General features: G+C 47.5%; 1 protein-coding gene across 2 annotated transcripts; it reads right to left on the bottom strand.

Annotated features, from left to right (window-relative positions):
• Window positions 1-65,781: 65,781 nt before the first annotated feature.
• On the bottom strand, window positions 65,782-240,472 carry LOC134949291 (cytochrome P450 2G1-like). Of its 2 annotated transcripts, XM_063937788.1 has the most exons (9): window positions 240,207-240,472; window positions 228,896-229,058; window positions 147,970-148,122; window positions 144,447-144,607; window positions 142,058-142,234; window positions 132,515-132,656; window positions 110,658-110,845; window positions 73,688-73,829; window positions 65,782-70,624 (listed from the first exon to the last, which is right to left on the bottom strand). In XM_063937788.1, exons 1-9 carry the CDS (start codon window positions 240,384-240,386, stop codon window positions 70,443-70,445), a joined length of 1,488 nt encoding a protein of 495 aa, XP_063793858.1. In that variant the 5' UTR covers window positions 240,387-240,472; the 3' UTR covers window positions 65,782-70,442. The 2 variants fall into 2 exon arrangements, with proteins under 2 accessions (XP_063793858.1, XP_063793859.1); XM_063937789.1 differs by lacking the exons at window positions 228,896-229,058; window positions 240,207-240,472 and adding an exon at window positions 200,767-200,911.
• Between the last annotated feature and the right edge of the window lie 47,886 nt (window positions 240,473-288,358).

Raw genomic sequence — 288,358 nt, 5'->3', positions numbered from 1 at the left:
TCTGTGCGACCTCTGCTGCAAGACCATCGCAGCACATGTGTGTTAGGGTCTCCTGCCCTGTGCTGCCACGTCGTCATGGCAACCGGGAGACAAGTGCTAGTGGAGTAACCTGAGCGCAGCTGATACTCCGGTTCGGGTCTTTTGCTGTGCAGTGGTTATAGGCTCTGTGCACGGCAGGGGATCCGGTGCTGGTTTTTGTGCTCACAGTCTGTGAGGTCTGAGTGGGGCGTGGACAGCACCTGCTTTATAAGGCCTCTTTTCAGGGTAAGCAGATGCTGCTGAATCTTTGTTGGTTAGACAGTTCATGAAAGTTAGCCAGTACTGTGTAGCTTTGTATTTGTTTGTTGCTTACTGCAAATAGGCATGGGGATTTGGTATTACACTCTGCCAATCCAGACCTAGCAGTAAGACTGGAGTCAGTCGTTTAGCTTGCTGGGGTTCTGTTTAGAGATGAGCGGGTTCGGTTTCTCTGAATCCGAACCCGCACGAACTTCATGTTTTTTTTCACGGGTCCGAGCGACTCGGATCTTCCCGCCTTGCTCGGTTAACCCGAGCGCGCCCGAACGTCATCATGACGCTGTCGGATTCTCGCGAGACTCGGATTCTATATAAGGAGCCGCGCGTCGCCGCCATTTTCACACGTGCATTGAGATTGATAGGGAGAGGACGTGGCTGGCGTCCTCTCCATTTAGATTAGAAGAGAGAGAAAGAGAGATTGACCTGATTTACTGGAGCTTAGGAGTACTGTAGAACTGTAGAGAGTGCAGAGTTTACTAGTGACTGACCACAGTGACCACCAGACAGTGCAGTTTTATTTAATATATCCGTTCTCTGCCTGAAAAAAACGATACACAGTGACTCAGTCACATACCATATCTGTGTGCACTGCTCAGCCCAGTGTGCTGCATCATCTATGTATATATCTGACTGTGCTCAGCTCACACATCTTATAATTGTGGGGGAGACTGGGGAGCACTGCAGTGCCAGTTATAGGTTATAGCAGGAGCCAGGAGTACATATTATTATTAAAATTAAACAGTGCACACTTTTGCTGCAGGAGTGCCACTGCCAGTGTGACTGACCAGTGACCTGACCACACTGACCACCAGTATAGTTAGTAGTATAGTATACTATATTGTGATTGCCTGAAAAAGTTAAACACTCGTATCTGACTGTGCTCAGCTCACACATCTTATAATTGTGGGGGAGACTGGGGAGCACTGCAGTGCCAGTTATAGGTTATAGCAGGAGCCAGGAGTACATATTATTATTAAAATTAAACAGTGCACACTTTTGCTGCAGGAGTGCCACTGCCAGTGTGACTGACCAGTGACCACCTGACCACACTGACCACCAGTATAGTTAGTAGTATAGTATACTATATTGTGATTGCCTGAAAAAGTTAAACACTCGTCGTGTGACTTCACTTGTGTGGTGTTTTTTTTTTTATTCTATAAAAAACTCATTCTGCTGACAGACAGTGTCCAGCAGGTCCGTCATTATATAATATATACCTGTCCGGCTGCAGTAGTGATATATATATATTTTTTATATCATTATTTATCATCCAGTCGCAGCAGACACAGTACGGTAGTTCACGGCTGTAGCTACCTCTGTGTCGGCACTCGGCAGTCCGTCCATAATTGTATACCACCTACGCGTGGTTTTTTTTTCTTTCTTCTTTATACATACATACTACTACTACATCTCTTTATCAACCAGTCTATATTAGCAGCAGACACAGTACAGTACGGTAGTCCACGGCTGTAGCTACCTCTGTGTCGGCACTCGGCAGTCCGTCCATAATTGTATACCACCTACCCGTGGTTTTTTTTTCTTTCTTCTTTATACATACATACTACTACTACTACATCTCTTTATCAACCAGTCTATATTAGCAGCAGACACAGTACAGTACGGTAGTCCACGGCTGTAGCTACCTCTGTGTCGGCACTGGGCAGTCCGTCCATAATTGTATACCACCTACCCGTGGTTTTTTTTTCTTTCTTCTGTATACATACATACTACTACTACATCTCTTTATCAACCAGTCTATATTAGCAGCAGACACAGTACAGTACGGTAGTCCACGGCTGTAGCTACCTCTGTGTCGGCACTGGGCAGTCCGTCCATAATTGTATACCACCTACCCGTGGGTTTTTTTTCTTTCTTCTTTATACATACATACTACTACTACTACATCTCTTTATCAACCAGTCTATATTAGCAGCAGACACAGTACAGTACGGTAGTCCACGGCTGTAGCTACCTCTGTGTCGGCACTGGGCAGTCCGTCCATAATTGTATACCACCTACCCGTGGTTTTTTTTCTTTCTTCTTTATACATACATACTACTACTACATCTCTTTATCAACCAGTCTATATTAGCAGCAGACACAGTACAGTACGGTAGTCCACGGCTGTAGCTACCTCTGTGTCGGCACTGGGCAGTCCGTCCATAATTGTATACCACCTACCCGTGGTTTTTTTTTCTTTCTTCTTTATACATACATACTACTACTACATCTCTTTATCAACCAGTCTATATTAGCAGCAGACACAGTACAGTACGGTAGTCCACGGCTGTAGCTACCTCTGTGTCGGCACTCGGCAGTCCGTCCATAATTGTATACCACCTACCCGTGGTTTTTTTCTTTCTTCTTTATACATACATACTACTACTACATCTCTTTATCAACCAGTCTATATTAGCAGCAGACACAGTACAGTACGGTAGTCCACGGCTGTAGCTACCTCTGTGTCGGCACTGGGCAGTCCGTCCATAATTGTATACCACCTACCCGTGGTTTTTCTTTCTTTCTTCTTTATACATACATACATACTACTACTACATCTCTTTATCAACCAGTCTATATTAGCAGCAGACACAGTACAGTACGGTAGTCCACGGCTGTAGCTACCTCTGTGTCGGCACTCAGCAGTCCATCCATAATTGTATACCACCTACCCGTGGTTTTTTTTTCTTTCTTCTTTATACATACATACTACTACTACATCTCTTTATCAACCAGTCTATATTAGCAGCAGACACAGTACAGTACGGTTGTCCACGGCTGTAGCTACCTCTGTGTCGGCACTCGGCAGTCCATCCATAATTGTATACTAGTATCCATCCATCTCCATTGTTTACCTGAGGTGCCTTTTAGTTGTGCCTATTAAAATATGGAGAACAAAAATGTTGAGGTTCCAAAATTAGGGAAAGATCCAGATCCACTTCCACCTCGTGCTGAAGCTGCTGCCACTAGTCATGGCCGAGACGATGAAATGCCAGCAACGTCGTCTGCCAAGGCCGATGCCCAATGTCATAGTACAGAGCATGTCAAATCCAAAACACCAAATATCAGTAAAAAAAGGACTCCAAAACCTAAAATAAAATTGTCGGAGGAGAAGCGTAAACTTGCCAATATGCCATTTACCACACGGAGTGGCAAGGAACGGCTGAGGCCCTGGCCTATGTTCATGGCTAGTGGTTCAGCTTCACATGAGGATGGAGGCACTCAGCCTCTCGCTAGAAAAATGAAAAGACTCAAGCTGGCAAAAGCAGTAGCACCGCAAAGAACTGTGCGTTCTTCGAAATCCCAAATCCACAAGGAGAGTCCAATTGTGTCGGTTGCGATGCCTGACCTTCCCAACACTGGACGTGAAGAGCATGCGCCTTCCACCATTTGCACGCCCCCTGCAAGTGCTGGAAGGAGCACCCGCAGTCCAGTTCCTGATAGTCAGATTGAAGATGTCAGTGTTGAAGTACACCAGGATGAGGAGGATATGGGTGTTGCTGGCGCTGGGGAGGAAATTGACCAGGAGGATTCTGATGGTGAGGTGGTTTGTTTAAGTCAGGCACCCGGGGAGACACCTGTTGTCCGTGGGAGGAATATGGCCGTTGACATGCCTGGTGAAAATACCAAAAAAATCAGCTCTTCGGTGTGGAAGTATTTCACCAGAAATGCGGACAACAGGTGTCAAGCCGTGTGTTCCCTTTGTCAAGCTGTAATAAGTAGGGGTAAGGACGTTAACCACCTCGGAACATCCTCCCTTATACGTCACCTGCAGCGCATTCATAATAAGTCAGTGACAAGTTCAAAAACTTGGGCCGACAGCGGAAGCAGTCCACTGACCAGTAAATCCCTTCCTCTTGTAACCAAGCTCACGCAAACCACCCCACCAACTCCCTCAGTGTCAATTTCCTCCTTCCCCAGGAATGCCAATAGTCCTGCAGGCCATGTCACTGGCAATTCTGACGAGTCCTCTCCTGCCTGGGATTCCTCCGATGCATCCTTGCGTGTAACGCCTACTGCTGCTGGCGCTGCTGTTGTTGCTGCTGGGAGTCGATGGTCATCCCAGAGGGGAAGTCGTAAGCCCACTTGTACTACTTCCAGTAAGCAATTGACTGTTCAACAGTCCTTTGCGAGGAAGATGAAATATCACAGCAGTCATCCTGTTGCAAAGCGGATAACTGAGTCCTTGACAACTATGTTGGTGTTAGACGTGCGTCCGGTATCCGCCGTTAGTTCACAGGGAACTAGACAATTTTTTGAGGCAGTGTGCCCCCGTTACCAAACACCATCTAGGTTCCACTTCTGTATGCAGGCGATACCGAGAATGTACACGGACGTCAGAAAAAGACTCACCAGTGTCCTAAAAAATGCAGTTGTACCCAATGTCCACTTAACCACGGACATGTGGACAAGTGGAGCAGGGCAGGGTCAGGACTATATGACTGTGACAGCCCACTGGGTAGATGTATGGACTCCCGCCGCAAGAACAGCAGCGGCGGCACCAGTAGCAGCATCTCGCAAACGCCAACTCTTTCCTAGGCAGGCTACGCTTTGTATCACCGCTTTCCAGAATACGCACACAGCTGAAAACCTCTTACGGCAACTGAGGAAGATCATCGCGGAATGGCTTACCCCAATTGGACTCTCCTGTGGATTTGTGGCATCGGACAACGCCAGCAATATTGTGTGTGCATTAAATATGGGCAAATTCCAGCACGTCCCATGTTTTGCACATACCTTGAATTTGGTGGTGCAGAATTTTTTTAAAAACGACAGGGGCGTGCAAGAGATGCTGTCGGTGGCCAGAAGAATTGCGGGACACTTTCGGCGTACAGGCACCACGTACAGAAGACTGGAGCACCACCAAAAACTACTGAACCTGCCCTGCCATCATCTGAAGCAAGTGGTGGTAACGAGGTGGAATTCAACCCTCTATATGCTTCAAAGGTTGGAGGAGCAGCAAAAGGCCATTCAAGCCTATACAATTGAGCACGATATAGGAGGTGGAATGCACCTGTCTCAAGTGCAGTGGAGAATGATTTCAACGTTGTGCAAGGTTCTGATGCCCTTTGAACTTGCCACACGTGAAGTCAGTTCAGACACTGCCAGCCTGAGTCAGGTCATTCCCCTCATCAGGCTTTTGCAGAAGAAGCTGGAGGCATTGAAGAAGGAGCTAAAAGGGAGCGATTCCGCTAGGCATGTGGGACTTGTGGATGCAGCCCTTAATTCGCTTAACAAGGATTCACGGGTGGTCAATCTGTTGAAATCAGAGCACTACATTTTGGCCACCGTGCTCGATCCTAGATTTAAAACCTACCTTGGATCTCTCTTTCCGGCAGACACAAGTCTGCTGGGGTGCAAAGACCTGCTGGTGACAAAATTGTCAAGTCAAGCGGAACGCGACCTGTCAACATCTCCTCCTTCACATTCTCCCGCAACTGGGGGTGCGAGGAAAAGGCTCAGAATTCCGAGCCCACCCGCTGGCGGTGATGCAGGGCAGTCTGGAGCGACTGCTGATGCTGACATCTGGTCCGGACTGAAGGACCTGACAACGATTACGGACATGTCGTCTACTGTCACTGCATATGATTCTCTCAACATTGAAAGAATGGTGGAGGATTATATGAGTGACCGCATCCAAGTAGGCACGTCACACAGTCCGTACTTATACTGGCGGGAAAAAGAGGCAATTTGGAGGCCCTTGCACAAACTGGCTTTATTCTACCTAAGTTGCCCTCCCACAAGTGTGTACTCCGAAAGAGTGTTTAGTGCCGCCGCTCACCTTGTCAGCAATCGGCGTACGAGGTTACATCCAGAAAATGTGGAGAAGATGATGTTCATTAAAATGAATTATAATCAATTCCTCCGCGGAGACATTGACCAGCAGCAATTGCCTCCACAAAGTACACAGGGAGCTGAGATGGTGGATTCCAGTGGGGACGAATTGATAATCTGTGAGGAGGGGGATGTACACGGTGATATATCGGAGGATGATGATGAGGTGGACTTCTTGCCTCTGTAGAGCCAGTTTGTGCAAGGAGAGATTAATTGCTTCTTTTTTGGTGGGGGTCCAAACCAACCCGTCATATCAGTCACAGTCGTGTGGCTGACCCTGTCACTGAAATGATGGGTTGGTTAAAGTGTGCATGTCCTGTTTATACAACATAAGGGTGGGTGGGAGGGCCCAAGGACAATTCCATCTTGCACCTCTTTTTTCTTTTATTTTTCTTTGTGTCATGTGCTGTTTGGGGAGGGTTTTTTGGAAGGGACATCCTGCGTGACACTGCAGTGCCACTCCTAGATGGGCCCGGTGTTTGTGTCGGCCACTAGGGTCGCTAATCTTACTCACACAGCTACCTCATTGCGCCTCTTTTTTTCTTTGCTTCATGTGCTGTGTGGGGAGGGTTTTTTGGAAGGGACATCCTGCGTGACACTGCAGTGCCACTCCTAGATGGGCCAGGTGTTTGTGTCGGCCACTAGGGTCGCTTAGCTTAGTCATCCAGCGACCTCGGTGCAAATTTTAGGACTAAAAATAATATTGTGAGGTGTGAGGTATTCAGAATAGACTGAAAATGAGTGGAAATTATGGTTTTTGAGGTTAATAATAATATGGGATCAAAATGACCCCCAAATTCTATGATTTAAGCTGTTTTTTAGGGTTTTTTGAAAAAAACACCCGAATCCAAAACACACCCGAATCCGACAAAAAAAATTCGGTGAGGTTTTGCCAAAACGCGGTCGAACCCAAAACACGGCCGCGGAACCGAACCCAAAACCAAAACACAAAACCCGAAAAATTTCAGGCGCTCATCTCTAGTTCTGTTACTACTCTGTGAACTTAGCAAGTTTGTGGCTGTATTCTAAGACTTGCCTGTCTAATCCTGTCTCACTGTGCTAGGTGTCAGGGGTCAGTTTAGTGGCAGTAAGCTAAAACCTGTGCACTGCAAGTGAGAATCAGGATTGTGGAGACTCTCCTTGTGTCTATCATTCCATCTCTGACCAAGGAGTTTACTGCCACACCCGTTGGTAACCCTTTAGGGTTTTGCTGTTGCCCTTAGCAACAGCATTTCGGGTTCTCTATGTATTAAAACACAACATCTTGCTTTTTCCATCTGAGCAGTTCTAATACAAGGGAGATACCCAGTTCCTTAGCCTCTGGGCTTCTCTGTTCACTTTGTGTGTATTTTGTTACCCTATCACCTTCTGTGTACGTTATGTCATATTCCCCAGTTTGTCTGTGAGTCCATTTGTTTTGCATAACAGTTCAAACACCAGTACATTCCTGCAGACACTGGAGTGCATAACAGTTCTGACACCAGTACTTTCCTGCAGGCACTGGTGTGCATAACATATTCAGCAGCCTAATACTCCTGTTGAAATTTTGTGGGAATATGGAGCATACCCCTCAAAATACATTGCAACAGGTGGTCGATCAGGTGCAGGTCCTGACTCGACAATTTAATGATTTGTCCATTAAAATGCACACCTCCCAGGCTGCTGGCAGAGCTCCCGCAGCAGCAGCACCTGCAGTGGTTAAGGAGCCGAAAGTAAATCTCCCGGATCGTTTTTCTGGAGATCGCTCGCAGTTCTTTTGTTTCAAGGAGAGCTGCAAGCTATACTTCCGGCTTAGGCCTCAGTCTTCTTGGTCGGAGATTCAGCGGGTGGGCATAGTGATTTCCTTGCTACAAGGAGACCCACAGGTCTGGGCATATGGGTTGCAGCCTGACTGTCAGTCGCTTAAAAGTGTTGATGCTTTTTTTACGGCACTGGGCATGTTGTATGATGACCCTGACAAGACGGCCTCAGCCGAGGCTCAGATTTCGATCCTTAAGCAAGGGCGAAGGCCAGTTGAGGTTTACTGTACGGAGTTTCGGAGGTTGGCCCATGATACCCAGTGGAATGACCCAGCCCTGAGACACCAGTACCGAAGAGGTCTTTCTAACCAGATAAAGGACCAACTGGTACAATATCCCTTGCCTGATAGCTTGGATCAGCTCATGCAGTTATCCATCCGGGTGGATAGACGGCTGAGAGAGCGTAGGCTTGAAAGGGAGACTGAGATTTCCTTCCCAAGGGAACCTCAGACTCTGAGGAATTTTCTGAGGAGCCTATGCAGATTGGGGCTACCCGCCTCTCCTCGCGTGAGAAGATGCGGAGGAGACAGCAGGGGTTGTGTTTGTACTGTGGGAATAAAGGTCATGTGGTAGTATCATGCCCAGAAAAGCCGGAAAACTTCAGGGCCTGAGGGTGATGGGAAATATCCTGTCAGGCCAGAAGTCAGAATTTCCCAAGAAGACTTTTATCATTCCGGTGACCTTGAAGATCCTCGGTCAAACTGTCAAGACTGAGGCCTTTGTGGACAGTGGGGCCGACGGGGTTTTTATGGACCGCCAATTCGCCCTGAAACACTCTGTTCCCTTAGTACCCTTGGCATCGGAGATTGAGATTTGTGGGTTAAACGGGGAACCATTATCCCAAGGTAAAATTACCTCTTGCACTAGCCAGATTTCTTTGTTTATTGGAGCCACACACTCTGAAAAATTGTCCTTTTATGTGACTGTCTGTACTTTTGCCCCATTGGTGTTGGGGTTACCCTGGTTAAGGGCCCACAATCCTCAATTTGACTGGGTCTCTGGGGAGATTCTTAGTTGGGGTACTGATTGTTTCAGGAGTTGCTTGAGCCTTCCAGTCAGGCTCTCGCAGCTAAGTTTGCCAGGATTGCCAGGGTGTTATGCAGATTTTGCGGACGTGTTCTCCAAAAAAGTTGCAGAGGTACTACCTCCCCATCGCCCCTATGACTGTGCCATTGATTTGTTGCCGAATGCTAAGCTTCCCAAGAGCAGGTTGTACTCCCTGTCACGTCCTGAGACTCAGGCTATGGCAGAGTACATTCAGGAGAACTTGGCTAAGGGATTTATCAGACCTTCACAGTCTCCAGTTGGGTCGGGGTTCTTCTTCGTGGGTAAAAAGGACGGTTCGTTGCGACCCTGCATCGACTTCAGGGAATTGAACCGTATCACGATTAAAAACTCATACCCACTGCCTCTCATTTCGGTCTTGTTTGACCAGCTTCGTACTGCCACCATTTTTTCTAAGATTGACCTACGCGGTGCGTACAATCTAATCCGAATAAGAGAGGGGGATGAATGGAAGACTGCCTTTAATACCCACTCAGGGCATTATGAATATTTGGTGATGCCTTTTGGGCTCTGTAATGCCCTGGCAGTCTTCCAGGATTTCATGAATGATGTGCTCAGGGAATATTTGGATAGATTCTTAGTTGTATACTTAGATGACATCCTAATCTTCTCCCATTCCCTGGAGGAACATCGGAAGCATGTACGCTTAGTCCTCCAGAAACTCAGAGACCACCGGCTTGGGGCGAAGCTGGAGAAGTGCGAATTTGAAGTTCAGCAAATCGCATTTCTAGGATATATTATCTCCCCAGAAGGTTTCCAAATGGAGGGTTCCAAGGTACAGGCAGTCCTGGATTGGGTGCAGCCCTCTAGTTTGAAGGCGCTTCAGCGTTTCCTGGGCTTTGCAAATTTTTATAGACGATTTATCGCTGGATTTTCGTCTATAGTGGCGCCCTTGGTGGCACTCACTAAGAAAGGGGCGGATGTTGCTCACTGGTCTTGTGAGGCTAAAGCGGCTTTTGCCCGTCTCAAAAGGGCATTTGTTTCGGCCAAGGTGCTGCGACACCCAGATCCAGAGCGTCCTTTTGTGGTGGAGGTGGATGCCTCTGAGATGGGTATTGGGGCAGTGCTTTCTCAGATGGGAGTGTCTGATAATCGCCTTCATCCCTGTGCTTACTTTTCCCGTAAATTTTCGCCTGCCGAGATGAATTATGACGTGGGTAACCGGGAATTGTTGGCTATTAAGGATGCACTCGAGGAGTGGAGACACTGGCTTGAGGGGGCTAAGTTTGTGGTCTCAATTCTCACTGACCATAAGAATCTGGCATATTTAGAGTCAGCGAAGCGTCTCAATGCCAGGCAGGCACGATGGGCTTTGTTTTTTGCTCGCTTTAATTTTTTGATAACATATCGCCCTGGGTCAAAAAACATCAAGGCTGATGCGCTCTCGCTGAGTTTTGCTCCAATCCAGGAGACCACCGAGGAGCCGTTGCCCATTGTTTCCCCATCATGTATTAAAGTGGGCATTACCCAGGACCTCTTATCATTAGTCCTTAGAGCACAGGAGCAGGCTCCTCCAGACCTTCCGGTAGGTCTTTTGTTTGTGCCTCCTAGGTTAAGACAGCGAGTGTTCCTGGAATTCCATGCCAAGAAGTCGGCAGGTCACCCGGGTATTGCCAGAACTCGAGAGTTGCTATCTAGGGCGGTGTGGTGGCCCTCGGTGGCTAAGGATGTGGATCAGTGGGTTCGGGCATGTGACATCTGTGCCCGAAATAAGACTCCTAGAGGGGTTCCTGTTGGCCCATTACATCCACTCTCTATCCCATCTAAGCCATGGACCCACATTTCAATGGATTTTGTGGTGGACTTGCCAAATCCTCGGGGATGACAGCCATCTGGGTTGTCGTTGACAGGTTTTCGAAGATGGCGCACTTCGTTCCACTGGTTGGGCTGCCATCAGCCAGACGCCTGTCTGAATTATTTATGCTGCATGTTGTGCATCTCCACGGGTTGCCACTTGATGTGGTCTCTGACCGCGGATCCCAGTTTGTGGCCAAATTCTGGAGGGCATTTTGTTCCGATCTCCAGATTTCTGTCAGCTTGTCGTCAGGCTACCATCCGCAGTCTAATGGGCAGACTGAAAGGGTGAACCAGTCCTTGGAGCAGTTCCTCAGGTGTTATGTCTCCAAGTGTCAGACTGACTGGGTTGCTCATCTGTCCATGGCGGAGTTTGCCTATAACAACGCGGCTCACTCTGCTACAGGGATCTCTCCCTTCCTTTGTGTGTATGGGCATCATCCTAAGGCCAATTCTTTTGACCCCCTGGACTCCACGCCTGGTGGTTCCTCTGTGGTTTCGGTCCTTAGAGGTATTTGGCGGAAAGTGAAGAAAGCCCTTGTGTCTGTGTCATTAGTGACCAAAAGGGTTTTTGATAAGCGGAAAAGACCCTGCAGCTTCAAATTAGGAGACTTCGTCTGGTTGTCTACCAAGAATTTGAAGTTGAGACAGCCATCTCATAAGTTAGGCCCCCGGTTCATCGGCCCTTATAAGATCACCAGGGTTATCAATCCGGTGGCATTTCAGTTAGATCTGCCCCGTTCTTTGGGTATCAATAAAACATTTCATTGTTCCCTTTTAAAACGGGCGATTAGTAATCCTTCTTCCAGTGGAAGACCTTCCCCTCTTCTGATACGTGGCCAGAGGGAGTTTGTTGTTGAAAGGATTCTTGACTCCAAGGTGGTTCGGGGTCGGCTGTCATTTTTGGTGCACTGGAAGGGGTATGGCCCGGAGGAGCGGTCGTGGGTGCACAGTTGTGATCTTCATGCCCCCAGACTGATACGCTCTTTCTTCTCGCAGTTCCCCGATAAACCCGGTGGTAGGGGTTCTTTGACCCCTCGTCAGAGGGGGGGTACTGTTAGGGTCTCCTGCCCTGTGCTGCCACGTCGTCATGGCAACCGGGAGACAAGTGCTAGTGGAGTAACCTGAGCGCAGCTGATACTCCGGTTCGGGTCTTTTGATGTGCAGTGGTTATAGGCTCTGTTCACGGCAGGGGATCCGGTGCTGGTTTTTGTGCTCACAGTCTGTGAGGTCTGAGTGGGGCGTGGACAGCACCTGCTTTATAAGGCCTCTTTTCAGGGTAAGCAGATGCTGCTGAATCTTTGTTGGTTAGTCAGTTCATGAAAGTTAGCCAGTACTGTGTAGCTTTGTATTTGTTTGTTGCTTACTGCAAATAGGCCTGGGGATTTGGTATTACACTCTGCCAATCCAGACCTAGCAGTAAGACTGGAATCAGTCGTTTAGCTTGCTGGGGTTCTGTTACTACTCTGTGAACTTAGCAAGTTTGCGGCTGTATTCTAAGACTTGCCTGTCTAATCCTGTCTCACTGTGCTAGGTGTCAGGGGTCAGTTTAGTGGCAGTAAGATAAAACCTGTGCACTGCAAGTGAGAATCAGGATTGTGGAGACTCTCCTTGTGTCTATCATTCCATCTCTGACCAAGGAGTTTACTGCCACACCCGTTGGTAACCCTTTAGGGTTTTGCTGTTGCCCTTAGCAACAGCATTTCGGGTTCTCTACGTATTAAAACACAACATCTTGCTTTTTCCATCTGAGCAGTTCTAATACAAGGGAGATACCCAGTTCCTTAGCCTCTGGGCTTCTCTGTTCACTTTGTGTGTATTTTGTTACCCTATCACCTTCTGTGTACGTTATGTCATATTCCCCAGTTTGTCTGTGAGTCCATTTGTTTTGCATAACAGTTCAAACACCAGTACATTCCTGCAGACACTGGAGTGCATAACAGTTCTGACACCAGTACTTTCCTGCAGGCACTGGTGTGCATAACAATGTGCAGTGGCAAATTCTGTTCCAATGCGTCGGACAAAGACATTACAATAACTTCTGAATCAGGCCCATAGACATAAAAATGTTGGCTGACACCAGAGGAATTATATGAATGATCTGTATCAAATGCCTATAAGCAGTGCATAATATTTGTATCATTACACACACAGAGAGTCCTCCTGAGTCCTATCTCAGTGTGTAAGTAGTACAGAGGCTTCTGCTATTTTTGCATGTGACAAGATAAATTATAGATTTTATTTTTCTATGTGTATTTTAAGGTTGCTTAAGTTGTCTTTTGTTCCACTACAAGAACATTTTATAAAATAATTGTCTTTCAATTAGGTGTCGCTATATACAGTACCCAGGCATTATTAAACTATTAGTTTAAATCTAATATACACCATTGGGTTAAATTTAATATACACATCCCAACATGACTCATTCCAGTAGGGACAAAATGCTCTCTACCTGGAATTCCTCCTTAAGTTATGTTTGCAATCACCTGTGTTGAAACATCCTTATTATCAATGAAATAGTTCAACACAGGTGACTACAATCATATATAAAGAGGGAAGTCCTTGAAAGAGCATTTTGTCCCTCCTAGAACTGGTCATTTTGGGAGGCATGCACAATCTTTTATACCCCCCCTTCCACTGGGGGCCCCCCTGTCTATAGTGCCCCGGGCACCCCCAAGGTTTAATCAGCCCTGATTAATGTATAATATCTCAGAAAAGTTGTGAAATGCTTTACTTTATACAACCCAAAAACTGTTCCAAATATTATTACCATCTGCAGTGTTTACTCAGCACTAGGAGTGGTTCAGGGACATCACTCAAAAATGCCTGTGCTACAAGACAGGACACAGTGCTCATTTACTCTGGATCCCTAATTCTAGGAAGGCCAGCAGGATAGGTGATTTATATTCTGAAATGTATTATAGGCAAATGCCTAGGGCATCTAGAACGTGAATTCTCAATGGAGTCTTAAGATGTACAGATATGTGTGAGTGGATACACTACTGCACTCCCCACCAGAGATCTTATCTATCTGCCCAGAGTTACAGCTGATGTTTATATAAGTGTGTTACATTCGAGGACACGTAGCCGCCTGACTAGATCAGTCCTATAGCCACCCCGTTCGGCAGCTCCACTGAAACAGCCATGGTGACATAAACTCGGGGGGGGGGGGGGGGGGGGGCAGTGGCGCACCCAGGGGGGGTTTCCGAGTACCCAGAAACCCCCCTCCACCAAAAAAAAAAAAAAAATTTTTTTTTTTTTTTTTTAATGCTGCATGAGTATTGTTAATGGCTGTCTAGCGTCCTCTGCAGCCTGCTCTCTTCCTGGTGGCACTTGTAAGTGCTTCATAAAAGTTTACTTTATTTTAATTATAGTACATATATATCCATGTGCAATTTGTGCATACATATATACACATGTATATACATACATATAAACACACACACATGATATATATATATATATATATATATATATATATACTTGTACTGTATGTATATATATATATATATATATTATCCTTTATTTATATGGCGCCTCAAGGGTACCGCAGCGCCCAATTACAGAGTACATAAATAATCAAACAGGAAAACAGCAACTTACAGTTGATGACAGTATAGGACAAGTACAAGGTAAATAAACATAGTTACATCAGCAGATGACACTGGAATAAGTATCAGGTGGCAGAATACTGCTGGAGTTGATGCAGTTGAAGATTATTAAAGTGAGACAAAGGATAAGCACATGAGGGAAGAGGGCCCTGCTCGTGAGAGCTTACATTCTAAAGGGGAGGGGTAGACAGACAGGGGTGAGACAGATGGGGTACATAGAGAGCGTAGAACAGAGGGTTAGGATGAGATTTGGCTGGGTTTGGTGAAGAAGTGGGTCTTGAGAGCCTGTTTGAAGTTTTGTAGAGAGTTGGAGAGTCTGAGGGGGAGAGGTAGGGAATTCCAGAGAATTGGAGCAGCACGTGAAAAATCTTGGAGGTAGGAGTGGGAGGAAGTAATCAGTAGGCAGGAGAATCGGCGTGCATTAGCAGAGCGAAGAGGATGGGTGGGAGTGTAAAGGGAGATAAGGTCAGAGATGTAGATGGGAGAGGAGTGGGTGAGGGCTTTGTAAGCGAGTGTGAGAAGCTTGAAATGGATATATATATGCATGTTTAATATGCTATGTGTATATTATATATATATATATTTATATATATATATATATATATAAATAGGTGTATATACGGTATATATGTGTACATATATAGATATGAACACAGACACACTAGTTTTACGGACCCAGCATGTACTGGGTCACCTCAGTCCCCGCCCCCGTGCTTGGCTCCACCCAGTTCTGGAAACCCCCCCATGAAAATCCTGCGTTTGCCACTGGGGGGGACATGGTAACATACACACAGGGGCCTGGGTGGTATATGGTGAAATACGCAGTTGCGGGGCACTTCCATTGGCTCCACCCATTATTTTTCTGTTAGCCCAATAGGGGATAAAGAGAGGGTACCGTTGGCACTAGGCTTGGAATGGCAGTATCTCCGGTGTGGGCTGTATGTATACATACAAAACTGTAATTTTAAACACTGGGTTTACTTATGGCATGTAAATGTATTTCTCCTTTGTGTGCTTGTTTCTCCTAGTGCACAGTGTTTATATATATATATATATTAGTGATGAGCGGGTTCGGATCCTCAGAAACCGAACCCCCCCGAACTTCACCCTTTTTACACGGGTCCGAGGCATACTTGGCTTCTCACGTATGGCTCGGTTAACCCGAGCACGCCCGAACGTCATCATCCCGCTGTCGGATTCTCGCGAGATTCGGATTCTATATAAGCAGCCGCGCGTCGCCGCCATTTTCACTCGTGCATTGGAAATGTTAGGGAGAGGACGTGGCTGGCGTCCTCTCCGTTTATTCATTGTTGATGCAAATATTTGTTCTTGCTTATATCTTAATTGTGGGGACTGGGGAGCAGCTGTATATTAATATAGGAGGAGTACAGTGCAGAGTTTTGCTAATCAGTGACCGCCAGTTTTATCCGTTCTCTGCCTAAAAAAAACGCTCCATATCTGTGCTCAGTGTGCTGCATAATATATCTGTGCTCACACTGCTTAATTGTGGGGACTGGGGAGCAGCTGTATTATATAGCAGGAGTACAGTGAAGAGTTTTGCTGAGAGTGACCACCAGTATACATTGTCTGCCTTAAAAACACTCCATATCTGTGCTCAGTGTGCTGCTTTATTGTGGGGACTGGGGACCACCAGTATAATATTATATAGGAGGAGTACAGTGCAGAGTTTTGCTGACCAGTGACCACCAGTATACGTTGTCTGCCTGAAAAACACTCCATATCTGTGCTGCATTGTAAACAGTATATAGTAGGAGTACAGTGCATAAATTTGCTGACCACCAGTATATAATATATAGGAGTACGGTACAGAAGGCCACTGCTGAACCTACCTCTATGTCGTCAAGTATACTATCCATCCATACCTGTGGTGCATTTCAGTTTTGCACAGTTTGCTGACCACCAGTATATAATATATAGCATTACGGTACAGTAGGCCACTGATGTACCTACCTCTGTGTCGTCAAGTATACTATCCATCCATACCTGTGGTGCATTTCAGTTTTGCACAGTTTGCTGACCACCAGTATATAATATATAGCAGTACGGTACAGTAGGCCAGTGCTCTACCTACCTCTGTGTCGTCAAGTATACTATCCATCCATACCTGTGGTGCATTTCAGTTGTGTGCAGTATATATAGTAGTAGGCCATTCCTATTGATATATTACTGGCATATAATTCCACACATTAAAAAATGGAGAACAAAAATGTGGAGGGTAAAATTGTTATGCACACCAGTGCCAGCAGGAATGTACTGGTGTCTGAACGGAGAGGGATGCAAAACAAATGAACTCACAGACAGACTGAGGAATATGACATTACATACACAGAAGGTGATAGGGTAACAAAATAAACACAAAGTGAACAGAGAAGCCCAAAGGCTAAGAAAATGGGTGTCTCCCTAGAATTAGGAATGCTCAGATGGAAAGAAGTGAGATGTTGTGATTTAATACGTAGAGAACCCGAAATGCTGTTGCTAAGGGCAACAGCAAAACCCTAAAGGGTTACCAACGGGTGTGGCAGTAAACTCCTTGGTCAGAGATGGAATAATAGACACAAGGAGAGTCTCCACAATCCTAGTCCTCACTTGCAGTGCACTGGTTCAGCTTACTGCCACTAAACTGACACCTGAACACCTTGCACAGTGAGAAAGGATTTTGGCAGGCAAGTCTGAGAATACAGCCGCAAACTTGCTAGGTTCACAGAGTAGCAAAAGAACCCCAGCAGGTTAAACGACTGACTCCAGTCTTACTGCTAGGTCTGGATTGGCAGAGTGTAGTACCAAATCCAAGGCCTATTTGCAGTAAGCAACAAACAAATACAAAGTTACACAGTACTAGCTAACTTTCAGGAATTGACTAACCAACAAAGATTCAGCAGCATCTGCCTAACCTGAGAAGAGGGTTTATATAGCAGGTGCTGTCCACGCCCCACTCAGACCTCACAGACTGTGAGCACAAAAACCGTGTTCTCCAAAAAAGTTGCAGAGGTACTACCTCCCCATCGCCCCTATGACTGTGCCATTGATTTGTTGCCAAATGCTAAGCTTCCCAAGAGCAGTTTGTACTCCCTGTCACGTCCTGAGACTCAGGCTATGGCAGAGTACATTCTGGAGAACTTGGCTAAGGGATTTATCAGACCTTCACAGTCTCCAGTTGGGTCGGGGTTCTTCTTCGTGGGTAAAAAGGACGGTTCGTTGCGACCCTGCATCGACTTCAGGGAATTGAACCGTATCACGATTAAAAACTCATACCCACTGCCTCTCATTTCGGTCTTGTTTGACCAGCTTCGTACTGCCACCATTTTTTCTAAGATTGACCTACGCGGTGCGTACAATCTAATCCGAATAAGAGAGGGGGATGAATGGAAGACTGCCTTTAATACCCACTCAGGGCATTATGAATATTTGGTGATGCCTTTTGGGCTCTGTAATGCCCCGGCAGTCTTCCAGGATTTCATGAATGATGTGCTCAGGGAATATTTGGATAGATTCTTAGTTGTATACTTAGATGACATCCTAATCTTCTCCCATTCCCTGGAGGAACATCGGAAGCATGTACGCTTAGTCCTCCAGAAACTCAGAGACCACCGGCTTGGGGCGAAGCTGGAGAAGTGCGAATTTGAAGTTCAGCAAATCGCATTTCTAGGATATATTATCTCCCCAGAAGGTTTCCAAATGGAGGGTTCCAAGGTACAGGCAGTCCTGGATTGGGTGCAGCCCACTAGTTTGAAGGCGCTTCAGCGTTTCCTGGGCTTTGCAAATTTTTATAGACGATTTATCGCTGGATTTTCGTCTATAGTGGCGCCCTTGGTGGCACTCACTAAGAAAGGGGCGGATGTTGCTCACTGGTCTTGTGAGGCTAAAGCGGCTTTTGCCCATCTCAAAAGGGCATTTGTTTCGGCCAAGGTGCTGCGACACCCAGATCCAGAGCGTCCTTTTGTGGTGGAGGTGGATGCCTCTGAGATGGGTATTGGGGCAGTGCTTTCTCAGATGGGAGTGTCTGATAATCGCCTTCATCCCTGTGCTTACTTTTCCCCCAGACTGATACGCTCTTTCTTCTCGCAGTTCCCCGATAAACCCGGTGGTAGGGGTTCTTTGACCCCTCGTCAGAGGGGGGGTACTGTTAGGGTCTCCTGCCCTGTGCTGCCACGTCGTCATGGCAACCGGGAGACAAGTGCTAGTGGAGTAACCTGAGCGCAGCTGATACTCCGGTTCGGGTCTTTTGCTGTGCAGTGGTTATAGGCTCTGTGCACGGCAGGGGATCCGGTGCTGGTTTTTGTGCTCACAGTCTGTGAGGTCTGAGTGGGGCGTGGACAGCACCTGCTTTATAAGGCCTCTTTTCAGGGTAAGCAGATGCTGCTGAATCTTTGTTGGTTAGTCAGTTCATGAAAGTTAGCCAGTACTGTGTAGCTTTGTATTTGTTTGTTGCTTACTGCAAATAGGCCTGGGGATTTGGTATTACACTCTGCCAATCCAGACCTAGCAGTAAGACTGGAGTCAGTCGTTTAGCTTGCTGGGGTTCTGTTACTACTCTGTGAACTTAGCAAGTTTGCGGCTGTATTCTAAGACTTGCCTGTCTAATCCTGTCTCACTGTGCTAGGTGTCAGGGGTCAGTTTAGTGGCAGTAAGCTAAAACCTGTGCACTGCAAGTGAGAATCAGGATTGTGGAGACTCTCCTTGTGTCTATCATTCCATCTCTGACCAAGGAGTTTACTGCCACACCCGTTGGTAACCCTTTAGGGTTTTGCTGTTGCCCTTAGCAACAGCATTTCGGGTTCTCTACGTATTAAAACACAACATCTTGCTTTTTCCATCTGAGCAGTTCTAATACAAGGGAGATACCCAGTTCCTTAGCCTCTGGGCTTCTCTGTTCACTTTGTGTGTATTTTGTTACCCTATCACCTTCTGTGTACGTTATGTCATATTCCCCAGTTTGTCTGTGAGTCCATTTGTTTTGCATAACAGTTCAAACACCAGTACATTCCTGCAGACACTGGAGTGCATAACAGTTCTGACACCAGTACTTTCCTGCAGGCACTGGTGTGCATAACAATGTGCAGTGGCAAATTCTGTTCCAATGCGTCGGACAAAGACATTACAATAACTTCTGAATCAGGCCCATAGACATAAAAATGTTGGCTGACACCAGAGGAATTATATGAATGATCTGTATCAAATGCCTATAAGCAGTGCATAATATTTGTATCATTACACACACAGAGAGTCCTCCTGAGTCCTATCTCAGTGTGTAAGTAGTACAGAGGCTTCTGCTATTTTTGCATGTGACAAGATAAATTATAGATTTTATTTTTCTATGTGTATTTTAAGGTTGCTTAAGTTGTCTTTTGTTCCACTACAAGAACATTTTATAAAATAATTGTCTTTCAATTAGGTGTCGCTATATACAGTACCCAGGCATTATTAAACTATTAGTTTAAATCTAATATACACCATTGGGTTAAATTTAATATACACATCCCAACATGACTCATTCCAGTAGGGACAAAATGCTCTCTACCTGGAATTCCTCCTTAAGTTATGTTTGCAATCACCTGTGTTGAAACATCCTTATTATCAATGAAATAGTTCAACACAGGTGACTACAATCATATATAAAGAGGGAAGTCCTTGAAAGAGCATTTTGTCCCTCCTAGAACTGGTCATTTTGGGAGGCATGCACAATCTTTTATACCCCCCCCCTTCCACTGGGGGCCCCCCTGTCTATAGTGCCCCGGGCACCCCCAAGGTTTAATCAGCCCTGATTAATGTATAATATCTCAGAAAAGTTGTGAAATGCTTTACTTTATACAACCCAAAAACTGTTCCAAATATTATTACCATCTGCAGTGTTTACTCAGCACTAGGAGTGGTTCAGGGACATCACTCAAAAATGCCTGTGCTACAAGACAGGACACAGTGCTCATTTACTCTGGATCCCTAATTCTAGGAAGGCCAGCAGGATAGGTGATTTATATTCTGAAATGTATTATAGGCAAATGCCTAGGGCATCTAGAACGTGAATTCTCAATGGAGTCTTAAGATGTACAGATATGTGTGAGTGGATACACTACTGCACTCCCCACCAGAGATCTTATCTATCTGCCCAGAGTTACAGCTGATGTTTATATAAGTGTGTTACATTCGAGGACACGTAGCCGTCTGACTAGATCAGTCCTATAGCCACCCCGTTCGGCAGCTCCACTGAAACAGCCATGGTGACATAAACTCGGGGGGGGGGGGACACATGGTAACATACACACAGGGGCCTGGGTGGTATATGGTGAAATACGCAGTTGCGGGGCACTTCCATTGGCTCCACCCATTATTTTTCTGTTAGCCCAATAGGGGATATAGAGAGGGTACCGTTGGCACTAGGCTTGGAATGGCAGTATCTCCGGTGTGGGCTGTATGTATACATACAAAACTGTAATTTTAAATACTGGGTTTACTTATGGCATGTAAATGTATTTCTCCTTTGTGTGCTTGTTTCTCCTAGTGCACAGTGTTTATATATATATATATATATATTAGTGATGAGCGGGTTCGGATCCTCAGAAACCGAACCCCCCCGAACTTCACCCTTTTTACACGGGTCCGAGGCATACTTGGCTTCTCACGTATGGCTCGGTTAACCCGAGCACGCCCGAACGTCATCATCCCGCTGTCGGATTCTCGCGAGATTCGGATTCTATATAAGCAGCCGCGCGTCGCCGCCATTTTCACTCGTGCATTGGAAATGTTAGGGAGAGGACGTGGCTGGCGTCCTCTCCGTTTATTCATTGTTGATGCAAATATTTGTTCTTGCTTATATCTTAATTGTGGGGACTGGGGAGCAGCTGTATATTAATATAGGAGGAGTACAGTGCAGAGTTTTGCTAATCAGTGACCGCCAGTTTTATCCGTTCTCTGCCTAAAAAAAACGCTCCATATCTGTGCTCAGTGTGCTGCATAATATATCTGTGCTCACACTGCTTAATTGTGGGGACTGGGGAGCAGCTGTATTATATAGCAGGAGTACAGTGAAGAGTTTTGCTGAGAGTGACCACCAGTATACATTGTCTGCCTTAAAAACACTCCATATCTGTGCTCAGTGTGCTGCTTTATTGTGGGGACTGGGGACCACCAGTATAATATTATATAGGAGGAGTACAGTGCAGAGTTTTGCTGACCAGTGACCACCAGTATACGTTGTCTGCCTGAAAAACACTCCATATCTGTGCTGCATTGTAAACAGTATATAGTAGGAGTACAGTGCATAAATTTGCTGACCACCAGTATATAATATATAGGAGTATGGTACAGAAGGCCACTGCTGAACCTACCTCTATGTCGTCAAGTATACTATCCATCCATACCTGTGGTGCATTTCAGTTTTGCACAGTTTGCTGACCACCAGTATATAATATATAGCATTACGGTACAGTAGGCCACTGGTGTACCTACCTCTGTGTCGTCAAGTATACTATCCATCCATACCTGTGGTGCATTTCAGTTTTGCACAGTTTGCTGACCACCAGTATATAATATATAGCAGTACGGTACAGTAGGCCAGTGCTCTACCTACCTCTGTGTCGTCAAGTATACTATCCATCCATACCTGTGGTGCATTTCAGTTGTGTGCAGTATATATAGTAGTAGGCCATTCCTATTGATATATTACTGGCATATAATTCCACACATTAAAAAATGGAGAACAAAAATGTGGAGGGTAAAATTGTTATGCACACCAGTGCCAGCAGGAATGTACTGGTGTCTGAACGGAGAGGGATGCAAAACAAATGAACTCACAGACAGACTGAGGAATATGACATTACATACACAGAAGGTGATAGGGTAACAAAATAAACACAAAGTGAACAGAGAAGCCCAAAGGCTAAGAAAATGGGTGTCTCCCTAGAATTAGGAATGCTCAGATGGAAAGAAGTGAGATGCTGTGATTTAATACGTAGAGAACCCGAAATGCTGTTGCTAAGGGCAACAGCAAAACCCTAAAGGGTTACCAACGGGTGTGGCAGTAAACTCCTTGGTCAGAGATGGAATAATAGACACAAGGAGAGTCTCCACAATCCTAGTCCTCACTTGCAGTGCACTGGTTCAGCTTACTGCCACTAAACTGACACCTGAACACCTTGCACAGTGAGAAAGGATTTTGGCAGGCAAGTCTGAGAATACAGCCGCAAACTTGCTAGGTTCACAGAGTAGCAAAAGAACCCCAGCAGGTTAAACGACTGACTCCAGTCTTACTGCTAGGTCTGGATTGGCAGAGTGTAGTACCAAATCCAAGGCCTATTTGCAGTAAGCAACAAACAAATACAAAGTTACACAGTACTAGCTAACTTTCAGGAATTGACTAACCAACAAAGATTCAGCAGCATCTGCCTAACCTGAGAAGAGGGTTTATATAGCAGGTGCTGTCCACGCCCCACTCAGACCTCACAGACTGTGAGCACAAAAACCGTGTTCTCCAAAAAAGTTGCAGAGGTACTACCTCCCCATCGCCCCTATGACTGTGCCATTGATTTGTTGCCAAATGCTAAGCTTCCCAAGAGCAGGTTGTACTCCCTGTTACGTCCTGAGACTCAGGCTATGGCAGAGTACATTCTGGAGAACTTGGCTAAGGGATTTATCAGACCTTCACAGTCTCCAGTTGGGTCGGGGTTCTTCTTCGTGGGTAAAAAGGACGGTTCGTTGCGACCCTGCATCGACTTCAGGGAATTGAACCGTATCACGATTAAAAACTCATACCCACTGCCTCTCATTTCGGTCTTGTTTGACCAGCTTCGTACTGCCACCATTTTTTCTAAGATTGACCTACGCGGTGCGTACAATCTAATCCGAATAAGAGAGGGGGATGAATGGAAGACTGCCTTTAATACCCACTCAGGACATTATGAATATTTGGTGATGCCTTTTGGGCTCTGTAATGCCCCGGCAGTCTTCCAGGATTTCATGAATGATGTGCTCAGGGAATATTTGGATAGATTCTTAGTTGTATACTTAGATGACATCCTAATCTTCTCCCATTCCCTGGAGGAACATCGGAAGCATGTACGATTAGTCCTCCAGAAACTCAGAGACCACCGGCTTGGGGCGAAGCTGGAGAAGTGCGAATTTGAAGTTCAGCAAATCGCATTTCTAGGATATATTATCTCCCCAGAAGGTTTCCAAATGGAGGGTTCCAAGGTACAGGCAGTCCTGGATTGGGTGCAGCCCACTAGTTTGAAGGCGCTTCAGCGTTTCCTGGGCTTTGCGAATTTTTATAGACGATTTATCGCTGGATTTTCGTCTATAGTGGCGCCCTTGGTGGCACTCACTAAGAAAGGGGCGGATGTTGCTCACTGGTCTTGTGAGGCTAAAGCGGCTTTTGCCCGTCTCAAAAGGGCATTTGTTTCGGCCAAGGTGCTGCGACACCCAGATCCAGAGCGTCCTATTGTGGTGGAGGTGGATGCCTCTGAGATGGGTACTGGGGCAGTGCTTTCTCAGATGGGAGTGTCTGATAATCGCCTTCATCCCTGTGCTTACTTTTCCCCCAGACTGATACGCTCTTTCTTCTCGCAGTTCCCCGATAAACCCGGTGGTAGGGGTTCTTTGACCCCTCGTCAGAGGGGGGGTACTGTTAGGGTCTCCTGCCCTGTGCTGCCACGTCGTCATGGCAACCGGGAGACAAGTGCTAGTGGAGTAACCTGAGCGCAGCTGATACTCCGGTTCGGGTCTTTTGCTGTGCTGTGGTTATAGGCTCTGTGCACGGCAGGGGATCCGGTGCTGGTTTTTGTGCTCACAGTCTGTGAGGTCTGAGTGGGGCGTGGACAGCACCTGCTTTATAAGGCCTCTTTTCAGGGTAAGCAGATGCTGCTGAATCTTTGTTGGTTAGTCAGTTCATGAAAGTTAGCCAGTACTGTGTAGCTTTGTATTTGTTTGTTGCTTACTGCAAATAGGCCTGGGGATTTGGTATTACACTCTGCCAATCCAGACCTAGCAGTAAGACTGGAGTCAGTCGTTTAGCTTGCTGGGGTTCTGTTACTACTCTGTGAACTTAGCAAGTTTGCAGCTGTATTCTAAGACTTGCCTGTCTAATCCTGTCTCACTGTGCTAGGTGTCAGGGGTCAGTTTAGTGGCAGTAAGCTAAAACCTGTGCACTGCAAGTGAGAATCAGGATTGTGGAGACTCTCCTTGTGTCTATCATTCCATCTCTGACCAAGGAGTTTACTGCCACACCCGTTGGTAACCCTTTAGGGTTTTGCTGTTGCCCTTAGCAACAGCATTTCGGGTTCTCTACGTATTAAAACACAACATCTTGCTTTTTCCATCTGAGCAGTTCTAATACAAGGGAGATACCCAGTTCCTTAGCCTCTGGGCTTCTCTGTTCACTTTGTGTGTATTTTGTTACCCTATCACCTTCTGTGTACGTTATGTCATATTCCCCAGTTTGTCTGTGAGTCCATTTGTTTTGCATAACAGTTCAAACACCAGTACATTCCTGCAGACACTGGAGTGCATAACAGTTCTGACACCAGTACTTTCCTGCAGGCACTGGTGTGCATAACAATGTGCAGTGGCAAATTCTGTTCCAATGCGTCGGACAAAGACATTACAATAACTTCTGAATCAGGCCCATAGACATAAAAATGTTGGCTGACACGTATAAGCAGTGCATAATATTTGTATCATTACACACACAGAGAGTCCTCCTGAGTCCTATCTCAGTGTGTAAGTAGTACAGAGGCTTCTGCTATTTTTGCATGTGACAAGATAAATTATAGATTTTATTTTTCTATGTGTATTTTAAGGTTGCTTAAGTTGTCTTTTGTTCCACTACAAGAACATTTTATAAAATAATTGTCTTTCAATTAGGTGTCGCTATATACAGTACCCAGGCATTATTAAACTATTAGTTTAAATCTAATATACACCATTGGGTTAAATTTAATATACACATCCCAACATGACTCATTCCAGTAGGGACAAAATGCTCTCTACCTGGAATTCCTCCTTAAGTTATGTTTGCAATCACCTGTGTTGAAACATCCTTATTATCAATGAAATAGTTCAACACAGGTGACTACAATCATATATAAAGAGGGAAGTCCTTGAAAGAGCATTTTGTCCCTCCTAGAACTGGTCATTTTGGGAGGCATGCACAATCTTTTATACCCCCCCCCTTCCACTGGGGGCCCCCCTGTCTATAGTGCCCCGGGCACCCCCAAGGTTTAATCAGCCCTGATTAATGTATAATATCTCAGAAAAGTTGTGAAATGCTTTACTTTATACAACCCAAAAACTGTTCCAAATATTATTACCATCTGCAGTGTTTACTCAGCACTAGGAGTGGTTCAGGGACATCACTCAAAAATGCCTGTGCTACAAGACAGGACACAGTGCTCATTTACTCTGGATCCCTAATTCTAGGAAGGCCAGCAGGATAGGTGATTTATATTCTGAAATGTATTATAGGCAAATGCCTAGGGCATCTAGAACGTGAATTCTCAATGGAGTCTTAAGATGTACAGATATGTGTGAGTGGATACACTACTGCACTCCCCACCAGAGATCTTATCTATCTGCCCAGAGTTACAGCTGATGTTTATATAAGTGTGTTACATTCGAGGACACGTAGCCGTCTGACTAGATCAGTCCTATAGCCACCCCGTTCGGCAGCTCCACTGAAACAGCCATGGTGACATAAACTCGGGGGGGGGGGGGGGACATGGTAACATACACACAGGGGCCTGGGTGGTATATGGTGAAATACGCAGTTGCGGGGCACTTCCATTGGCTCCACCCATTATTTTTCTGTTAGCCCAATAGGGGATAAAGAGAGGGTACCGTTGGCACTAGGCTTGGAATGGCAGTATCTCCGGTGTGGGCTGTATGTATACATACAAAACTGTAATTTTAAATACTGGGTTTACTTATGGCATGTAAATGTATTTCTCCTTTGTGTGCTTGTTTCTCCTAGTGCACAGTGTTTATATATATATATATATATATTAGTGATGAGCGGGTTCGGATCCTCAGAAACCGAACCCCCCCGAACTTCACCCTTTTTACACGGGTCCGAGGCATACTTGGCTTCTCACGTATGGCTCGGTTAACCCGAGCACGCCCGAACGTCATCATCCCGCTGTCGGATTCTCGCGAGATTCGGATTCTATATAAGCAGCCGCGCGTCGCCGCCATTTTCACTCGTGCATTGGAAATGTTAGGGAGAGGACGTGGCTGGCGTCCTCTCCGTTTATTCATTGTTGATGCAAATATTTGTTCTTGCTTATATCTTAATTGTGGGGACTGGGGAGCAGCTGTATATTAATATAGGAGGAGTACAGTGCAGAGTTTTGCTAATCAGTGACCGCCAGTTTTATCCGTTCTCTGCCTAAAAAAAACGCTCCATATCTGTGCTCAGTGTGCTGCATAATATATCTGTGCTCACACTGCTTAATTGTGGGGACTGGGGAGCAGCTGTATTATATAGCAGGAGTACAGTGAAGAGTTTTGCTGAGAGTGACCACCAGTATACATTGTCTGCCTTAAAAACACTCCATATCTGTGCTCAGTGTGCTGCTTTATTGTGGGGACTGGGGACCACCAGTATAATATTATATAGGAGGAGTACAGTGCAGAGTTTTGCTGACCAGTGACCACCAGTATACGTTGTCTGCCTGAAAAACACTCCATATCTGTGCTGCATTGTAAACAGTATATAGTAGGAGTACAGTGCATAAATTTGCTGACCACCAGTATATAATATATAGGAGTACGGTACAGAAGGCCACTGCTGAACCTACCTCTATGTCGTCAAGTATACTATCCATCCATACCTGTGGTGCATTTCAGTTTTGCACAGTTTGCTGACCACCAGTATATAATATATAGCATTACGGTACAGTAGGCCACTGGTGTACCTACCTCTGTGTCGTCAAGTATACTATCCATCCATACCTGTGGTGCATTTCAGTTTTGCACAGTTTGCTGACCACCAGTATATAATTTATAGCAGTACGGTACAGTAGGCCAGTGCTCTACCTACCTCTGTGTCGTCAAGTATACTATCCATCCATACCTGTGGTGCATTTCAGTTGTGTGCAGTATATATAGTAGTAGGCCATTCCTATTGATATATTACTGGCATATAATTCCACACATTAAAAAATGGAGAACAAAAATGTGGAGGGTAAAATTGTTATGCACACCAGTGCCAGCAGGAATGTACTGGTGTCTGAACGGAGAGGGATGCAAAACAAATGAACTCACAGACAGACTGAGGAATATGACATTACATACACAGAAGGTGATAGGGTAACAAAATAAACACAAAGTGAACAGAGAAGCCCAAAGGCTAAGAAAATGGGTGTCTCCCTAGAATTAGGAATGCTCAGATGGAAAGAAGTGAGATGTTGTGATTTAATACGTAGAGAACCCGAAATGCTGTTGCTAAGGGCAACAGCAAAACCCTAAAGGGTTACCAACGGGTGTGGCAGAAACTCCTTGGTCAGAGATGGAATAATAGACACAAGGAGAGTCTCCACAATCCTAGTCCTCACTTGCAGTGCACTGGTTCAGCTTACTGCCACTAAACTGACACCTGAACACCTTGCACAGTGAGAAAGGATTTTGGCAGGCAAGTCTGAGAATACAGCCGCAAACTTGCTAGGTTCACAGAGTAGCAAAAGAACCCCAGCAGGTTAAACGACTGACTCCAGTCTTACTGCTAGGTCTGGATTGGCAGAGTGTAGTACCAAATCCAAGGCCTATTTGCAGTAAGCAACAAACAAATACAAAGTTACACAGTACTAGCTAACTTTCAGGAATTGACTAACCAACAAAGATTCAGCAGCATCTGCCTAACCTGAGAAGAGGGTTTATATAGCAGGTGCTGTCCACGCCCCACTCAGACCTCACAGACTGTGAGCACAAAAACCGTGTTCTCCAAAAAAGTTGCAGAGGTACTACCTCCCCATCGCCCCTATGACTGTGCCATTGATTTGTTGCCAAATGCTAAGCTTCCCAAGAGCAGGTTGTACTCCCTGTCACGTCCTGAGACTCAGGCTATGGCAGAGTACATTCTGGAGAACTTGGCTAAGGGATTTATCAGACCTTCACAGTCTCCAGTTGGGTCGGGGTTCTTCTTCGTGGGTAAAAAGGACGGTTCGTTGCGACCCTGCATCGACTTCAGGGAATTGAACCGTATCACGATTAAAAACTCATACCCACTGCCTCTCATTTCGGTCTTGTTTGACCAGCTTCGTACTGCCACCATTTTTTCTAAGATTGACCTACGCGCACCGCACCGTACGCACCGTACGCGTACGCACGGTACAATCTAATCCGAATAAGAGAGGGGGATGAATGGAAGACTGCCTTTAATACCCACTCAGGGCATTATGAATATTTGGTGATGCCTTTTGGGCTCTGTAATGCCCCGGCAGTCTTCCAGGATTTCATGAATGATGTGCTCAGGGAATATTTGGATAGATTCTTAGTTGTATACTTAGATGACATCCTAATCTTTTCCCATTCCCTGGAGGAACATCGGAAGCATGTACGATTAGTCCTCCAGAAACTCAGAGACCACCGGCTTGGGGCGAAGCTGGAGAAGTGCGAATTTGAAGTTCAGCAAATCGCATTTCTAGGATATATTATCTCCCCAGAAGGTTTCCAAATGGAGGGTTCCAAGGTACAGGCAGTCCTGGATTGGGTGCAGCCCACTAGTTTGAAGGCGCTTCAGCGTTTCCTGGGCTTTGCGAATTTTTATAGACGATTTATCGCTGGATTTTCGTCTATAGTGGCGCCCTTGGTGGCACTCACTAAGAAAGGGGCGGATGTTGCTCACTGGTCTTGTGAGGCTAAAGCGGCTTTTGCCCGTCTCAAAAGGGCATTTGTTTCGGCCAAGGTGCTGCGACACCCAGATCCAGAGCGTCCTTTTGTGGTGGAGGTGGATGCCTCTGAGATGGGTATTGGGGCAGTGCTTTCTCAGATGGGAGTGTCTGATAATCGCTTTCATCCCTGTGCTTACTTTTCCCCCAGACTGATACGCTCTTTCTTCTCGCAGTTCCCCGATAAACCCGGTGGTAGGGGTTCTTTGACCCCTCGTCAGAGGGGGGGTACTGTTAGGGTCTCCTGCCCTGTGCTGCCACGTCGTCATGGCAACCGGGAGACAAGTGCTAGTGGAGTAACCTGAGCGCAGCTGATACTCCGGTTCGGGTCTTTTGCTGTGCAGTGGTTATAGGCTCTGTGCACGGCAGGGGATCCGGTGCTGGTTTTTGTGCTCACAGTCTGTGAGGTCTGAGTGGGGCGTGGACAGCACCTGCTTTATAAGGCCTCTTTTCAGGGTAAGTAGATGCTGCTGAATCTTTGTTGGTTAGTCAGTTCATGAAAGTTATCCAGTACTGTGTAGCTTTGTATTTGTTTGTTGCTTACTGCAAATAGGCCCGGGGATTTGGTATTACACTCTGCCAATCCAGACCTAGCAGTAAGACTGGAGTCAGTCGTTTAGCTTGCTGGGGTTCTGTTACTACTCTGTGAACTTAGCAAGTTTGCGGCTGTGTTCTAAGACTTGCCTGTCTAATCCTGTCTCACTGTGCTAGGTGTCAGGGGTCAGTTTAGTGGCAGTAAGCTAAAACCTGTGCACTGCAAGTGAGAATCAGGATTGTGGAGACTCTCCTTGTGTCTATCATTCCATCTCTGACCAAGGAGTTTACTGCCACACCCGTTGGTAACCCTTTAGGGTTTTGCTGTTGCCCTTAGCAACAGCATTTCGGGTTCTCTACGTATTAAAACACAACATCTTGCTTTTTCCATCTGAGCAGTTCTAATACAAGGGAGATACCCAGTTCCTTAGCCTCTGGGCTTCTCTGTTCACTTTGTGTGTATTTTGTTACCCTATCACCTTCTGTGTACGTTATGTCATATTCCCCAGTTTGTCTGTGAGTCCATTTGTTTTGCATAACAGTTCAAACACCAGTACATTCCTGCAGACACTGGAGTGCATAACAGTTCTGACACCAGTACTTTCCTGCAGGCACTGGTGTGCATAACAATGTGCAGTGGCAAATTCTGTTCCAATGCGTCGGACAAAGACATTACAATAACTTCTGAATCAGGCCCATAGACATAAAAATGTTGGCTGACACCAGAGGAATTATATGAATGATCTGTATCAAATGCCTATAAGCAGTGCATAATATTTGTATCATTACACACACAGAGAGTCCTCCTGAGTCCTATCTCAGTGTGTAAGTAGTACAGAGGCTTCTGCTATTTTTGCATGTGACAAGATAAATTATAGATTTTATTTTTCTATGTGTATTTTAAGGTTGCTTAAGTTGTCTTTTGTTCCACTACAAGAACATTTTATAAAATAATTGTCTTTCAATTAGGTGTCGCTATATACAGTACCCAGGCATTATTAAACTATTAGTTTAAATCTAATATACACCATTGGGTTAAATTTAATATACACATCCCAACATGACTCATTCCAGTAGGGACAAAATGCTCTCTACCTGGAATTCCTCCTTAAGTTATGTTTGCAATCACCTGTGTTGAAACATCCTTATTATCAATGAAATAGTTCAACACAGGTGACTACAATCATATATAAAGAGGGAAGTCCTTGAAAGAGCATTTTGTCCCTCCTAGAACTGGTCATTTTGGGAGGCATGCACAATCTTTTATACCCCCCCCTTCCACTGGGGGCCCCCCTGTCTATAGTGCCCCGGGCACCCCCAAGGTTTAATCAGCCCTGATTAATGTATAATATCTCAGAAAAGTTGTGAAATGCTTTACTTTATACAACCCAAAAACTGTTCCAAATATTATTACCATCTGCAGTGTTTACTCAGCACTAGGAGTGGTTCAGGGACATCACTCAAAAATGCCTGTGCTACAAGACAGGACACAGTGCTCATTTACTCTGGATCCCTAATTCTAGGAAGGCCAGCAGGATAGGTGATTTATATTCTGAAATGTATTATAGGCAAATGCCTAGGGCATCTAGAACGTGAATTCTCAATGGAGTCTTAAGATGTACAGATATGTGTGAGTGGATACACTACTGCACTCCCCACCAGAGATCTTATCTATCTGCCCAGAGTTACAGCTGATGTTTATATAAGTGTGTTACATTCGAGGACACGTAGCCGTCTGACTAGATCAGTCCTATAGCCACCCCGTTCGGCAGCTCCACTGAAACTGCCATGGTGACATAAACTCGGGGGGGGGGGGGGGGGACATGGTAACATACACACAGGGGCCTGGGTGGTATATGGTGAAATACGCAGTTGCGGGGCACTTCCATTGGCTCCACCCATTATTTTTCTGTTAGCCCAATAGGGGATAAAGAGAGGGTACCGTTGGCACTAGGCTTGGAATGGCAGTATCTCCGGTGTGGGCTGTATGTATACATACAAAACTGTAATTTTAAATACTGGGTTTACTTATGGCATGTAAATGTATTTCTCCTTTGTGTGCTTGTTTCTCCTAGTGCACAGTGTTTATATATATATATATATATATATTAGTGATGAGCGGGTTCGGATCCTCAGAAACCGAACCCCCCCGAACTTCACCCTTTTTACACGGGTCCGAGGCATACTTGGCTTCTCACGTATGGCTCGGTTAACCCGAGCACGCCCGAACGTCATCATCCCGCTGTCGGATTCTCGCGAGATTCGGATTCTATATAAGCAGCCGCGCATCGCCGCCATTTTCACTCGTGCATTGGAAATGTTAGGGAGAGGACGTGGCTGGCGTCCTCTCCGTTTATTCATTGTTGATGCAAATATTTGTTCTTGCTTATATCTTAATTGTGGGGACTGGGGAGCAGCTGTATATTAATATAGGAGGAGTACAGTGCAGAGTTTTGCTAATCAGTGACCGCCAGTTTTATCCGTTCTCTGCCTAAAAAAAACGCTCCATATCTGTGCTCAGTGTGCTGCATAATATATCTGTGCTCACACTGCTTAATTGTGGGGACTGGGGAGCAGCTGTATTATATAGCAGGAGTACAGTGAAGAGTTTTGCTGAGAGTGACCACCAGTATACATTGTCTGCCTTAAAAACACTCCATATCTGTGCTCAGTGTGCTGCTTTATTGTGGGGACTGGGGACCACCAGTATAATATTATATAGGAGGAGTACAGTGCAGAGTTTTGCTGACCAGTGACCACCAGTATACGTTGTCTGCCTGAAAAACACTCCATATCTGTGCTGCATTGTAAACAGTATATAGTAGGAGTACAGTGCATAAATTTGCTGACCACCAGTATATAATATATAGGAGTACGGTACAGAAGGCCACTGCTGAACCTACCTCTATGTCGTCATGTATACTATCCATCCATACCTGTGGTGCATTTCAGTTTTGCACAGTTTGCTGACCACCAGTATATAATATATAGCATTACGGTACAGTAGGCCACTGGTGTACCTACCTCTGTGTCGTCAAGTATACTATCCATCCATACCTGTGGTGCATTTCAGTTTTGCTCAGTTTGCTGACCACCAGTATATAATATATAGCAGTACGGTACAGTAGGCCAGTGCTCTACCTACCTCTGTGTCGTCAAGTATACTATCCATCCATACCTGTGGTGCATTTCAGTTGTGTGCAGTATATATAGTAGTAGGCCATTCCTATTGATATATTACTGGCATATAATTCCACACATTAAAAAATGGAGAACAAAAATGTGGAGGGTAAAATTGTTATGCACACCAGTGCCAGCAGGAATGCACTGGTGTCTGAACGGAGAGGGATGCAAAACAAATGAACTCACAGACAGACTGAGGAATATGACATTACATACACAGAAGGTGATAGGGTAACAAAATAAACACAAAGTGAACAGAGAAGCCCAAAGGCTAAGAAAATGGGTGTCTCCCTAGAATTAGGAATGCTCAGATGGAAAGAAGTGAGATGTTGTGATTTAATACGTAGAGAACCCGAAATGCTGTTGCTAAGGGCAACAGCAAAACCCTAAAGGGTTACCAACGGGTGTGGCAGTAAACTCCTTGGTCAGAGATGGAATAATAGACACAAGGAGAGTCTCCACAATCCTAGTCCTCACTTGCAGTGCACTGGTTCAGCTTACTGCCACTAAACTGACACCTGAACACCTTGCACAGTGAGAAAGGATTTTGGCAGGCAAGTCTGAGAATACAGCCGCAAACTTGCTAGGTTCACAGAGTAGCAAAAGAACCCCAGCAGGTTAAACGACTGACTCCAGTCTTACTGCTAGGTCTGGATTGGCAGAGTGTAGTACCAAATCCAAGGCTTATTTGCAGTAAGCAACAAACAAATACAAAGTTACACAGTACTAGCTAACTTTCAGGAATTGACTAACCAACAAAGATTCAGCAGCATCTGCCTAACCTGAGAAGAGGGTTTATATAGCAGGTGCTGTCCACGCCCCACTCAGACCTCACAGACTGTGAGCACAAAAACCAGCACCGGATCCCCTGCCGTGCACAGAGCCTGTAACCACTGCACAGCAAAAGACCCGAACCGGAGTATCAGCTACGCTCAGGTTACTCCGCTAGCACTTGTCTCCCGGTTGCCATGACGACGTGGCAGCACAGAGCAAGAGACCCTAACAGTACCCCCCTCTGACGAGGGGTCAAAGAACCCCTACCACTGGGTTTATCGGGGAACTGCGAGAAGAAAGAGCGTAACAGTCTGGGGGCATGAAGATCACAACTGAGCACCCACGACCGCTCCTCCGGGCCATACCCCTTCCAGTGCACCAAAAATGACAGCCAACCCCGAACCATCTTGAAGTCAAGTATCTTTTCAACAACAAACTCCCTCTGTCCACGTATCAGAAGAGGGGAAGGTCTTCCACTGGAAGAAGGATTACTAATCGCCCGTTTTAAAAGGGAACAATGAAATGTTTTATTGATACCCAAAGAACGGGGTAGATCTAACTGAAATGCCACCGGATTGATAACCCTAGTGATCTTAAAAGGACCAATGAACCGGGGGCCTAACTTATGAGATGGCTGTCTCAACTTCAAATTCTTGGTAGACAACCAGATGAAGTCTCCTAATTTGAAGCTGCAGGGTCTTTTCCGCTTATCAAAAACCCTTTTGGTCACTAATGACACAGACACAAGGGCTTTCTTCACTTTCCTCCAAATACCCCTAAGGACCGAAACCACAGAGGAACCACCAGGCGTGGAGTCCAGGGGGTCAAAAGAATTGGCCTTAGGATGATGCCCATACACACAAAGGAAGGGAGAGATCCCTGTAGCAGAGTGAGCCGCGTTGTTATAGGCAAACTCCGCCATGGACAGATGAGCAACCCAGTCAGTCTGACACTTGGAGACATAACACCTGAGGAACTGCTCCAAGGACTAGTTCACCCTTTCAGTCTGCCCATTAGACTGCGCATGGTAGCCTGACGACAAGCTGACAGAATCCTGGAGATCGAAACAAAATGCCCTCCAGAATTTGGCCACAAACTGGGATCCGCGGTCAGAGACCACATCAAGTGGCAACCCGTGGAGGCGCACAACATGCAGCATAAATAATTTAGACAGGCGTCTGGCCGATGGCAGCCCAACCAGTGGAACGAAGTGCGCCATCTTCGAAAACCTGTCAACGACAACCCAGATGGCTGTCATCCCCGAGGATTTGGGCAAGTCCACCACAAAATCCATTGAAATGTGGGTCCATGGCTTAGATGGAATAGAGAGTGGATGTAATGGGCCAACAGGAACCCCTCTAGGAGTCTTATTTCGGGCACAGATGTCACATGCCCGAACCCACTGATCCACATCCCTAGCCACCGAGGGCTACCACACCGCCCTAGATAGTGTCAAAGTCAGAAAAATACCACTATGCACACTGCCATATTTGCACCTCATACACGTCCGCGCTGCGCATGCGTATGCTCTCCCGTGCGTGCGCATACTCGCTGTCGCGTGCACCCGCAGGCGCATGATGTGCTCATTTACGGTAGAGTTTATGTGATCGTAGCGTGCGACTCAATCGTTACATATTTTCACTATATAATGTATTTTGTAGATCATCGTCCCTTTGATAGATTCTGAAAGTTTAGTTAATGTAGCTTGTTCCTGGACAGAGAGATCCCTCTTTGTATTGTACGAAGGGTCCAACACGGGTCATACAGTGGTGTTTAGTATCCATCGGAAGAGTATTTAATTAGCAATATTCCGGTGTTGGTTTAAAGCGGATTAATCGCTCGTGCGAATAGTTATGGACATAAGAAGTTTATGTCCATTTACTATTATTTGCACTTACTTATCCATGCGGCGGGAAACCTAGTATCCCACCCACCTGAGCAGTTGGAAGTAGCCACAGCCCACCTGTATGAATCAACCTATGACCTTTTGTTATAATGCGAAGCCGAATTCCTGTGTCCAATGAACAATAAGAATATAGGGACCATTGTACTGTATTGTGTGTAGTGTATATAAGGTCAGCCAGCCTGAACAGGGATCAGACTCTCTCCACAAAGGGTTATCATATTGACAAACTTGGGGTCTGGTACCAGGCTGCGCAGCGATCGTTCCTAGTGTGTGTATGTAAGTACTTATCTGTAATCATTGCTCTTTCTTTGTATTGGCCACATTCTCTCTCTCTTTTGGTTTAGTTTAAGATTGTAACGTTATTGTATAATTCTGTCTAGATATTCTGTTAGATTTATATGTTAGCTTGTAGCGTATGACTTGTGAATTGTTTCCCCTTTTTGAAATAACTTAAGACTCTTGTTAGTAAAAGGTTTTGGACCCTTAACACGGTATTGTGTATTCATTATATTGCAAGGGGTAATAAGAGCGTCTCAATCGCTCAAACAGCTTTAGTATTAACAAGGTTAAACAGCATTATATCGCTACTGTGTTTTAATACAAGGTTTACAGCATAAGAATATCTTTTCTGTGTGTTACATACAAGGTTTAATGATTGTTATCTTGTGAGCGTCTGCGCCGCTCGTGATCTCCTCGTGGTCTCGAGCGTCCGCTACGCTGATAGCGTAGCATTACGGTAGTCGCTCACCTATAGTGTGCCCGATACCAACAGCGTATTCTCGCGAGCGTTTGTGTCGCTCGAGCGGTTCGCTCCCGATACAGCGTCCGCTACGCTAAGAGCGTACCCTTACGGTACTACATACTCCAATAGCGTACAAAGTCTCTTAACCTCTTAGAGTGTTTAATAAGGTAATCAAATCGACATTCTCAATTGAGGGCTCGTCCTCCCTCCACACATCCATCCGCACTAGCTAAAACAGACTTTATCTGTCAGCAAAGGGCGGGAACGCAGTATCCTTTCGTATCCGTATTGGTGGTGAGGGATACAGTAGTGCTGACTAGATTAGCGTCTGTTTCGCTACGCTGTAGGAGTGCTGGGGTGGAATCCGGTACCGGAGGTAAGAACAATACGCTATTATCTTTTAAAACTGTTTATTTCTGCTTTTGCATACGCACACACGCATGCACGCACGCATCTACATTGTTGTAACTCACTTTCTTGTTGCCATTAGAATTGATTATTAGACACGTGCTGAGGAATCTGGTGCTATTTAGTTAAGATTACAAAGGAAAATTGTTAAGGGTATAAGTGTAAAAAAAAAACACACACACAGCATAGCAAATACTGTGTGGTGTACGGTAAGCGATTTCTGTTGAGTAATGTTTACATTGATAGAAGCGCGTTGATTGTGTCGCTGTGGGCGTGTCTGCACTTTTGTCTCAGACAACGTGCAAAAGCACGTATGTGACGCAAAGGCATACGCACGTGGCGTGTTTTACGCAACGGAGCGTACGGATACGCCCATTGAGACTCATATCACACAATAACCTTGTTTAGGGTGGGCGGTATAGTACAGCCACCTGATAAATAGCACACAGTTGTTCAGTTCAGTTTTCCAAAAAGTATTAGTTAAAAGAAAACCTTTTTCTACTGCAAACCCAGGGATTGGACTCCTACCTGTATGAAAGGAATTTCTGTACAGAAAGATTAAAAGTGTATATGATTGAATAGGAGTGAGTGTGGAACTTAAGGTATTATTTTTTGTGAACCCACAAATCGGGATCCCGTCGGAGACCACATCAGGTGAGTGGACACTTGGTGGCGTGGACTGGCTTGCCCACGTTAACATTGTATAAGGTAAAGGAGCAAGTAGTTTCCGCAGACAAAAGGACTGCGAGGTATTTAAGCGCAGCCCCGGGGGGGGGGGTTTGCGTAGCACCCATATAGTTAAAGCTCTGGCTGAAGGTTTCGCAGCCTAAACAACCGATTCCATTGGTCGTAAAGCGTATAAATATTTAGTTATTTATGCGCTGTGCGACTGGACCGCACGTAATTGTGTGCATTAGTTTGTTACCTTGGTACCCATCAACAATTTATTGTGGGATCATAAACGCTATTTGTACATTCTAACGTGATTTGTGTAGGTTTTTGTTATTTTAAGGGAGTTTCGCTGTTCACTAAGCAAATCTCTAACGACCAATACTTGCTGGGGAGGGATCGCATACTCCCACGCGCCCCAGTAAATAGAGGTTACAAAAGATCCCACGGATTGGATAGGCCAATTGGGGCGCAGAGTGAGTGAAAGCACTAGTTGAACTTTCACCGTCGCCTTACCGCGGGCAATTTGGTCTGTTTGTCAGAATTAGCTAAGACAGCAATATCTACAAACGATGGGGGCCAGCTGCTCAAAGAAGGGACGTCCAACAAGGGTTCACGTTGGTAGTTGCTGGCCCAAAGGGTCCGCCAGGTATCAGGTATTATGCAACGAATGGGAACGTATGACAGAGGATGATGGGGAACAGTCTCCCCGGGTAGGCAGTCTGAACCCTGAGGTATTGCAGAACCCACGAAAAAGGATAGGTCTAATAAAATCTGCTAAGCAGAGGATTAGACAAAATGATTGTTTACAGTTATGGCAACGGGAAAGTGAAAGACAAGGAGAGCTAGCTCATACAGCTGACTCTCACCTTGGTGAGAGAAATGTGGCAATGAAAGAGAAGGTGGTTACAGAGAATGACACACTGGTGTACGATAAAAATGCACTTAGTAACTGTGTTAAGAATGAAAGTGTTAAATGTACAAATGTTAACCTGTGCAAGTCGCACCCCATGTTAAACTTCCCTAAGGATTATCAGCAAGAAAGTAAGCCCAGAACGATGTCGGCACCTCTTCCAGCAGCCATCACACAAGACATCCAGGTGGACGCGACCAAATCGGTAAAGGCAATAATCAAACCCCTAACGGAGGGTCAGGTGAGGTCGTGTCCACAGGTACGTACGGTGTTATATATCACGCACAAACAAATTTACCTCATATTGTAAGACCAACACAAGGTGATGTAATTGAATTTAGTCCTGTCAGGGTGATCACAGTCCCCAATGGGAAGACTGACGATCAGGGAATCATTCCCGTCAAGGACAGTGCAATGCGCCGTCCCTGGTCCCGGACAGAATTGAGGTCAATCATGTCTGAATTCCCTGATCCCAGGAAAGATCTAGATGCATGTCAAAAGTTTATTAAAGAACTAGGAAACTCCACAGAACCCACTAACAAAGATTGGCGGACAGTGCTGAGGGCATGTTTGCCATCCAGCGTTGACCCTGCGAAATTTATTGCTGATTGTAAATTAAACACAGAGGTACCTCGTACGGAGGAAAACAATCAGGAATGTATTAAGCAGATCAACCGACAGTTAGGAGTATATTTCCCTGCCGTTGTCAAGTGGAATGAGATTTTCTCCATAAGACAAAACGAAGGGGAAAGTACTTCTAATTATTTCCATCGGGCATTGCAGGACATGACTAGGTATACGGGTATAGAAAACATCGAAACAAGTGCACCGCACAGAGAAGTAGCAGTATCTGTGCTAATGGATGGTTTAAAGGAAGTGTTGAGAGCAAGGATACAGATCACCAATCCATACTGGAGAGATAAATCAGTAACTGCATTAAGGGACTCTGCTGTTGGGCATGAGCAAAACATCAGCAAGCACAGGGAAACACAGAGACGTAAGGAGCCTCAGATCCCTGTGGGTAAGTCCAAGGTGATAAGGTGTTATAATTGCCTGAAGGAAGGCCATTATGCAAGAGATTGTAGATCAAGAAATTTACAGAAGGTATATAAACCCCCTAGACAACAACATAATCATGATATCCAAGGAATCAGGGAGGTACAGGGAAAGCGGTTGATGGTGATGAGCATCCAAGCGTTTGAGGAGGCATCAAATCAACCAAGACCCCATTTCACTGACACTTGGAGGAAGCCCATGGTTTGTTATCGTTGTAAAAGAGAAGGGCATTATGCCAGCAACTGCAACAGCCCACATAAAGTCAGACCCCCTAGACATGAATATGAGCAAAGATATGACACATCAAATTACAATCAGGGATCACATAGGAAGAATTTTGAGCCACACCCATGATATGTAGTCAGGAAAGGTGATCATTAGGACTGATGGTAAGCCTGAGGTAACAGTTAATAAATTGGGAGGTCATTCCCTGAAGACACAGGAATGACCGGGTGAAAAGTTGTAAATGTATCTGTGAAAATGTTTCTTTTTCTCTCCCCATTTCTGACGATTATTGGTAGGACTCAAACATTGCATATCTACTTGGTCTTTGCAGAAGTCTACCAAACCCCAGCATGACCTATCCGCATCAATGTATTCTGGCCAGATACAGACAGTGGAATATGGAGGTGTTGGTGGGAGGGACTGCGCAAGGAAACCATTGGACATGTAGATATGACAGCCTGATGATCTGACAATGTTTTAAAATGTTTGAAAAATGTTTTTCCCCTGTTGTTGTTCACTGTTGATTTATGTGATATATACATATATGAATTGTTCTCTCTCTCTCTTTTGTTTTTTTGTTTTTTGTTTGTTTTCTCTCTTCTTTCTCATGTTTTCATGTTTTAAAGATGGTATGTCACCCATCAGTTAGACAAATGGTAATGCAAGATTTTTGCTCCTTACAGAGAGATCGCTGATTTGGAAGAAATATTGCATCACCGGAATGTTCGTTTGGAAGACTGAGAGACAGCACCTTTGAGATGACAACAGAACAGGAAGAACGACAAAGACTAGAGAACTTAATTATCGTAACAAGTTTCTCTCCCCCTCAAACTGATTTTCTGTACCCCATTACAAATTTCTTCTTTTCTCCTCCTGTAAGATGGACTTGCCCCAAGAGACTGTGATATGGATTTTTCCTGTTGACCCTGATGTTGACCAGAGCAGTCTGTTTCGGTGAGAGTACCAGTGAGGTCGAGAAAGGATCCAGAAAGGTCCTGATGACTGAGACGGAGGTGTAAATTTCCAATAGCAACCCAATCACCAAGCAAAGGCGAGTACCGGAAACGATCTAACAACCATGTTATTTGTAAACATTTTGAAGGATTGTTAGCTGAAGAAAATTGTATCTGTAGGCTCTGTGACAACGTAGTTGAGGATGGGTGCATTAAGAAATGCCAATCCAGTTTTAATATCCATATGGACCGGCATCCATTGAGTGACTATCACTCCTTAGTGGGTAGTGTGTTAAATCAAACAGATTGTTGGGTATGCTCTCAAGTACCTCAAGGTCATAGCAAATCAGGGCTAGTACCATTTCCTTTAACGGTAGGGGAGGTACTTGAGCTAAAGGGTGGGAGACCGGTGGACAGGAGGTTTAATATCTCCAGCCCTCCTAGTTTGAAGCTCCACCAATATCATGTGGATAAGTCCCTAATATGTTTTAACATTACCAATCCCCGAAAGCCGGGAAATTGGGAAGTGTCATGGAGTAACCAAACCATGACCGTTTCATATAGAGCAGATAGAATGCCTACAGATACAGAGCTTATACGCCACATAGCCAGTAGAGGAAAATCTTTCCGATATAGGTATACCCTAGGAAGTAGGATTACGAGAGTTGGAGAGGTATCAACAGGATACTGTGCACATATCGTACAAACTGATACGTGTACCAAACAGATGGGAGAATTAGGGTTAGGAGAGTTCACATGGAAGATGTGTAATATGGTTCTGTCATACTCTGTCCCATATGTTCTCCCCGATGATGCATATTTCATATGCGGGAGGAAGGCGTATAAGTGGCTTGCCCCAAACTCTGAAGGATTGTGTTATATTGGAAAAGTACTGCCTGAAGTAATGACTGTATCACATGACAAAATGAAAGATATACACTGTGGTGCCCAAGCTCCTTATACTCATACCCATTACGAGCACGTAGTTAAAAGGCAACTGACAGAAAGGACAGAGCATTTGGCCTCTGACATGATCCATGAATCCACTGGGATTCAGGTTCTACTTGCGTTAGATTTCACTCGCACCGCTAGAGGAGTGATGAACTATAGATACATCTCTGCTCTTGCAAATTTGTTAGATAATATCACTGAAATGTATGATGACACGTTTAGGTATACTGGAAGAGAACTTCAAGCTTATAAAACAGAACTGGTACAGCATAGAATGGTTCTTAATTACCTCACAGCAGTGACAGGCGGATATTGTGTCACACTGGCAACACAGTACGGCGTGAAATGTTGCACATATATTACAAATAGTACCGAGGACCCGGTCGAGGTCATAGACCAAAAGATGGACGATATTCTCCAATTGAAGTGGGAATTTCGCAGGACACACAATCTCACTCTTGCTGCTGTAGGTAATGAGCTGACTGGTTGGGTGTCATGGTTGAACCCGCGAAATTGGTTCTCTGGTTTAGGAGAATGGGCTCAAGGAGTCATAATGGATGTTGGGAAGTTTCTTCTATGTATCTTAGGTGTTGTCATATCGATTGGTTTGATATTTAGATGCGGTCAGGCTTTAATGAAGTGCAATCGTCGTACTAGGGTAATGAGTTTGAGGAGTGAGGAAACTGTAATTCCAATAGATTTGACTTATGACCCAACGGTAGAAACAATGATGTGATGAAAATGCGATTATATGGTCCGTTTCTTTCACCTGTTTTTCCGTTTTTCTCCAAGGTAAAGAGACCCACTTGGACGAGGAATTTGATGATCCCGTATACAGACAACAGATGGATTAAAGAAGAAGTTTTGACAACCTTATACACAGATATTTGATGAACTATGCCATAGATCCCCAGTTTCCCTAGAAATTTTAAAAATTACGCTAGCCCAACACTTTTGTAAATCTATGGACATTGACAAAGCTTTTTGCTCGCACCTTATGGGCAAAAGCACAAAGAAGACTGCAACCAACAGACACAGAACAAGACTTCAACCGACAAATGTACATTAACCTGACATAGAATACCACTGCATTTACCATAAGTGTTCTTTATCTTCATTTCTACAACCCTCAGGTAATGACACACATAGTCGATAGGGAATACAGGCACAGATATCAGCAATCACATAACTTCCCCATTCATGTATCATCAACTAAAATGTGCTCCCCATTTTGTTACAACCACAGCCGAAAAGAGCTCGGTAGAGTTTGACAGCCCATCCACAGACCCTTAATACGGGATAAGAAGGAATTCAAATGTATACTTCGCAATACCTCGAAGCTTGATGTACAACACGTACGGCACGATGATACATGACCCCCCAAACATGGATTCATACACACATGCTTCTGCTATCTCACTAGGTCATACCCTCTTCACACCTTCTCCTCTCTCCTCCCTTACCCAACCATGGAAATGTATTAACCCCTGACATATATTTTTCTCTTTTTGAAATGTTTTAGAAGGTGGCAGTTATTGTTGACTGCCAAAGGGTGGACTGTCAAAGTCAGAAAAATACCACTATGCACACTGCCATATTTGCACCTCATACACGTCCGCGCTGCGCATGCGTACGCTCTCCCGTGCGTGCGCATACTCGCTGTCGCGTGCACCCGCAGGCGCATGATGTGCGCATTTACGGTAGAGTTTATGTGATCGAAGCGTGCGACTCAATCGTTACATATTTTCACTATATAATGTATTTTGTAGATCATGGTCCCTTTGATAGATTCTGAAAGTTTAGTTAATGTAGCTTGTTCCTGGACAGAGAGATCCCTCTTTGTATTGTACGAAGGGTCCAACACGGGTCATACAGTGGTGTTTAGTATCCATCGGAAGAGTATTTAATTAGCAATATTCCGGTGTTGGTTTAAAGCGGATTAATCGCTCGTGCGAATAGTTATGGACATAAGAAGTTTATGTCCATTTACTATTATTTGCACTTACTTATCCATGCGGCGGGAAACCTAGTATCCCACCCACCTGAGCAGTTGGAAATAGCCACAGCCCACCTGTATGAATCAACCTATGACCTTTTGTTATAATGCGAAGCCGAATTCCTGTGTCCAATGAACAATAAGAATATAGGGACCATTGTACTGTATTGTGTGTAGTGTATATAAGGTCAGCCAGCCTGAACAGGGATCAGACTCTCTCCACAAAGGGTTATCATATTGACAAACTTGGGGTCTGGTACCAGGCTGCGCAGCGATCGTTCCTAGTGTGTGTATGTAAGTACTTATCTGTAATCATTGCTCTTTCTTTGTATTGGCCACATTCTCTCTCTCTTTCGGTTTAGTTTAAGATTGTAACGTTATTGTATAATTCTGTCTAGATATTCTGTTAGATTTATATGTTAGCTTGTAGCGTATGACTTGTGAATTGTTTCCCCTTTTTGAAATAACTTAAGACTCTTGTTAGTAAAAGGTTTTGGACCCTTAACACGGTATTGTGTATTCATTATATTGCAAGGGGTAATAAGAGCGTCTCAATCGCTCAAACAGCTTTAGTATTAACAAGGTTAAACAGCGTTATATCGCTACTGTGTTTTAATACAAGGTTTACAGCATAAGAATATCTTTTCTGTGTGTTACATACAAGGTTTAATGATTGTTATCTTGTGAGCGTCTGCGCCGCTCGTGATCTCCTCGTGGTCTCGAGCGTCCGCTACGCTGATAGCGTAGCATTACGGTAGTCGCTCACCTATAGTGTGCCCGATACCAACAGCGTATTCTCGCGAGCGTTTGTGTCGCTCGAGCGGCTCGCTCCCGATACAGCGTCCGCTACGCTAAGAGCGTACCCTTACGGTACTACATACTCCAATAGCGTACAAAGTCTCTTAACCTCTTAGAGTGTTTAATAAGGTAATCAAATCGACATTCTCAATAGCAACTCCCGAGTTCTGGCAATACCCGGGTGACCTGCCGACTTCTTGGCATGGAATTCCAGGAACACTCGCTGTCTTGACCTAGGAGGCACAAACAAAAGACCTACTGGAAGGTCTGGAGGAGCCTGCTCTTGTGCTCTAAGGACTAATGACAAGAGGTCCTTGGTAATGCCCACTTTAATACATGATGGGGACACAATGGGCAATGGCTTCTCGGTGGTCTCCTGGATTGGAGCAAAACTCTGCGAGAGCGCATCAGCCTTGATGTTTTTTGATCCAGGGCGATATGTTATCAAAAAATTAAAGCGAGCAAAAAACAAAGCCCATCGTGCCTGCCTGGCATTGAGGCGCTTCGCTGACTCTAAATATGCCAAATTCTTATGGTCGGTGAGAATTGAGACCACAAACTTAGCCCCCTCAAGCCAGTGTCTCCACTCCTCGAGTGCATCCTTAATAGCCAACAATTCCCGGTTACCCACGTCATAATTCATCTCGGCAGGCGAAAATTTACGGGAAAAGTAAGCACAGGGATGAAGGCGATTATCAGACACCCCCATCTGAGAGAGCACTGCCCCAATACCCATCTCAGAGGCATCCACCTCCACCACAAAAGGACTCTCTGGATCTGGGTGTTGCAGCACCTTGGCCGAGACAAATGCTCTTTTGAGACGGGCAAAAGCCGCTTTGGCCTCACAAGACCAGTGAGCAACATCCGCCCCTTTCTTAGTGAGTGCCACCAAGGGCGCCACTATAGACGAAAATCCAGCGATAAATCGTCTATAAAAATTCGCAAACCCCAGAAAATGCTGAAGCGCCTTCAAACTAGTGGGCTGCACCCAATCCAGGACTGCCTGTACCGGATCCCATCTGTTATACTGATGTCCACATTCCTGCCTCCTCTCCTGTCACTCTGAGACGCGGTCACCGCAATGTCTGTTACATCCGGAATGGCGTCTCCCGCGGCCTCCGCCGCTGTTCCTGAGTTTCTACATGCAGAATGTCAGAGTGGTGATTACGTCAGCTGCGGCCTCCGCTGTGCCCGCGTGGTTAAATGTGCACTTATCAGTCTGGCGTCTCCTGTTGCCGGCGCCGCCATTACTGTTTTAATTCCCACATGGATTACAAACCAAACTTCCCTCCAAGTGTCTGCATGGGCGCAGCCATCTTGGATTCTGTCATCTGTTCATTTCCACCAATCTGTTGTTTGTAATGTTAATCTGCATAATTGCCTAGCCAATCCCTTCCTTGCTGCAGGTATAAGTAATCTGTGCCTGAGCAAGGAAGGCGTCAGTGCTTTGGTTGTCAAACCTAGTTCCAGTTTGTCTCTCTCCTGTGGTTGTTTTCCAGGTTCCAGCTCCTATCTCCACACTTCCACTAAAGAGACCCGCACCAGCATTCCACATGCGGTGTAGCCTGACTCTACTATCCATTTGGATTCATCTGCTTCCAGCTACAGATCCACCTGCTTTCAGTATCCAGCTTCCAGCAGAGGTCAGCTCTTCTTAAAGTGCCAGTACCCTTTTCTGCAGATTATCATTTATCACCGGCATTATTATTTCACAGCTCTCAAGCTCCAAACATCACTTCATATTTCATCGCTCTCAAGCTACATTTATTATTTAACTGGTTCCAGCCAGTATCCACTCCGTGCCAACATCAGTCTGGTTCCAGCCAGTATCCACAGCAGCCGTTTTATCCACAGCAGCCCAGCTTTTCCTGGAACACCAGCTGGTACGATCCTGGGCTATCTCCATTGCTACAGTCAGGCCTGGTAAGGACTTTCCAACTAGAAGATTCTAAGAACTATCTCACACTACCAGAGCCCTGTGGCCCTTGCCACCCTGTAGTACCCAGGAACTGTATTTATCCTCTGCTGATTTTTATGTTTTCTTTTTACTGCTGCTGTGTCACGGAGTTTGTCATAAATAAACATCATTGACATTTACCCTGGTTGTCGTGGTCACGCCTTCGGGCAGTTCTTCTACATGTTACTTACATGTCTAGGGGTCTGATACAACCTCCCAGGTTCCGTTACATCTCAGCCCCTACAACTGAGGCTGCCTCCCGTCAGCTCAGGCCCTCAGTTGTGACAGCGATTTGCTGAACTTCAAATTCGCACTTCTCCAGCTTCGCCCCAAGCCGGTGGTCTCTGAGTTTCTGGAGGACTAAGCGTACATGCTTCCGATGTTCCTCCAGGGAAAGGGAGAAGATTAGGATGTCATCTAAGTATACAACTAAGAATCTATCAAAATATTCCCTGAGCACATCGTTCACGAAGTCCTGGAAGACTGCCGGGGCATTACAGAGCCCAAAAGGCATCACCAAATATTCATAATGCCCTGAGTGGGTATTAAAGGCAGTCTTCCATTCATCCCCCTTTCTTATTCGGATTAGATTGTACGCACCGCCTAGGTCAATCTTAGAAAAAATGGTGGCAGTACGAAGCTGGTCAAACAAGACCGAAATGAGAGGCAGTGGGTATGAGTTTTTAATCGTGATACGGTTCAATTCCCTGAAGTCGATGCAGGGTCGCAACGAACCGTCCTTTTTACCCACGAAGAAGAACCCCGACCCAACTGGAGACTGTGAAGGTCTGATAAATCCTTTAGCCAAGTTCTCCTGAATGTACTCTGCCATTACCTGAGTCTCAGGATGTGACAGGGAGTACAACCTGCTCTTGGGAAGCTTAGCATTCGGCAACAAATCAATGGCACAGTCATAGGGGCGATGGGGAGGTAGTACCTCTGCAACTTTTTGGAGAACACGTCCGCAAAATCTGCATAACATCCTGGCAATCCTGGCAAACTTAGCTGTGAAAGCCTGACTGGAAGGCTCAAGCAACTCCTGAAACAATCAGTACCCCAACTAAGAATCTCCCCAGAGATCCAGTCAAATTGAGGATTGTGGGCCCTTAACCAGGGTAACCCCAACACCAATGGGGCAAAAGTACAGACAGTCACATAAAAGGACAATTTTTCAGAGTGCGTGGCTCCAATAAACAAAGAAATCTGGCTAGTGCAAGAGGTAATTTTACCCTGGGATAATGGTTCCCCGTTTAACCCACAAATCTCAATTTCCGATGCCAAGGGTACTAAGGGAACAGAGTGTTTCAGGGCGAATTGGCGGTCCATAAAAACCCCGTCGGCCCCACTGTCCACAAAGGCCTCAGTCTTGACAGTTTGACCGAGGATCTTCAAGGTCAACGGAATGATAAAAGTCTTCTTGGGAAATTCTGACTTCTGTCCTGACAGGATATTTCCCATCACCCTCAGGCCCTGAAGTGTTCCGCCTTTTCTGGGCATGATACTACCACATGACCTTTATTCCCACAGTACAAACACAACCCCTGCTGTCTCCTCCGCGTCTTCTCACGCGAGGAGAGGCGGGTAGCCCCAATCTGCATAGGCTCCTCGGAAAATTCCTCAGAGTCTGAGGTTCCCTTGGGAAAGAAGGAGACCTCGGTCTCCCTTTCAAGCCTACGCTCTCTCAGCCGTCTATCCACCCGAATAGATAACTGCATGAGCTGATCCAAGCTATCAGGCAAGGGATATTGTTCCAGTTGGTCTTTTATCTGGTTAGAAAGACCTCTTCGGTACTGGTGTCTCAGGGCTGGGTCATTCCACTGGGTATCATGGGCCAACCTCCGAAACTACGTACAATAAACCTCAACTGGCCTTCGCCCTTGCTTAAGGATCAAAATCTGAGCCTCGGCTGAGGCCGTCTTGTCAGGGTCATCATACAACATGCCCAGTGCCGTAAAAAAAGCATCAACACTTTTAAGCGACGGACAGTCAGGCTGCAACCCATATGCCCTGACCTGTGGGTCTCCTTGTAGCAAGGAAATCACCATGCCCACCCGCTGAATCTCCGACCCAGAAGACTGAGGCCTAAGCTGGAAATATAGCTTGCAGCTCTCTTTGAAACAAAAGAACTGCGAGCGATCTCCAGAAAAACGATTCGGGAGATATACTGTCGGCTCCTTAACCCCTGAAGGTACTGCTGCTGCGTGAGCTCCGCCAGCGGCCTGCGAAGTGTGCATTTTAATGGACAAATCATTAAATTGTCGAGTCAGGACCTGCACCTGATCGACCACCTGTTGCAAAGTATTTTGAGGGGTATGCTCCATATTCCCACAAAATTTCAACAGGAGTATTAGGCTGCTGAATATGTTATGCACACCAGTGCCAGCAGGAATGTACTGGTGTCTGAACGGAGAGGGATGCAAAACAAATGAACTCACAGACAGACTGAGGAATATGACATTACATACACAGAAGGTGATAGGGTATCAAAATAAACACAAAGTGAACAGAGAAGCCCAAAGGCTAAGAAACTGGGTGTCTCCCTAGTATTAGGAATGCTCAGATGGAAAGAAGCGAGATGTTGTGATTTAATACGTAGAGAACCCGAAATGCTGTTGCTAAGGGAAACAGCAAAACCCTAAAGGGTTACCAACGGGTGTGGCAGTAAACTCTTTGGTCAGAGATGGAATAATAGACACAAGGAGAGTCTCAACAATCCTAGTCCTCACTTGCAGTGCACTGGTTCAGCTTACTGCCACTAAACTGACACCTGAACACCTTGCACAGTGAGAAAGGATTTTGGCAGGCAAGTCTGAGAATACAGCCGCAAACTTGCTAGGTTCACAGAGTAGCAAAAGAGAGTAGCAAAAGAACCCCAGCAGGTTAAACGACTGACTCCAGTCTTACTGCTAGGTCTGGATTGGCAGAGTGTAGTACCAAATCCCAAGGCCTATTTGCAGTAAGCAACAAACTAACTTTCAGGAACTGACTAACCAACAAAGATTCAGCAGCATCTGCCTAACCTGAGAAGAGGGTTTATATAGCAGGTGCTGTCCACGCCCCACTCAGACCTCACAGACTGTGAGCACAAAAACCAGCACCGGATCCCCTGCCGTGCACAGAGCCTGTATCCACTGCACAGCAAAAGACCAGAACCGGAGTATCAGCTACGCTCAGGTTACTCCGCTAGCACTCGTCTCCCGGTTGCTATGACGACGTGGCAGCACAGAGCAGGAGACCCTAACAAAAATAGGGAAAGATCAAGATCCACTTCCACCTTGTGGTGATGCTGCTGCCACTAGTCATGGCGAGACGTCGAAATGCCATCAACGTCGTATGCCAAGGCCGATGCCCAATGTCATAGTAGAGAGCATGTAAAATCCCAAAAAATAAAGCTCAGTAAAATGACCCAAAAATCTAAATAAAAATCGTCTGAGGAGAAGCGCAAACTTTCCAATGTGCCATTTACGACACGGAGTGGCAAGGAATGGCTGAGGGCCTGGCCTATGTTCAAGGCTAGTGGTTCAGCTTCACATGAGGATGGAAGCACTCATCCTCCTGCTAAAAAACTTAAAAGAGTTAAGATGGCAAAAGCACAGCAAAGAACTGTGCGTTCTTCTAAATCACAAATCCCCAAGGAGAGTCCAATTGTGTCGGTTGCGATGCCTGCACCTCTTTTTTTCTTTCATTTTTCTATGCATCATGTGCTGTTTGGGGACAATTTTTTTGAAGTGCCATCCTGACTGACACTGCAGTACCACTCCTAGATGGGCCAGGTGTTTGTGTCGGCCACTTGTGTCGCTTAGTTTAGTCACACAGCTTACATCTTGCACCTCTTTTTTTCTTTGCATCATGTGCTGTTTGGGGACTATTTTTTTTAATCTGCCATCCTGTCTGACACTGCAGTGCCACTCCTAGATGGGTCAGGTGTTTGTGTCGGCCACTTGGGTCGCTTAGCTTAGTCACACAGCTACCTCATTGCGCCTCTTTTTTTCTTTGCATCATGTGCTCCTGAGGAAGCTGGATCACCTTGTTGCCAGCGAAACGCGTTGAGCCCTATACCCCACCTGGGCACCACTCCACGACACATTGGGACTCTGACATTCTCGGCATTCATTTGGACTTTGCTCCTATCACTGGGATTCATTCCCCAAGGATAAAGAACCGGATCCACACAAACAGCTAGCAATGGACCCTTCCTAAAGCTGATGCCATTAAACATCTCATCTGTGGAAACCGGTAATTATCTGCTGCTACAGTGATTGCCACTTTGGAGACTGTCCTAGCCGTGTAAATCTGTATATGTCCCAAAGGAAAGTGGATGTATAAGTGACTATACCCAGTGGGCACTATTATACTTTATATTTTAAGTGTTATTTAGATCAATAACAGGATTTCACACCTGTCTTTTTAAATGATTTAATAAATTGACATTTTATTCAGCAAACCGTCCTTATATAATTCTTACAGCCAGCGCTGGTACTTGTGTTTTTTATTCTATTATATTCTGGGATCTGACCATCCCCATACCAGCTGCTGCTGACTGCGCACTTACATATTCTTTTACTTTTCTATATGTGCTGTTTGGGGACTATTTTTTTGAAGTGCCATCCTGTCTGACACTGCAGTGCCACTCCTAGATGGGCCAGGTGTTTGTGTTGGCCACTTTGGTCGCTTAGCTTTGTCATCCAGCGACCTCGGGGCAAATTTAAGGACTAAAAACAATATTGTGAGGTGTGAGGTTTTCAGAATAGACTGAAAATGAGTGGAAATTATGGTTATTGAGGTTAATAATACTATGGGATCAAAATGACCCCCACATTCTATGCTTTAAGCTGTTTTTGAGGGTTTTTTGTAAAAGGAGAGAGTATTGACTGCATAGGAGAGGAAAGAGTTAAACATTTGGGGAGGGGTGGACCTAGCTGTGAGGAAAGTACAGCCTTCTTTAGGGGGAGGGTTTGCTATATATAGGGAAGGTGAGGCCATCTTAAGTCTCTTGGTGATTTGCTTTAGGTGAGTGCTGCAGTGCAAGCAAAATTTTGTTTTATTGGGGGATTCTTGCTGTGCGATTAGTACATAGACTGACCCTCACTTTGGGATTCTCCTCTCCAGAGTAACCCCTTATAATTAATTCTCCTTCTCCCCTCCTGGTATTTGTTTGTCTGCCGACATGTCTCGCCCCCAGCGCGTGCTCAGGGCCCCGGCTCGGTACCGTGGGTCGGACGGCCGAGCGGGCCCTGAGGCGGCAGTGGGCGGCATGAGGGACGGGGCTCCGTCCCCTAGGGCCTCGCCGAACGCGGCCGCTGGCAGCACGGACAGGGCCCGGGCGGGCTCGCCGCCGGGTGCCGGGTCGGGCACTCCGGCCGGACGAGGGCGGCGTAGGGGACCAGGGGTCCCCTCGGGCCGCTCGAGGATCGGCGGGCGGCGGCCGTCCCCTCCGGGAGCCGCCGAGCCCGAGATCATGTCGGGCGCCCGCGGGCGGGCCGCGGGGGGCGCCCGGGAGTGGCAGGCACTGGCTCTCCTTCCTCGCCACGGCCGAATGTTCGTGCCGGGCGGGGGGAGAAGACAGGTGAGGGAGCTGGCGGTCGCCGCGCGGGGCCTATGCAGGAACCTCGCGCGGCGGCCGATGAGGAGGAACAGTGCGGGAGGCCGTTGGCGGGTGGGCGTGGGACGCGCGCTCGACGTGCGCGCGCGCCCACGCTCGCTCCTGACGCCGCTGGCCGCACACGTGCGCGCGCAGCGGCGCCAGCATCACACAGGCCACCCGCTTCTTCTCCCCGGATGCCGGAATCTGGCAGTGGGAGAGAGCCCATGAGGGGGGTGCAGCGTATGCCTCGGTTAGGCAGCGCTGGGCGCACGGAGAGGGCGATAAGAGAGGGGGGCACAGCAGGAACTACAAGGGGTGGCCGGGAGCAGCAGGCGGGTGCGCTTTCCGCGGGTCCGGTGACACGCGGGGGAGCACGCGCGGGGGGGCAGCAGGTCCCTGTGACTACCGCAGGACGCAGCGGGTCCCGCGGCAGGAGGGGAGACAGGGAATGGGTCAGCAGCCGCAGGGCCGCGGCACGGGCCGCTGCGCACGACAGCGGGTCCTCCCCAGGACCAGGGGATTCTACTGCTTCCCTGGATAGGGAAGGCGAAGGATCGGAGATGGAGAGCGGTTGGGCCGGCCGGGGGGCACTTGCCTTCGGTTTAGAACATGAGGGGCAGGGTCCCCGGGGCGCATTGGGCGGTCGGTGGGCGCAGGCTCGCGCCCAACCAAGGACCGGTCATCCTTCGGGCGGCGTTTCCGGGGGTCGCGCCGCACGGGATCCTCCTGGGGTTATAGCGTCAGCTCTGGCCACGGTGGTGGAGGCTCTGGGGCCATTAGCTGCAGTGGCCTCCCCTAGGGCGATGGCGGATTTCGGCCAGGCTGCAGGACGCAGGGGGTCTGGCATTCGAAGGGCATCAGCGGCGCAGCGAGTGACACGAGCCTGCCGAGAGCTGGGGGCCGCCGCGGCGGAGCTGGAGCTAGGACCAGACCGGGAGCAGCAGGGGCGCACGGTCGCTGCGCATTCCACGCGGGGTGCCCTGCGTGCGCCGCAAGCGCGGGCCGGGCCCTCTTCTGTTTTGTCTTCCACAGAGGGCCGAGGTGAAAGGGATTTGGCAGATTTCGTGGTGGACGATGATTGGACTGAAGAAAACGAAGAATCCGGGTCGGAGAGGTCGATGGCATCCGGTGAGTTGGTACAGTCTATATCAATCTCCACCGCGAGCTCGAGTTCGCGTAGCTCTTCGTCCTCCTCCTCCTCCTCTTCTTTGGCGTCGCAAGCGTCCGACGCTGATAGTACTGCTAGGGCAAGGAAGGAGGCCGAAAAACTTGCCAAAAGGGCAGCAAAACAGCAGAAGAGGCGTAAGCGGCGCAGGCGAATTAGTGAAGAGGAGCGTAGGGCAAAGAAGCGGCGCGATCTGCCGGGGGTAGTGCGCTGCGAGTACACCGCAGTTATGCGGGGGCTGCGAGACAGCTGCCACAAGAAGATACGTAGGGGTGACTTTGTGGACTTATTCGGTTTGACTAAGGCCATGAAGAAAGATTACAAAACGGCGGCCGCTACGAAGGGCATGGGGGCAGAAGCTTTCAGGTCTTTTGATAACTGGCTGGCCGGTGTCTGGGTGTTTGCGGCTTGCTATTTGGAGGACAGGCCGGAAGAGCACATGAATATCATCCGGTACCTTCATCTCGTGCACGACATGCAGCGCACATCCTCGGGCTCGGAATGGCGGCGATATGACCAAGAGTTTCGGGAGAAGCAGGATGGGCTACGGGTTATGGATTTTGGGTTCAAAGACGTGGAGGTCTGGCTCAAAGTGACCCGGGCATCCCAGCGGGAGGAGGAAACCCAGAAACAGGGAGCAGGTGGGCGTCGCGGGGGGTCCTCAGCGCAGGGAACGGGCGCGGACGGGGGATTTGCCAAGACAGGCGGATTGGCCGTTCGCATGGGCGGGCGGTCTGCCCCTCGAGGGAAATGCTTCGCTTTTAACAGCGGAACATGTTCATTTGGCAAACAGTGTCGTTTTCGTCACTCTTGCCAGCAGTGCGGTGGAACCCACCCAGCCTCCTCTTGTTTCAAAGGGGGACGACAGGGAAATCGGGGGAAACAACCATACCCTAAGCAGGCCGCGAGCGGGACCGCTCAGCAGAGCACCAACGCCAGTTAAGTTGGAAACGATGGGTAAATGGTTGGGTCTGTATCCCAATAAAAGGGATGCAAAATTTTTGTTAGACGGTTTTAAGTTCGGTTTTCGCTTGCCTGTTGCAAGCGAAGTGTCCGTGCGCGCGCACAGGAACCTTCAGTCTGCCCGAACCTTGCCGACGGTGTTACGGGAGAAAGTGGATAAGGAGGTCAGGTTGGGTAGGATGGAGGGGCCGTTTAAGTCACCCCCGGTGGATGACTTTTTCATCTCCCCGGTCGGGGTGGTACCAAAGAAGACTCCAGGATCTTTTCGGCTCATTCAGCATCTTTCTTACCCGCCAGGGGCATCGGTCAACGACGCAATACCACCGGCTTATTGCTCGGTGGTGTATCAGTCATTTGACGAGGCGCTGGAGATGGTCCGCGGCTACGGGAGCGGGGCCCTCATGGCTAAGATTGATGTTGAGTCAGCTTTTAGATTACTGCCATTGCATCCGGACTCATTCCGTTTTATGGGTTTCCGGATTGGGGCGGAGTATTTCATCGACAAATGTCTGCCGATGGGATGTTCCGTTTCATGCTCGTTTTTCGAGCGCTTTAGCACTTTTCTTCATTGGTGCGTGGAGTCGACGTCAGGCGGTCACGGGGTTGCACATTACCTCGATGATTTCCTGTGTGCGGGACCGGCTAATGACACAAGGTGCGGCGACTTGCTGTTTAGCACGCGGGCTCTTTTTTACCACTTCGGTGTCCCGGTAGCCAGGGATAAAACGGAGGGTCCGGCCTCCTGCCTATCATTTTTGGGGATTGAAATTGACACCGTGGCGGGAGAGTGTCGCCTGCCCCAGGACAAAGTGTCAAAGCTCTGCGAAACTATTTGCCGTTTCAACGGCTCGCGTAAAGTCACGCTGCGGCAGGCGCAGTCCTTGCTGGGCATGCTGAACTTTGCTTGTCGGGTAATACCGATGGGCAGGGTTTTCTGCCGAAAGCTCGAAAGGGCAACGGCGGGGTGTGCCAGGCCGCATCATTTCGTTCGATTGTCCTCTGAATTAAAAAGGGATTTGGCCGTCTGGGCTTCGTTCCTGGAGGATTTCAACGGGGTGAGCATATGGCAAGCGCCAGCCGTTGACAGCGAGAGTTTGCAGCTTTTTACCGATGCTGCAGGTGCCTCTGGATTCGGTTGTTTTTTGGAGGGATCGTGGTGTGCGGCATCTTGGCCGGGAAACTGGCATAGCGAGGGTCTTACAAGAGATCTGGTGCTGCTGGAGCTTTTTCCCATTATGGTAGCGTTGGAAGTTTGGGGCGATCGGTTGGCTAACCGCAGCATAGTGTTCAGGTGCGATAATCTGGGCGTGGTGCATGCGATTAATAACCAGAGGGCGAAATCGCTAGTGGTGCTGTGGGTGCTCGGACAATTGCTTTTGACGTGCTTGCGTAGGAACCTATGGTCCGGGCGCAACACGTGCCCGGTTTGGAAAACGGAATCGCAGACGCGTTGTCGCGTGAACAGTGGGAGAGATTTTGGGATTTGGCACCTGAGGCCGAAGAGCAAGGTTTTCACTGTCCTGGTTATGTTTGGCAGGTGATCGGGCCGGACTGGAGGGTCTAGCGTTGCGGTCAATCGCGCCGGCCACGCTCAAGGCTTACGGACAAGCTTGGAGTGAATGGGAGGAGTTTGTCCAAGGGCGTCAGCATCAAGGTAAGAGCAGGCATCGGCTGATGCTTTCTTTTATGTGGCAGCTTTACGTCTCCGGTAGGTCACGAGCAGTGGTATCGCGGTATTTGGCAGGCATCTCATTTTTCTGCAAGCTGCGAGGCGTCCCTGACGTAACGAAAAGCGAGGTTCTGCGGAAGGCAATGAAAGGGTGGGCGCGAGTTGCGCCGTCGCCACCGGATAGGAGGCGGCCCATCGATGCGGCTTTGTTGCCGGCCGTCATCGAGGCGGTAGGGCGAGTCGCGTCGTCCAGGTTTGAGACGCTTTTGTTCAGTTTGGCGTTCTCAATGGCTTACCACGGGGCCTTTCGAGTTTCTGAGTTGGTAGCGCCTTCCAAGAGAGCAGATTCGCGCATGCTGGTCGGGGACGTGGTAGTGGGTGAGAGGTCCTTGCTGTGCAGGTTGCGACGCTCCAAGACGGATCAAGTGGGGAGAGGGCGCTGGGTTACAATGGTTCCAGCGCTAGAGGAGTGCGTTTGCCCAGTTGGTCTGGCAAGGCAATATGTGGTGGTGCGACCCGTTAAGGAGGGGTCTTGGCTGTTGCATTATGATGGGCTGCCAGTCACGAAATACCAGTTTCGTTGGATGCTGAGTCGTTGTTTGGCGGGCTTGGGCCTCCCACCCACTGCTTTCGGTACCCATTCCTTTCGCATAGGCGCAGCGACGTCGGCTGCTGCGGCGGGTTGCTCCAGAACTGAAATCCAGGCGGTGGGGCGATGGAAGTCGTCAAGTTACAGACGATATATTCGCCCCGTCACATGAGAGGTCGGTTTGCGCTTGGTGCTTTGTTTAAATGGCAATGTATTATGTTGTTCCAGTTCTGTGATCTTATGGTGTTGTGCGTCTGTTGGTGTTCCCCCTTTTTTTATCCTACTCAGGGATTAGCTACTCGCCGTTGCTGGCATGAGTCGGCAGCGGGGGTCTGGAGTTATTTGCGATTTTTTGCCTGACTTGACGGACTGAATTCTAATCTATAATTCGGCTAATTTGGTCTAATCAGAGTCCCTCAGCAGGTCTTTACGTTTCACCTCCAGCTGAGTTATTACATGTGTTTCCCATTTTATACCCCCCCTCCCCTCCCCCCCCCCCCTTTTTATTTCGTTTGTTTTATTTGATCTTCCCCCTTTGTGTCTTTAATTGCGCTTTAAATTGGCAACGGAACATGGTGCAGTCGGCTAGGCCGTGACTGCTGCAATGGCGAGATCTAAAGTTTTCTTTTTTGGCAGATCCTTCAGTATAAACAATTAATAAGCCTCTTAGTAATCAATTCTACCCCTCTTTTTCCCTTCAGGATGGTTCGAAGACTATTTGCCAATTTGGGTGGTTGGCCACTCTTACATTTACTGGGCGGCCAGGTTTGTGGCCTCGGAAGGGTCTCAGGCATTGCTAGGAACACAGGGTGTCAGATGGCTTGGCTGGCGAGGAATGATGTGGGGTGAGCTGAGGAGTAGGTTAGTGAGTCAGGCCAGCAAGCATGGAGTCCCTAGGGTTTTGGTTGTCCATCTAGGTGGCAACGACCTGGGGAAGAGGACATCCTTAGATCTGCGGTGGGCCATGATACAGGATCTGGCGAGTGTGACCGCGGCATGGACCAATTGTGTGTTTGTTTTTTCCATGATGGTGCCAAGATTGTGTTGGAGGGGTGTGGCGGATGGTCGCCAGATTGATGAGGCCCGGAAAAAGGTGAACGGAGCGGTGGCAAAGTGGGTGCTGTCCCACGGTGGGAGGGTGGTTCGCCACCCGAGGATACGGTTCAGAGACAGCCACCTTTTCCGGCGCGATGGAGTACATCTATCCAATGAGGGGATGATGTTTTTTCTGGAGGATCTAGGTTTCGCTTTGCAGGAGTTAGGGTAGGTTTATGGTGGCGGTGCGAAAGACTTTGGGGATGAGTCTTTCGCTGTTGGCGGAAAAGAACGGCAGTTTTGTATTGTAGGGAAAACTGTAGTGTTTTTACAGTTTGTTGTGGTTTAGGTGCACTCACCTCCATCGACTTATGGCCGCTTGACCACCCGTCCGGGAAGGCAGCGGCAGGGCACCCAGGAGCGGTGGGTAGTCACTGTGGGGGTTGAGTTGTCACCTATTACCGGTTTATAGTAAGTTTTAGTAAATTTATAGGGTTAGTTATTTAAGGTTAATTCAGATTAATTGAGCCGTTCTTTTGGGCCGCCACCATATGCCAGCTGGAGCGGCATATTAAATTAATTTCTTTATTACAGGTTTCCTAATGGATAGGGACAAATAAATAGCTAGCAATTTTCTGCCAAAATTCAAGTCTCAGTGTCGTTATTTCTGGTTCTAGGTTATGAATGCTTTACTTTCAAAGAAAGGGGTCCACCAAATATCACTAAGATGTTTAAAAAACACCCAAATCCAAAACACACCCGAATCCGACAAAAAAATTTCAGGGAGGTTTTGCCAAAACGCGTCCGAATCCAAAACACGGCTGCGGAACCAAATCCAAAACCAGAACCCGAAAAATTTCCGGTTCACATCACTAATATATATATACAGCTTGAGTATCCCATATCCAAAATGCTTGGGACCAGAGGTATTTTGGATATCGGATTTTTCCGTATTTTGGAATAATTACATACCATAATGAGATATCATGGTGATGGGACCTAAATCTAAGCACAGAATACATTTATGTTACATATACACGTTATACACACAGCCTAAAGGTAATTTTAGACAATATTTTTTATAACTTTGTGCATCAAACAAAGTGTGTGTGTACATTTACACAATTCATTTATGTTTCATATACACCTTATACACACAGCCGGAAGGTCATTTAATACAATATTTTTAATAACTTTGTGTATTAAACAAAGTTTGTGTACATTGAGCCATGAAAAAACAAAGGTTTCACTATCTCACTCTCACTCAAAAAAGTCTGTATTTTAGAATATTCCGTATTTCGGAATATTTGGGATATGGGGTACTCAACCTGTATATATATATATATATAGAGAGAGAGACAGACAGACAGACAGACAGACATATAGACAGACAGACAGACAGACAGAGAAAGAGAAAGAGAAAGCAAATGGGTACCGGCACTCCTCCTTATGATATTGTTGCCTCGGGTGCCCTCCAGCCAATGAAGCATGCAGATAGTGATTCCAAATGGCGGCACTCCTCGAGGACTTTCAATACCAATAAATGAAGAGACAAACGCTCCTGTGTGCTGTTAACGTTCGTCAGAACAATGTGTGCAAATAACAAGATATACCTTTATACCTTCCCCAGTTCCATCTCTGCGTCTCCAGCGCAGCAGCCAGGCGGGTCTGGATGACGTCACCTGCCACGCGTGTGGCTCGCTCCTAACGGTCCAGCGGTCCAGTGTGCCGTAAGGACCGAGGTTGGGAATGCCTGCTGTAGGATTCATAGATTGCTCTGGATGAGCATTGGATGGGCTGATTCATTGTTGAGTTGCTTTACCAGATGATCTTTGATCAACCAGGAACTTTTCCAGTTTCATATGAATTAAAGAGTAAAGAGTGGATGTATTCCACCTTATATGGTACTTACTTCATTTGATGGTGCTTTGGCATATGGTGGAGGAACCTTCATGAAAGGTTATGTTTAATGCACTAGGAGGCGCTATTCTCACACATATTTTTCAGATTGAAACACAAAGACCGTCTTAACAGCAATACATTGGAGGAGAGCTGCCATTCAGTGGGAGAGGAGTGTATGAGGGTCAGGAAACACTGATTGGACTACACCAAACGAACTACATGTGGAACATATAACTTTTGGGTGTGGCGCTTAGTACCGCCTTTTTTCTAATACATATATATATATATATATATATATATATATCTTCCTGATCTCTCTGCCAGTCTGAGATTGTGGGCCTGATTATGAGTCGCATGCAAAAGCAATGCAGCAGTGTATATGCAGTCACCCATATGAAAGTTTATGGAAATGGCCTGCAAACTCCTCCCCTTGTGTACATTCGAACATCCAATTGTGCAAGTACTGAGACTCCCACTTTTATTGTCCGTGCATGCTGTAATACTGTTTGGAGCGTCCTTATACGCCACCATTTGCTTGCACCATCAAAAACTGCATAAGCACCTATGGCAGGTGCAGTGTCTACGCCTTCCCACGTCTTCCTCTACTTGTAGTTGTGCCTTTGAGCGCAGCCTCTTACATTGACACGCTTGCAATACTCCCACAGTACACTCACTGAATATTTTTGCATCCCCCAGCCATCTCCCAGGTATTCCCATCACTTTCCCCCCACTTTTCTGATATCTGAATTGATTGCAGCAGCACCCTTGTATAGGCACTCTGTGTAACGCACCCGTCTTAGGTGTTTTACAAAATATTTGCTGATGTGCAGCTGCAAATAATGGCTGAATTACATGCCCATCGGCACTGTGTGCAGAGTACGTGTGACTCACAGTCAGGCCCTGTGCCTCTCTTGCAAATCCTAACTGCCAAAAAGCAGTTAGGAGCAGTCTAAAATAGTGCTGTGCGAACTCCCTGCATAAAGAGTGAACTTCTGGGCCAGCTTCACCTCTGGAGAGATTGTATTGGGAATCAGCAGCTGTCTGCAAACTAAAGCAGGTAAATACTAGTAGACTGGTATTATACTGTATAGCTCCACCTACGCCCCCACCTTGTAGACACCGCCACTGTATAGCTCTACCCCCAACTATACTGACACTGTGCTGTCCCACCTGTTTCCCCACTGTGTATATACTCTGCCCCCTCTATCCCTACCTTGTGTACACTGGTACTATGCAGCTTTACCTGTGCCCAATGACATCGTGCTCCCACACTATGTGGACTGGTACTATTTAGCCCCACCTGAAGGGCCGTTGCAAGGTTTCTCGACACCCTAGGCAAAAGTTCAGTCTACTGCCTGCCTGACCCCTGCTGGGACAGGGCTTCCAGGCATGGCCACTGCTACCCATAACTCCGCGGTGGCCGGACCCTTATGTATCCGGGTGACATCTATGGACTGCGTCCCAACCACATTGCATTTGTGTCACCTAGCAGCACAGAACCCCACCCTGTGTCACCAAGCACATAAATACCCCTTTGTAACCCAGCACATCAAAAAAACCCTCCCGTGTCCACCCTGTGTCACCCAACACAGCACCCCACCTGTGTCACCCAATACAGCTCCCCATCCCTGTATCACCCAGCACAGCACCCCACCCTGTGTCACCCAGCACATCAATCCCCATGTCACCCAGCACATCAACCCCCCCCCCGTGTCCATCCTGTGCCACCCAGCACAGCACCCCACCCTGTGTCACCCACTCACAGCCCCCCACCCTGTGTCACCCAGAACGGCTCCCAATGCTGTGTCACCCAGCACAGCACCCCACCCTGTGTCACACAGCACAGCCCCCCACCCGTGTCACCCAATACAGCTCCCCACCCCTGTATCACCCAGCACAGCACCTCACCCTGTGTCACCCAGCACATCAATCACTGTGTCACCCAGCACATCAACCCCCTCCCCCCGTGTCCACCCTGTGCCACCCAGCACAGCACCCCACCCTGTGTCACCCACTCACAGCTCCCCACCCTGTCACCCAGAACAGCTCCCCATCCTGTGTCACACAGCACAGCACCCCAACCCTGTCTCACACAGCAAAGCACCCCACCCTGTGTCACCCAGAACAGTTCCCCACCCTGTGTCACCCAGCACAGCTCACCACCCTGTGTCACCCAGCACAGCACCCCATGTGTCACCCAGCACAGCACCCCACCCTGTGTCACTAAGTACAGCACCCCACCCTGTGTTACCCAACACAGCTCCCCACCCTGTGTCACGCAGCACAGCACCCCACCCTACTCACCATTTTAAATGGACCCTCCAGTTAAGATCCGTGTCCCTGGAGTAGACGCTCAGGTCCCTCTATGTGTATGTCTAGCTGATGTGACTCTCATGTCAAGTAACATGTGCCTCAATACCTGCGATGGTGCTGTGCACACAGACATCTTCATGGCTCCTTCTCCCTGTGTGGACACCAGAGACCCTTCTCCCGGCCTCTGTGGCTGCTTTTGGGCTACGTCCGTTTGTCTAGGACCCGACTCAAAACTTCCAGACCGCACATGCGCAGTAGGGATTCGAGAAGAGGCAGTGGTCAATCCGCTGCCTCCTCTGCTCCTCAGCATCTCCGTCCAGAGAAGCTGCGCCCCGGCATCACCTGAGCCCGTCACTTTCGCACACAGCAGCAGCACACTCAGCTCTGCTGCCGCTGCCACTTCCTCCGCTCCCAGTCAAACGTCAAAGCAGCCTCCAAATGCAGTTACTGTAACAATAAATGTCATTTTTGTGGGACTCAGGAGCATGCCGCCCTCCTGTGTCAGGTGCCCTTAGGCAGCTGCCTAATGGTGGCGCCCACCCTGCCCACCTGTGCCCACTGACACCGTGCACCACCCATGTGTACACTGGTACTATGCAGCCCACCTATGCCCACTCACATGTGCTTCCCCCAATGCCGCCACCCTATGTACACTGGTGCACTCACCCTGTGTACACTAGTACTATGCAGCCCCTCCTGTGCCCACTGACTCATAGTTACATAGTTTGTGAGGTTGAAAAAAGACAATCTGTCCGTCGAGTTCAACCTATTTGTGTTCTCCTACTCTGTATTATTTTCAGGAGTCATTTTATCTGTTGATAAAGTCGGCCGTTGTGTTGTATTTCCCCATTTTATTGTAACTACGGTACATGATCTATCCACTATTGCTCTGTATATCCATATCCATTAGGAACTTATCTAGGCCATTCTTAAAAGTATTAACCGAGTCTGCATTACTACTCTCTCAGGCAGGGAATTCCAAACTCGTATTGTCCTTACTGTGAAAAAACCTTTCCGCCTCTGTGTGCGGAATCTCCTCTCCTCTAAACCAAGTGGGTGTCCATGTGTTTTCTGTGCTGGTCTTAACTCTATGCAGCACCACCTGAACATCATCAACAACTTGATATTTACTAGACTGTAGTTTTGGCAAAAAACACATTTGTGTACATGCATTACCTCCATTAACTATAAACTGATGCCCAACATGTAGTTGCTGAAACGAGATACAGTACTCTGTCATCTGTATGCTCCTGGGACACGGATGTTAATGGTTTATTGTGATTTATGAATTGCTTATTGAAACGCCTCAGAGTTGTGAATGTATTTGTACTGCACCTTCTTTATTTTCCTTTTTCTTGATATACATGTTACGTAATTTGGGCATTGAAGGAGCTGAGGGAAGTTATGTGAGGTGGCTATTGTACAGTATATTGGACCTCATTCTGGTCCAGTTGTTGCTGTTACTTATTATTGGTACTTTGCTCATGCGCAGGACCCACTAAGTGTGTGCACAAATGGGTCCTGCAATCAGGGCCGTCTTTTCGTATGGGCTCAATGGGCTCTTGCCCAAGGGCCCCCAAGAGAATAAGGGCCCTAGGCTGATAGGTGAGAGTCCCCTCTTTCCAGGGGTACCAGATTTTTGAAAATCGGCCCTGGGGAACCGGAGATATCAGACTTGAAAGCAGTGGTCCCCATCCAAGCCTGTTAATTGCTCTTCCCAGCCAGATATCTCAGGTTCTGTCTGACTAAGAGTATTTCTGAGGGTATATGCCAAAAGCTGTGACTCTTCCCTTTTAGTGGACACTGGCAGCTTGTTTCTACTATGCCCATAACCAGAGATATCAGCCTTCAAGCAGCTGGTCCCTGCTCTAGCTCCTCACGCCTAATACGCAGTTTTAGATTTTCATTGGTGAATTGCTCTGGATCCTGAACTCTGATCCCCAAGTCCCCAGAACCTTCTGAAAGGTGGGACTCTCTAGTTTTTTATCCCATTCAAATCTAAGAAATCTATTTTCATGAACTTGAGATATCTGCAGTCAAGCAAGCTGCCTTCCCACCGGAAAATTATAAATATTAAGCCCACGCCACTAGCCACCCCTACCCTACGTATTAAACACCCCCTATCACCCTGGAAGTCATGTACCAGGGCCCCTTCATTCAGCCCAATGCCCCCTTCTACAGTTTAGCCCCATCTGTGCAGTAAAGGAGTAATTAGCAGAAATTACTGCTCCAGGTTCTACAAGCTGAGCGGAAGATAGAACACCCCCTACTGCCCGTGGGACATCAATGCTGCCGCTGATAGTACCCCCCACCCCTACCGCTGGAAGATGGGTAGGGGGCCCAGTGGATTGCTGTGCCCAGGGGCCTACACTGCTGTTAAGACGGCTCTGCCTGCAATGTAGGAAGTAGGATGGCAGCAGACTGTCAGTGATAGACATCTGCTGCCATTTTTGGGTGGGGAGGGCAGTTTCAGTTTTCCAAAACCGAGGCATGTCGCTGTTGTGTAGGGGGAGTTAAGTGGCCAGGGATCGCCATCGTACCAGAGATTTCCTGGCTTCTGCAATGGGTGGCTTGCCCGTCCTATGGGTGCCACAAGCCACCTGATGAGGAGTTAGTGATCTGATGCTTGCATCCCAGGATGCAGGTTGTATCACTACTGCAGCAGGAGGGTTATACTTGTTATAGACACCTCCTGCTGCATCCCCATACAGCGCTATCACTGCAGCTTCCAGGGAAGTGACAGCCACTCCATCCACATCTGAATGCAGCCCATTGTTTACTATGTTCTACTGTATATCAACCACTAGAATAGTTTCTGTTTGTCAAACAGGGCTGGTAAGCGATGTGTTTAATTATAGACATAATGACTTTTCAGATATTACACTACACATTTAAACTGCATCCCCATTAGATAAACCACGCCGGCAGTTTTTCTGCCACATACATGTTGCCATTGCCATGCGCGGGTATGGAAACCGGGGCCACTGGATGGCATCTGTTTACAGGCAACCTCATGGGTCGAGTATGAGGTGTCGACAGCCATAATGTAGATATTCATTTTGAGAATGTTGACATAGTCATAATATCGGAAATAATGTCGGCACCGCAAACATTGGCATGGGAACTTATCCCGGAATCTATGGGTTAACCTGCATCAACAGGGTCATTTTCACAACAAACCACCCTGCATTTATCCGGTGTCCAACAAAGTGATGGATACTGTATATTGATCTTTTATTTTAGGCTATACTTGATTTTTGTTATAGATGGAACTGCCATTTTCTATACACTCCATTTATTCTTGATTTTTACTATTTACTGTACTTTCATTAAGTTAGAAAATAGTCTATAAGATCATTGAAATTATTTAGCTGTGCATTTTATGAAGGGTTTAGAGGAGAAACCCGAGGAACTGTGTGACATAGAGAAAGAAAATAAATAGTCCATTTAGGGGTCATTCCGACCTGATCGCTCACTGCAGTTTGTCGCAGTGCAGTGATCGGGTCGGAACTCCGCATGCGCCGGTGCATGGCAGCCTTTGTTGCCTAGTGATCGCCTCTGAGACAGAGGCGGTCGCTGGGTGGGAGGGGGCTGGATGGCGGCGTCAAGCCGCCGGTTACGGGGTGCGGTCCGGCCAACGCAGGCATGGCCAGACCGTTGGGGGGCGGGCCTCGGCGGCTGCGTATTGTCTCATGCAGCCGCTGCGGCCAGTGGCAGTGACAATTAACTCCTGGCCAGCCGCAGGAGCTGCGCTGGCCGGGATTTACTCCACAAATACAAAAGCATCGCCGCTGTGCGATGCTTTTGTATTTGTGCGGGGGAAGGGGGGTGGCACTGACATACGGGGCAGACTAGCCCTGTGCTGGGCGTCCCCCCCGTATGTCAGGGAAGATGATCGTAGCTGTGCTAAATTTAGTACAGCTATGATCAACTCGGAATGACCCGCTTATTTGGAGCATGAACAGAGCAAAGGAACAGATTGGCCATGACCTTACTAAAACTTTTCCAATGATTAACAAGTTACAGTATATAAAAGTCTGGCTGATGCTACAAAGGATTAGGATCAGCTGATCCTTTTAAATTTGGGTAAGCGCCTAATTAGGCACAAACCAATCTAGAAAACAAATGATCTATGATAATGATTTGATCCACCCAGTATTAAATGCCACATAAAAATGACAATGAGAAATGATGACACAAATGATTTAAACAAGTATATTATAATATTTAATTATCCATTACGTAAATCATCTTACAGTTTTATAAAATTACAACAGAACCACACAGATCGTTTAAGCTTTATAAGGTTTGGTAAATCTGCTTGAAAGTTTGTTTAGCGAAACTCATGGGTATGGGTCATTGGGTCGACCCAATTTAGGTCAACACTCATTAGGTCGACCGCTGAAGGTCAACATTGCCATTAGGTCGACATGCATTTGGTTGATATGGGCGTTATGTCGCCATGTACTAGGTCGACAGGTCAAAAGGTCGATGAGGTTTTTTACTGTTTTTGGTGCCGTTTTCTCCGTAAAGTGATGGGGAACAGAAATGAGTGCACTGTGTCCCCTCGCATTGCTCGCTTCGCTCGCCATGCTTCGGGCAGATTACCATTCCAATCGTAGTCCACGTGGATCGTTAAGTATGAAAAAAATGCAAAAAGTGGAAACAAAATGTGAAAAACTCATGTCAACCTTTTGACCTGTCAACCTAGTACATGTCAACCTAACGGCCATGTTGATCTAATGCATGTCCACCTAATGTCATTGTCGACCTTTAGTGGTCGACCTAATGAGTGTCGACCTAAGCTGTGTCGATCTAACAACCGTAACCCTAACTCATACTCAGTTTTTGTTACTATCAGTACTTTGAATGGTTACTCTTCTAGATTATCTGTATGCAGTGGCACATTACAATTACTCTAGATATCAGAAATACATACCTCCCAACATGACCCTCTCCAGGAGGGACAGAATGCTCTGCTCCTGGACTTCTCTCTTAATGTATGATTGCCATCACCTGTGCTGAAACACCTTTCTTATCCATTAACCTTTTCAACACAGGTGCCAGCAATCATACATTAAGAGAAAAGACCAGAAGTAGAACATTTTGTCCCTCCTGGAGAGGGTCATGTTGGGAGGTATGGAAATATTAGTCTGTGCTTCTTCACACAAGGTCAACACTACAGACAACCTTACAAAGGTTTACAGCAGGGCTGGCCAAACCGGTCCTCGAGATCTACCAACAGTTCATGTTTTCCAGGCCTCCTGGAGACCTGTAGAATTGTCAGTTAGGAATGAATGCAGCACGTCTTAATTAGTAATGACTACACCTGTGCACCAGCTAGGTGATCTGGAAAATGTGAACTGTTGGTAGATCTTGAGGACTGGTTTGGCCACCCCTGGTTTACAGTCTTGTGAGCAAATTTTAGCTATAGGTTTTATGGCATTGTATTAGTGTGTGTGTGTGTGTGTGTGTGTGTGTGTGTGTGTGTGTGTATGTCTATTTATATAAATTACATGTTTTTCTACATTTCATATATGTATATGATTGGTTAGAAGGCACCACTTAAATTAGAAAGTAACATAGGCAGTCCGTCAGTCATATACAATGGCGTAACTACAGAGGATGCAGGGGGTGCAGCTGCTATAGGGCCCTAGCTGCTTCAAGGGCCCGCTGCTCCCCCTGCACCCTGCCCACGGGACCCCCCCCCCCCCTTCCCCGCAATAGCTCCACTTCCCCTTCCTCCGACTGCTCCCCTCCCCAGGATGCAGCTATCTGGAGGGTGTAGCAAGGATGGGGGCCCTACCTGGCTGGTTTCAAGTTCCGACAGCAGAGCAGAGCAGTGGTGTGATTTGCAGGTATTTAGGTATTTCCATAAAGTGACCGCCCACATCCGAGACGTCTGCTGCTGTAGTCAGGTACTGCTTATATCCTGCTCCCACCCTCCCTCCATCTCTTTCCCTCACCCCCCTCTACCTTACACTTTCTCTCTTGCTCCTCTCTCTCTCCCGCTCTGATATTCTCTGTCGCAATGTCTCTCTTCCTGACACTCAGACTCTCTCCCTGACTCTCTCTCTCTCTGACAGTGTATCTCTCTTCCTGACATTGTCTCTCTCCCTATCAATGTCTCTCTCTCTCTCTCTCTCTCTGACGCTCTATCTCCATCTCTCTCTTCCTTACGCTTAGATTCTCTCTCCCTGACACACTCTTTCTCTCTCCCTGACCCTGTCTCTCCCTCTCTCTCGGATACTGTCTCTCTCTCTTTCTCTGATACTATGACTCTCTCTCTCTCTATCTCTTCCTGACACTGTTTCTCTCTCTGTATAACAATATCTCTCTCTACCTCTCTGACATTGTCTCCCTCTGTCTTCCTGAGATGGTTTCTTTCTCCCTGACACGGTCACTCTGGCAGTGTCTCTCTCTCTCCCCTCCTGACACCCTCTCTCTCTCTCTCTCTCTCTCTGACACCCTCTCCCTCTTGTTCTTTCTCTCTCCATCTTTTTTTTCCTGACACTCCCTTACTCCCCTCTCTCTTTCTTTCCCTCCCTCTCTTACACTCTCTCAATCCTGCTTGCTCCCCTCTCTCTAATCCTCCCTCTCTCTCTGACACCCTCTTTCTTTCTGACTATGTATTTCTCTCTCCATGACACTTTTTCTCTCTCTCTCTTGCAGTGACTCTCTCTCTCCCTGACACTGTCTCTCTTTAACACTGTCTCTCTCTCTCTCTCTCTCTCTCTCTCTTTGGCAGTGTCTGTCTTGCTATCTCCCCAACACTCTCTCTCTTTCTCCCTTTGTCTCTCTCTCTGACACTCTCACACTCCCCTCTCTTTCTCCCTTCATTCCTGACACACTCTCTCACTCTTGCTCACTCCCATTGCTTTCTCTCCTGCTCCTTTCCATTCTCTCTGACACCCTCCCTCTCTCTCATATTGTTTTTCTCTCCCTCTCCCCTGACTTTGTCTCTTTCTCCTCTTTCCTTGACACTGTCTCTCTCTCTCTCATTGACAGTGTCTCTCTCTCTCTTCTTGACACTGTCTTTTTCTCCTGAACACTCTCTCTTTCACTCTCTCTCTCTCTCTCTCTCTCTCTCTCTCTCTCTCTCTCTCCCTGACACCCTCTATCTCCTTTTTTGTCTCTCCCTGACATTCTCACTTTCTCTTGCTCCCATCTCTTTCTCTCTTCCTCCCTCCTTGATACACTCTCACTCCCGCTCCCTCCCCTCCCTCTCTCTTGCTCCTCCCCTCTCTCTCTCTCTAACTCTCCCTCTCTCTCTCTCTCTAACCTCCCTTTCTCCCATCTCACCTCTTTCTTTCTTTCTCTCTCTTTCTCTCTGAACCCCCTTTCCTCTCTGTCTTGCTCCTTTCTTTCTCTTTCTGCACCTGACACCGTCTTTGTCTCTCTCTCTCTCTCTCTCTCTCTCTCTCTCTATCAGGGCGGGATGTACTATAAGACATCGCCGCCCCTCGCCGCCTACCGCAGCGATACTAATCGCATATGTACTAACATATGCGATTAGTATCGCAATGCGGTATAGGAGGCCCCCAGCGATGATGTCTGCCAGGGTCAGTGGGGGTCGGCGGGGGTCTCCGTCACCTCCCAGACTCGGGAGGTGACGTGTGCAGGGAGACCCCGGGCTCCTCCGCCTCCCCCTGCAGCCGGAAGGAGACAAGGCTGTGATGCGGGGGAGAAGGAGGAGGGGGCTACACCAGCAGCGGCTCAGGTGTGCCGGAGGGGAATGGGGGGGGTCGTCGTGAGTGGTGCTTGGTGGCGGCGGGATGCGGCAGGATCCGGCGGCGGCAGTAAGAATCCCATAGACTTCTACAGGGTATCGGCATAAAAAGATGGCGATACCCTATGGTGAGAAAACGCGGCGATCGGGAGTTAGTACATATGAAAATGCGGTAAAACAAGGGTTTTACCGCATTTTTCCTTTAGTAAATCCCACCCTCACTCTGCTCACTCTCTCTCTCCTGCTTCCCTAAGGGGCATTGTAGTGACAATGGCATGGGATGGGGGAACTTTCAGGATATTGCATGGGGCCCACAAATTTCTAGTTACACCCCTGGTCATATACATAAAATAAGTGAATTCACCTTACTAAAACTGTGTATAGCACAGTACAGCAATATTGATAAGTGAAAAAAAAATTATTATTGAAAGGTATGCATAACTTCTAAGAGCCCTAATAAGTGATATATACCTTTCATTAATAAATGTAATGAAAGGTATATATTTGAGTGCTGCTTCTTTATACCTTCATTCTGGATAGGTGAACTGATATATATGCATTATGTTTGGGACTATTTCTATATTTGAGTCAGCTAATGTATATCCTGGAATAATTCTTGCAACCGTAAACTTACTCTATTCTTATTTCTATGTTAGATATGTCTTGGTGAAGGGTCACTGGGTGATGTCATCAGAGCCAACTGAATGTGCACATGGTGTCTTGAGGCATATAAGGCACTATAAGACCATCTTCTATGTACGTTTTATCCCTGATGACAATGCGATATAAGACAATCAAATATTATATATAGAAATGCTTAACATGGCTAAAATGCTCCACCAGCAATTTGTATAAAGTAGCAGATTAAAGTAGCATATTGTAAGTAGAATCACAAGGCATGGCTAAATCGCAGATTAAATTGCATTGATAATTTGACCATACGGCTAAATTGGGGAAAGGTGTATGTGGACACATCTGTACACATGTACACATGTAAATATATACTTAGATTAATTGTACACTACATTATGAATGAAGCAAGCAAAGACTATACCTTAAATTATCCACAAGCAAACCTAGTATACTTCAAAATAATCTGGAATGGGCATTTTAATGTTCTGAGCTCAATTTAGTATTTAACGAGGGACAAAGGCGACTTTGTATGGTTTGGGAAAGTGCACCAGTCCAGATACATCGGGTGTCAGGTCCAGTTCTTCCCGTGGCACAGAGGACTTCAAGTTAAAATTTTGCAGGATGGTGATAAGGAAGAGGAACAGTTCCATTCGTACCAGGGGCTCTCCGAGGCAGTTTCTCTTTCCTATGGAGTGTGAGGATATAGCAGTAAAATGGTCAGAATGTGTCACATAATACTAAAATAACTTATTTTAAATTTAGAAGTCAGAGCACAAAGTTAACACTCAGAGTTAGGGATTTAAAACAAAAGGAAAAAAATATATCAAGTAAAATCATAAATTCTAAGTATCTAGAAAATTATTTTAATTTGAGAAATTTGAGCTTGCAGTACTTACCAATGCTGCATTTCTAAGTGCAACACTTGCTTTCACTACCTGCGTTTTAATGCTAGATGAAAGCTACAATAACTGACTGGGTGCTGTGCTCATTGGAAAATTGCATCTTAATGCAGTGTCAGTAAATTAACTGTATGAATTTTCATTTCTCAATGAAATCATTCATAACATCTCATAACTAATTTTCTAATAGATCCAAATCTAAGTAACTATTTCCATCAATCATAACCTTATATCATATTTGCTTTTTCTACCATGGGACATCCAAAAATTGAGAAGTTCTTCTGGCTCCCGAGGTATAAGGCAACCCTCTTACGTGGGTATAAGTACCAAATTTGCTGTGAAACTCATAATCATGGCCCCTCCTGTGATGCATTGCTATGAAGTGTGGCATTACCCCATGAGGGGTGGGGCCACAATGGTAAGAATTATGGTGCCACACTGCTAGCTCTACCATGGAGACCTTACCCTTCCTGGATCTCATGGAACACAATAAGATAAAGGTAGCTAGGTATGCCTTATATTGGATCTCATAAACTGACTTATTTGGACAGATAAATAAATAAATGTTTTATAGGGTCTATTTACTAAGCGTTGGACGGAGATAAAGTAGACGGAGATAAATTACCAGCCAACCAGCTCCTAACTGCCAAGTTACAATGCAGGCTGTGTTTGAATAATGACAGAAGATGATTGGCTGGTACTTTATCTCCATCCACTTTATCTCCATCCGCTTTATCTCCTTCCAAGGCTTAGTAAATAGACCCCTAATTACAATATGTCATGAAACCTCACTTGGTGCTGATTTACTCACTCCAGAACCTTCACAGCAGAATAAAGTGAAGGTTCTGGAGTGGCCATCTCAGTCTCCTGACCTCAATATACCACTCTGGGGAGATCTCAAACGTGCAGTTCATGCAAGACAGCCCAAGAATTTACAGGAACTGGAGGCTTTTTGCCAAGAAGAATGGGCAGCTTTACCATCTGAGAAAATAAAGAGCCTCATCCACAACTACCACAAAAGACTTCAAGCTGTCATTGATGTTAAAGGGGGCAATACACGATAATAAGAACTGGGGTATGTAAACTTTTGATCAGGGTCATTTGGGAAGTTTCTGTTGTCATTATGATTTAAAAAGAGTAAACACAGTTGTTTAACGATAAATGGCTTCACCCAACCACTAGCCATGAGTGAAAGAAAAGTTTGTGAGTTATCATTCATATTCTCTGACAAATGGGCAGAAAATCACAAATTCTGCTAGGGTATGTAAACTTAGGAGCACAACTGTATATATATATATATAAACTTATGAGCACAACTGTACACATATCTGAAAGTGACAAACAGGTTTTATAATTATATATGGGATGCAGTCAATTTACCTACAATCAAAATCCTGACGGTCAAAATACCGTCAACCATTGACCGATGGTCAAAATACAGAGAAGGTCAAAATACCGCCATGGTCAAAATACCAACATTAAAAATGGTAAAAAAATCGACATGTGTTTTCATTATTTTTACATTTAAACCAACTTGTTCATACTTTACCATCCCAGTGGATGTGGAGGGGGAATATAATAGTGTACCAAGTGCAGCGAGGCAACATGCCCGAAACATGCAAGGGGACTTGTTACACTTATACGGTGGCCATGTCGAACTATATCGACATATACACCCCAATAACTTAAAAACCTTGTGTCAACTTTTTGATATGTCAACATTTTAGATGTCGATATTCTGGCCGTGTCAACATTTTAAATGTCGTTTTTTTTACCTTGTAGGTATTTTGACCATAGGTCAATTGTTGTCTGTATTTTGACCGAGGGGATTTTGATTGTAGGTAAATCATACTGATCCCTATATATATATGAAACTAGCTGGAGTTCCCCGGAATTTTAAGAATGTCTGTTTACAGAAATAAATGTAAATAGTAAACACACAGTAGAAATAACATTGTAGATAGCTGAATACCCATGCTTCACTATGGGATAAGGATGATAAATTAGAATAATAGTTGTTCGTTAATTTATGTTGGTTGGAGATCTAGTATATAGGCATATCTTGCTTCCCTGACGCACTATGTGTAGTGGCCGGACCCCTTTTTAGTCCTTTTTTTTCACTTGGATATCCCGTTAATGTCCCACCGTGTAGAATATTTACCACCAGCTGTTATCAAGAGTAGGTAAATATTCTACACCAGGCATGTCCAAACTGCGGCCCTCCAGCTGTTGAGAAACTACACATCCCAGCATGCCCTGACGCAGCTTTAGCATTCTCTGACAGCAAAACTGTGTCAGTGCATGCAGGGATATGTAGTTTCACAACAGCTGGAGGGCCGCAGTTTGGACATGCCTGTTCTACACGGTGGGACATTAACGGGATTTCCAATTTAATCAACAGGGGACTGTTATTTGGAACAGGCTTGAACTGTATATACCCATCCCCATTGGGATTAAGAGGGGCACAGCTCATTTGAGATTTACACCGATCTTTCTCAACTTTTCATTGTTTGTAACATATTTTAAATTAATTTTTTATGTCATTCAATAAATCATGTGTTTATTATATGACCTTTTTCTCTCATATATGACCATTTAGCGCTATTATTGTTCTTGTTGCCTGTCTCCTGATATACTCTGTGCTGCTGTCTCCCCCCCCCAGGGGTGCTAGGGATTTCAAATTGTTTTAGTTGCCTCCGCCGTGTTTTAATATGCTCATACGTAAAATTTCACGATCTTCACTTGTAAACTGTGGATTTGTATAGAAAGACAGACAGAAGGACAAATTTTCGCTTTTATATAGTGGAAATATATATATATATATATATATATATATATATAGTGTTTACCTGCAGCTAGAGGCATGAAGGCATTATTTTTCTGAAACTCTCCCTTTTCGTTGAGGAAATTTTCGGGGTTGAATTCTGTCGGGTACTTAAAACAGGACGGATCTTTCAGCACAGATGTCAGTACTGGGAAAACATCAATATCCTGGAAACATTAGACATTTTATAGTGAGAGTACAGTAAAAGTAAATTCCCATCTTAAATAGATATTTCATTGGTCTTTTAGCTTTATTGCTACTTACCAGTCCAATGTTTACATTACAGTAGCTGAGTGTGTGTTAGTATATTGTATTTTATTACAGATAGACTACTGGTTTCAGCATGCCCTGGATGCCAATCTATGCTGATTACATAGATAGATAAGTTCCAACATGCCCTCACAGACATGTGTATGTTGGCACTTGTAGTTCACCAGTGCTTGCTGGGATCAGGCAAGTGAAATGTGTTATAGGGGGAGATTTATAAAATCTTGGAGACAGATAAAGTGGACGTTACAAACTTACGGATGGTTATAATGGATGCTGACCCATGCTTAGGGATTTTCTGAGGCCCAGAGCAGAGGTGCAAGGGTCTACTGTGCCATTGGTGTTAACCATGGACCCCTACGAGGAGGTTTGGCCTATTCTGTGCCCAATAAACAGATTGCGGCCCTCTGTCTGAAACCACTAGTATGGAGCTTGTATGCACTTTAGAAGACACTGAAGGCAGGAACCAGGAACAGAGCACGGAAGGCAGGGATGGAGCAGCCAGGAACGGAACTTTACTGGTTGAGTACTGGCAAGCACAAGGCTAAATGCTGGAGTAAAGTTTAGGCAGGGCCGAAGCTAGGATGTTCTGCACCCGGGGCAAGGCAGTAATTTGGCAACACCCCCAGCCCCCCCCCCCCCCCACCCCACACACACACACACACACACACACACACACACACACACCCAAACTCAAATTACACCACACGTTATGTCAGACAATAGGGTCCTTTATTCACAATATGCCAAACAATAGTAACGCCCTATATAGCACATTATTTAACATATTGGTATCCCTTATACACCTTATGCTACTTATGCACCTTATATACATAATGCCACATTGTAGTAATGCCCTTTGACTCCAGTTCAGAATATAGGACCATGGGGGAAGGGGAGGGGGGGGATTGGGGAGGAAGAGATGACAGAGGGGGGAGGGAGAGAGAGATGGGAGATAGGAGAGAGAGAGGAGAGAAGGGGGAGAGGGGTAAGGGAGATAGGAGAGGGAGAGAGGAGTGAGGGAGAGAGGAGAAACAGAAAGAGAGGGGGTTGAGGGAGAAAGAGATAATGAGGGAGAGAGAGAGCTAAGAGGGAGAGAGAGAGATGGGAGAAAGAGGAGAGAGAGGGGTGAGGAAGAAAGAGAGAGAGGAGAGGGAGAGCGAGATGGGAGAGTGGTGAGGGAGAGGGTGGAGAGAGAGGAGAGGGAGAGAGAGTATGCAAGCCCAGGCTTGGAATGGCAATTAAACTAAACATATACTTCCCAGTTACCACCCACTGCATCACTGATGAAGATGCAGGCTGCCACCAGTCACAGCACAGAGCACCCTGCTAACGACAACAGTGGCAGGCAGGATCCAGGAGAAGGTATCTGCACATAACAATCCACTGGGTAGATGCTAGATTCAAGTGGCCTAAAGGACCTATGACATCAGGGGGAGGAGTCATGTCACCATGGGGAGGAGCTAGACCAGCGGTATTGTTCTTCTACTATCCACGCCACCAACTACTACCTTTAGTAAGCCCGAAGTGTGGCGAGCGAAGCGAGCCCGCGAGGGTACATTTCGGGTACCCTGTTCGGCCGTGATTCGGTGACGTGGCTCCACCCCTGGTGACATCAGAGGTCCCTTACCCAACTTGGATTTAGAACCAACCCAATCCACTGCCCATACAGGATCATGTGCTTTGTTCAGCACTTGATTCTATAAGACTGTGGCAGGCTTTACAGCCAATCTCAAATCCTTATTGTCGAGCAGTGCTTTGCCGTGAGGATTTTAGATTGATTGTAAAGTCTGCCACAGTCTGGATGAATGGAGTGCAGTTCTGTGAGAGGAAAAAGTGCTTGAAAAGATCTGCCACTATCCCCGAGTCCAGCGCTGGTCATAGGGAGGAGGAGCACTTGGCTGAGGGCGCATGGCCCCTTAGGGGGGGACCTAGTTGCGGCCATGGTTTAGGAGCCTATACTCTGGCACTGAGGCTTCCTTTTATAGGGAGATGATTCAGATCTCATGTCACATGTCTCTTTGAACTTTAAACAGGTTGACGTTCATGTCCCTATGGAAGCCACAGCCACCTGACAAACACCAGACGGAGACGCCGGCAACAGTCAGCTCACCGCGGCGAGCACTGATGGACCCTCACCCACTTGTTGATCACAGCAGCCTCGGGGAGCCTGTAAGTTAGCTCCAGGATACGGCTCATTGTGACAGTGGACAGGGAGAAAGTATTACCCAATCAGTTACTACCTGTCATTTTACAGACTGTGGGGGTAATTCCAAGTTGATCGCAGCAGGAAATTTTTTAGCAGTTGGGCAAAACCATGTGCACTGCAGGGGGGGGGGGGCAGATATAACATGTGCAGAGAGAGTTAGATTTGGGTGGGTTATTTTGTTTCTGTGCAGGGTAAATACTGGCTGCTTTATTTTTACACTGCAATTTAGATTGCAGATTGAACACACCACACCCAAATCTAACTCTCTCTGCACATGTTATATCTGCCTCCCTTGCAGTGCACATGATTTTGCCCAACTGCTACAAAATTTCCTGCTGCGATCACCTTGGAATTACCCCCCCGTGATAGAAAATTTACATTGAGATGCTGCTTGGTTGCAACGGGCAACTTCTCCTCTTTACCTCTCTCTAATATTTGACAATTCTCCTCCATAGTGTGTTCAGCCCAAAACATGTTTCACCAAGTAAATTCTGCCCTGTGCTTTTACCTTGATCCAGTTTCCATCCATCTCATATTTTTCCTATCTGTTAAAGCTTGTTCTTATCTCGCCTGTCACTTCAATCAATCTCTCACTTTTGGCTCAGCTTCATCTTCCCTCAAACACACCCTTGCTTCAAATATCCTTTAATTAACCCTGCCTTTCCCTAATTACTGACTTGTCTTTCTCCTAACCCTTGTGTCCAGATACCTTGGGGTATATTTACAAAGATTCGTGTTTTTGCCATTTTGAAGGGTGTTTGATCTCGAATGGTATCGGGTGCATTTTACTGCAACTTTTTGAATCCTGATAGATCATTTACTAAGCTGCCGACTTTTCACAATTCGTATTTTCCGATGTCGATGTGATTCGTAATGTCAGGCAGTGTCTTACGGGAGTGATGAGTAAAACACTGCCTGACAAAACACAAGGAATCCCGGACGGATCTGTGAGATCCATGCAGGGCTTCATTGTGTACCTTAAAAAGGTGTATAAAGTCTTTAAAAACCTGAAAAAAATTGCGTGGGGTCCCCCCTCCTAAGCACAACCAGCCTCGGGCTCTTTGAGCCGGTCCTGGTTGACAAAATATGGGGGGGAAAATGACAGGGGTTCCCCCATATTTCTTCAACCAGCACTGTGCTCTGCGCCTGTTCCTGGTTTCAAAAATACGGGGGACAAGAAGCGTAGGGGTCCCCCGTATTTTTGAAACCTGCACCGGGCTCCACTAGCCAGGTACATAATGCCACAGCCGGGTGACACTTTTATAGTGGTCCCGGTGGCCCTAGCATTACATACCCAACTAGTCACCCCTGGCCGGGGTACCCTGGAGGAGTGGGAACCCCTTAAATCAAGGGGTGTCCTTCCCTCCAGCCACCCAAGGGCCAGGGGTGAAGCCCGAGGCTGTCCCCCCCATCCAAGGGCGGCGGATGGGGGGCTGATAGCCAAGTGTAAAAAATTTGAATATTGTTTTTAGTAGCAGTACTACAAGTCCCAGCAAGCCTCCCCCGCAAGCTGGTACTTGGAGAACCACAAGTACCAGCATGCGGTGGAAAACCTGGTCCGCTGGTACCTGTAGTACTACTACTAAAAAAAAAACCCCAAAAAAACAGGACACACACACCGTGAAAGTATAAGTTTATTACATACATGCACACCTCCATACATACATACTTACCTATGTTCCCACGAGGCTCGGTCCTCTTCTCCATGTAGAATCCTTGGGGGACCTGTGAAAAAAATTATACTCACCTAATCCAGTGTAGATTCTGTCCTTTGTATAATCCACGTACTTGGCAAAACAAAAAAACGGAAACCCGACCACGCACTGAAAGGGGTCCCATGTTTACACATGGGACCCCTTTCCCCGACTGCCAGGACCCCCCCTGACTCCTGTCAAAGAGGGCCCTTCAGACAATCAGGGAGCGTCATGTCGTGGCACTCTCCTGATTGGCTGTGTGCTCCTGTAGTGTCTGTGAGGCAGCACACGGCAGAGATACAATGTAGCGCCTATGCGCTCCATTGTATCCAATGGTGGGAACTTTGCGGTCAGCGGTGAGGTTACTTTCGGTCAACCGCTGACCGCAAAGTTCCCACCATTGGATACAATGGAGCGCATAGGCGCTACATTGTATCTCTGCCGTGTGCTGCCTCACAGACACTACAGGAGCACACAGCCAATCAGGAGAGTGCCACGACGTGGCGCTCCCTGATTGGCTGAAGGGACCCTCTTTGACAGGAGTCAGGGGGGGTCCTGGCAGTCGGGGAAAGGGTGGCTGGAGGGGGGGACCCCTTGATTTAAGGGGTTCCCACTCCTCCAGGGTACCCCGGCCAGGGGTGACTAGTTGGGTATGTAATGCCAGGGCCGCAGGGACCACTATAAAAGTGTCCCCCGGCTGCGGCATTATGTACCTGGCTAGTGGAGCCCGGTGCTGGTTTTAAAAATACGGGTGACCCCTACACTTTTTGTCCCCTGTATTTTTGGAACCAGGACCAGGCGCAGAGCCCGGTGCTGGTTGATGAAATATGGGGGAACCCCGGTCATATTTTTCTCCATATTTTTTCAACCAGGACCAGCTCAAAGAGCCCGAGGCCGGTTATGCTTAGGAGGGGGGACCCCACGCAATTTTTTTTTCTGTTTTTACACTAAACAGACCCTTTCCCATAGATAACCATGCACAGATCTCACTGATCCGTGCATGGTTATCCAAACTCGATTGGAAAAAGCAGGTCTATTTTTTTGCTGCTTTTTTTAACGATTCGCAAGAAAATAGACCCGCACTTGAGCACTCAGAGACTAACACCCAAATACGAATGAATAGTGAATACCCGTGTTGTATGAAATAACAGCCGCGTTTGACCGATGGTCTATTCATTCGTATTTCAGAACTTTGCCAATCAAACCATTACGAATAGACCAGACACTGCCAAGTTTTCTGTTTAGTGAATTCCCGGATTGGGACTTAGAAAAAAAAACACAAATCGGCAAAACTCGGATTTTTAGTAAATACTGGCCCTTGAGAGGATTTTCTCTCTCTGCTCCTCTCTGCCCCACCACTTTCTTTCTACACATGCCCTTCTCAACACTGCTTAATCTGGTTTATGCCCTCACAAAGGTCAGGAGTTTAATCTGTTCTCATCCAAATCACTTCTCTCTATTAAACCTACTTCATCTGTATCCTGCCTTTCACCCTTTCCTCTTTAGCAAGCTTTATTCTCCATGATTCTGTCCCAGGGAATGCATGCACACGGCACAAAGCCGCGCACAGCACAGGAAGTGGGTGAATATGGCACAAGGGGTCATGGTGTGAATCAGGGAGACATGTACTCGGTGTCGATGCGCAGCTAGGCTGCGTAGGCAGGTGGCTACCCTTTTCATGCGACTGCTTCACGTTAGCGAGGGGAGGACCCGACATGCGGGGCAGATTTGCTTTGTGCTGAGCACCCCCCCGCATGTCTAAAGGGTTGTAGTTGTGCCCTATGTCTTCATTGACTCTTACATTTATTGTATATGTATTGTCACAATCCTGACTGTAATTCTCATATTTGGTGACTTACCCCTGCTTTCTGTCCTGGATCCTGTGTCTTTTCACTCACGGAGTTAAACAGCTTGTCAGCACTGAGTTTCCTGAGTTCTCTGCCTGAGAGGTAATCAGCTCCACCTGTGGTGATCTCCTGTGTGAGGCTGAATTCAGTAATCTAAAAGCAAGCATCCTGTGTTTTGCAGAAGTCCAGGCTTCAGTGTTCTCTTGGCCTGCTAGGCCTCATTCTACATCACAGCCTTGGCTAGAGTAGTCACATGACAGTGACATCACCTAATCCTGCCCACCAATCATCAAGGACCAGGAAGTATAAATCAGGAGGCTGAGTTGGAATCTGGGCCAGTTCCTCGTGTCACATACAGCCTTGTGAGAGTCTTTATGCTGAGCTCCCTTAAGGTAACCATTGTACCTAAGTTCCTGTGGAAACTCTGTTCCCTTGTTCCTGTATGGTTACTTGTGTGTTGCCATTTGATTTCACCATTTCCCTGAGTCTCAATGTAAAGGCACAGCTGCAATGTTTCGTCTTAAAGGCACAGTACTGAATTCCATGTTCTCCACTGAAAACCACAGCTGTCGTGTTTCAGTTTTACTACTGTTGTAGTTGGGATCTCCAGAGCTCAGTACTTCCGTGCTTCCAACACCTCCGTGCCTCCGTGCTTCCAGCATCTCCGTGACTCAGCACCTCTGTGCCTCAGTACCTCCGTGCTTCCAGCACCTCCGTGCCTCCGTGCTTCCAGCAGCTCCGTGACTCAGCATCTCCGTGCCTCAGCACCTCCGTGCCGCAGTACCTCCGTGCTTCCAACACCTCCGTGCTTCCAGCACCTCCGTGACTCAGCATCTCCGTGCCTCAGCACCTCAGTACCTCCGTGCCTCAGGACCTCAGTACCTCCGTGCCTCAGGACCTCCGTGCCTCCGTGCCTCAGTACTTCCGTGCTTCCAGCACCTCCGTGCCTCCGTGCTTCCAGCACCTCCGTGACTCAGCATCTCCGTGCCTCAGCACCTCCGTGCCTCAGTACCTCCGTGCTTCCAGCACCTCCGTGCCTCCGTGCTTCCAGCATCTCCGTGCCTCAGCATCTCCGTGCCTCAGCACCTCCGTGCCTCCGTGCCTCAGCACCTCCGTGCCTCAGTACCTCCGTGCTTCCAGCACCTCCGTGCCTCCGTGCCTCAGCACCCCAGTGTCCTCTACGCACTCCAGTGTCTCTACGCACCCCAGTGTCTTCACGCACCTCAGTGTGTCTACGCACCTCAGTGCCTCTACGCACCTCAGTGTCTCTACGCACCTCAGTGCCTCTACGCACCTCAGTGCCTCTACGTACCTCAGTGCCTCTACGTACCTCAGTGTCTCCAAGTACCTCAGTGTCTCCAAGCACCTCAGTGTCTCCAAGCACCTCAGTGTCTCCAAGCACCTCAGTGTCCCCAAGCACCCCGTGCCCTTTAGCACAGTTGTACCTGTTATTCTTCACTGATTCATCAGCGCCTTTCCAGTTCTGTCTTTCAGGAGACCTTCAGCGCCCACACGTGCTTCCTGTCTGCCGACCTCATCCTGCATGAGGAGAACCTGGATTCGGCCATCTCTGCCGCGGTTCCTCTTCCCAGTCACCGGAAGAGACCCCGAGTCCACAACACTTCCAAAACCAGGTCAGTGGTGGTATTCGTGTAGTCCTCCAGTCGCCCGCGCAGACTTCGCTAGCACCGGGTTCACAAAAACCTTAGTCATGACAGTAGGAACTGGCCCCATGGACCCGGCCGAAAGTGTTTGTCTGACGCAGGACCTCCTAAGCAATATTGCAGGACGCTTGGAAGGTCTGGAGTCGACTCAGCATCAATTGGCACAGTGTCTGCAGCGGAATTCTTTCTCCAGAGATTCTCTGACCTTCTGCTCTAAGACTCCTGACCAACTGCAGATATTCTACCAGATGTTATTACAGTTACAAGAACTTTTGCCTAGTATTCTCTCTGTAATGCCTGATCTCCTCAGGAATACTACCAACGTTGTTGATCCTGTTTTGTCCCAACCAGTTAATAGAGTCTCTTCCTCTGTGCAAGGAAAAGTTGTTCATCAGAGCTATCCACGGCCCAAGCTCTCTGAAGCTGAACGTCAGCGGCGTAGGGAGCTACACCTCTGTCTTTACTGTGGAAATTCCGGTCATTTTGTTAAAGACTGCATTCTTCGCAAGCCAGGGAATGGTGACAAATCGCAGTATCACAGTGCTCATGTCTACAAGTCATCCACAGTAGCCGATCCTGCTACTGCTGACGGGGGTATCAAGATGGCTACTCGGAAAGAGACTCAAATTTATGACTGGGGTCCGGTGATTAAAAGACCTTATCCCAAGTTGGGTGTCCAGAGAAGAATATTCAAGCCATTTAGAGTCACAGAGGAGTCAGAGTGTCTAGCCCCAGGAGGGGCATCTTCAGAGTGTCTAGCCCCAGGAGGGGCGTCTTCAAAGTGTCCAGCCCCAGGAGGGGCGTCTTCAAAGTGTCTAGCCCCAGGAGGGGCGTCTTCAGAGTGTCCAGCCCCAGGGGGGGCGTCCGTGTCTTCAGCCCCAGGGGGGGCGTCTTCAGAGTGTCCAGCCCCAAGAAGGGGTTCTTCAGAGTGTCCAGCCCCAAGAAGGGGTTCTTCAGAGCGTCCAGCCCCAGTGAGGGGTTCAGAGCGTCCAGCCCCAGTGAGGGGTTCAGAGCGTCCAGCCCCAGTGAGGGGTTCAGAGCGTCCAGCCCCAGGAGGGGGTTCTTCAGAGGGCACAGCCCCAGGAGGGGGTTCTTCAGAGGGTCCAGCCCCAGGAGGGGGTTCCGAGGGTACAGCCCCAGGAAGGGGATCCGAGGGTCCAGAGCCAGAGGGTCTACAGAGTGCTGCCCAGCCAGAGGGTCTACAGAGTGCTGCCCAGCCAGAGGGTCTACAGAGTGCTGCCCAGCCAGAGGGTCTACAGAGTGCTGCCCAGCCAGAGAGCCTTCAGAGCGCTGCCCAGCCAGAGACCCTTCAGAGCGCTGCCCAGCCAGAGAGCCTTCAGAGCGCTGCCCAGCCAGAGAGCCTTCAGAGCGCTGCCCAGCCAGAGAGCCTTCAGAGCGCAGCCCAGCCCCGTGAAGAGAGGGCTCTTGCCTCAGCCCAGCCCCGTGAAGTGGGGGCTCTTGCCTCAGCCCAGCCCCTTGAAGTGGGGGCTCTTGCCTCAGCCCAGCCCCTTGAAGTGGGGGCTCTTGCCTCAGCCCAGCCCCTTGAAGTGGGGGCTCTTGCCTCAGCCCAGCCCCGTGAAGTGGGGGCTCTTGCCTCAGCCCAGCCCCGTGAAGTGGGGGCTCTTGCCTCAGCCCAGCTCCGTGAAGTGGGGGCTCCTGCCTTGGTTCAGCCCCGTGAAGAAAGGACTCAGTCCGTCCCGGTTCCAGCCGGTCCAGCGTTACTCCAGGACCAGCCTGGTCAGTCTCCTTTGGTTCCAGCCAATTCAAGCATCCCCGGATCCAATCCAGTCCTACTCGTCCAGTCAAAGATTTCTCCAGTTTCAGCCTCTAAGCTTTCGTCTGATGGTTTACCACCTATTTACTTCGATGGAGATTTACTGCAATATGCCGCTTTGGTTGAACAATTTCTGTCTCGGATGGAGTCTGATCCTTCAGGTGCAGTAACTCCTTCCAACGTTACTCGATATCTGTTCCTGGCATTCAGAGGAAGAGCTTTGGAGTGGGCCAACATGCTTTTTGAGAGTAATGATCCTGTGTTCCATGACTTACAGAATTTTAGTAATGCTGTGGTTAAAGAATTTGGTCCTAAACCTATGGAATCTGACTCGGTAAAGAAATCAGGCTCTAAAGGGAATGCAGAAGGAAGTTTGTGCTGTCCTCCCAGGGATAATCTAAGAATCTCCTTCAGTAAGAATCCGACCATTAAAATTGCTCATGTTGGAGTCTCTCCTAGCCCAGAGAATTTAAATCTCCAGTGCACCTCATTTTCATCTGCAAACTGTGTATCTATGGGAGATTCATATCTTCCATTAGACTTGGACTCAGACTCTGAATTTGATCCAGTCCATGATGCTACTCCTTTCTTGGGAGCCCCCATGTTTTCTAAGGAAGGTTTTTCTTTACAGGAGATCCCGCGGTCCTTGGTCAAAACCAAACGTTCCCATAAGAAGAAGAGGCATCAACGAAGGTCCTAAATTCTTCTGTATGAATTTCTCAAGTTCCCCTAAGATTAGATGGGTGTCCGGAGTCCACCCTCGAAGAGGGGGATACTGTCACAATCCTGACTGTAATTCTCATATTTGGTGACTTACCCCTGCTTTCTGTCCTGGATCCTGTGTCTTTTCACTCACGGAGTTAAACAGCTTGTCAGCACTGAGTTTCCTGAGTTCTCTGCCTGAGAGGTAATCAGCTCCACCTGTGGTGATCTCCTGTGTGAGGCTGAATTCAGTAATCTAAAAGCAAGCATCCTGTGTTTTGCAGAAGTCCAGGCTTCAGTGTTCTCTTGTCCTGCTAGGCCTCATTCTACATCACAGCCTTGGCTAGAGTAGTCACATGACAGTGACATCACCTAATCCTGCCCACCAATCATCAAGGACCAGGAAGTATAAATCAGGAGGCTGAGTTGGAATCTGGGCCAGTTCCTCGTGTCACATACAGCCTTGTGAGAGTCTTTATGCTGAGCTCCCTTAAGGTAACCATTGTACCTAAGTTCCTGTGGAAACTCTGTTCCCTTGTTCCTGTATGGTTACTTGTGTGTTGCCATTTGATTTCACCATTTCCCTGAGTCTCAATGTAAAGGCACAGCTGCAATGTTTCGTCTTAAAGGCACAGTACTGAATTCCATGTTCTCCACTGAAAACCACAGCTGTCGTGTTTCAGTTTTACTACTGTTGTAGTTGGGATCTCCAGAGCTCAGTACTTCCATGCTTCCAACACCTCCGTGCCTCCGTGCTTCCAGCATCTCCGTGACTCAGCACCTCTGTGCCTCAGTACCTCCGTGCTTCCAGCACCTCCGTGCCTCCGTGCTTCCAGCAGCTCCGTGACTCAGCATCTCCGTGCCTCAGCACCTCCGTGCCGCAGTACCTCCGTGCTTCCAACACCTCCGTGCTTCCAGCACCTCCGTGACTCAGCATCTCCGTGCCTCAGCACCTCAGTACCTCCGTGCCTCAGGACCTCAGTACCTCCGTGCCTCAGGACCTCCGTGCCTCCGTGCCTCAGTACTTCCGTGCTTCCAGCACCTCCGTGCCTCCGTGCTTCCAGCACCTCCGTGACTCAGCACCTCCGTGCCTCAGTACCTCCGTGCTTCCAGCACCTCCGTGCCTCCGTGCTTCCAGCATCTCCGTGACTCAGCATCTCCGTGCCTCAGCACCTCCGTGCCTCAGCACCTCCGTGCCTCAGTACCTCCGTGCTTCCAGCACCTCCGTGCCTCCGTGCCTCAGCACCCCAGTGTCCTCTACGCACTCCAGTGTCTCTACGCACCCCAGTGTCTTCACGCACCTCAGTGTCTCTACGCACCTCAGTGCCTCTACGCACCTCAGTGTCTCTACGCACCTCAGTGCCTCTACGCACCTCAGTGCCTCTACGCACCTCAGTGCCTCTACGTACCTCAGTGTCTCCAAGTACCTCAGTGTCTCCAAGTACCTCAGTGTCTCCAAGCACCTCAGTGTCTCCAAGCACCTCAGTGTCTCCAAGCACCTCAGTGTCCCCAAGCACCCCGTGCCCTTTAGCACAGTTGTACCTGTTATTCTTCACTGATTCATCAGCGCCTTTCCAGTTCTGTCTTTCAGGAGACCTTCAGCGCCCACACGTGCTTCCTGTCTGCCGACCTCATCCTGCATGAGGAGAACCTGGATTCGGCCATCTCTGCCGCGGTTCCTCTTCCCAGTCACCGGAAGAGACCCCGAGTCCACAACACTTCCAAAACCAGGTCAGTGGTGGTATTCGTGTAGTCCTCCAGTCGCCCGCGCAGACTTCGCTAGCACCGGGTTCACAAAAACCTTAGTCATGACATGTATATATATATAACTATTAGAGATGAGCAGGTTCAGTTCCCTGGGAACCGAACCCTACCGAACTTCACTAACTGAGCCCGGATCCGAGCCCGGCTCGGTATTTCCCGCCTTACTCGGAAACCAGAACGAGGCAAAATGTCATTATCCCACTGCCAGATTCTCGCGGGGTGTGGATTCCATATAAGTAGCCGCGCAAAGCCGCCATTTTAACTCCGGCATTGGAGAGTGTAGAGAGAGGGACGTGTCTCCGTCCTCAGTGTCCTGCATCAGCTCAGTGTTAGTGTCTTGTGCTGCATCAGTCCAGTCACAGTGGTTGTGTCCTCTGCTGCCATATGCCCAGTGCTGCTGTATAAGTCCAGTCCAGTGGTGCTGTGTTGTGCTACATCAGTACAGTGGTGGTGTATTGTGCTGCATTAGTCCAGTCACAGTGGTGGTGTCCTCTGCTGCCATATGTCCAGTGCTACTGTATAAGTCCAGTACATTGCAGTGGTGCTGTGTTGTCCTGCATCTCTCCAGTAGTAGTGTCCCTGTGCTGCTGTAAATGTCCAGTGGTACTGCCGTATATGTCCAGTGATACTGCCGCATATGTTAATTTATACTGCTGTGTATGTCCAGTGATACTGCTGTATAAATCCAGTGATCCTGCCGTATAATTCCTGTGATCCTGCTGTATAATTCCAGTGATCCTGCTGTATAATTTCAGTGGTACTGGCGTATAAATCCAGTACTTCTGCCGTATAATTCCAGTGATTCTGCCGTATAATTCCAGTGGCACTTGCGTATAAAACCAGTGATCCTGCTGTATAATTCCAGTGCTACTGGCATATAAATCCAGTGATCCTGCTGTATAATTCCAGTGGTACTGGCATATAATTCCAGTGATCCTGCCGTATAATTCCAGTGGTACTGGCGAATAAATCCAGTGATCCTGCCATATAATTCCAGTGGTACTGGCATGTAAATCCAGTCCAGTGATACTTCCATATATATGTCCAGTGGTACTGCCGTATAAGACCAGTACAGTGGTGCTGCCATATAAGTTCAGTGGTGCTGTTCTGTGCTATATATTATTTTCTCCAAAAAAAGAAGTTATTAATATTGAATCCAAATAATTTTCACAGGATTTGCCCTGTGTAGTGTAAAGTACGCTCTCCTGTATCGCATATTATTGTATAACTCCAGAAAAATAATGGAGAACAAAAATTTGGAGGATAAAATGGGGAAATATCAAGAACTACTTTCTCCTAATGCTGAAGCTGCTGCCTCTAGTCTTGACATAGATAATGAAATGCCATCAAAGTTGTCTGCCGAGGCCAATGCCCAATGTCATAGTAGAGGGCATGTCAAATCCAAAAGGCCAAAGTTCAGTAAAAAGACCCCAAAAAATAAATTTAAATGGTCTGAGGAGAAACGTAAACTTGCCAATATGCCATTTACGACATGGAGTGGCAAGCAATGGCTAAGGCCCTGGCCTATGTTCATGACTAGTGGTTCAGCTTCACATGATGATGGAAGCCCTCATTCTCCCGCTAGAAAAATGATAAGAGTAAAGCTGGAAAAAGCAAAGCAAAGAACTTTGCATTCTAAGATGGTATCACAAATCCCCAAGGAGAGTCCAAGTGTGTCAGTGGTTGCGATGCCTGACCTTCCCAACACTGGATGGGAAGAGGTGGCTCCTTCTACCATTTGTACGCCCTCTGCATGTGCTGGAAGTAGCACCCACAGTTCAGTTTCTAATATTCAAATTGAAGATGTCACTCTTGAAGTACATCAGGATGAGGATATGGGTGTTGCTGGTGCTGAGGAGGAAGTTGACGATGAGGATTCTGATGGTGATGTGGTTTGTTTAAATCAGGCACCGGGGGAGACATCTGTTGTCCACGGGATGAATAAACCCATTGTGATGCCTGGGCAAAATACCAAAAATGCCACCACTTTGATGTGGAATTATTTCTCCACAAATCCAGACAACAGGTGTCAAGTCATGTGTTGCCTCTGTCAATCTGTAATAATTAGGGGTAAGGTCGTTAACCACCTAGGAAGATCCTCCCTTATACGTCACCTGCAGTGCATTCATCAGAAGTCAGTGTCAAGTTGTGAAACTTTGGGTAAGAGCGTAAGCAGTCCATTGACACCTAAATCCCTTCTTCCTCTTGTACCCAAGCTCCAGCAAGCCACACCACCAACTCCCTCAATGTCAACTTCCTCCTCAGTTAGGAATGTCAGTAGTCCTGCAGGCCATGTCACTGGCAAGACTGGGATTCCTCCATAGGATCCTTGAGTGGTACGCCTGCTGTTGCTGCCGCTACTGTTGTTGCTGCTGGGAGTCAATTGTCATCCCAGAGGGGAAGTCGGAAGACCACTTGTACTACTTCCAGTAAGCAATTGACTGTCCAACAGTCCTTTGTGAGGAAGATGAAATATGACAGCAGTCATCCTTTTGTAAAGTGGATTACTGAGGCCTTGACAGCTATGTTGGTGTTAGACGTGCGTCCAGTATCCGCCATTAGTTCAGTGGGACTTAGATAATTGTTTAAGGTAGTGTGTCCCTGGTACCAAATCCCATCTAGGTTCCACTTCTCTAGGCAGGCGCTACCGAGTATGTACAGAGACGTCAGAAAAAGTGTCCTCAGTGTCCTAAAAAATGCAGTTGTACTCACTGTCCACTTAATCACGGACCGGTGGAACAGGGTAGACTAAGGACTATATGACTGTGACAGCCCACTGGGTAGATGCATGGCCTCACGCAGCAACAACAGCAGCGGCACCAGTAGCAGCATCACGCAAACACCAGCTTGTTCCTAGGCAGGCTTCGCTGTGTATCACCGGTTTCCGTAAGAGGCACACCACTGACAACCTCTTATGGAAACTGAGGGACATCATCGAACAATGGCTTACCCCATTTACACTATCCTGGGGATTTGTGATATCGGACAACGCCACCAATATTGTGCGTGCAATACATCTGGGCAAATTCCAGCATGTCCCATGTTTTGCACATACAGGTTGAGTATCCCTTATCCAAAGTGCTTGGGACCAGAGGTATTTTGGATATCGGATTTTTCCGTATTTTGGAATAATTGCATACCATAATGAGATATCATGGTGATGGGACCCAAGTCTAAGCACAGAATGCATTTATGTTACATATACACCATATACACACAGCCTGCAGGAAATTTTAGCCAATATTTTTAATAACTTTGTGCATTAAACAAAGTGTGTGTACATTCACACAGTTCATTTATGTTTCATGTACACCTTATACACACAGCCTAAAGGTCATTTAATACAATATTTTTAATAACTTTGTGTATTAAACAAACTTTGTGTACATTGAGCCATCAGAAAACAAAGGTTTCACTATCTCTGTTCTACTCCAAACATTCCGTATTTCGGTATATTTGGATATGGGATACTCAACCTGTATAATTAATTTGGTGGGGCAGAATTTTTTTTTAAATGACAGGGGCATGCAAGAGATGCTGTCGGTGGCCCGAAAAATTGCGGGCCACTTTCAGCATTCAGCCACCGCGTGCCAAAGACTGGAGCACCATCAAACACTCCTGAATCTGCCCTGCCATCAACTGAAGCAAGAGCTGGTAACTAGGTGGAATTCAACACTCTATATGCTTCTGAGGATGGAGGAGCAGCAAAAGGCCATTCAAGCTTATACATCCACCTACGATATAGTCAAAGGTAATGCACCTAACTCAAACACAGTGGAGAATGATTTCCATCTTGTGCAAGGTTCTCCAGCCCTTAGAACTTGCAACACGTGAAGTCAGTTCAGACACTGCCAGCTGGAGTCCGGTCATTCCCCTCATCAGGCTTATTCAGAAACAACTGGAGAAATTGAAGGAGGAGCTAAGATTCCAGGATTCAAGGGTGGTCAATTTGTTGAAATCAGACCACTACATTTTGGGCACCGTGCTCGAGCCTAGGTTTAAATCCTACGTTGTATCTCTCTTTCTGGCAAACACAAGTGTGCAGAGGTTCAAAGACCTGCTGGTTAGAAAACTGTCAACTCAAGCGGAATGTGACCCGTCAACAGCTCCTCCTTCATTTACTCCCGCAACTTGGGCTGCAAGGAAAAGAGTTCCTAGCCCAGCCGCTGGCGGTGATGCAGGGCAGTCAGGAGGGAGTGCTGACATCTGCTCCGGACTAAAGGACGTGCCAAGGATTACTGACATGTTGTCTACTGTCACTGCACATGATTCTGTCACCATTGAAAGAATGGTGGAGGATTATATGAGTGACAGCAGCCAAGTAGGCACGTCAAACAGTCCGTACGTATACTGGCAGGAAAAAGAGGCAATTTGGAGGCCCTTGCACAAACTGGCTTTAGTTTACCTAAGTTGCCCCCCCTCCAGTGTGTACTCTGAAAGAGTGTTTAGTGCAGTCAGTTACCTTGTCAGCGACCGGAATAGGAGGTTGCTTCCACAAAATGTGGAGAAGATGATGTTCATCAAAATGAATTCTAAATTCCTCCGGGAAGACCTTTACAAACAATTGCCTTCAGAAAGTACAGAGGCACTTGTGATGGTGGATTCCAGTGGGGACAAATTAATAGTCTGTGAGGAGAAGGATGTACCCACTGAAAGGGGTGGGGAATCGGAGGATGAGTTCGACATCTTGCCTCTGTAGAGCCAGTTTGTGCAAGGAGAGATTGATTGCTTCTTTTTTGGGGAGGGCCCAAACAAACCAGTAATTTCAGCCACAGTCGTGTGGCAGACCCTGTCGCTGAAATGATTGGTTTGTTAAAGTGTGCATGTCGGGTTTATACAGCATAAGGGTGGGTGGGAGGATCCAAGGACAATTCCATCTTGCACCTCTTTTTCTTCTTTGCATCATGTGCTGTTTTGGGGACTAGTTTTTTTAAGTGCCATCCTGTCTGACACTGCCGTACAACTACAGGGTTACTGCCGTATAAGTCCAGGATATTGCCGTATAAGTCCAGTCCAGTGGTGCTGTCTTGTGCTGCATTAGTCCATTGGTGGTGTCTTGTGTTGCCATAAGTCCAGGGGTGGTGTCCCGTGCTTTATATTATTTACTCCAAATAAAAGGGTTATATACATTACTTATATTATTATCCAAATAATTTTTATAGGGTTTGCCCTGTGTGGTATAGGTTTACGCTCGCCTGTGCTGCATATTATTATAATAGCTCCAAATAAAAAGGTTGTTATTTTCCAAATTAATTTTACAGGCTTTGCAGTGTGTGTGTGTGTGTGTGTGTGTGTGTGTGTGTGTGTGTGTGTGTGTGTGTGTGGTTTAGGGGTACGCTGTCCTGTGCCACCCATATTGTGCATGTATTACATCTGGGCAAATTTCAGCATGTCCCATGTTGTTTGTGCCGCACACTTGTGTCGCTTAGCTTAGTCATACAGCTACCTCATTGCACCTCTGTTTCTTCTTTGCATGACGTGCTGTTTGGGGCCTAGTTTTTTTAAGTGCCATCCTGTCTAGAGCTGCAGTGCCACTCCTAGATGGGCCAGGTGTTTGTGCCGCATACATGTGTCGTTTAGCTTTGTCATACAGCTACCTCATTGCACCTATTTTTCTTCTTTGCATGATGTGCTGTTTGGGGACTAGTTATTTTAAGTGCCATCATGTCTGTAACTGCAGTGCCACTCCTTGATGGGCCAGGTGTTTATGCCGCACACTTGTGTTGCTTAGCTTAATCATACAGCTACCTCATTGCACCTCTTTTTCTTCTTTGCATGATGTGCCGTTTGGGGTTTAGATTTTTTTAGTGCCATCCTGTCTGCAACTGCAGTGCCACTCCTAGATGTGCCAGGTGTTTGTGCCGCACACTTGTGTCGCTTAGCTTAGTCATACAGCTACCTCATTGCACTTCTTTTTCTTCTTTGCATGATGTGCTGTTTGGGGCCTAGTTTTTAAAACTGCCATCATGTCTGCCACTGCAGTGCCACTCCTAGATGGGACAGGTGTTTGTGCCACTTAGCTTAGTCATACAGCTACTTCATTTCACCTCTTTTTCTTCTTTGCATGATGTTCTGTTTGGGGCCTAGTATTTAAATCTGCCATCCTGTCTGCCACTGCAGTGCCACTCCTAGATGGGCCAGGTGTTTGTGCCGCACACTTGTGTCGCTTAGCTTAGTCATAAAGCTACCTTGGTGCAACTTTTAGGCCTAAAAACAATATTGAGAGGTGTGAGGTGTTCAGAATATACTGGAAATGAGTGGAAATGAATGTTATTGAGGTTAATAATACCGTAGGATCAAAATTACCCCCAAATTCTGTGATTTTAGCTGTTTTTATGTTTTTTTTTACAAATCATCCAGATCCAAAAACAAAACCAAAACACAAAAGGGTGGTTTTGGCAAAACCATTCCAGATCCAAACACGAGGATGGAACCAGAACCAAAACACAAAACACGAAACGTGCCCGCAGCACATCTCTAATAATAACTATGGGGGTCATTCCGAGATGATCGTAGCTGTGCAAAATTTAGCACAGCTACGATCATTCACACTGACATGTGGGGGGACGCCCAGCACAGGGCTATCCCGCCCTGCATGTCAGTGCCGACCTCCCCACAGAAGTGCAAAGGCATCGCACAGCGGCGATGCCTTTGGACTTCAAGAGTAGCTCCCGACCAGCGCAGCTTTAGCGTGCTGGCTGGGAGCTACTCATCGCTCCCCGGCCTGCAGCAGCTGCGTGTGACGCCAAGCAGCCGCCGCGGCCTGCCCCCATCCCCCCCCCCTGCCCAGTAACTGCCTTTGCCTGTCAATCAGGCAGAGGCGATCGTAGCGGACAAACGGCCTTCGGCCATTTGGCATGTGCCGGCGCACTGCGGCACCGGTGCACTGCAGCGACAGCGCATGCGCAGTTCTGACCCGATCGCACCTCTGCAATAAACTGCAGCGTGCGATAGGGTCAGAATGACCCCCTATTTGCCATGCAGCAGTAGATGCCTGGCATTAGTCAGCTTGCAGCTCCTGGGCAGTTCTGCTAATGTCGGGTGTCTTTTTATGCCGAAAATGCATCTTATTCGCATTGCTTTGTGACTAGGATGCACAAGCTGTGTATTCTGATTAAAATGTTATGCAGCATGCCTATATTTTGTGTGCGACTGTGGCAGTATGTTACAGTGATTTCCAGGTAAACTTAGCATTTCGCATGCAGATACAGCCACAGTCACACACAGAATATACGGTAGGCATGATGCATATCAATTTAATCAGCATAAGCTTGTGCACTTAAATGGAAGAAAAGTCGCACATAAAGATTTTCAACACTGCCAAGTTACGTGACGACACTGGCGTGTTTAGAAGGGCTGTTTAACGTGACAGCAGCAAGGATGTGAGAGCACACATCTATAGTGCTATAGAGTCTGACCCCATTCTGTAATAGCCAGGAAAGAAAATCCAAAGGAACACTGGAGATGGGCAATTTAAAGCAGCCTAAATTCACAAACTCACCATCTTCTAATTAATTGATAAGACAATGGCCTTCATTCCGAGTTGTTCGCTCGCAAGCTGCTTTCAGCAGCTTTGCACACGCTAAGCCGCCGCCTACTGGGAGTGAATCTTAGCTTATCAAAATTGCGAACGAAAGATTAGCAAAATTGTGAATAGACACTTCTTTGCAGTTTCTGAGTAGCTCCACACTTACTCGGCATCTGCGATCAGTTCAGTCAGTTTCGTTCCTGGTTTGACGTCACAAACACACCCAGCGTTCGCCCAGACACTCCTCCGTTTCTCCAGCCACTCCCGCGTTTTTCCCAGAAACGGTAGCGTTTTTTCACACACACACCCATAAAACGGCCAGTTTCCGCCCAGAAACACCAACTTCCTGTCAATCACACTACGATCACCAGAACGAAGAAAAAACCTTGTAATGCCGTGAGTAAAATACCTAACTGCATAGCAAATTTACTTGGCGCAGTCGCACTGCGGACATTGCGCATGCGCATTAGCGACTAATCGCTCCGTTGCGAGAAAAAAATAACGAGCGAACAACTCGGAATGACCCCCTTTGTGAATAAGTCACACAAGCAGCTTATGCTAATTAAAGTATGTGGCATCTCACATATGCGAACGCCTCAGCCTGATTAACAGGGAGGGAGCATTGCGCAAGCATTTCAGGGGTTGGTGTTGCGGTATTGGGGAGGGGGGGGGGCCGCAGTGGCTGTATGACATCACATGCAACCGCTGAGACCCAAAAGATGGTGGGTAGCCGTCTGCCTCCACAGCTAGGCTCACAGGCATAGCGAGGGGGAAGGCCGGCATGTGGGGTGGACTTGCCTTGTGCTGGGCACCCCTCCCCCTCCTGCATGCTAGTGTAAAGTAGAGATGAGCGCCTGAAATTTTTCGGGTTTTGTGTTTTGGTTTTGGGTTCGGTTCCGCGGCCGTGTTTTGGGTTCGAACGCGTTTTGGCAAAACCTCACCGAATTTTTTTTGTCGGATTCGGGTGTGTTTTGGATTCGGGTGTTTTTTTCAAAAAACACTAAAAAACAGCTTAAATCATAGAATTTGGGGGTCATTTTGATCCCAAAGTATTATTAACCTCAAAAACCATAATTTACACTCATTTTCAGTCTATTCTGAATACCTCACACCTCACAATATTATTTTTAGTCCTAAAATTTGCACCGAGGTCGCTGTGTGAGTAAGATAAGCGACCCTAGTGGCCGACACAAACACCGGGCCCATCTAGGAGTGGCACTGCAGTGTCACGCAGGATGTCCCTTCCAAAAAACCCTCCCCAAACAGCACATGACGCAAAGAAAAAAAGAGGCGCAATGAGGTAGCTGTGTGAGTAAGATTAGCGACCCTAGTGGCCGACACAAACACCGGGCCCATCTAGGAGTGGCACTGCAGTGTCACGCAGGATGTCCCTTCCAAAAAACCCTCCCCAAACAGCACATGACGCAAAGAAAAAAAGAGGCGCAATGAGGTAGCTGTGTGAGTAAGATTAGCGACCCTAGTGGCCGACACAAACACCGGGCCCATCTAGGAGTGGCACTGCAGTGTCACGCAGGATGTCCCTTCCAAAAAACCCTCCCCAAACAGCACATGACGCAAAGAAAAAAAGAGGCGCAATGAGGTAGCTGTGTGAGTAAGATTAGCGACCCTAGTGGCCGACACAAACACCGGGCCCATCTAGGAGTGGCACTGCAGTGTCACGCAGGATGTCCCTTCCAAAAAACCCTCCCCAAACAGCACATGACGCAAAGAAAAAAAGAGGCGCAATGAGGTAGCTGACTGTGTGAGTAAGATTAGCGACCCTAGTGGCCGACACAAACACCGGGCCCATCTAGGAGTGGCACTGCAGTGTCACGCAGGATGTCCCTTCCAAAAAAACCCTCCCCAATCAGCACATGATGCAAAGAAAAAGAAAAGAAAAAAGAGGTGCAAGATGGAATTGTCCTTGGGCCCTCCCACCCACCCTTATGTTGTATAAACAAAACAGGACATGCACACTTTAACCAACCCATCATTTCAGTGACAGGGTCTGCCACACGACTGTGACTGATATGACGGGTTGGTTTGGACCCCCCCCAAAAAAGAAGCAATTAATCTCTCCTTGCACAAACTGGCTCTACAGAGGCAAGATGTCCACCTCATCTTCACCCTCCGATATATCACCGTGTACATCCCCCTCCTCACAGATTATCAATTCGTCCCCACTGGAATCCACCATCCCAGCTCCCTGTGTACTTTGTGGAGGCAATTGCTGCTGGTCAATGTCTCCGCGGAGGAATTGATTATAATTCATTTTAATGAACATCATCTTCTCCACATTTTCTGGATGTAACCTCGTACGCCGATTGCTGACAAGGTGAGCGGCGGCACTAAACACTCTTTCGGAGTACACACTTGTGGGAGGGCAACTTAGGTAGAATAAAGCCAGTTTGTGCAAGGGCCTCCAAATTGCCTCTTTTTCCAGCCAGTATAAGTACGGACTGTGTGACGTGCCTACTTGGATGCGGTCACTCATATAATCCTCCACCATTCTATCAATGTTGAGAGAATCATATGCAGTGACAGTAGACGACATGTCCGTAATCGTTGTCAGGTCCTTCAGTCCGGACCAGATGTCAGCATCAGCAGTCGCTCCAGACTGCCCTGCATCACCGCCAGCGGGTGGGCTCGGAATTCTGAGCCTTTTCCTCGCACCCCCAGTTGCGGGAGAATGTGAAGGAGGAGATGTTGACAGGTCGCGTTCCGCTTGACTTGACAATTTTGTCACCAGCAGGTCTTTCAACCCCAGCAGACCTGTGTCTGCCGGAAAGAGAGATCCAAGGTAGGCTTTAAATCTAGGATCGAGCACGGTGGCCAAAATGTAGTGCTCTGATTTCAACAGATTGACCACCCGTGAATCCTTGTTAAGCGAATTAAGGGCTGCATCCACAAGTCCCACATGCCTAGCGGAATCGCTCCCTTTTAGCTCCTTCTTCAATGCCTCCAGCTTCTTCTGCAAAAGCCTGATGAGGGGAATGACCTGACTCAGGCTGGCAGTGTCTGAACTGACTTCACGTGTGGCAAGTTCAAAGGGCATCAGAACCTTGCACAACGTTGAAATCATTCTCCACTGCACTTGAGACAGGTGCATTCCACCTCCTATATCGTGCTCAATTGTATAGGCTTGAATGGCCTTTTGCTGCTCCTCCAACCTCTGAAGCATATAGAGGGTTGAATTCCACCTCGTTACCACTTCTTGCTTCAGATGATGGCAGGGCAGGTTCAGTAGTTTTTGGTGGTGCTCCAGTCTTCTGTACGTGGTGCCTGTACGCCGAAAGTGTCCCGCAATTTTTCTGGCCACCGACAGCATCTCTTGCACGCCCCTGTCGTTTTTTAAAAAATTCTGCACCACCAAATTCAAGGTATGTGCAAAACATGGGACGTGCTGGAATTTGCCCATATTTAATGCACACACAATATTGCTGGCGTTGTCCGATGCCACAAATCCACAGGAGAGTCCAATTGGGGTAAGCCATTCCGCGATGATCTTCCTCAGTTGCCGTAAGAGGTTTTCAGCTGTGTGCGTATTCTGGAAAGCGGTGATACAAAGCGTAGCCTGCCTAGGAAAGAGTTGGCGTTTGCGAGATGCTGCTACTGGTGCCGCCGCTGCTGTTCTTGCGGCGGGAGTCCATACATCTACCCAGTGGGCTGTCACAGTCATATAGTCCTGACCCTGCCCGGCTCCACTTGTCCACATGTCCGTGGTTAAGTGGACATTGGGTACAACTGCATTTTTTAGGAGACTGGTGAGTCTTTTTCTGACGTCCGTGTACATTCTCGGTATCGCCTGCCTAGAGAAGTGGAACCTAGATGGTATTTGGTAACGGGGGCACACTGCCTCAATAAATTGTCTAGTTCCCTGTGAACTAACGGCGGATACCGGACGCACGTCTAACACCAACATAGTTGTCAAGGACTCAGTTATCCGCTTTGCAGTAGGATGACTGCTGTGATATTTCATCTTCCTCGCAAAGGACTGTTGAACAGTCAATTGCTTACTGGAAGTAGTACAAGTGGGCTTACGACTTCCCCTCTGGGATGACCATCGACTCCCAGCGGCAACAACAGCAGCGCCAGCAGCAGTAGGCGTTACACGCAAGGATGCATCGGAGGAATCCCAGGCAGGAGAGGACTCGTCAGACTTGCCAGTGACATGGCCTGCAGGACTATTGGCATTCCTGGGGAAGGAGGAAATTGACACTGAGGGAGTTGGTGGGGTGGTTTGCGTGAGCTTGGTTACAAGAGGAAGGGATTTACTGGTCAGTGGACTGCTTCCGCTGTCACCCAAAGTTTTTGAACTTGTCACTGACTTATTATGAATGCGCTGCAGGTGACGTATAAGGGAGGATGTTCCGAGGTGGTTAACGTCCTTACCCCTACTTATTACAGCTTGACAAAGGGAACACACGGCTTGACACCTGTTGTCCGCATTTCTGGTGAAATACCTCCACACCGAAGAGCTGATTTTTTTGGTATTTTCACCTGGCTTGTCAACGGCCATATTCCTCCCACGGACAACAGGTGTCTCCCCGGGTGCCTGACTTAAACAAACCACCTCACCATCAGAATCCTCCTGGTCAATTTCCTCCCCAGCGCCAGCAACACCCATATCCTCCTCATCCTGGTGTACTTCAACACTGACATCTTCAATCTGACTATCAGGAACTGGACTGCGGGTGCTCCTTCCAGCACTTGCAGGGGGCGTGCAAATGGTGGAAGGCGCATGCTCTTCACGTCCAGTGTTGGGAAGGTCAGGCATCGCAACCGACACAATTGGACTCTCCTTGTGGATTTGGGATTTCAAAGAACGCACAGTTCTTTGCGGTGCTTTTGCCAGCTTGAGTCTTTTCAGTTTTCTAGCGAGAGGCTGAGTGCTTCCATCCTCATGTGAAGCTGAACCACTAGCCATGAACATAGGCCAGGGCCTCAGCCGTTCCTTGCCACTCCGTGTGGTAAATGGCATATTGGCAAGTTTACGCTTCTCCTCCGACAATTTTATTTTAGGTTTTGGAGTCCTTTTTTTACTGATATTTGGTGTTTTGGTTTTGACATGCTCTGTACTATGCCATTGGGCATCGGCCTTGGCAGACGACGTTGCTGGCATTTCATCGTCTCGGCCATGACTAGTGGCAGCAGCTTCAGCACGAGGTGGAAGTGGATCTTGATCTTTCCCTAATTTTGGAACCTCAACATTTTTGTTCTCCATATTTTAATAGGCACAACTAAAAGGCACCTCAGGTAAACAATGGAGATGGATGGATTGGATACTAGTATACAATTATGGACGGGCTGCCGAGTGCCGACACAGAGGTAGCCACAGCCGTGAACTACCGCACTGTACTGTGTCTGCTGCTAATATATAGACTGGTTGATAAAGAGATAGTATACTCGTAACTAGTATGTATGTATAAAGAAAGAAAAAAAAACCACGGTTAGGTGGTATATACAATTATGGACGGGCTGCCGAGTGCCGACACAGAGGTAGCCACAGCCGTGAACTACCGCACTGTACTGTGTCTGCTGCTAATATATAGACTGGTTGATAAAGAGATAGTATACTCGTAACTAGTATGTATGTATAAAGAAAGAAAAAAAAACCACGGTTAGGTGGTATATACAATTATGGACGGGCTGCCGAGTGCCGACACAGAGGTAGCCACAGCCGTGAACTACCGCACTGTACTGTGTCTGCTGCTAATATATAGACTGGTTGATAAAGAGATAGTATACTCGTAACTAGTATGTTTGTATAAAGAAAGAAAAAAAAACCACGGTTAGGTGGTATATACAATTATGGACGGGCTGCCGAGTGCCGACACAGAGGTAGCCACAGCCGTGAACTACCGCACTGTACTGTGTCTGCTGCTAATATATAGACTGGTTGATAAAGAGATAGTATACTCGTAACTAGTATGTATGTATAAAGAAAGAAAAAAAAACCACGGTTAGGTGGTATATACAATTATGGACGGGCTGCCGAGTGCCGACACAGAGGTAGCCACAGCCGTGAACTACCGCACGGTACTGTGTCTGCTGCTAATATATAGACTGGTTGATAAAGAGATAGTATACTCGTAACTAGTATGTATGTATAAAGAAAGAAAAAAAAACCACGGTTAGGTGGTATATACAATTATGGACGGGCTGCCGAGTGCCGACACAGAGGTAGCCACAGCCGTGAACTACCGCACTGTACTGTGTCTGCTGCTAATATATAGACTGGTTGATAAAGAGATAGTATACTCGTAACTAGTATGTATGTATAAAGAAAGAAAAAAAAACCACGGTTAGGTGGTATATACAATTATGGACGGGCTGCCGAGTGCCGACACAGAGGTAGCCACAGCCGTGAACTACCGCACTGTACTGTGTCTGCTGCTAATATATAGACTGGTTGATAAAGAGATAGTATACTCGTAACTAGTATGTATGTATAAAGAAAGAAAAAAAAACCACGGTTAGGTGGTATATACAATTATGGACGGGCTGCCGAGTGCCGACACAGAGGTAGCCACAGCCGTGAACTACCGCACTGTACTGTGTCTGCTGCTAATATAGACTGGTTGATAAAGAGATAGTATACTCGTAACTAGTATGTATGTATAAAGAAAGAAAAAAAAACCACGGTTAGGTGGTATATACAATTATGGACGGGCTGCCGAGTGCCGACACAGAGGTAGCCACAGCCGTGAACTACCGCACTGTACTGTGTCTGCTGCTAATATATAGACTGGTTGATAAAGAGATAGTATACTCGTAACTAGTATGTATGTATAAAGAAAGAAAAAAAAACCACGGTTAGGTGGTATATACAATTATGGACGGGCTGCCGAGTGCCGACACAGAGGTAGCCACAGCCGTGAACTACCGCACTGTACTGTGTCTGCTGCTAATATATAGACTGGTTGATAAAGAGATAGTATACTCGTAACTAGTATGTATGTATAAAGAAAGAAAAAAAAACCACGGTTAGGTGGTATATACAATTATGGACGGGCTGCCGAGTGCCGACACAGAGGTAGCCACAGCCGTGAACTACCGCACTGTACTGTGTCTGCTGCTAATATAGACTGGTTGATAAAGAGATAGTATACTACTAATATTATATACTGGTGGTCAGGTCACTGGTCACTAGTCACACTGGCAGTGGCACTCCTGCAGCAAAAGTGTGCACTGTTTAATTTTAATATAATATTATGTACTCCTGGCTCCTGCTATAACCTATAACTGGCACTGCAGTAGTGCTCCCCAGTCTCCCCCACAATAAGCTGTGTGAGCTGAGCAGTCAGACAGATATATAATATATATAGATGATGCAGCACACTGGCCTGAGCCTGAGCAGTGCACACAGATATGGTATGTGACTGACTGAGTCACTGTGTGTATCGCTTTTTTCAGGCAGAGAACGGATATATTAAATAAACTGCACTGTGTGTCTGGTGGTCACTCACTATATAATATATTATGTACTCCTGGCTCCTGCTATAACCTATAACTGGCACTGCAGTAGTGCTCCCCAGTCTCCCCCACAATTATAAGCTGTGTGAGCTGAGCAGTCAGACAGATATATATAATATTATATATAGATAGATAATAGATGATGCAGCACACTGGCCTGAGCCTGAGCAGTGCACACAGATATGGTATGTGACTGAGTCACTGTGTGCTGTGTATCGCTTTTTTCAGGCAGAGAACGGATTATAAATAAAAGTGGTGGTCACTGGTCACTATCAGCAAAACTCTGCACTGTACACTACTGAGTACTCCTAATGCTCCCCAAAATTAGTAAATCAAGTGTCTCTCTAATCTATTCTAATTCTAAACGGAGAGGACGCCAGCCACGTCCTCTCCCTATCAATCTCAATGCACGTGTGAAAATGGCGGCGACGCGCGGCTCCTTATATAGAATCCGAGTCTCGCGATAGAATCCGAGCCTCGCGAGAATCCGACAGCGTCATGATGACGTTCGGGCGCGCTCGGGTTAACCGAGCAAGGCGGGAAGATCCGAGTCGCTCGGACCCGTGAAAAAAAACATGAAGTTCTGGCGGGTTCGGATTCAGAGAAACCGAACCCGCTCATCTCTAGTGTAAAGGATTGGAGTTGTGCGCATTTTTACATAACTACACCCCATGTTGAATTGGGCCCAAAGTCCCCTCGGCCACCAATTACAGTATCTCTGAAAATTTGTTCCAAAGTCTTCTTCAAGCCTGCATAAACTGAGTGAATCTCCCTGCTGGAGTCATTTTTGTATAGCTCTGGTGTCACATAGGTTTTCCAGGAGAAATCTTAACTTTGGCGCAACAAAGCTAGTAGGATTCCAAATTGTCATATCCTGCCAAATTTCCTCTTCCTCAGGAGAACTAAATGCCTAAAACAAAGCGTCAGTTATTAACCACTTAACTGACAATTGTTTATTGTGAAAGTGTAAAAACTCTTTTTAATAAATTATATATTTTATTTAAAAAAAATATGCATCCCCATATCCACCCGTGTCCTTAGGCCCATCCCCCATCAGAAATATTCCCCACGCAGTAGGATGAGATCCCCACCATTATTTACCCCCACCCCTCTAGTGGTAATAGATCCCACTGGAACAGGCCTTTCACCTCAGTGTCAATGCCCCCCCCCCCTCCATTGTTTAGTGCCCCCCTTCCCATGTGTCACTATGTGTGTGGCTTTCTTTATTTTGAATATATGGCATCCCCCAGTTGGAAAAAATCTTTTTTGGGGCCTCACCTACCCCACTATTTTACCCCACCTGATATAGCCCCACCCCTCACCTTTTTGCACACAGTACAGTGGAGCTTTTCCCTCCCAGCACATGTGTCTGGAATACTGCTTGCAAGCAGGGATGTAGTGAGGGTGGATCCAGGCGCAGGAAAAGTTAGAGGGCGCGCAGCCGCCTGACATCCCCCCTCCCTCCAGCCACTATACTGCAGTCCATTGTACAGGCAGCCACAGAGCAGAAGGAGGAGAAGCAGAGGGCTACACACTGACTCGGAGACTAGGTAGGGAACAAGGCAGGCCAGAGGCGACAACAGGAGCAGTAGCGGTTCTTGCCACGGGCAAGCAGGACTTTTGACCGGGGCGCCGCCTTCCGGAGGGCACTGGCGCCATCCGGAGGGCGCCGCACCATGGCAAGATCCGCTACTGTGCCCCCCGCTGTGTCCCCTGCTGTGTCCACCGCTGTGAAGGGAACTAGACGCTACCCGTCTAGTTTCCCTTCGTGGAGAGGACCTTTGCTGTGCGGTGCGCAATGACGTCATTGCACACCGCACAGCATTGTGGGACTGACACAGGCGCTAGGGGTCATAATTGACCTCTAGTGTCTATCTATGCTGTGCTATGAGAGAGACGTCATGACGTCTCTCCCATAGATCCGAGGAGAGGAGCGGCGCCGGCGGAGGTCTGCAGCGGTTGGGAATCAGGAGCAGGGATAGTAAGTATTAATTTTTTTGTGTAAGCGGCACTACTCCTACAGGGGGCACAACTCTACAGGGGGCGTAACTGACCACGCCCCCTGTATGAAGCCACACACATATTTTCCGCCTGGGGCGCCAAAAGGGCTAGAAGCGGCCCTGAACAGGAGACACAGCCGGCGCCCTGCTTCCCTCTTTATATGTCTCACTGTCTGCTTGTAGCTGTACGTCAGGACTACATCTGTCATGCTACAGCCCTATCTCTGTCCCAGCTGCTGCAGCACATCTCTCTGTCCCAGCTGCTGCAGCACCTATTTCTGCCCCAGCTGCTGCAGCATCTCGGCATTACAAGCTGCAGAGTAACATGTATAAGTGGATTTACTGTGGCATAACATGTATAAGGGCCCTCCTGCATTGCGTAATGTGTATATACTATGTGGTGAATAACGGACAGTACTGTGTGGTGTAATCTGAATTGGTACTATTCTCTGGCCACGCCCCTTCTCCATGAAGCCATGTCCCTTTTTTAAACATGGAGGGGCACCCAAAGGAAACTTTCGCCCTGAGCTCCGCAAGGTCTATAACCGGTCCTTTTACCAATTTTGGATTTTTAAATATTTTTTCTTTTCAAATGTAACATGCACCGAATTCAGTAAAGGGGATGGGGCGCCAAAACATACTTTTGCTCCGGGCACCATGGCACCTAGCTACACCTCTGCTTGCAAGGTACTATGGGGCGCGATTCCAGGAGTAATGCCGGCAGTCAGTAACTGGCGCATCACTCCCAGGGGGTAGCTGCATCAGGAGGAAACTGGTTATGCACTTGTGCAGAATGGATTTCCACCACTTATAGTAAATCGAGGAAACAGCCTGACGTATGTGATGCGACCTGGCCAGGTAACACACTCCTGGCTGTGGTCGCACCAAATACGTTATTGCCAGGCAAGTGGTTAATGTATTGTCTTTAGAGATTGCAAAACCCCAGGAAATATTGTATTGCTTTTAAATAAATTGGATGGAGCCAATAAAAAGTGGCATCAAGCGTCTCTAGGTCCATGTGAAGGCTGGAACCAGAGATAATTGGGTTCATTCCGAGTTGTTCGCTCGCTAGCTGCTTTTAGCAGCCATGCAAACACTAAGCCGCCACCCTCTGGGAGTGTATCTTAGCTTAGCAGAAGTGCGAACGAAAGGATTGCAGAACGGCACCAAAATATTTTTGAGCAGTTTCTGAGTAGCTCCAGACCTACGCCTAGCTTGCGATCACTTCAGACTATTTAGTTCCTGTTTTGACGTCACAAACACACCCTGCGATTGGCCAGCCACACCCGCGTTTCCCCAGGCACGCCTACATTTGTATCTGACACGCCTGCGTTTTTACACACACTCCCCGAAAACGGTCAGTTACCTCACAGAAACACCCACTTCCTGTCAACCACTCTGCGGCCAGCAGAGCGATTGAAAAGCGTCGCTAGACCTTGTGTGAAACTGTATCGTTTGTTGTGAAAGTACGTCTCGCGTGCGCATTTCGCCGCATATGCATGCACAGAAGTGCCGCTTTTTGACCTAAACGCCGCGCAGCGACAGAAATCAGCTAGTGAACAACACGGAATGACCCCCAATGTCTCCCAGGAATACCATTTTTTGCCTCGAAGGTGCAGTCTTGTAATTTGCAGAAAAGCTGGCTTGTTCGAAGTTGGGAAAGAACTTCACATACATGCTTGTGATGTTAAATACTTGGACAATGTCATCCTAACAGACCACTGTGTATTTATGAATGAGATCTTGGAAGATGCTATTCAAATACTTGAATAAAACAGCAGGTTCTTTTTTTATCCAAAAGGCATGACCAAATACTTGTAGAGACCATCACGAGTGTTGAAGGCCATCTTCCACTCATCTCCAGATCTAATCCTAATTAGATTGTAGGCCCCATGAAGATCTAGCTTGGTAAAAACATTTGCTCCATTAATTCTATCAAAGAGTTCTGAGATTAAGGATAGAGAGTATAGGGCCTTAACCATGATAACATTTAGGTTCTGGAAGACAGAGGGGGTCAAAGGGGGCACCCATCCTGCGCCCCGATGTTGTGAGGGGCCCCAAGGTCCAGTGGCGGCTGCAGTATTGGTACAAATCATAGATTTAAATAATTACAGAGATCGCGGCATTGCGCCGACTGTGGCCCTCCCGCTGTGCAGATAAAGCTTACTAAAGAATGTGTTTCCCGTGGTGGCCGTGGAGAGCTCCCATACCTGGCTCCTCAATCACCCTTCATGAATCCATACACCTACGGCCACTGTCGTAGTACTGCTGAAGTGTGGACACTGGCCTCAACCACCACCTCCTGGAGCTACACTGTGCTCATCCGCTTCATGCGTCAACACACCACCACCGCCCGAAGCTACCCTGTGCTCATCCACTTCATGCATCAGCACACCACCACCGCCCAGAGCAACCTGCTGACCAGAACTGCACTACTTTCAACTGCCACTGTTGCTGGAGTCCCGCACCGTGCATGGCCTCAGCACCACCGTCCAGAGCAGCTGCCGCCTGCAACATTGTGTGCCCCTGCCAGAGACCTCATACTGATCCCGCCCATGATGCCTCCATATTGTGCCTACCCCTGAATCCCCACAGGAGTAGATCCGCCACCGATCAACTCCTGACTGATCTCAGAAGCGATGCAGTGTGGTGATTCCTTGCAATGGACCCTGTTTCACAAGACTTGTAGCAAATTGCTTTATTATTAGTGTGGCATAGTTTTTATACAGTTACAGAATTTTTCCTGGTGCTTGATATTCCCGTCATCTGCGCATGCACTGGCAACTCCTGTCCTCAATGTTGTTATGACAGTGCATGTGCCCGGTCATCTCAGTGGTGGTGGTAGGACCAGTGCAAGGTGCAGCAGGCAGTAACGAGGAGGTGACCTGGCATATGCATATGTTGGGTCACCTCAGCGATGGAGTGGCTGGGGGCAAGCGGGCAATCAGGAGGCAGGAGCCGAGTGAAGGGAAACTGTGGCAGCGGCCAGCCAGGAGGAGGAGACCCGGCATATGCATATACCCTGGGATCCTCTGATTGGTTGCTGTCACAGAAGGGAGTGGGGAGAAGGCAGGAGACAGACGTCTTCACTGCTCCTCTCCCTTGACAAGCCTGCTTACGCCATCCTGATATTGCGAAGGGGTGTTGCGAAGTGAAATGGAAAGTGGAGCTCTCCGTTCCTACATGACTTGACAATACAAATGTATGGTGAGGCGATTCAGGGACAGAGCGGGGGTGCTGCTGGAGAAGTCAGGGACTTCTCCACGGTAACCAGCTCTGTGAATTGCTGTAAGCAGATAAAAGCCCTGTTTAACGCAAAACAGGGCTTTTCTCTGCTACATGAATAGACCCCTTTGTCACCTCTGCATCTACTGTTTTTGTGTTTTACAATGTATCTCCACCCCACTGTATGCTATACGTGAAGGCTATACCTCCAATGCATGTTGGGATCCTACTCCTAGCGTTAGGACACTACAACCATCCATTTTGGGTCATCTCTTCTAGGGGCGTGACCTATTCCATTCAGGGTAATTATACGTAGTGCGCCCAACATGGCTGCCTCGTCTGGTACCGGTGGGTGGAATATATAACCCCTGGGAAGTTATTACCCAAAATGTCTGCACCAACCCCCCAGTATGCTTTTTGTGTTTTCTAGGTTTAGTTGTTCTTTATCATTTCTGTATGTTTTGTGACTTGCTGTAATTCTAATGTCTTTGTACAATGTACCATTTTTTTTTTATGTATGTAAAGCAGCTTTGAGTCCTGAGGGAGAAAAGCACTATATAAATAAAATTACTATTATAATAGCATTTTTTGTTGTTCAATGGCCCCCCTGTGGTAATAACCTGCCCGCCCCCAGCCGAGCTCCAGGTCAGCTGTCCGGAACTCTGGCAGACAGTCCCCATGTGCACTGATGTTGCAACGCTGCGTTCTCCTCTCCTCCCCTCCTCTCCGCAGCTCAGTACAGACAGTGGAAGACTGTCTGGCCATTACTGTGTCAAATATTTGTCAATACATTTATTGGCACATGCAGGGAGGGATGTGTGGGTCTGAGGTCAAGGGGTTGGGGGGGACCGCAGAATTTTCGCTGTACCGGGCCCCAAAATTTCTGTTGCCGGCCCTGGGAAGACTATACAAGATCTGAGACCGCCACCCTTCTTAAAAAAATTAGGTGACTTAGACTCTCTGTTGAATCTACATTCAAGGTTCTCACAGATATCAAATAACCGACCTGAGTTTCTGAGTGACAGAGGAAAATTTATTTCCCTGGCTTCAGATTGATTGGACAATCCCATTACTGATGGACAGGCAGCATATCTTGTAGCTAAAAAATAGGTGTTTGTCACCTAGGAGCCTATTATAATAATATGAATTTAAAAATGTAAAATAGATAAATTGCCATTGGTTCCAGAATCAAGGAAAGCCTCAAGTGGTTCAATGGATTTCTTCAATAGTAAGGACACTTCAATAGTGAACTCAGATGAAATATTATCTTCTGTGGTGTGTTGAACTGTAACTAATCTGACCACCCCATGATACAGTAAGTTAGGTCCTCTCATTTCCCAGACATTTGGGACAACTAGTGAGGAGATTATATGAATCACCACAAAATAAACATAGCATGTTTTTGTAAACCTCTTTCGTCTCTTCTAAGCAGAGGGCATGATTTCCTGACCTGGTTATTTGGGATGTACTAGAGGCAGAGGCGTAGCTAGGTGCCATGGTGCCCGGAGCAAGGGTATGTTTTGGCGCCCTCTCCCCTGTACTGAATTGGGGGCATGTTACATTTGAAAAGAAAAAATATTGAAAAATCCAAAATTGGTGACAGGGCCGGTAGACCTTGTGGATCTCAGGGTGAAACTTTCTTTTGGGCGCCCGTCATGTTTAAAACAGGGACAGTGCGCACCAAAGGAACGCAACAAAAATATAGGGGAGGTTATGCCATAGTAGAGCAGCTTATAAATGTTACTCTGCAGATTCTTATGCAGAGAGAGGTGCTGCAGCAGCAGCCTGGGGCAGAGACAGGGGCTGCAGCGCCCTAGGCAGAAAGAGGTGCTGCAGCAGCCGGGGCAGAGATAGGTGCTGCAGCACCTGGGGCAGAAAAAGGTGCTGCAGCATCTGGAAGAGAGAAAGATGCTGCAATAGCTAAGACAAAGAGAAGTGCTGCAGTAGCCGGGGCAGAAAGAGGTGCTGCAGCAGGCGGGGCAGAGAGTGGTGTAGCAGGACAGAAGTAACCCTGCAGCACAGCTACAAGCAGAGAGTGAGACATATAAGGAGGGCATCAAGGGGTTTGCGTGGAGCGCACAGTATGTGTATCTTGTTCAAGGGGGCTGCTGGTATCTGGAGAGTTGTCCAGACTCTAAGGCTAGTGTTATCGTACAGGTTTTGGATACCTGCGCTCACCCTCTCTTTGGTGTTTGTATGTGAGAAATGATGTATCTCTATGATCTGTAAATACCTTTATAAGTCACAATGCTTAGTATAACAGATGGTACAATAATTCACATATAATTGATGATATTGTGATTACACATAAATGCCCTTATAATAACATGCATGTTGTGTGAACATCCGATGTATAGGGAAATTAAACACAAGATGAAATAAAATATGGTATTGCCGCTTGATGAATATCCTAAAAAAAAAAAAAAGAAAGAAAGGAGTCTTGTGAGAAAAGGAGTGTCTTTGTTCCAGATATATAGGAGTCAGTCTTTATCTGAAGGGATTTCCTTTCCCCTCAGTGTGAGTCTAAACAGTGTGCCCAGAGGCGGTTCTTTTGTCAATAATTGATCGTAGGTGGAGGTCGTGTTCTGGGAGGCCGGCGTCCCGGCCTGCCAGGTGCAACTTACCCTCACGATGTGATGTTTAGTTCTCTTTGTTCACTCTGTGGTGAGTGATGATATGGCCACTTGCGCTGTTTCCGCTGTATCCGTCCCCGGTGGTGTTCCTCAGCAGACAGGGCTGGAAGCCTTCCTGGCTCTGCTGCTAGGCTGCCGGGTCCCGCCGGAAGCCGCACTGAACAACCGGAAGTTGCGTTAGGACATAGGAAGAAGCTGAGCGTTGCAGCAACGCAACTTCCGGTTGTTCAGTGCGGCTTCCGGCGGGACCCGGCAGCCTAGCAGCAGAGCCAGGAAGGCTTCCAGCCCTGTCTGCTGAGGAACACCACCGGGGACGGATACAGCGGAAACAGCGCAAGTGGCCATATCATCACTCACCACAGAGTGAACAAAGAGAACTAAACATCACATCGTGAGGGTAAGTTGCACCTGGCAGGCCGGGACGCCGGCCTCCCAGAACACGACCTCCACCTACGATCAATTATTGACAAAAGAACCGCCTCTGGGCACACTGTTTAGACTCACACTGAGGGGAAAGGAAATCCCTTCAGATAAAGACTGACTCCTATATATCTGGAACAAAGACACTCCTTTTCTCACAAGACTCCTTTCTTTCTTTTTTTTTTTTTTTAGGATATTCATCAAGCGGCAATACCATATTTTATTTCATCTTGTGTTTAATTTCCCAATACATCGGATGTTCACACAACATGCATGTTATTATAAGGGCATTTATGTGTAATCACAATATCATCAATTATATGTGAATTATTGTACCATCTGTTATACTAAGCATTGTGACTTATAAAGGTATTTACAGATCATAGAGATACATCATTTCTCACATACAAACACCAAAGAGAGGGTGAGCGCAGGTATCCAAAACATATAAGGAGGGCAGCAGAGCTCCAGCATGTGTCGGCTGTCAGTGTCTCCTGCTGACTCCTCTGATCTGCCCTGCTCCTACCTAGTCTCAGAGTCCGAATCAGTGTGGTATAGCGGGCAGAATGAGGGGGTGAGCAGGCGGTGGTGCGCCCTCTAACTTTTCCGGCACCCGGAGCTTGCGCTCCACTGGAGCCACCCTTGCTACACCCCTGACTAGAGGAGCATTGAATCGAAGAGCAAAATTTTAAACTGTAACGTTGTTACATTTAAAGCTGCACCTGTCATTATCACACCATCAGAATAATGTAGCACATTCTTCTCTGTGTGTTCACCCATCTTGTCTCTGCTCCACTGCCTGAACCTGCACTCCTGTTATTTGGAACCGGTGTAGTACGGCTGACCGGCGGTCTCCTGACCGCCGGTCAGCTTACTGACGCCGGGAACCCGGCAGCATACCGAAGCCGGGATCCCGGCGGGGAGGGGCGAGTGCAGCAAGCCCCTTGCGGGCTCGCTGCGCTCGCCACGCTGCGGGCTCGGTGGCGACCTGCGCTCGCCACGGGTTCTATACCCACTCTATGGGTGTCGTGGATACCCACGGGTGGAAATAGTCCCTGTTGGTCGGCATGCCGACCATCGGGACAGTGACCCGTCGGGCTGATGGAGGAGGTCATGTGACTGTCGGTCAGCTGACCGGCGGTCACATGAATACCACCCATTTGGAACTATACAAGCCACTTCTGTCTTGCTTCTTGTAAGTCTGTCTCATCCACTCTGCGGCATATCTCCATTACCAGTATTCAACCTGTGTTCAGTGCCAGTGTCTCTTCCAGTTCCAGTCCAGTTCAAGCTGCTGTCTCCTCCGGTTCCTCTCAATTTCAAGCTGCTGTCTCCACTGGTTCCAGTCTGGTTCAAGCTGCTGTTTCCTCCGGTTCCAGTTCAGTTCAGGTCTGTTGTCTCCTCCAGTTCCAGTCAAATTTAGGCTGCAGAATTATTTTAAAATGATATTTAACCTGCTTCACCTCAGATTGGATTATGCGCTCGAAAATATGAGATCTGAGACTTCTGGGAATTTTTTTTTATTTCCTCATTACAAGGGCTGATTTTAGCATGCATATTCAAGTTGTGTACTGCTTGCTACCCTTAATTTTGAGTATGTCACATTTTTCTGAGTCTGATTTGCTTATCTCTACTGTAAGGATCACATTTTATTATACACATTGAAAAAAATAATACTTTTATAATTTCTATTATGTACTCATCATCACTGATGCCAACATCAGTGTTGCCTTTTTTGATAAATATTTAAATTATTTAGTTATTGGAATTGCCTCTAGATATAGCTATATACCTTTGGAAGTGTGTATCCTTTTAGCTTCACTTCTTTTATTGTTTTCCTTGGTAAACTCAATGGAGCCAGGTCACTGAACCGTTGAATTTCATGGAGCACTGCATCAGTATAAGGCATGCTGTTCCGGTCTTGCAAAGCTGGGCTGCGATGTCGGCCAATGACACGGTCAATTTCATCATGGACTTTGGCTTGAAAGTAGGAAAAATATAAAACAAAATTCATAATAATAATAATAATAATAATAATAATAATAATAATATGTTGATGTAAAATGTGCATTGTTATGTCCCTGTGTTAAAACATCATGATAACCCCAGAGCAACCAATATATGGGATTGCTCAGAGCTCTATGAAACCTTGTAAAAGAAAGTAACAAATGACGATGTTCAGTTTGGTTGTTTAAAAACATACTTAACCACTTAATTGATGATTTATTTCGCCGAAAACCGCTCCGAAATTGTCGGGTTTTTTTATTAGTGAATTAGGTGAAGAACATGACTTTAACCCTATCCCAAATGATTTTAGTTAAAAAAATAAGATTTTAAACCTACCGTTAAATCTTTTTCTCCTAGTCCGTAGAGGATTCTGGGGACTCCGTAAGGACCATGGGGCTCCGCAGGAGACATGGGCACTCTAAAGAACTTTTAGTATGGGTGTGCACTGGCTCCTCCCTCTATGCCCCTCCTCCAGACCTCAGTTAGAGAAACTGTGCCCAGAGGAGATGGACAATATGAGGAAAGGATTTTGTTAATCTAAGGGTAAGATTCATACCAGCACACACCAAACACACCATATAACCTGGAATATACGCAACCAGTTAACAGTATGAACAAAAAACAGTATCAGTCAAAGACCGATCTTAACTGTAACATAACCCTTATGTAAGCAACAATTATATACAAGTCTTGCAGATTTAGTCCGCACTGGGACGAGCGCCCAGCATCCTCTACGGACTAGGAGAAAAAGATTTACCGGTAGGTATAAAATCTTATTTTCTCTTACGTCCTAGAGGATGCTGGGGACTCCGTAAGGACCATGGGGTTTATACCAAAGCTCCAAACTGGGCGAGAGAGTGCAGATGACTCTGCAGCACCGATTGAGCAAACGCGAGGTCCTCATCAGCCAGGGTATCAAACTTGTAGAATTTTGCAAAAGTGTTTTAACCCGACCAAGTAGCTGCTCGGCACAACTGTAATGCCGAGATGCCTCAAGCAGCCGCCCAAGAAGAGCCCACCTTCCTAATGGAATGGGCCTTTACCGAATTTATTACCGGCAATCCAGCCGTAGAATGAGCCTGCTGAATCGTGTCACAGATACAGCGAGCAATAGTCTGCTTAGAAGCAGGCACGCCAACCTTATTGGCTGCATACAGGACAAACAGAGCCTCTGTTTTCCTAACCCTAGCCGTCCTGGCTACGTAAATTTTTAAGGCCCTGACTACATCCAGGGACTTGGAGTCCTCCAAGTCACCCGTAGCCACAGGCACCACAATAGGTTGGTTCATATGAAAAGAAGAAACCACCTTAGGCAGAAATTGAGGACGAGTCCTCAACTCTGCTCTATCCACATGAAAAATCAAGTAGGGGCTCTTGTGAGACAAGGCCGCCAACTCTGACACCCGCCTTGCAGATGCCAAGGCTAATAACATGACCACCTTCCAGGTGAGAAATTTTAATTCCACCGATTGAAGAGGTTCAAACCAGTGTGATTTAAGGAACTGTAACACCACGTTAAGGTCCCATGTTGCCACAGGTGGCACAAAAGGAGGCTAGATGTGCAGCACTCCCTTTACGAAAGTTTGGACTTCTGGGAGAGAAGCCAATTCCTTCCGAAAAAATATAGATAGGGCCGAAATCTGTACCTTAATGGAGCCTAATTTTAGGCCCATATCCATTCCTGTAGGAAGTGGAGAAAAAGGCCCAGATGGAAATCTTCCGTAGGAGCATTCTTGGTTTCACACCAAGATACATACTTCCTCCAGATACGGTGATAATGCTTCGCCGTTACTTCCTTCCTAGCCTTTATCAGAGTAGGGATAACTTCCTCCGGAATACCTCTTTCAGCTAGGATTCGGTGTTCAACCGCCATGCCATCAAACGCAACCGTGGTAAGTCTTGGAACATGCAAGGCCCCTGCTGCAACAGGTCTTCCCTGAGAGGAAGAGGCCATGGATCTTCTGTGAGCATCTCCTGAAGATCCGAATACCAGGCCCTTCGAGGCTAATCTGAAACCACGAGTATTGCTTGTACTCTGTTTCGTCTTATGATTCTCAACACTTTTGAGATGAGAGGCAGAGGAGGGAACACATATACCGACTGAAACACCCATGGTGTCACCAGGGCATATACCGCTACTGCCTGAGGGTCCCTTGACCTGGCACAATACCTCCGAAGCTTTTTGTTGAGGCGTGACGCCATCATGTCTATTTGAGGAAGTCCCCAAAGACTTGCTATCTTTGCAAAGACCTCTTGATGAAGTCCCCACTCTCTTGGATGGAGATCGTGTCTGCTGAGGAAGTCTGCTTCCCAGTTGTCCACTCCTGGTATGAAGACTGCTGACAGAACACTTACGTGATTTTCCGCCCAGCGCAGAATTCTAGTGGCTTCCGCCATTGCCACTCTGCTCCTTGTCCCGCCTTGGCGGTTTACATGAGCCACGGCTGTGACGTTTTCTGATTGAATCAGAACCGGTAGGTCGCGTAGAAGATACTCCGCTTGTCGTAGGCCGTTGCATATGGCCCTCAATTCCAGCATGTTGATGTGTAGACAAGCCTCCTGGCTTGACCATAGTCCCTGAAAATTTCTTCCTTTTGTGACTGCTCCCCATCCTCGGAGGCTCGCGTCCGTGGTCACCAAAACCCAGTCTTGAATGCCGAACCTGCGACCCTCTAGAAGGTGAGCACTCTGCAGCCACCACAGGAGAGACACTCTGGCCCTGGGGGACAGGCTTATCTTTTGATGTAGGTGTAGATGGGACCCCGACCATTTGTCCAGAAGGTCCCACTGAAACGTCCTCGCATGGAACCTGCTGAAGGGGATGGCCTCGTAGGCTGCCACCATTTTTCCCAGAACTCGAGTGCATTGATGAACAGACACTCTTTTTGGTTTTAGCAGGTCCCTGACCATGTTCTGGAGGTCCTTGTCTTTTTCTATTGGTAGAAACACCCTCTTCTGTTCCGTGCCCAGAATCATGCCTAGGAATGATAGTCGAGTCGTTGGAATCAACTGTGACTTTGGCAGATTGAGAATCCAACCGTGTTGATGTAACACTCTCAGGGAGAGCGACGTGCTTTTCAGCAATTGATCTCTTGATCTCGCCTTTATCAGGAGATCGTCCAAGTATGGGATAATTGTGACTCCCTGCTTGCGCAGGAGCACCATCATTTCCGCCATTACTTTGGTGAAAATTCTCAGAGCCGTGGAAAGCCCAAACGGCAACGTCTGAAACTGGTAATGACAGTCCTGTACCGCAAAACGCAGCTATTCCTGATGAAGAGGAAATATGGGGACATGAAGGTAGGCATCCTTCACATCCAGCGACACCATAAAATCCCCTGCTTCCAGACTGGATATCCCAGCCCGGAGTGATTCCATCTTGAATTTGAACTTTTTCAAGTATAGGTTTAGGGATTTTAGATTCAAAATGGGTCTGACCGAACCATCCGGCTTCGGGACCACAAACAGTGTTGAATAGTACCCTTTTCCCTGTTGGCCTAGGGGAACCTTGACAATCACTTGCTGTTGACACAGCTTTTGAATTGCATCTAATACCACTTCCCTCTCCGGGGAAGAGGCTGGCAAGGCCGACTTGAAAAATCGGCGAGGGGGCACCTTTTCGAACTCCAGTTTGTAACCTTGGGATACAATTTCCAACGCCCAAGGATCCACGTCTGATAGAACCCAGACCTGGATGAAGAGTCGAAGACGTGCCCCCACCGGTGCGGACTCCCTCCGTGGAGCCCCAGCGTCATGCGGTGGATTTAGCAGAAGCCGGGGAGGACTTCTGCTCCTGGGAACTAGCCGAAGCAGGTGTTCTCTTACCTTCCTTACCGTCTTGAGGAAGTCTCCAGTTGCTAGGAGACGAAAACGCGTTGACGCCCACTTCTTTGAAGTTACTCTCCAATTGGTATTCACCGCTACTTCCAACAGCTCCCGCACACCGCTGAAATTACACCCAGCTACCTTCGGCTGAATTCTACGTGACCTCCGTGGTAAGGTCCAGGTCACCAATTAACAGCACGGGTGAACGCACAGGATCCAACTAGGCAGTGTCAGCAATAATCACTGCGAGGACTTGTTGCTATATGCCGGGTGAGTCCGGGCTGACCTCCGCCGTGAGGACCGCATCCAACTACCTAATCATCAAGCCGTAGTGTGTAACAGCGGGCAGCATTGACGGGAGAGCAGGGACATATTTATCTCCCAGCAGGGCTGTTGTACAGCACTATTAAGCAGCAATCACCTATCATCGGATATACCACGTGAATACCGCTAACGGAACCTTCAGAACAAGCACGAGGGTAATTATATCCAAGTATATGCTGTCTTTATGAGACTGTATTTAGAGTGAATTTTCTGCGGAACATTTATTTCAGCAAAACACTGGGACGCCAGTGCAACAATACAAATACCTATAAGGAGAGTAATAATCTACACCTTATCATGATATGTTTATAAGTATTTAAAATATATCTTTATATAAAAAGCAATTTTCAGTGCTTATCTATAAGCTTTTAGCTATTCATTTGTTAGCAATCATATTTTTATACATAACAGTTATTAATCTACTATTACTTGTGTCTTGTGATAAATGTTACATGTTAACTATAAATATTTTTAGATAAAAGTATCAATATACAAAGTCTCACTGAGTTATTTATTCTACATGACAGACCACACGTATAATTATTTGTAAAGTGTTTCCAAGCGCAGAGTCATTTCTTTTTGTTCTCTTACCTCTACCCTTACCTCTGGCGAGGAAAGAGGAGCCCCGACTTCTTCTGGACTTATGCGACCGAAAGGACTGCATCTGATATTGTGGGGTTTTCTTTTGCTGTGGGGGAACAAAAGGCAAAAATGTAGATTTACCCGCGGTAGCTGTGGAACCAGGTCCGCGAGACCATCCCCAAACAAAACTTCACCCTTGTAAGGTAAAACCTCCATATGCTTCTTTGAGTCGGCATCACCCGACCATTGGCGGGTCCACAGACCTCGTCTTGCCGAAACTGCCATGGAGTTGGCTCTGGAACCAAGCAGCCCCACGTCTCTTTGAGCGTCTCTCATATATAAGAATGCGTCTTTAATGTGACCTAAAGTCAGTACAATGGTATCCTTGTCCAGGGTATCCATGTCAGCCAACAAGGTATCTGTCCATGCTGCAACAGCGCTACAAACCCATGCCGATGCTATTGCCGGTCTGAGTAAAGCACCCGTATGTGCATAAATATAGTTTCCTGTCTACGATCCGCAGGAACCTTAAGGGCCGCGGTGTCTGGAGACGGTAGCGCCACCTTCTTGGACAGACGCGTTAACGCCTTGTCCACCCTGGGCGAGGATTCCCACCGTATCCTGTCCTTTGCAGGGAAAGGATACGTCATAAGGATCCTCTTGGGAATCTGCAGTTTTTTGTCTGGAGTTTCCCAAGCTTTTTCGAATAATTCGTTCAGTTCATGAGATGGAGGAAACGTTACCTCAGGTTTCTTTCCCTTAAACATGTGTACCCTCGTGTCAAGGACAGAGGGGTCATCTGTGATATGCAAAACATCTTTTATTGCCATAATCATATAATGAATACTTTTGGCCAAATTAGGGTGTAACCTTGACCCTCATTCCGAGTTGTTCGCTTGCAAGCTGCTTTTAGCAGCTTTGCACACGCTAAGCCGCCGCCTACTGGGAGTGAATCTTAGCATAGTAAAATTGCGAACGAAAGATTAGCAGAATTGCGAATAGACACTTCTTAGCAGTTTCTGAGTAGCTAGAAACACTTACTCGGCAACTGCGATCAGTTCAGTCAGTTTCGTTCCTGGTTTGACGTCACAAACACACCCAGCGTTCGCCCAGATCCTCCCGCATTTTTCCCAGAAACGGCAGCGTTTTTTCGCACACACCCATAAAACGGCCAGTTTCCGCCCAGAAACACCCACTTCCTGTCAATCACATTACGATCACCAGAACGAAGAAAAAACCTCGTAATGCCGTGAGTAAAATTCCTAACTGCACAGCAAATTTACTTGGCGCAGCCGCAGTGCGAACATTGCGCATGCGCAATCAGCGGAAAATCGCTGCGATGCGAAGAAAATTACCGAGCGAACAACTCGGAATGACCACCCTTGCCTCATCATAGTCGACACTGGAGTCAGAATCCGTGTCGGTATCAGTGTCTGCTATTTGTGATAGGAGACGCTTTTGAGACCCTGACGGGCCCTGTGACCCAGTCAAATCCGCGGATTGACTCCCTGCTGTTTCCCTGGACTCAGCTTTGTCCATTCTCTTATGTAATAAGGTCACATTAGCATTTAAAATATTCCACATATCATACCAATCATGAGTCGGCGTTGCCGACGGAGACACCACAATCATCTGCTCCACCTCCTCCTTGGATGAGCCTTCCGCTTCAGACATGCCAACACGCGTACCGACACCCGCACACACACACAGGGATATATCTATAAGGGGACAGTTCCCCAACAAGGCCCTTTGGAGAGACAGAGAGAGAGTATGACAGCACACACCCAGCGCCAATTGACACTGGAAACAATTCCCAGATATAGCGCTTTTATATATATATTAACAGTGCAATACACTCACTGCGCCTAAATGTTCACCCCCCCCCCTCCCAATCTTACAGCACTGTGTCACCGTTCTGCAGGGGAGAGTCCGTGGAGCCAGCTTCTCTTCAGATCACTGTGGAGAAAATGGCGCTGGTTAGTGCTGTGAGACCAAGCTCCGCCCCCTCTAGTGGCGGGCTTCCGTCCAAAATTACAATTAATGGCGGGGGATGTACATATCTACTGACTCCGCAGCCCATATGTGAAAAACATGCCAATACAGAAGTTTATATTGCTGCCCAGGGCGCCCCCCCCCCCCCCCCCCCCTGCGCCCTGCACCCATCAGTGCCTGTCAGTGTGTGTAACGTGTGGGAGCAATGGCCCGCAGCGGCTTACCTCAGTGAAGATCTGAAGTCTTCTGCCGCCTTAGAAGTCTTCTTTCTTCTTATACTCACCTGGCTTCTATCTTCCGGCTCTGCGAGGAGGACGGTGGAGCGGCTCTGAGACGAACGGCAGGGGGAGATCCCTCTGGAGCTAATGGTGTCCAGTAGCCTAAGAAGCAGAGCCTATCATTCAAGTAGGTCTGCTTCTCTCTCCTCAGTCCCACGATGCAGGGAGCCTGTTGCCAGCAGTGCTCCCTGAAAATAAAAAAACTAACAAAATTCTTTTATCAGAGAAACTCAGTAGAGCTCCCCTGTAGTGCCCCCATTCTCCTCTGGGCAAACAATCCAACTAACTGAGGTCTGGAGGAGGGGCATAGAGGGAGGAGCCAGTGCACACCCATACTAAAAGTTCTTTAGAGTGCCCATGTCTCCTGCGAAGCCCGTCTATACGCCATGGTCCTTACGGAGTCCCCAGCATCCTCTAGGACATAAGAGAAAAGGAAAACAAATATTTATTTTTATTTTATTTTATTTTTTACATTTTTCCTTCAAACATTGAAACATCGATCGGGAACATCGTGACCATCGGAACATCGTGAAGATTGCGACCATTGCGGCTTTCATTTTGAATGCCGGACAGCCTGCAGGTATACAGGGGGGGGGGGGATCTGGGGGTGAATTGGGAGGGTTCATTTACTCTCCCCAGCGGCTGCCATTGTCTGCAGCCGCTGGAGGAGGGGGATCCTGCCATGCTGACCGATCAGCAGTGATCGACAGCACGGCAGACACGGGGAGAGTGCAGGGAGGCAGAGGGACCTTCTGGTCCTTCTAACAGCAGCAGCGGAGGGAAGTTTCCCTTCCCTGCCGCTGCTAACACTCTCTATCTGACTGGTCGCATCCTGTGCGACCAGGTCAGATAGAGCATCCGACCATGCCAGGCAAGTGGTTAATTCAAGCTACTCAACATTACATTTGTGTTGTACAGAATCTCATAGATGATAGCAACAGGATACAATAGACTCAGTGTATGTTTAGTACAGTCAGTACAGGAATGGTATCAATAGCTGAGCTGCCTATTTTCCAACAGATAAAGGGGGTATTTACTAAGCCTTGGATGGAGATAAAGTCAACAGAGATAAAGTACCAGCCAATCCGCTCCTGACTAACATGTCAGAGGCTTGGTTTGAAAAATTACAGTTAAGAGCTGATTGGTTGGTACTTTATCTCCGTCGACTTTATCTCCTCCCAAGGCTTAGTAAATAGACCCCAAAGACTATTAGTGAAAGATGGCAGACTGACAGTTAGTGGTCTAGGTCAGTGGCTTCAAGTATCTATAATGGGTGGAGCCAGAATAGTTCTGGCTCCACCCATTATAGATGGTGCTGCAAGCCACCGTGTGCCTGCAGCAGATCCCTACCTATTCAGTCAGAAAGCAGGACCATCCTTCATGTGAAATATTTGGAAAGATGGCAGAACTGTGATAGTAAATTGCTAATGCTTTTCAATCATCAGTGTACTGTACAGAGCACATAATGGTGCAGGGGAAGTGGATTGTAAACAGGCCCCTCAGGCGGGTGTAGTATGGTATGTCAGTGGCCGGGCTCCCGGCGACCAGCATACCAACAGCGTGGCGAGCGCAAATGAACCCCTTGTGGGTTCGCTGCGGGCACGGTGGCATGCTATTTATTCTCTCTCCAGGGTGGTCGTGGACCCCCAAGAGGGAGAAAAAGTGTCGGTATGCCGGCTGTCGGGATTCCGGCACTGGTATACTGTGCGCCGGGATCCTGACAGCCGGCAAACCCCCTCAGGCAATAATACACCTCTGCTCTACGTATATATGGAAATGGTATGGCATAATGCAGCCTAGCAGGTAAGACTCTAAGCCAAGTATCCATGTAAGTAGTAAAAAGAAAGAACAGTCAGAATCCAGGTCAAGACAGTGGCGGGTAGTAAGAAGGGTCAGATTCCATGCACGAGATTAAAGCAAGCAGCAGGCTGTGAGGATATTTCCAACATTGGGGTATATTTACTAAGCTCCCGATTTTGACCGATTTGGTGTTTTTTCTTCAAAGTGTCATCTCGGGAATTTACTAAACACAAATCTCGGCAGTGATGAGGGCATTCGTATTTTTTTTGAAGTCAAAGAAAAAAATTACGAATGAATACACCATCGGTCAAATACGCCTGTTATTTGATAGAACTCGGTAATTTACTAAAATTTGTATTTCACAAACACTGCCGGCAATAGCCAAACACTGCCGTGAAAAAATACAAATCGTAAAAAAAGCAGTTTTAAAACAGGCCTGCTTTTTTTAACCGTGTTCTGATAGTCATGCACGGATCTGTGAGATCCGTGCATGTTTATCAGTGGGAAGGGGTGGGAAATGATGGAAAATGTGAAAAAAAAAATGCGTGGGGTCCCCCCTCCTAAGCACAACCAGCCTCGGGCTCTTTGAGCCGGTCCTGGTTGACAAAATATGGGGGGGAAAATGACAGGGGTTCCTCCATATTTCATCAACCAGCACCGGGCTCTGCGCCTGGTCCTGGTTCAAAAAAATATGCGGGACAAAAAGCGTAGGGGTCCCCTGTATTTTTTAAACCAGCACCGGGCTCCACTAGTCAGGTACATAATGCCACAGCCGGTGGACACTTTTATAGTGGTCCCGGCGGCCCTGGCATTACATACCTAACTAGTCACCCCTGGCCGGGGTACCCTGGAGGAGTGGGAACCCTCTAAATCAAGGGGTCCCCCCCCTCCAGCCACCCAAGGGCCAGGAGTGAAGCCCGAGGCTGTCCCCCCCATCCAAGGGTGGCGGATGGGGGGCTGATAGCCTTTTGAAAAAATTGTGAATATTGTTTTTAGTGGCAGTACTACAAGTCCCAGCAAGCCTCCCCCGCAAGCTGGTACTTGGAGAACCACAAGTACCAGCATGCGGTGGAAAACCGGGCCCGCTGGTAACTGTAGTACTACTACTAAAAAAATACCCCCCAAAAAACAGGACACACACACACCGTGACAGTATAATTTTATTACATACATGCACACCTCCAAACATACATACTTACCTATGTTCCCACGAGGCTCGGTCCTCTTCTCCATGTAGAATCCTTGGGGTACCTGTGAAAAAATTATACTCACATAATCCAGTGTTGCTTCTGTCCTTTGTATAATCCACGTACTTGGCAAAACAAAAAAACGGAAACCCGACCACGCACTGAAAGGGATCCAATGTTTACACATGGGACCCCTTTCCCCTACTGCCAGGACCCCCCCTGACTCCTGTGAAAGAGGGTCCGTTCAGCCAATCAGGGAGCGCCACGTCGTGGCACTCTCCTGATTGGCTGTGTGCTCCTGTAGTATCTGTGAGGCAGCACACGGCAGAGATACAATGTAGCGCCTATGCGCTCTATTGTAGCCAATGGTGGGAACTTTGCGGTCAGCGGTGAGGTTACTTTCGGTCAACCGCTGACCGCAAAGTTCCCACCATTGGCTACAATGGAGCGCATAGGTGCAACATTGTATCTCTGCCGTGTGATGCCTCACAGACACTACAGGAGCACACAGCCAATCAGGAGAGTGCCACGACGTGGCGCTCCCTGATTGGCTGAAGGGACCCTCTTTGACAGGAGTCAGGGGGGGTCCTGGCAGTCGGGGAAAGGGGTCCCATGTGTAAACATGGGACCCCTTTCAGTGCGTGGTCGGGTTTCCGTTTATTTGTTTTGCCAAGTACGTGGATTATACAAAGGACAGAAGCAACACTGGATTATGTGAGTATAAATTTATTCACAGGTACCCTGAGGATTCTACATGGAGAAGAGGACCGAGCCTCGTGGGAACATAGGTAAGTATGTATGTTTGGAGGTGTGCATGTATGTAATAAACTTATACCGTCACGGTGTGTGTGTCCTGTTTTTTTGGGGGTATTTTTTTAGTAGTAGTACTACAGGTACCAGCGGGCCCGGTTTTCCACCGCATGCTGGTACTTGTGGTTCTCCAAGTACCAGCTTGCGGGGGAGGCTTGCTGGGACTTGTAGTACTGCTACTAAAAACAATATTCACAATTTTTTCAAAAGGCTATCAGCCCCCCATCCGCCACCCTTGGATGGGGGGGGGCAGCCTCGGGCTTCACCCCTGGCCCTTGGGTGGCTGGAGGGGGGGACCCCTTGATTTAAGGGGTTCCCACTTCTCCAGGGTACCCCAGCCAGGGGTGACTAGTTGGGTATGTAATGCCAGGGCCGCCGGGACCACTATAAAAGTGTCCACCGGCTGTGGCATTATGTACCTGACTAGTGGAGCCCGGTGCTGGTTTAAAAAATACGGGGGACCCCTACGCTTTTTGTCCCCCGTATTTTTTGAACCAGGACCAGGCGCAGAGCCCGGTGCTGGTTGATGAAATATGGGGGAACCCCTGTCATTTTTCCCCCCCATATTTTGTCAACCAGGACTGGCTCAAAGAGCCCGAGGCTGGTTTTGCTTAGGAGGGGGGACCCCACGCATTTTTTTTTCCACTTTAAACTATTTTTAATTTTTTTAAATATGCACAATGAAACCCTGCACGGATCTCACAGATCCGGCCGAGTTTCATTGTTGTAATGTCGGCAGTGTTTTACTATTCACTCCCGTAAAACACTGCCAAAAAAAACGAATGACATCTAGATCGGAAAACACGAAAATTTAAAATACGGCAGCTTAGTAAATGAGGCGTAAAAAAAATCAAAAAGTTGCACAATTACACATTCGATGTCATTCGTGATGAATCTCCCTCCAAATCGGTACTAATACGAATTTTAGTAAATATACCCCATTGTGGAGGAATGGATATGGACATCGTAGATGCTCCTTTGTGCCACAAACCCATTGTGTGATGTTGGGGGCATATCCAGGGTCAGACTGGCCCACAGGGGTACCAGGGAAACCACCGGTAGGCCCCACTGCCTGAGGGCCCACTCCTTCCTCTAGGGACCAGGTTCCAGACTGTGCACTTGTATTATACATGGTAGATATGTTGCATTACACTGCACTAAACTATTGTGCATTTAAAGCCGCTGTGGAGGCTGGCCACACCCCCTTCGTAGGCTGGTCACACCCCTAAATATGGGCCCCTACAACAGCATTCCCCCGGTGGGCCCTTCATACCACAGTCCGACACTGGGCATATCCATGTATCACTTCCAATTCCTCCTAATTTTGTGCAGCATGGCCAGCAATCCAACAGCTCCTCGGCTGCCCCCAGCATCCATTCACTGCTACACATTACAGCAGTGAGTAAGGGTAACCTCCTAATCCTTCCCCATATTGGATGTGCACTCTGTAGGGTAGGAGACATTTCCCCGTTTCTTCCCATGTGAAGGAATAGGGAAATATGCTCCTTGTTGAATGGAAATATTTTGACATATTGATGAACACAGAGGCTCATTCAGATCCCGTCGGATCTGCTACTTCATGTGCAAATTACTGATGTTCTGTACTCTACCCATGCGCAAGACTCATTCTGCACATGCACAAACATGTCCTGTGATGTAGGAAGCAGGGTGGCAACAGATTGTCAGTGATTGACAGTCCGCTGCCGTTTGGGGGGTGGAGAGGGTACGGCCTCTGCTTCCCAAAATAGAGGTGTGTCGCCACCTTTTAGGGGGAGGGAATAACCAGGGATCTCCATTGCTGGATGAGCTTTTCCTGGCCTCTACGATGGACAGCTTATGCATCCCAATGGGTGCCGCCAGGCCTGCCGATGGTGAGTCAGTGATCTGATGCCTGCATCCTAGGTCACAGCTCAGATCACTACTGCAGCACAAGCTTATAATAGATGCCTCCTGCTGCATTACCATCCAGCAGTGATATGCGGTCAGGGTAGGCAGGGATGGCAGAGCCTCTACTGTCATACTCCAGTACACTCCAGAGTTTGGGCTATAAAAATGATTAGAATAATCCAAATAGATATTTATAAGCATAGGGGGTGATTCAGATCTGATCGCTGCTGTGCATTTTTGCACAGCAGGCGATCAGCAATCGACTGCGTATGCATATGCACCGCAATGCACTAGAGATGAGCGCCTGAAATTTTTCGGGTTTTGTGTTTTGGTTTTGGGTTCGGTTCCGCGGCCGTGTTTTGGGTTCGAACGCGTTTTGGCAAAACCTCACCGAATTATTTTTGTCGGATTCGGGTGTGTTTTGGATTCGGGTGTTTTTTTCCAAAAACACTAAAAAACAGCTTAAATCATAGAATTTGGGGGTCATTTTGATCCCAAAGTATTATTAACCTCAAAAACCATAATTTACACTCATTTTCAGTCTATTCTGAATACCTCACACCTCACAATATTATTTTTAGTCCTAAAATTTGCACCGAGGTCGCTGTGTGAGTAAGATAAGCGACCCTAGTGGCCGACACAAACACCGGGCCCATCTAGGAGTGGCACTGCAGTGTCACGCAGGATGTCCCTTCCAAAAAACCCTCCCCAAACAGCACATGACGCAAAGAAAAAAAGAGGCGCAATGAGGTAGCTGTGTGAGTAAGATTAGCGACCCTAGTGGCCGACACAAACACCGGGCCCATCTAGGAGTGGCACTGCAGTGTCACGCAGGATGGCCCTTCCAAAAAACCCTCCCCAAACAGCACATGACGCAAAGAAAAAAAGAGGCGCAATGAGGTAGCTGTGTGAGTAAGATTAGCGACCCTAGTGGCCGACACAAACACCGGGCCCATCTAGGAGTGGCACTGCAGTGTCACGCAGGATGGCCCTTCCAAAAAACCCTCCCCAAACAGCACATGACGCAAAGAAAAAAAGAGGCGCAATGAGGTAGCTGACTGTGTGAGTAAGATTAGCGACCCTAGTGGCCGACACAAACACCGGGCCCATCTAGGAGTGGCACTGCAGTGTCACGCAGGATGTCCCTTCCAAAAAACCCTCCCCAAACAGCACATGACGCAAAGAAAAAAAGAGGCGCAATGAGGTAGCTGTGTGAGTAAGATTAGCGACCCTAGTGGCCGACACAAACACCGGGCCCATCTAGGAGTGGCACTGCAGTGTCACGCAGGATGTCCCTTCCAAAAAACCCTCCCCAATCAGCACATGATGCAAAGAAAAAGAAAAGAAAAAAGAGGTGCAAGATGGAATTATCCTTGGGCCCTCCCACCCACCCTTATGTTGTATAAACAAAACAGGACATGCACACTTTAACCAACCCATCATTTCAGTGACAGGGTCTGCCACACGACTGTGACTGATATGACGGGTTGGTTTGGACCCCCCCCAAAAAAGAAGCAATTAATCTCTCCTTGCACAAACTGGCTCTACAGAGGCAAGATGTCCACCTCATCTTCACCCTCCGATATATCACCGTGTACATCCCCCTCCTCACAGATTATCAATTCGTCCCCACTGGAATCCACCATCTCAGCTCCCTGTGTACTTTGTGGAGGCAATTGCTGCTGGTCAATGTCTCCGCGGAGGAATTGATTATAATTCATTTTAATGAACATCATCTTCTCCACATTTTCTGGATGTAACCTCGTACGCCGATTGCTGACAAGGTGAGCGGCGGCACTAAACACTCTTTCGGAGTACACACTTGTGGGAGGGCAACTTAGGTAGAATAAAGCCAGTTTGTGCAAGGGCCTCCAAATTGCCTCTTTTTCCTGCCAGTATAAGTACGGACTGTGTGACGTGCCTACTTGGATGCGGTCACTCATATAATCCTCCACCATTCTATCAATGTTGAGAGAATCATATGCAGTGACAGTAGACGACATGTCCGTAATCGTTGTCAGGTCCTTCAGTCCGGACCAGATGTCAGCATCAGCAGTCGCTCCAGACTGCCCTGCATCACCGCCAGCGGGTGGGCTCGGAATTCTGAGCCTTTTCCTCGCACCCCCAGTTGCGGGAGAATGTGAAGGAGGAGATGTTGACAGGTCGCGTTCCGCTTGACTTGACAATTTTGTCACCAGCAGGTCTTTCAACCCCAGCAGACCTGTGTCTGCCGGAAAGAGAGATCCAAGGTAGGCTTTAAATCTAGGATCGAGCACGGTGGCCAAAATGTAGTGCTCTGATTTCAACAGATTGACCACCCGTGAATCCTTGTTAAGCGAATTAAGGGCTGCATCCACAAGTCCCACATGCCTAGCGGAATCGCTCCGTGTTAGCTCCTTCTTCAATGCCTCCAGCTTCTTCTGCAAAAGCCTGATGAGGGGAATGACCTGACTCAGGCTGGCAGTGTCTGAACTGACTTCACGTGTGGCAAGTTCAAAGGGCATCAGAACCTTGCACAACGTTGAAATCATTCTCCACTGCACTTGAGACAGGTGCATTCCATCTCCTATATCGTGCTCAATTGTATAGGCTTGAATGGCCTTTTGCTGCTCCTCCAACCTCTGAAGCATATAGAGGGTTGAATTCCACCTCGTTACCACTTCTTGCTTCAGATGATGGCAGGGCAGGTTCAGTAGTTTTTGGTGGTGCTCCAGTCTTCTGTACGTGGTGCCTGTACGCCGAAAGTGTCCCGCAATTTTTCTGGCCACCGACAGCATCTCTTGCACGCCCCTGTCGTTTTTTAAAAAATTCTGCACCACCAAATTCAAGGTATGTGCAAAACATGGGACGTGCTGGAATTTGCCCATATTTAATGCACACACAATATTGCTGGCGTTGTCCGATGCCACAAATCCACAGGAGAGTCCAATTGGGGTAAGCCATTCCGCGATGATCTTCCTCAGTTGCCGTAAGAGGTTTTCAGCTGTGTGCGTATTCTGGAAAGCGGTGATACAAAGCGTAGCCTGCCTAGGAAAGAGTTGGCGTTTGCGAGATGCTGCTACTGGTGCCGCCGCTGCTGTTCTTGCGGCGGGAGTCCATACATCTACCCAGTGGGCTGTCACAGTCATATAGTCCTGACCCTGCCCTGCTCCACTTGTCCACATGTCCGTGGTTAAGTGGACATTGGGTACAGCTGCATTTTTTAGGACACTGGTGACTCTTTTTCTGAGGTCTGTGTACATTTTCGGTATCGCCTGCCTAGAGAAATGGAACCTAGATGGTATTTGGTACCGGGGACACAGTACCTCCAACAAGTCTCTAGTTGGCTCTGCAGTAATGATGGATACCGGAACCACGTTTCTCACCACCCAGGATGCCAAGGCCTCAGTTATCCGCTTTGCAGTAGGATGACTGCTGTGATATTTCATCTTCCTCGCAAAGGACTGTTGAACAGTCAATTGCTTGCTGGAAGTAGTACAAGTGGCCTTACGACTTCCCCTCTGGGATGACCATCGACTCCCAGCGGCAACAACAGCAGCGCCAGCAGCAGTAGGCGTTACACGCAAGGATGCATCGGAGGAATCCCAGGCAGGAGAGGACTCGTCAGACATGCCAGTGACATGGCCTGCAGGACTATTGGCATTCCTGAGGAAGGAGGAAATTGACACTGAGGGAGTTGGTGGGGTGGTTTGCGTGAGCTTGGTTACAAGAGGAAGGGATTTACTGGTCAGTGGACTGCTTCCGCTGTCACCCAAAGTTTTTGAACTTGTCACTGACTTATTATGAATGCGCTGCAGGTGACGTATAAGGGAGGATGTTCCGAGGTGGTTAACGTCCTTACCCCTACTTATTACAGCTTGACAAAGGGAACACACGGCTTGACACCTGTTGTCCGCATTTCTGGTGAAATACCTCCACACCGAAGAGCTGATTTTTTTGGTATTTTCACCTGGCATGTCAACGGCCATATTCCTCCCACGGACAACAGGTGTCTCCCCGGGTGCCTGACTTAAACAAACCACCTCACCATCAGAATCCTCCTGGTCAATTTCCTCCCCAGCGCCAGCAACACCCATATCCTCCTCATCCTGGTGTACTTCAACACTGACATCTTCAATCTGACTATCAGGAACTGGACTGCGGGTGCTCCTTCCAGCACTTGCAGGGGGCGTGCAAATGGTGGAAGGCGCATGCTCTTCACGTCCAGTGTTGGGAAGGTCAGGCATCGCAACCGACACAATTGGACTCTCCTTGTGGATTTGGGATTTCAAAGAACGCACAGTTCTTTGCGGTGCTTTTGCCAGCTTGAGTCTTTTCAGTTTTCTAGCGAGAGGCTGAGTGCTTCCATCCTCATGTGAAGCTGAACCACTAGCCATGAACATAGGCCAGGGCCTCAGCCGTTCCTTGCCACTCCGTGTGGTAAATGGCATATTGGCAAGTTTACGCTTCTCCTCCGACAATTTTATTTTAGGTTTTGGAGTCCTTTTTTTTCTGATATTTGGTGTTTTGGATTTGACATGCTCTGTACTATGACATTGGGCATCGGCCTTGGCAGACGACGTTGCTGGCATTTCATCGTCTCGGCCATGACTAGTGGCAGCAGCTTCAGCACGAGGTGGAAGTGGATCTTGATCTTTCCCTAATTTTGGAACCTCAACTTTTTTGTTCTCCATATTTTATAGGCAGAACTAAAAGGCACCTCAGGTAAACAATGGAGATGGATGGATTGGATACTAGTATACAATTATGGACGGACTGCCACGGTTAGGTGGTATAAAAAAACCACGGTTAGGTGGTATATATTGTAATACAATTATGGATGGACGGACTGCCTGCCGAGTGCCGACACAGAGGTAGCCACAGCCGTGAACTACCGCACTGTACACTGGTTGATAAAGAGATAGTAGTATACTCGTAACAACTAGTATGACTGACTATGACGGTATAAAGAATGAAAAAAAAACCACGGTTAGGTGGTATATATTATAATACAATTATGGATGGACGGACTGCCTGCCGACTGCCGACACAGAGGTAGCCACAGCCGTGAACTACCGCACTGTACACTGGTTGATAAAGAGATAGTAGTATACTCGTAACAACTAGTATGACACTATGACGGTATAAAGAATGAAAAAAAAACCACGGTTAGGTGGTATATATTATAATACAATTATGGATGGACGGACTGCCTGCCGAGTGCCGACACAGAGGTAGCCACAGCCGTGAACTACCGCACTGTACACTGGTTGATAAAGAGATAGTAGTATACTCGTAACAACTAGTATGACACTATGACGGTATAAAGAATGAAAAAAAAACCACGGTTAGGTGGTATATATTATAATACAATTATGGATGGACGGACTGCCTGCCGAGTGCCGACACAGAGGTAGCCACAGCCGTGAACTACCGCACTGTACACTGGTTGATAAAGAGATAGTAGTATACTCGTAACAACTAGTATGACTGACTATGACGGTATAAAGAATGAAAAAAAAACCACGGTTAGGTGGTATATATTATAATACAATTATGGATGGACGGACTGCCTGCCGACTGCCGACACAGAGGTAGCCACAGCCGTGAACTACCGCACTGTACACTGGTTGATAAAGAGATAGTAGTATACTCGTAATAACTAGTATGACACTATGACGGTATAAAGAATGAAAAAAAAACCACGGTTAGGTGGTATATATTATAATACAATTATGGATGGACGGACTGCCTGCCGACTGCCGACACAGAGGTAGCCACAGCCGTGAACTACCGCACTGTACACTGGTTGATAAAGAGATAGTAGTATACTCGTAACAACTAGTATGACACTATGACGGTATAAAGAATGAAAAAAAAACCACGGTTAGGTGGTATATATTATAATAATACAATTATGGATGGACGGACTGCCTGCCGACTGCCGACACAGAGGTAGCCACAGCCGTGAACTACCGCACTGTACACTGGTTGATAAAGAGATAGTAGTATACTCGTAACAACTAGTATGACTATGACGACGGTATAAAGAAAGAAAAAAAAATACCACGGTTAGGTGGTATATAATTATACAATTATGGATGGACGGACTGCCTGCCGAGTGCCGACTGCCGACACAGAGGTAGCCACAGCCGTGAACTACCGCACTGTACTGTGTCTGCTGCTAATATAGACTGGTTGATAAAGAGATAGTATACAACAATATACTACTATACTGGTGGTCAGGCACTGGTCACCACTAGTCACACTGGCAGTGGCACTCCTGCAGCAAAAGTGTGCACTGTTTAATTTTAAATTAATATAATATTATGTACTCCTGGCTCCTGCTATAACAACCTGCAGTGCTCCCCAGTCTCCCCCACAATTATTATAAGCTTTTATACATTGATGTGCAGCACACTGGGCTGAGCTGAGTGCACACAGACTGAGTCACACTGTGTGACTGCTGTGTATCGTTTTTTTCAGGCAGAGAACGGATATAGCAGAGAACGGATATATTAAATAAAAGTTAACTTAACAACAACTGCACTGGTCACTGTGGTAAACTCTGTCTGCACAATCTCTCTCTCTCTCTCTCTCTTCTAATCTATTCTAATGGAGAGGACGCCAGCCACGTCCTCTCCCTATCAATCTCAATGCACGTGTGAAAATGGCGGCGACGCGCGGCTCCTTATATAGAATCCGAGTCTCGCGAGAATCCGACAGCGTCATGATGACGTTCGGGCGCGCTCGGGTTAACCGAGCAAGGCGGGAAGATCCGAGTCGCTCGGACCCGTGAAAAAAAAAGTGAAGTTCGTGCGGGTTCGGATTCAAAGAAACCGAACCCGCTCATCTCTACAATGCACCGCAATGCACATGCGCGTTGCCAAACAACAGGCATCGACAGGCTGGTGCAAAAATTGAGATCGCAAGGGTGTTTGCAAGCTGATTGACAGAAGGAGGCCATTTGTGGGTGGTAACTGACCGTATACTGGGAGTGTCCGAAAAAATGCAGGTGTTCCCAAGCGTTTTCAGGGAGGGTGTCTGACGTCAGCTCCAGCCCCGATCAGCCTGTTCTCATCACACTGTAGGAGTAATGGGCCCTACACACTGGCCGACATAACTGCTCGATATGAACGATCTCGTTCATTAATGAACGAGATACCGTTCATATCGTGCAGTGCGCAGGCTCCAGCGATGAACGATGCGCGGCCCCGCGCTCGTTCATCGCTGGTCCCCCGGCGGCTGTACATGCAGGCCAATATGGACAATCTCGTCCAAATTTGCCTGCACCTCTATGCAGCCGGGTGACCGGGGGAGTGAAGAAACTTCACTCCCCCCCCGTCACTGCCCCCCCCCGCCGCCGGGTCACCCGTCGGCCGTATCTGCCGTCGGGCAGCTCGGCGGCGGATCGGCCATTGTGTAGGGCCTATAAGTCCTGAGCTGCGCAGAGACTGCACACACTGAATTTTTGCAGGACGGCATACAAATGCGATCGCACACTTGCACAGCGAATTTAAACTCCCCTTGGGCGGCGACTATCTGAACGCAGGACATAAAAGTTAGTAGCCCAGCGATCAGGTCTGAATTACCCCCATAGAAATATCATCTTGTATTATTCACATCATTTTTACATTGTTTTAATACATTTTTATAGTCAAAACTATCCACCAAATCAGAATCAGAATCAGAATCAGCTTTATTGGCCAGGTATACTTGCGTATACTAGGAATTTGTCTTCGGTTTGCTATACAACAGCCAAGTAGGTAACAGATAAGCAGGTGGGGGGGGTAAGTAAAGTCAGACAGATAGGTATACCATAGGGACACAAGTTAAGTCACATGTACGTCTAGTCAGTCAATGTTCAGGAGTTTAGCAGGTGGACCGCTTGGGGAAAGAAACTTTTGAGGCTTCTGGTGGACCCGGCGGGGACAGCCCTGTAACGCCTGCCTGAAGGAAGCAAGTTAAACATGCTGTGGCCGGGGTGTAGCTGGTCTTTTACTATCTTCAATGGGGGTCATTCCGAGTTGTTCGCTCGTTGCCGATTTTCGCAACGGTGCGATTAAGGCAAAAATGCGCATGCGCATGGTACGCAGTGCGCATGCGCTAAGTATTTTAGCACAAAACTTAGTAGATTTACTCACGTCCGAATGAAATATTTTCATTGTTGAAGTGATCGGAGTGTGATTGACAGGAAGTGGGTGTTTCTGGGCGGAAACCGACCGTTTTCAGGGAGTGTGCAGAAAAACGCAGGCGTGCCAGGATAAAACGCGGGAGTGTCTGGAGAAACGGGGGAGTGGCTGGCCGAACGCAGGGTGTGTTTGTGACGTCCAACCAGGAACGAAATGGGCTGAGCTGATCGCAGTGTAGGAGTAAGTCTCGAGCTACTCAGAAACTGCTAAGAATTTTCTATTCACAATTCTGCTAATCTTTTGTTCGCAACTCTGCTAAGCTAAGATACACTCCCAGAGGGTGGTGGCTTAGCGTGTGCAATGCTGCTAAAAGAATGACCCCCATTGCCCGCTTTTTAGCTCTGGACAGGTACAGGTCCTGGACTGAGGGAAGGTCGGCCCCGATGATCTTCTCTGCGGTTCTGGCCACCTTTTGGAGCCTGCATCTGTCCCTCGCGCTGGCGGAGCTGTACCATACGAGTATTGTGTGTGTAAATCTGGCTCTTATACTAACCAGTGACTCCCCAGCCACTGACCTCACCACACCTCACTGCCATAGAGAATTACTGCTGCTGCTTCCAAGGAAGTAATAGCAACGCCATCCACATCAGAACTAGCTCCACAGTTTTAGAAAGCTAGGAACGGGCCAACTAGGGTTGCTTTACTGCTTGTTAGTATGAAGGATACAAAGAATACATAGTTGGACTTTCTTTAGTTGGACTTTTATCCATTGTTCCAAAATAAAAGAGCTAGTGATAATGTGATGATGCTAACCATAAAGATAAAGGATTTTAGTGTCACACTTACCAAGGACATCAGGATGTTTCAGAAAAATTAAGACAGCATAGGCCAGTGTTGTGCTGACAGTATCCACCCCAGCAAAGAAGATCTGTAAGGTGTTTGCCAATAAATTCTTCATGTTAAATTCACTGTCTGGGTTAACTTTCTCCTGATGAGGTAAAGAGAATGCATCAATAAATAGCACAAATTCAATGAAAAGTCTCTAGGAACATTACCAATGACACTCTTCCTGTGGGGATAATTCAGAGTTGATCGCAGCAGCAAATTTGTTAGCAGTTGGGCAAAACCATGTGCACTGCAGGTGGGGCAGATGTAACATATGCAGAGAGAGTTAGATTTGGGTGGGGTGTGTTCAATCTGAAATCTAAATTGCAGTGTAAAAATAAAGCAGCTAGTATTTACCCTGCACGGAAACAGAATAACCCACCCAAAGCTAACTCTCTCTGCAAATGTTATATCTGCCTCCCCTGCAGTGCACATGGTCTTGCCCAACTGTTAACAAATTTGCTGCTGCATTCAACTCTGAATTACCCCCCTGTGCAGAGCCGGCGGAACCCGCTCTGCAAAGGGATGCAGTGCTGCATGTCCTGTCTATATTGTATATATATATATATATATATATATACACACATACAAATACTGTGGGCATTGTATTCAAGTTAGGTCCTGTATGTGTGTATATATGATGTATGTATGTGTGTGTGTGTGTATATATATATATATATATATATATAAATAAATGTGTATATGTATGTGAGTCGAGGAGGGGATGCCGAGGGTTGGGGTTGGGTATGTGTTACCGCCGTTGGGGGTCCCGGCGGTCAGCATACCGACCGTGGGATCCCGGCGGCAGAATGCCGGTGCAGTGGGGTGTGGGGGGGGGGGGGGGCAACAAGCTCGACACGCTTCAGGCTCAGTATTCCCACTCTATGGTTGTTGTGGACACCCATGAGTGGGAATAATCACTACTAGTCGGCATGCCGAATGTCGGGATTTAGAGGGGGGCGGGATGTAACCATTGGTAATACGAGCCGCCAGTCACATAACTACATCCCGAGGGTGGTGGTGAAGGGGGGGTCCGGAGATATCTGTGTACCGGGCCCCAAGAATTCTGTTGCCGGCCCTGCTGGCAAACAAGACCGCTGTGTGCTTGGTGCATAAGTGTCAATGCTACATGGTGCTTTACGTGTGTAAGCGTCACTGCTACAGGGGGGCATTACGTGTGTAAGCATCACTGCTACAGGGGGCATTACGTGTGTAAGCGTCACTGCTTCAGGGGGTGTTACGTGTGTAAGCGTCACTGCATCGTGTATAAGCGTCACTGGTACAGGGTGCGTTACGTGTGTAAGCATCACTACTGCAGGGGGGCGTTACGTGTGTAAGTCCCACTACTACAGGGAGCAGTATGTGTATAAGCATTATGTGCACTGTACCTTTGTAAAGTACGGGAGGGCGCAAATTTATAGTTTGCAGGGGGGCGCCGAACACCCTAGCACCGGCCCTGATGCAGTGCAGGGAGGCGCTAGGCAGGAGGGGCACTCTCCCTGCTCTGCTTCCCTGTGCTATGTGCTGTTGCTGCCGGCTGCTGCTGCGCCTATCACTGTACCAGCAGCGGCAGCCAGCAGCATGGATCGCGGCTCTTCCAGCCCTCCCCACTCCAGCCATGCCGCAGATGTTATCTCCTCCCGTCCTGTGTCAGCGCAGTGAGGCTAGCAGGAGGAGGTGTGGGGGCGGGACTGACTCCTGGAGCAGAGAGCTGCATTTACAGCTGACTGCAGTACTGCCAGGAGCCACTAGATGCCCCCATCTCCATGGACGGAGCCATCTCATCCATCTATCTATCTATCTATCTATCTATCTATCTATCTATCTATCTATCTATCTATCTATCTATCTATCCAGAGCCGTAACTATGTGTGTGCCAGGTGTGCCTGGCACACAGCGCAGTCGCCCTGAGGGCGCAATGGCCAGCGGCTTGTAACGAGTCAAATTGACTCATTACAAGCCGCCTGTGTTGTGTGCGCCGCGGCCAGAGGAGAAGAGGAGAGGAGCAGCTCCAGGGGCAGGGCAGGGGAGGAGTTTAAGGGAGGGGGACTGGAGCCGCAGCTGCGCTATGTAATTGGTAGCAGTGGCGCTGCTACCAATTACATAACGCTGCTTCGGCTCCAGTTCCCCTCCCTCCTCCTCTTTCTCCCCTGCCCGGGATCTGCTGCATGAAGCCTGCACAGAGGAGCCTGACTGCCTAAGCCAGCGGAGAGACATGATAAGTGTCTGTCTGTCTGTCTGTCCGTCTGTCCGTCTGTCCGTCCGTCCGCGTCCGTCCGTCCGTCCGTCTGTCTGTGTATCTATCTATCTATCTATCTATCTATCTATCTATCTATCTATCTATCTATCTATCTATCCATGTGTCTGTCTATTATCTATCTATCTATCTATCTATCTATCTATGTGTCTATCTAGTATCTATGTGTCTATCTGTCTATTATCTATCTATCTATCTATCTATCTATCTATCTATATATGTGTCTGTCTATCTATCTATCTATCTATCTATCTATCTATCTATCTATCTATCTATCTATGTTTCTATTATCTATCTATCTATCTATCTATCTATCTATCTATCTATCTATCTATCTATCTATCTATGTGTCTGTCTATATCTATCTATCTATCTATCTATCTATCTATCTATCTATCTATCTATGTGTGTGTGTCTATCTATTTATATATCTATCTATTTATCTATCTTTGTGTCTATCTATTTATCTATCTTTGTGTCTATCTATTTATCTATCTATGTGTCTATTATCTATCTATCTATCTATCTATCTATCTATCTATCTATGTGTCTGTCTATATCTATCTGTCTGTCTGTCTGTCTGTCTGTCTGTCTGTCCGTCCGTCCGTCCGTGTATCTATCTATCTATCTATCTATCTATCTATCTATCTATCTATCTATCTATCTATCTATCTATCTATCTATCTATCTATCTATGTGTCTATCTAGTATCTATGTGTCTATCTGTCTATTATCTATCTATCTATCTATCTATCTATCTATCTATCTATCTATCTATCTATATATGTGTCTGTCTATCTATCTATCTATCTATCTATCTATGTTTCTATTATCTATCTATCTATCTATCTATCTATCTATCTATCTATCTATCTATCTATCTATCTATGTGTCTGTCTATATCTATCTATCTATCTATCTATCTATCTATCTATCTATCTATCTATCTATCTATCTGTCTATCTATCTATCTATGTGTGTGTCTATCTATTTATATATCTATCTATTTATCTATCTTTGTGTCTATCTATTTATCTATCTATGTGTCTATTATCTATCTATCTATCTATGTGTCTGTCTATATCTATCTATCTATCTATCTATCTATCTATCTATCTATCTATCTATCTATCTATCTATCTATCTATCTGTCTGTCTGTCTGTCTGTCTGTCTGTCTGTCTGTCTGTCTGTCTGTCTGTCTGTCTGTCTGTCTGTCCGTCCGTCCGTCCATCTATCTATCTATCTATTCTGTCTGTCTGTCTATTTATCTATCTCTGGGGGTCATTCCGAGTTGATCGCTAGCTGCCGTTGTTCGCAGCACAGCGATCAGGCTAAAAATCTGCATTTTTGCGCATGCGCCGCAGTGCACACGCGCGAAGTACTTTCACACAAAACTATGCAGTTTCACACAAGGTCTAGCGATGCTTTTCAGTCGCACTGCTGATCGGTGAGTGATTGACAGGAATGGGGCATTTCTGGGAGGTAACTGACCGTTTTCCGGGAGTGTGCTAAAAAACGCAGGCATGTCACTTAAAAACGCAGGCGTGCCTGGGAAAACGGGAGAGTGGCTGACCGAATGCAGGGCATGTTTGTGACGTCAAAACAGGACTGAAGTGATTGCAAGTTACAGGTAGGTCTGCAGCTACTCAGAAACTGCATGAAAAAATGTCAGCACTGTTCTGCTAACCTTTCGTTCGCACTTCTGCTAAGCTAAGATACACTCCCAGAGGGCGGCGGCTTAGCGTTTGCACTGCTGCTAAAAGCAGCTAGCGAGCGATCAACTCGGAATGAGGGCCTATGTGTCTGTCTGTCAATCTATCTATGTGTCTGTCCAGGGGCGGAACTGCCTGAGACAACAGAGTCTGTTGCCACCAGGTTCCAGCCCTGAAGGGGGCACTTCCTCCGTTGTCCCCCGTTCCAATTGTACCCATTCTGCAGTTGCTGTATAAGAAGAGCCACCGAGTGCAGCGTCTATCATCAGCAGCGCTCGCTCCTCCTTTGTGACTGTCTCGGTGCTCTTGCCTGCAGACATCACGCGACATCCGACAGCAAGAGTGAGGAGCCGGCGATGTAATGGGGTCATGGCTAAACTGGAAAGCACCAGGAACACATGGGTGTCCCTTATACATAGGCAGTGCCTGGCTGAGTAGCCTGGGGGCCGGTGGCTGTACATGCGGCCTGCACTGAGCTGGCATCCCTTCTCCCAGCTGTTAGCATCTGGGTTCCTGCTTTCTCCGTGCTGTGGTGCGGCCGCATCTCTCACTCCCTCCACACTCCGGGTGCCGCTGAAGTGCCTGTGTGAGGCATTTGCCCTTCCTTGCTGCCAACGCCTTCCAACTGTACAATAGCTGGGGACCCGATAGATCCTGCTGCACAGTGAGGAGCCAGCCGGGACACCGTGCTGGTGAGCAGTCTGTCACTGACTGGGGAGTGTGCACGGGAATCCAGTCTGCAGTGTTAACTGCAAGCCTCATTGGGGAGGGGGGCGCTCTTCACACCGTTGTGAGGGGCTATGCCCCCTTAACCCTTGTACGCTCTTGTGGCATGCAATAGTTGAATTATAAGGAGTATTACCTCGAATCATAATTGTGTGAGTGGTTAAATATTGCACAGACAAAGGGCGTGCGATGGTTAAGGGGTCGTAGCCCCTTGCAATGGCGTGAACAGCTCATGCAGGGCCTGATGAATCACCTAGTAGGTGCTGTGGTTGGGGGAGTGACGGGTGCGGGAGAGACGCGGAAGGGGGAGGGGGTCGGGGGGTGCCGCGGGTGGGGGAGGAGTGGTTGCGGTGGTGTTGCAGGTGGGGAGGGACTGGTGCGGTGGTGGGCGAGGGCCGGGTGCCGCGGGTGGGGGTCCGGAGCCACCGCGGGTGTGGGGGGGCTGCGGGTGGTGGAGGGGCGGGTGCAGGGGTGCTACGGATGGGGGAGGGGGTCCGGAGCCACCGTGGGTGGTGGAGGGGGTGTGTGCAGGTGCCGCGGATGGGGCCCGGAGGTACTGCGAGTGGGGGAGGGGCAGTTAATGCTTCTCCTGATTCTCCTCCTGGAAGCAGGTATGCTGCTGTCGTCCCTTTGGCAGTGGCTCTCCTGGAGACTCGCACAGCAGCCAATCACTATTGTTAGCGCCGGTGTCCCAAAGCACCGCATTACAGGAAAGAAGATGGACTCAATAAACTACAGCTCCCAGCAGCCCGTAGCGCCTGAATGCTTTGGCGCTAAGGGTTGGTCGGAGCTGTAGCTTATTTAGTGTGTATACCTCCCTGTAATGCGGCGTGTTGGGACACCGGCGCTAACAATAGTGACTGGCTGGCAGAACTGACTGACTGGCTGAATCAATGTAAAAGGTGAGAGTGCTGTGCAGTGTCAGTGTCAGCATCCAGACATTACCCTCCGCGATATCGCCCACTTTATCTGTTACATTAGCCATCTCGGGGCTTCCAGGTGCTATGTTGTGGAGTCAGGGCCTCTGGGGATCTGTGCGCGGCTGTAGCGGGGAGGCAGTTCTGTGACATCACTCACAGAGGAGGCTCCGGGGCTGGGAGGGCTATGAAAGCCTTCCGCTGCGCCGCTTTCATACACATCTATGCCGGTGGCCGCAGCAGCTTTTGTTCCACAGCTAGGGAATGGGGATTGTTGATGCCGAAGGGGGCAGGCGGACTGGCAGCAGGACATAGGGGGTCATTCCGACCTGATCGTAGCTGTGCTAAATTTACACTGACATGCGGGGCGGCGATGCTTTTGTACTTGAAGATTAACTACCAGCCAGCGCAGCTCCTGCAGCTGGCCTGGAGTTACTCGTCACTGCCCGAGTCGCAGCAGCTGCGTGTGACATCACACAGGCGCTGCGGCTGCCCACCTCACGGTCCGGCCACGCCTGCGTTGGCCGTACTGCGGCCACAAAACGCCGGGCAAATGCCGCCGTGCCGCCCCCTCCCGCCCAGCATCCGCCTCTGCCTGTCAATCAGGCAGAGGTGATCGTCGGCTGTCAGCCATGGGCACATGTGCTGTTCTGACCTGATCGCTGCACTGCGATCAACTGCAGCGAGCGATCAGGTCAGAGTGACCCCCATAGGATGCTGCAGTAAAAGTTTTTTTTCCTATCTACAACACAGAGACTTGCTGCAGATGCGGTGGCATACCCTCAAGCTGTACCTTTTTGGCAGATACAGTACTTTTTTTATGGTCTGTACCGATTTTTGGCTCTCCAAACTTCCATTGAAAGTATAGGAAAAGGGGCGTGACCACGTCACTATACCCATGGCCACGCCCCCTTTTCAGATTTGTAGCGATTTGTAAGTGTACATTTTTGGAGGGTGTGCTGCTGCAGATGGAGTGGAGCTATTTTGGGGTGTGGGGCTGGAGCTGCAGCTCCATCAGACCCACTGTTAATCCTGCTCTGGGAACACACAGCAGCTAAAGGAAAGAGCCTCCCATTGGATGTAACGTCACGTGAGTGGGATGGCATTTCTCGTCCAATCAGCTGTGTACTGGGTGTGATATACCTGCTGCTAACCAGTGGTGCAAGTAGAAAAAATGTCTTACGGGTACTGTGTGCGCGCGCCGAAGGCGCGCGCGCAAAAAAATGGGTGTGGCCAAATGCCACATGGGGCGTGGCCAATGGAAATGGGGGCGTGATACACATATGGGGGAGGGGCAGATACACGTATGACCCCAATAGTGTCAGATACACGTTGCACCACAGTGATAGATATACATTGCCCCACAGTGCCAGATACATATAACCCCACAGTGCCAGATACACATTGCCCCACAGTGCCAGATACACAAATGTCCCCAGAGTGCCAGATACACAAATGTCCCCAGAGTGTCAGATACACATTGCCTCACAGTGCCAGATACACATTGCCCCACAGTGCCAGATGCACATTGCCCCACAGTGCCAGATACACAAATGTCCCCAGAGTGCCAGATACACATTGCCCCACAGTGCCAGATACACATTGCCCCACAGTGCCAGATACACAAATGTCCCCAGAGTGCCAGATACACATTGCCCTACAGTGCCAGATGCACATTGCCCCACAGTGCCAGATGCACATTGCCCCACAGTGCCAGATACACATTGCCCCACAGTGCCAGATACAGAAATGCCCCCAGAGTGCCATACATTGCCTCACAGTGTCAGATACACATTGCCCCACAGTGCTAGATACACAAATGCCCCCACTGTGTCAGATATACATTGCCCCCCGTGCCAGATACAGAAATGCCCCTACAGTGCCAGATATGCCCCCAGTGCCAGATATCCTCCAGTGCGAGGTATACATGCCCCCCTGTGCCAGATATCCCCCAGTGCCAGGTATATATGCCCCCCTGTGCTAGATATGCCCCCAGTGCCAGATATCCCCCAGTGCCAGGTATACATGCCCCCCCAGTGCCAGATATCCCCCAGTGCCAGGTATACATGCCCCCCCAGTGCCAGATATCCCCCAGTGCCAGGTATACATGCCCCCCCAGTGCCAGATATCCCCCAGTGCCAGGTATAACATGCCCCCCCAGTGCCAGATATCCCCCAGTGCCAGGTATAACATGCCCCCCCAGTGCCAGATATCCCCCAGTGCCAGGTATACATGCCCCCCTGTGCCAGATATCCCCCAGTGCCAGGTATATATGCCTCCCTGTGCCAGATATGCCCCCAGTGCAAGGTATACATGCCCCCCTGTGCCAGATATCCCCCAGTGCCAGGTATATATGCCCCCCTGTGCCAGATATGCCCCCAGTGCCAGGTATATATGCCCCCCTGTGCCAGATATGCCCCCAGTGCCAGGTATACATGCCCCCCTGTGCCAGATATCCCCCAGTGCCAGGTATATATGCCCCCCTGTGCCAGATATGCCCCCAGTGCCAGGTATATATGCCCCCCTGTGCCAGATATGCCCCCAGTGCCAGGTATACATGCCCCCCCAGTTCCAGGTATAACATGCCCCCCTCCCCTACTCACCGCTGCCGTCGCTGTCCTCCTGTCTGTCATGTGAGGGAAGGAGAGTGCAGCCTGCGCCTCTCGTTCCCCTCAGTCTTCGGCGGGTGTCTCAGTTTAATTCAGCGCCGATCCGTGAGCCAATCAGAGCTCGCGGGTGCGGGCTCTGATTGGCTCACGGATCGGCGCTGAAGTAAACTGAAACACCCACCGGAGACTGAGGGGAACGAGAGGCGCAGGCTGCACTCTCCTGCCCTCACATCAGAGGCGTGTGCGGCGGTGCGGCGTGGGGGAGGGAGGGAAGGAAGAGGAGCGGCGGCCCGTCGGTGTGGGTACGGCGTACCCACGGCTAAATTCTTACGGGTACGCCGTACCCACCCGTACCCGCCCACTTGCACCACTGCTGCTAACCCAATGAGAGCTTCCAGCCACGCCCAGCATTAGCCACACAGTCACAGAGTGACAGATCTGGGCAATTCTATAGGAGATGGGAGGGAGGGCGCAAAATTATAGTTTGCAGGGGGGGGGGGGGGGGCGCAGAACACCCTTGCATCGGCCCTGCCCCTGTAATATATGATTGCCATCACCTGTGGTGAGCTAGTTTATTGATAAGAATGGTGTTTCACCACAGGTGATGGCAATCATACATTATCAGGAAAGTCCAGGAACAGAGCATTTTCTCCCTCATGGAGATGGTCAGGCAGGCAAGTATGTGCCAGATACTTTGTATCTGAAATAGATCTGTTCTCTGTTTAAACAATAATCCAATTAAAACTATCTGTCTTAGGGCCCGATTCAGACCTGACCGCTGCTGTTTCTTTTTGCACAGCGGGCGATTATCGAACCAATGCGCATGCATGTGAACCACAATGCGCATATGCAATGGACAGCAGCATCAGGATGGTGTGAAAATCTCGATCGCACGGGCGTTCTCAAAGTGATTGCCAGGAAGACGCCATCTGTGGGTGGTAACTGGACGTTTTCTGGGAGTGTCTGGATTTCCCAAGCGTTTTCAGGGAGGGTGTGTGACGTCAGCTCCGGCCCCAATCAGCCTAATTGTTTCACACAGGAGGAGTAAGTATTGAGCTGCACAGACTGGAAAAAACATTAGATGATGAGTGAGTTGCAAACGGATTTGCAGCTGACCGCTGGCTGAGGGGAATTTTCCCACAGCGGACACATGCAATCGCACACCTGCACAGGGCAAATTTTCACTCCGCCTGGGTGGTGACTATCTGATCGCAGGACAGTGTAATTTGCAGCACAGCGGTCAGGTCTGAATTAGGCCCTTAATTACACATTTACATTTTACCTTTTCCATTTTAATGAGGAAAGCATCAACATAATCTCTCGGGTTATCAGGATCAAAAGATTCCAAGTTCATTTGGATTCTGGTTTCTACAAACTGGCTGAGCTTCTTTAGTAGAATATATGTCCTGTGGTGGCGCCCGGGAATCATTTTCATCAGCCTTGGAAACATGTCATACATCTGTAGAATGAAATGAAAACATGTGGACGTTTATTTGAGTGCTTGTCTTTCTTGTCTCAATATTTCTAGAGAAAGCACTGCAGGGAGTCACTGATCTGTGGGCCCAAAGGTGCATACACACGGTGAGATTTATCCTTGCAATTTTGACTATATAGTCAAAATCGCAAGGAAAGTTAGTGCAAATCGCAAGGTGTTTGCCACTTTGTGATACCGATGCGCTGTATCGCAATATCAATTTTGACTAATACTAAGGTGTAGTCAAAATTGGCACTTAGTCAAAATCACACATAGCCAATATCGGAAGAACACATAGGGCTAGATACATCATCGCTTGGCGAATGATAAAATAGAGAATGAAAAAGTACCAACCAATCAGCTCCTAACTGCCATGTCACAGGCTGGGTTTAAAAAACGTCAGTTAGGAGCTGATTGGCTGGTAGTTTATCACTTTCCATTTTATAACACCCCAAGCGATGATGCATCTGCCCCGTAGTCAATATTGCATAGTCAAAATTAAAGATAGCCAAAATCTCACTGTGTACACATCTTTAGTCATATTTGTAAGGAATTGCAGAAATGCAAGGAAGCGGTTGTGCAATTCCGTGTCATTAAAATGCAAATACAGGGTCTGTAGAAGACAGAAGCCTCCTGCATGCATTTGCAAGATCCGAGTGTTGTGAATGAGGATTCAGCTTTGGATTGTGATTTGTTTTGGGTGGATTTCAGCCTGCTTAAGCTGAAGCTTACTCAGGCTGGTCATCAGATCCAGACACCCGGGTCCAGTAAGTCTGTGTCTGATAATGCAGAATCTTGACCCGTCACACCTACAATACAGTAGAAGTAGCATGCCCCATTTTGTAGAACGTTTCCGGGTGCTGCCCCTACTTGCACACCAAACACCACAGCATGTCAGTCATGCTGCAGCTGACATGGGGCTGCAAGCGATACCGCAAGATCTGTTCTGCACATACCCAGAATGGGTCTGATGCCTGCGCAGACCCCACACCATCAGGTTTATGTACAAGTATAAGTTAGGCTCTCTGTGCAGTGCAGATTGTAGTTCTCCCATAGCGCACTGCTAATATAATTATATATATGGCAAGGAGATTATGGCAATACAATGATGTCTGCCATGTCCTACATTACATGCAATTGTCCAGCATTGATCACCCCACTCACTGGCAGCTGCTGTGACCCAGAACACGGCAGGTAGCTGCACAGGCAGGGAGCTACTTGGCAGATGCGAAAGCATTGTTGCCTTGCAATGCTTTTGCACCTGTGCTGGACACGGTAAGGAAGGTTGTAAGGGGAGCGCTCAATAACCACTGACAGTTCACAAATAGTCTTTTAAGACATTTTGCTTTCAGGATGAAGGTGAACCAGAGAAGAGACTGATGGTTCTGGAACAAACCCTCGTACCGAAATCACCCTGTCTACCCCAGCCGAAGAGGAGCTAGACCCCATAGACCCCATCAAAGGAGATTGTCTTAGACATAGTGGGTGAACTGACTGTCATAGGAGCTCCTCCCCGGCTGGGGTAGACAGCAAGTCCCATATGCTATCAACTTACCCATGAATGTCAAGACAAATGTAAGAGTCGTACAATATTTTGATGTAAAATGTATTTTTAATAAATCGTTTGAAAGAATGTGGACTAACGAGTGATGTTGTTGTTGGGTGACTTTGGTACAGGGGTTTGTTCCAGAACCATCAGTCTCTTCTCTGGTTCACCTTCATCCTGAAAGAAACATTTCTTAAAAGACTATTTGTGAACTGTCAGTGGTTATTGAGCGCTCCCCTTACAATCTTCCACATCAATACTTTTCAGGTTCTCCACTGGCAAGAGGACCTGTTTGGGGACAAGCTGCCGATTCCTCCAAGGACCATTGTATCCGAGTTGCTCTAATTGAACATTAGTGCAGTTTGGTTATTCGTTGTTTTTATATATATATATATATATATATATATATATATATATATATATACATATATATATATACACCGTATATAATCCTCAAGAGTAAACAGAAGGTGGCACTCCCAAAGACTTACTAGGTGTAAATTAAACTTGTAATGGTTCTTTCGGAATCTTTAATAGTTCACTGGAACAAAATCATTGAGTCCTTACCCAAATTTTGCTATGGGGTCTAGCAATGCTTGTTCATCCCTCGTACAAAAAAATGTAACTTTGTTAAAATAATGTAATTGTTACCTGTCCCCAGGCTGAGCTGACATTCATTAATGATTCATTTACATAAGACAAAACATTATCTATGTCCTCATCCTCATATTCGTGATGATTTCCAAACATGATGGAGAAAATAATATTGCAAATAGCTCTGCTGAAACAGTGCCGAGGATCAAAGAATGATTCTGGAAGGGATGAAAAAATAGAACATTTTCATCTTTAAACCTGAGTGCCTTATTTCCAGTTACTGTAGGGATAAAGGAATTATTAATCCTGCAATTTAGGTTTATGACAGATTAGAGTATTAATACAGTAGTAACATTCCCAAATGTAGAAACACATGCTCATAAAAATAAATACAACAGTTTTTTTCTTTTTAGAAACAAACCCAGAGGAATGCTAACTGTATAGACCAGCAGCTTGCCTACAAAAATGCAACAATCAGACAGACATCGGACAAACATCGACCTACTGATTAACCCTGTGATCACCTTGTCAGAGCTCTTGTTGTGCCAGCTGAAACCTATCCCCAAACCGGTCTCAGCACATCTATGTTTCAACCGCCACTTCCCTGTTACCCCCCACAAATGGTGCCTAACTGTCAATCATTTTGCAAATAAATTCTCATTAAAATATCAAAACAGAATCACAGCTGGGTCCATAGGAGTTATAAATAGTGAATACGGTTTGGAGTCTTCAAATGATATGATAGTTTTCTCCTGACCAATGTTCCTTCAGAAGATACACACCAAAAACAGAAAATAAAAAAATACAATAGTGTAATATTGTATTATCACAAGTAGACAATGAAGTAGTATCGAATTTAACGGAGCCCTTACCAGAGAGAGAAAGAGGTCTCCTCAATACAGCAGGCTCAATTGCATATTTTGCAGAAGGTCATGTCTTGTTACATGCAGAGTTCCTTATCCTTTTGCTTCACCTCTGTCCTTTATTCGGGATCGGTATGCAATCCCGGCGGTCACAATACCAATGCTGGCATCCCACTGGTCACAATCCCAACAGGGGCAAGGTTAATATTAAAACTCCCACCCCTACACCACTAACGTTAACCCTCCCTTACCGCAGCCTAACCCCAACCTCCCCCTTATTGCCTAAACTTACCCCCCCCTCTCCGCTCCATAACCCTAACCTCTCCCATTAGTGCTTAAACCCATAGCCTAACCATAACGTATTTGACCCCCAACCCCCCCTCCCCCCACGCAGAGGAACCCTAACCCCCCCACCCCCCCGGGTGCTGCCTAAACCTAACATTCCCCCCACCCCCACAGTCACCAGTATTTGGTAAGGAAACTGGAAAAAAATACTTACCATGAACATTTACAGGCAAATTTACTAAAGCTTCTAAAAATGATGTTGCCCACAGCAACTAATCAGATTTCATAATTTCACTATTGCAGCCTAAAAAATGATAGACAGAATTTTTACAGGTTGCTAGGCAACATCACCACTTTTCAGTTTTAGAAGTTTTAGTAAATTTACCCCTTAGACCAGTGATCTCCAACCTGTAGCTGGCGAGCTACCGGTAGCTCGTCGTGGTATTTTCAGTAGCTCACAGAGCGCACAGGCTTGGGCAGTCACTAGCACTCCTTCTCCCTTCATTTTTAATATGGTGCCGGCCGTCAGCCAATCAGAATTCGTGGACCGTCTGTGGCGGCACTTGACTGGCAGCCGGACCGCGAGTTTTGATTGTCTCACTTACCGACACCATATTTTAAATGCCCGCCACTGCTGGAGACTGTGTCACCCTCACCGCAGCATATCTCCAGACTTCACAGGAGTGGCGCGCGCTGCACTCTCCTCCCCTTCAGTCCCTCATACAGAAGGAGCAGCACCGGTGGCAGTAGAAGAAGCCAGCAAGGGTCAGCACTGTGTTGGGCACTGTGGGGGGGGGGGGGGGGGGGGGCATTTTATCTGGTGCTGCCGGGGGCATTTTAAATGGCACTGCGGGGGGAATTGTATCTGGCACTGGTGGGGGCATTATTTGTGTATCTGGTACTGCTGGGAGGCATTATTTGTGTATCTAGCACTGTTTCGAGTCATTATTTGTATATCTGGCACTGCTGAGGGGCATTACCTGTATTTGTATATCTGGCACTGCTGAGGGGCATTATTTGTGTACCTGGCACTACGCGGGGGGGCATTACTTGTAGTGTGAGGCCACACCCACTTTTGTGAGGCCACACACACTTTCGCAGCAATGCAAGCACATCGGGGAGAGGGGGTAGCTCCTTCAGAGGTTTTATTTTCCGAAAGTAGCTCACATCCCAATTAAGATTGGAGACCACTGCCTTAGACTCTGTATACTTACTCAAAACGAGATGGCTTATCTGCATAAGAACAAATATATCACACCAACCAATCACCACCTGACATTTTTTTTCAACACATTTTTTTTCTACACAGTAGTTAATCTACCAACCAATCAGAATCTGATTGGTTGGTACTTTAGCTCTGGACAAGATTTGATAAATTTTCCCCTTAGTAAGTTGCCTTACCTTGGCATGTGTTACTTGTCTCTCCAGTCTGTGATGATGTTATAATAATATTTTACCTATGCTATGTACTTATAATATGGTTACATGTTGTGTACTGTATTCAAGATTGTATGCTCTTTTATTTTGAATCTCATTTAGAATTAGGTGTAAATCCATCTGGAAGGTTATAGATTTAAGGGTTGGAGTGGACATGTATTTGCTTAATGCTGTAACCCAGTGGTATTCAAACTCGGTCCTCAGGACCCCACACAGTTCACGTTTTCCATGTCACCCAGCAGGTGCAAGGTGTATCACCAACTGTCACATTTTAAAAATCTGCAGATGACGTGCAAAACATGAACCGTGTGGGGTCCTGAGGACCGAGTTTGAGAACCTGTAACCCAGGGATGGGGAACCTTCGGTCCTCCAGCTGCTGTTGAACTACACATCCCAGCATGGCTTGCAATAGTTTTAGCCTTGCCAAATAGCAAAGCTGTAGCAAGGCATGCTGGTATGTGCAGTTCAACAACAGCTGGAGGGCCGAAGGTTCCCCATCCCTGCTGTAACCCATTGTTAAATAAAGGTAATCGATAATAATATGCTTTCAAACTCAAATAAGAGAAATGCTATTTAATTTTGGCCAGGTGCAATTTGCACCCCTTAGATAAAATTGATCCTGGCTCCAAGGCTAGGATGCACTAAGAAGGTAAAAACATACCACCAAATAATGCACTGAAACTGATTACCTGTGCCGCTGGGTAAGAAGGTGTGTGGGTGTGTCCTGCACCTCCACAGGTAAGGGGGTGCAGGGCAACGGAGGGAGTGGAATGTGGAAAGAGGCCCATAGGCTTCTTTAGGGTAATGTCAAATAAAGGCTGGCGTTACCCTCTGCATCATTAAGCGATCAGCTGGGGGTTAGTAATGAAAACAGGGTTTGTACTGAATTTTTTCCTTAGTACATCCCGGCCTAAATAAGGCAATTTACTTTAGTTCAAATTTACTTCCATGCAAGCAGTATTTGGTAAAACTGATGATGTTTTTCCTGTACTAACCTTTAGTATTCTTCAGCTCTGCCACCAGGCTGCTTGTCTCTTCCTGAATACGGTCTTCAGTGCTCCTTTTCCCAAAGCCAAAATCACGCAGAGCAGGCATGGTAAACCGACGGAGCGTCCTCCACCTTTCCATGTTGCTGGTAAATACCAGTCCTATGTACAGAAAAGTAAATCATACCATAAAACACAGTTTTTTTTCTAATCTGGGAGATTTTTAAATGATAGTGTTAAAACTGATCTTCCAAGAAAACATATTGTGAATGCAGTCCTAACCAGTGGGTTCTCAGACTAAGCTCTTAATTCTGACCTTTATAGAGTTATCATGTAACTTGTATTATTGAATATTCATCACTGGTGGTTATTTACAATGGAACAAAGTGGCGCAAGCAGGGTCAATACAGTAGTGTGGTTTTTGGGATCTGTCTAGGTTGACCACTATCAGGGGTGTAGCGAGGGTGGCTCTGGAGGTGTGCGAGCTCCGGGTGCTGGAAAAGATAAAGGGCGTGCTACCGCCTGACCAACCCCCTGTCTCCGCCTGCTATACAATGGGCTGCTGTACAGGCAGCCACAGAGCAGGAGGAGTATACACTGATTCGGACTCAGAGACTAGGTAGGGTACAATGCAGACCAGAGGCAACAGCAGGAGACACTGACAGCCAGCACATGCAGGAGCTCTGCCGCCCTCATTATACAGTATGTCTCACTGTCTGCTTGTAGCTGTGTAACAGGGTTATTTCTGTCCTGCAATACCACTCTCTGCCCCAGCTGCTGCAGCACCTCTCTATATCCAGATGCTGCAGGACCTTTTTCTGCCCCAACTGCTGCAGCACCTCTTTCTGCCTCACCGGCTGCAGCATTTTTTTCTGCCCCAACTGCTGCAGCACCTCTTTCTACCGCTCTCTACCCGCCTGCTACAGCACCTCTCTCTACATTGATGCTGCAGCACCTCTCTCTTCCCCAGCTGCTGCTGCAGCACTTCTCTCTCTTGGCATAATGTGTATTTGCATCTCTACTGTGGTGTAACGTGTATAAGTGGCTCTACTGTGGTGTTACGTGTATAAGCGTCTCTACAGTAGTGTAACATGTATAAGGTACTGTGTGTCGTAAAGTGTATAAGGGGTATTACTGTGTAGTGTAATGTAACGGTCACTACTAAGTGGTGTAATGTGACTAACAGACTATACTGTGTGGTGTAATAGGTACTATTATGTGGCCAAGCCCCTTCCCCATGAAGCCACGTCCCCATATTTTGGTGCGCGACTTCCATGCGCACTGTCCCTACATTAAACATAGGGGCACCCAAAGGAAACTTCCACCCTTACCTCCACAAGGTCAATTTAGGATTTTTAAATATTTTTTCTTTTCAACTATAACATGCCACCACATGTTGGCCAGGCCCCCTATTCAGTACAGGGGAGGGGGCGCCAAAACATACCCTTGCTCCGGGCACTACGGCACCTAGCTACACCTCTGACCACTATTGGGTCGACAGTAAGTAGGTCGATAGGGTTTCTAGGTCAACAGGCACTCTGGGTCGACATGTTCTAGGTCGACATGACAAATAGTCGACATCAGTTTTTCAGTTTATTTTTCATTTTCAGAACTTTTTTATACTTTATGATCTACGTGGACTACAATCGGGAACGGTAACCTGTGCCAAACGCAGCGGTAGCGGAGCGAGGCACCTTTCCTGAAGCATGGTGAGGGAAGCGAGCCATGCGAGGGGACACGGTGCACTAATTGGGGTACTGGTCACTGCTTGGAGAAAACATAAAAACATAATAAAATCATGTCAACCTTTTGACCTGTCGACCTAAAACATGTCGACCTATAGACCCTGTTGACATAGCATCCCTGTTGATCTAGTTACTGTCAACCAAAAGTGGCTGACCTAGACACTGTAGACCAAGTTACTAGGACATGGTGCACTAATTGGGGTTCCCGGTTATTGTACGAAGAAAACGACACCAAAAAAAGTGAAATAACTCTAGGCCGACTTTTTGTCAGGTCGAACTAGTACATGTTGACCTAGAGTCCCTGTCAACCTACAAACCATGTCGACCTACTTACTGTCGACCAATAGTGGTCGACCTAGACACGGTCGACCTAAGTCTAATCTACCTAACATACCACACCCGTTGTATTTACTGTATAATGGGGGTCATTCCGAGTTGATCGCTCGCTGCCGTTGTTCGCAGCGCAGCGATCAGGTTAAAAATCGGCATTTCTGCACATGCGTATGGGCCGCAGGGCGCACGCGCAAAGTACTTTAACAAAAAACAATGCAGTTTCACACAAGGTTGAGCGACTCTTTTTTCAGTCGCACTGCTGATCGGTGAGTGATTAACAGGAAGTAGGTGTTTCTGGGAGGTAACTGACCGTTTTCTGGGAGTGTGCTAAAAAATAAGAATTTACTTACCGATAATTCTATTTCTCGTAGTCCGTAGTGGATGCTGGGGACTCCGTAAGGACCATGGGGAATAGCGGCTCCGCAGGAGACTGGGCACAAAAGTAAAGCTTTAGGACTATCTGGTGTGCACTGGCTCCTCCCCCTATGACCCTCCTCCAAGCCTCAGTTAGGATACTGTGCCCGGACGAGCGTACACAATAAGGAAGGATTTTGAATCCCGGGTAAGACTCATTACCAGCCACACCAATCACACCGTATAACTTGTGATCTAAACCCAGTTAACAGCATGATAACAGAGGAGCCTCTAGAAAAGATGGCTCACTACAGCAATAACCCGATTTTTGGTAACAATAACTATGTACCAGTATTGCAGACAATCCGCACTTGGGACGGGCGCCCAGCATCCACTACGGACTACGAGAAATAGAATTATCGGTAAGTAAATTCTTATTTTCTCTGACGTCCTAGTGGATGCTGGGGACTCCGTAAGGACCATGGGGATTATACCAAAGCTCCCAAACGGGCGGGAGAGTGCGGATGACTCTGCAGCACCAAATGAGAGAACTCCAGGTCCTCCTCAGCCAGGGTATCAAATTTGTAGAATTTTACAAACGTATTTGCTCCTGACCAAGTAGCTGCTCGGCAAAGTTGTAAAGCCGAGACCCCTCGGGCAGCCGCCCAAGATGAGCCCACCTTCCTTGTGGAGTGGGCATTTACAGATTTTTGGCTGTGGCAGGCCTGCCATAGAATGTGCAAGCTGAATTGTACTACAAATCCAACGAGCAATAGTCTGCTTAGAAGCAGGAGCACCCAGCTTGTTGGGTGCATACAGGATAAACAGCGAGTCAGATTTTCTGACTCCCTGCCGTCCTGGAAACATATTTTCAGGGCCCTGACAACGTCTAGCAACTTGGAGTCCTCCAAGTCCCTAGTAGCCGCAGGCACCACAATAGGTTGGTTCAGGTGAAACGCTGAAACCACCTTAGGGAGAAACTGAGGACGAGTCCTCAATTCCGCCCTGTCCGAATGGAAAGTCAGATAAGGGCTTTTACAGGATAAAGCCGCCAATTCTGACACGCGCCTGGCCCAGGCCAGGGCCAACAGCATGACCACTTTCCATGTGAGATATTTTAACTCCACAGATTTAAGTGGTTCAAACCAATGTGACTTTTGGAACCCAAAAACTACATTGAGATCCCAAGGTGCCACTGGAGGCACAAAAGGAGGCTGTATATACAGTACCCCTTTTACAAACGTCTGAACTTCAGGGACTGAAGCTAGTTCTTTTTGGAAGAAAATTGACAGGGCCGAAATTTGAACCTTAATGGACCCCAATTTCAGGCCCATAGACACTCCTGTTTGCAGGAAATGTAGGAATCGACCCAGTTGAAATTCCTCCGTCGGGCCTTACTGGCCTCGCACCACGCAACATATTTTCGCCAAATGCGGTGATAATGTTTTGCGGTTACATCCTTCCTGGCTTTGATCAGGATAGGGATGACTTCATCCGGAATGCCTTTTTCCTTCAGGATCCGGCGTTCAACCGCCATGCCGTCAAACGCAGCCGCGGTAAGTCTTGGAACAGACAGGGTCCTTGCTGGAGCAGGTCCCTTCTTAGAGGTAGAGGCCACGGATCCTCCGTGAGCATCTCTTGAAGTTCCGGTTACCAAGTCCTTCTAGGCCAATCCGGAGCCACGAATATAGTGCTTACTCCTCTCCATCTTATAATTCTCAGTACCTTGGGTATGAGTGGCAGAGGATGGAACACATACACTGACCGGTACACCCACGGTGTTACCAGAGTGTCTACAGCTATTGCCTGAGGGTCCCTTGACCTGGCGCAATACTTGTCGAGTTTTTCCCAACGGTTTATACCCATGTGGAAGACTTCTGGGTGAGGTCCCCACTCTCCCGGGTGGAGGTCGTGTCTGCTGAGGAAGTCTGCTTCCCAGTTGTCCACTCCCGGAATGAATACTGCTGACAGTGCTATCACATGATTTTCCGCCCAGCGAAGAATCCTTGCAGCTTCTGCCATTGCCCTCCTGCTTCTTGTGCCACCCTGTCTGTTTACGTGGGTGACTGCCGTGATGTTGTCCGACTGGATCAACACCGGCTGACCTTGAAGCAGAGGTCTTGCTAAGCTTAGAGCATTGTAAATGGCCCTTAGCTTCAGGATATTTATGTGAAGTGATGTCTCCAGGCTTGACCATAAGCCCTGGAAATTCCTTCCCTGTGTGACTGCTCCCCAGCCTCGCAGGCTGGCATCCGTGGTCACCAGGACCCAGTCCTGAATGCCGAATCTGCGGCCCTCTAGAAGATGAGCACTCTGCAACCACCACAGGAGGGACACCCTTGTCCTTGGTGACAGGGTTATCCGCTGATGCATCTGAAGATGCGACCCGGACCATTTGTCCAGCAGGTCCCACTGGAAAGTTCTTGCGTGGAATCTGCCGAATGGGATTGCTTCGTAGAAAGCCACCATTTTTCCCATAACCCTTGTGCATTGATGCACTGAGACTTGGCTCGGTTTTAGGAGGTTCCTGACTAGCTCGGATAACTCCCTGGCTTTCTCCTCCGGGAGAAACACCTTTTTCTGGACTGTGTCCAGGATCATCCCTAGGAACAGAAGACGAGTCGTCGGAACCAGCTGCGATTTTGGAATATTGAGAATCCAACCGTGCTGCCGCAACACTACCTGAGATAGTGCTACACCGACCTCCAACTGTTCTCTGGATCTTACCCTTATCATGAGATCGTCCAAGTAAGGGATAACTAAAACTCCCTTCCTTCGAAGGAGTATCATCATTTCGGCCATTACCTTGGTAAAGACCCGGGGTGCCGTGGACCATCCAAACGGCAGCGTCTGAAACTGATAGTGACAGTTCTGTACCACAAACCTGAGGTACCCTTGGTGAGAAGGGTAAATTGGGACATGAAGGTAAGCATCCTTGATGTCCAGAGACACCATGTAGTCCCCTTCTTCCAGGTTCGCAATCACTGCTCTGAGTGACTCCATCTTGAATTTGAACTTCTGTATGTAAGTGTTCAAAGATTTTAGATTTAAAATCGGTCTCACCGAGCCGTCCAGCTTCGGTACCACAACAGTGTGGAATAATACCCCTTTCCCTGTTGCAGGAGGGGTACCTTGATTATCACCTGCTGGGAATACAGCTTGTGAATGGCTTCCAAAACTGCCTCCCTGTCGGAGGGAGACGTCGGTAAAGCCGACTTTAGGAAACGGCGAGGGGGAGACGTCTCGAATTCCAATTTGTACCCCTGAGATACCACCTGAAGGATCCAGGGGTCTACTTGCGAGTGAGCCCACTGCGCGCTGAAATTCTTGAGACGGGCCCCCACCGTGCCTGAGTCCGCTTGTAAAGCCCCAGCGTCATGCTGAGGGCTTGGCAGAGGCGGGAGAGGGCTTCTGTTCCTGGGAACTGGCTGATTTCTGCAGCCTTTTTCCTCTTCCTCTGTCACGGGGCAGAAATGAGGAACCTTTCGCCCGCTTGCCCTTATGGGAACGAAAGGACTGCGCCTGATAATACGGCGTCTTCTTATGTTGAGAGGCGACCTGGGGTAAAAACGTGGATTTCCCAGCTGTTGCCGTGGCCACCAGGTCTGAAAGACCGACCCCAAATAACTCCTCCCCTTTATAAGGCAATACTTCCATATGCCGTTTGGAATCCGCATCACCTGACCACTGTCGTGTCCATAACCCTCTTCTGGCAGAAATGGACAACGCACTTACTCTTGATGCCAGTCGGCAAATATTCCGCTGTGCATCACGCATATATAGAAATGCATCTTTTAAATGCTCTATAGGCAATAATATACTGTCCCTATCTAGGGTATCAATATTCTCAGTCAGGGAATCCGACCACGCCAACCCAGCACTGCACATCCAGGCTGAGGCGATTGCTGGTCGCAGTATAACACCAGTATGTGTGTAAATACATTTTAGGATACCCTCCTGCTTTCTATCAGCAGGATCCTTAAGGGCGGCCATCTCAGGAGAGGGTAGAGCCCTTGTTTTTACAAGCGTGTGAGCGCTTTATCCACCCTAGGGGGTGTTTCCCAACGCACCCTAACCTCTGGCGGGAAAGGATATAATGCCAATAACTTTTTAGAAATTATCAGTTTTTATCGGGGGAAACCCACGCTTCATCACACACCTCATTTAATTTCTCAGATTCAGGAAAACTACAGGTAGTTTTTCCTCACCGAACATAATACCCCTTTTGGTGGTACTCGTATTATCAGAAATGTGTAAAACATTTTTCATTGCCTCAATCATGTAACGTGTGGCCCTACTGGAAGTCACATTTGTCTCTTCACCGTCGACACTGGAGTCAGTATCCGTGTCGGCGTCTGTATCTGCCATCTGAGGTAACGGGCGCTTTAGAGCCCCTGACGGCCTACGAGACGTCTGGACAGGCACAAGCTGAGTAGCCGGCTGTCTCATGTCAACCACTATCTTTTGTAAAGAGCTGACACTGTTAATTCCTTCCAACAGTTCACCCACTCAGGTGTCGACCCCCTAGGGGGTGACATCCCTATTACAGGCAATTTGCTCCGCCTCCACATCATTTTCCTCCTCATACATGTCGACACAAACGTACCGACACACAGCACACACACAGGGAATGCTCTGATAGAGGACAGGACCCCACTAGCCCTTTGGGGAGACAGAGGGAGAGTTTGCCAGCACACACCAGAGCGCTATATATATACAGGGATAACCTTATATAAGTGTTTTTCCCCTTATAGCTGCTGTATTGTTAATACTGCGCCTAATTAGTGCCCCCCTCTCTTTTTTAACCCTTTCTGTAGTGTAGTGACTGCAGGGGAGAGCCAGGGAGCTTCCCTCCAACGGAGCTGTGAGGGAAAATGGCGCCAGTGTGCTGAGGAGATAGGCTCCGCCCCTTTTTCGCGGACTTTACTCCTGCTTTTTGCTGTATTCTGGCAGGGGTTAAAATTCATCCATATAGCCCTGGGGGCTATATGTGATGTATTTTCGCCAGCCAAGGTGTTTTTATTGCTGCTCAGGGCGCCCCCCCCTAGCGCCCTGCACCCTCAGTGACCGAAGTGTGAAGTGTGCTGAGGAGCAATGGCGCACAGCTGCAGTGCTGTGCGCTACCTTGGTGAAGACAGGATGTCTTCTGCCGCCGATTTTCCGGACCTCTTCTTGCTTCTGGCTCTGTAAGGGGGCCGGCGGCGCGGCTCTGGGACCGGACTCCATGGCTGGGCCTGTGTTCGATCCCTCTGGAGCTAATGGTGTCCAGTAGCCTAAGAAGGCCAATCCACTCTGCACGCAGGTGAGTTCGCTTCTTCTCCCCTTAGTCCCTCGATGCAGTGAGCCTGTTGCCAGCAGGTCTCACTGAAAATAAAAAACCTAAAACTAAACTTTTCACTAAGCAGCTCAGGAGAGCCACCTAGTGTGCACCCTTCTCGTTCGGGCACAAAAATCTAACTGAGGCTTGGAGGAGGGTCATGGGGGGAGGAGCCAGTGCACACCAGGTAGTCCTAAAGCTTTACTTTTGTGCCCAGTCTCCTGCGGAGCCGCTATTCCCCATGGTCCTTACGGAGTCCCCAGCATCCACTAGGACGTCAGAGAAAACGCAGGCGTGTCAGATAAAAACGCAGGAGTGCCTGGGGAAATGGGGAAGTGGTTGGCCGAACACAGGGCGTGTTTGTGACGTCAAAACAGGAACTAAATAGTCTGAAGTGATCGCAAGGAAGGAGTAGGTCTGCAGCTACTCAGAAACTGCATGAAAAATTTTTGGAGCAGTTCTGCTAATCTTTCGTTCGCACTTCTTCTAAGCTAAGATACACTCCCAGAGGGCGGCGGCCTAGCGTTTGCACTGCTGCTAAAACCAGCTAGCGAGCGATCAACTCGGAATGACCCCCAATGTATCTAACTTTGAGACTTTATTTGTATATTGGTGGTCATTCCGAGTTGATCGCAGCCAGCAACTTTTTGCTGCTGCTGCAATCAACTAGTCCACGCCTATGGGGGAGTGTATTTTAGCTTAGCAGGGCTGCGATCGCTTGTGCAGCCCTGCTAAGCTAAAATAATTTCAAGCAGAACATGACTAGCCCTATACCTACTTACCCTGTGCGATGGATCCAGCGATGATGGGTCTGGCTTTGACGTCACTCCTCCGCCCTCTGTTCTGCTGGACACGCCTGTGTTATACTCACTACTCCCCGAAAACGGCTCCAAACGCTCCAGATCCGCCCAGCCACGCCTCCTTCCTGTCAATCTTCTGAGCGGTCGGCTCTGCGACCGCTTCCTTTGTAAGTCGCGACGTAACCCGGCGACCCCTGTCGCCGGGCAACTTCACGCACTGTGCCCGCTGCGCATACGCATTCCGCACCCGTTCGCACCACAGCGATAAACCGCTGCGTGCGAACGGGTCGGAATGACCCCCATTGTACTGAACTACAGCCCTCCCTCTGTGAGAGCAGCCATCATTGCTAGTAAAGGCACTTATACCTGCCCCATGCTTTGTGCAGAATACAGTATGTTCCGAACCACAGGAAGATTAAAACTGGGACTCAGTTTGGTCGTATCTCCTTGGGAAATCGGAATCAAGATTTGGGCCTAATTCAGACCTGATTGCAAAAGCAAAATCTTTCTCTAATGGGCAAAGCCATGGGGGTCATTCCGAGTTGATCGCTCGCTACGGATTTTCGCAGCACAGCGATCATGGCAGAACGGGGCTAATCTGCGCATGCGTATGCACCGCAATGCAGAGGCGCATCGTACGAGTAAACAGCGGTTCGTTACCCAGCGATGGCTTCTACGACGATACCATTCGCATGGGCTTTTGCAAGGAGATTGACAGGAATAAGGCGTTTATAGGTGTCAACTGACCGTTTTCCGGGAGTGATTGGAGAAACGCGTGTCCAAGCATTTGCAGAGCGGGTGTCTGACGTCAGTTCCGGACACGAACAGGCTGAAGTGATCGCAGCGGCTGAGTAAGTCCAGACCTACTCAGAAACTGCACAAAATGTTTTTGCAGCGCTCGGCTGCAAATCCGTTCAGACACTTGCAAAGCAAAAATACACTCCCACGTGGGTGGCGACTATGCATTTGCAAAGTGTGCAGTGCAGGTGGGGCAAAATACTGACAGCGACATCCCGATGGAGAGAATCCCGAGATACCCTACCCCAATACCCCATAACCATAACATCCCTTCCTGCAGCCTGAACCTAATCCTCCCCCTCCCGTAGCCTAACCCAAACCCTCCCCGATGGTGTCTAAACCTAACCCCTACTCCCTGCAGCCTAAACCTAAACGTCTCTCCCCCTCAGCCTAGCCCTAACTCTCCCCATTGGGTGCCTTAACTTATCCCCCTCCCCACAGCCTAACCCAAACCCTCCCCGATGGTGCCTAAACCTAACCCCTCCTCCCTGCAGCCTAAACCTAACCATCCCTCCCCCGCAGTCTAGCCCTAACTCTCCCCATTGGGTGCCTTAAACTATCCCCCTCCCCACAGCCTAATCCAAACCCTCCCCGGTAGTGCCTAAACCTAACCCCTCCTCCCCCCTCCCCACAGCCTAAACCTAACCCTCCCTCCCCTCCAGCCTATCTCTGACCCACACCAGGAGTGCCTACACGTAACCTCTCCTCCCTGCAGCCTAACCCTCCCTTCCCCGCAGCCAAGGGCTAAAGTGAGCCGGAAAGGGTCAGAACTGTGTTCCGTCAGTTCCACTTGGAGACAGTATGCAGTTTTGCCTCCTCCAGCTCACCTAACCCGATGTGAACCCGGCGCCGCAAGGATATGCCGAGCGCCCGCTGAGATTGTGCTACCAGAGGGTGCCGGGCTCTCTCCACAGCGGAAGCCAGCGGCAGGAGCTCACTACTGAGCTCCTGCTTCCAGCTCTGTCAGCGCGCGCTATGGGAGAGATGTCATGACGTCTCTCTCATAGTGCTAAGAAGCGGACGCCAGGAGGATCACAGTGGTCGGACACGGGAGCGCGGCTTGTTAAGTATGGTGTGTGTGTGTTTTTAAACATATGTGGGAGTGAGTGTATTAGTGGCGCGTCTACTGGGGGCAAGCTACAGGGGGCAAACTACTGGGGGCAAGCTACAGGGGGCTAACCACTAGGGGCAATCTACTGGGTGAAACTACTGGGAGCAAACTACAAGGGAGCAAACTACAAGGGGGCAAGACACTGGGGGCAAACTACAAGGGGGCAAGCTACTGGGTGCACACTACAAGGGGGCTAACTACCGGGGGCAAACTACAAGGAGTCAAGCTACTGGGGGCAAATTACTGAGGGCAATCTACAGGGCGCATTACTACTGGGGCATAACTACAAGGGGGCATTACTACTGGGGGCATTACTACTTGGAGGAAAACTACTGGGAGCATAACTACAGGGGCTAAACTACAAGGGGGCAACCTACAGGGTTGCATTACTACTGGGGGCTAAACTGCAAGGGGGCAAACTACAAGGGGGCTAAACTACTAGGGCATTACTAATTAGGATAAATACTGGGGGCAAACTACATGGGGCTAAACTACAGGGGCTAACTGCTGGGGGATAACTACAAGTGGGGCAAGCTACTAGGGGCAAGCTACAAGAATGCAAACTACAGGGGTGCATTACTACTGGGGCATAACTACAGGGGCGCATTACTACTGGGGGCATAACTACGGGGGCATTACTACTGGGGGAATAACTACTGGAGCATTACTACTTTGGGCATAACTACAATGACTAAACTACAGGGGGCTAAATTACAGAGGGGTTAAACTACAGGGGTGTTAAACTACAAGGGGGCAAACTACAGCGGGGCTAAACTACTGGGGGCATAACTACAGGGGCTAAACTACAGGGGGCATTACTACTTGGGGCAAACTACTGGGGCAAACTACATGGGGATAAACTACAAGTACTAAACTACTGGTGGCATTACTACTGGGGTGCTAAACTACTGGGGGCATAATTGCATGGGCTAAACTACAGGGGGCATTACCACTGGGGGCTAAACTACATGAGGTAAACTACATGAGGAATAAACTACAGGGGCTAAACAACAGGGGGGCATTACCACTGGGAGGATAAACTAAAGTGGGAATAAACTACTGGGGGTATAACTCCTGGGGCTAAACTACAGGGGGCTAAACGACTGTGGGCATTACAACAGGCGACATTACTACTGGGGGCAATACTACACAGGGGTATTACCATTAGGGCATTACTAATGGGGGCACTACTAATTAGGGCATTGTAAAGGGGGCACTTCATAAGGGGCATCACCCCTGGGGAAATAAGGGGTACTACTACTGGGGGCATTGCATATGGGGCACCACTACTATGGGCTCTATATAAGGGGCACTACCACGGTGGGCACTGCCAGTACAGTGGACATTGCATAAGGAGCACTACTACTGTGGGCATTGTAAAAAGTGCATTGTGTATTACATGGTGCTACTACTGTGGGCATTATGTGTATTAGGGGTGCTACTAGTGTGGGCATTATTAGTATTGTGTGACTATGCCCCTTTCTTTTTGAGACCATGCCCCTTTTTGGGGGTGCACGCCTACGGTGCGTGCAATACCTTTATTGCATGGCCGCCGGGGGGAGGGGGAATTCCACCACCTCTCTAGAACCACTTTAAGCACTGCCCGTAGAATGAACCTAAGCCCCTCATATTTACAATCAGGATGCCAGGTGTCAGGATTCCGGCTTTGGCATTTCAGCTGATGTTGGAGTTCCGGCAGCAGCCTTTTGGCCCCATGTTGAGATTCCGACACCGGGATTCCGAGTTCTGGCATCCTAACCGCATCCCCTAACAATATATGTGGAGGCAATATCACAGGTAAATAGAGTAATTTCAATGGTTATTTTGACTGGATCCGATCTTTAGGTTGACAATGTCTAGGTTGACCACTATTGGTCAACAGTAAGTAGGTCAACATGGTTTCTAGGTCGACAGGTACTCTAGTTTGACATGTACTAGGTCAATATCACAAAAGGTCGACATGAGTTTTTAACTTTTTTTGTGATTTTTTGAACTTTTTCAGAATTTACAATTTACAATTGGGAACGGTAACCTGTGCCGAGCGCAGCGAAGCACCTTGCCCGAGGCATGGCAAGTGTAGCAAGCCATGTGAGGGGACACGGTGCACTAATTGGAGTTCCCTGTCATTGTACAGAGAAAAGGACACCAAAAAATTGAAAAAAACTCATGTCGACCTTTTGTCATGTCGACCTAGTACATGTCGACCTAGAGTCCCTGTCAACCTAGAAACCATGTCGACCTACTTACTGTCGTCCTAAGTCTTGTCTATCTAACACACCACACCCATTTTGACACAAGTGTCAGGCGTCTTGATCTAGATTGGTAAATGTTAGCAACAATTATTATTATAAAATAATATATATTTAAAAATTCTCAATACGGTTAATACTATGATCTTGTGACAGGTTAATAGAGTTTTCAGATTCAGCTAAAGGAGTGATATGAATAATCCCTGAATCAAATTGATAATTTCATCAGTGATTGGTACGGTATATACTTCTGTCATCAGATGAATACAATACTGTTTGTGGGGCATATGCATCAATGCTTGGAGAGAGATACAGAGGTCCATGTACTAATAGCTGGAGTGAGGTAAAGCGGACAGATATAACGTACCAGCCAATCAGCTGGTACTTTATATAACTACTATGTTATATATAGGCTTTGTTTTAAAAAGGATAGGCGCTGGTTGGCTGGTACTTTATCTCTCCCTCCAAATCTTAGTGCATAGACCTCACAGTACCAACAATCAGCTCCTGTCATTTCCCAAACACAACCTGTAAAGTGGCATAAACATCCTAGTGACATTTGGTGGACCCCCTTTATTCAAGTAAACCTTAGTTACCTCTTATACCAGTAAATAAAGACACGGAGACTTGATTTTGGCAGAAAAATTGCTAGCTATTTATTTGACCCTAACCATAGCAAAACCTGTAATTGGGAAAAGTTTGTTAAGATGCCGAATCAGCCGGCATAATGGTGGCAGAAAAAAGAACGGCTCTATTAAACTATTGGTAAACTTAAAATGGTAAACTGACCGAAACCGTCCAGCACCCTATCAAAATCGGTAATAGGTGTCAACACAACCCCCACAGTGACTTCCCACCGCTCCTGGGTGCCCTGCCGCTGCCTCCCGGATGGGTGGTCGAGCGGCCATTAAGTCGATGGAGTTGAGTTCACCTAAACCATATAGCACTGAAACTTACTACCTATAAAAACCATAACAACTAACAAACTGCCATTCTTTTCCGCCAAAAGCGACGGACTCCATCCCAGAGTCCTCGCACCGCCACCATAACCTACCCTAACTCCTGCAACACTAGGAACAGATCCTCCAGGAAAAACATCATCCCCTCATTGGATAGATGTACACCATCAGGCCGAAAAAGGTGTCTGTCTCGGAACCGAATCCTAGGGTGGCGAACCACTTTACCTCTGTGGGCCAAGACCCACTTCGCCACCGCCCCATTCACCTTTATCCTGGCCTCATCTATTACGCGTCCGTCCTCCACACCTCGCCAACTCAACCTTGGCACTATCAGGGAAAATACCAATATGCAATTGGTCCATGCTGCGGCCACCCTTGCCAGATCTTGTATCATGGCCCACCGTAACTCCAAGGAAGTCCTCTTCCCTAGGTCGTTGCCACCTCAATGGACAACCAAAACCTTGGGAACCCCATGCTTGCTGGCCTGACTGACTAGTCTACTCATCAGATCTTTCCACATCATTCCTCGCCAACCAAGCCATCTGTTTCCCTGACCTCCAGGGAACCTCTGAGCCCTATCAGAGGCCAAAAACCTTGCTGCCCAAAAGACATACGAGTGGCCGACCACCCAAACGGGCAAGCCATCAGCAACACAACCTGAAGAGGAGGAAAAAGGGTAAAATTTGTTACTAGAATTCTACGCCATAACTTGTAATTGCGTTAACCTGAAGGATCTGCCAAAAAGAAAAAAATGTATTGCTTCCAAATGTCGCAGCAGTCACGGCCTAGCCGATCTCACGAGCTTCTAGCTGATTTGAAGCAAAACATTAACACACGAAGGGAAAGGCAAAACAAAACAAAACGAAAATAAAAAGGAGGAGGGTATAAAAAGGGGGGTAACACATGAAGTAACTCAGCTGGAGGTGAAAGCATAAAACCTGCTGAGGGACTTATATTAGAACAGATCAGCCGAATTAATGATTAGAATTCAGTCCGTCAAGTCAGGCAAAAATCGCAAAATAACTCCAGACCCCCGCTGCCGGCTCACGCCAGCAGCGGCGAGTGGCTAATCCCTGAGTAGGATCACACACGGGTAAACAAACCAACGTACAGCAAACATAACATATGCATAAACACCAGGAAAACATGGTCTTACTCTAATTTTTATAGGGCAAACTACGCCTGAGCAAAATATCTCAGGCGACGGGGCGAATGTATCGCTTATAACAGGACGACTTCCATCGTCCCACCGCCTGGATTTGAGACCCTGAAAGACCCGCCGTCGCAGCCCCTATGCGGAAGGAGTGTGTACCGAAGTGGGAGGGGGAAAGGCCCAAGCTCGTCAGACAGCGACCCATCATCCACCGAAATTGAAACTTCGTTAGTGGCAGCCCGTCATAGTGCAGCAACCACGACCCCCGACAATCAGGCCTTACTGCCTCGTATTGCACTGCCAACCGCACTAGGCATATGCTCTCCTCCAGTGCCGAAACCAGGGTGACCCATCGGCCTCTCCCCACTTGGTCCGTCTTAGATCGTCGCAATCTGCACAGCAAGGACCTCCCACTCACCACCACGTCCCCTACTAGCAAGCGCGAATCCGTTTGCTTAGAAGGCGCTACCAACTCCGATATCCTAAAGGCCCCGTGGTAAGCCATGGAGAACGCCAATCTAAAAAGCAGCGATTCAAACATCGACGATGCGATGGCTCTGACCGACCCGATGATGCCCGGCAACAAAGCTGCATCAATGGGCCGCCTTCTGTCAGGCGGCGTAGGCGCCACGCGCGCCCATCCCTTCATTGCCCTAAGCAGAATCCCACTTTTCATCACATCGGGAACGCCCTTAATTCTGCAGAAAAACGCAATGCCAGCCAAGTACCGGGAAACCACCGCCCTAGACCTGCCCGACACATAAAGCTGCCAAATAAAAGAAAGCACCATCCGATGCCCGCTCTTACCTCGTTGCTTCCGTCCTCTAGCAAATTCTTCCCATTCGCTCCAGGCTTGGTCGTAAGCTTTGAGCGTGGATGGCGCAACCGATCGCAGTGCTAGACCTTCCAGTCCGGCCCGATGACCTGCCAGACATAACCGGGACAATGAAAACTCCTTTCGTCGGCCTCGGGAGCCAACAAGCGAAACCTATCCCATTGCCCTCGTGAAAGCGCATCAGCGACCCCATTCTCCAGACCTGGCACGTGTTGCGCGCGAAACCATACGTTCCTGCGCAGGCAAGTCAACAGCAACTGTCCTAGTACCCTTAGCACCACCAGCGATTTTGCCCTCTGGTTGTTAATCGCGTGCACCACGCCCAGATTGTCACATCTGAACAAGATGCTGCGATGTGCTAGCCGCTCGCCCCAGATTTCAAGCGCAACCATGATGGGGAAAAGTTCCAGGAGCAGAAGGTCCTTAGTCAAACCTGCCTGATGCCAGTCCGCCGGCCATGACGCCGCGCACCAAGATCCTTCTAGATAGCAACCAAAACCGGAGGCTCCCGCCGCATCGGTAAACAGCTGCAATTTAGCGCTGTCGACCGTTGGCGCCTGCCATATGCGCACACCGTTGAAATCCTCCAGGAACGAGGCCCACTCGGCCAGATCCCTTTTTATTTCTGCGGACAAACGTACAAAGTGGTGCGGCCTGGCACACCCCGCGGTCGCCCTTTCGAGCTTCCGGCAGAAAACCCTGCCCATCGGGATGACCCGACAAGCAAAGTTAAACATGCCCAGCAAGGATTGGGCCTGCCGCAGCTTAACCTTGCGCGAACCCATAAAACAGCCAATGGCGTCGCGAAGCTTAGCCACTTTGTCCAAAGGAAGGCGACACGCGCCTGCTATCGTGTCGATCTCGATTCCCAGAAATGACAGGCAGGAAACCAGCCCCTCCGTTTTGTCCTCGGCCACTGGCACTCCGAAGTGACAAAACAATGCTCGTATACTGAAAAGCAAGTTGCCGCAGCGCGGCGAACCCGCCGGTCCCGTACAAAGGAAATCATCGAGGTAGTGGGCAACCCCGTGACCACCCGACGAAGATTCCATGCACCAATGCAGGAAGGTGCTAAAACGTTCAAAATACGAGCATGAAACGGAACATCCCATCGGCAAACATTTGTCGATGAAATACTCAGATCCAATCCGGAAACCCATAAATCGGAATGAGTCCGGATGGAGGGGCAGCAACCTAAAAGCGGATTCCACTTCAATCTTTGCCATGAGGGCCCCAGTGCCATAGCTGCGGACCAGATCAAGCGCCTCGTCAAACGACTGATAGACCACCGAGCAATGAGCCGGAGGTATGGCGTCGTTGACCGACGCCCCCGCTGGGTAGGAAAGATGTTGAATCAGTCGGAAAGAACCAGGCGTTTTCTTGGGGACCACCCCCACCGGGGAGATGACTAGGTCCTCCACTGGGGGTGTTGAAAATGGCCCCTCCATCCTGCCTAGCCTGACCTCTTTATCGACCTTTTCCTGCAGCACTAAAGGCAAGGCCCGAGCAGACTGGAGGTTCCTATGTGCCTGAACCGTAACATCGCTCGCAACAGGCAAGCGGAAACCAAAACGAAAACCTGAATATAAAAACATGGCGTCCTCCCTATTCGGATACCAATCCAACCATCTACTCATAGCATCTAACCTAATTGGCGTTGGCGCCCTGTGGAGCGCTCCCGCCGGATGCCGCTCTTGTGTAAGATTGCTTAGCACGGGGGCCCTGGCGACTGCTCTTGAAGCAGGATGAGGCCGGGTGGGAACCCCCGCAATGGAGGCAAGCGTGATGGAATCGACACTGCTTGCCGTAGGAACATGCCGCGTTGTTGAACGCGAAACATAGTCCTTTCATTGCGGGCTGCCTCCCTGCCCGGACGGCCGACCTACCTGGCTTGGCCGACCCGCCGTCCGCGCCGGGCACATGGGCGGATGACCCTGCACGGTGTCCGTCCACCCCTGCGCTCCGGGGCTCCCTGGCCTGCTGCGAGGCCCTGGTGACCTTAAGCCAGACCTCGACGTCCTTGAACCCGAAGTTCATAACGTACAACCCGTCCTACTTCTCCCGGAAATCCTCATCATACCTCCGCCATTCGGTACCCGCCGACGTGCGTTGCATATCATGCACGAGATGCAGGTACCGAATGACATTCATGTGTTCCTCTGGCCTGTCCTCAAGGTAACAAGCCGCGAAAACCCAAAAACCCGCCAGCCAGTTATCAAACGTACGGAACGCCTCGGCCCCTATGCCCTTCTTAGCAGTTGCCGCCTTAAAATCTTTTTTAGCGTCTTTGGTTAAGACGAACAAATCTACGTAGTCCCCCTTACGGATCTTCCTGCGGCAGCTATCCCTAAGCCCTCGCATGACTGCGGTATATTCACAGCGGACCACGCCTGGTAGGTCGCGTCGCTTCTTGGCCCTGCGAGAGTCCCTGCTAAGCCGCCTTCACCTCTTACGCCTCTCCTGCTGCCCAGCCGCCTTCTTGGCGTATTTAGTCGCCCTTTTCTTCGCCTTCGTCGTGCTACTAACTTCGGACGTTGCTGAAGAAAGGGTAGAGGAGGAAGAAGAGGAAGAAGAGGAGGAAGGGGAAGAGCTGCGCGAACACGAGCGCGTACCATGAACCGACCCTGACTGCTCCACCTCACCTGAAGCCGTAGACTGTTCGGATCCGGATTCCTCAGGCGTGACGTACTCAGCATCCTCATCTGCCGATTCCGATCGCCCTGTATCCTCCTGACGATCTGTGTGCGGAAGAGGGGGAGAGGACCCGGACAACAACAGTGGAACGCGCCTAGCCCGGCTGGGGGCAGACGTACCAGATGACCGCGCGGTCTCGCCCCGCCTTGGCTGCAGATGCAGCTGTGCCGCGGCTGCTCCCAGCTCTTGACACGCGCGCGCTACCCTCTGGGCGGCTGAAATGGTATTAGCGCCCGATCCACCCGCCACCCCCCCGGAACCGGCCTCGAGCTCCGGGGCAGCGGCGAGCGGGGCCAGCGCCGCCACCACCGTGGCCAGGGCCGACACAACCACACCCGGCGGGTCAGCGCGATTCCGGGACGCGCCTATTAGTCCCACCACTGGGCATCGGCAACGCCGACCCCTCCGCGCTGCGGCCAGGTCGGCCCCGAGGGGGGGATTCCTCAGTATTGGGAGACTCAAAAACTGGTAACCCTCCGGAACCGCCCTGCCCCTGGCCCCTGGGGTTTGCACCTGCATAATCTTCTACCCCCTCGCGGGGGCCCCTCCCCCGCCGGACGGAGCTAGCTCCGCCAGCAGGGCTGGCCGCGCGCCGGGGGTACCTAGATGCCCTACAACCTGTGCCCCTTGCACTGCCAACTAAAGCAGGCTGCACCCTTGGCGTTGCCATATACGTCCCCATAAAACCTGGTTGATCTCTGCCAGGCCTCCTCCCCCCCTCACTATGCCGGAATCCGGCCATAACGGAGAGGGCTGAGGGGACACAGATGGCTGCGGCGCCGCTGCGCGCACTCGTGCGCGAGAGACGCCGCCGGAGCCGCGCATTGGCGCCAACGCTTCCGTCCCTGGCGCCCTCAGCTGAGGTCTCTTCCGTCGACCCCGCGCCCGGCCCAGCTAGGCCCGCATCCGCCGGCCCGAGCTCCCTCCCGGCTCTCCCTCTCCGCCTGGGGCCTCCATCCGGCCCCAGCAAGCGTGAGGGAGCGGGAGCGACGCCCGTGGACACCAACGAGCGCCCGGCGGGGCGCGCCGGCGCGCGCCCGCGGGCGCCCGAATCCTCTGCAGCCATGGCCGGACCCGGAGGCGAGGGCTGTTGCCCGCCCCTCTCCGGGAGGCCAGCCCGCCGAGCCGCCTCAGAACGCCGGCCGCGCCTGGCCGCTGCGGCAGGCTCGACCACCGGGTCGCCAGCGGAGCGCCCTCTGCGTCCGGAGCCCCCTGCCATCCGAGAGGCCCCAGGGGAAGGGACGGCAGAAGAGCCAAACGCCCCTGCCCCGGGACCAACCTCAGCAGACGGGCTGGGGCACCATCGGTCCGGCGTGGGCGGCTGGGGGCCATGTCAGCAGAATGTAATAAAACAATACAGACGAATGAGAATAAATGAATGAAGTTCTGCACAGCAGCACTCACCCCAAGACAAATCACTATCAAAGAGACCCAAAATGGCCACTCCTGGCTATATATATCCTAACCCTCCCCTTTTCCTAAGGGCTGTACTTCCTCACAGTCAGGTCCACCCCTCACAGGATGTTTTACTCATTCCTCTCCTATGCAGTCAATTCTCTCTCCGGAGCTGATTGGCTGGTACTGTACTTTATCTCCATCCACTTTATCTTTCTCCATGGATTAGTACAGAGACCCCTGTATCTCTCTATGCTTTATCCCTCTCCAATTTATCTTTCGCTAAGTGTTGATGAATATGCCACCATATCACATACTGGTTAAGACAAGGCATATTTTTCCTTTAACAATTATCAAGAACTTATTGTTATAAAGCTTGCCAATTCTTTTTTTTTCATGTATGAACAGTTGCGAAATGAACAAATTTATAACTTATGGAAACTGTTCCCAGTTTTTCGACCATGCACGTTGCATACACAGCGCTGGAAATGGCCCAGGAACATTGGCCAAAGCTAACTGTGTTACAGGACCCAGAGTTCATGTTTTGTGGATTTCATATCAATATGTACTTATGTTCATGTCATTGCAGTGTTATTGGAAATTAGAGATGTGCGGCGGGCACTTTTCGTGTTTTGTGTTTTGGTTTTGGATCTGGATCCCCGCTCGTGTTTTCAACCTGGATTGGATTTGCCAAAACCACCCTTTTGGTTTTTGGTTTTGGATCTGCATGATTTTTGAAAAACAAACAAACAAACATTAAAACAGCTAAAATGACAGAATTTGGGGATAATTTGAACATCCAAACCTCACAATATTGTTTTTAAGCCAAAAGGTGCACCGAGGTCATTGGATGACTAAGCTAAGCGACACAAGTGAGCGGCACAAACAACTGGTCCATCTAGGAGTGGCACTGAAGTGGCAGACAGGATGGCAGTTTTAAAACTAGACCCCAAGAGCACTTAATGCAAAGAAAAAAAAGAGGTGCACCAAGGTCGCTGGGTGACTAAGCTAAGCGACACAAGTGTGCGGCACAAACACCTAGCCCATCTAGGAGTGGCACTGCAGTGGTAGACAGGATGGCACTTTTAAAACTAGGCCCCAAGAGCACTTAATGCAAAGAAAAAAAAGAGGTGCAAGAAGGAATTGTCCTTGGGCCCTCCCACCGACCCTTATGTTGAATAAACAGGACAATCATTTCAGCAACAGGGTCTTCCACACGACTGTGGCTGAAATTATTGGTTTGTTTGGGCCACCACCAAAAAAAAATCAATTAATCTCTCCTTGCACAAACTGGCTCTACAGTGGCAAGATGTCATCCTCATCCTCAGAACCCCCCCTCTTCAGTGTTTACTGTTTACATCCTCATCCTCACAGAGAAATAGTATTCAAACAAACAAACCACATGATTTAGGTGTCAGTGGACTACTTACACTATTACCCAAAGTTTCTGAACTTGACAATGACTTATGATGAATGCGCTGCAGGTGACGTATAAGGGAGGATGTTCCTAGGTGGTTAACGTCATTACCCCTACTTATTATTGATTGAAAAAGGCAACAGATGGCTTGACACCTTTTGTCCGTATTTATGGAGAAATAATTCCACACCGAAGTGGTGGTTTTTTAGTATTTTGCCCAGGCATGACAATTGGCTTTTTCATCCCATGGCTAACAACTGTCTCCACTGGTGCCTTATTCAAACAAACCACATCACCATCAGAATCCTAATCATCAACTTCCTCTGCAGCACCATCTACACCCATATCTTCCTTATCCTGGTGTACTTCTACAGTGACATCCTCAATCTCAATATCAGCAACTGGACTGGCGATGCTCCTCCCAGCACTTGCAGTGTACATTGATTTTCATTGCACCCTAGAATTATTACAGCATACATGATAGGGCCAGTGTACATTGATTTTCACTGCACCCCTGAATTTGTATAGCATACAGGGCAAGTGTAATGTTATTTTAACAGCAACACCCCGATATTTCACAGCATACAGCAGTGTGCTTTTAATTTTTAACAACTGTATCCCTGAATTTTAATAGCATACAGAGCTAGTGTAATGTTATTTAAACATCAGCACCCCTGTATTTTACAGCATACAGCAGTGTTCTTTTAATTTTTAACTGCACCCCTGGTTTTTTACAACATACAGGGACATCAGCACCCCAATATTTTACAGCATACAGGAGCAGTGTGCTTTTAATTAACAACTGCACCCTTGAATTTTTACAACATACAAGGCCAGTGTAATGTTATTTGAAAAGCAGCACCCCAATATTTTACAGCATAAAAGAGCAGTGTGCTTTACATTTTTAACAACTGCACCCCTGAATTTTTACAACATACAGGGCCAGTAGCACCCTTATATTTTATAGCATGCATGAAGACAGTGCCCCTGGACCCTATACAACACAGTGACAGCCAGGACAGCAACACCCATGTACAGCTGCAGCACATTAAATACCAGTGACAGCCAGGATAGCACCCCTAACACATCACAGGTACACCACAGTGACAGGAGCAGCACCCCTACAGAGCACACACTAACCCCACCCAACGCCACCACCCAAAGAGAGACAGCGGTCTGTCTTCACTCTCCAATTCCAGAGTGAAAGTGTTGGTGACGCGCAGATGTTTATATGGAATCCAAAACCCATGAGAAACCAACAGCAGGATAATGACATTTTGCCTCGTCTGCCTTATCACATTACTCAACCTAAGGATGACATATAAACAATTTACTTAATTTAATTTTGTTTTCTGAATATCATAATAAGAAACTTTTGGCCTAAGGGTGCCATGAAAAAAATTCTGATACTCCACCACTGGACTAATGCAGCACAAGACTGCACTGGAAGGACACAAAAGAGCTGGTCCCCACCCCATGCACCACACCACTTATCCACACGAACATTGAGAAGACACGTCCTCTCACTACACTATACAGGACTGGAGTAAAAATGGCGGTGACGCATGGCTCCTTATTTGGAATCCAAAACCCAAGAAAATCCGACAGCAGGATGATGACGTTTTGCCTCGTTCTGGTGTCCGAGTCTGGCGGGATGGCCCGAGCCGGACTTGGATCCCGGCTCGGGATGTGATGTTCGTAGGGGTTCGATTCACAGGGAACTGAACTCACCCATCTCTATTGGAAATGAGCTTTTAGTTCTGCATTCTATTTCATGTGTGTGCTTAAGAAAGTCTGCACCTTTTGCTTGTCTATTAAACATTATGACAGTAGTTTTGTATTTGAAGATCCTTGTTTCTCATCCTGGCTATGAAGTAAAGGGTACATTCTGACTTCTCTGTGATCAAAAAGAATATATGAATTTAAGGCCCAGATTTATCAAGCCTTGGAGAGTGATACATTCCATGGTGATAAAGTACCAACCAATCAGCTCCTAACTGTCATTTTTCAATATTACATGGCAGTTAAGAGCTGGTTGGTTGGTAATTTATCACTCTCCAAGGCTTGATAAATCTGGGATTAAATATTATATTTATGCCCCATGCATACCAATTAAGGGCTAGTCTGTCTAATTACCTATTGGCTCAGTTGATCTGCTTGAGTACAACAATCTTACATACAAGTTCTTACTCTCTAAATGACAATTAACCTTGTAGAGAACCATTGCATCCTTGGTGGATCTATTTGACCTATATGCAATTTATTTGTGATCAAAACTATTGGTGGCATCCAAGGGTGGGGCTGCAGCGCAGTCGAAAGTTCAAATAGGAGAACCACACCAACTGCCACCCCAAACATTGTCAAACTTCTACTACCTAAACTCACTGGCAGTTGGTGTGGTTCCTCTATTTGACTTTTGGACTGTGCTGCAGCCCCACCTCTATGAGCTGCACTGATCAAAACCCAATGTATGCCAACCATAAAGTGTCCCAAAACCACTCTCTCCCACGCTCTCTCATTTATTCTACTGTTACTGATGCTTGAGGACTTGAGTTACATTCCTTGATATAATGATGTATCTTGTGCATATAGGGCTTGATTCTGAGTCACGATTAATGCAGTCACAATTTTGGTTGCCTCCAGCAATTGAAAGTCCAAAGTGAATATACATGTCTATGCGATAGCACCATACCTAGCCATCCCTATGTGAGAGAAGCCAACATTACTAGTAAGTGCACTTACACCTTACCCCTGTTTTGTGCAGGAGCTACATCTGAAAATGTCCTGCATTCTTCATAAGCACAACTAGTGGCAGATTCAGGGGGGGGGGTCACCAAGGCACGTACCCCCCCTGTCATTAAGAATATATATGTTTTCTATTTTACCATGCGCTGCACATTGCACTCTAGGCACCAGCCTGTCTGCTCATCCCTGGGCAGAGACGAATGATCAGCCCAGCTCCACCCTCCAGCTTCTGATTCGAGGGCAGGGCTTGATCCTGATTGGCTTTCATTGCTGGACTAGTCTCCTCCTTACCAAAACCCTTTTCTCATGCCGATCTGGGAAGCACCACGCTCTACCGCACCAAGCAAAAGTTCCCCAGTGCAGGGATCTGGAGCCGCCCGTCCCCGTATCCAGCTGCAGACACATGGTGACAGGCAGAGCAGCAGTACAAAGGACCCTCTCTGTCTCCGTCCTTGCTGCAGCTCTAGGGCTAGTTCTGCAGCATATACCACAAATTCTCCCCCTTAGCAGAGTACGGGCCCTCGTCCCTGGGTACCATCTACAGTACACAGGCATTATACAAGGTCAGTGAAATGTGCTAGCTAATATACTGTAAGGACTTGTGCGTGTGTCCTGCAATACAGACACCTCCTCACCAACCCCGGCCCCCAAACAGAACCCCCCCCCCCTCAATCCACCCTCTTCCATCTTTCATACACCACCCCACCAACCTACCTCTCCCCTGCTTTCACATACCCTGCCTCCAGGCACTAGCCATCCTTCCACTACCTGGCTCCAGACACCCCCTTCCCTCCCTCCCTGCCTCTAGAACCCCCCCCCCCCCCCACCCGTTCACCAGTATCACAAACGGTTCCCCTCCTTGTTTCCAAACACCACCTTTCCCTGCTGCCAGACACCTCCCATCTTGCTGCTATCCATACTACTGACATGCCACACTTCTCTCCCTTACTGACATACTCCCTCCCTTTACTGCCATACTCCACTCCATGGTGCCATGCTCCCCGCTTTTACTGTCATAACCCTCCCCTTACTGCCAGTCCTCCCATCCTGCCAAACTACTCCCCCTTACAGCTAGTCCCCACTATGCTGCCATACTTTTCCCTCTTACTGTACCATACCCCCCACCCCCCTTACTGCCAGTACTCCCCATGCAGCCATACTTCATTACCTTACTGCCATACTCCCACCCTTTACTGCCATACTCCCCACAAATTTTGCCATACCAGTCCCCACTATGCTGCCATACTTCTCTCCCTTTCTGCCATACTCTCCTCCATGATGCCATACCTCCCTGTCACCCTCTTCCTGTCACCACTGCCTTTCACTCTCTTTTTTTTCTACCACATTTTTACAAGTAAGCATACATGTAAGAACCCGTTGTCAAGTCCTCACCATATCACTTTGGGTGACCCCATAAGAAGGTGGACGTCAGATCTCTGTTTGGGACTGTCTCCTATCACCTTATTTCTCCTCCACATAGTGGAAAGAACTCTTATATACAGTATTACACTATTTTGTGTTTATTTTTTGTTTTATGTAACAACTACATCGATGTGAGGACCATTCAAGTGAAGGAACATTTGAAGCGCAGAAAGTGAGATTGTACCATTTTTTTCTACTTGGTTTTTCTATAGGTTGGTGACCTATTGGGTACTGTCTGTTTGCTGCTCCCAGTTTGCAGCGCCCTAGGAGGAAGTTTTTTTCTTTACTTCCTTTCACTCTCTACCTGGTGTCACCCTCTGCCTCTCCCTGTCACCTACTGCCTCTCTGTCTTCCACTATCTATCCCCGTCACCCACTGACTCACCATCTACTTCTCCCTTGCATCACTATCTCCCCATCATCCTCTCTTTCCTGTCACCCTCTGCCTCTCCAAAGCATCACCCTCTCCCTGTCACTTACTACCTCTCCCATAACCACTTGCCTGTCACCCTCTCCCTGGTATCTTCCAATGCCTCTACCTGTCACCCTCTTCCCATTGAGGCTACGCCCTTTGTTATGAGGCCACACCCACTTTTTGTGGGGCTCATGCCAAAGGCACAGAAGATCCCCCCTCTTTCCTTGCCATGGTGCCCCCCTCCTGTCATTTTGTTCTGCATCTGCCCCTGAGCACAACTCACTGTCTCAATGCCCATTTTGTGCATGCAAAGAATGGAATATGCCCAGCCACAGATTCCCAATAATTGTGAATCTGCTTGATGCAGTGGACCTGCGGTTAGGTCTGAATCAGGCCCTCAGACTGCATTAACACAGAAAACAATTGTTTAAGTCACAAAGACCTGGAAAGCCATGATTGCAGGAATAGCTTAGTTGTTTCCAAACTGGGTGCGCCTGCGCTGCCTCGGGGCACTTGCATGAGTGCTCTGGTTTGGTGGTCCTGGACCAATTCAAACTATTTATGGTCAATGTAATAGGCAAACCCAGTACTTATGCCTTCCAGTCATAAAATATGTGGACAAACAGAAGTGAAACCTGTCCATATTAAATTACTCAACCTAAGGATGACATATAAACAATTTACTTAATTTAATTTTGTTTCCTGAATATCTGAATAAGAAACTTTTGGCCTAGGGGTGCCATGAAAAAAATTGTGATACTCTAGGGTGACGCGACACAAAAAAGATTGGGAACCACTGGCCTTCACAGCAGAACTGTGGACCAAGCAACCTTGAGTCATATTTGACCAGTTTATACCAATCCTTAGCAACAAGCCTACAGTAGGTGACATTGGTAGAAGACAACTACCTCCTCTCCTTCAAACCACACATTTAGCACATCTCACAAACCTGTCATTTTCATCTACAAAATATTTCCAGGATCAGACACTTTCTCACCCAGGATGCCACTAAGACTCACTGATCATTTCCAGATTGGATTACTGTAATCTCCTCCTAACTGGCCTCCCTGACAATTACCTATCTCCACTCCAATCTATCCTCAATGCTTCATCCCGGCTCATCTTCCTCAACAAACGCACTATGTCCACCTCCCCTCTCCTACAAGCCCTTCACTGGCTTCCCTTCCCTTTCAGAATCCAATTCAAACTTCTCACACTCACAAAGCACTCACCCACTCCTCTCCCATTTACATCTCTTACCTTATCTCCCTTTACACTCCCGCCCGTCCTCTTTGCTCTGCTAATGCACGCCGACTCTCCTGTCTTCTGATTACTTCCTCACACTACTGCCTCCAAGATTTTTCACGTGCTGCTCCATTACTCTGGTATTTTCTTCCTCTCCCGCTTAGACGCTCCACCTCACTACAGAACTTCAAATGGGTTCTTAAGACCCACTTCTTTACCAAACCCAGCCAAATCTCATCCTTACCGTCTGTTCCACGCTCGGTCTACCCCATCTGTGTCACCCCTGTCTGTCTGCCCCTCCCTTTAGAATGTAAGCTGTCACAAGTAGGGCTCGCCAGTGGCAAACGCAGGATTTGCATGGGGGGGTTTCAAGAACTGGGTGGAGCCATGCACGGGGGTGGGGACTGAGGTGACCCAGTATATGCTGGGTCCGTAAAACTAGTGTGTCTGTGTACATATATATACATACATACATATCTACACATATATATATACCGTATATACATCTATATATATATATATATATATATATATACAGTATATATAGAAAAACTGTAAGGACCGGCACTCCCCCTCCAAGACTCAGTGCTTAGGTGCCATCTCAGGTGAGGATGGATAGTGGAAACAAGAAAAGCGGCACTCTAAGTCTATCAAAAAGTCAAGTGTATTTCACACAAAAAGTGATCCGACGTTTCGGGGTCCAAGCGCCCCTTTGTCAAGGTTCACCTTGACAAAGGGGCGCTTGGACCCTGAAACGTCGGATCACTTTTTGTGTGAAATACACTTGACTTTTTGACAGACTTAGAGGGCCGCTTTTCTTGTTTCCACTATATATATATATATATATATATACATATATATACACTAGGTGCTTTATCGCGCCCTACGGGCGCTCTTCACACCGTCGGCAGGGGCTACGCCCCCTTAACCCCTGCACGCCTTTCTGGGGTTCAATATATGGAGTATTACCTGCATTCCTAGTTTTGTTAGTGTTTGAATATTGCACAATGAAAGGCCTTCCGATGGTGAAGGGGGCGTAGTCCCTTGCAACAGGAAAGGGTTTGGGGAGTGGGGACCGCGGATGGGGTAGGGGGTATGAAGGCGGAAGGGGCTACGCCCCCTTAACCCCTGCACGCCTTTCTGGGGTTCATTATATGGAGTATTACCTGCATTCCTAGTTTTGTTAGTGTTTGAATATTGCACAATGAAAGGGCGTCCGATGGTGAAGGGGGCGTAGACCCTTGCAAGAGGTAGGGGTTTGAGGAGTGGGGACCGCGGATGGGGGAGGGGGTATGAAGGCGCTGTGGGTGGGGTAGGAGCAGGGGTGTTGCAGGTGGGGGATGGCAGCTGCAGGGCTGTTGCGGATGGAGGAGGGGTTCCGAAGGCGCTGCAGATGGGGAAGGGGTGGGTGCGGGTGTGCAGTGGATGGGGGAGGTGTCCAGGGGGCGCGGTGGGTGGGGGAGGGGTGGATGCGGGGGTAACGTGGGTGGGGGAGTGGCGGGTGCGGTGCTGTTGCGAATGGTGTAGGCGATGCGGATTGGGAAGGGCCTGCTGCGTGGGTGGGGTAGGGGATCCAAAGGTGCAGCGGGCGGGGGAGAGCCAGATGCGGGGTGTGGCGGATCGGGGAGGGGGTCCGGAGGTGATGTAGGTGGTGGAGGGGAGGGTGGCATAGGGGGGTTCAGCGGGTGGGGAGGGGGTCAGGGGATGCGGGAGGGGTGGGGGTGCTGTGGGTGGGGGAGGCAGGGGAGGGGCTGTTGCGGATGTGGGAGGGGTTCCGGAGGCGCTGCTGGTGGAGAAGGGTGCAGGTGTTGCGGGTGAGGTAGGGGGCCTGGAGGCGCTGCGGGTGGGGGTGCGGTGGATCGGGAGGGGCTGTAGGTGGTGGAGGAGCAGGTGGTGTAGGGGGTCCGCAGGTGGAGTGGTTGGTGGTGGGGTGAGTGCTGCGGGTGGGGTAGTGGGACCGAAAGTGTTGCGGTTGCTGGAGGGGTGGGGGTGCAGGGGATGGGGCCGGGGGTGCAGCGGATGGGGGAGGGGCTGCTGCAGATGGGGGATGGGTTTGGAAGACACTGCGGGTGGGGTAGGGGGTCCGAAGGCGCAGTGGGTGGGGGTGCCACGGGTGGTGGAGGGGCAGGTGCGGGGGTTTGCGGGGGATGGGGAGGGGTCCTGGGGCGCTGCAGGTGGTGGAGGGGCAGATATCAGTGCACATAGTCTCTGTGGTAGTTAGTGAGGGTTGGTGATGGTGTAAGAGGGGTGAAGGCCAGTACACAGACAGGCAGTTAGAGAGCAGGATGAGGGTGACAGGGCATAGTGATGGGGAGTACTTAGCAGATATAGGGGTGGGCTACAGGTGTGATGTCACAGTGTGTGTACCTTTGCTCTCATGTGTGAGGTATGTGAGGTATATGTGAGGTATGTGTGAGGTATGTGTGAGGTAAGGATGTGCGGGTCGCGGTGGCCACTAACCTCCTGGCTGCTGCTGTGAGATGGTGACTACAGAGGGAGGGAGCTCAGACCCAGCAGCAATGGGTCGTGGTCAGCATTACTTCCTGGCCCCGTTCCGCTGCACACTGTCCGCCCCGTCTGACGGGCGTCATTCCTCCATCCTGCATGGCAGCGTCAGCTGCTGTGATCGCGGAGCATAGGTAAGTGTCTGGAGCCCTGTGGGCGGGCAGGCATGGTGTTTCCCTGGAGAGGTGCGGCGTGCGTCCTTAGGCTGCAGACGGAGGGAGCTCCGGCCCAGCAGCAATGTTGATTAGTGCGTGTCCCGTCCTGGCGCTGTCCCGCTGCACATGCTCCGCACCGCTTGCCGCTGAGCATGGCAGCCCTTGTGTGTATGCTGCAGATGCTGATCTAGCGGTGCCTGAGCTAGCGCCCTCTCCCTGGGGTGTGGGTGTCAGGCGGCAGGTATGGTGTGTAGGTGGGAGAGGAGCTGCGGGCGGCGACTCGCTGCCTGCAAGTACCCTCCATATCAGCGCTGTTCCCCTCCCTGCAGATAGTGTCAGTGGCCGTGGTGTACTTTTGCTGCTGGTGGCCAGGGCCGGTGCTAGGGTGTTCGGCGCCCCCCTGCAAACTATGAATTTTGCGCCCTCCCATATTCCTTTGTTGTGCATCGGTAAAAAGTGGTGTGGTCTCACAACTAAGGGGCATGGGCCACACAATAGTACCCCCATTTAAAATTACGCCACAATGTAGCACAATCTTATTCATCTTATACGTAATGCCCTACCCGTAGTAGTAGCGTCCTTATACGTAATGCCCCACCCGTAGTAGTAGCGTCCATATACGTAATGCCCCCCCAATAGTAGTAGTGTCCTTATACATAATGCCCCCCCAGTAGTAGTAGCAGTTATATGTAATGCTCCCCAACAGTAATAGTAGCGTCCTTATACATAATGCCCCCCCAGTAGTAGTAGCATCCTTATACATAATGCCCCCCCAGTAGTAGTAGCGTCCTTATACATAATGCCCCCCCAGTAGTAGTAGCAGTTATATGTAATGCCCCACAACAGTAATAGTAGCATCCTTATACGTAATGCCCCACCCGTAGTAGTAGCGTCCTTATACATAATGCCCCCCAGTAGTAGTAGCAGTTATATGTAATGCCCCCCAACAGTAATAGTAGCGTCCTTATACGTAATGCCACCCCTGTAGTAGTAGCATCCTTATACATAATGTGCCCCCAGTAGTAGTACCGTCCTTATACATAATGCCCCCCCAGTAGTAGTAGCATCCTTACATGTAATGCCGTCCCAGTAGTAGTAGCACCGTCCTTATACATAATGCCCCCCAGAAGTAATAGAGTCCTTATACATAATGCCCCCCCAGTAGTAGCGTCCTTATATGTAATGCCCCCCAGTATTAGTAGCCTCCTTATACGTAATGCCCCCCTATAGTAGTAGCGTCCTTATACGTAATGCCCCCCCATAGTAGTAGCGTCCTTATACGTAATGCCCCCCCCTATAGTAGTAGCGTCCTTATACGTAATGCCCCCCTATAGTAGTAGCGTCCTTATACGTAATGCCCCCCCATAATAGTAGCGTCCTTATACGTAATGCCCCCCCTATAGTAGTAGCGTACTTATACGTAATGCCCCCCCTATAGTAGTAGCATCCTTATACGTAATGCCCCCCCTATAGTAGTAGCGTCCTTATACGTAATGCCCCCCCTATAGTAGTAGCGTCCTTATACGTAATGCCCCCCCTTATATTAGTAGCGTCCTTGCATGTAATGGCCCCCCCAGCAGTGGTGTCCATAAAGTGCGCACACACAGACATACCTCACACACACACAATTCACACATATATACAAACACACACACCCCACCATATATACACACACACACCCCCCACAAACTATACACACACACACACACACACACACACACACACACACACACCACTATATACACACACGCACACACATTTCTCTCTCACACTCCACTTACCAAGTCTGGCTGGCCGTCACTGCAATGCTGATTCCATTTCCACCACTGTTCAGCTGTCTGGTCCCGTGTAGCTCCGCCCCTCTATTCCGTGTAGCTCCTCCCCTCGTGATGTCGTAGCTCCGCCCCCTTTTCGGGACCCACACTTCACAGCACACAGCCCGCTGTCACAGGTGATTGGGGGGGGGGAGGACAGGCACAGCAGCCGGCAGCTAGTGGCCATCCTCACCTCCTATACTGTAAGGTAGGGTCTTGCACCTGACTGCTGCTGGCACTGGGTATGGGGTAGCTCCCTGCAGCAGATGCAGTTGACTCCGCCCAGCTCTGTGACTCCGCCCAGCGTTCCGGGCACAGAGTCACAGATTAAGGCAAATATATAGGAGACTAGGTGCTTCATCGCGCCCTACGGGCGCTGTTCACCCCATCGCAAGGGGCTTTGTCCCCTTAACCCTTGCATGCCTTTCTGGGGTTTAATATTTGTATTATATGGAGTATTACCTGCATTCCTTTGTTAGTGGTTAAATATTGCACAATGAAAGGGCGTGCGATGGTGAAGGAGGTGCAGCCCCTTGCGACGGCGTTAACAGCACCTGCAGGGCACGATGTACAGAATGTAGCGGGTGCGGGGGGGACTGCGGATGGTGTCTTTAGATGCTGCGGGTGGAGTGGGGGGCAGAAGTGGGGGTGGGGCCCGGATGGGGAAGGTTCGGGAGGTGCTGCGGGTGGGGGAGGGGCAGAGGAGTGAGGGCTGCAGATGGGGGAGGGGTCCGGAGGCACTGCAGGTGGGGGAGGGGCAGGGGTGCCACGGGTGGGAGAGGGGCAGGTGTGGGGATGTTGTGGATGGGTGAAGGGTTCCGGAGGTGCTGTGGGATGGGAAGGGACGGGAGTGCCTTGGGTGGGGTAGGGGACCGCAGGCACCATGGGTAGGGTAGGGGCAGGTACGGGTGGTGCGGCGGATGGGGAAGGAGGTCTGGAGGTGCTGCAGGTGGTGGAGCGGCAGGTGCGGGGGTGCCATTGGTGGGGGAGGGGTGGGTGAGGGGGGGGACCGCGGATGGAGGAGGGTGTCTGCAGATTCTGCGGGTGGAGGGGGGCAGGTGTGGAGGGAGACATATAAGGGGGGTGAATGGTGGAGCGGGCCAGGAGGTGCTCTGGGTGGTGAAGGGGCGGAGGAGTGGGAGCCGCGGGTGGTGTAGGGGGTCTGGAGGCACAGCATGTGGGGGAGGGGTGGAGTGCCGCATGTGGTGGAGGGGAAGGTGCGGAGTTGTGGTGCATTGGGGAGAGGTCTGGAGGCGCTGCGGGTACTGTACCTGCCAAAAAGGTAGTTGGAGGGTATGCAGTAACAGGGCCAGGACAGGGGTGACGGGGCCAGGACAGAAATGACAGGTACAGGATAGGGGTGACAGGGCCAGGGTAGGGGCGGCAGGACCAGGACAGGGGTGACGGGGCCAGTATAGGGTTGACAGGGCAAGCACAGGGGTGACAGGGCCAGGATAGGGGTAACAGGTCCAGCATAAGGGTGACAGGGCCAGGATAAGGGTGAAAGGGCCAGGATAAGGGTGAAAGGGCAAGGCCAGGGGTGACAGTGACATGACAGAACACAGGGCATGGGAGAGATTGGTATTAGGGACAAAACAGTGGTGACAGACAGATGTGTCTTACCGGAGTCACTGCTGCTGGCTGCTGCTGTTCCACTCCAACCTGTTAGGATCTGCTGCTGGTGGAGACCTGGCATGGCTGACTCTCTCAGGCTGGACTCCTGCTTCCTCTGCCCGTCCGCATCCCTCCCCCCCTCCTCAGTCACACACCGCTGACCTCGGGGGAGACTGGAAATGACTGGTTAGCCCCCAGGAGATGCTGCGGCTGGAGGGAGGAGGGGGTCATAGCATGCACGTGGTGCGGACCTCGCGTCTGCCGGGCACTGTGGTAAGGGGAGACTGGGAGTGACTGGTTAGCTCCCAGGAGACGCTGCGGCTGGAGGGAGGAGTGGGTTGGAGCCTGCAAGCAGCTCGGATTTCTGCAGCGCTACCCGCCAGCTAAAGTGCGTGAATGAGCTGGGCGCACCTCACTGCGGGTGGCAGCGCTGCAGCTAGCGGTGGGGTTGCCGGGGCTGGAGATAACAGAGGCAGTACGGAACCAGCACAGCGGCAAGTGCCCCACAAAACTGCAGCTAAGAAGCGTGGAGTGTGCCAGAAAGTGACTCTCCTCCGTGCCAGGGAGACCCTGCTGAGTATGCCGATGTGGGGGGTCAAGCACACAGTGAGCCGGTGCCCGTCTGTCTGTATGACATACCCCTCACACACCCCCATACCTCCCAAATGTCTCAATTTTCGCGGGACAGTACCATTTTTTGGTGTCCGTCCCACCCGCGGGCCGCAGTGTCCCGCGGTGGGGGGGGGGGGCAGTTGGAAAGCTTCTATGCTCGCTGTTCTGCTTAGCAGAGCAGCGGTTAATAGTGGAGACAGAGGGAGAGGGGGCATCAGGGGGTACGGATTAAGGGGGGGGGGGTTCCAGCAGCAGAGCCGGATTAAGGGGGGGGGGCAGGGGGCACGTACCGTTGGCCCCACAGTTTTAGGTGTCCCCCGACTGGAGTAGCTCTGTCCCAGCTCAGAAGCTCGCCCCCCCCCCCCGTCCTGCCAGCAACAACGGCAGCATTGTGCTACAGTCAGCACACGCTGCGTTTTAGCATGTCTGTGGTGTTGCAGGGAGGCAGCAGTCTCCCTGCTTTCTTCTGCCTGTGCAGGTGTGTAAGGGGGAGCGACCACCTCCTCTGGATTTATCCCTAGCTGTTGCAGGGAGACTGCTGCCTCCCTGCAACACCACAGACCTGCCAATACGCAGCAGCGTGTGCTGACAGCAGCACAATGCTGCCGTTGTTGCTGGCAGGACGGGGAAGCTTCTGAGCTGGGACAAAAAAACTGTGGGGCCAATGGTACGTACCCCCCCCCCTCCTTAATCCGGCCCTGCTGCTGGGACCCCCCCTTAATCCATACCCCCTGATGCCCCCTCTCCCTCTGTTTCCACTATTCACCGCTGCTCTGCTAAGCAGAACAGCGAGTACAGGAGCTTTCCAACTGACCCCCCATTACCGCGGGACACTGCGACCCGCGGGTGGGACTGTCACGCGAAAATCGGGACATTTGGGAGGTATGGGGGTGTGTGAGGGGGTATGCCGTACAGGCAGACGGGCTCCGGCTCACTGTGTGCTTGACCCCCCCCCCCCCTCTCTGGCACGGAGGAGCGTCACTTTCTGGCACACTCCACGCTTCTTAGCTGCAGTTTTGTGGGGCAACTGCCGCTGTGCAGGTTCCGTACTGCCTCTGTTATCCCCAGCCCTGGCAACCCCACCGCTAGCTGCAGCGCTGCCACCCACAGTGAGGTGCGCCCAGCTCCTTCACACACTTTAGCCGGCGGGTAACGCTGCAGAAGTCCGAGCTGCTTGCAGGCTCCGACCACCTCCTCCCTCCAGCCGCAGCATCTCCTGGGGGCTAACCAGTCACTCCCAGTCTCCCCTTACCACAGTGCCCGGCAGCTGCGCGAGGTCTGCGGTGTGTGACTGAGGAGGGGGGGAGGGATGCGGACGGGCAGAGGAAGCAGGACTCCAGCCTAAGAGAGTCAGCCATGCTAAGTCTCCACCAGCAGCAGATCCCAACAGGTTGGAGTGGAACAGCAGCAGCCAGCAGCAGTGACTCCGGTAAGACACATCTGTCTGTCACCACTGTTTTGTCCCTAATACAAATCTCTCCCGTACCCTGTGTTCTGTCATGTCCCTGTCACCCCTGGCCTTGCCCTGCCACCCTTATCCTGGCCCTTTCACCCTTATCCTGGCCCTGTCACCCTTATCCTGGCCCTTTCACCCTTATGCTGGCCCTGTTACCCTTATGCTGGTCCTGTTACCCCTATCCTGGCCCTGTTACCCCTGTGCTTGCCCTGTCAACCCTTTACTGGCCCTGTCACTCCTGTCCTGTTCCTGCCACCCCTACCCTGGCCTGTCACCCCTATCCTGTCCCTGTCATTTCTGTCCTGGCCCCGTCGCCCCTGTCCTGGCCCTGTCACCCCTTTTCTGACCCTGTCACCCCTGTCCTGGCCCCATCACCCCTGTTCTGACCCTGTCACCCCTGTCCTGGCCCTGTTACTGCATACCCTCCAACTACCTTTTTGGCAGGTACAGTACCCGCAGCGCCTCCAGACCTCTCCCCAATGCACCACACCTCCGCACCTTCCCCTCCACCACATGCGGCACTCCACCCCTCCCCCACACGCTGTGCCTCCAGACCCCCTACACCACCCGCGGCTCCAACTCCTCCGCCCCTTCACCACCCACAGCACCTCCAGGCCCCCTCCACCATCCACCCCCTTTTTATGTCTCCCCCCACACCTGCCCCCTCCACCCGCAGGATCTGGCGACACCCTCCTCCATCCGTGGTCCCCCCCTCACCCACCCCACACCCACCAATGGCACCACCGCACCTGCCCCTCCACCACCAGCAGCACCTCCGGACCTCCTTCCCTATGCGCCGCACCACCCGTACCTGCCCCTCCCCTACCCATGGCGCCTGCAGACCCCTACCCCACCCTCGGCACTCCCGCCCCTTCCCATCCCACAGCACCTCCGGAACCCTTCACCCATCCACAACATCCCCACACCTGCCCATCTCCCACCCATGGCACCCCTGCTCCTCCCCCACCTGCAGTGCCTCCGGACCCCTCCCCAATCTGCATCCCCACTCCTCTGCCCCTCCCCCACCAGCAGCACCTCCCGACTCTTCCCCATCCAGGCCCCACCCCCACTTCTGCCCCCCCTCCACCTGCAGCATCTACAGACACCATCCGCAGTCCCCCCCGCACCCGCTACATTCTGTACATCGTGCCCTGCAGGTGCTGTTCACGCCGTCGCAAGGGGCTGCTCCTCCTTCACCATCGCACGCCCTTTCATTGTGCAATAATTAACCACTAACAAAGGAATGCAGGTAATACTTTATATAATACAAATATTGAACCCCAGAAAGGCATGCAAGGGTTAAGGGGGCGTAGCCCCTTGCGACGGTGTGAAGAGCGCCCGTAGGGCTCGATGAAGCACCTAGTATATCATATGTGTGTGTGTTTATATGTATATACATGTGGACTGTATATATGTAAGCACAAATTGCACATGGATATATATGTACTATAATTAAAATAAAGTAAACTTTTATTAAGAACTTACAAGTGCCACCAGGAAGACAGAGGACGTTAGACAGCCATTAATAATACTCACGCAGCATTAAAAAAAAAATCTCCTCCCCCTAGCAACGCAGCCGCAGGTCCTTCCGGCTGCAGGGGGGAGGAGGAGGCACCAGGGACAACCTGCTGCCTGCTTCCCAGCAGGGGAGCAGGTGAAGAGCCCAGGGAGGTGACGGAGACCTCCCGCAAACCACCTCACAGGTATCGCGGGGGGTCTCCGTCACCGCATTGCGATGCTGATTGCATATGATAGTACATATGTGATCAACATCGCTGCAATGTGCAGCGAGGGCGGCAATGTATGTTAATACATCCTGCCCTTAATGTTCTACTAGTGTATTTGTAAAGGTATGAGATTAGATCTGGATCTAGAAACTGATTGGCATCACCTGAGATTTTGCGGTTTAAAATACAGAATTTACTGTATTACGCAACAGATTTGATGCTGGATTTTAAACCACCTTTGTGTTCTAAACACGATTTACCACAACCCCTCTGCAAAAAAACAATGTAAATGTAACATCTGTAAGCATTGCAAGTATCCCTATGATCCATGTAGGATTTTTTAAATTTTAATATGCAAAAAAAGAAAAGAACACATCATAGGCTGGTATTGGAAACATTTTTTGGGGAAAATGTAAGGTCTTATTACAAGTAGAGATGAGCGGGTTCGGTTCCTCGGAATCCGAACCCGCCCGAACTTCACCTTTTTTTTACACGGGTCCGAGCGACTCGGATCCTCCCGCCTTGCTCGGTTAACCCGAGCGCGCCCGAACGTCATCATCCCGCTGTCGGATTCTCGCGAGACTCGGATTCTATATAAGGAGCCGCGCGTCGCCGCCATTTTCACACGTGCATTGAGATTGATAGGGAGAGGACGTGGCTGGCGTCCTCTCCGTTTATATAGTTAGTAGTTAGTTGATCTGATTGCTACTGCTTAGCTTATTGTGGGGAGGATTGGGGAGCAGCTGTTAGGAGGAGTACAGTCAGTGCCGAGTTTTGCTAGTTTTTTTTTATCCGTTCTCTGCCTGAAAAAAACGCTCCATACCATATCTGTGCTCAGCCTCAGTGTGCTGCATGATATATCTATGTATATCTGACTGTGCTGAGTGCTCACTGCTCACACAGCTTAATTGTGGGGGAGACTGGGGAGCAGTTATAGCAGGAGTACAGTGCACACTTTTGCTGCCAGTGACCACCAGTATATTGTCTGCCTGAAAAAGTTAAACACTCCTGTGGTGTTTTTGTTTTTTATTCTATAAACGCATTCTGCTGACAGTGTCCAGCTGGTCCATCATTCATTATATTATATAAATATTTACCTACAGTAGTGTTATATTTTTTTTTCCATCTCTATCATCTTTATCATCTCTATATTAGCAGACGCAGTACGGTAGTCCACGTCTGTAGCTAGTGCTACCTCTGTGTCCTGACTACTAGTGCTCGACCAATATTGTAAATAATATACCTCTACCTGTGTGGTGTTTTATTTTTCTATCTTCATTCATACTAGTCTAGTACTAGTTAGTTTAGCAGTCTGCTGACAGTGTCCAGCAGGTCCGTCATTATATTATATATACCTACAGTAGTGATATATATATATTTTTTATATCATTATCATCTCTATACTAGCAGACACAGTACGGTAGTCCACGGCTGTAGCTACCTCTGTGTCGTCAGTGCTCGTCCATAATTGTATACCTACCTGTGGTGGGGTTTTTTTTTCTATCTTCTTCATACTAGTAGTTTAGCAGTCTGCTGACAGTGTCCACCAGGTCCGTCATTATACTATATACCTACAGTAGTAATATATTTATTATATTATCTATACTAGCAGACGCAGTGCGGTAGGCCACGGCTGTAGCTACCTCTGTGTCGTCAGTGCTCGTCCATAATTGTATACCTACCTGCGGTGTTTTTTTTTTTCTATCTTCTTCATACTAGTAGTTTAGCAGTCTGCTGACAGTGTCCACCAGGTCCGTCATTATATTATATACCTACAGTAGTAATATATTTATTATATTATCTATACTAGCAGACGCAGTACGGTAGGCCATGGCTGTACCTACCTCTGTGTCGTCACTCGTCCATAATTGTATACCTACCTGTGGTGGGGTTTTTTTTTCTATCTTCTTCATACTAGTAGTTGAGCAGTCTGCTGACAGTGTCCACCAGGTCCGTCATTATATTATATATACCTACAGTAGTTATATATATTTTTTTTATATCATTAATTATCATCTCTATACTAGCAGACGCAGTACGGTAGTCCACGGCTGTAGCTACCTCTGTGTCGTCAGTCACTCGTCATCCATAAGTATACAAGTATCCATCCATCTCCATTGTTTACCTGAGGTGCCTTTTAGTTGTGCCTATTAAAATATGGAGAACAAAAATGTTGAGGTTCCAAAAATAGGGAAAGATCAAGATCCACTTCCACCTCGTGCTGAAGCTGCTGTCACTAGTCATGGCCGAGACAATTAAATTCCATCAACGTCGTCTGCCAAGGCCGATGCCCAATGTCATAGTACAGAGCATGTAAAATCCAAAACACAAAAGATCAGTAAAAAAAGGACTCAAAAATCTAAATTGAAAGCGTCTGATGAGAAGCGGAAACTTGCCAATATGCCATTTACGACACGGAGTGGCAAGGAACGGCTGAGGCCCTGGCCTATGTTCATGGCTAGTGGTTCAGATTCACATGAGGCTGGAAGCACTCATACTCTCGCTAGAAAAATGAAAAGACTTAAGCTGGCAAAAGCACGGCAAAGAACTGTGCGTTCTTCGAAATCACAAATCCACAAGGAGAGTCCAATTGTGTCGTTTGCGATGCCTCACTGGACGTGAAGAGCATGCGCCTTCCACCATTTGCACGCCCCCTGCAAGTGCTGGAAGGAGCACCCGCAGTCCAGTTCCTGATAGTCAGATTGAAGATGTCAGTGTTGAAGTACACCAGGATGAGGAGGATATGGGTGTTGCAGGCGCTGGGGAGGAAATTGACAAGGAGGATTCTGATGGTGAGGTGGTTTGTTTAAGTCAGGCACCCGGGGAGACACCTGTTGTCCGTGGGAGGAATATGGCCATTGACATGCCTGGTGAAAAAACCAAAAAAATCAGCTCTTCGGTGTGGAAGTATTTCAACAGAAATGCGGACAACAGGTGTCAAGCCGTGTGTTGCCTTTGTCAAGCTGTAATAAGTAGGGGTAAGGACGTTAACCACCTCGGAACATCCTCCCTTATACGTCACCTGGAGCGCATTCATCATAAGTCAGTGACAAGTTCAAAAACTTTGGGCGACAGCGGAAGCAGTCCACTGACCAGTAAATCCCTTCCTCTTGTAACCAAGCTCACGCAAACCACCCCACCAACTCCCTCAATGTCAATTTCCTCCTTCCCCAGGAATGCCAATAGTCCTGCAGGCCATGTCACTGGCAATTCTGACGAGTCCTCTCCTGCCTGGGATTCCTCTGATGCATCCTTGAGTGTAACGCCTACTGCTGCTGGCGCTGCTGTTGTTGCTGCTGGGAGTCGATGGTCATCCCAGAGGGGAAGTCGTAACACCACTTTTACTACTTCCACCAAGCAATTGACTGTCCAACAGTCCTTTGCGAGGAAGATGAAATATCACAGCAGTCATCCTGCTGCAAAGCGGATAACTGAGTCCTTGGCATCCTGGGCGGTGAGAAACGTGGTTCCGGTATCCATCGTTACTTCAGAGCCAACTATAGACTTGATTGAGGTACTGTGTCCCCGGTACCAAATACCATCTAGGTTCCATTTCTGTAGGCAGGCGATACCGAAAATGTACACAGACCTCAGAAAAAGACTCACCGATGTCCTAAAAAATGCAGTTGTACCCAATGTCCACTTAACCACGGACATGTGGACAAGTGGAGCAGGGCAGACTCAGGACTATATGACTGTGACAGCCCACTGGGTAGATGTTTTGACTCCCGCCGCAAGAACAGCAGCGGCGGCACCAGTAGCAGCATCTCGCAAACGCCAACTCTTTCCTAGGCAGGCTACGCTTTGTATCACCGCTTTCCAGAATACGCACACAGCTGAAAACCTCTTACGGCAACTGAGGAAGATCATCGCAGAATGGCTTACCCCAATTGGACTCTCCTGTGGATTTGTGGCATCGGACAACGCCAGCAATATTGTGCGAGCATTACATCTGGGCAAATTCCAGCACGTCCCATGTTTTGCACATACCTTGAATTTGGTGGTGCAGAATTATTTAAAAAACGACAGGGGCGTGCAAGAGATGCTGTCGGTGGCCAGAAGAATTGCGGGACACTTTCGGCATACAGGCACCACGTACAGAAGACTGGGGCAACACCAAAAATGCCTGAACCTGCCCTGCCATCATCTGAAGCAAGAAGTGGTAACGAGGTGGAATTCAACCCTCTATATGCTTCAGAGGATGGAGGAGCAGCAAAAGGCCATTCAAGCCTATACATCTGCCCACGATATAGGCAAAGGAGGTGGAATGCACCTGTTGCAAGCGCAGTGGAGAATGATTTCAACGTTGTGCAAGGTTCTGCAACCTTTTGAACTTGCCACACGTGAAGTCAGTTCAGACACTGCCTGCCTAAGTCAGGTCATTCCCCTCATCTGGCTTTTGCAGAAGAAGCTGGAGACATTGAAGGAGGAGCTAAGACAGAGCGATTCCGCTAGGCATGTGGGACTTGTGGATGGAGCCCTTCATTCGCTTAACCAGGATTCACGGGTGGTCAATCTGTTGAAATCAGAGCACTACATTTTGGCCACCGTGCTCGATCCTAGATTTAAAACTTACGTTGTATCTCTCTTTCCCGCAGACACAAGTCTGCAGGGGTTCAAAGACCTGCTGGTGAGAAAATTATCAAGTCAAGTGGAACTTGATCGGTCAACAGCTCCTCCTTCACATTCTCCCGCAATTGGGGGTGCGAGGAAAAGGCTACAAATTCCGAGCCCACCCGCTGGCGGTGATGCAGGGCAGTCTGGAGCGACTGCTGATGCTGACATCTGGTCCGGACTGAAGGACCTGCCAACGATTACTGACATGTCGTCTACTGTCACTACATATGATTCTCTCACCATTGAAAGAATGGTGGAGGATTATATGAGTGACCGCATCCAAGTAGGCACGTCAGACAGTCCGTACGTATACTGGCAGGAAAAAGAGGCAATTTGGAGGCCCTTGCAGAAACTGGCTTTATTCTACCTAAGTTGCCCTCCCACAAGTGTGTACTCCGAAAGAGTGTTTAGTGCCGCCGCTCACCTTGTCAGCAATCGGCGTACGAGGTTACTTCCAGAAAATGTGGAGAAGATGATGTTCATTAAAATTAATTATAATCAATTCCTCCGTGGAGACATTCACCAGTAGCAATTGCCTCCAGAAAGTACACAGGGAGCTGAGATGGTGGATTCCAGTGGGGACGAATTGATAATCTGTGAGGAGGGGGATGTACACGGTGATGAATCGGAGGATGATGATGAGGTGGACATCTTGCCTCTGTAGAGCTAGTTTGTGCAAGGAGAGATTCATTGCTTCTTTTTTGGTGGGGGTCCAAACTAACCCGTCATTTGAGTCACAGTCGTGTGGCAGACCCTGTCACTGAAATGATGGGTTTGTTAAAGTGTGCATGTCCTGTTTATACAACATAAGGGTGGGTGGGAGGGCCCAAGGACAATTCCATCTTGCACCTCTTTTTTCTTTAATTTTTCTTTGCGTCATGTGCTGTTTGGGGAGTATTTTTTGGAAGGGCCATCCTGCGTGACACTGCAGTGCCACTCCAAGATGGGCCAGGTGTTTGTGTCGGCCACTTGGGTCGCTGAGCTTAGTCACACAGCTACCTCATTGCGCCTCTTTTTTTCTTTGCATCATGTGCTGTTTGGGGAGTGTTTTTTGGAAGTGCCATCCTGCATGACACTGCAGTGCCACTCCTAGATGGGCCAGGTGTTTGTGTCGGCCACTTGGGTCGCTGAGCTTAGTCACACAGCTACCTCATTGCGCCTCTTTTTTTCTTTGCGTCATGTGCTGTTTGGGGAGTGTTTTTTGGAAGGGCCATCCTGCGTGACACTGCAGTGCCACTCCTAGATGGGCCAGGTGTTTGTGTCGGCCACTTGGGTCGCTGAGCTTAGTCACACAGCTACCTCATTGCGCCTCTTTTTTTCTTTGCGTCATGTTATGTTTGGGGAGTATTTTTTGGAAGGGCCATCCTGCGTGACACTGCAGTGCCACTCCTAGATGGGCAAGGTGTTTGTGTCGGCCACTTGGGTCGCTGAGCTTAGTCACACAGCTACCTCATTGCGCCTCTTTTTTTCTTTGCGTCATCTGCTGTTTGGGGAGTTTTTTGGAAGGGCCATCCTGCGTGACACTGCAGTGCCACTCCTAGATGGGCCAGGTGTTTGTGTCGGACACTTGGGTCGCTTAGCTTAGTCATCCAGCGACCTCAGTGCAAATTTTAGGACTAAAAATAATATTGTGAGGTGTGAGGTGTTCAGAATAGACTGGAAATGAGTGGAAATTATTGTTATTGAGGTTAATAATACTTTGGGATCAAAATGATTCCCAAATTCTATGATTTAAGCTGTTTTGTAGGGTTTTTTGAAAAAAACACCCGATTCCGACAAAAAAAATTTGGTGAGGTTTTGCCAAAACGCGTTCGAACCCAAAACACGGCCGCGGAACCGAACCCAAAACCAAAACACAAAACCCGAAAAATTTCCGGTGCACATCACCAATTACAAGCAATAGTATTTTTAAATCTGGGTTGCTGTGTGGCCCTAGGCTGGGGGAATCAATATTGCTCTGATAGGCTTACGTGTATACCCACCCCCCTTATCAGTGGGTGGGGTTAATAAGTTGTGGTAAAAATAAGTTTTAATATTCTTCCTCATTCACACACTAAAGGTAACAGTCAGTATGATTTTAAGGGCAGTCAGTAACTGTCAGTATGCCCTCCTAGACAGGGCCCCCTGGCAACTGTAGTCAGAGCCGTCTTAACAGCATTGTAGTCCCCTGGGCACAGCAATGCACTGGACCCCCTACCCACCCATCAGCGTCAGGGGTGGGGGGTGCTATCAGCGGCAGCTTTAATGTCCCGTGGGGGATAAACGGGGTTCTATCTTTTGCTCAGCATGTAGTACCTGGAGAAATAATTTCTGCTAATTATTCCTTTACTGCAGAAATGGGACGGAAAGGAGAATGCTAAACTGTAGAAGGGGACATTGTGCGGAATGAAGGGGCCCTGGTACATGACTTACAGGGTGGTAGAGGGTGTTTAATACACAGGGGAGGGGTGGAAAGTGGAGTGGACTTAATATTCATCATTTTCCGGGGGTCAGGCCAGCTTGCTTTACTGCAGATATCTCCAGTTCCTGGAAATAGATTTCTTAGCTTTAATGGGATAAAAGGAAAACTAGAGAGTTTCACCTTTTGGGAGATCTTGGGGACTTGGGGATCAGACTACAGTAGCCAGTGCAATCCATCAACAAAAATATAAAACTGCATATAAGCGTGTGGAGCTGGAGCAGGGACCAGCTGCATGAAGGCTGATATCTCTGGTTCTTGGCATAGTAGAGACAAGCTGCCAGTGTCCACTGAATGGCGAGAGTCCCAGCTTTTGGAGTATATCCTCAGAAAAACTCTAAGTCAGACAGAACCAGAGATATCTGGCTGGGAAGAACAATTAACAGGCTTGGATGGGGACCACTGCTTTAAAGTCGGATATCTCCGGTTCCCAGGGACGATTTTCAAAAATCTGGTACCCCTGGAAATAGGGGACCCTCAGCTATCAGCCTAGGGCCCTTTTACTCCTGGGGCCCTTGGGCAAAAGCCCATTGATCCCATACGAAATGACTGCCATGACTGTAGTGCACCTGTAAATAAAATATTACAATAAACACAGGGTCAGACATTGAATTTAGAGTACAGGAGGCAATGTGTATGCCAGGTCGGTATTTAAGCCCATTAGGCTTGTTCAGCTGGCACTGTTTAAGACAAGTATTAGTGAATAGAGTTACTGTAATTGCTAGTACCATAATTTGCTAATGTTTTTGTGGGGTGGAACTTTGGCATGTTTAGTCTCATGGGTATGCCCCTCAGAAACTTCCAGATCATCTTTCCTTTGGGACATTCCACCCTCCCTCCCTATTGCTGTTGTCAGCTCAGCAAGAAGAAATGGCTGCAGTAGCCACCATACTTATTCTATAAAAATTATTTTGTAGTGAAATAAAAACGGACCTTTTTTCCTCACCACTATTTGCCTCTGTGCCATTACTTCAGTTAATGTATGTATTGTATATTGGGCCTTATTCAGACCTGATCATAGATGTGCGAAAAAACACAAGTCTACAATCAAAATCTTTGACATGCAGGAGGAAGCCTAGCACAGGGCAAGTCTTCTGCGCATGATGGCGGTGCTTTCGCACCTGCCCAGTAGCCCTCTGCCTACTCAGCCTAGCTACGAAGGTAGATGGCTACCCTCCATGTTTTTGGTCACAGAGGCTGTATGTGACGTCACGCAACTGCCGCGACCCGCCCCAGCAATGGTCCAGGTAAGCCTCCGTTGTCTGGACCGCGCCCCCCTAACGCTGCCACAATGCCATCCAATCGTCGCCAACACGCACCCTCCTGCCCCGCAACCGCCTCTGCCTGTCAGTCAGGCAGAGGCGATCGCACAAGCAGGGCTGCCACCAGAAATTGTGAGTCTCGGGACTGACAAAATAGGCAGGGCCTTCCCCCCCACACTTTTACAAAAAAATATTTTAGGCAGATATTTTGGCCAAAAATTATCAAGCCTGCCACCACATCAAGGTAGACTCTTTAGGCAGGTACCTAACCACCCTCATTAAATAAACCCTTTAAATAATTAGTTTTCATGGTAACTAACCATGAAAACTAAATGGGCAATTAAGTATCAGATCCTTACGGTAGTGCCAGATACATATATGCCCCCAGTGCCAGATATGCCCCCAGTGCCAGATACAGAAATGCCCCCACAGTGCATGCAAGATATGCCCCCCAGTGCCAGATACGGGTGGTCTTCAGTATACCGAATGTCGGGATCCCGGCGCACAGTATACCAGCGCCAGAATCCGGACACCCGGCTTACCAACAGGTATTCTCCCTCGTGGGGGTCCACGACCCCCCTGGAGGGAGAACACGCCACCATGCCCGCAGCGTGGCGAGCGCATCGTGCCCGCAAGGGGCTCATTTGCGCTCGCCGCACTGTCGGTATGCCGGTGGTCGGGCTCCCGGCGCCAGTATGTTGGTCGCCGGGAGCCCGGCCGCTGGCATACCATACTACACCCGCCAGATACATTTATGCTCCCAGTGCAAGATACGGAAATGCCCCCACTGGCCTGCCAGATATGCCCCCAGTGCCAGATATGCCCCCAGTGCCAGATATGCCCCCAGTGTGATACAGAAATGCCCCCACAGTGCCTGCCAGATATGCCCCCAGTGCCAAATTGAGAAATGCCCCCACTGTACCTGCCCGATATGCCCCCAGTACCAGATATGCCTCTAGTGCCAAATATGCCCCCAGTGCCATATACAGAAATGCCACCACAGTGCCTGCCAGATATGCCCCAGTGCCAGATACAGAAATGCCCTGACAGTGCATGCCGGATATGCACCCAGTGCCAGATGTGCCCCCAGTGCCAGATACAGAAATGCCCCCACTGTGCCTGCCCGATATGCTCCCAGTGCCAGATATTCCTCTAGTGCCATATACAGTAATGCCCCCACAGTGCCTGCCAGATATGCCCCCAGTGCCAGATACAGAAATGCCCCACAGTGCCTGCCAGATATGCCCCCAGTGCCAGATATGCCCCCAGTGCCAGATACAAAAATGCCCCCACAGTGCAATTAAGTATCAGATCCTGACGGTAGTGCCAGATACATATATGCCCCCCAGTGCCAGATATGCCCCCACAGTGCATGCCAGATATGCCTCCCAGTGCCAGATACATATATGCCCCCAGTGCCAGATACAGAAATGACCCCACTGTGCCTGCCAGATATTCCCCCAGTGCTAGATATGCCTCTAGTGCCAGATACATATATGCCCCCCAGTGCCAGATATTCCCCCACAGTGCATGCCATATATGCCTCCCAGTGCCAGATACATATATGCCCCCAGTGCCAGATACAGAAATGCCCCCACAGTGCCTGTCAGATATGCCCCCAGTGACAGATACATATATTCCCCCAGTGCCCAATACATATATGCCCCCAGTGCCAGATATGCCCCCCCTGACAGATATGCCCCCAGTGCCAGGTATGCCCCCAGTGCTAGATACAGAAATGCCCTCACAGTGCATGCCAGATATGCCCCTAGTGCCAGATATGTCCCACACCCCAGTGCCAGATGTGCCCCCAGTGCCAGGTATGTCCACTCCCCAGTGCCAGATATGCTCCCAGACCCCAGTGCCAGGTACACATGTCCTCACAGCCCCAGGCCCCCTTCTCACAAAACACACAGTCATAGACAGAAACATACATACTTACCTACAAATCTTTCCTCTCTGCTCTCTCTCAGTCTCTCCCACGCTATCTGCTGCTGCCGGCCTCCTCCTGTCCCTAGCTCCGCGGCTCCTCTTCACCTGATGCGGAGTGACATCATCACATCACGCTGCGTCGCATCAGAATAAAATAAACGTTATTAAGCCAATCAGCAAGCAGCAGCTTGCTGTGTTCGGCGGTGGGCGGTGGGATATGAAGGGACAGTAGCCGCGCTGCGGTCAGTGTGTGTCACCGGCGGCGGTCGCCGCCGGGAACAGCCACAGCTGGCTGTGTGTGCAGCCCGGTACCTCCACTCTGTCAGAGTGGCTGGGCCCAGGACAACTGTACACATGGCACCCCCTTGATGGTGGCCCTGCGCACAAGCGAGATGCCGTCGCATCTCACTGTGTGCACACTTCACCGGCCTTCAGCCTACGAACGCTGCAACTGAGTATTCCAGGTCTGAATTAGGCTTATTGTCAACTGTTTGATAAGTGTGGGCTAGCATCAGCCTCTAGAGAGTTTAAAAATCCTTTAATCTTATTTACACACATTTGCACTGATATAATTATAGATTTATGGGATGTAACCACTTACTATACTCATGTAAGATGTCAGTGTTATCAGCCTCTAATCGGGGTAGCAGTTGATTTACCGACGGACACAATACTGACGGTCATAATCCCTACAGCCATTGACCGACAGTCAAAATACTGACACGGTCAAAATACCGACATTCATTATACCGACATGTCCAAAAGGCTGACATAGTCAGAATACCGACATTTACAATGCCGGCATGTGTTTTTAAGGATTTTTTCTTGCTTGTTCATGCTTTACCATCCCAGTGGACCTGGAAGGGGAATATAAGAGTGTGCCGAGCGCAGCGACCCATGCGAGGGGGCGCAGTACACTTACATGGTGTCCATGTCGACCTATGTTCACATTGACACAAAAAACCCCCCCAGAAAAACTCATGTCGGTATTTTGAAATGACGACATTTCAAGTGTCGGTAGTCTGGTTATGTCGGTATTTTGACCATGTCGGCATAATGAATGTTGGTATTTTGAATGTGTCGCTATTTTAACTGTCGGTCAATGGCTGTCGGGATTATGACTGTCGGTATTGTGTCCGTAGGTAAATCATTCCGAACCCAATAGTTGAACATCTTCCAGTATTTACACCATCATATGATTGTTTAAAAAAAACATCCCTACAGATTGTCCCTCTTGGCATGAGACTTCTGCTTTCCTGTTCCTCTATATTTCATCGGTCATGGGATCAGTGTTCTAAAATTAATGTTTTGTTCTGGCTACAGTATTCTGCCTTTTTATGAACCCTGAGTGCAGGGATATTTATTTTCTGTTGTGAACAGTAATGTGACTTGCTGCTACTTTATCTTGTCTGATTTAAAGTTAAGCCCGTGCCAATTGTTTCATTCCCGCTGAGACACAGTGTTTTTTGTATTTCATGTGATCTTCTCTGAGTGGATGCTATCTGCTAAGTATGTGTGGTCCTGTTATTTTGGACATGAGCACTGCCTGCATTAGGCTCACTTCCAGGTTCAAGTGGGGACAAGCTAACAAAAATCCTGTGTGCCCGTAGCAAGATCCGCTACTGGTTCTACTGTTAGAGACATATAGGCGTAAATTTACTAAGATGGGCGTTTTATTTAAGATGGGATGTTGCCCACAGCAACCATTCAGATTCTAGGTATTATATTCCAGAAGGTGCTATATAAATAAGAAGTAGAAGATGATTGGCTGCTATGGGCAACATCCCATCTTAAATAGAACTCCCATCTTAATAGATTTACCCCTTAGGCTGGGTACACACCATGTAATAAATTGTTTGTATGGATCCAGTATAATAAACCAGCAGATGAGATGCCGGATGTCAGTATAACGACAGCGGCATACCATCTGCCGGATTCCTGGCAGTGAGGCCGCGAGTACCCATGTGGGCTTGCTGCACTCACCATCGCCACAGATTCCATTCCCACTCGGTTGGTGGCAGAGACACACCAACCGAGTGGGAATCCCGGGCGGGTGTTGCGATTCTGACTGTCGGTATAATGTCAGCTGTCGGGATTCCAGCGTTGGTATCCTGACTGCCGGGATCCTGACAGCTGGTAATTTAACTGTATCCCATTTGTACAGCCAAAGAACAGTATATAGCTAATGGATTGGCAGGTGTGTACAGTCGATATGTCTGTGCTAATATATCATGCAGATATATTGGTGTAGCTATCTGTGGGTACGGGCGAACCACAGGAACCACCGACAATGATATCACAACTGGGCAGTAAATTTAAATGTCCGCCTAGTTGAGCTGTCTGGCTAGACATATTGAGCAGCCAATTGGTAAGCATGTATAACTTACCAAATTGGCCACTCAGTCGCCGGGTCCATCAGTTGGCAGATCTGCTGAGAGTTGGACAGAGTTTTCCAGTCAACAACTAGTAGAAATTGGTAAGTTCTACAGTACATCCCCAAAGAGAACATTCAAGTACAGTAGAAGTAATAATTTTTTAGAAGAGGTGAGACTTACATTCATTTTTACATATCTCCAATCCCGCAAATATACAGTACATGGCTGGACGGGGGGAGGGGGGCTACATCAGTCATTATTGATATTATTCTTAATATTAACCCTGCTTGGTCTTAATTTGCACTGCAGCTTTGTAATACACAGTTATATATTGCAGGTGCCAAGTTCTCCAGGCTTTGGACCATCTCCCAACACAAAACAATGGACATAATGAGGAGGAAGGGGTATATATACACTTTAAAGAACACAAAGCTCATGAGATTCCAACATAATGGGAAAGTTATGTTTTGCCCACACATTTCTTTCTGAGGGAGTTGGAAATAATTGAGTCTGCTCTGGCTGAGTTTGTTATATCTCCAAACAGTCAGATTCAATAGAATCTAAGCATCATGGGAAAGTGAGATTTTATCCTCACATTCCTTCCTGAGGGAGAGGGAAATTATGAGTCATTTCTGGCTGAATTATACACTCACTTGTATTTAGGATTGCTGGAGCTCTTTGATCTGCTACATAATGGGTTCAATATTAGCTTCCACATGATAAATGCTAGGCTTCATGTGACTTATTACAGACTCAGTGGGGTCAGTAGTAAGGAGAGTGGGAACATCTAATTGTGTAGCATTTTTTGTTTTTCTCCAAAGTACACAAATTGCAAAACAACAATGGGACCACAGTGATCATAAACACAACATTGTAATGACTGCACAGCACATGAGCACACATCACATAGGTACCTGGGGCCTGATTCAGTATGGATCACTATTGTAATCTCCAGCGCAGTTTTCCGATGGTCAGGAAACTGGGCATGCACAAAACAAGTCCTGCAATCGCATCTTAGTATTGAGAACACCTCTGCCTGATTGACAAGTAGAGGTATTCAGGGGTAGGAGCGAGGACGGCCTGCGTTGCTGGAAATGTGGGCATGTCATCCCCATTTTCCGTGAGTGGCGAGGTGAAGGACTGCATTGCGAGACGCAGTTTCCTTTGCCTCACAAGCCACCCTGTAATAGGTAGTCTAAGTAAGCTCATCACAGATGAACATCATGGTCGACGCTTGCGATGTTCATCACAGACTGCGATCGAATCGATTGCAGTATTGCTATCACAATTGCAGGGAGGAGATGCTATGTACCTCCTCCTGCATTTGCATTGCTACAGATTGCATTGGCAGCTGCTGCGAGCAACTTTGAAAATGCAATCCTTACTGAATTAGTCCCAATATCTGGATATTTATACTGTAGGCTTACCATACTATCCCTTTAAACTGGGACACTCATGAATTATACAGATTCTGTGGCTGGCTGACTTCTGACTTCACAACAGCATTTCCCCTTGTTTTATTGAACCACAGAACCTGTGTAATTCATGAGCGTTCCAGTTTAAAGAGATAGTATGGTAAGACTAGATATTTAGGATTACTAAATCCTTTCCTCATATGCAGAAAACCGCACTGCCAAGACATTATCAACAAGGACCGAATTAGGTTGGTCATGTGCCCAGAATGAGTGTTTGGGCCAGTGCTATACACTAATTGTATGACACTTAACAGAGCTTCAATTTCTAATATTAAACATTCAGTTTAACATGTAATATTAAATGAAATGTAACATATTACTGTGCCTAGTACAATGGTTATTCTGACACAGGAGTCACGATCCAAATTAGTACATTTTTAGCACCATTTTTTAATTATAAAAGAATATCCTGTATATGGTATTCCAGAATTCTCAGTAGGGTTAATACTCTGATCTTGTGACAGTGTCAAAGAGCTCTCAGATGAGCCTAAAGAATTCATGTGAATAATCCCTTAATAAAATTGATGATTCAATCAATGGGGCAGATGTATTAACCTGGAGAAGGCATAAGGAAGTGATAAACCAGTGATAAATGCAAGGTGATAAACACACCAGTGAATTAGCTCCCATATGTAAATTAACAGTTAGAATCTGATTGGCTGGGGCATTATCACCTTGCACTTAACACTGCTTTATCACTTCCTTATGCCTTCTCCAGATTAATACATCTGCCCCAGTGTTTGGCATATACTTACAGTATGTCATCAGAGTAGTACATTTCTGTATGTGGGGAATATGCATCAATGCTTGTAGAAAGATAAGTGGAGACAGGTACTAACCAATCAGCTCCTAATTGTCATTTTTCAAACACAGCCTGTAACATGGCAGTTAGTAGTTGATTGGTTGGTTGGTACTTTATCTCTCCCCAATTTATTAAAAGTGTTGAAGCATATGCCCTCATATATTATATACTGGTTAAAACACGGCACATGTTTCTTTAACACTTATCAAGACCTTTGTCTTATAAAAGCTAACCATGTTTTTTTTCCATGCCTGAGCAGTTGCAAAATGTACTAGGAACTGTTCCAAGTATTTCAACAATGTGCATTGTATACACAGCACTGGAAATGGCCCAGGAACATTTGGCAAAACTGACTGTGTTACAGTACCCAGAGTTCATTTACTGTGGATGCCTAATTTTATTAAGGCTAAATCAATATGTACTTATTTTCATGTAATTTCAGTATTATTGGAATTTAACTTTTAGTTCTGCAGTCTATTTCATTAACAGGCCTCAGAAAGATTGCACCTTTTGCTTGTCTATTAACCATTTTGAACGTTGTTTTTTACATGGGGATCCCTGGACATGAGGTAGATGTTACATTCTGACCAGGGCCATCTTAACAGCAAAGTGGGCCCCTGGGCACAGCAATGCACTGGGGCCCCTACCCATCCTCCAGGGGGGGTGCTATCAGCGGCAGCTTTGATGTCCTGCGGGCGGTAGGGGGTGTTCTATCTTCCGTTCAGCATGTAGGTCCTGGAGCAGTCATTTCTGCTAATTACTCCTTTACTGCACAGATGGGGTGGGAGGGAGAACACTGAACTGTAGAAGGGGGCATTGTGCTGAAAGAAGAGGCCCTGGTACATGACTTCCAGGGTGGTAGGGGGTGTTTAATATGTAAGGGAGGGGTGGATAGTGGAGTGGGCTTAATATTCATCATTTTCTGGTGGGAGGGCAGCTTGCTTTTCTGCAGATATCTCAAGTTCCTGGAAAAGATTTCTTAGCTCTGAATGGGATAAAAAACTAGAGAGTCCTACCTTTCAGGAGGTGCTGGGGACTTGGGGATCAGTGTTCAGGAGCCAGAGCAATCCATCAACAAAAATATAAAACTGCATATTAGGCGTGTGGAGCTGGAGCAGGGACTGGCTGCTGGAAGGTGGATATCTCTGGATCTGGGCATAGTAGAGACAAGCTGCCAGTGTCCACTGAAAGGGGAGAGTCCCAGCTTTTGGAATGTACCCTCAGAAAAACTCTTAGTCATAAAGAACCTGAGATATCTGGCTGGGAAGAGCAATTAACAGGCTTGGATGGGGACCACTGCTTTGAAGTCGGATATCTCTGGTTCCCCAGGGCCGATTTTCAAAAATCTGATACCCCTGGAAAGAGGGGATCCTCAGCTATCAGCCTAGGGCCCTTATACTCCTGGGGCCCTTGGGCAAGAGCCCATTGAGCCCATACGAAAAGACGGCCCTGATTCTGACTGCTCTGTGAGCAAACACCAATCACATTTCATATTTAAGCCCATGTATATCATTTTTGGACTTGTTTATCTAATCACCTATTGACTCAGCTGTTCTGCTTGATTGCAATCTTTACTTAATATATCTGGACATAACAATATTTAAAACTGTAAATATAAAACACAAGTATCTTAATACGACTCATAGTTGCCTACTCTTCCTACTCTGGTGTCCGGGAGACTTCTGAATAAGGGTGAAGGCCAGGCAATTCACTGTGAGAATTAATATATTCATAACCAACTTGTAATATTGTCCCTCATTCCGAGTTGTTCGCTCGCTAGCTGCTTTTAGCAGTAGTGCAAACTCTAAGCCGCGGCCCTCTGGGAGTGTATTTTAGCTTAGCAGAAGTGTGAACGAAAGGACCGCAGCGCTGCTGCAAAAAAAAGACTGTGCAGTTTCTGAGTAGCTCGAGATTTACTCCTAGCTAGCAATCACTTCAATCTGTTTAATTCCTGTTTTGACGTCACAAACACGCCCTGCGTTCGCCCAGCCACGCCTACGTTTCCCCAGCCACTCCTGCGTTTTTATCTGGCACGCCTGCGTTTTTACACACACTCCCCGAAAACGGTCAGTTGCCACCCAGAAACACCCACTTCCTGTCAATCACTCTGCGGCCAGAAGTGCAACTGAAAAGCGTCGCTAGACCTTGTGAGAAACTGCATCGGCTTTTGTGAAAGTACGTCGCGCGTGCGCAGTGCGCACCATACGCATGTGCAGAAGTGCTAATTTTTAGCCTGATCGCTGCGCTGCGAACAACGGCAGCTAGCAATCAACTCGGAATGAGGGCCATTATGTTTCTCTAACGTCCTAGTGGATGCTGGGGACTCCGTAAGGACCATGGGGAATAGACGGGCTCCGCAGGAGACAGGGCACTTTAAGAAAGAATTTGGATACTGGTGTGCTCTGGCTCCTCCCTCTATGTCCCCCCTCCAGACCTCAGTTTGAATCTGTGCCCGGACGAGCTGGGTGCTGTTCAGTGAGCTCTCCTGAGCTTGCTATAAGAAAGTATTTTGTTAGGTTTTTTTTATTTTCAGGGAGCTCTGCTGGCAACAGACTCCCTGCATCGTGGGACTGAGGGGAGAGAAGCAGCCCTACTCTCTGAAGATAGGTCCTGCTTCTTAGGCTACTGGACACCATTAGCTCCAGAGGGATCGTACACAGGGTCTCACCCTTTGTCGTCTGATCCCGGAGCCGCGCCGCCGTCCCCCTCGCAGAGCCGGAAGACAGAAGCCGGGTGAAAGAAGCAAGAAGACTTCGAAATCGGCGGCAGAAGACTCCAGTCTTCATATGAGGTAGCGCACAGCACTGCAGCTGTGCGCCATTGCTCCCACACTACACCCACATACTCCGGTCACTGTAAGGGTGCAGGGCGCAGGGGGGGGGGGGGGGGGCGCCCTGGGCAGCAATTAGAGACCTCTTTGGCAAAAGTTTGCATAATATACAGTTGGGCACTGTATATATGTATGAGCCCCCGCCAAAATTGTACATGAAAGCGGGACAGAATCCCGTCGTCGAGGGGGCGGGGCTTCTTCCTCAGCACTCACCAGCACCATGTTTTTTCTCCACAGCACCGCTGAGAGGAAGCTCCCCAGTCTCTCCCCTGCAGTTACACGGTAGAAGAGGGTAAAAAGAGAGGGGGGGCACATCATTAGGCGCAAAAATCAATCTAAACAGCAGCTACTGGGTTAACATTAAGTTACTGTGTTATTCCTGGGTTAATAGCGCTGGGGTGTGTGCTGGCATACTCTCTCTCTGTCTCTCCAAAGGGCCTTGTGGGGGAATTGTCTTCAGATGAGCATTCCCTGAGTGTGTGGTGTGTCGGTACGTGTGTGTCGACACGTCTGAGGTAAAAGGCTCCCATAAGGAGGAGATGGAGCAAATATGTGTGTGAGAGGGTGTCTCCGTCGACAACGCCGACACCTGTTTGGATATGTGTAATTAAGTGCTAAGGTGAATTTATTGCACATAAGATTAGAGAACAGACAGGAAATCTACCCATGTCTGTCCCTATGTCGCAGAGACCTTTAGAGTCTCTCAATGCTCACTATCCAAAATAATAGACACTGATATCGACACAGAGTTTGACTCCAGTGTCGACTACGATAATGCAAAGTTACAGCCAAAATGGCAGAAAAGTATTCAATATATGATTATTGTAATAAAAGATGATTTGCATATCACTGATGACTCATCTGTCCCTGACACAAGGGTACACATGTTTAAGGGGAAGAAAGCAGAGGTAAATTTCCCTCCTCTCATGATGAAAAAGAGCGGGAATCTCCAGACAAGAGACTGCAGTTTCCCACAAAGAATTCTCAGGCAGTATCATTTCCCCACTAGGGCCAGGATATGATGGGAATCTTCCCCTATGGTGTCACGTTTGCCCAAAAGGTAGCCCTGACGTAATAGCTATTCTTAGGGATCCTGCAGATAGCGTGCACATTCTGGTACACTACTCAGACCGGCGATTGTGTCGGCATGGGTTTATAGCACTGTGGCAGCGTGGACAGGTACCTTATCAGCAGAGATTGAGACCCTAGTATGCATATAGATATATGTATATATATATATTTATATATATATAAAAGATGCTGTCTTAAGAGATATGTATATATAAAACATGCCCAAAGAGACATGAGTATACTGGGTCCTAGAGTCAAGCTATGTCGATTTCTGCTTGACGTGTCCTGTTGAATATGCAATGGACAGATGATGCCGACTTAAGAGGCATATGGAAGGCTGAGGATTGTGTGGAGAAGGGTTCTCGGACCTGGTCTCCACAGCTATAGATGGTAATTCTGATATTTTGCCTTATATTCCTGCACAGCCTAGGAAAGCACGACATTATCAAATGCAGCCTTTCGAATAAAGAAACAAGAAAGTCCGAGGTGCGTCCTTTCTTGCCAGAGGCGGGGGCAGAGGAAAGAAGCTGCACAACACAGCTAGTTCCCAGGAACAGAAGTCCTCCCCGGCCTCTACAAAAATCCACCGCATGTCGCTGGGGCTCCACAGGTGGAGCTAGGCCCGGTGGGGGCACGCCTTCGTAAGTTCAGCCACAAGTGGGTTCACTCCCTGTTAGATCCCTGGGCAATAGATATTGTATCTCAGGGATACAAGCTGGACTTTGAGAAGATGCCCCCTCACTGACGGCCCTGCTGGCTTCCCCCCATGAGAGGGAAACAGTGTTAACTGCAATTCACAAATTGTATCTTCAACAGGTGGTGGTCAAGGTTCCCCTCCTTCAACAAGGAGGGGGTTATTATTCGACCATGTTGTAGTCCCGAAACCAGACGGTTCGGTCAGACCCATATTGAATTTAAAATCCCTGAACATATACCTGAAAAGGTTCAAGTTCAAGATGGAATCGCTAAGAGCGGTCATTGCAAGCCTGAAAGGGGGAGATTTTATGGTGACTCGGAACATAAAGGATGCATACCTTCATGTCCCCATTTATCCACCTCATCAGGCGTACCTCAGAATTGCGATACGGAATTGTCATTACCAATTTCAGACGTTGCCGTTTGGTCTCTCCACGGCCTTGAGAATATTCACCAAGGTAATGGCGGAAGCAAGGTGTCACTATTATCACATACTTGGACGATCTCCTCATTAAAGCGAGATCAAGAGAGCAGTTGCTGAACAGCGTATCACTTTCTCTGGAAGTGTAACGCAACACGGCTGGATTCTATATATTCCAAAGTCGCAGTTGGTTCCTACAGCTCATCTGCCTCTCCTAGGCATGATCCTAGACACAGACCAGAAAAGGGTTTATCTCCCGATAGAGAGAGCTCAGGAGCTCGTGACACTGGTCAGGAATCTATTAAAACCAAAACAGGTGTCAGTGCATCACTGCACTCGAGTCCTGGGAAGGAGGGTGGCATCATACGAGGCCATTCCCTTCGGCAGGTTCCATGCGAGGACCTTCCAATGGGACTTACTGGACAAGTGGTCCGGATCACATCTTCAGATGCATCGGTTAATCACCCTATCCCCCAGGGCCAGGGTGTCTCTCCTGTGGTGGCTGCAGAGTGCTCACCTTCTCAAAGGTCGCAGATTCGGCATTCAGGACTGGGCCCTGGTGAACACGGATGCAAGCCTCCGAGGGTGGGGGGCAGTCACACAAGAAATTTCCAAGGGCTGTGGTAAAGGCAGGAGACTTGCCTTCATATCAATATCCTGGAACTAAGGGCCATATACAACGTCCTAAGTCAAGCGGAGACCCTGCTTCGCGACCACCCGGTTCTGATTCAGTCAGACAATATCACCGCAGTGGCTCATGTAAACCGCCAAGGCGGCACAAGGAGCAGGGTGGCGATGGTAGAAGACACCAGAATTTTTCGCTGGGCGGAGCATCACGTAAACGCACTGTCAGCCGTGTTCATTCCGGGAGTGGACAACTGGGAAGCAGACTTCCTCAGCAGGCACGACCTCCACCCAGGAGAGTGGGGACTTCATCAAGAAGTCTTCATGCAGATTGCAAGTCGGTGGGAACTGCCACAGGTGGACATGATGGCATCCCGCCTCAACAAAAAGCTGCAGAGATATTGCGCCAGGTCAAGAGACCCTCAGGCGATAGCTGTGGACGCACTGGTGACACCGTGGGTGTTCCCGTCGGTCTATGTATTTCCTCCTCTTCCTCTCATACCCAAGGTGCTGAGAATCATAAGGAAAAGAGGAGTGAGAACAATACTCTTTGTTCCGGATTGGCCAAGAAGGACTTGGTATCCAGATCTGCAAGAAATGCTCACAGATGACCCATGGCGGCTCAACATTATCACCGTATATGTCGAAAATATGTTGTTTGGTGTGAGGCCAGGAATGCCCCTACGGAGGAATTCCAGCTGAGCCGTTTCCTTCACTTCCTACAGTCGGGAGTGACTTTGGACCTGAAATTGGGTTCCATTAAGGTCCAGATTTTGGTCCTATCCATTTTCTTTCAAAAAGAACTTGCTTCTCTTACTGAAGTTCAGACGTTGTAAAGGGAGTGCTGCATATTCAGCCCCCTTTTGTGCCTCCAGTGGCACATTGGGATCTTAACGTGGTGTTGAGTTTCCACTGGTTTGAGCTAGAGATGAGCGCCTGAAATTTTTCGGGTTTTGTGTTTTGGTTTTGGGTTCGGTTCCGCGGCCGTGTTTTGGGTTCGACCGCGTTTTGGCAAAACCTCACCGAATTTTTTTTGTCGGATTCGGGTGTGTTTTGGATTCGGGTGTTTTTTTCAAAAAACCCTAAAAAACAGCTTAAATCATAGAATTTGGGGGTAATTTTGATCCCAAAGTATTATTAACCTCAAAAAACATAATTTACACTCATTTTCAGCCTATTCTGAACACATCACACCTCACAATATTATTTTTAGTCCTAAAATTTGCACCGAGGTCGCTGTGTGAGTAAGATAAGCGACCCTAGTGGCCGACACAAACACCGGGCCCATCTAGGAGTGGCACTGCAGTGTCACGCAGGATGTCCCTTCCAAAAAACCCTCCCCAAACAGCACATGACGCAAAGAAAAAAAGAGGCGCAATGAGGTAGCTGACTGTGTGAGAAAGATAAGCGACCCTAGTGGCCGACACAAACACCGGGCCCATCTAGGAGTGGCACTGCAGTGTCACGCAGGATGTCCCTTCCAAAAAACCCTCCCCAATCAGCACATGATGCAAAGAAAAAGAAAAGAAAAAAGAGGTGCAAGATGGAATTATCCTTGGGCCCTCCCACCCACCCTTATGTTGTATAAACAAAACAGGACATGCACACTTTAACCAACCCATCATTTCAGTGACAGGGTCTGCCACACGACTGTGACTGATATGACGGGTTGGTTTGGACCCCCCCCAAAAAAGAAGCAATTAATCTCTCCTTGCACAAACTGGCTCTACAGAGGCAAGATGTCCACCTCATCTTCACCCTCCGATATATCACCGTGTACATCCCCCTCCTCACAGATTATCAATTCGTCCCCACTGGAATCCACCATCTCAGCTCCCTGTGTACTTTGTGGAGGCAATTGCTGCTGGTCAATGTCTCCGCGGAGGAATTGATTATAATTCATTTTAATGAACATCATCTTCTCCACATTTTCTGGATGTAACCTCGTACGCCGATTGCTGACAAGGTGAGCGGCGGCACTAAACACTCTTTCGGAGTACACACTTGTGGGAGGGCAACTTAGGTAGAATAAAGCCAGTTTGTGCAAGGGCCTCCAAATTGCCTCTTTTTCCTGCCAGTATAAGTACGGACTGTGTGACGTGCCTACTTGGATGCGGTCACTCATATAATCCTCCACCATTCTATCAATGTTGAGAGAATCATATGCAGTGACAGTAGACGACATGTCCGTAATCGTTGTCAGGTCCTTCAGTCCGGACCAGATGTCAGCATCAGCAGTCGCTCCAGACTGCCCTGCATCACCGCCAGCGGGTGGGCTCGGAATTCTGAGCCTTTTCCTCGCACCCCCAGTTGCGGGAGAATGTGAAGGAGGAGATGTTGACAGGTCGCGTTCCGCTTGACTTGACAATTTTGTCACCAGCAGGTCTTTCAACCCCAGCAGACCTGTGTCTGCCGGAAAGAGAGATCCAAGGTAGGCTTTAAATCTAGGATCGAGCACGGTGGCCAAAATGTAGTGCTCTGATTTCAACAGATTGACCACCCGTGAATCCTTGTTAAGCGAATTAAGGGCTGCATCCACAAGTCCCACATGCCTAGCGGAATCGCTCCGTGTTAGCTCCTTCTTCAATGCCTCCAGCTTCTTCTGCAAAAGCCTGATGAGGGGAATGACCTGACTCAGGCTGGCAGTGTCTGAACTGACTTCACGTGTGGCAAGTTCAAAGGGCATCAGAACCTTGCACAACGTTGAAATCATTCTCCACTGCACTTGAGACAGGTGCATTCCATCTCCTATATCGTGCTCAATTGTATAGGCTTGAATGGCCTTTTGCTGCTCCTCCAACCTCTGAAGCATATAGAGGGTTGAATTCCACCTCGTTACCACTTCTTGCTTCAGATGATGGCAGGGCAGGTTCAGTAGTTTTTGGTGGTGCTCCAGTCTTCTGTACGTGGTGCCTGTACGCCGAAAGTGTCCCGCAATTTTTCTGGCCACCGACAGCATCTCTTGCACGCCCCTGTCGTTTTTTTAAAAATTCTGCACCACCAAATTCAAGGTATGTGCAAAACATGGGACGTGCTGGAATTTGCCCATATTTAATGCACACACAATATTGCTGGCGTTGTCCGATGCCACAAATCCACAGGAGAGTCCAATTGGGGTAAGCCATTCCGCGATGATCTTCCTCAGTTGCCGTAAGAGGTTTTCAGCTGTGTGCGTATTCTGGAAAGCGGTGATACAAAGCGTAGCCTGCCTAGGAAAGAGTTGGCGTTTGCGAGATGCTGCTACTGGTGCCGCCGCAGCTGTTCTTGCGGCGGGAGTCCATACATCTACCCAGTGGGCTGTCACAGTCATATAGTCCTGACCCTGCCCTGCTCCACTTGTCCACATGTCCGTGGTTAAGTGGACATTGGGTACAACTGCATTTTTTAGGACACTGGTGAGTCTTTTTCTGACGTCCGTGTACATTCTCGGTATCGCCTGCCTAGAGAAGTGGAACCTAGATGGTATTTGGTAACGGGGGCACACTGCCTCAATAAATTGTCTAGTTCCCTGTGAACTAACGGCGGATACCGGACGCACGTCTAACACCAACATAGTTGTCAAGGACTCAGTTATCCGCTTTGCAGTAGGATGACTGCTGTGATATTTCATCTTCCTCGCAAAGGACTGTTGAACAGTCAATTGCTTACTGGAAGTAGTACAAGTGGGCTTACGACTTCCCCTCTGGGATGACCATCGACTCCCAGCGGCAACAACAGCAGCGCCAGCAGCAGTAGGCGTTACACGCAAGGATGCATCGGAGGAATCACAGGCAGGAGAGGACTCGTCAGACTTGCCAGTGACATGGCCTGCAGGACTATTGGCATTCCTGGGGAAGGAGGAAATTGACACTGAGGGAGTTGGTGGGGTGGTTTGCGTGAGCTTGGTTACAAGAGGAAGGGATTTACTGGTCAGTGGACTGCTTCCGCTGTCACCCAAAGTTTTTGAACTTGTCACTGACTTATTATGAATGCGCTGCAGGTGACGTATAAGGGAGGATGTTCCGAGGTGGTTAACGTCCTTACCCCTACTTATTACAGCTTGACAAAGGGAACACACGGCTTGACACCTGTTGTCCGCATTTCTGGTGAAATACCTCCACACCGAAGAGCTGATTTTTTTGGTATTTTCACCTGGCATGTCAACGGCCATATTCCTCCCACGGACAACAGGTGTCTCCCCGGGTGCCTGACTTAAACAAACCACCTCACCATCAGAATCCTCCTGGTCAATTTCCTCCCCAGCGCCAGCAACACCCATATCCTCCTCATCCTGGTGTACTTCAACACTGACATCTTCAATCTGACTATCAGGAACTGGACTGCGGGTGCTCCTTCCAGCACTTGCAGGGGGCATGCAAATAGTGGAAGGCGCATGCTCTTCACGTCCAGTGTTGGGAAGGTCAGGCATCGCAAACGACACAATTGGACTCTCCTTGTGGATTTGGGATTTCAAAGAACGCACAGTTCTTTGCGGTGCTTTTGCCAGCTTGAGTCTTTTCAGTTTTCTAGCGAGAGGCTGAGTGCTTCCATCCTCATGTGAAGCTGAACCACTAGCCATGAACATAGGCCAGGGCCTCAGCCGTTCCTTGCCACTCCGTGTGGTAAATGGCATATTGGCAAGTTTACGCTTCTCCTCCGACAATTTTATTTTAGGTTTTGGAGTCCTTTTTTTTCTGATATTTGGTGTTTTGGATTTGACATGCTCTGTACTATGACATTGGGCATCGGCCTTGGCAGACGACGTTGCTGGCATTTCATCGTCTCGGCCATGACTAGTGGCAGCAGCTTCAGCACGAGGTGGAAGTGGATCTTGATCTTTCCCTAATTTTGGAACCTCAACTTTTTTGTTCTCCATATTTTATAGGCAGAACTAAAAGGCACCTCAGGTAAACAATGGAGATGGATGGATTGGATACTAGTATACAATTATGGACGGACTGCCACGGTTAGGTGGTATAAAAAAACCACGGTTAGGTGGTATATATTATAATAATAATACAATTATGGATGGACGGACTGCCTGCCGACTGCCGACACAGAGGTAGCCACAGCCGTGAACTACCGCACTGTACACTGGTTGATAAAGAGATAGTAGTATACTCGTAACAACTAGTATGACACTATGACGACGGTATAAAGAAAGAAAAAAAAATACCACAGTTAGGTGGTATATATTATAATAATAATACAATTATGGATGGACGGACTGCCTGCCGACTGCCGACACAGAGGTAGCCACAGCCGTGAACTACCGCACTGTACACTGGTTGATAAAGAGATAGTAGTATACTCGTAACAACTAGTATGACACTATGACGACGGTATAAAGAATGAAAAAAAAACCACGGTTAGGTGGTATATATTATAATAATAATACAATTATGGATGGACGGACTGCCTGCCGAGTGCCGACACAGAGGTAGCCACAGCCGTGAACTACCGCACTGTACACTGGTTGATAAAGAGATAGTAGTATACTCGTAACAACTAGTATGACACTATGACGACGGTATAAAGAAAGAAAAAAAAATACCACGGTTAGGTGGTATATATTATAATAATAATACAATTATGGATGGACGGACTGCCTGCCGACTGCCGACACAGAGGTAGCCACAGCCGTGAACTACCGCACTGTACACTGGTTGATAAAGAGATAGTAGTATACTCGTAACAACTAGTATGACACTATGACGACGGTATAAAGAATGAAAAAAAAAACCACGGTTAGGTGGTATATATTATAATAATAATACAATTATGGATGGACGGACTGCCTGCCGACTGCCGACACAGAGGTAGCCACAGCCGTGAACTACCGCACTGTACACTGGTTGATAAAGAGATAGTAGTATACTCGTAACAACTAGTATGACACTATGACGACGGTATAAAGAAAGAAAAAAAAATACCACAGTTAGGTGGTATATATTATAATAATAATACAATTATGGATGGACGGACTGCCTGCCGACTGCCGACACAGAGGTAGCCACAGCCGTGAACTACCGCACTGTACACTGGTTGATAAAGAGATAGTAGTATACTCGTAACAACTAGTATGACACTATGACGACGGTATAAAGAAAGAAAAAAAAATACCACAGTTAGGTGGTATATATTATAATAATAATACAATTATGGATGGACGGACTGCCTGCCGAGTGCCGACACAGAGGTAGCCACAGCCGTGAACTACCGCACTGTACACTGGTTGATAAAGAGATAGTAGTATACTCGTAACAACTAGTATGACACTATGACGACGGTATAAAGAATGAAAAAAAAACCACGGTTAGGTGGTATATATTATAATAATAATACAATTATGGATGGACGGACTGCCTGCCGACTGCCGACACAGAGGTAGCCACAGCCGTGAACTACCGCACTGTACACTGGTTGATAAAGAGATAGTAGTATACTCGTAACAACTAGTATGACACTATGACGACGGTATAAAGAATGAAAAAAAAACCACGGTTAGGTGGTATATATTATAATAATAATACAATTATGGATGGACGGACTGCCTGCCGACTGCCGACACAGAGGTAGCCACAGCCGTGAACTACCGCACTGTACACTGGTTGATAAAGAGATAGTAGTATACTCGTAACAACTAGTATGACACTATGACGGTATAAAGAATGAAAAAAAAACCACGGTTAGGTGGTATATATTATAATAATAATACAATTATGGATGGACGGACTGCCTGCCGACTGCCGACACAGAGGTAGCCACAGCCGTGAACTACCGCACTGTACACTGGTTGATAAAGAGATAGTAGTATACTCGTAACAACTAGTATGACACTATGACGACGGTATAAAGAAAGAAAAAAAAATACCACGGTTAGGTGGTATATATTGTAATACAATTATGGATGGACGGACTGCCTGCCGAGTTCCGACTGCCGACACAGAGGTAGCCACAGCCGTGAACTACCGCACTGTACTGTGTCTGCTGCTAATATAGACTGGTTGATAAAGAGATAGTATACAATACATACAACAATATACTACTATACTGGTGGTCAGGCACTGGTCACCACTAGTCACACTGGCAGTGGCACTCCTGCAGCAAAAGTGTGCACTGTTTAATTTTAAATTAATATAATATTATGTACTCCTGGGGGCTCCTGCTATAACAACCTGCAGTGCTCCCCAGTCTCCCCCACAATTATTATAAGCTTTGCCTTTTATACATTGATGTGCAGCACACTGGGCTGAGCTGAGTGCACACAGACTGAGTCACACTGTGTGACTGGCTGCTGCTGTGTATCGTTTTTTTTCAGGCAGAGAACGGATATAGCAGAGAACGGATATATTATATTAAAATAAATAAAAGTTAACTAACAACAACTGCACTGGTCACTGTGGTAAACTCTGTCTGACTCTGCACAATCTCTCTCTCTCTTCTAATCTAATTTCTAATGGAGAGGACGCCAGCCACGTCCTCTCCCTATCAATCTCAATGCACGTGTGAAAATGGCGGCGACGCGCGGCTCCTTATATAGAATCCGAGTCTCGCGAGAATCCGACAGCGTCATGATGACGTTCGGGCGCGCTCGGGTTAACCGAGCAAGGCGGGAGGATCCGAGTCTGCTCGGACCCGTAAAAAAAACATGAAGTTCGTGCGGGTTCGGTTTCAGAGAAACCGAACCCGCTCATCTCTAGTTTGAGCCACTCAAAACCGTGGAGTTAAAATTTCTCACGTGGAAGGTGGTCATGCTATTAGCCTTGGCTTCAGCTAGGCGTGTGTCAGAATTAGCGGCTTTCTCACATAAAAGCCCTTATCTGGTTTTCCATATGGACAGGGCAGAATTGCGGACCCGTCCACAATTTCTGCCAAAAGTGGTGTCATCTTTTCATATGAACCAACCTATTGTGGTGCCGGTGGCTACTCGTGACTTGGAGGATTCCGAGTTGCTGGATGTGGTCAGGGCTTTGAAGGTTTATGTAGCCAGAACGGCTAGAGTCAGGAAAACTGAGTCGCTGTTTATCCTCTATGCATCCAACAAGCTGGGTGCTCCTGCTTCAAAGCAAACTATTGCTCGCTGGATCTGTAACACGATTCAGCAGGCTCATTCTGCGGCTGGATTGCCGCTTCCAAAATCAGTAAAAGCCCACTCCACAAGGAAGGTGGGCTCTTCTTGGGTGGCTGCCCGAGGGGTCTCAGCATTACAGCTTTGCCGAGCAGCTACTTGGTCAGGTTCAAACACTTTTGCAAAGTTTTACAAGTTTGATACCCTGGCTGAGGAGGACCTTGTGTTTGCTCATTCGGTGCTGCAGAGTCATCCGCACTCTCCCGCCCGTTTTGGCGCTTTGGTATAATCCCCATGGTCCTTATGAAGTCCCCAGCATCCACTAGGACGTTAGAGAAAATAAGATTTTACTTACCGGTAAATCTATTTCTCGTAGTCCGTAGTGGATACTGGGCGCCCGTCCCAAGTGCGGACTTCTTCTGCAATACTTGTATATAGTTATTGCTTAAATAAGGGTTATGTTGTGGTTGCATCAGGGTTGATCTGATGCTCCGTTGTTGTTCATACTGTTAACTGGGTAAGTTTATCACAAGTTATACGGTGTGATTGGTGTGACTGGTATGAGTCTTGCCCTGGATTCCAAAATCCTTTCCTTGTACTGTCAGCTCTTCCGGGCACAGTTTCTCTAACTGAGGTCTGGAGGAGGGACATAGAGGGATGAGCCAGAGCACACCAGTATCCAAATTCTTTCTTAAAGTGCCCAGTCTCCTGCGGAGCCCGTCTATTCCCCATGGTCCTTACGGAGTCCCCAGCATCCACTACGGACTACGAGAAATAGATTTACCGGTACGTAAAATCTTATTTTTTCCCATTTATTATCCTTTTGACTCCCTTCAGTAGATCCTAAACCTTGAATGTGCACATTCACCCACATATTCTCTGCCATTAAGCTTGTTTCATATTACTCACTGTAGTGTCCTTGATAAAGTTCTGGAAAGTCCAGTTAAAAGTTGGTGCACTTTCTAATGAATTATTGAATATGCCACGGTGTCATATTTTTTTGTTAATCTACTCACTTTGGAATACCATTGCATTTCACTTAAAGATATGACTTTATAAGAACATATCAAAGTAAAGATGGTAGGTGCCCTAGCCTACATTTTTAGGGATTAGTAGTTATCGCAGTACTTCTTGTTGTCAACATGCGTGTGGGGGATATGATTTACATGCTTTCATTTGAGGTTCTGATTTTATAAGGATATACTGTATCAAAGTCAAGATGGGAACTACAGTAGCTCAGCCTTAGTTATTATGGATTTGCAGTCGGTACAATATTAATTTATGTTGTCCAAATGTTTGTGGGCAAAATTATTCCTCCAGAAGTGCCTGAGATAATGCACAAGGAACTTGTTTCAAAATTAGGGCTTCAAAGTCCATCCTGCAGTTAGTAATAAGCTGAGGAGTTTGTGTAGAATCCAAACTTTATAAGACTTTCTTCTGATTAAGGCTAGGGCCACACATAGCGGCCAAGCGGGTCCCACTGAACGGGACCCGCTTGGCCGGGCAGAGGTTTTTGTGTTCACATGGATCCTGTTCTACGGGATGCCTCAGAACAGGATCCGGTCAGTGACACACAGGATGTCATAGAACACAGTGCGGCACACAGAAATCCTGTCATCCTGCCATGCTGCGGTTGGAACCGGTGGCGGCGGGACTGCCGCACTTGTGTGGGCACCTGCATATGCGCCCATGTGCAGTCTCCTTCCGGCCAAGCAGCGGGACCCGCTTGTCCACTATGTGTGGTTCTAACCTTAGCAAGATCAAGATAGTCTACTCCCTCTTATATGAGCATAGATCATAGTTATATATTTTATCTTTTATCCGTAGGGGTTAGATGGAAAATGTGTGTTATATCAAGTTCTTAGCAATAGATATATATATAGAGGAGCTTATCAATTGTTGAATAACTTTTCCAAACTTATTTGCATTCTGGAATTAGTATACCTACTGTACAATATTTTAAATTCTATATAAGTTGATAATTTATGCAATGTTACCCTATGATTTTTTTTTCTCTCTTTGATTTGACTCTAGAATACTGAATTGGAAGAGGAAGACAAGGATGTCATATCTGTTTGGAATTTATTTTTGTGTTTTGGCACAACCCAGTGGTTCTGAATGTCGACAATGCAGGATTTCTAGAGGGGGATTTCCAAATGCAGTTCCCCATCACTGGTCTATAGTACAGGCTGTATCAAATATGTTTAAATAATATAAATAAGTGGACAGGAAAATGTTAAACATACCATAATAAATAAATACACAAACATAATAGTACCAGTACTGGATTTTCAAGTGCACATTCTCCCACCTCATGGTAAGACTCCTGTCTCTTATTCCTGGTAGCTACTCTCTGGTCCAGAGCACAGATTGAGGATTCAGATGACCACACACTGCAAACTTGGGGCCCAATTCAGACCTGATCGCTGTGCTGCAAATTACACTCTCCTGTGATCAGATAGTCACCGCCCGGGAGAGTGAAACTTTTGCCTGTGCAGGTGTGCGATTACATGTGTACGCTGTGCAAAAAATCCCCTTAGTCAGCAGACAGCTGCAAAACCGCATCACTCTCACCATCTAATGTTTTTCCCATTCTGTGCAGTGTGAAAAATCAGGCTGATCAGGGCCGGAGCTGATATCACACACCCTCCCTCAAAACACTTGGGAACGTCTGCGTTTTCCAATATAATCCCAGAAAACGTCCAGTTACCACCCACAAACATCCTCTACCTGTCAATCACCTTGCGAACGGCCGTGCAATCAAAATTTTCACACCATCCAGTCTCTGTTTGCTGACGGGCGTGCGCATTGCGGTGCAAACGCATGCGCAGTAGTTAGATAATCACCCGCTGTGTGAACACGCACAGCAGCGATCAGGTCTCAATCAAGCCCTTGGTAGAAGAAGCTGCTACCACTTGGCATGCGCAGCAGCTTAGCTCTGTCCCTTAAACTGCATGATCTGGTGGCAGCTTCTGTAATCGTATTATATACCATTGCTATTGTTGTCATAATTTAAGATACTTGCCAAGAGGAGGGGGGTTTCTGGGCAACTCTAAACCCCCCCTGCATTTGCCTATGCTGCCTCTCAACCTCCAAACTAATAACATTTCCAGTGACAGTAATTGTGTGAAGTAATTGTTGTTTGATACAAAAAAAATGCTTCTTCAACACAGTGCATTAGTAAATTAAAATGGAAGTTTGGCAGTTGACACAATGCAGCATGACCAAATTATACTAATCTGGTTCTTCCAAATTTATATTGAACAGCCACAGTTGAAAATAAAGGAGGTCTTTTGTCTTAATATGTGGCAGAAGTGTTGGCCTGGCCATTCCATTTTATTATTATGATGTGTTTGTAATGGAATTTATTCTTTCAGGATATCATCAACTGAAAATAACCAACAAAGCCAAATAGTTGCGTATGTATGTAAAAACTAGAGATGTGCACTGGAAATTTTTCGGGTTGTGTGTTTAGGCTTTGGATTCGGTTCCGCGGCCGTGTTTTGGATTCGGACGCGTTTTGCCAAAACCTCCCTGAAAATTTTTGTCGGATTCGGGTGTGTTTTGGATTCGGGTGTTTTTTTACAAAAAATAAGATTTTACTTACCGATAAATCTATTTCTCGTAGTCCGTAGTGGATGCTGGGACTCCGTAAGGACCATGGGGAATAGCGGCTCCGCAGGAGACAGGGCACAATAATAAAAGCTTAAGGATCAGGTGGTGTGCACTGGCTCCTCCCCCTATGACCCTCCTCCAAGCCTCAGTTAGGATACTGTGCCCGGACGAGCGTACATAATAAGGAAGGATATTGAATCCCGGGTAAGACTCATACCAGCCACACCAATCACACCGTACAACTCGTGATCTGAACCCAGTTAACAGTATGATAAACGCAAAGGAGCCTCTGAAAAGATGGCTCACAACAATAATAACCCAAATTTTTGTAACAATAACTATATACAAGTATTGCAGACAATCCGCACTAGGGATGGGCGCCCAGCATCCACTACGGACTACGAGAAATAGATTTATCGGTAAGTAAAATCTTATTTTCTCTGACGTCCAAGTGGATGCTGGGACTCCGTAAGGACCATGGGGATTATACCAAAGCTCCCAAACGGGCGGGAGAGTGCGGATGACTCTGCAGCACCGAATGAGAGAACTCCAGGTCCTCCTCAGCCAGGGTATCAAATTTGTAGAATTTAGCAAACGTGTTTGCCCCTGACCAAGTAGCTGCTCGGCAAAGTTGTAAAGCCGAGACCCCTCGGGCAGCCGCCCAAGATGAGCCCACTTTCCTTGTGGAATGGGCTTTTACTGATTTTGGCTGTGGCAATCCTGCCACAGAATGTGCAAGCGGAATTGTACTACAAATCCAACGAGCAATCGTCTGCTTTGAAGCAGGAGCACCCAGCTTGTTGGGTGCATACAGGATAAACAGCGAGTCAGATTTTCTGACTCCAGCCGTCCTGGAAACATATATTTTCAAAGCCCTGACAACGTCAAGCAACTTAGAGTCCTCTAAGTCCCTAGAAGCCGCAGGTACCACAATAGGTTGGTTCATGTGAAATGCCGAAACCACCTTAGGTAGAAATTGAGGACGAGTCCTCAATTCCGCCCTGTCAGAATGAAAAATTAAATAAGGGCTTTTATATGATAAAGCCGCCAATTCTGACACACGCCTGGCTGAAGCCAAGGCTAACAGCATCGACACCTTCCATGTGAGATATTTTAAGTCCACAGTGGAAAGTGGTTCAAACCAATGTGACTTTAGAAAACTCAACACAACATTGAGATCCCAAGGTGCCACTGGAGGCACAAAAGGAGGCTGTATGTGCAGCACCCCTTTTACAAATGTCTGAACTTCAGGTACTGAAGCCAGTTCTTTCTGGAAGAAAATCGACAGGGCCGAAATTTGAACCTTAATGGACCCTAATTTTAGGCCCATAGACAGTCCTGTTTGCAGGAAATGAAGGAAACGACCCAGTTGAAATTCCTCTGTAGGGGCCTTCTTGGCCTCACACCACGCAACATATTTACGCCAAATGCGGTGATAATGTTTTGCGGTTACGTCCTTCCTGGCTTTGACCAGAGTAGGGATGACTTCTTCTGGAATGCCTTTTTCCTTCAGGATCCGGCGTTCAACCGCCATGCCGTCAAAAGCAGCCGCGGTAAGTCTTGGAACAGACAAGGCCCCTGCAGTAGCAGGTCCTTTCTTAGAGGTAGAGGCCACGGTTCGTCCGTGAGCATCTCTTGAAGTTCCGGGTACCAAGTCCTTCTTGGCCAATCCGGAACCACGAGTATAGTTCTTACTCCTCTCCTTCTTATGATTCTCAGTACTTTTGGTATGAGAGGAGGGAACACATACACTGACTGGTACACCCACGGTGTTACCAGAGCGTCCACAGCTATTGCCTGAGGGTCCCTTGACCTGGCGCAATATCTGTCCAGTTTTTTGTTTAGACGTGACGCCATCATGTCCACCTTTGGTTTTTCCCAACGGTTTACAATCAGGTGGAAGACTTCTGGGTGAAGTCCCCACTCTCCCGGGTGAAGGTCGTGTCTGCTGAGGAAGTCTGCTTCCCAGTTGTCCACTCCCGGAATGAACACTGCTGACAGTGCTATCACATGATTTTCCGCCCAGCGAAGAATCCTTGCAGCTTCTGCCATTGCCCTCCTGCTTCTCGTGCCGCCCTGTCTGTTTACGTGGGCGACTGACGTGATGTTGTCCGATTGGATCAACACCGCCTGACCCTGAAGCAGAGGTTTTGCTTGACTTAGGGCATTGTAAATGGCCCTTAGTTCCAGAATGTTTATATGAAGAGATGTTTCCATGCTTGACCACAAGCCCTGGAAATTCCTTCCCTGTGTGACTGCTCCCCAGCCTCTCAGGCTGGCATCCGTGGTTACCAGGATCCAATCCTGAATGCCAAATCTGCGGCCCTCTAGTAGATGAGCACTCTGCAGCCACCACAGGAGAGACACCCTTGTCCTTGGCGACAGGGTTATCCGCTGATGCATCTGAAGATGCGATCCGGACCATTTGTCCAGTAGATCCCACTGAAACGTTCTTGCATGGAATCTTCCGAATGGAATCGCTTCGTAAGAAGCCACCATTTTTCCCAGGACCCTCGTGCACTGATGCACTGAGACCTGGCCTGGTTTTAGGAGGTTCCTGACTAGCTCGGATAACTCCCTGGCCTTCTCCTCCGGGAGAAACACCTTCTTCTGGACTGTGTCCAGAATCATTCCTAGGAACAGTAGACGTGTCGTTGGAATCAGCTGCGATTTTGGAATATTTAGAATCCACCCGTGCTGACGTAACACTACCTGAGATAGTGCCACTCCGACTTCTAACTGTTCCCTGGACCTTGCCCTTATCAGGAGATCGTCCAAGTAAGGGATAATTAAGATGCCTTTTCTTCGTAGAAGAATCATCATTTCGGCCATTACCTTGGTAAAGACCCGAGGTGCCGTGGACAATCCAAACGGCAGCGTCTGAAACTGATAATGACAGTTTTGTACTACAAACCTGAGGTACCCTTGGTGAGAAGGGTATATTGGGACGTGGAGATAAGCATCTTTGATGTCCAGAGACACCATATAGTCCCCTTCTTCCAGGTTTGCTATCACTGCTCTGAGTGACTCCATCTTGAATTTGAACCTTTTTATGTAAGTGTTCAAGGATTTCAGATTTAAAATTGGTCTCACCGAGCCGTCCGGCTTCGGTACCACAAACAGCGTGGAATAATACCCCTTTCCCTGTTGTAGGAGGGGTACCTTGATTATCACCTGCTGGGAATACAGCTTGTGAATGGCTTCCAAAACTGCCTCCCTGTCGGAGGGAGACTTTGGTAAAGCAGACTTCAGGAACCGACGAGGGGGAAACGCCTCGAATTCCAGTTTGTACCCCTGCGATACTACCTGTAGAATCCAGGGATCCACTTGCGAGTGAGCCCACTGCGCGTTGAAATTCTTGAGACGGGCCCCCACCATGTCTGAGTCTGCTTGTAAAGCCCCAGCGTCATGCTGAAGACTTGGCAGAAGCAGGGGAGGGCTTCTGCTCCTGGGAAGCGGCTGCATGGTGCAGTCTTTTTCCTCTTCCTCTGCCCCGGGGCAGAAAAGAGTGGCCTTTTGCTCGCTTGTACTTATGGGAACGAAAGGACTGAGTTTGAAAAGACGGTGTCTTTTTCTGCTGATGTGAAGTGACCTGGGGTAAAAAGGTGGATTTTCCAGCCGTTGCCGTGGCCACCAGGTCCGATAGACCAGCCCCAAATAACTCCTCCCCTTTATACGGCAATACTTCCATGTGCCGTTTGGAATCCGCATCCCCTGACCACTGTCGCGTCCATAACGCTCTTCTGGCAGAGATGGACATAGCACTTACTCTTGATGCCAGGGTGCAAATATCCCTCTGTGCATCACGCATATATAGCAATGCATCCTTTAAATGTTCTATAGTTAACAAAATATTGTCCCTATCCAGGGTATCAATATTCTCAGTCAGGTAATCCGACCTTGCGACTCCAGCACTGCACATCCAGGCTGAGGCGATTGCTGGTCGCAGTATAACACCAGTATGTGTGTATATACTTTTTAGCATATTTTCCAGCCTTCTATCAGCTGGTTCTTTGAGGGTGGCCGTATCAGGAGACGGTAACGCTACTTGTTTTGATAAGCGTGTGAGCGCCTTATCTACCCTAGGGGGTGTTTCCCAACGCGCCCTAGCCTCTGGCGGGAAAGGATATAGTGCTAATAATTTATTAGAAATTAGCAGTTTTTTATCGGGGGAAACCCACGCTTTATCACACACCTCATTTAATTCATCTGACTCAGGAAAAACTATTGGTAGTTTTTTCACACCCCACATAATACCCTTCTTTGTGGTACTTGTAGTGTCAGAAATGTTCAATGCCTCCTTCATTGCCGTGATCATGTAACGTGTGGCCCTACTGGACATTACGTTTGTCTCGTCACCGTCGACACTAGACTCAGTATCTGTGTCTGGGTCTGTGTCGACCCACTGAGGTAACGGGCGTTTTAGGGCCCCTGACGGTGTCTGAGACATCTGGACAGGCACTAATTGATTTGCCGGCTGTCTCATGTCGTCAACAGTTTTTTGCAAAGTGCTGACATTATCACTTAATTGTTTAAATACAATCATCCAGTCAGGTGTCGACTCCCTAGGGGGTGACATCACTAACACAGGGAACTGCTCCGCCTCCACATCATTTTCCTCCTCATACATGTCGACACACGCGTACCGACACACAGCACACACACCGGGAATGCTCTAATAGAGGACAGGACCCCACTTAGCCCTTTGGAGAGACAGAGGGAGAGTCTGCCAGCACACACCCAGCGCTATATATATATACAGGGATAACCTTATATAAGTGTTATTCCCTTATAGCTGCTGTTTATATCGTTATTTGCTGCCAAAAGTGCCCACCCTTCTCTTTTTTACCCTGATTCTGAAGCAGGACTGCAGGGGAGAGTCAGGGAGCCGTCCTTCCAGCGGAGCTGTGAGGGAAAATGACGCTTGTGTGCTGAGGAGATAGGCTCCGCCCCTTCACGACGTCCTTATCTCCCGCTTTTTTGTGTAAAAATGGCAGGGGTTAAAATACATCCATATAGCCCAGGAGCTATATGTGATGTATTCTTTTTGCCACCTAAGGTATATTCTGTTATATTGCGTCTCAGGGCGCTCCCCCCCCAGCGCCCTGCACCCTCAGTGACCGGAGTGTGAAGTGTGCTGAGAGCAATGGCGCACAGCTGCGGTGCTGTGCGCTACCTTAGTCTGAAGACAGGATGTCTTCTGCCGCCGATTTCACCGGACCTCTTCGTCTTTTCTGGCTCTGTAAGGGGGACGGCGGCGCGGCTCCGGTGACCCATCCAGGCTGTACCTGTGATCGTCCCTCTGGAGCTAATGTCCAGTAGCCTAAGAAGCCCAATCCACTCTGCACGCAGGTGAGTTCGCTTCTTCTCCCCTTAGTCCCACGATGCAGTGAGCCTGTTGCCAGCAGGACTCACTGAAAATAAAAAACCTAAACTAAACTTTTATTCTAAGCAGCTCAGGAGAGCCACCTAGATTGCACCCTTCTCGGCCGGGCACAAAAATCTAACTGAGGCTTGGAGGAGGGTCATAGGGGGAGGAGCCAGTGCACACCACCTGATCCTTAAGCTTTTATTATTGTGCCCTGTCTCCTGCGGAGCCGCTATTCCCCATGGTCCTTACGGAGTCCCAGCATCCACTAGGACGTCAGAGAAAACCCTCAAAAACAGCTTAAATCATAGAATTTGGGGGTCATTTTGATCCCATAGTATTATTAACCTCAATAACCATAATTTACACTCATTTTCAGTCTATTCTGAACACCTCATACCTCACAATATTATTTTTAGTCCAAAAATTTGCACCGAGGTCGATGGATGGCTAAGCTAAGCGACACAAGTGGCCGACACAAACACCTGGCCCATCTAGGAGTGGCACTGCAGTGTCAGGCAGGATTGCACTTCAAAAAAATAGTCCCCAAACAGCACATGATGCAAAGAAAAAAAGAGGAGCACCAAGGTCGCTGTGTGACTAAGCTAAGCGACACAAGTGGCCGACACAAACACCTGGCCCATCTAGGAGTGGCATGCAGTGTCAGACAGGATGGCACTTAAAAAAATAGTCCCCAAACAGCACGTGATGCAAAGAAAAATGAAAGAAAAAAGAGGCGCAAGATGGAATTGTCCTTGGGCCCTCCCACCCACCCTTATGTTGTATAAACAGGACATGCACACTTTAACGAACCCATCACTTCAGCGACAGGGTCTGACACACGACTGTGACTGAAATGACTGGTTGGTTTGGGCCCCCACCAAAAAAGAAGCAATCAATCTCTCCTTGCACAAACTGGCTCTACAGAGGCAAGATGTCCACCTCATCATCATCCTCCGATTCCTCACCCCTTTCACTGTGTACATCCCCCTCCTCACAGATTATTAATTCGTCCCCACTGGAATCCACCATCTCAGATCCCTGTGTACTTTCTGGAGGCAATTGCTGCTGGTGAATGTCTCCACGGAGGAATTGATTATAATTCATTTTGATGAACATCATCTTCTCCACATTTTCTGGAAGTAACCTCGTACGCCGATTGCAGACAAGGTGAGTGGCTGCTCTAAACACTCTTTCGGAGTACACACTGGGGGGAGGGCAGCTTAGGTAGAATAAAGCCAGTTTGTGCAAGGGCCTCCAAATTGCCTCTTTTTCCTGCCAGTATACGTACGGACTGTCTGACGTGCCTACTTGGATGCGGTCACTCATATAATCCTCCACCATTCTTTCAATGGTGACAGAATCATATGCAGTGACAGTAGACGACATGTCAGAAATCGTTGGCAGGTCCTTCAGTCCGGACCAGATGTCAGCACTCGCTCCAGACTGCTCTGCATAACCGCCAGCGGGTGGCTCGGAATTCTTAGCCTTTTCCTCGCACCCCCAGTTGCGGGAGAATGTGAAGGAGGAGCTGTTGACGGGTCACGTTCCGCTTGACTTGACAATTTTCTCACCAGCAGGTCTTTGAACCTCTGCAGACTCGTGTCTGCTGGAAAGAGAGATACAACATAGGTTTTAAATCTAGGATCGAGCACGGTGGCCAAAATGTAGTGCTCTGATTTCAACAGATTGACCACCCGTGAATCCTGGTTAAGCGAATTAAGGGCTCCATCCACAAGTCCCACATGCCTAGCGGAATTGCTCTGTTTTAGCTCCTCCTTCAATGTCTCCAGCTTCTTCTGCAAAAGCCTGATGAGGGGAATGACCTGACTCAGGCTGGCAGTGTCTGAACTGACTTCACGTGTGGCAAGTTCAAAGGGTTGCAGAACCTTGCACAACGTTGAAATCATTCTCCACTGCGCTTGAGTCAGGTGCATTCCCCCTCCTTTGCCTATATCGTGGGCAGATGTATAGGCTTGAATGGCCTTTTGCTGCTACTCCATCCTCTGAAGCATATAGAGGGTTGAATTCCACCTCGTTACCACCTCTTGCTTCAGATGATGGCAGGGCAGGTTCAGGACTGTTTGCTGGTGCTCCAGTCTTCGGCACGCGGTGGCTGAATGCCGAAAGTGGCCCGCAATTCTTCGGGCCACCGACAGCATCTCTTGCACGCCCCTGTCGTTTCTTAAATAATTCTGCACCACCAAATTCAATGTATGTGCAAAACATGGGACGTGCTGGAATTTGCCCAGATGTAATGCACGCACAATATTGGTGGCGCTGTCCGATGTCACAAATCCCCAGGAGTGTCCAATTGGGGTAAGCCATTCTGCGATGATGTTCCTCAGTTTCCGTAAGAGGTTGTCAGCTGTGTGCCTCTTATGGTAAGCGGTGATACAAAGCGTAGCCTGCCTAGGAACGAGTTGGCGTTTGCGAGATGCTGCTACTGGTGCCGCAGCTGCTGTTCTTGCTGCGGGAGGCAATACATCTACCCAGTGGGCTGTCACAGTCATATAGTCCTGAGTCTGCCCTGCTCCACTTGTCCACATGTCCGTGGTTAAGTGGATATTGGGTACAACTGCATTTTTAAGGACACTGGTGACTCTTTTTCTGACGTCTGTGTACATTTTTGGTATCGCCTGCCTAGAGAAATGGAACCTAGATGGTATTTGGTACCGGGGACACAGTACCTCAATCAAGTCTCTAATTGCCTGTGAATTAACGGTGGATACCAGACACACGTTTCTCACCACCCAGGCTGACAAGACCTGAGTTATCCGCTTTGCAGCAGGATGACTGCTGTGATATTTCATCTTCCTCGCAAAGGACTGTTGGACAGTCAACTGCTTACTGCAAGTAGTACAAGTGGACTTCCGACTTCCCCTCTGGGATGACGATCGACTCCCAGCAGCAACAACAGCAGCGCCAGCAGCAGTAGGCGTTACACTCAAGGATGCATCGGAGGAATCCCAGGCAGGAGAGGACTCGTCAGACTTGCCAGTGACATGGCCTGCAGGACTATTGGCTTTCCTGTGTAAGGTGGAAATTGACACTGAGGGAGTTGGTGGTGTGGTTTGCAGGAGCTTGGTTACAAGAGGAAGGGATTTAGTGGTCAGTGGACTGCTTCCGCTGTCATCCAAAGTTTTTGAACTTGTCACTGACTTCTGATGAATGCGGTCCAGGTGACGTATAAGGGAGGATGTTCCTAGGTGGTTAACGTCCTTACTCCTACTTATTACAGCTTGACAAAGGTAACACACGGCTTGACACCTGTTGTCCGCATTTGTGTTGAAATAATTCCACACCGAAGAGGTGATTTTTTTTTTGTATTTTGACCAGGCATGTCAATGGCCATATACGTTCCACGGATAACAGGTGTCTCCCCGGGTGCCTGACTTAAACAAACCACCTCACCATCAGAATCCTCCTTGTCAATTTCCTCCCCAGCGCCAGCAACACCCATATCCTCATCCTGGTGTACTTCAACACTGACATCTTCAATTTGACTATCAGGAACTGGACTGCGGGTGCTCCTTCCAGCACTTGCAGGGGGCGTGCAAATGGTGGAAGGCGCAAGCTCTTCCCATCCAGTGTTGGGAAGGTCAGGCATCGCAACCGACACAATTGGACTCCCCTTGGGGATTTGTGATTTAGAAGAACGCACAGTTCTTTGCTGTGCTTTTGCCAGCTTAAGTCTTTTCATTTTTCTAGCGAGAGTATGAGTGCTTCCAGCCTCATGTGAATCTGAACCACTAGCCATGAACATAGGCCAGGGCCTCAGCCGTTCCTTGCCACTCCGTGTCGTAAATGGCATATTGGCAAGTTTACGCTTCTCATCAGACGCTTTCAATTTTGATTTTTGGGTCATTTTACTGAACTTTTGTTTTTTGGATTTTACATGCTCTCTACTATGACATTGGGAATCGGCCTTGGCAGACGACGTTTATGGCATTTCATCGTCTCGGCCATGACTAGTGGCAGCAGCTTCAGCACAAGGTGGAAGTGGATCTTGATCTTTCCCTATTTTAACCTTCACATTTTTGTTCTCCATTTTTTAATGTGTGGAATTATATGCCAGTATAAATAGCAATGGCCTACTACTATATATACTGCGCACAACTGGAATGCATCACAGGTATGGATGAATAGTATACTTGACGACACAGAGGTAGGTAGAGCAGTGGCCTTCCGTACCGTACTGCTATATATACTGGTGGTCACTGTCAGCAAACTGCAAAACTAAAATGCACCACAGGTATAGAATCTAGATGGATAGTATACTTGACGACACAGAGGTAGGTAGAGCAGTGGCCTTCCGTACCGTACTGCTATATATACTGGTGGTCACTGTCAGCAAACTGCAAAACTAAAATCCACCACAGGTATAGAATCTAGATGGATAGTATACTTGACGACACAGAGGTAGGTAGAGCAGTGGCCTTCCGTACCGTACTGCTATATATACTGGTGGTCACTGTCAACAAAGCTCTGCACTGTACTCCTCCTATATAATACTGCTGGTCCCCAGTCCCCACAATAAAGCAGTGTGAGCACAGATATATGCAGCACACTGAGCACAGATATGGAGCATTTTTCAGGCAGAGAACGGATAAAACTGGTGGTCACTGGTCAACAAAAGTCAGCACTGTACTCCTCCTATATAATACTGCTGCTCCCCAGTCCCCACAATTAAGCAATAAGCACAAATATTTGCAGCAACATTAATAAACGGAGAGGACGCCAGCCACGTCCTCTCCCTAACATTTTCAATGCACGAGTGAAAATGGCGGCGACGCGCGGCTCCTTATATAGAATACGAATCTCGCGAGAATCCGACCGCGGGATGATGACGTTCGGGCGCGCTCGGGTTAACCGAGCCATACGGGAGAATCCGAGTATGCCTCGGACCCGTGTAAAATGGGTGAAGTTCGGAGGGGTTCGGTTTCCGAGGAACCGAACCCGCTCATTACTAGTAAAAACTATTGAAAATGTTGACCTCTGGCAACGTGTCTGTGTGTTTGCAGAAGATATGTAGAATAAGTACTGTACATGGGATTCAATAAATGTGTTTTTAATAGAGATGTAAGCAGAGCATATACTTACATGCACCCAGTTTCGGACCTACATTTTTGGGACCCTGAAGGTTCAACTGTTATGGGGGTCCCTTCACAACTAGCAATGAAAGGGAAACATTCAATAAGGTCCATGGACAGCACACACTGCTCAGAGCCAGCAAAATTACCAATTATAGATGCCTCCTTGTCCCAGGCTCCATCTTACCTTTCATTGCTCCCAGCCTCCTTCCTAGAACAAGCCCCCATATAAAGCTGAAATTGTTATCCTGCACCGGATACTTGATATCTATTGAACATCGTTTACTGAAAACCAGCTACTCTTAGTACTAAGGACAATCCTATCTAAGTCATAAACAGGCTGGAGGTGCTCCTGGAATTATGAGAAACTCACATTCAAAAATGTTGTGGGTAGATAATCACCTCTCAGTGTCTGACTGTAGACGTTCTGAACACTCTCCCTTGTATTTTAGATAGGTGAGAAATAAAAGTTAAGTTTTAATACTATTCATTAATCCTCTATACAACATACCACTAATTATTTCAATAGAGTGCTCCAGAAAAGGAATTTTCTTTGGGGCTAGTCCCCACAACATTTTAGAACAAGCCCCCTCAAGCTCTGCCATTCCTGGGATTGTAACAAAAAGAGGCTCCACAGGCTGTCGGGAATTGTAGTTTTAAACCACACGTTTCACACTTTTTACAGAGTGCATATCACAGAGCTTGACTACAACTCCCAGCAGCTCCCACGGTACTAAGCGACGGCATCTAAGCTGTAACAGCAGCTATGCTGTACTAGAGGCCTGGTTGTCATTGTGTTTTTGGTGACAAGCTATAACCATACAGTACATAATAACAAAATGTGAAAAAAGTTGCTTCAGGGCCCCTCCTTGATTAGGTCTCCTGTAGCTTAAGCTTCATTAGTTTCACAGTAGATCTGCCCCTGTACACACCTGCTTTCATAGTATGCAATAAAGCATACGCACCCACAGGCTGGTGCGTGTAGCCGCTGCCGTGATCCATTTTGCACTTGTGAATGGATTGCAGCAAGGATGAGGGGGGACACAACTGTACAGAATATATGAGCAGATGTATTAAGCCTGGAGACGGCATAAGGAAGTGATAAACCAGTGGTAAGTGCAAGGTGATAAACGCACCATCCGATCAGCTCCTAACTGTTAATTTACATATTGGAGCTGATTGGCTGGTGCCTTTATCACCTTGCACTTATCATTGGTTTATCACTTCCTTTGCCATCTCCAGGTAAATACATCTGCCTCATAGTTCATAAAATAATAAAAAGAAGGGACTAACAGGTTACCCATAATAAATAGAAATGGAAAATTCCATCTTAAATAAATTAAAATGTTGAAAAGCATAAAAATATCTATTACTCACCACTATTCTTGTAGAAAGGCTGCCAGCATGGTATGTCCCCGCGATTTAAGTAATCATCTCCATTGTCTAAAAAGACTTCTTTCACTGATTTATATCCAGTGACAACCACAACTGGACGGGACCCAAGATAGATGGTAAACACATCACCGTATTTCTCTCTGAGCTGAATGACATATATACAGCACATTTAGAATATTAGCTTATTATGCTTATTATAATTCCAACATAAACATTTATTGAACAAATAGACCACTGTGATATATGTTGGCGGTCATATATGCACTACTGAATAAGCAAATATAATAAAGTGGTCTACACTCAAATTTTAAAGGTGGCAGGGTGATTTTTAAACGGCATGTTGAGTAAATGTCCATTATTTTCTGACAGTCTAGAAACTACCAGATTTAGTAAAGTCGAAACTGCTACAAGACTATTTTTTAAAACCCACAGTATAGTACACATCGCTGTCATTATTTTTCACACATAACAAATAGAAACAGTCATATTTATCATGCAATGATTTTCCAAACCAAGTTTCTGGTGGAATTACCACCAGAAAAAATGAGGTGGTTGTGAGAGGTGAGATCGCTTATATGATGGGCCTAATTCAAGGTTGATTGCAAAAATAACATTTTCCTCTAATAGGCAAAACCATGTGCACTGTTGGGGGCAGATATAACATTTGCAGAGAGAGTTAGATTTGGGTGTGGTGTGTTCAACTGCAAACTGAAATCTAAATTGCAGTGTAAAAATAAAACAGCCAGTATTTACCCTGCACAGAAACAATATAGCCCACCAAAATCTAACTCTCTGTACATGTTATATCTGCCCCACCTGCAGTACATATGGTATTGCCAATTAGGGGAAAATGTTATTTTGCAATCAACCTTGAATTAGGCCCTATGTTGCACTATCTGGCCAAAGAGAAGATGAGAGGGTACTATACATTTATTGAGCAGGCAATCCTTCTATTAATTGAAGTAGGTAGAAAAAACTTGCAACATCCCCCCTGTAAGGCTGGGTATACACTTGACTATGCCAATGGCTCCGCCAGCTGGCAGATCTACCTACATACATGTACAGTATATATCGGTCGTTCGATTTGAATTTGAATTGAGCTGTGATGTCAGTCCCTGCAGCCATTGGTCTACTTTATCCTCAAATTAAACAATATGTCAAGCACTGCAGCCCAGGCTAGTGTTCCAACCCCCCCACCCCCCCCGCTCACACACACACACCCTCAACTTCACCGGATAAATGTATTGTTCAGTACTGCTACTGCTATCATTGCAATCTGTTCTCACTCATTTCACATTATGTAATTTTAGTTATTAATCTGTTGATACCATGTACTTCTGCCTGTAATATGCTGACAGCTTTCCCTGTTTTCTGACTTGTTTTATTTCTTACTCTCACTTTCTATTCTGTAATTTTCCAATGTACATATATCACACTTCTACAAATTGCTTATCCTGACAACTGTAACCTATGTAGTGCACCCGGCAGATTCAGAAACACATGAAATTAATTATTCAGTGGGTATCTATCTTTTCCAGTTGCTTTAAATTTTACCCTTGTGTGTCTTATTTCCTTATACTGTTTTTCTGACACATTGTAACCAAATTGTAACCAATATAAGGGTAGATGAACAAACAAAGCTTTTGTGAATGATAAAACGGAGAGAGATAAAGTACCAGCCAAATCAGCTCCTAACTGCCATACTACAGGCTGTGTTTGAAAAATGACAGCAAGTAGCTGATTGGTTGGTAGTTATCTCTCTCCAAATTATCACTCTACATAACTTAGTAAATTTTCCCCATAGAGAGACCAAATGGATGACTCACCCACTACTTGCATGAATCTAATGACGATTAAGGATCATGTATGTTGTGTTCGTATTCTGAAGCTTCTTGATTAAGTGGAATTGGGCTGAGTGCACTAACATATGTGAATAGTACCTCAAAGGACAGCACTCATATTAGAGCTGTCCTTTATGATCATTAACGGCCACTGGACTTCCGATTTATTAGGGCATTGCCTATTCTTACCACTGCAACCAAAGTAGAATACCCAAGATTTGCCTTGCCTGGTGCGGTTTTTGGGTAGGATGACTCATCTTTGGAACCAATGACCTAAATGGCTGCTACTCATCTCGGTTATGTTCATGGTGACTGAATTTTTCTGCGGTTGTAAACGCTGTAGTCTGATTCATGATTTCTGTAAAGTGCCTTTTGACCTTTTTGGAGAAAACTGCTGCTATTATTATTATTATTATTATTATTACATTTTTATATTATGGGACAATATTATTTAACCACTTGCCTGGCATGCTCGCATCAGATGCAACCAGTCAGAAATGCCCACTCAGAGGGACCTGCCAACCCTCCTGCAACCGGGTGGTCTTCAGTATGCCGGCTGTCGGGATCCCGGCGCACAGTATACCGGCGCCGGAATCCTGACAGCCGGCATACCGACACTTATTCTCCCTCGTGGGGGTCCACGACCCCCCTGGAGGGAGAATAAAATAGCGTGGCACGCGTAGTGAGACCGTGCCCACAGCGAGCCCACAAGGGGCTCATTTGCGCTCGCCACACTGTCGGTATGCCGGAGGTCGGGCTCCCGGCGCCGGTATTCTGGTCGCCGGGAGCCCGACCGCCAGCATACCATACTACACCCCTGCAACCAACCCATCTCTGCACCCAGTGTATCCCAAACACTGCTAGCTACAGTGATCGTGCAGCCCTGCATCCCCCTCTCACACACACACACACACTTGGCAGAAACCCTTCTTCCTTCCCTCCTTCTGTCCCGTTCACCATGTGCAGTGACCGGGCACCAGTGGCAGTGCAGCTCTGCCCTCCCTACCACCTCCTCCCTCTATATCGATCACCACAGCGAGCAGATATTTGGCAGGCAGCTCAGTGTCACCCCTTCTGCCAGCATAAAAAAAAAAAAAAACCACAACTGCGGCTCTGCACCCCCCATTTCAAGATCACTGTATCCAGCAGTGACAGGACAGTCCCCATATTTCTCTTCCCCTTACCGTCATCAGGAGTGATGGTCGCGATGTTCTGATGGTGACTGATGGTGACCAATGTTTGAAAAACTTTTTTTTTATATATATATTTTTTCTAATAAAAACTTTGTGGACAAGTTTAAAAACATATTCTTCACCTAATTTTGTCATAAAAAAAACAACATTTCCGGGGGCGGTTTTTTTGGGGGGGAAATTGCCAGTTAAGTGGTTAATACATTTAATAAGGGCCAAATTAATGAGTAATAATGATTGCTAATTAATTTATGATGGGGGAAACAATTAAAATTTTATGTCACTATGAATAGTGCCACGTAATAAAATATTAATTATTATTTTTCGAATCATACTGTATATATATTTTCATTGCCCCTATTAGCAATCATTTATACTGGCAACTTAATATAACTATATTATAACTAGAATATAAGTTTACTATAAATAATATTGATATATTAATATGATCATTATTAATTTGGTCCCCTAATATATTATTTAAATAATATAACCCCCCATGAGATATTTATAAAGATGTTTTGCACCTTGCACAAAATTCATAATAGTTGCCAACCGTACATAATAAATGTATTGTGCCTCCTCACCATTGGCAGATATATGCATTGGACGAAGGGTTTTGACACTGCGCTAATGGAGAAAGTACACCCACTTTATTTAGGATGCTGCTGTGGAAAATTGTGGAATCACTACCTAATTCCACTGTACAAATGGAAAATGGTATTTCCCAGCGCAAAATTAGTAAAAATGAGTGACAAAAATATATAATATATCAAGATTTTTTAATATTAAAAAATTCTAATTCATATGGAAAATGCAGTAAAATTCATGTCAGAAAAAGATATAAAAATGATAAACTGGTAGTCTTCAAGGAAGGGATAAATATAGATATTGTTATATAAATTCTAAAAAAAAAATTCATATCGGATAAATTCATAAATATAGAAATCTTTGGAAAAGTAATGCTTAGAAAGACAATATATATGTTGTATGTATGTAATGCTTAGCAAGACAATATATATTTTGTATGTAAGTTCTAGCAGATGTTATATGTAAATAAAGGATTAAGACACCTATTACCGGTAAACATAAAGACAAACTACATGTAACACATAGACAAACTAGACCGCTGATATACACCTCTGAAATTTATGTCCATTTAGATGCTGTCTTATACCATGCATTTATGTTTACCGGTAATAGGTGTCTTAATCCTTTATTTACATATAACATCTGCTAGAACTTACATACAAAATATATATTGTCTTGCTAAGCATTACATACATACAAAATATATATTGTCTTGCTAAGCATTACCTTTCCAAAGATAAGAGGACTTCTATATTTATGAATTTATCCGATATGATTTTTTGTTTTTAGAATTTATATAACAATATCTACATTTATCCCTTCCTTGAAGACTATAAGTTAATCATTTTTAGAGGATTTATATCTTTTTATGAAATTAATTTTATTGCATATTCCATATGAATTAGAATTTTTTAATATTAAAAATCTTGATATATTATATATTTTTGTCACTCATTTTTACTAATTTTGCGCTGGGAAATACCATTTTACATTTTCTGGCTGATATATGCAGTTTGTGGAGGTTTTACTGCGGTTTGTGAATGGGAGAACCTGCTGCATTTTGGCCATTTCTTAACAGCAAACATGTTTGGAAACCACCATCCAAACTAGTGAATAGTAAATCCACCCTCCAAACTACTGAATAGTAAATCCACCCTCCAAACTACTGAAAAGTAAATCCACCCACCAAGCTACTGAATAGTAAATCCACCCTCCAAACTACTGAATACTAAATCCACCCTCCAAACTACTGAATAGTAAATCCACCCTCCAAACTACTGAAAAGTAAATCCACCCTCCATGCTACTGAATAGTAAATCCACCCTCCAAACTACTGAATACTAAATCCACCCTCCAAACTACTGAATAGTAAACACACCCTTCATACTAGTGATGTGCACCGGAAATTTTTCGGGTATTGTGTTTTGGTTTTGGATTCGGTTCCGAGGCCGTGTTTTGGATTCGGATGCGTTTTGGCAAAATCTCCCTGAATTTTTTTTGTCGGATTCGGGTGTGTTTTGGATTCAGGTGTTTTTTTTACAAAAATCCCACAAAAACAGCTTAAATCATAGAATTTGGGGGTCATTTTGATCCCATAGTATTATTAACCTGAATAACCATAATTTCCACTCATTTCCAGTCTATTCTGAACACCTCACACCTCACAATATTATTTTTAGTCCTAAAATTTGCATCGAGGTCGCTGGATGACTAAGCTAAGTGACCCAAGTGGCAGACACAAACACCTGGCCCATCTAGGAGTGGCACTGCAGTGTCAGACAGGATGGACGATTTAAAAAATAGTCGCCAAACAGCACATGATACAAAGAAAAAAAGAGGTGCAATGAGGTAGCTGTGTGACTAAGCTAAGCGACCCAAGTGGCCGACACAAACACCTGGCCCATCCTGGAGTGGCACTGCAGTGTCAGACAGGATGGCCAATTTAAAAAATAGTCCCCAAACCGCACATGATGCAAAGAAAAAAAGAGGTGCAATGAAGTAGCTGTGTGGATAAGCTAAGCGACCCAAGTGGCCGACACAAACACCTGGCCCATCTAGGAGTGGCACTGCAGTGTCAGACAGGATGGCAGATTTAAAAAAAATAGTCCCCAAACAGCACATGATGCAAAGAAAAAAAGAGGTGCACCAAGGTCGCTGGATGGCTAAGCTAAGCGACCCAAGTGGCCGACACAAACACCTGGCCCATCTAGGAGTGGCACTGCAGTGTCAGACAGGATGGCAGATTTAAAAAATAGTCCCCAAACAGCACGATACAAAGAAAAAAAGAGGTGCAATGAGGTAGCTGTGTGACTAAGCTAAGCGACCCAAGTGGCCGACACAAACACCTGGCCCATCTAGGAGTGGCACTGCAGTGTCAGACAGGATGGCCGATTTAAAAAAAAATAGTCCCCAAACAGCACATGATGCAAAGAAAAAAAGAGGTGCACCAAGGTCGCTGGATGGCTAAGCTAAGCGACCCAAGTGGCCGACACAAACACCTGGCCATCTAGGAGTGGCACTGCAGTGTCAGACAGGATGGCAGATTTAAAAAATAGTCCCCAAACAGCACATGATGCAAAGAAAAAAAGAGGTGCAATGAGGTAGCTGTGTGACTAAGTTAAGCGACCCAAGTGGCCGACACAAACACCTGGCCCATCTAGGAGTGGCACTGCAGTGTCAGACAGGATGGCAGATTTAAAAAATAGTCCCCAAACAGCACATGATGCAAAGAAAAAAAGAGGTGCAATGAGGTAGCTGTGTGGCTAAGCTAAGCGACCCAAGTGGCCGACACAAACACCTGGCCCATCTTGGAGTGGCACTGCAGTTTTCTAGTGAGAGGATGAGTGCTTCCATCATCATGTGAATCTGAACCACTAGCCATGAACATAGGCCAGGGCCTCAGCCGTTCCTTGCCACTCTGTGTCGTAAATGGCATATTGGCAAGTTTACACTTCTCATCAGACGCTTTTAATTTTGATTTTTGGGTCATTTTACTGAACTTTTGTAGTATACTTGACGACACAGAGGTAGAGCAGTGGACTACTGTACCGTACTGCTATATATTATATACTGGTGGTCAGCAAAATTCTGCACTGTCCTCCTACTATATATACTGCGCACAAATAAAATGCACCACAGGTATGGATGGATAGTATACTTGATGACACAGCGGTAGGTAGAGCAGTGGACTACTGTACCGTACTGCTATATATTATGTACTGGTGGTCAGCAAAATTCTGCACTGTCCTCCTACTATATATACTGCGCACAACTAAAATGCACCACAGGTATGGATGGATAGTATACTTGACGACACAGAGGTAGGTAGAGCAGTGGACTACTGTACCGTACTGCTATATATTATATACTGGTGTTCAGCAAAATTCTGCACTGTCCTCCTACTATATATACTGCGCACAACTAAAATGCACCACAGGTATGGATGGATAGTATACTTGATGACACAGAGGTAGGTAGAGCAGTGGACTACTGTACCGTACTGCTATATATTATATACTGGTGGTCAGCAAAATTCTGCACTGTCCTCCTACTATATATACTGCGCACAACTAAAATGCACTACAGGTATGGATGGATAGTATACTTGACGACACAGAGGTAGGTAGAGCAGTGGACTATTGTACCGTACTGCTATATAATACTGGTGGTCACTGGTCAGCAAAATTCTGCACTGTCCTCCTACTATATACTACAATGCAGCACAGATATGGAGCATTTTTCAGGCAGAGAACGTAGATATTTTAAGCACACTGAGCACAGATATTTGCAAGCACACTGAGCACAGATATTTGCAGCACACTGAGCACAGATATTTGCAGCACACTGAACACAGAAACTGAGAGAACGCTGCACGTCCTCTCCCTATCATCTCCAACACATGAGTGAAAATGGCGGCGACACGCGGCTTCTTATATAGAATACGAATCTCGCGAGAATCCGACAGTGGGATGATGACGTTCGGGCGCGCTCGGGTTAACCGAGCAAGGCGGGAGGATCCGAGTCTGCCTCGGAACCGTGTAAAATGGGTGAAGTTCGGGGGGGTACGGATTCCGAGGAACTGAACCCGCTCATCACTACTTCAAACTACTGAATAGTAAATTCACCCACCAAACTACTGAATAGTAAATCCACCCTCCAAACTACTGAAAAGTAAATCCACCCTCCAAGCTACTGAATAGTAAATCTACCCTCCAAACTACTGAATAGTAATCCACCCTCCAAACTACTGAATAGTAAATCCACCCTCCAAGCTACTGAATAGTAATCCACCCTCCAAACTACTGAATAGTAAATCCACCCTCCAAACTGCCACAGAGACCACCATTCACTACATTTACATCTGGTTTTATTTATGGCATGAAAGTATGTTTCTCTTTTGTGTGATTGTATCTCCTAGCGCACTGTGCTTATACATGTGTGCAGAGCCAGCCCCCTGCCACACTACAGATCAGATCTCATCCGATCTGTGGTGCTGTACTCCCGTCCGCACTGCAGCGGCGGCCGTACAAACAGGACAGCTGAGCGACGGCTCAGCTGTCCAATAACGTATGAGTGAAGTAGGCTGCCCCAATGGCTGAGCGGCAGGCTGCTTCATTCATACATGATTAGAGAGCTGAGCCGTCGCTCAGCTGTCTGTGCGGTTGGCGGGGACGGGAGCGCAGTTCGATCATTGGCTGGTATGTGACCCCCCGCCCTCCTCTCTTGAATAGGGGCCACACTGTTTTAAGTACCCCGGGCCCCCATGGACTTAATCCGGCTCTGCATGTGTGCATATAATTTCATCCGATTTTACTGTCAGTCTGAAATTGTCACACTTTTGTGCATCTTGCTATACACAAAGCAGGTGAAAAAGACTGCTTAACCCTATTTAAATCAACCATATCAAAATATAGACTTTAATCACTCATGTTACTATAATGTTATAAATATTGATTTAAAATATTTTAATTACATTGCTCTAAAGCACTGGTGGTGAACCTTTTTTCTACCAAGGGCCATTTGGATATTTATAAAATCCTTCGGGGGCCATACAAAAATGATCAACTTAAAAATTAGCTGGCCCCCCAGTAGATATGCCACTTAGAGGTACTTGGTGCGCGCACGCCAAAAAATGGATGTGGTCACATGCCACACAGGACGTGGCCAATTAAAATGGGACATGATACACATATGTCCTCAATAGTGTAGTGCCACATGCACATATGCCACCACAGTGCCAGATACACATTGCCCCACAGTGCCAGATAAACATTGCCCCACAGTGCCAGATACACATTGCCCCACACATGCCCCCCACCCCATTGTGCTGCTCACCACTGCTGTAGTGTGTGTGTGTGTGTGTGTCAGGGGAGGAGAGCGCAGCATGCGCCTCTCCTGCCCCTTAGTGCACTGCTCAGTCCGGCGGCGTGTCTCAGCTGTCAGGGGCCAGGCAGGGAAGAAAGTGCAGCTATGTCTGGCGGTGGCTGCGTGTAGGACCTCTCAAACCAGCCACTGGTTCGTGAGCCAGTCAGAGCTCGCAGACCGGCAGTGGCTGCTCCTGATTGGCTGCTGGTCCAGAAGCTCTGATTGGCTCACGAACCGCGGCTGGTTTGAGGTACTACACGCCGCTGGCACCGGGCATAGCTGCGCTCTCCACTCTGCCCTGACAGCTGAGAAACGCCGCCGGACTGAGAACAAAGGGGCAGGAGAGGCGCATGCTGCGCTCTCCTCCCCTGACAGAAGCAGTGGGTCAGAACAAGTGGCTTTGCGGGCCTTATGCGGGCCGGAGGTTCCCCAATCCTGCTCTAAAGCATAAAATGGGAAGCAGTCAGCTTCCCGACGGATGGGATCCCGGCAGTCAATATACCGACGCTGGGATACCCAAGGGAAGACACAATGCCGACGTCTACATACAGACGCTGCTCGAGATGCCGTTGTCACATTACCGGCAACAGCCAGCATCCCCATTGTCCTTACAGCGGGACGGGGGAGGGGTGTTAGGTGTAGGCTAGGAGAAGGGGGGTTAGGGAGCAGGGACGGGAAGGTTAGGGTTAGGGACCAGGGAGGGAGGGTTTGGTTTAGGCTCTTAGAAGAGGAGGTTAGGGTTAGGCATCAAACGGAGAGGGTTAGGTTTAGGCAGTGGAGGAAGGGGGGTTAGGGTTAGGCACCAAGCAGGAAGGGTTAGGCATCACTGAGGAGGGCTTGGGTTAGGCACCCACAAGGGAGGGTTAGGGTTAGGGTCGGGAAAAGGTGAGGGTTAGGGGGATTATTGGGGGGGTGTCGGGATCCTGATGGATGGGATGCCGCTGTCGGTATACTAACAGCCGACATCCCATCCATCGGCAAATCATACTGAACCCCATAAAATGTGCATCTGCATGTGAGTACCCACAACTTCATCTTCAAAGTTCACATTTACTGCCCTTATGTGTGGAGTGATTACCTGCTCAGTTTGTTTTTCCTCCTGACACATGGGTATATCTACATAATGACGTGTTGGTATCGGGATCCCGGTATTTGTGATGCCAGCAGACATAATACCGAGTGCAGAATCCCGACACCTACTAGGTCAGAGGTCTAACCCTAACCTCCAACCTGCCTAACCATAACTCTCCTTACCCACAGTCTGACCCTAACCCTTCCCACCCCACATTCTAACCCTAACCCTCCCCGGTGGTGCCTCACCCTAACCCTCACCGCAGCCTAACTTTAACCCCCGCACAGCCTAACCCTATCCTCCCCTCGCGGCCTATGCTCGGAATACTGGCAGTCGGGAATCCGACGTTGATATTCCGACTGCCGGCATCCCGAATGCCGAAATACTGACCGGATGCCCATAATGATGCCTAAAACCTGTCATGCTCCGCCTACCATTCCATTCACAGTGCTTTCATTAATAATTTCATCTTCTAATATAGACAGTCATAAGATCCTGCCCTTAACGACAAATACACAAAGTGATCACATTATATCGCAACCATGGAATTTGTTGCATACTGTATGCCCTGCCGTTGCATGTTATACAAATGTGTTCACACTCAGCTTTGCCTCGATTTGCAGATATTCACGGCAAAGCAGGTGCAACTAGAGTGTCCACAAAAGTGCGCATTCGCTAAATTCGAACCTACAGCCCACAGGGTTGAATGGTGAGTACGCTCCTGTGAATGGTTTGCATGCAGGCACAAATAATTTCAATCATGATGCGTGTGCATGCGGCAGCCAAGATTAGCGTGGACACGCCTATATGTAATTTTAGATACAGTATGTCTCATCTAGCTTCATGCGATGGGGGGGGGGGGGGAGGGTCAACCAAAGTAATGTCGTAGGCAGCATTTCCTCTCCCACAAGCATTGATTATGTCTCCATATGGCTTGGCAAAACACTACCCATGGTCCCTGGCAATGGAGGAGCATGTGCAAATGTTGGGAGGTGTTGGCACGCCGCCTCAAAATAAATGTAGAAAAATGAGTATGTACAGTGCTGCATGCTGCACAAATAGAGCCAGTGGCTGTGCATGGGGATATTTGTCCCCCTATCACATATGCAACTTTAGAATCATAAACTTTTAGATATTTTGAAATACAAATCCAATATTTCCTATTACGTCAAATGTGAAATATTTAAAACTTGATCTTCTTCATCCGGTTAAAGAAAAGCTTAGCGAGGACTTACTTTCAGCAGGGATTTCACTATACCTCCTACTCCTATATCAAGGACGTTCCCCAGCAGTGGAATGGGTGTTGGTCCAGGAGGAAGGTTCTCATATCTCCAAAATCTCTTCAAGCTTAAATACAAGATGAGACAGGAGACACAGAAAATAAGTCCTAGTGTCTGAATTTGTTGTAAATCCATTCTGCGTTAGCTCCCACTGGCTTCAGCTCTGTGTGTCTGACGGTCTGCCAAGAAACTGACCACATTCAGTGAGATTCAACTGTGTATTATAGAAGATGGTTCACGAAGTTGGTTTAAAAAACCTGTAGGTGGAGCATGATATTGAAAACATTCTGTAAGGAACAAAGTCACAGTGTTGCTACTACGTGGAGGCTTTAATCATATATTTTCATATACAGCTCGCTTTAATGGTGCAAATAGATTTATATGGTAAAATAAAGCTTGGATCATTTATTTCTAAAATGTGAGAATTAATAACAACTTTATATATATTAAGCAAGAGTATTTCTGTATAGTATGACATATGGAAGTGTGTCTATACTGTATATTATGATATTTGGAAGGTGTGTTGTCTCTGTCTGTTATGGCATATGGAAGGTGTAACTGTATATAGAGATGAGCGCCTGAAATTTTTCGGGTTTTGTGTTTTGGTTTTGGGTTCGGTTCCGCGGCCGTGTTTTGGGTTCGAACGCGTTTTGGCAAAACCTCACCGAATTTTTTTTGTCGGATTCGGGTGTGTTTTGGATTCGGGTGTTTTTTTCAAAAAACACTAAAAAACAGCTTAAATCATAGAATTTGGGGGTCATTTTGATCCCAAAGTATTATTAACCTCAAAAACCATAATTTACACTCATTTTCAGTCTATTCTGAATACCTCACACCTCACAATATTATTTTTAGTCCTAAAATTTGCACCGAGGTCGCTGTGTGAGTAAGATAAGCGACCCTAGTGGCCGACACAAACACCGGGCCCATCTAGGAGTGGCACTGCAGTGTCACGCAGGATGTCCCTTCCAAAAAACCCTCCCCAAACAGCACATGACGCAAAGAAAAAAAGAGGCGCAATGAGGTAGCTGTGTGAGTAAGATTAGCGACCCTAGTGGCCGACACAAACACCGGGCCCATCTAGGAGTGGCACTGCAGTGTCACGCAGGATGGCCCTTCCAAAAAACCCTCCCCAAACAGCACATGACGCAAAGAAAAAAAGAGGCGCAATGAGGTAGCTGACTGTGTGAGTAAGATTAGCGACCCTAGTGGCCGACACAAACACCGGGCACATCTAGGAGTGGCACTGCAGTGTCACGCAGGATGTCCCTTCCAAAAAACCCTCCCCAAACAGCACATGACGCAAAGAAAAAAAGAGGCGCAATGAGGTAGCTGTGTGAGTAAGATTAGCGACCCTAGTGGCCGACACAAACACCGGGCCCATCTAGGAGTGGCACTGCAGTGTCACGCAGGGTGTCCCTTCCAAAAAACCCACCCCAATCAGCACATGATGCAAAGAAAAAGAAAAGAAAAAAGAGGTGCAAGATGGAATTATCCTTGGGCCCTCCCACCCACCCTTATGTTGTATAAACAAAACAGGACATGCACACTTTAACCAACCCATCATTTCAGTGACAGGGTCTGCCACACGACTGTGACTGATATGACGGGTTGGTTTGGACCCCCCCCAAAAAAGAAGCAATTAATCTCTCCTTGCACAAACTGGCTCTACAGAGGCAAGATGTCCACCTCATCTTCACCCTCCGATATATCACCGTGTACATCCCCCTCCTCACAGATTATCAATTCGTCCCCACTGGAATCCACCATCTCAGCTCCCTGTGTACTTTGTGGAGGCAATTGCTGCTGGTCAATGTCTCCGCGGAGGAATTGATTATAATTCATTTTAATGAACATCATCTTCTCCACATTTTCTGGATGTAACCTCGTACGCCGATTGCTGACAAGGTGAGCGGCGGCACTAAACACTCTTTCGGAGTACACACTTGTGGGAGGGCAACTTAGGTAGAATAAAGCCAGTTTGTGCAAGGGCCTCCAAATTGCGTCTTTTTCCTGCCAGTATAAGTACGGACTGTGTGACGTGCCTACTTGGATGCGGTCACTCATATAATCCTCCACCATTCTATCAATGTTGAGAGAATCATATGCAGTGACAGTAGACGACATGTCCGTAATCGTTGTCAGGTCCTTCAGTCCGGACCAGATGTCAGCATCAGCAGTCGCTCCAGACTGCCCTGCATCACCGCCAGCGGGTGGGCTCGGAATTCTGAGCCTTTTCCTCGCACCCCCAGTTGCGGGAGAATGTGAAGGAGGAGATGTTGACAGGTCGCGTTCCGCTTGACTTGACAATTTTGTCACCAGCAGGTCTTTCAACCCCAGCAGACCTGTGTCTGCCGGAAAGAGAGATCCAAGGTAGGCTTTAAATCTAGGATCGAGCACGGTGGCCAAAATGTAGTGCTCTGATTTCAACAGATTGACCACCCGTGAATCCTTGTTAAGCGAATTAAGGGCTGCATCCACAAGTCCCACATGCCTAGCGGAATCGCTCCGTGTTAGCTCCTCCTTCAATGCCTCCAGCTTCTTCTGCAAAAGCCTGATGAGGGGAATGACCTGACTCAGGCTGGCAGTGTCTGAACTGACTTCACGTGTGGCAAGTTCAAAGGGCATCAGAACCTTGCACAACGTTGAAATCATTCTCCACTGCACTTGAGACAGGTGCATTCCACCTACTATATCGTGCTCAATTGTATAGGCTTGAATGGCCTTTTGCTGCTCCTCCAACCTCTGAAGCATATAGAGGGTTGAATTCCACCTCGTTACCACTTCTTGCTTCAGATGATGGCAGGGCAGGTTCAGTAGTTTTTGGTGGTGCTCCAGTTTTCTGTACGTGGTGCCTGTACGCCGAAAGTGTCCCGCAATTCTTCTGGCCACCGACAGCATCTCTTGCACGGCCCTGTCGTTTTTTAAAAAATTCTGCACCACCAAATTCAAGGTATGTGCAAAACATGGGACGTGCTGGAATTGGCCCAGATTTAATGCACACACAATATTGCTGGCGTTGTCCGATGCCACAAATCCACAGGAGAGTCCAATTGGGGTAAGCCATTCCGCGATGATCTTCCTCAGTTGCCGTAAGAGGTTTTCAGCTGTGTGCGTATTCTGGAAAGCGGTGATACAAAGCGTAGCCTGCCTAGGAAAGAGTTGGCGTTTGCGAGATGCTGCTACTGGTGCCGCCGCTGCTGTTCTTGCGGCGGGAGTCCATACATCTACCCAGTGGGCTGTCACAGTCATATAGTCCTGACCCTGCCCTGCTCCACTTGTCCACATGTCCGTGGTTAAGTGGACATTGGGTACAGCTGCATTTTTTAGGACACTGGTGACTCTTTTTCTGAGGTCTGTGTACATTTTCGGTATCGCCTGCCTAGAGAAATGGAACCTAGATGGTATTTGGTACCGGGGACACAGTACCTCCAACAAGTCTCTAGTTGGCTCTGCAGTAATGATGGATACCGGAACCACGTTTCTCACCACCCAGGATGCCAAGGCCTCAGTTATCCGCTTTGCAGTAGGATGACTGCTGTGATATTTCATCTTCCTCGCAAAGGACTGTTGAACAGTCAATTGCTTACTGGAAGTAGTACAAGTGGGCTTACGACTTCCCCTCTGGGATGACCATCGACTCCCAGCGGCAACAACAGCAGCGCCAGCAGCAGTAGGCGTTACACGCAAGGATGCATCGGAGGAATCCCAGGCAGGAGAGGACTCGTCAGACTTGCCAGTGACATGGCCTGCAGGACTATTGGCATTCCTGGGGAAGGAGGAAATTGACACTGAGGGAGTTGGTGGGGTGGTTTGCGTGAGCTTGGTTACAAGAGGAAGGGATTTACTGGTCAGTGGACTGCTTCCGCTGTCACCCAAAGTTTTTGAACTTGTCACTGACTTATTATGAATGCGCTGCAGGTGACGTATAAGGGAGGATGTTCCGAGGTGGTTAACGTCCTTACCCCTACTTATTACAGCTTGACAAAGGGAACACACGGCTTGACACCTGTTGTCCGCATTTGTGGTGAAATACCTCCACACCGAAGAGCTGATTTTTTTGGTATTTTCACCTGGCATGTCAACGGCCATATTCCTCCCACGGACAACAGGTGTCTCCCCGGGTGCCTGACTTAAACAAACCACCTCACCATCAGAATCCTCCTGGTCAATTTCCTCCCCAGCGCCAGCAACACCCATATCCTCCTCATCCTGGTGTACTTCAACACTGACATCTTCAATCTGACTATCAGGAACTGGACTGCGGGTGCTCCTTCCAGCACTTGCAGGGGGCATGCAAATAGTGGAAGGCGCATGCTCTTCACGTCCAGTGTTGGGAAGGTCAGGCATCGCAAACGACACAATTGGACTCTCCTTGTGGATTTGGGATTTCAAAGAACGCACAGTTCTTTGCGGTGCTTTTGCCAGCTTGAGTCTTTTCAGTTTTCTAGCGAGGGGCTGAGTGCTTCCATCCTCATGTGAAGCTGAACCACTAGCCATGAACATAGGCCAGGGCCTCAGCCGTTCCTTGCCACTCCGTGTGGTAAATGGCATATTGGCAAGTTTACGCTTCTCCTCCGACAATTTTATTTTAGGTTTTGGAGTCCTTTTTTTTCTGATATTTGGTGTTTTGGATTTGACATGCTCTGTACTATGACATTGGGCATCGGCCTTGGCAGACGACGTTGCTGGCATTTCATCGTCTCGGCCATGACTAGTGGCAGCAGCTTCAGCACGAGGTGGAAGTGGATCTTGATCTTTCCCTAATTTTGGAACCTCAACTTTTTTGTTCTCCATATTTTATAGGCAGAACTAAAAGGCACCTCAGGTAAACAATGGAGATGGATGGATTGGATACTAGTATACAATTATGGACGGACTGCCACGGTTAGGTGGTATAAAAAAACCACGGTTAGGTGGTATATATTATAATAATAATACAATTATGGATGGACGGACTGCCTGCCGACTGCCGACACAGAGGTAGCCACAGCCGTGAACTACCGCACTGTACACTGGTTGATAAAGAGATAGTAGTATACTCGTAACAATTAGGATGACACTATGACGGTATAAAGAATGAAAAAAAAACCACGGTTAGGTGGTAGGTATATAATAATAAATAATACAATTCTGGTCGGACGGACTGCCTGCCGTGTGCCGACACAGAGGTAGCCACAGCCGTGAACTATCGCACTGTACACTGGTTGATAAAGAGATAGTAGTATACTCGTAACAATTAGGATGACACTATGACGGTATAAAGAATGAAAAAAAAAACCACGGTTAGGTGGTAGGTATATAATAATAAATAATACAATTCTGGTCGGACGGACTGCCTGCCGTGTGCCGACACAGAGGTAGCCACAGCCGTGAACTACCGCACTGTACACTGGTTGATAAAGAGATAGTAGTATACTCGTAACAATTAGGATGACACTATGACGGTATAAAGAATGAAAAAAAAACCACGGTTAGGTGGTAGGTATATAATAATAAATAATACAATTCTGGTCGGACGGACTGCCTGCCGTGTGCCGACACAGAGGTAGCCACAGCCGTGAACTACCGCACTGTACACTGGTTGATAAAGAGATAGTAGTATACTCGTAACAATTAGGATGACACTATGACGGTATAAAGAATGAAAAAAAAACCACGGTTAGGTGGTAGGTATATAATAATAAATAATACAATTCTGGTCGGACGGACTGCCTGCCGTGTGCCGACACAGAGGTAGCCACAGCCGTGAACTACCGCACTGTACACTGGTTGATAAAGAGATAGTAGTATACTCGTAACAATTAGGATGACACTATGACGGTATAAAGAATGAAAAAAAAAACCACGGTTAGGTGGTAGGTATATAATAATAAATAATACAATTCTGGTCGGACGGACTGCCTGCCGTGTGCCGACACAGAGGTAGCCACAGCCGTGAACTACCGCACTGTACACTGGTTGATAAAGAGATAGTAGTATACTCGTAACAATTAGGATGACACTATGACGGTATAAAGAATGAAAAAAAAACCACGGTTAGGTGGTAGGTATATAATAATAAATAATACAATTCTGGTCGGACGGACTGCCTGCCGTGTGCCGACACAGAGGTAGCCACAGCCGTGAACTACCGCACTGTACACTGGTTGATAAAGAGATAGTAGTATACTCGTAACAATTAGGATGACACTATGACGGTATAAAGAATGAAAAAAAAACCACGGTTAGGTGGTAGGTATATAATAATAAATAATACAATTCTGGTCGGACGGACTGCCTGCCGTGTGCCGACACAGAGGTAGCCACAGCCGTGAACTACCGCACTGTACTGTGTCTGCTGCTAATATAGACTGGTTGATATTTAAAGAGATATTAGTAGTATACAACAATACTATACTGGTGGTCAGGCACTGGTCACCACTCCTGCAGCAAAAGTGTGCACTGTTAATTAATATAATTGTACTCCTGGCTCCTGCTAACAACCTGCAGTGCTCCCCAGTCTCCCCCACAATTAATTATAAGCTTTTAATTTATACATTGATGACTGTGCAGCACACTGGGCTGAGCTGAGTGCACACAGGCTGAGTCACACTGTGTGACTGACTGTGCTGTGTATCGTTTTTTTTTTCAGGCAGAGAACGGATATAGCAGAGAGAAGTGAACGGATATATTATATTAAATAAAAGTTAACTAGCAACTGCACTGGTCACTGACTGTGGTAAACTAACTCTGTCTGCGACTCTGCACAATCTCTCTCTCTCTATCTAATCTATCTCTATTCTAATGGAGAGGACGCCAGACACGTCCTCTCCCTATCAATCTCAATGCACGAGTGAAAATGGCGGCGACGCGCGGCTCCTTATATAGAATCCGAGTCTCGCGATAGAATCCGAGCCTCGCGAGAATCCGACAGCGTCATGATGACGTTCGGGCGCGCTCGGGTTAACCGAGCAAGGCGGGAAGATCCGAGTCGCTCGGACCCGTGAAAAAAAACATGAAGTTCGGGCGGGTTCGGATTCCGAGGAACCGAACCCGCTCATCTCATTTGAAAGGCAATTGTTTATTTTCTGACATATGAAAGGAGTGTTTATGGTATTACATATGGAAGGTGTGACATATGGAAAATGTCTCTGTATATTGTGAAATCACAGTTAACATGAATGCTGCCACCAGAACAGAGAATAATAATTAATAATAATAATAATTTTATTTATATAGCGCTCTTTCTCCAAACAGGACTCAAGGCGCAGAGAAGGTGTGTATGGTGGCTTATCTGATGTCCCTCTCCCCCAACTCCAGCTCCCCTCTATGCAGGGCAGCAGAGAGCCTGGCTGGGCCCAGGTACTTTTCAGGGGGAGTGGCCTAATCACAGGAGGTGTGGCCAAGTACACTTAGAAAAAAGCCTCCCTGGCCACACAGCTGCCCAGCAGGCCCGGGGAAAAAAGCTGCAGCTGCAGACAGGTAAGGGATGAGGGGGTGGCCGGGGCCCCTCCTTCAGACCTGGGCCTGGGTAATTAGTACTCTCTCACCCTCTCTCTGCGCCACTGACTCTAGGATCAAGGTATCTGTGCCAGCCTACAGGTATATATATTAAAACAGATAAGGGTCCAGACAGCCACCACAACCTCACTCCTATGGAAAGCATTTTATACTATGTGGTTGTAAAGGCACACTGAGGCAGATGTATTAACCTGGAGAAGGGATACAGTAGAGATAAAGCAGTGATAAGTGCAAGGTGATAAATAACGCACCAGCCACTCAGCTCCTGTCATCTTTCAAATCCGTAATGATTGACTGGTGCGTTAACACTAGTGATGTGCACCGGACATTTTTTGGATTTTGTGGTTTTGTTTTGGATTCGGTTCCGTGGCCGTGTTTTGGATTCGGACGCGTTTTGGCAAAACCTCCCTGAAATTTTTTTGTCGGATTCGGGTATTTTTTTTTACAAAACACTGGTTGGCTGTGGTTTTTTGGGGGGTCCCGTGCCCTAGGTTTGAACCCCTATAGTGTTAGGTACTGCAGCAGAGTGGAGTCCCTTGCCGCGGGGCTGCAGCTTCATGCATTGATCAATTCATAACTAAACTCCACTATTTATTATATGCTAAGCTATATGATATCAGTAATGCTAGAGACAGTGCACCTACAACACCCCCCTTTTTTCTTCTGTAGAACTACAAGTCTCAGTAAGTAGCACCTCACATTACTGGCAGCTATAGGTGTGCAGTCTAAGGCCCCTCCCTAGCAAACTAAAAGTGTTTTGTATAGACACACCTGAAGGAGTGAGACACCTTCATTCTTAGACTTGCACCCACCCGCACCTGACCCTAATTTTTTTTAACTAGGGTACCTAGCATGACTGCACTTGTGAATATGGCACAATTCTAGGTAAGTCCAATTATTCAGAACAATAGGTCAGAAATGGGGTGGCTCCTGGGGTACGGGGCCTCCTGGACTGCCGTGGCTGGGCGACAACAGGGCATCGCAGCATTACATTTAATTTGGCACTTTCACCGTTTGTTTATTATACATGTTACATATTTTTTTCACTTATATTAATTCACCCCATAACACCCTTTTTTTCTCACCTATCCCTTAATCCTTCTCACTACACATAATTATTCCCTGCGATGCCCTGGGGTTGCTTGGCTGTGGTTTTTTGGGGGGTCCCGTGCCCTAGGTTTGAACCCCTAAAGTGTTAGTTACTGCAGCAGATTGGAGTCCCTTGCCGCGGGGCTGCAGCTTCATGCACTGATCAATTCATAACTAAACTCCACTATTTATTATATGTTAAGCTATATGATATCAGTAATGCTAGAGACAGTGCACCTACAACACCCCCCTTTTTCCTTCTGTAAAACTACAAGTCTCAGTATGTAGCACCTCACATTACTGGCAGCTATAGGTGTGCAGTCTAAGGCCCCTCCCTAAAAAACTCTCAAAAACAGCTTAAATCATAGAACTTGGGGGTCATTTTGATCCCATAGTATTATTAACCTCAATAACCATAATTTCCACTCATTTCCAGTCTATTCTGAACACCTCACACCTCACAATATTAATTTTAGTCCTAAAATTTGCACCGAGGTCGCTGTGTGACTAAGCTAAGCGACCCAAGTGGCCGACACAAACACCTGGCCCATCTAGTAGTGGCACTGCAGTGTCAGACAGGATGGCACTTCAAAAAATAGTCCACAAACAGCACATGATGCAAAGAAAAAAAGAGGTGCACCAAGGGCGCTGGATGGCTAAGCTAAGCGACCCAAGTGGCTGACACAAACACCTGGCCAATCTAGGAGTAGCACTGCAGTGTCAGACAGGATGGCACTTCAAAAAAATAGTCCCCAAACAGCACATGATGCAAAAAAAAAGAGGTGCAATGAGGTAGCTGTGTGACTAAGCTAAGCGACCCAAGTGGCCGACACAAACACCTGGCACATCTAGGAGTGGCACTGCAGTGTCAGACAGGATGGCAGATTTAAAAAATAGTCCCCAAACAGCACATGATGCAAAGAAAAAAAGAGGTGCACCAAGGTCGCTGGATGGCTAAGCTAAGCTAAGCGACCCAAGTGGCCGACACAAACACCTGGCCCATCTAGGAGTTGCACTGCAGTGTCAGACAGGATGGCACTTAAAAAAATAGTCCCCAAACAGCACATGATGCAAAGAAAAATGAAAGAAAAAAGAGGTGCAAGATGGAATTGTCCTTGGGCCCTCCCACCCACCCTTATGTTGTATAAACAGGACATGCACACTTTAACAAACCCCTCATTTCAGCGACAGGGTCTGCCACACGACTGTGACTGAAATGACTGGTTGGTTTGGGCCCCCACCAAAAAAGAAGCAATCAATCTCTCCTTGCACAAACTGGCTCTACAGAGGCAAGATGTCCACCTCCTCCTCATCGTCCGATTCCTCACCCCTTTCACTGTGTACATCCCCCTCCTCACAGATTATTAATTCGTCCCCACTGGAATCCACCATCTCAGGTCCCTGTGTACTTAATGGAGGCAATTGCTGGTGAATGTCTCCACGGAGGAATTGATTATAATTCATTTTGATGAACATCATCTTCTCCACATTTTCTGGAAGTAACCTCGTACGCCGATTGCTGACAAAGTGAGCGGCTGCACTTAACACTCTTTCGGAGTACACACTGGAGGGGGGGGCAATATAGGTAAAAGAAAGCCAGTTTGTGCAAGGGCCTCCAAATTGCCTCTTTTTCCTGCCTATATACGTACGGACTGTCTGACGTGCCTACTTGGATGCGGTCACTCATATAATCCTTCACCATTCTTTCAATGGTGACAGAATCATATGCAGTGACAGTAGACGAAATCTCAGTAATCGTTGGCAGGTCCTTCAGTCCAGACCAGATGTCAGCACTCGCTCCAGACTGCCCTGCATCACCGCCAGCAGGTGGGCTCGGAAATTCTTAGCCTTTTCCTCGCAGCCCCAGTTTCGGGACAATGTGAAGGAGGAGCTGTTGACTGGTCACGTTCCGCTTGACTTGACAATTTTCTCACCAGCAGGTCTTTGAACCTCTGCAGACTTGTGTCTGCCAGAAAGAGAGATACAACGTAGGTTTTAAATCTAGGATCAAACACAGTGGCCAAAATGTAGTGCTCTGATTTCAACAGATTGACCACCCGTGAATCCTGGTTAAGCGAATTAAGGGCTCCATTCACAAGTCCCACATGCCTAGCGGAATCGCTCTGTTTTAGCTCCTCCTTCAATGTCTCCAGCTTCTTCTGCAAAAGCCTGATGAGGGGAATGACCTGACTCAGGCTGGCAGTGTCTGAACTGACTTCGCGTGTGGAAAGTTCAAAGGGTTGCAGAGCCTTGCACAACGTTGAAATCATTCTCCACTGCGCTTGAGTCAGGTGCATTCCCCCTCCTTTGCCTATATCGTAGGTAGCTGTATAGGATTGAATTACCTTTTGCTGCTCCTCCATCCTCTGAAGCATATAGAGGGTTGAATTCCACCTCGTTACCACCTCTTGCTTAAGATAATGGCGGGGCAGGTTCAGGAGTGTTTGCTGGTGCTCCAGTCTTCGGCACGCGGTGGCTGAATGCCGAAAGTGGTCTGCAATTCTTCGGGCCACCGACAGCATCTCTTGCACGCCCCTGTCATTTTTTAAATAATTCTGCACCACCAAATTCAATGTATGTGCAAAACATGGGACGTGCTGGAATTTGCCCACATGTAATGCACGCACAATATTGGTGGCATTGTCTGATGTCACAAATCCCCAGGAAAGTCCAATTGGGGTAAGCCATTCTGCGATGATATTCCTCAGTTTCCGTAAGAGGTTGTCAGCGGTGTGCCTCTTCTAGAAAGCGGTGATACAAAGCGTAGCCTGCCTAGGAACGAGTTGGCGTTTGCGAGATGCTGCTACTGGTGCCGCCGCTGCTCTTCTTGCTGCGGGAGGCAATACATCTACCCAGTGGGCTGTCACAGTCATATAGTCCTTAGTCTGCCCTGCTCCACTTGTCCACATGTCCGTGGTTAAGTGGACATCGGGTACAACTGCATTTTTTAGGACACTGGTGACTCTTTTTCTGAGGTCTGTGTACATTCTCAGTATCGCCTGCCTAGAGAAATGGAACCTAGATGGTATTTGGTACCGGGGACACAGAACCTCAAGCAATTCTCTAGTTTCCTGTGAATTAAGGGTGGATACCGGAAATACATTTGACACCACCCTGGCTGCCAAGGCCTGAGTTATCCGCTTTGCAGCAGAATGACTGCTGTGATATTTCATCTTCCTCGCAAAGGACTGTTGGACAGTCAATTGCTTACTGGAAGTAGTACAAGTGGTCTTCCGACTTCCCCTCTGGGATGACGATCGACTCCCAGCAGCAACTACAGCAGCGCCAGCAGCAGTAGGCGTTACACTCAAGGATGAATCGGAGGAATCCCAGGCAGGAGAGGACTCGTCAGACTTGCCAGTGACATGGCCTGCAGGACTATTGGCTTTCCTGTGTAAGGAGGAGATTGACACTGAGGAAGTTGGTGGTGTGGTTTGCAGGAGCTTGGTTATAAGAGGAAGGGATTTAGTTGTCAGTGGACTGCTTCCGCTATCACACAAAGTTTTTGAACTTGTCAATGACTTCTGATGAATGCGGTCCAGGTGACGTATAAGGGAGGATGTTCCGAGGTGGTTAACATCCTTACCCCTACTTTTTACAGCTTGACAAAGGCGACACACGGCTTGACACCTGTTGTCCGCATTTCTGTTAAAATAATTCCACACCGAAGAGGTGATTTTTTTTTGTAATTTGACCAGGCATGTCAATGGCCATATTCGTCCCACGGACAACAGGTGTCTCCACGGGTGCCTGACTTAAAGAAAACACCTCACCATCAGAATCCTCCTTGTCAATTTCCTCCTCAGCGCCAGCAACGCCCATATTCTCATCCTGGTGTACTTCAACAGTGACATCTTCAATTTGACTATCAGGAACTGGACTGCGGGTGCTCCTTCCAGCACTTGCAGGGGGCGTGAAAATGGTGGAAGGCGCCACCTCTTCCCGTCCAGTGTTGGGAAGGTCAGGCATCGCAACCGACACAATTGGACTCTCCTTGGGGATTTGTGATTTAGAAGAATGCACAGTTCTTTGCTGTGCTTTTGCCAGCTTAAGTCTTTTCATTTTTCTAGCGGGAGGATGAGTGCTTCCATCCTCATGTGAAGCTGAACCACTAGCCATTAACATAGGCCAGGGCCTCAGCCGTTCCTTTGCACTCCGTGTCGTAAATGGCATATTGGCAAGTTCACGCTTCTCCTCAGACGCTTTTAATTTAGATTTTTGGGTCATTTTACTGAACTTTAGTTTTTTGGATTTTACATGCTCTCTACTATGACATTGGGCATCGGCCTTGGCAGATGACGTTGATGGCATTTCATCGTCTCGGCCATGACTAGTGGCAGCAGCTTCAGCACGAGGTGGAAGTGGATCTTGATCTTTCCCTATTTTACCCTCCACATTTTTGTTCTCAATTTTTTAATGTGTGGAATTATATGCCAGTAATATATCAATAGCAATGGCCTACTGCTATATATACTGCGCACAACTTAAATGCACCACAGGTATGGATGGATAGTATACTTGACGACACAGAGGTAGATAGAGCAGTGGCCTACTGTACCGTACTGCTATATATTATATACTGGTGGTCAGAAAAATTATGCACTGTACTCCTACTATATACTACAATGCAGCACAGATATGGAGCGTTTTTCAGTCAGAGAACGTATAATACTGGTGGTCACTGGTCAGCAAAACTCTGCACTGTCCTACTATATAATACTGGTGGTCCCCAGTCCTCACAATAAAGCACACTGAGCACAGATATTTGCAGCACACTGAGCCCAGATATGGAGCGTTTTTCAGGCAGAGAACGTAGATATTTGCAGCACACTGAGCACAGATATTTGCAGCACACTGAACACAGAAACTGAGAGAATGCCAGCCACGTCCTCTCACTATCATCTCCAATGCACGAGTGAAAAATGGCGGCGACGCGCGGCTCCTTATATAGAATACGAATCTCGCGAGAATCCGACAGCGGAATGATGACGTTCGGGCGTGCTCGGGTTAACCGAGCAAGGCAGAAGGATCCGAGTCTGCTCAGACCCGTGAAAAAAGGGTGAAGTTCGGGGGGGTTTGGATCCCGAGGAACCGAACCCGCTCATCACTAGTTAACACCTTCCACTTATCACTTCTTCATCACTTCTTTATCCCTTCTCCAGGCTTAATACATCTGCCCCATAGTCTCATGTGGTGATGTTGCCACAAATTATTTCATTCTGGGCAGAATGCTCAACCTGATTGAGTCTGTACACGGGACATGAATTATACTCATATTCCCTACTATCCCTAATGTCTTCAATACTCCTAAACATACTGAAAACAATATATATATATATATATATATACATATATTGGGGCAGATGTACTGTACTATATCTTGGAGACTGATACATTCGAGAGAGATAAACTGTCAACCAATCAGCTCTTAACTAGAGATGAGCGGGTTCGGTTCCTCGGAATCCGAACCCGCCCGAACTTCATGTTTTTCTACACGGGTCCGAGCGACTCGGATCTTCCCGCCTTGCTCGGTTAACCCGAGCGCGCCCGAACTTCATCATCACGCTGTCGGATTCTCGCGAGGCTCGGATTCTATCGCGAGACTCGGATTCTATATAAGGAGCCGCGCGTCGCCGCCATTTTTCACACGTGCATTGAGATTCATAGGGAGAGGACGTGTCTGGCGTCCTCTCCGTTTATAGAGATTCGAGAAGAGAGTGAGACAGAGAGAGACACAGTAGTAATTTGGGGAGCATTAGGAGGAGTACTACTACTACTAGTACTTGCTGAAGTGATAGAGAGAGATAGTGTGACTGTATTATCTAACTTGTGGGGGAGACACTGACAGTGGGGAGCAGTTACAGTCTGAGAGCAGGACTCAGGACTCAGGAGTACATATAACGTACAGTGCACACTTTTGCTGCCAGAGTGCCAGCCACACTGCCATTGTTTGTGACCACACTGACCACCAGTATAATATATATTGTGATTGTCTGCTTAGGACTCAGGAGTACTACTTGCAAGTTGCTGATAGTGTGACCAGTGACCTGACCACCAGTTTAATAAATCACCACCAGTTTATGAGTTTAATATATATTATATATATATATATATAATTGTATATAATATATATATAATATTGTATGCCACCTAGCACCTACCCGTGTTTTTTTTTTTTTTTTCTTTCTTCTTTATACATACTACTATAGTAGCTTACTGTAGCAGTCTGCGGTGTTGCTGAGCTGACAGTGTCCAGCAGGTCCGTCATCAGTCATTACATAATAAATATATAATATATACCTGTCCGGCTGCAGTACTAGTGATATTATATATACATATATATTGATTTCATCTCATTATCATCCAGTCTATATTAGCAGCAGACACAGTACGTTAGTCCACGGCTGTAGCTACCTCTGTGTCGGCACTCGGCAGTCCATCCATAATTGTATACCACCTACCCGTGGTTGTTGTTTTTTTCTTTCTTCTTTATACATACTACTATAGTAGCTTACTGTAGCAGTCTGCGGTGCTGCTGAGCTGACAGTGTCCAGCAGGTCCGTCATCAGTCATTACATAATAAATATATAATATATACCTGTCCGGCTGCAGTACTAGTGATATTATATATACATATATATTGATTTCATCTCATTATCATCCAGTCTATATTATCAGCAGACACAGTACGTTAGTCCACGGCTGTAGCTACCTCTGTGTCGGCACTCGGCAGTCCATCCATAATTGTATACCACCTACCCGTGGTTGTTGTTTTTTTCTTTCTTCTTTATACATACTACTATAGTAGCTTACTGTAGCAGTCTGCGGTGCTGCTGAGCTGACAGTGTCCAGCAGGTCCGTCATCAGTCATTACATAATAAATATATAATATATACCTGTCCAGCTGCAGTACTAGTGATATTATATATACATATATATTGATTTCATCTCATTATCATCCAGTCTATATTAGCAGCAGACACAGTACGTTAGTCCACGGCTGTAGCTACCTCTGTGTCGGCACTCGGCAGTCCATCCATAATTGTATACCACCTACCCGTGGTTGTTGTTTTTTTCTTTCTTCTTTATACATACTACTATAGTAGCTTACTGTAGCAGTCTGCGGTGCTGCTGAGCTGACAGTGTCCAGCAGGTCCGTCATCAGTCATTACATAATAAATATATAATATATACCTGTCCGGCTGCAGTACTAGTGATATTATATATACATATATATTGATTTCATCTCATTATCATCCAGTCTATATTAGCAGCAGACACAGTACGTTAGTCCACGGCTGTAGCTACCTCTGTGTCGGCACTCGGCAGTCCATCCATAATTGTATACCACCTACCCGTGGTTGTTGTTTTTTTCTTTCTTCTTTATACATACTACTATAGTAGCTTACTGTAGCAGTCTGCGGTGCTGCTGAGCTGACAGTGTCCAGCAGGTCCGTCATCAGTCATTACATAATAAATATATAATATATACCTGTCCGGCTGCAGTACTAGTGATATTATATATACATATATATTGATTTCATCTCATTATCATCCAGTCTATATTAGCAGCAGACACAGTACGGTAGTCCACGGCTGTAGCTACCTCTGTGTCGGCACTCGGCAGTCCATCCATAAGTATACTAGTATCCATCCATCTCCATTGTTTACCTGAGGTGCCTTTTAGTTGTCCCTATTAAAATATGGAGAACAAAAATGTTGAGGTTCCAAAATTAGGGAAAGATCAAGATCCACTTCCACCTCGTGCTGAAGCTGCTGCCACTAGTCATGGCCGAGACGATGAAATGCCAGCAACGTCGTCTGCCAAGGCCGATGCCCAATGTCATAGTACAGAGCATGTAAAATCCAAAACACCAAATATCAGTAAAAAAAGGACTCCAAAACCTAAAATAAAATTGTCGGAGGAGAAGCGTAAACTTGCCAATATGCCATTTACCACACGGAGTGGCAAGGAACGGCTGAGGCCCTGGCCTATGTTCATGGCTAGTGGTTCAGCTTCACATGAGGATGGAAGCACTCAGCCTCTCGCTAGAAAACTGAAAAGACTCAAGCTGGCAAAAGCACCGCAAAGAACTGTGCGTTCTTCAAAATCCCAAATCCACAAGGAGAGTCCAATTGTGTCGGTTGCAATGCCTGACCTTCCCAACACTGGACGTGAAGAGCATGCGCCTTCCACCATTTGCACGCCCCCTGCAAGTGCTGGAAGGAGCACCCGCAGTCCAGTTCCTGATAGTCAGATTGAAGATGTCAGTGTTGAAGTACACCAGGATGAGGAGGATATGGGTGTTGCTGGCGCTGGGGAGGAAATTGACCAGGAGGATTCTGATGGTGAGGTGGTTTGTTTAAGTCAGGCACCCGGGGAGACACCTGTTGTCCGTGGGAGGAATATGGCCATTGACATGCCTGGTGAAAATACCAAAAAAATCAGCTCTTCGGTGTGGAAGTATTTCAAAAGAAATGCGGACAACAGGTGTCAAGCCGTGTGTTGCCTTTGTCAAGCTGTAATAAGTAGGGGTAAGGACGTTAACCACATCGGAACATCCTCCCTTATACGTCACCTGCAGCGCATTCATAATAAGTCAGTGACAAGTTCAAAAACTTTGGGTGACAGCGGAAGCAGTCCACTGACCAGTAAATCCCTTCCTCTTGTAACCAAGCTCACGCAAACCACCCCACCAACTCCCTCAGTGTCAATTTCCTCCTTACCCAGGAATGCCAATAGTCCTGCAGGCCATGTCACTGGCAATTCTGATGAGTCCTCTCCTGCCTGGGATTCCTCCAATGCATCCTTGAGTGTAATGCCTACTGCTGCTGGCGCTGCTGTTGTTGCTGCTGGGAGTCGATCGTCATCCCAGAGGGGAAGTCGGAAGACCACTTGTACTACTTCCAGTAAGCAATTGACTGTCCAACAGTCCTTTGCGAGGAAGATGAAATATCACAGCAGTCATCCTGCTGCAAAGCGGATAACTGAGGCCTTGACAACTATGTTGGTGTTAGACGTGCGTCCGGTATCCGCCGTTAGTTCACAGGGAACTAGACAATTTATTGAGGCAGTGTGCCCCCGTTACCAAATACCATCTAGGTTCCACTTCTCTAGGCAGGCGATACCGAGAATGTACACGGACGTCAGAAAAAGACTCACCAGTGTCCTAAAAAATGCAGTTGTACCCAATGTCCACTTAACCACGGACATGTGGACAAGTGGAGCAGGGCAGGGTCAGGACTATATGACTGTGACAGCCCACTGGGTAGATGTATGGACTCCCGCCGCAAGAACAGCAGCGGCGGCACCAGTAGCAGCATCTCGCAAACGCCAACTCTTTCCTAGGCAGGCTACGCTTTGTATCACCGCTTTCCAGAATACGCACACAGCTGAAAACCTCTTACGGCAACTGAGGAAGATCATCGCGGAATGGCTTACCCCAATTGGACTCTCCTGTGGATTTGTGGCATCGGACAACGCCAGCAATATTGTGTGTGCATTAAATATGGGCAAATTCCAGCACGTCCCATGTTTTGCACATACCTTGAATTTGGTGGTGCAGAATTTTTTAAAAAACGACAGGGGTGTGCAAGAGATGCTGTCGGTGGCCAGAAGAATTGCAGGACACTTTCGGCGTACAGGCACCACGTACAGAAGACTGGAGCACCACCAAAAACAACTGAACCTGCCCTGCCATCATCTGAAGCAAGAAGTGGTAACGAGGTGGAATTCAACCCTCTATATGCTTCAGAGGTTGGAGGAGCAGCAAAAGGCCATTCAAGCCTATACAATTCAGCCCGATATAGGAGGTGGAATGCACCTGTCTCAAGCGCAGTGGAGAATGATTTCAACGTTGTGCAAGGTTCTGATGCCCTTTGAACTTGCCACACGTGAAGTCAGTTCAGACACTGCCAGCCTGAGTCAGGTCATTCCCCTCATCAGGCTTTTGCAGAAGAAGCTGGAGACATTGAAGGAGGAGCTAACACAGAGCGATTCCGCTAGGCATGTGGGACTTGTGGATGGAGCCCTTAATTCGCTTAACAAGGATTCACGGGTGGTCAATCTGTTGAAATCAGAGCACTACATTTTGGCCACCATGCTCGATCCTAGATTTAAAGCCTACCTTGGATCTCTCTTTCCGGCAGACACAAGTCTGCTGGGGTTCAAAGACCTGCTGGTGAGAAAATTGTCAAGTCAAGCGGAACGCGACCTGTCAACATCTCCTCCTTCACATTCTCCCGCAACTGGGGGTGCGAGGAAAAGGCTCAGAATTCCGAGCCCACCCGCTGGCGGTGATGCAGGGCAGTCTGGAGCGACTGCTGATGCTGACATCTGGTCCGGACTGAAGGACCTGACAACGATTACGGACATGTCGTCTACTGTCACTGCATATGATTCTCTCACCATTGAAAGAATGGTGGAGGATTATATGAGTGACCGCATCCAAGTAGGCACGTCACACAGTCCGTACTTATACTGGCAGGAAAAAGAGGCAATTTGGAGGCCCTTGCACAAACTGGATTTATTCTACCTAAGTTGCCCTCCCACAAGTGTGTACTCCGAAAGAGTGTTTAGTGCCGCCGCTCACCTTGTCAGCAATCGGCGTACGAGGTTACATCCAGAAAATGTGGAGAAGATGATGTTCATTAAAATGAATTATAATCAATTCCTCCGTGGAGACATTGACCAGCAGCAATTGCCTCCACAAAGTACACAGGGAGCTGAGATGGTGGATTCCAGTGGGGACGAATTGATAATCTGTGAGGAGGGGGATGTACACGGTGATATATCGGAGGATGATGATGAGGTGGACATCTTGCCTCTGTAGAGCCAGTTTGTGCAAGGAGAGATTAATTGCTTCTTTTTAGGTGGGGGTCCAAACCAACCCGTCATTTCAGTCACAGTCGTGTGGCAGACCCTGTCACTGAAATGATGGGTTGGTTAAAGTGTGCATGTCCTGTTTATACAACATAAGGGTGGGTGGGAGGGCCCAAGGACAATTCCATCTTGCACCTCTTTTTTCTTTCATTTTTATTTGCGTCATGTGCTGTTTGGGGAGTGTTTTTTGGAAGGGCCATCCTGCGTGACACTGCAGTGCCACTCCTAGATGGGCCTGGTGTTTGTGTCGGCCACTAGGGTCGCTAAGCTTAGTCACACAGCTACCTCATTGCGCCTCTTTTTTTCTTTGCGTCACGTGCTGTTTGGGGAGGGTTTTTTGGAAGGGACATCCTGCGTGAGACACTGCAGTGCCACTCCTAGATGGGCCCGGTGTTTGTGTCGGCCACTAGGGTCGCTAAGCTTAGTCACACAGCTACCTCATTGCGCCTCTTTTTTTCTTTGCGTCATGTGCTGTTTGGGGAGGGTTTTTTGGAAGGGACATCCTGCGTGACACTGCAGTGCCACTCCTAGATGGGCCCGGTGTTTGTGTCGGCCACTAGGGTCGCTTATCTTACTCACACAGCTACCTCATTGCGCCTCTTTTTTTCTTTGCGTCATGTGCTGTTTGGGGAGGGTTTTTTGGAAGGGACATCCTGCGTGACACTGCAGTGCCACTCCTAGATGGGCCAGGTGTTTGTGTCGGCCACTAGGGTCGCTTAGCTTACTCACACAGCTACCTCATTGCGCCTCTTTTTTTCTTCTTTGCGTCATGTGCTGTTTGGGGAGTGTTTTTTGGAAGGGCCATCCTGCGTGACACTGCAGTGCCACTCCTAGATGGGCCCGGTGTTTGTGTCGGCCACTAGGGTCGCTAAGCTTAGTCACACAGCTACCTCATTGCGCCTCTTTTTTTCTTTGCGTCATGTGCTGTTTGGGGAGGGTTTTTTGGAAGGGACATCCTGCGTGACACTGCAGTGCCACTCCTAGATGGGCCAGGTGTTTGTGTCGGCCACTAGGGTCGCTTAACTTACTCACACAGCTACCTCATTGCGCCTCTTTTTTTCTTCTTTGCGTCATGTGCTGTTTGGGGAGTGTTTTTTGGAAGGGCCATCCTGCGTGACACTGCAGTGACACTCCTAGATGGGCCCGGTGTTTGTGTCTGCCACTAGGGTCGCTTAACTTACTCACACAGCTACCTCATTGCGCCTCTTTTTTTCTTTGCGTCATGTGCTGTTTGGGGAGTGTTTTTTGGAAGGGCCATCCTGCGTGACACTGCAGTGACACTCCTAGATGGGCCCGGTGTTTGTGTCTGCCACTAGGGTCGCTTAACTTACTCACACAGCTACCTCATTGCGCCTCTTTTTTTCTTCTTTGCGTCATGTGCTGTTTGGGGAGTGTTTTTTGGAAGGGCCATCCTGCGTGACACTGCAGTGACACTCCTAGATGGGCCCGGTGTTTGTGTCGGCCACTAGGGTCGCTAAGCTTAGTCACACAGCTACCTCATTGCGCCTCTTTTTTTCTTTGCGTCATGTGCTGTTTGGGGAGGGTTTTTTGGAAGGGACATCCTGCGTGACACTGCAGTGCCACTCCTAGATGGGCCCGGTGTTTGTGTCGGCCACTTGGGTCGCTTATCTTACTCACACAGCTACCTCATTGCGCCTCTTTTTTTCTTTGCGTCATGTGCTGTTTGGGGAGGGTTTTTTGGAAGGGACATCCTGCGTGACACTGCAGTGCCACTCCTAGATGGGCCCGGTGTTTGTGTCGGCCACTAGGGTCGCTTATCTTACTCACACAGCTACCTCATTGCGCCTCTTTTTTTCTTTGCGTCATGTGCTGTTTGGGGAGGGTTTTTTGGAAGGGACATCCTGCGTGAGACACTGCAGTGCCACTCCTAGATGGGCCCGGTGTTTGTGTCGGCCACTAGGGTCGCTTATCTTACTCACACAGTTACCTCATTGCGCCTCTTTTTTTCTTTGCGTCATGTGCTGTTTGGGGAGGGTTTTTTGGAAGGGACATCCTGCGTGACACTGCAGTGCCACTCCTAGATGGGCCAGGTGTTTGTGTCGGCCACTAGGGTCGCTTAGCTTAGTCATCCAGCGACCTCGGTGCAAATTTTAGGACTAAAAATAATATTGTGAGGTGTGAGGTATTCAGAATAGACTGAAAATGAGTGGAAATTATGGTTTTTGAGGTTAATAATACTTTGGGATCAAAATGACCCCCAAATTCTATGATTTAAGCTGTTTTTTAGTGTTTTTTGAAAAAAACACCCGAATCCAAAACACACCCGAATCCGACAAAAAAAATTCGGTGAGGTTTTGCCAAAACGCGGTCGAACCCAAAACACGGCCGCGGAACCGAACCCAAAACCAAAACACAAAACCCGAAAAATTTCAAGTGCACATCTCTACTCTTAACTGCCTTTTTTTTGCACATAAACCCTTGACAGGAAGTGTTCATCTACCTCAGGAGAGGGCACACCTACCTTGATTTGCTCACAACTGGTGAAGAATACGAGCAACACACAGATTGCAGCCATAGGAAAGAGTATGTTTAAAATTTAAAGTGATAGACAACAATTTGTTGTTGTGGACATGACCTCATATATTGTGAAACCCATGGTAGTGACGTCGGTAGATGCTTAGGGAATACAGATTTAGCTTCAATCCTACACCCAAAGATAACATGGAGGAAATTGTTAAGGTTTTGTTGCAGGTCACCTCAGCTCAGCAGGAAGCTACCCGAGTGCAGCAAGCCACTCTGGTGGAAAACTAAAAGCAACAGCAGATTCTTATCGATAAGCTCTGTGAGCAACAGCACCAAGACTGTAAGGCCTTAAAAGCCATTTAGCAGTCCGGGAACACTTCCACCGATATTACAACTAACTGTTGCTCTATACAGGCCAGTCAATTTCTGCAATAAATAACCCCAAGTGATGATGTTGAATCTTATCAAACAACTTTTGAAAGAACAGCTGAGGCAAAGTTGGCCTAAAGTGAGCAAACCTTGTGGCACCCTTCCTGTCTGGAGAACCACAAAAAGCCTATTTTGACTTGTGCCTGACTGATGCCAAAAACTATGATAAGATGAAAAAGAAATCCTAACTTGTTTGGGAATTACAGTGTTTATTGTGCCCAATGATTTTATTGCTGGGAATACCAAACTGAAAAGCCTCCCCACTCTCAAATGCATGACCTCATTCAGTCTCCAACAGGAACACAGATCTGGAAAATGGTAATTATGGATCAATACCTACCTACGGTTCTGGGTAAACCACACAGACCCTAAAACAACCATTGGTTAAATTGGTAGAGAGGTATGTGGCACCAGAGGAACTATTAAGTGTACCCCATCAGACCCTAGTCCCACAATGGCGATCACTGGTAAGAGTATTCTAGGGGAGAAGTGTGAAGGGCTGTATGATGAACCTAAGGTTGTGGGTTTGGAACCTGGAAGTAGACCAGTAGGGCCAGGATGGTCCTTACCACATAAAAGACTTGACAATAGTATGGTGCAGTGTTTTTGGTGTGGTAGTTGGGTCATATTGCAGTTAATTGTTTGCTTACCTCTGTACCTACAGTATGCAATGTAATACAGGCTGAGTCAGTATGGAAGTCGCTATAGAAGGCAAATGGGTAGAGGCTCTGTTAGATTCTCATAGCCTGGTTGCTATTGCCAAAGCGCATTGATGAATCCCTTAAACCATAAGGGGAAAACTTTTGGTGTGACTTGCATACATGGGGAAACTCAATATTATGTCACTGTAGAAATGAACATAGAAAAGCAGTGTGGTATTACTGTAGTCCCTGTGGCTATGGCTCATAGTTTGCTGTATGATGCAATATTTCAGATAGACTTCTGAAAGCTGTGGAAAAGCTGATTTATTACAGAAGTAAATAACCCAGACCCTTTTTAGAATCAACTGTAATTGAGGAGCCAGAGAATGATGAGATAATTAGAGGGGCTCTGAATGATGTACCCTCTACTAAATAAAATATTTGAACCAATTGATCATATGCCTGATCTTGAAGTGAGAAAAAAGATCTTTACCATTGAGCAGGTAAATAACCTTACTCTGGTAAAAGCTAGAGTGAATGTAAAAGTGATTGACGGAAACCCTATAGACCCTGATAGTTTGGAGGCTTCAGTTGTTCTACCCCACAGGTCAAAACAAAGGGATAAAAACACTAGGAAAGTTATAAATAGGAGATATATTTGTCCCAGGTTTCAGACCTATATGATTTTAACCCCCATGAAAATAGCTGCTCCAGCAAACCAGACTTGGTTAGATATTAGTAAAAACCGGTTAAGGGTTGCTGGGGGTATGAACGGAGAAAGAGGGCAGGCTCCATCCATTAGGTTCATTTCAGGTCTTCAGCCTGAGAGCAGGATAATTAGTATCTGCACCTGTAAGTGGCTGATATAATAAGGTGTGTCAGGGCTTTATGCAGGGTCTCACTACCTGGGAGAATAGGCATCAGACTTATTATGAGACACTGTGATTTACTGTGCATATGCCTATGTTTGTGGTAGGAGCATTAAGTTCTACCACTCTGAGAGTGAATCTCTATTGTTTAGTTAGTGCCAAGATGGGCTAGGATTTTTGTTTGTTTTATATTTTCTGTACTGCACAATAAAACTAGCTATGGCTAGATTGCAAGAAAACCCTGGACTTGTGTGTGTTTGGAATTGCCCATTTACCCCAGAATAGGGCAGTCCTACATGCGGGCCATTGTCAATTTTTTTTCTCAGCAGCTGTGTTGATCGGTGTCCCATGTGGAGCCGGCACCAGTAGCCACCATTTTAGTTCTTATCAAATGTCTACGGAGCACCAATGGAGTAAAACAGGAAGCTGCCTCAGCTGGGAGCAGTCCTGACAATACAGATCAGCTGACTGGTAGGGATCAAATAGGAAGTCAGTCAGCGGTCAGATAACATCAGTGACCAATCATCAGAGACCCAGGGTTACAAAGATTCTGGATAGGGACTTCCTCACTTCCTGGTTGTCAGTGCTTTGTTGTCTTCAGATCTACTGAGACCCCTGCTGGGTATCTCTTTGTCTAGCAGCTTGCCTATTGACTTTTGTGCAATTAATACTGTAACAAGGGTAGTGAAATAAGGACTCGTAGGCAAGTTTTCCGGTTAAAACCACAGTGTCTTTACTAGCATCAGACACTGTAGAACAGCATATTCAGTCTTGGGCCTGTTCACACAGGTACATTCAGATAGGGCCAGCTCCAGGCCTACTAGCACCCTGAAAAATTACCAAGGTAATAAGTCTGGCGCTTTTGAAAAGAGTCATTTTTACCCTCAGCTGCTGATTAGGAGGGATAGTTAGTCCCTAGATAGATGAACCAATAGAAAATGAACTCAGTGCTAGTAACTGGATATGGTAAAAAATATATTCACATTTATTTATACATATAATAAAAAAAACTTCATAAAAAGTTGCAACTTCATACAAGGACAGGGTTAAATATAGGGCAAGCATAGCACAATAAATAAGGCTATTACCACTTGAAGGAGGCTGGGTTATGCATGCATGTATTGTCCAAGAAGAATGGCCACAGTCCTGGGGATGTACACAGCAAATGATTCCAATTTGTAACCACCAACACAAACAGCAAGGGACCTATTAACAGCTTGATTCTGGACCTAATTGTAGTCCTATTGAAAGCTCCGGTCTGTGGTGGATTATGGATCGTTGTGAATTCCCCTTTTGGTATTTTTGGACTTCTAAGCGTAACTCCAAGTGATAGCAGTTGTCAGATGATGCCCAGCTCCTGTATTACCAATGCGTTTCGCTGAGTGGTACCGCTTTGTGAAGGTGTACCATACAGCGAAATGCGCTGGTGATACAGGAGCTGGGCATCATCTGACAACTGCTATCATTTGGAGTTACACCTAGAATATCTTCATTTATTATGCTGTGCTTGCCCTATATTTAACCTTGTCCTTGTATGAAGTTGCAACTTTTTATGAAGTTTTTTTTATTATTATATGTATAAATAAATGTGAATCTATTTTTACCATATCCAGTTACTAGCGCTGAGTACATTTTATATTGGTTCATCTACTAGCACCCTGAGCAAGAAAATTTCAAAGCGTGCGCCCCCCACCAATGCAAAGTGGGCGTGGCCTCGCAACTTTACATTATCAGACTATAAACAAATATACACTGCTCAAAAAAATAAAGGGAACACTTAAACAACACAATGTAATTCCAAGTCAATCACACTTCTGTGAAATCAAACTGTCCACTTAGGAAGCAACACTGATTGACAATCAATTTCACATGCTGTTGTGCAAACGGAATAGACAACAGGTGGAAATTATAGGCAATTAGCAAGACACCCTCAATAAAGGAGTTTGGTTTGCAGGTGGTGACCACAGACCACTTCTCAGCTCCTATGCTTTCTGGCTGATGTTTTGGTCACTTTTGAAAGCTGACGGTGCTTTCACTCTAGTGGTAGCATGAGACGGAGTCTACAACACACACAAGTGGCTCAGGTAGTGCAGCTCATCCAGGATGGCACATCAATGCGAGCTGTGGCAAAAAGGTTTGCTGTGTCTGTCAGCGTAGTGTCCAGAGCATGGAGGCGCTACCAGGAGACAGGCCAGTACATCAGGAGACGTTAAGGAGGCCATAGGAGGACAACAACCCAGCAGCAGGACCGCTACCTCCGCCTTTGTGCAAGGGCGAACAGGAGGAGCACTGCCAGAGCCCTGCAAAATGACCTCCAGCAAGCCACAAATGTGCATGTGTCTACTCAAATAATCAGAAACAGACTCCATGGGGGTGGTATGAGGGCCCGACGTCCACAGGTGGGGGTTGTGCTTACAACCCAACACTGTGCAGGACGTTTGGCATTTGCCAGAGAACACCAAGATTGGCAAATTCGCCACTGGCGCCCTGTGCTCTTCACAGATGAAAGCAGGTTCTGCACTGAGTACATGTGACAGACGTGACAGAGTCTGGAGACACTAAGGAGAATGTTCTGCTGCCTGCAACATCCTCCAGCATGACCGGTTTGGCAGTGGGTTAGTAATGGTGTGGGGTGGCATTTCTTTGGGGGGCTGCACAGCCCTCCATGCGCTCGCCAGAGGTAGCCTGACTGCCATTAGGTACCGAGATGAGATCCTCAGACCCCTTGTGAGACCATATGCTGGTGCAGTTGGCCCTGGGTTCCTCCTAATGCAAGTCAATGCTAGACCTCATGTGGCTGGAGTGTGTCAGCAGTTCCTGCAAGACGAAGGCATTGATGCTATGGACTGGCCTGCCCGTTCCCCAGACCTGAATCCAATTGAGGACATCTGGGACATCATGTCTCGCTCCATCCACCAATGCCATGTTGCACCACAGACTGTCCAGGAGTTGGCGGATGCTTTAGTCCAGGTCTGGGAGGAGATCCCTCAGAAGACCATCCGCCACCTCATCAGGAGCATGCCCAGGCATTGTAGGGAGGTCATACAGGCACGTGGAGGCAACACACACTACTGAGCCTCATTTTGACTTGTTTTAAGGACATTACATCAAAGTTAGATCAGCCTGTAGTGTGTTTTTCCACTTTATATTTGAGTGTGACTCCAAATCCAGACCTCCATGGGTTAATAAATTTGATTTCCATTGATAATGTTTGTGTGAGCACATTCAACTATGTAAAGAACAAAGTATTTAATAAAAATATTTCATTCATTCAGATCTAGGATATGTTACTTTAGTGTTCCCTTTATTTTTTTGAGCAGTGTATTTTCACACCCTCTCTACACACACAATTAGCAGCCTTATACATAACGCCCACAGTAGTGCACTTTACACATAATGTCTCTAGTATAGTGTCAGATACACAGAATGACCCCAGTAGTGCAGTGCCAGATACACATATGCCCCCATTAGTGCCAAATACACATACACCCCCATTAGTGCCAGATACACATTATATGCCCCAAGCAGTGGCAGATACACATATGCCCCCAGCAGTGCAGTGCCAGATACACATTATATGCCCGCGCAGTGCCAGATACATATTACAGATGGGTCCACATTTATCTTGACTTTTAATAGGATTAACTGAGACTGGCCAGTCAGACTTAATCCCCTGCTGTAATGACTTAATCCCCTGTTGTATTGCTCTGTATTTTATTGCAGTTGAGAACAATAGATGAAGGGTTTATGCTAATAAATCATGTTGTACCTAGGCGCAGTAAATTAGTCAAGATAACCGTGGACCCATCTGTATATGCCCCCACAGTGCCAGATACATATTATATGCCCCCACAGTGCCAGATACACATTATATACCCCCACAGTGCCAGATAGACATTATATGCCCCCACAGTGCCAGAAACACATTATATGCCCCCACAGTGCCAGATACACATAATATGCCCCTACATTTCCAGATACACATTATATGCCACCACAGTGCCAGATACACATAATATGTCCCCACAGTGCCAGAGGCACATAATTTGCCCCCACATTGTCAGAAACGTGTCTCCACAGTGGCATATACACATAAAATGCCCCTACATTGTTAGATACACATGTCTCCACAGTGCCATATATATATATATATATAATATTCCCCCCAGCAGTGTCAGATACACATAATATGCCCCCACACTATAAAATACACATGTCCCTACAGTGCCAGATACACATAATATGCCCCCACAGTGCCAGATACGCATAATATGCCCCCTCATTGTCAGATACATGTGTCCCCACAGTGCCAGATACACATGCCCCCCACAGTGCCAGATACACGTGACCCCAGAGTGCCAGATACACGTGACCCCAGAGTGCCAGATACACGTGACCCCAGAGTGCCAGATACACGTGCCCCCAACATTGTCAGATACACATGTCCTCATAGTGCCAGATATCCATGCCCCCAAAGTGCCAGATACATGTGCCCCCACATGCCAGATACATGTGCCCCCCACAGTTCCAGATACATGTGACCCCAGAGTGCCAGATACACATGCCCCAGAGTGCCAGATACACATGCACCTAGAGTGCCAGATGCATGTGTCCCCACAATGTCAGATACACATTGCCAGGTACACATGCCCCAAGAGTACCAGATACATGTGCCCCCAAAGTGCTAGATACAGATGCCCCCAGAGTGCAAGATAGACATGCTCCCAAAGTGCCAGATACACATGCCCCCAGAGTACCAGATACACATGCCCACAGAGTGTCAGATACACCTGTAGCTCTGCTTACTGCTGCAGGCCTCTCCTGCTGCTCCCGCTGCTGCCGTGCCGCTGCTTCTGTGTGAGGGGAGGAGAGCGTAGAGCGCACCTCTCCTGCCCCTCAGTCAAGTCTTCGGCAGCACTCTGCCTGAAATCAGCCGCTGGTCTGTCAGCCAGCCAAAGATTGTAGACCGACAGCGGTAGCTCTGATTGGGTGATGAACTGTTGGCTGATTTAAAATTGCGGCCGGCTACCGGTTGCCCTTAGGAGTCGGTGCCCTGTGCGGCCACTCCTACAGAATGTGCCTGGAGCTGGTCCTGCATATATAAAATAAAGCAATAAACATAATAGGTCCTAGCACTTCCTGTGCTCATTAGTCATTCTGCTGCAGTGGTTTGCAGCCACACATGCCATGCTCTCCTAGCACGGCTAATATCCACAGTCCCTGGTGCTATAAACCCTGCTCACTGGCCCCTAACAGGTATCAGCACAATGCACTACGGGTGTTTGGGAGTTTTAAACTCTTCCCCTGCACCTGACTTGCTGCTGTCTCTAGGTGAGATGGAAAACCCAGACCTCTGTTTCTCTAGTTGCAGCTGTGCAGAATGTGCAGGCCTTGTTTCCTTCTCCCTTGGAGGGAGCTGATCCCCCCAGAATGTGAACAAATCAGATGAGATAATACCCCTCTCACCACAATACCTTTGCATCCACTGACTCTATCCAGCAATCCTGAGTAGCTGGTTGTGCACCATAAATCCTGAATAGCCGGTACTGCTTCACAACCTGGCATCTAAGTCTAAGCAGCTGGTCATGCTCCATATCCCAACATCTGAGCCTAAGTAGCTGGTCACAACCCCGCAATCCTGATTAGCTGGTACTACTCTGCATCCCAGCATCTGAGCATAAGTGGCTGGTCGTAACCCAGAAATCCTGAAAACCTGGCACTGCTCTGCATCCCAGCACCTGAGCCTAAGCAGCTGGATGCAATCCTGTTTAGCTGACAGTGCTTCACATCTCAGCATCTAAAACTTCATGTTCCAGCAATCCGCCATAGCTGATTTAGTTCAACACCCAACACCAAGTAATCACTTGAACACCTTATCTCTATTTGCTCTCCTATCCTGTGTGAAAATTAGTTATATTAGACCGCCTAGTTTCCTACCTAGCATTCCATGCTTCAATCACTCCCGTGGCAACTTGTAGTCCAAACCCACAAAATAATCCAAGCCTGACAAACAGGAGGGAAGAGGGCCCTGCTTCAAGGAGCTTGCAATCTAAAGGAACAAAAGGTATCACATATCTTGAGTTTAAAAAAAAAAACCCTCTCAACACTGCAATGGAACAGTGGGTTAATAATATCCTTTTTACGGATAGTATAAAAACAAGCGCTGTGGAAGCTACAGTATGTGTTAAAATGCAAAAAACAGTAAGAAATGAACATGAGACAACAATCAAATGTTTACAGCTCTTCAGCTTCATTTGTGTGGGTTGAACTTGGTTGCGGCAGTGAACAAGTTGTGGAACGGGGAGCGTTGGTAACACAGTGGATACTGTGTTTCCTACTATCCCTTCACAGGCGGTCGTTCTTCCGCTGCTGCTGCAGGTTTGCAGCGGTTCCTGGAGCTCCCACGGCAATGTCAAAGTCGAAAAATATCATGATGCATACCCCTTGTACTAACCCCTCATGCACATGCACGCTGCTCGTGCACCTGTTCCCCCGTGCGTGCACATACTCGCAAGTTGCGTAGGATCGCTCCGGCGATCGTGCGCATGAGATGTGTACTTACGGCGGAGTTTGTGAGCGTGTAGCGTGCGACTTGATCGTAGCATATTTAACCCAAATAGTGCATGTTGTAGTTAATATTCCCCTAGACCATGTCAGCGAGTATGATTAGTTTTAACTGTTCCTGGACAGAGAGATTCCTCTTTGCATGATAGGAAGGGTCAGATAAAGGTTGAAAGGTGGTGTCTAGTATCCAGCTGTAGGGTATTTTAAGGGTAACATTCCGGTGTTAGTTAGGAAAGGATCGCTCGCTCCTGCGTATAGTTATGTACAGAAGTAGATTATGAACATTAACTGTATTTGCTGTAAATTACACATGCGGCGGGAATCCTGAGGATACCTCCCACCAGAGCAGTTGGGGAAAGACACAGCCCACCTGTTCAAATCCACCTATGACCTTTGCTGTAATGTAAAGACACATCCCTGTGTCCAATGAACAATGAGATACAGGTACCATTGTATTGTGAATGTATGTTGTGTATATAAAGACCACTGTTGCCTGGCCAGCCTGATGTCTCTGAAGGCTTTCTACCTGATAGCTGAGGACTGGATTCCAGGTTGCGCATACGAAAGATTCCCCACGTATGTATATTCTCTGTAGCCATTGTTCGCCATTGTTTGTCTTATTCTCTGTTATTCTGTTAGATTTCTGTGTTAGCTTGTAGTGTATAATTTGTATTGTTTTTCCCTTTTTCTCTGAATAATCCACGGCAGTGTTAGAGCTGCTGTGGTTTTAACCAAACCCAGTGTTGTGTTTTCACTTTCCTGCAAAGGGCTCGCTTAGCGTCTCAATCGCTCAAACAGCATACACATTGTTAAGGTTTTTAAGTGTTACATCATTACAGTATTTGACTACTAAGGTTTAGAGTATAAGTATATTCTTACTGTGTTTTATTAACAAGGTTTAAAGGTTATCAACCGTGTGTGCGCCCGCTGTGTGTATTCCGTACACTCAGCGCAGCGTGTGTATGCCAAGTGAGCACCACATGCGGGACTCTGTACGCAAATAGCGTACAAAGTGCGTAGCACGTGCACGTGGTCTAGCGGCCATAGCGGCTCCACGGTAATAGTGTATAGCTTTATGTTTTAAGATAATAATTGACATTATCAGCAGTCAATCTCTCCTTCGGCTGTGCGGTATGTGGAGTAGCCCAGCTTCAGCTGCGGCTCTCCGTGATGACGTTACTGGCCAATGGAGCGTGTCGGGTGGAAGAAGTTCAAAGTGCTCAGCTCAGCCAAAGTCTCTCCTGATATGCCCTGTAACCAACGCGTTTCACACCACAACAGGGTGCTTTTTCAAGGATGGGGGTGGTCACTTCACTTTAGATCTTTTTATAGTTTGTGATAATTTGTCATGAGCCCAGTACCGGAACCGGAATTGGATCCAAAATGGCGGGGAGCATATGTTCCTCAATTTATATAAAAACAGTTCTTTATTTGGTATAATCATTTGTTTAGAAAATTAAAGATTGAAAACTTGGTCACTACTGTTCATTTATTACCTTTATTGTTCATGTAATATAGGAGTGTATTTTCTAAAATATGATGTGTAAAATATGGTGTGTAAAATATATTGAAAGTGTTATAAAATCTACTATTATATACTAAAGAAAGACTGCAAGGTCGATATCGATATTCATTCCTTTTGGTTCCAGTGTTTCCATTTGGTAGATCCATTTTGTTTCTTGTTTTTTTAAAGCGGTCACAATATCTCCGTTTCTTCAATTCGCACATACCTTCTGTATTCCCATAAATTTCAAACCTATGATTTGATTTGATTGTGGAACTTCCTAAAATGGGCAGAGACACTATGGGATTCTAGACCTCGCTAATGTTCAGATATTCGTACTTTTAATTTCCTTTTGGTCTGGCCAATGTATTGTTTTCCACATGGGCATTCTAGCAAGTATATTACTCCCACTGTATTACATGTTATCATTTCTTTAATTTTATGTTCTTTCTTTGACTGATTTGAAATAAAAAGTTCTGTGCATTGTGTTCCGGATTTTTGATTCGTACAGTTTAAGCAGAAATGGAAAATCCATGTACCACATTAGTATGAGATTCTATTGAGAAATCTAGATATAATAATAATAAAAATATTCAGAAAACAAATGAATATAATCTGGCATTTAAATCGAAATTTAATGTAAAAGCAAACAAAATCTCCTGCATAATTAAACGTAACTACAAGTTTATTGTTGACTGATCTGATATTGAGTACTACTCTCCCTGCAAATCCCACAATTATATTTAACAAAGCTAGAAACCTTAGAAATATACTTGCTCCTAGTTTTTTAAGAGATCACGCGAGAATATTGATTTGAGCGAACAACAAACAATAGTGGGCTCGAAGGTTTTTTTTTAGATGTAACCATAACAGATGTACTATGAGTACCCATGTAGTAAATAAAACCAAATGCATTTCTCCGTCTTGCTCAAAAACAGAATTTAAGATCCAATCATTTATTCATTGTAGTACGCATTTTGTAATATATCTGTTGCTTTGTTCGTGTCTGTTATATTATGTGTGGCGTACCACTAGGGCACTGAAGCTGCGATTTATGGAGCACAGGAGAAATATCCTTAAGGGATACATGAATCACAGAGTCTCACGTCATTATACAGAAGTTCATGCTAGTAATCCTGCCTGTCTCCAATTAATCGGTCTCGAACATATCAAGGTTACCCCCAGAGGTGCGGATAGATTTAGAACATTATGTCGTCAGGAAGCTGCATGGATCTGGAGACTACAAACCTTGAAGCCACAAGGGTTAAATGAGACAATAGATCTCAAATTTATATAGACTTTTGTAATTATTTGTAGTTCTGTTTTTCTGTATGTTAACACTATTTACTATCTCATCCTTTATTTAATTAATATTCTTCCATTTTGAGCGTATACTCTATATACGCTTGGGTGTATAGAGTATAATAGTTTTTGCCTATATATATCTACTTTTAGTAATGTTGTTTGGTTGGCACCCACGACTGTGATCAGACTTGGCATTGCCCCTATACAGCTAATGGCATGCCAGTTCTAAGGTCTGCTCTCTGTCCTGGGTGCAGCCATATGGGACATTTTATTTTAGAAATTCCATAGTTTTGTATCATACTAAGTACCTAAACGTTTATGGTAAAATTAAATATTCATGATTAAAATTACATTGATCTGCATAAAACAGGTTGCCCTGTTTTTCAGCTGTTTAACCCTAACGGGCATTGGTATATAGGTTTATAGGTACAGCAATATGAAGGGGTGTGTGTATGCAGATACGTGGAGCATTATGTTTTGTTCCACGTTTAATAAATCATTTAAAATGTAATAAAATATTTAATAAATAACATTTAAGGTGTTTATAGTTTATAAATATACTATGGATGTGTTATTATTAATACTTAGGATACAAACATGTTCTCCCCGTTAGGGGGTGTATGAGACTATAAATATACAGCTGCACGATTTTCATCAGCCTATAATTGTGTTGTTTTAGGTTTCATGTTATTCGGTCTGCATGGCATAAAAAGTTTTTTTATATGTATATGTATTGATATTGATATGACTAATTTTTATTATGCTGTTTATAAAGGTTTTTTACTAATAGACCATGTAAAGTGATACTCTGAGCCAAATTCTGCTGGTGTATGAGAGTAATGATTTCATTACGCCTGTTGAGACTCCATACACACCTATTTATGCTAATTACAAAGGACAGGGTATAAAAGATTGAAAAAAGTGCCCAGAGAAGAACACTCTGCCTCTTGAAGAAGCCGCCTGGTGTGCAGAGAAACGCATTGAGGGTACAGAGAGAAAGGGTCGCTGAGACTAACGAGTGCCCACAGGATAAATACACCAGCTTTTACAGCAATTGGCTGTCTGCTACCATTTGCCGGTAATCTGCCTATTTGTGATGAGACGGCACCATCTATTCCTCCCTTGCATCGGGAACTTTCAAATATCCCGCCTTGCTGAGCACTGTTCCATCTGAGTCAGGGGTGATGCACGGCGGCTCGGTGCAGTAACATTGTGCCGCACGGAGCCGGGAGCGGTTTCCACTCGACAGTGCCGCTGACGGATGTCTCACCCGTGCACAGGGTGATATAGAGCGGCTTCCAACATCTTACTTTGCGCAGTAAGGACAGTCACAGTTATTCAGTGAGTAGCAGCAACCATATGGTCTTACATCATTGCATTTATTTACCCAATCCATGGAAATATTTACATCAATCCAGGATACATATATATATGGTTATAGATGCTAAATATACCAGCTGGAGGACTCATCCCTATTTGGATTGTGGTCTACTAAAAAAATATAAGAGACTGACTAAATTAATTTGAGAGTCTCCCCATATAAGTACCTCTTATATATTTTTGCTATTTACAATACCTATGTATGCATTTATGCCAATATTAGAGGTATAATACACCTCAGTTTTATGTGATATAAAATACCGTGGTCTGTTATTATTTTTAACAAGTGTGTTAAAAAAAAATTTGGATGTTATTTTAATAAACTGTTTTTTATATACATTTGGGAGCATCATTGGAATTGAGCGCCGGCCTGGTGTTTGTTTGTATAAGCAGAAATGGAAGCCATTTGAGGATTCCCTTTTTGGTACTTCTCTGATATAGCTTTTCGTAAGTTCTTTCTTTAGATTATTTGCCTTTTTGTAAATTACTTTAGGTTGTCTTGGTAATTCTGAACTTAGTGTTTCATCTAGATGTAGCACATGCCACTGCTTGCGTAGAATTGTTTCCACCTCCTTGAAGTTAATGGTATATTGTGTGATAAAGTTAATTCCTGAAGTTTGTTGAATCGGTTTCTTTTTATACTCTAAAGTCCCATATACACGGGAGAGATGTGTGCTGAGCGAACCGCTCAGCACACATCTCTACCGCCGCTCAGCACAGCGCAATGTGTGCTGAGCGATGCGGGGGAGGACGGGGCCAGCGGGTGAAATGAGCGATTTGCTAAATTGAGCCTGCATGCAGCCCAATCTAGCACCGGCGATAGCGATGTGCGGGGCCGCGCATCGCTATCGCTGAAGGGGGTACACACAAGTGATCTGTGCTTAAAATCTAAGCAATCTAGTCAGATTGCTTAGATTTTAAGCATGGATCTCTCCGTGAGTACCCCCCTTTACAATTCCGCACGTGATAGCTGTGAAATGTTGTCAATTTGTTTTTTGTAGAAAGGTTTCCTCATATCCTCTCTACAGAAAGTTTTGTTTCATTTTATTACTTTGTTCAATGTAAACTTCGTTCTCTGTGCAGTTTCGTTTCAACCGTCTAAATTGTCCACGGGGAATATTCCTTATCCATTGTCAATGATGGTTACTTGAAACAGAAAGGACAGTATTCCCATTCACTTCTTTTGTGTGGGTTCTTGTTTTTAAGTTATTATCCTCAATATATATTTCAAGGTCAAGAAAGATGACCATCTCCTTGCTATGGGTCGTAGTGAATTCAAGGTTCAGGGTATTATCATTCAAATAGGATTTAAACTCCTCTAATGTATCCTCTGCTACTTCCCATACAAACAGTAGATCGTCTATATATCTTTTCCAGCATTTTATGTGTTTTCAATAAATGTTGTGCCGGATCCGGTACTGGGCTCATGACAAATTATCACAAACTATAAAAAGATCTAAAGTGAAGTAATCCCCCATCCTTGAAAAAGCACCCTGGTGTGTGTGAAACACGTTGGTTACAGGGCATATCGGGAGAGACTTTGGCTGAGCTGAGCACTTTGAACTTCTTCCACCCGTCATGCTCCATCGGCCAGTGACGTCATCACGGAGAGCCGCAGCCGAAGCTGGGCTTCTCCACATAGCGCACAGCCAAAGGAGAGATTGACTGTTGTGGGAGCTCCAGGCATCGCTGCAAACCTGCAGCAGCAGCGGAAGAACGACCGCCTGGGAAGTATACCACCGGCTAGGGTAAGATTAGGGATAGTAGGAAACACAGTATCCACTGTGTTACCAATGCTCCCCATTCCACAACTTGTTCACTGCCGCAACCAAGTTCCACCCACACAAATGAAGCTGAAAAGAGCTGTAAACATTTGATTTTTGTCTCATGTTCATTTATTACTTTTATTTGCATTGTAACACATAGCTTCCACAGCGCTTGTTTTTATACTATCCTTATCAAAACTTCTGTTTACATACAAGCTGCTTTCATAGATTATTTAGCACTAGATGTAATTCCAAACCTTGAATATCCTTTTTGCACCAAAATCCCGGATCCGATCCGGTATTTGGAACATGGTTCCAATCCGGGTCAAATCCGGGATTTCACTGTGGTGCCAACCTGGGATCTTCATGGGTCGGCACCTTTTAAACTGCACACGGTTTCAGTGTCTTTAGGCCGACACTTTGAGATGACATCATCTCCAATCGCCTGGAAATCCATAGATTGAGACCCAAGGGCGCCTGCACGCCACGCTGGGGGCAAGATCAGCACTCTGGAAACTGCTGCTGGGGGGGCCCCAGTCTCTATCTGTGCGATGAATGGATGCCACACCCATAACCATGACATTCTTCTTCCACATCAGCATTACTGCTGTCTCCATAGCAGCGCAGGGGATCCGGTCTGAAGATCGACAATGTTTAGGTTGACCACTATAGAGCGACAGTCACTAGGACGACAGGGTTTGAAGGTCGACAGGGTTTCTAGGTCAACATGTTCTAGGTTGATGGGTCAAAAGGTCGACATGAGTTTTTAGCAATTTTTTCTTTTTTTGAACTTTTTCATACTTAACGATCCACACGGACTACGATTGGGAATAGTAACCTGTGCCACGTGCAGCGGTAGCGGAGCGAGGCACCTTGCCCAAAGCATGGCTCGCTTCGCTCGCCGTGCGAGGGGACACGGTGCACTAATTGGGCACTGTACGGAGAAAATAACACCCAAAAAAACATGAAAAACTCATGTCGACCTTTTGACCCGTCGACCTAGAAACCCTGTCGACCTTCAACCCCTGTCGACCTAGTGACTGTCGACCTATAGTGGTCGACCTAAACATTGTCTTCCTAGACACTGTGCATCTAATGATCCACACCCGCAGCGCAGACAGAAGCGGAGACAGTGTGTGCCCTATCCCCCAACCTTCCAACCACCCGCAGGATGCTGTGGTTGGGAGGTATGTGCTCTCCCACTGCTGTAAAAGTATCCTGGGTTGGAAGACCCAGGTTACCCATTTACACTGCCCCTGAACACGGGTTCTACCCATGTTCAACCTTCTCGAAACCTGGGTAAGATTGCCAGGTAAATCGACCTGGGTTGTTGTTTTTTTGGAGTCGTTTACAGTGACGGCTGACCTGGGTCGATCCGGCAATAACACGGGATTTCGGCTTGGTGTAAAAGTAGTATAACAAGTGTGACAACCGGGTTTGATGATGGAGTACCTTTCTCTTTACCAGGCCTGGTTAAGTACCCTGCTGAGTCTCCAAGAACAATGAGATGGAAATGTGAACTCAATTTCAGAGCAACAATATCAGAGTTTCAAATGAGGACTCACTTTTATTAGTTAAGACAATGGAGTTAGCTCTGTAAATACTCTCAACAAATACAGCATGAATACATACAATACATGTGTGAACTTGCAACATGAATTCAATTTAACAGTACACATCAAACAACGAAGGCTTGTACAGGAAACTTGCAGAAGTTCATTATTTCCCAGGCTTGAGCTAGATACCTATAAAAAAGGGTTAGTTTCTCCCAGAAACCGTTCTTTTGAGCTTGACTAATTCACAAGGTTTTAATAAACAAAAAAGTTAACTAGGCAATTAATTCTAATGATAAAGTGAATTCTACATTACTTGCCACCAAGTAGAATATTAATCAACAATCGCATAAATAAAATCCCTGTACAAAAGCATGCATGCAACTTATTAACAATAATTGGTCCCACAAGTACTTTAGAGTTTGTGCACGTTTGAATGAATATTAATGAGAGCTCTCTTACTATTCGTTGCCGGGTTACATAAGTACAAAGAAGCCATTTGTTTTGCAATGTTGTTCCTAGGTTACGCAGTCTAGATTATAAATTAGTTGTGCTCGTGGAAATGAACACACAACGATACAGGGTGCTGGTTTACTGGTGGAAATGACATATTTTATGTTGTTTTGAATTTGTTCAGCTGCAGCTTCCACTTCTAGAGGCATTATTGACCTCAATACTGAACATTACAAGAACAAAAGGGTAGGCGGAGTGCTGCTGTCCCAGTTTCAAAACACACAGTCTATTTATATATTTATATAATGATCAGTGCTCAGAATACATGAAACTATCCTCACAAAGGCTCTTTTAATAAAATATCACATAAAGCATACACATATGCATATTATTATATAAAATACAATTCATTAATCAATCTATTAAAATTGCTTTACCCATTTCATGCATGTCTAGGCTGCTTTCTGGTAACCATTATTTATATAAAAGTCTGTTTATAAAGTCTCATAAATGCTGGCTTCTGCAGGTTCTTACAGCACTGGTGGAAACAGGCCTCCTCCTGAAGTTGTTTATGCAATCCCAGCTGGGTGGTATTGGCTGGTTGCATGGCTTTGAGTCAACATCAATCTCCTTCACAGTATCTTTTGTAACGCGTTTCTCCACCTTTTAAATATCTTCAGCGGCTTCATCGGACAATTTTTTTTTTAATAATCTGTTTTTATTTAGAGCAAAAGAAATACAATCGTATACATAATGGAAAAACAAATCTCACATGACAAGGAACAATCAGCACAACACATAATCATATCCAAAGTAACCAGGTCTCATTATTGCCATGTAACATTGAATGTATTTCAAAGGAGTTGGAGCACATAATATAAGTAGCTATACTTGGCCGGCTCATGAAACATTTACTGGAATCACCTCTATCGTATCGTAAGTATAGTCTTTATAGGCTGTTGATGTTTTATATTCAAGCCAGAGAAAGAAGATAGCTATAAAATCAGTTAACATATCTCTGGAGGTCAGAAGGCTATCATCCATATTCATGTAATAGTCAATAGTTTCTGTGTAGGTGGAGTGGGGGATCAACACAACGTGGGGATAATAGCTCGTTCTGCATTACTTACTTAGATGACGAAGTAAGGATCTCTTGAAGATGTGGCCCTGGAGTTGTGGGCCTGCCAGTTCTCGAATCGGGACATCTCGTTCCGTTGCGACAACTTGGGAGTGGTGCACGCTATCAATAATCAGCGTTCTTCTACTCCACAGGCTTTGCGGCTGTTGCGACATCATGTGCTTGTTTGCTTGCGGCGCAATATTAATTTCAGGGCCCGTCACTTTCCCGGAATCGACAATGGGATTGCGGATGCGTTGTCTCGGTTCCAGTTTGATAAATTCCGTGAGTTGGTTCCGGGAGCGGCGGCGGGGGGTTTACCATGCCTGCCTTCTGTCTGGCAGATTGTCGAGTCGGGTTAGCTGCTCTGGCCAGGTGTGCATTGGCTCCTTCCACGCTCAGGGCGTTTGATGCGGCCTGGCGTGATTGGTCGGCCTTTCAAAGTAGGTACGGTGTGGCTGATGTTTTGATGGCCTTTGTTTGGGAGCATTATCAAGGGGGTATGTCAAAAGCGGCCATGTCTTCTGTCCTTGCGGGCATTTCCTTTCACGCTCAGCTCCACGGGATGACGGACCCCACCGGGTCTTTTGTCCTTTCCAGAGCGCTTAAGGGATGGGCTAGAATGCGACCGGCGCACGCGGACTCCCGTAGACCCGTGACTTTGCAGCTTCTAACGGAGTTGCTGGGTGTGCTGCCTCGAATCGTGGCCTCGGAGTTCGAGGTGGCCCTTTTTAGTTTTGCTTTTGCCCTAGCTTTCTTTGGGGCTTTCAGGGTGAGCGAGTTAGTAGCGTGCAGTAAGTCGTCTCGTGATTCCGATATGCTTTACGGGAATGTGCGCCTGCAGGATGGCCTGTTGCTCTGTAGGATTGTGTGGTCCAAGACAGATCAAACAGGTCGGGGTCGCTGGGTGTCCTTGGAGGCCCGGGAGGATGCGAGTGTTTGCCCGCTGCGGCTAGCGCAGGAGTATCTCCGGTTGAGGCCTTCGGGTGGCGACCAGTTGCTAGTGCATGCGCACGCTGGCCCGCTGACTAAGTTCCAATTTGCTGCAGTGTTTAAGAAATGTTTGGAGGCACTGGGCTTGCGCGGGGCAGACTTCGGTACCCATTCCTTTCGGATTGGGGCGGCTACCCATGCCGCGGCTACAGGCTCCTCCCCGGCGGCTATTCGGGAGCTGGGCCGTTGGAAGTCTGCCTCCTATAAAGGCCCATACACATTAGACGATGTCGCTCTGTGAGCGACATCGTCTAACGTCTCCCCCTCCTGGGCCGGCCGGTCGGCGGCCGCCTGTACGCACTGAGCGATATGACCGCTCATATCGCTCAGTGACGTCACGCCCCCGCCAACCCTGCATGAAGGTCGTGGACGACAGTCCACATCCTTCATGCATGCCCTACCGACAGCGACGATCGTTGCCGACCCGCGGGGCCGCGCATCGGTCGTCGCTGGTGGCATACACACTTAACGATAAAATGAGCGACGTTGCTCAAGGAGGGGGAAAATGAGCGACGTCGCTCATTATATCGTTAAGTGTGTATGGACCTTTAGTCTTATGTTCGTTTTGATAAGATTTAGGTGCGCCTGTTGCGCTAACCCAAAAACTTGTTTACTCGTTGGTTTTTGAACACTTAGCGTTCAGGAATCGAGGGTGTGAAATGAATTTTAAAATTTTCCTCCGAGGGGGCCTAATTTCAATTGGCTATTCTCTGAAGGTCCACGGGAGGTTTTTTGAGTTTTCTCCTTCACTTGGGTTATTTCTGTTTAATGCATTTATCTAAGTTTTGTGTTTCAAATTTCTGATGTTAGGGTGTTTTTCTTTTTCAGCCGTCGTTGATTTTGGGGAGCAAGTGTGGCTGGTTGGCCATTCTTATATTTTTGGGGCGGAAAGGCATCCTATGGCACTTAGGGCAGCTGACGTTTTTGGGACTAGAGAGTTTCGTTGGTTAGGTGTTCGTGGTATGCTTTGGGGTGATTTGTTGCGGCTCCTTTTTCACCGTGAGCGCTGCTGGGGTCGCCTCAGCTGTATTGTCCTGCATTTGGGCGGCAATGATTTGGGCCGAGTTAAAGGCATCGACTTAATTTTGTCCATTAAGGCTGATTTGGTGGCGATTCGTTGTCACTGGCCTGGAGTCCATATTGTGTGATCTGAGATAGTTCCGCGTTTTCACTGGCTGGGTGCGGTGCGTTTCTCGGCTCTGGAGAAGGCTCGCAAGAAGGTGAATTCGGCGGTGTCGCTGTTTGTTAGGGCCATAGGTGGCGTGGCTGTCAGGCATCCTTTACTTGTGCTACGTAATAGGCAGTTCTACAAGGAGGATGGGGTTCATCTTTCTCCGGACGGAGTTCAGGTTTTCCTGGAGGATGTTTTTGGTCCTTTTCGTTAGGGATCTTTAGTTTTCTTGTTTGCTTGTTCGGATGGTGGTGGCAGTTTTGTTAAACCTTTGTGGCGGGAAGTCGCTCCCAACCAGCGGTCAAACAGGCATAAGTGGTCATTGTGGGGCACCCTCTTTAGAAGGACGGCAGGTGTGTCCTTCCCTTGCGGGTGGACATTTAGACGTTCCCCTGCGGGAACCTAACGTTTGCCAGAGATAAGAGTGGTGAGGCCAGCACAATGCGGGTTATGCAGGAAGGAGGCGGTGTTTGGTTAGTCCCCTCCTTGGTTTGTTGGATTTCATCTAAGTGACTGGAGCTGGTGTCTGGTAGCGGCTTTTCCTTTGCCATCCTCCAATCTAAATTTAACTTTACAATCTAAATTATTTTCAATTACAATTATAGTTTAAAGAGTTGGTCAGCGATCAATAAATATCGTCTGACCTTTAACTCCAGCTACCGTATCCGTGTCTTTATTTCATTGTGTGTCGTTTATTTTAGTGGTAAGCTAGCTTAAGAAAGGTTTATGTTAATCGCAATAAAGTTATGGGCGCCTTAAAGACACTTTATGAGGATAATTTCCAGTATTCTGAGCACTTATCATTATATAAACAGACTGTGTGTTTTGAAATTGGGACAGCAGCGCTCCACATACCCTTTTGTCCTTGTAGAAATATTTCACTCTAGGAAGCCTGGCTGCTTTTTGTGAGCTACAGTAATGAACTGTTTTCAGAGGTACTGTATAAAAAGCTCCAGATGGTTATACACTGTTTATAATCTGCAGCCTTAGCGGAACAGACGTTACAGTAGATACTTCCTTGTGGCTGTTTCACTATGGACTATTTAATTACTGTTGATCTTGTTAAGTACATTGGCAAATGCAGGGGGATTTCTGGTTGTCTGGAAACCCCCTACCTCTTGGCAAGTGGCTTAAATTATAACAACCATAGCAATGTTATATAATACGATTACTAGAGCTGCCGCCAGATCATGCAGTTAAAGGGTCAGAGGAGGTTATTCCGAGTTGATCGCTCGCTAGCTGTTTTTAGCAGTCGTGCAAACGCATAGTTCTTATTTTATGGATTTTTCTTATTGGCTATCCAAAACACGTGACGTCTGATAGCCAATAAGGAGATTCGGGTAAATCTGAGTAAATCCGAGTAAAACCGAACCCACTCATCTCTACTATTTTCACTTTGCAAGTGTGCGAACGCCTGTACAGCCGAGCTCTGCAAAAACATTTTGTGCAGTTTCTGAGTAGGTTTGAACTTACTCAGCCCTTGTGATCACTTTAGTCTTTTTGGTCCCGGAATTGACGTCAGTCACCCACCCTGCAAACGCTTGGACACGCCTGCGTTTTTCCAAACACTCCCACAAAACGGTCAGTTGACTCCCACAAACTCCTTCTTCCTGTCAATCTCCTTGCAATCGGCTGTGCGAATGGATTCTTCATAAAATCCATCGCTCAGCAACGATCTGCTCTGTACACGTATGACGCGCTTGAGCATTGCGGTGCATACGCACGCGCAGTAGTAACCTGTTTGCTGCACTGCGAAAAACGGCAGCGTGCGATCAGGTCGGAATGACCCCCAGAGTGGAGCTGGGGGTCATAGCAGCTTCTTCTACCAAGTTTGATGTGTGTGTGGATCTGAGTCCTCAATCAGGGCACTGGACAAGACAGTAGCTACCAAGAAAACAGGAGCCTTACCATGAGGTGACAGAACGTGTGCTTAGAAAGTGCAGTACTGGCTCTATTACAGTATGTTTGTGTATTTTTTTATTATGGTATGTTTAACCTTTTCCTGACCACTTACTTATATTACTGAAATGTTTGATAAAGCCTATACTGCTGTATAGACCATCTATAGCGTTAAATATTAATACTGTATTCCATACAGTATACAGTGCATAAAATTAACAATGTTTACAATAAGGTCCAGGTTCGTTACTAGGTTCTTCTACCACGCCCCCAAACTCCCACACTTGCTCTAATATTCCGCAGAGTGGGGGATTCTCGATTGCATTTGAAAAAACCCCTCTAGAAATCCTGCATTTACCACTGAAGTATGTGCTTTATCCAGGCTTGCCTACCCTCCCGCATTTAGCGGGAGGCTCCCGTTTTTTAATAAAGCCTCCTGCTGCCCCGCAAACTCTGCTTGTCCTCCCGGATTTTGCGGTCTCACCGTGAAAAATCCGCACTGCGCATGCGTGAGCACGAAAATGTCAGAGGGTGACATGATGTCATGACGCTTGACATCATGTTACCTAAACGCCGGCCACCGCGGGTTGTCAGTAGCGGTGGCCATTCTGCAGAGAGAGCCGGGGGTGGGGCAGTCTGTGGAGGAGGAGACAACAGCAGCGGCGGGGTCTGGCTCAGCATGTAGCAGAAGGCAGTAAGAGGAAGGATGTCCTTGCCTCCCTCAAGGAAGTTCCCTGGAGCCCTGCACCGGAGCCCTGACATTCCCCAGTGGGTAAGGAGAGGAGGGGGGTGTCTGTACTCACAGAACAGCCTTTCCTTCGGCTGCCAGAGCAGGGACATCCTCCAGGCTTCCTCCGTGCAGCCCCAGGAATCAGGACCTCATTGCTGCAGAGCTGTCTCTGCTCTTCTCTCACATTCCGGCTTGTAGCCCCACCCCCTCCAGCTCCAAGTCGTTCAGAGCTGGACTCAGGCAGAGAGAGGGTAAGGGGACTGGGGCAGGGGTATATATGTGCCAGGGAGCTTAGGTTACTGGGTGCCAGGCTGGGTCATATGGGTGTGAGGGAGGTTGCTAGGTGCAGTACTGGGGCATATTGGTTTAAGGGAGATTGCTGGGCTGGGGCATAATGGGTGTGAGGGAGGTTAGTGGGTGCAGGGCTGGGTCATGTGTGTGAGGGAGGCTGCTGGGTCAGACTTGCCTATTCTCCCAAACTGAAGTGCAGCTCCTGGATTCCACAGTGTGCCCCCGCTCCCCCCAAAGAATATGCATTGAGCATCCGCGAGTACAGAATTAACTGGGGCAGGGCTGGTAGGACTGTGGGAAGGAACGCAGCATGTGGCCCCTCTCCTGTAATAATCACTCACCATGCTTTCCAGATAGCGCACCAGCAGCTACAGAGACTCCGCAGCTTGGAGGAGCCTGTCCTTCTGATCTGGAACCAGAAGCTCCTCGAGCCACCAGTCCACAACTGCATCCACTGTGACAGCATGCCCAGCACAACAGTCACACGTAGCAGAGCCACAGCGGTCCCATTATCCAACAGGGCAGGCTCTGTTTGCAGAGTGGCTCGCTTCCTTAGGCTTTCGCTTTCTCCCCTCACAGCTGCAAACTTCCCCTTCCCTATCTGCGGCACCTCTGACCCCCTCACCCCCACATAGATTCCCCACCTGTTCGCTCTCTCCTTACATGCGCCCCTAACCCCCCTCCCCACACAGGTTCCCCTCTGCTGCTCACTCTTTCCACACAACCCCCCATCTCATCCACGGCCCCCCTGACCCCTCCCCCCCACACAAGTTCCTCACTCCTGCTCACTTTCTCATCACATCCCCCTCCACGGCACCCCAACCCCCTCTCCCCTCTCCACCCCACCCCACACAGGTTCCCTTCTCCTGCTCACTCTCATCCCCGCCTCCCATTCACAGCACCACCAATGCCCCCTCCCCTCCTCACACAGGTTCTCCTCTCATGCTCTCTGTCTCTACTCACATCCCCCTCCTTCATCCACGGCACCCCCAATGCCCCCTCCCCACACAGGTTCCCCTCTCATGCTCTCTCTCTCTCTCCTCACAGGGTCCCGACTCCGGCGGTGTCAATTAGGTGAGGGCTGCTGGCTGGAGTGTGGAAGCAGTACACTCTTCATTGCTGTCTCCTCTCCCAGCACGTGACTCCAGCATGGGCGTGACCTGGTTGCTGAAGTCTGATGCCGGCAACTCCCCACAGCCACCTCCGTGCTGCCTGGTTAGTGTTCTCAGATGCAGGACATGATTCCTGTTGGAGTTGGGGGGGGGGGGTTTGAAAGAAGATCTGCCTTCAGATCTCTCTCTGTCTGACACCCCCCTCTCTCTCTATCCCTGACACCCTCTCTCTCTTCCCTCTCTATCCCTGACACCCTCTCTCTATTCCCCCTCTCTCTACCTCTGACACCGTCTCTATCTCTCACCCCCCTTTCTCTCTTCCCTCTCTATCCCTGACACACTCTCTCTCACACCACATTCTCTCTTTCACTCTCTCTATTCCCTCTATCCCTGACACCCTCTCTCTATTCTCTCTCTCTACCTCTGACACCATCTCTATCTCTCACCTCCCTTTCTCTCTTCCCTCTCTATCCCTGACACCCTCTCTCTCACACCACATTCTCTCTCTTCACTCTCTTTCCCTCTATCCCTGACACCATCTCTCACCCCCTCTCTCTCTATTCCTGTCACCCTCTCTGCCTCAGTCTCTTTATCCCTGACAACGTCTCTCTCATCCCTTTTTCTTTTCCTTCTCTCTCTCACCCCCCTCTCTCTATCCCGGACACCCTCTCACCCCTTCTCTCTCTTCCCTCATACCCCCTTCCCCCTCTCTCTATCCCTGACACCCTCTCACCCCCTTCTCTCTTTTCCCTCATACCCTTCTCCCTCTCTCTATCCCTGACACCCTCTAACCCCCTTCTCTCTTTTCCCTCTCACCCCCCTTCCCCCACTCTCTATCCCGGGCAACCTCTCTCACACACCCTCCTCTCTTTCTATCACTGACACCCTCTCTCTCTAATCACCCTCTCTATCAATGACACCCTCTCTCACCCCCCCCTCTCTATCCCTGACACCCTCTCTCTCTCCCTCTTCTCTCTCTACCAATGACACCCTCTCTCTCACCCCTCTCTCCATCTATCCCTGACACTCTTGCTCTCTCCTCTCACTTTCTGTCATTCCATCACTTTCCCTGACATCCCCTCTCATGCTCTCACCCCTCTCTTTCACCCTGACACTTTCTCGCTCTCTCCTTCTCATTTCCTCACTTTCTCTTAACCACCCTCTCCCTGACACTGGAAAAGATCTCCAACACTTCCATCCCCCCCCCTCCCTTCCCAATGTAGCATGTAAACAATGTAAGAACATTAAAATTGAAACTTAGTAGTTATCACCAGGGCTGGATTAAAGTCTCTCAAATGTATATGTCACATATACTGTATGTGTATGATGATGTGTGATGTCAGTATTATGCTCTGCTGTGTAATTGTGTAATGTAGGTGCGATGTCAGTATTATGCTCTGCTGTGTATTGTAGGTGCGATGTCAGTATTATGCTCTGCTGTGTAATGTAGGTGCGATGTCAATGAGTAGCTCTGCTGTGTAATGTAGGTGTGATGTCAATGTGTAGCTCTGCTGTGTAATGTAGGTGTGATGTCAATGAGTAGCTCTGCTGTGTAATGTAGGTGTGATGTCAATGTGTAGCTCTGCTGTGTAATGTAGGTGTGATGTCAATGTGTAGCTCTGCTGTGTAATGTATGGGTGATGTCAATGTGTAGCTCTGCTGTGTAATGTAGGTGTGATGTCAATGAGTAGCTCTGCTGTGTAATGTAGGTGCGATGTCAATGTGTAGCTCTGCTGTGTAATGTAGGTGTGATGTCAATGTGTAGCTCTGCTGTGCAATGTATGGGTGATGTCAATGTGTAGCTCTGCTGTGTAATGTAGGTGTGATGTCAATGTGTAGCCCTCCTGTGTAATGTTGATATGATGTCATTGTGTAGCCATGTTATGTAGCTGTGATGTCATTGTGCAGCCCTGTTGAGTAACGTTAGTGTGATGTCAGTATGTAGCCCTGCTGTGTAATGTAGAACAGGTGATGGTAATCTGCGCACTGAGGTGTTGGGTGTCAGTTGGGTCGGGGTGTGCAGCAGGTTCAGGGGTTGTCCAGTCCCAATTAATGCAATATAGAGAACTGATACACAATGCAAAAACAAAATGTAAGAAGTTGAACTGCGCTCTACCCCTGATGTTTAAAGTCTCCACTAGTCTGAATAGGAGCTACCTGTGTTGTTTCTTAAATAAAGATAAATAATAATGCCAGTAGGTGAAAAAGAGTAAACTACAAGGTGTTTTATTAATTACTAATTGCACAGGGTTAGGTGTTTCCAAGAAAAGCCCAAATGCCGTCCTTCTCTTAAATGCAAGTCCAGCAATCTCTTTCTATTGAAAGTGTCCTTTTTGATGCACAGAGTAGTAACTTTAAAATGTCCTTATCTT

Source organism: Pseudophryne corroboree, chromosome 8 (genome assembly GCF_028390025.1).
Source record: "Pseudophryne corroboree isolate aPseCor3 chromosome 8, aPseCor3.hap2, whole genome shotgun sequence".
NCBI classification, from domain to species: domain Eukaryota; kingdom Metazoa; phylum Chordata; class Amphibia; order Anura; family Myobatrachidae; genus Pseudophryne; species Pseudophryne corroboree.
Note: the sequence above shows the minus strand (reverse complement) of the source record. Positions and strands in the feature narration are given on the sequence as shown.

Excerpts from the sequence above, each read along its gene's own strand:
- LOC134949291 (XM_063937788.1), bottom strand. The coding sequence starts at position 240,386 with ATGGATTTACAACAAATTCAGACACTAGGACTTATTTTCTGTGTCTCC. Across the intron at positions 148,123-228,895 it reads GCCTTTCTACAAGAATAGTG|GACTGGTATTTACCAGCAAC; the intron begins GTGAGTAATAGA and ends TTCTGTACATAG. Across the intron at positions 144,608-147,969 it reads AGAGCTGAAGAATACTAAAG|AATCATTCTTTGATCCTCGG; the intron begins GTTAGTACAGGA and ends CATCCCTTCCAG.